Raw genomic sequence first — 278,539 nt, 5'->3', positions numbered from 1 at the left:
AAAATACACATACTAACATTTAGTGATAGCTGGGAGTCTTTCCTGTCTTGCTTTGGTGTCACTATTTAAAGTTGTGCTACAGAATGTTGCATTCCACACTAAGCCGAGTACATAAACATGCTGTTCGTGTTGACATATAAAACAACACAGAATTTGTTTTGTACACATGTTAATGTGTTAATATCCAATTCTGCTATAAGACTATTAGGATATTTGTACCGTTCCAAACCTTCCAGACACTATTTCTTCTACCATATCTGGCTGCGACATCTGTCATTTTTCAAGTTCCTGGGTATCAGTGAGTACCAGGGATTAGGGTGAGAGAACATCTCCTCCATACTCAAAGGGACAGCATTAGATTTCTTTTCTGAGACACCTGAGAAAGAACAGAAAGTAAGCACATAAACTGTTCACAGAAAAACTGATCTGTAGGAAGAAAACAAAAAGATATATAATTAACGCAACTGCAGTTTTGTTTTCACTTTTAAAGTAAGAGGGATCACAAATATCTGTAATATTCTGAAATCTGTATATCTAGACTGCACTGTTGTAGTAGGTAACAACTAAAACCTCAAAGTGTCATAAAAGGAGAACCTAAAGGACAAACTTTAACTAAAACTCACTTAATTTTGGAAAAATGGCAGCTTCTCCTAATTGTAAATGTGCCTAAGCAAATAAACTTGTCTGAAAGGTAGATTACATGAATTTGTTGGAAGTCTGTGATCAAACACAGAAGACGGTGATTACACTTTGTCTGTTTATCTAATTAATTCAGTTAAGAAGATTTCATTAGCAGGTTCCAGTATATGTGATGCTTACATTGCTCGCTCTGTCAGCTTGTGAGATAACAGGTAATTTGAAAGAGTAACTGGGTCATCATCAACCAGCTGAGAAGAGTTTCTCATTGTCTGATTGTTTGAAATTCTTTTCTTTTGCTGATTAGTAGCTTAAAAGACCAAAAAGAGATACAGAGGGCACTGTGATCTCGAAGACACTTAACTTAAGTAGTTTTGTTCTGGCCTATTTCTGCATACACTGATCCAATAGTTTGAACTATTGGAAAGGCCAGTTAACAAAAGAGTGCAACAAGTGCAGTAGTATTTGACTGGATCAAAGTTCACTATGAAATACTTACACATTTATAAATGGCAGTTCTGAGTTGTTACAATGAACATTACGTAATAATAAACTGCTTGTGATTACGTTTTCAGATTAATTACTATTTTTGCAACACATACATTTATTTTGATCATGTTTTAAACTCAAATTAAAGATCAAAAATATAAACTTTGTCATCTGAAGCAATTAAATATTCAGTCCTCTGTCCAGTTTGCTTGCTGATTATATCACTGACGTTCCTGCATAAATTTTGATTTAAATGGAGAAAATAATTGCCACAGTTCTGACCCCCAGGAAACGGCGTACCCCCAGAGCTGCATCAACTCATTGCCCTGCCGCTGTTATCTTATCATTCTAAACATGAGCTCTGAGTGGATGTCATCTTGCACTGCTGTCCTGTCAGCCCGTCTGCTGGTGGACATTCAAAGGAGGCCGTGCACGGCAAGACACAGAGACGTGTGGACAACAAAATTAACAAGATGGCAAAATGTATAAGACTGACTTAACTGAGCTTCAGGCTAGTTAGTGAGAGAAAAGGTTTTTGCTGAATTCTGTTTGAAAAATAAGCAAATGAAAGCTTCTCATATGGTTTGTTCCTTTGCTGACGTTAAAGCAAAGTATGCTTACTTAATATATCTAGTTATTTGAAGGATGTTTTAGTCCAATTGTTGCTGCTTAGATCCAAAATGGATCCAAATGTTTTTGTTCATGCTTTATAGATAAATCTACTGCTTTAAGTTATATAAAGCTCAACGTTGCACCAACATTTTTGGCAAATTTTGTTGGCAGATATTATAGATAGAGTGATCCCATTATACTTGTTATGTTGTGAATTATGTTTTAGCTGAGCAATTCGTTTAGCAAAACAGTATGAAATACACCCTGTTGTAACTAAGTTGGTGCATGTGCTGCAACCAGCTGGCTTCACAATCTACCTCAAAGAGCTACAATCACAACCTCCGATAGCATGGTTGTCAATTCAAATCGACGGATATAACAGCCCTGGAATTATGGATGGACATAAATTGTGTACTTTACTCATCAATCAAGTCTGAAGAGGAAATTTTGTATTTATTCTTTGAAATTGAATTTTGTGCTTTAAAAATAAGGAAAAGCTTCTTTCCTGTCATCCCAGATAAGGATTGCCACAGTCGATACCATGAAATGCTTTGATGATTCCGAGCTCTGACTGAGCAGTTTTCAACGTTCCAGTGTGTAAATTGTAATCTTTTGTCAAAAAAGCAATCTGGTATTAAGATTATATCATTACAATGAAATAGAAATGCTTGTAATTTAACAAACCCATGGTGAACTGTGAAACACAAACATGTAAAGGTGTTTTTTTATATACATATTTGAGTAAGATTTTTCACATTCTGGATATATTCCCATTTCTCCATAAGAGAGCTGTAACAAGCTGCAACAGAACACAAACACTGAACATTTAGCCAGGGTAACAATGGAAAACAGAGGAATGGAAGTTTAATGGCTCAAAATCAGACACACATTCAAAAGAAAATCTGTGGCAACACACAGACTCTCCCAATTCAGTCTAACTGAGCTCGAACTATTCTGTAAAGAAAATGTTTAGGTTTACAGAGCTGGTAGAGACATAAACCAAAAAACATGGAGTTGTAATTGTAGCAAATGGTTCCACAAAATGTGAAAGTAGGGAAGCTGAAAACATATATATGCCACACTTTTCAGATTTAGAAAACTATGGGCTCTTTTTCTTCATTTTTAGAGTAAAGCAGTTTTCAGCGTTGGTCATATCTCAGAATAAGACATAGTTGTAACATGACCAATGCTTTTGCATTGCATTTAGCAAATTAGTGAGTAACTCTTTAAAAACCAGAATGGAGAATCTCATTTCTGTACTTATGAAACAGAGATTGTTTTTTTCAGATTAAAACATAATTATGTACACGTTTACAGCTAAGCCAAGCACTTTATCTAGCCAAAAATCAAGCTTATTCTGGTCTACAGAAACAAGTAGTGTTTTGCATAAAAAAATCATGTATCATCCTATGAAGACCTGTGATTTTTTTTTTCAGATATGTTGAACGTAACATTTTTAAAAAATTTAAACAACAATCAAACCACAAAAACTAAAGAGACTTTGCCAAAATGGCTAAAGTCACGCACAGACATATCACATCATGATAAGAACATCATTAGTCAGCATTTTGAAGGAAGTTTGTCCTGTTTAAACCACATTTAGTTTGATATGCTTCAGACTAATAAAGTGGGAGTTTAAACCATAAAGAATAGAATAGAATAGAAAAGAAATACAAATATTTTTTATTGCCTAAATGTGGGACATCCTGGTATGATGAGGTACATTTCCACTGCAGGTATCATTTCATGAATGTGGAAGGTTTTCTGGGGCAGCTGTTCTTCTCCCTGCAGGAACCAGGGTGAATTATTTCAAAAAGTACGTAGAAATCAAGCCCAATTCCAGGAAAGTAAGGCTTTTTGAATGGACTCTGAACTGAAGGTAAAGCTTGAACCCAGTGAACCGCAGCAATTCACTCACAGACATACAGTTTTCACAGCAGCCTTATAGGGGGCGACGATCTACTGTTTTGTTAAATGTCTCCCATCAGTGCACCAAAACCACGCTGATGGTAGACACTTCATGTTTTCCTTCTCCTGCTTATGAGCCAATCCACAATTTTCAAAGCCACTAGGTTTATTGTTGCTGTTGGTGTACACAGTCTGCACCGTCACCACTACAAAGACTCCAGACCTAAATACAACATTTTAACGTCTTCATGCTTTGCCGTAAAAGCAAACATCCAGATACAGATAATTAGTAGTCTTATGGAAAAAAAAAAATCATTATCATGTTTTTGTTGGACAAGTTGCTTCTGGTTGGTGTCTGCTGCTTTGGCAGTGAAGCAGCTTAATTGTTGTTTCTTAATGACCAGCCCACTCAGCCTGGTTTCACCAAATAAAACTGCAAAACCTCAGATATGTGCACATCTCACTTATCCTGTCCTCCCTTCATCGGCTTCCTGTGCACTATATAATTAATTTCCAAATCCAAATGTTGCCTTCAGCCTGAATGGTGCTGCTCCTCTCTACCTCTCTGATTTACTCCAGCCATGTCTCCCTTACATCAGTTGAATAGTAGCTTCTAGTTGTCCCAGATACTGAGTAGAAACACTTTCTTTCCCTAACTCTGGAATATGCTGTCTTTAAATATTAGATAGAAATCTTAAATTCATGATTTTAAGTCTCTTCTGAATTCAATTATTTTATTTAGGTGGTCTTTGAGCTGACATGATCTTTTTATTGTCGATGTTCTATTTTATATTGGGCTGCAACTAATTATTATTTTAGTATGTTATTCTGTGGATTATTCTGAGGATTAGTCGATTACTTGGATAATAAAACAGTGGGCCTTTGTCGAGAAAAGTCGAGCTCATCCCACTTCCCCATGCTGGAGATTTTAGTTTAATAATAACAATAAATAAAGTTATCTTTAAAACTGATTATACAGGTGACATCAAGACCCAACAGTAGAGTCAGACGGTAATAAAATTAATCTGGTTGTGTGTGTGTTATTGTGTGCTGCTTTAATTCTACTTTTTTCTATATAATCATAAAAAAATCATAGTCAGGCAGAAAGAGAGTCATGCAACAGGAAAAGCAGGTTTCCTGGAAAAAGAGGAAGTTTCCAGCCTGCAGTGATTAAAAATAGTTCAGACTGCTCATTTTGAGCTCTAAAGGTTTAAAGAATAAAATCTAAACATTTTGAGTAATTGGATAAAACCCAGAGTAAAATACTTGAATTAATAATGATAACTTATAATTAAGCTAATAATTAATATTGGTTGATGTTGGTTTGATTATAAGAATATTTAACACTTACTCTTACACTTATGGAAGTACTTAAAGGTGAAACAAGTAACTGTAACATGGTGTCAAATGATTAGAATAATGAATTATTCTTGGTTTCTTTTCAGAAATGTCTGTAATAACACATTATGATTATAAGAGTAACTAATAAGTAATGGTTATTATAATATTATAAGTGAATGCTAAATCAGAGAAACTAAAAGGTTATAAATGTGATTTTGACATTGAACTTGAAATGTGGTAAAGTGTGTAACTGTAACTAAAGGTCACTGATGTTGTGTTGGAGGTAGATGGTAGGTGAAAAGTCAGGGGGAAAGAGGAACTGATGGGAGAGCGGAGGTGTCTTAAGGCCTTATTGCTAAACTTCAACTTTCCTAAGAGAAGGTTAGACACAAGAGGGCTGTTGAGCAACTCGGGGACATTAGAACAGACATCAGGTCATGTCCAAAGATGGTGATGGATATGAGATTATCGGTCCAAGCAGTCAGCCAATGAGACAAAGCTAGCCAATGCAAATGCACCAAAAGGGTGGGTATATCCTATATAAGGTGAGTGCAAAGAGGAGTCTTTGGTTGGATCCTTCAGGCAGCTTCGAGCCAAGATCGAGATGGACAAAGAACTCTGAAGCTGAAGAAGAGCCGGAGCCACAGAGCCGAAGACTGTTCTGCACATGGGGACCAACCCGTTAGCCCCGCAACATGTGGCTTCAAATTGCACTTTTCTCAGCTGGGTTCGAGACCCCAAAGACAAAGACCAAGGCAAAGATGAAGATAAAGACAAAGGCAAAGAACAAAGGCAAAGAGGAAGAACTGGTGTGTTCCTTCCATGAGACCAGCCCTTCTACATCTCGAGAGACCAGAAAGATCGTGAGACGAGGAGAAAGGAGCTACAGAGCTGCAAGACAAGAAGGAGAGGGCCGCTACGAGCATGAGGAAGTCACCCTGAGGCCCGAGACCTGCCGCTCTGACTCAGTACTCTTCCTGTACTGGGAGCCTCCTGCTGCTGCAACACCTTTTTCATCATCAGGCCAGTTCTGGGGTTCAAAATGCCAAACACCATCCGTCTCTTTCAAAGTTTATCTTTTTTAGTTCACAGTGTCAGCATTAGGGAAAGATAGGCTAGATTATTGATTTTACTTATTTGATTATTTCTGCTACTGATTTAAGCTGTACTGACCCTTGCAAAATTGCCTTACTAATAAAATAATTAGCATTAAGAAAATCTAAAAGATGTTGTGGACATTCAGTTAATGAGTCACCTTAAAGTTCTTTGATGGTTGTAAAATAGCTATGAAGTTTGATTCTGGGAGGAGAAAGTGGAAAATGTTTTATAGGTTGCTTTTAGCCAAAACTAAAACAACACCCTTGGGACTCGCCCGAGTCACTAAAACCAACCTGGTTCAATAACAAGTGCAAGTTGTAATAAGAGAAAGAGCGACCGTTAACAGGTGTGCTCTGTGAAACTAGCTGATTCCGGGCTGCTCTATCTGGCTAGTTCACAGGGTGAAAAAGGGTGGGACATCTGGATGAAGGTCGTTAGAAACCAGGCTAGTCTTTCTCGCACCCAGCTTAAACAGAGTTTACTTCAGTTCTGGGTAGGGTAAATCGCGGCAGATTTAGGAAACTCAATTCACCCGTTAGACGGAGAGCTGGGAGCAACATCTCCCTCCTCTCAGAAGAGGAAGTAGAGAGAGAGAAGGGGGGGGGGTGTTGTGCAACAACACCTTCCTGCAGATTTTTCATTTTGCCACTTAAGCTGATTTTGCATGATATTAGATATGCATTGAAAAAATACAAGCAAACTAACAAAACAACGTCTTTTTTAAAATCCACTAACATAGCATTCCTTTAGAGAAAAGTTGATCATTTGTAGCAAAGAATGCAATGACAGCTAGAAATCAACATCAACATATGAAAAGCTGGGCCCTTTCTGCTTGACTTAACACCAGAACAGAATATGACTAATCTGCTGACATGTTTCTGACTAACCAGTAAATAACTGGATTGTTTAAGGTGTTTAGTAGGGATTTTTTCTTTTCAGAATTTGGACTTTATAAAGCTAAAACTATGACACTTTAGGAGTTTTTTTTAGTTTTTTAATATTAAATGCAAAATGTTTATTAGCTTAATTAATTCTCTGAGGATGTTGTTCTTTCAGCAAATAGCCTTTTTTAGTTTATATAGTTAACAGTTAATAAATTACTAAATTAGATGACGATTATTTCAATAATCGTGACTAATCATGTTAAACTTTTCAGCCCTATCTGTTCAAATCTTGACTTTTATCTGATTTACTTATCTTGTTTTAATATAACACTTTTGGGTAAACTTGACTGTTTTTAAATGTGCTTTACAAACTAGTTGCATTTGGATTTATATTACTGAGCCTAAATGCATTGTACTCAGCAACCCTGAACCAGGAGACCTGCGTTCAAAACCCTTTTAGAAAATCTGTTTGTCTCTTATTTTTCCACTTGTTTGAGTTTGTGTGCAGACCTGCGTTCGTGGTCAGCACTCTCACTGTTTCATCACAAACAGATTCAAACTATGACCACATGCAGTATGTTTGAATTATATTTACTGTTTAAAGTTTCAAATGGTGAAGTTTTATAAAGTTTAACATTGTCACATGAATCCATCATCAGGTCAACTGGTGTGAAGTGTGTGGATAGGATTAGTGTCACGCAGCTTTCAGTTCACTTCCCAAAAGCTGAACTATAACTTGCCCTCTAATCCAGTGTTAATAGGGAGCATGAGAAATCCCCCTTGAAGGAGGAGACAATAACACCGAATCCAGACTGCGTTCTGTATCAAAGTCTTTAATAGCTCTCCAGACGCAGTCATAACATGTTTTGCCCTCACATTTTGAACTCATTTGGCCCTGTACTGGTGACACCACAATAACTTTTGGTCCGATGCTGTCAAACTAACAGCCTCAGGTATTGATGTCATGAGTTGCACAATCCGGTTCAATCTCTTTATTCCGTCAGCAGCATCTTTACAATGCAGGTCTCTTTTTAGATACATAGAATATTTTTTAATCATATTTTCATCTCACAATTCAAATTTCCTTTGAAATATACTTAAAACAGGGGATACATTTTAAGAAGTCAAACAGAGAGGAACTTGTACAAAACTGAACATCTTGCTCTGATGTGACACTGCTAGATTTTCTGACATCAATGTAAGCATGATGACGAATCTTGCATCAGTGAGTGGCAACAAATAACAACATGAGTATTTGTTTTTTTTGAAAAACAAAAACGTGTGTCAGATTTTCTGTGTTGCAGCAGTCCAAAAAGCAACTTGAATAGAAATGTGTGTGTTAGTTAAGATCACATCTTGAGCACATGGAAACAGGCATGTAGGTAAATCCTTTTACACCTAAATGTCAAAATGTTTCAAAAAGAGACAGCTGAATTGAACCTTCACAATGACACGATAATGGTTCATACAGAAAACACTGAGTTATTATTTCATTAGGGAAGCAAACAGTCAATAGATGTCCAGCTGGGATTTGAGCTGAAAGCATATTTAGTGAAGAGTGAACAGTAACCACTAACTGTGACAATCTGTGGTTAAAACTTGTGGATTGTGGAACTGCATGACTTAGTGGTTGGTGCAGGATTCAGCAGCTGGATGCAGCTGGTATTCCTGGATGCAGATGTCCTGGGTTATTTACTGCAAGCTTTCCCTTTCTCTCTCTGACCCCTTTCCTGTCAGATAAAGGCTGTTGTTCTGAGACAAGCAGAATCTATGAGATATGGTGCAAACTGTGGCCTCTACACTTACTAAATCTTTAGTAAGTGAGCAAATGCTCATTTTTGCTTACACTTAGTAAGTGCAAGCAAAGATGAGCATTTGCGTCAAAAGAGTGGCGTCTATTACTCTACACATTGGTTGTTGACTCAGAAGTCGTCCCAGGACACAACATAAAAGAGGAAACAGGGTACAATTATTTTCCAGTTATGCATATTCAAAATCAATATACATTTTTTCCAGAACTGCCGGAATGGGGTTGAATGGGGGCACGGGTGTTTTTATCATCACATGATCACACAGCATGAAGGAAAACAACACATGCACAATGAGTTAATTTAAATTTAGTACAGAGGGAAATAAAACATTGAGCAATGTTTTTAATCTGCTGTTAATGGCAATTGTTCATTGTACAACAAGGATTATGGGAAAAGAGAAATTCCCTGTAGCTGCACTGAAGGGAGTGTTTTCACTGTGTCTGTGTTCTTTATTTAGAATATGTGCGTTATGAATTGGACCAATATCAAGGACAAAAAAGCTTTTACACTTCCAGAGTGGAAGACAGTATTATTTACTGGACAGAGACAAATAGTTCTGCAGTCAGTCAACATCTGCTACAACATTCACCAGACCATGGGGATGCAGGGAAGAGCAATTACGTCCACTTCCAGGAAAAGCTTTAACTCCATTTTTGCATGACATGTGGCATGTGTTACTGGTCATTCATAAAGAATCACTGAGCACACAGAGTCCAAGCAGAGAGAAGTGAACACACCCTGCCTTCACCGGGTGAAAAACATTCCTGAGCGTACAGTAACAGTGTCGGGTTTCACTACAGCTACAACTACGCAGCTCAGTGATGAAGTAAACACCCGGAGACGGACATGGAAAATTGGGATATAAACCATCAAAACAGGCACGTAGAGACAATGCAGTGACTCAAACTGCACTCCCACGTTGATGAAAAATGTGTTTATTCATTGCCTGCATCTGGGAAAAAAGATGTGGGAAAATGTTCTCTTACTCGCAGAGAAAGGAGTTGCGCAAGGCAATGTTTTGGTAGTTCTTCATGCAGATTTATTGTAGAAAGTGGAGTAGATGTTACACAGAGGAGACACAGATGGAGAGACAGATGGAGAGACAGACAATAACAGAAACATTATGGTAATACTTCTGAAGGGACAGGGCACTGATTACTGCTGTTTATCAAAGACTTTCTGACCACTTAAAGGTCTCAGCAGTCTAGTTGGATGGATGTCCTGAACATCCAGCCAACTACTGTCTGTACCTTGGGGGAAACAGGACAAGTGTCTATCTCCAGCAGTCATTGGGTGGCAGATCGTCAGTATTTGTGAGCATATTAAGGATTTTTATTTATGTTATATGTGTTTGTAAATAAATGGTGTAAATACAGTTGTGATGTCTGATTTGATTCACCACATTTACATTTTCTTGCTCAGAATGTGTAATTGACCATTTCACAAGGTAACAATAATTTTTTTGTAATACTGTTTCTGTTTATGCAGTATTAAAAATCCAACAGAAACTACCCTTGGCTTTGACCTTTTATGGCCTTTTTATGTACTTTTTTTAATCATGTTTGCATTGACATAATTTTTGCTCTGGTCAACTTTGTTTACTTTTGTTTCCCATTGAAAATACTCACTGGTAAGTGCTGCTTCATTTAACAACATGCTATTTTACATCCTGAAAATAAATTTGCTTAATGACAAAATTACAATTTTGAAAAAACAGTTTTCTATAAAAAGTTTTGGTTGAGGTAGTTTTATAGCCTTATCAAAATTTTGCAAAACTGAAAACTTTTTTTTGCATCACATGAATCACATGATCAACAACCAGATGTGGCCATCGGCATAGACCACAAAGAAGAAGACGACAGGAAGTAGACATGTTTTTAATGACTCATCGAATGGACAAACTTATTCAAGTGTGATTTTAAATGTGTTTCTCATTTAATGGAAACACCCTAATTGCTAAATTGTTGTTTTTTCGACATTAGCAGGATATTGTCAAAGTTTTATGCACATTTCCCATGGAAACACAGCTAGTTTTGATTTCCTGAGCACAGCGATTGATGGAGTCACTGCTCCCATTAACTATCTAAAGTCAATTTTTTTTTATTCCTGGATATGCTACTTCTGTTGTGTTTTTTAAGATAGGGCAAAATACTGCAAAAGCAACCGTTCAGCCTTGTGGAAGTTTTTGTATTAAGATAATAGAAAAACCTGCAGATGAGCACAAGGATAAAAAGGACACAGCACATGTAGTGTAACGGAAGGAACCAGCAAGGAACAAAAAAGCAGAGAGCCTATAAACTGAATCAAAAGTTACATTGGATCCATTTGAGCCTAATCAGGGGAATGAGGAGCAGCTGTGAAGAGCAAAACAGGGATAATAATGTGACCCAGAACCACAAAAACATGAGATTAGGTGTATCTGCAAAGGTTTTGGGGTTTTAGTCTCTCAGGCTGTTTGCGCCCATTTGTTTCATTTTTAGCTGGTGCTGTTTACTTTCACACTGCGCCGTTAAATAATTCAAATTCTTTGAAAAATGTGTTCTCCGCCCTCCCGCCTGTGGTGGCGCTGCACCAAGAACCACTGAAAGAAACAATACGAAAACCTCTGAAGAAGACATTGAGTGCAACTTCCTTCTTTGATTAATGTCAACAAAAATGGAGTGGCATCAGATTTTAGTGGTTGTAAGATTTTTCATTTGTCTTTTGGAAAAAGACCACAAGCCATTTCTCCTGCAAGCACTTCGACTCTCATGTTTGTTGTGGTTCTATTTACCCAGAATACCCTGCGCTATAGCTTGATTCCTTCTTTTGGCGCAGTCTCCATTCTGCTTGCATCCACATATGCATTCAAACAGCACCAGAGTTCATTCAAGCACACCAAGAGCTAAGTTTTAGAGTTCTCTTCCTTGGTCAGAGTTAGTTTATACATTCACACCTCCCCAAATGAACCAGACTTTCTAGGCAAATGCAGGACAACTAGAGATAAAAATCAGCGGACTGAAAAGAGCTGGTGTGAATACACCCACATTTAAATTTTCATCAGGGAGACTGTCTGCAGCTGGATTTTACAAATAAAACTGTTCAGTGCCAACCTGAAGGTGAAAGTCTAAATAGCCTGAATCCTGAATGTGTGGGGTCTGCATTTTTCCTGACTAGACTTGAAAAGGTCCTGGATGGAGGGAAGGCCAGCTCTCCTCAGACTTAATTGTTTGTTGTAGTTTGGCTGAATCTATAAGTTCCTTTTATATCTCTGTGCAATTCTGGTCAAAGTTTTACTATAATATGCACTAAATGAGAACACAAAGAGCTCTGGTGTTTGATTTACCTCCTTGCTAACCGAAGGTGAAGCTTCAATGCTTGAAATAAAACACTGCTGTGTGTCATTCTAAGAAAAAACCTCTCACAGGCTAGAATGAGATGAACAACATATAAATCACAGTAGTGCAGTGATTTATGGTCTCCCTCTCAAATGAAGGTCATATTTTACTGGTGTCTCCTTCCTAAGTCGCTGACATGACTAACACCAATGGGGCAACTTCTACCCCCTTTCTGACTCGATGCTTTCCAGTAATAAATGTTGCATGCAGAGCACTAAGCACAACCAGAGCTACAACTGAATGGTTCAGATTGAAACATGTTCATGTGCTTGAATGGTCAAGTCAAAGTCAAGACCTATTTCCAGTAAAGAATATGTGATAAGGCTCGAGAATTGCTGTTCATAGGTCCTCCCCATCCAACCTGACAATAAGCATGGGCGAAGCCTTGATTTGTTTGAACTTGACAGACTGTAGCAAACCTTCAGAGAAGACATGATTTAGCATAGAGATAAGCCATTTCCTGTCACTTTGTTGCAGTTATAAATTAGGACATGCATTCTAAATTTGATCTTGATGTGATTCTGAACGACAACGTCACATAAATGTCAACTAGATGTTGTTATTCTACAGAAATCTATTTGTTTTTATGCAAAACACAGTCAGAACATCAAATTAAAACATACTAAAAGTATTAGCTCAGTACCACCAGGGCCACCATACAATCTTACATCTACAAATGAAACCAGATAAAAAAGACACAAACATATTTTTTCCTCAGCGTCTGACGTAATATCAAACCAAACTTTTAATGTTTTACCTTACTTAAATTTACTAAAATTATTTCTACTGCTAAATGCCAGAAAACTTGGTGAGAAATTTTTTTAGAAGTTTTGTAACTTTCCTCAAATATCAAGAATAACTGTCTTTTAAAATGTGTGATTTAGGTCAAAATGTTTGAGTTTCCTTCCACAAACGTCTGACAGGTTAACTAAAACATTTGAGTTAGTTGGAATCACGTGTGGATGTATTTTAAGGCTACACTTGAAGCACTCTTTTTTTATTATTATTATTTTAAACATGATGGAAATAAACTGCTTTCTGGTTTGACACGACTGGAAGGTCTAATCAAATCACCAAAGATATCAGGAAGAAAACTGTGCAGCTGCTCTAGTCTGGTTCATTGCTGAGAACAATTACAGATGCTTAAACATGCCACATTTATCTGTTCAAATAACTATATGCACATATGAACATGATGAGAATGTCCAACAATCATAATTCTTTGGAAGGGGACGGGTTCTGTGTTCCAGAGATGAACGTATTTTGGTCCAAAATGTGCAGATTGACTCCAGAACAAAAGTTAAATGCCACATGAAAGTAAGGAAGAAGTCTTTACCTCAAAAGAAACATAAGGAGCCAGTTTGCAGTTTGTAGATGAGCAAAGGGACAAGGATCTTAATTTTTGGAGACATGCCCTGTGATCTGATGAAACTAACCGTTTGGCCATAATGACCGTTGCTACATTAGGAGGAAAAACAGGAATGTTTGTTCAATCCTAACTGTAAAGTTGTGGGCCTGTTTTGCTGCAGGAGGAACTGGTACATTTCATAAGATAGATGGCATCGTGAGGAAATAATTTGTAAAGAAAATATTGAGTCAGTACCTAAAAATATCAGCTAAAAAGTTAAAACTTGAGTACAGACTTGTCTTCCAAATGGGCAGTAACCCTAAGCATTCACCCAAAGTGGAGGTAAAGTGGCTTAAGGACAACAAAATCATTGTTTTGGTGTGGCCATCACAAAGCACTGACCTCAGTCCTGTGGTGAAGCTGTGGCCTACAAAGTGGACTCAGTTCAACCAGTTCTGTCAGGAGGAAAGGGCCAGAACTCTAAAGTATTGTGAGCACTTTTTGGAAGCAAACCCAAAAAGTTTTGCCCATGTCCTACAGTTTAAAAGATTGTTATGCAAACTTTTGAATTTGAGGAGTTACAAAAAAAGTCTAAAAGTGTTCTTGTCAAGTTTTCTGGCATTTAGCATACAGTAATAATTTTGGTAATTCTAACTAAGCTAAAACAAGAAAAGTTTGGTCAGATTTAACTTCAGACAGTGAGAATAAAATGTTTGTCCTTTTACGTAACTACATGGTTTCAACTGTGTGGTTTTGAAACATGAGATTTTTAAAATACACATAAAAATATTGTGCAATATCATATGTAATGTTTTGGTGGTAGTTATTTGTAGATGACTAATGCAAAGTGTGAAACATGCAACATATGAAGCCAAGCATTCGACATGTGTTCAGTTTTTCCGTTTCAGCACCATTCCCAGGCTTTTTTTCTTCCGCTCCTGTGTTTTTCCCCCCATGTGCCTGTTTTTCTACCATCTTCACTCACGTTTTTACAAAGTCTGATGTGGTTTCAAGCAGTTCATCATTCATGCTGCATGTTACAACATCTGTCTGGCTTTGGTGCCAGGGCACAGACCGTGCATGGCATTGTGAGCTGACGGCATGGAGAAACAAAACCCTGAGGTCATTCTGCCTGATCAAAAGAGGGTTTCTAAATGCCGTTCAGCACACTTGGGCAGAGTGCGTCTGGTTGTTTTGGAAAGCACTGCAGTATATTAACCTGTGTTTTTTTTGCTGTTTGAGTGCGTGCGTGCGTGCGTGCGTGCGTGCGTGCGTGCGTGCGTGCGTGCGTGTGTGTGTGTGTGTGTGGACAGATAGAAACAGAGAGCACGAGGTAAGAAGGGCACCGTGACTCTGGTCTGTTATGAGCTCTGCAACTGAGGTGAGATATTCACTGGAAAGAAGCCAACTTGTTGAGTTCAGAGGGGTCCTTGTGTACCCTGCTCTGAACTCTTGCAGCTCCCTCTATGTTGGGGGGATGGGGAGGGCGGGGGCGTCGAGGGAGGGGTGGTTAAAGGGGTGGTAATAGTGAATGAGCTACAAAACATGCACCGGCCGACCTCACATGTGCCAACAGGGTGGAAAGTGATGCTCCCACCCACGAACATACACTTTGCCCGTGGCCACCATTGGCAAAGTGGACATGTGTGTGTGTGTGTGTGTGTGTGTGTGTGTGTGTGTGTGTGTGTGTGTGTGTGTGTGTGTGTGTGTGTGTGTGTGTGTGTGTGTGTATGTCATAGTGATAACGAGTTGTGACCCTTACTTTGAAATACAGTTTGCCCTTAAAAAGCCCAGCTCATCAGCACATGTATTCCTGAAGGTCATTTTTGCTAAATCCAATCAACTCTAAAGATGTTGACAGCTGAGTATAAAGTGTTTCGCTCCAGGTTCAAGTTAAGTCGTAAGTCTCTAACTTTGGCAAAAACAATTTTTTTTTTCATCTAAATCATTCATGTGATGAGAGTGGAACCTAAATTTTACTCAACAGCAACTCCTAGCAACAGTTCACAAGTGGAGAGGATCTGTTTATTTTTCTGCAAGATGTGTCATAAAACAAAAAGTGGCCTGAAGAGAGAAAACACAAAAATTTTGGAACCGTGGACAGAAAAATGTATCATTTTTTAACCCTACAGAGGCAAGAATTGACATTTAGATTCAACAAGGCAGAGCAAAATGCAGAAAGAAGCATATTCAGTTCAGAAACTGAGTCTTTATATGAAACTGATGTTTTGTCTCATGTTTGAAACCTCTTTAATCTGGTTCTTCAACTTAACATAAGAAAGTAAAAAGCATTTTTATTGCTGCCAAACGTTTCTTCATGCCACTTGTGCTGTTTCATGTACGTACTTGTTACTTTAACAGTTACGACTGCATGTTACATGCTGTCCTGGATTTTAGTTATTTTCCCCTACATTACATCACGTCCATCCATAAATAACTTTTTTCCTTTCATTTACTTTCAGAAGCTTGTTTATTTCAAAACTATGAAATCTTACTGGACTTAACTTGAGCTCATGACTAAAAGCAGTCAGGAACCCAGACTCTGAACACAGAAATCGTCTTCCTGGCTTGGAATGTATGGATGTTCACAAAAAAACTTGAATTAATGAAATCCCCATGAAAAGGTCTACAAATTGGGTTTTTGCTTCTTCACTTTATAAATCAAACACAATAATAAGTTCCTGCACACTTCTGCATGAAGAAGATTTGAGCTGCTGGCCTTCAGTTGAAGTCCTTAAACATGTCACACACATTTGACTGGAACAATATGACGTGTTTAGTTACCTCTTATTGTGTAAAACATAAATTTACAGCTATTCTGGAGCTAATCTAATTGACTTCAACATTAGTTGATAAAAAATGTATTTTTAAACTTTTAAGCCAAATCTTTTCCGAAGGCAACGTGTACAACCCTTATGTTCAGTCAACTACTGAACTGGTGTTTTTGTCAACAAACAAAGAGAATGTTCTTAAAGAAATCTTTTCCATCCTTAGCATTTGTTAGTTAAGGTCCAATTGATTTGTTTTTTCTTTTTTCCAGCCATTTAGCTGGTAACTGGAGAGTCTGGAAGCTGTTTTGAAATGAAATGCTTAGTACTTTTAATGCCTTTGCTAAGAGACTATTACAGGAACAGCATGTTCCACTGCTGACAGGTTGCAGAAATAGACCTGCTTTCCTGGCCATTCATGCCTCAGGTTATTACTAATATGGTATAAGTGTTGACGCATTGCTCCAGTGAGCAGCAACAGTTAAGTCATTTTCTTTGCGTGTAGTAACCATTAAACTTTTACAAACTTTGTTGCATGATGACCACAAACTTTGATGTATTTTAATGGATTTTTTTAGATGACAGATCCATACAAGAAAATCTGTGTTAAAGGTGCAAAGCACATTAGCCTGGGGTGGAGGTTTGCCTCCCAGCGGGGTAAGAACCTTAAGTACATAACCAGAGCTACAATGAAAGCATGTAGATTCATATTTTGGAATGGACCAGTCCAAGTTTAGTCTAAATCCAACTACGAATTTGCAGCAAGGCAAAAAATGAGGTTTGGAAAAAGAAAAACCAAGCACTGCACACCCTAAAAATATTTAATATAAAACCCTTAAGCTTAAATGGTGGTGGTGGGGGCATTTTATATTTAACCACTCTAATATTCAGTTGAAAATAAACAGTATTAACAAACAACAGAACCCTAAATTACTCAGTCACTTTTTTAACTCATCCAGTGTGGCAGCATCAGATAAACTCAGTGCAGCACCAACTTCAACCAGATGCTTTACTTTGAAAGAACCATTGGCTCTTATTGGTTTCCCAGTCAGGTTTTTACTATCATCACTGGTAAAAAAAAAAAAATCATGTCAGATTATTGAAAACAAATTGAACTGCCCTGTTCAAAATTAGGTGAGAAACATGATACGATTTTGTGTTTAAAAAAAAAAATCTTACAAATAAACATTTAGGAATCTAAATATGTAAGATTTAAATCTGCCTGTAGTTTCAAACAGAAGCTGTGTGGGTAAATATAAGCTGGAGTTCTTGATGACTTGCAGAGCAGGAGGAATTCGGGAAGCAGAATCAAAACATGCAATAACAATTTCAAATAAATTCTGGAGGAGGCTGATAGGGTTGAAACTGGAGTTACAGTATGTTTTCTCTTTGCCTTGTTTGTCTTAACAATTGACGCATGAAGTACATGCGTACAGTGTTTCTGGTGTTTGCATGGGGCCAGGCTTTCAGATCGGGTCAGATGATTGTCGGGGGGGCCATCGGGGCCACAGAGTGACTGACCTCTCCACAGATGTTATTACACGCAGGCTGCCTATCTGATCGTTAACCACAAACTGCATAATCATACTAGTGTGTGTGAGAGGGCAAGTGTGTGTGCGTGTTTCTTTGACCCTTCGCTCCAGATCTCTGACTCTGTTTTTGCTTCTGTATTTCATCTAACACTATCGATTTCTCTCTTAACCTCCTCCTCAAGGTCTCCCACTGAGGGACTTTGATCTCAACTTTATAGTCGTAAACCTGTTGTGTTCATTTTTTTTTTGTCTGTGAACAAAAGTCTTAAAAATCAGCTGTAAGTAGTCTGACTTCTCCTTGGCTTAACTGTTTAAAGTCAGAGGAATATATGGACAGTTTAACTGCTGGTAAAAGTCCCTCGTAAAAATTGTGAGGCGTAATTACTATTAATAAGGATTCAGTGGTGGTTTATTGAGTGATAAATACTATTTCACTGAAGTGGAAGTCATTTTCTCAGAAAGTACACCTTTAAGTTTTAATTGTCTCTGTTCAGCTTTATGTTGCACCTCTATCAGGCCCATTTTACCTGCTGTGATTACAGTGTGTATCAGCAGAATCAGACAATTTGGCGAAGTAACAGCAGGCAAGTTCAAACTGAAAGAAGAGAGGTTTAAACCAGAGATGCATGAATCAGTTAATCCTGTGACTGAAATGCTGAAAATGTTCATTTTTAGTATTTTCTTGGACATACTTTGATAGCAGTTTATTTATTTGCAGTTTGTGGAAATGGTTTACCATTCAGTCCAAAGCTAGTACCTCTATCAAGAAACTGTCCAGCTGTATTGTTGTCTTTTTCTGCATAATTAGATGGCAGGTTCAGGAGGAAAACCCACACATCTCTCTTCTCAGTGACACTCGCCATCCAGTTCATACTGGGGGCCCACCCAGTGTTCCCAGATCAGAGGGGATATGCAGTTCATTCTTAGGGCTTTATAACAGCCCGATCTGGTTCCTAAACATGATTTTTAACCAGTGTGGGATGTTTCCACTGAAAATCGAGGCTCCAGAGTGAAAAATCTGGTTCCAGTTGGGCACAGCGGAATATCTGGTTCTTCTGCACAAACTGGTATTACCCTGTGGGTCAATAAACATAAAGACAAAGAAACAAATTAGCATACTAGCACATAGAGCCCAATCTCTCCCCAGGTGGTGGAGCTACTCACATCGTTTCAAAGCTCCTTAATCTCATGATCCACGTCTCCCCAGGTGAAAGTTGAAACATAGACCAACTGGTAAAATGAGAGCATTGCATTGGCAGGGGGGTTCTTTGGTTAGTACCAGAGGTCATGATTCGGTTCCTGAACGCTTTCGCCCCGATCACATGTGGGAGGAAGAGTTGACGCCTGCTGCAGTGGCAAAGATGGACTGCCTTAGTATTTCTGAATTGAATTGAAGGAGCTTTATTATGAGACTCCTATCAATATGCCTGCTGTTGGGGCATAGCACACCATCAGCTATGACACTGGTTAAGTCTCTTATTTTTCTAGCAGATTTGTAATAACTAACATTATCAAGGTGACTGCAGTTTTCTTTTATTGTCTCCATGCCAACTGTTTCATTCTTTTTAGAAAAAAATGTTAGGATATTTGTAAAAGACAGTAAGATAACATGTTTAAATGTTTATAAACCCTGAGAAATCTGACTTTTGGCAGACATTTCACTCTGACTAAGACAAATGCAGAAGACCTTCATCAGGACAATAGACTGAGTTACAGAGACTCCGTATGGTAGCACTTTATATCCAGTTTCAATAGAAAGGTACAAAAAACAAATTAACCCTTTCATGCCTGAATTATGATCCTTGAACAAACTGGAACACACATTAATGGCTATAAGTTGCTTGTTTCAAGGCAATCTCACATGAAATAGTAATGCTGGTTACACATCTTTACCTTGACCGTTTGATGCCCTGTTTCCACTGATCACCTCTCAGGTGATGGCACCAGTAAAATGCTCCTCGGGGATGATATATAGGTGCTCAACTGATTGTTTAAGATCCAATATATCCTCTTCTTATTCCAACCATCTTTGTTGTTCTTCCTTTAGCTTCATTGCCTGCTCATTGAGTTGCCTCTAATTAGTGCTTAGATTGTTGGTGATCGAAGTTACAGCCTATCGATGCAATGTTACCCAAGGAGGTGAAGCAGCCTGAAAAGTCCAGATGAAGTTCATATTAGACTAATGGAAGCTTAACAATCAGTACTAAATTAAAAGCATTTAACGCCAAAATTGGACAGCTAACCTCCTGCTGACGAAGTGATCGCTGCAGACAATGACATCAGCACATGGCGCTCCTCCCACAGCTGACGTAGACTTAAAATCCACTTCTTATGGGGTTGTTCTGTGAGCTTTTTACATGTTTCATAATTCTAAACAACATCCTTTAGCACCCTGTAATAATCCTATTTTCCGTTTTCTTTATTAGAACAAGTGAAGAAGCCGTAAACTGCGCCATTTTTTCAAATGGAAGATCCACTTCTACTTCAATGGTGAGGATCTATACTCCATGCTCACGCGGTACAGCTAAGCTATGCTATGTCACGTGAAAGCAACCTATTGACAACTCAGACCTGGAAGATTAGAGCAAGCGGACTCAGATGGTTGTAAGTGTCCTCTGGCGTTTCGGAACAGACTCCTCCGTCTCTGAAATTTAAACGAAGAATAATAGCTATTGTTCGTAATGACTGTCACACAACAAAGAGTTTTTAAAACTCTCCTCTGATTGGGTGAGTATATTATCCCAGTTTAGCCCGATTTCGGTGAGTTGAGTAATGCCGAATCAGAAGACTCAAAGAAAGACTCGGAACAAATCGTTAAGACATTGATCATCTTGCTGATTCGATTAAGAAAAATATTGGTTTGTTCACCGTGTAACCTTTGTTTGTTCAGTTTCAACAAGCTTTTGTGTTGTTGCATGTACACAACATTACTTTGCATACAGTTACCAACTTGGTTTTGAATCCAGAGAGCGCAACACATCGGCAGCCATTTCAGGTCGACTTTTCCTGGGCTGATAGAGCTGCTGTTAAAGTTTCCGCCATCTTATCGAGAGCGAGCTGATGGCGCGGGAGCAGAAGACTCTGTTCCTGGAGACTGACGGGGTTAAAGGTTCCACCTTCGAATTACACCTCATCATCTTTCTTTATCTCAGTCTTACTTCAGCCATTCATTTTTTTTTTGTTTAAAGATCTTGAATTTAAATTTAAAACAGAAAAGGATAGAGGTTGTTGGATTTTTAATAAAATTAGACAACACTAATAACCAAGTAACTTTTCAAATCAATCTTTAAAGCTGGGGTATGTAACTTGTAAAAAAAATAAAAAAATCAATATAACTGTCAAAACTGTCACTATGTCGTAACAACATAAGATGAGACAAATCATTTTTGAAAAGATTGATGTCCTCCACCTCCTCCTAATGCTTCTATTGCCACCTAAAGAAATGCACTGCTTCCAGTCAAAAACAACCAATCAGAGCCAGGAAGAGCATCTTAGCGCTCGCATTCATGCTCGTGTAACCACTGCTTAATATGCTAATGACAGAGAAACAACTTCTCATTCCATGACAAACCATTTATCTGCCACCATCGGTGACCATGGCAACTGGCCTCAGCATTCACGGGGTGGAGTCTGTGAGCAGTCTGTACACAAGCATGATTGACAGTGCTAAGTTCTACTGGGTCTGATTTGTTGTTTCTTACTGAGATATGTATTTCTGTATTTAGCTCTGGGAGCACTGGGAGAAGGTAGACAGCTCATTTTTTAAAACAGACTATATGTCTCAAACTACTGTCATGACATAGTGAAAGTTTTAACAAATTTGTAAAAAAAATATATCAGTTGCACACTCCATCTTTAGAAGGATCCATGACTAGTTGAGCATGTTGACCTGAATATGTTGTAGTTTCCCTATTAATCCAAAAGATGTTGTTTGTGATTTGTAAAAACTTATTTCTTCAGAAATTGTAAATCAGTATCATGTTTTCCCCTACTGATGCCGCCATTTTTCACCTGTGTAATGCATGCTGAGCTGATGATGCAGGCAGGTTATAGTGAACTCAAGTCCATAAACAAAACGTAGGAACTGAAGGTCAAAGGCTGATGAGGGCAGCTCACAAAACATGTTAGAGCAAACTGCTTCAACGTCTTCATGTCCTGTTATACACAAGATATCTGCGCTGTTTACTTTATTAGGTTGAGCTTACAACATTAGCAGGAGCTAACATGAAGTCAAAACAAATCAAAAGATAATAAATAGATCTTTAAAGTGCTTTGAAGTCACGTAAAATATAATATCAGATTGAATTTAACATGCTGCACTGTCATTAATCAATAAAAATTCAAATGACAACAGTGAAAATATGTACTTTTGTAACAAATGTTCTGGAACATTTTGTGAGTGAGACAAATTCAAAAACAATTTTATATAAATTTCAGACTTATGGAGCAAAGTCGCAAAAACATCTGACGTCCTTATCAGTTTTTCTTTTTCGTTTCTTTTTTTTTGCTCAAAGGGTCAGAGGTTTAAAAAAACACTTTGTTGATGCCGCCCATTTACGGTAACATGCAAAGGGCCAACTCGATGATGAGTGGGAGGAGTGTGTATGTGTGTGCCGCCATCTGCGTGTTTGTCTGACCTGAGCTGTGTTTCCAGCGGAAGTCAGGACTCTTTGGTCTGCTGCCTTCTGGAGAGCACACAGAAGAAATGCATCTGTTTATCATTAAAGAGCCGGTCTGTCAACATGACCTGATCAAAAAAACTTTTACACATTTTGGCAGCAGTGTGTGTGTCTGTGGGTGGGTGTTCTGTGTGTTAGTGCGGACACGGGCATTTGTCCACCTCGCTTTTGTGCAACAAGAGGTCTTTCACCAGGGCAACTAGTAGCTTGTTGTGAAATCATGAGTTCTTTCGTTTGGACATGTGCATGCATGTGTTTTTCTGTTGTGTAATATAATGCAACAGCTGCGCAGGATGCTGAAAAACACTTGAATTTTTGATTATAGTTTTGACTCGAGTCAGAGTGGGAATAAAATATGTTTCCATGAGTGTTCTCAGTTTTCCATGTTGCTACACTGAGGGTAAAAACCTCACAAAGACGGTAATTAGCTTGTAAACATCCTCACAAAAAGAGATCAGATTTTCTGAAATAGACTTTTGTAGAGTTGCTATTAGCTGTTAGTATCTGATCTAGAAAATTGTTTTTCAAATGACCCAAATTTACTGAAACTCGAGTCAAGTTACCAGCCTGCAAGACAAAACAAAAATGTTACATTTTATTTTGTGGTTATAGTAAAAAAAAATATTTAATTGTGATTCAGGTTGTTTGTTTTAATACTTTACACTATGTTAATTTTGCATTCCTACTATTTATATAGAAGTCAAGGGTAGAATCATGTTTGTCTAAAGGACATTGCATTTATTCCATGTTAGACACCTACTGCAAAAGAGAACATATTAACCAACACACTCAGTGTATCTATGAGACTGAAAATTATTCAACCTGGTAATTATCTTAAATTACTAGAAAACCTAATTAAAAATAATTATCTAATGCAAACATTATAACACATAACATTATTTGAGGTGGCAAAATACCAACTGGGAACTGGTTCTCATTCTCCAGGGAAAACAAATATCAAAGACATATGAAAGTAAAAAGATCGTGGCACCACTGCAAACATGTCAAGGTCTGTCTTCCCATCCAAAGCCAGGCTAGAAAAAGAGTAACGTTTCTTAGAAATGCACTAAATAGGCTCTTGGTAACGTTGGAAGAGCTGTAGGCATCCATGGCTCAGGTAGGAGAATTTGTTGACACATTGACAAGCTCCAGCAGGAAGAGGAAAAGCTGGTCAGACTTGACCGGAAGAGGAATGGAGGGAAATGGATGATAATCCTGGAGGAAAAACTGTTACAGGTTCCAAAGGATTTGAGACTGAGGAAGATGTTTGCCTTCCAGCCGGAGAACAGCTCTAAAGGTACAGCCAAAACTATAATTAATGTTCAAAACGCATCCGTGTGTTAGAATAAATTAGTCCAGACTATAATCCAAGTGAAAACCCCAGGTAACATGTGAAAATAGAGATTCACAGACACTGTCCATCCAGTCTGACTGACCTGGAGCTTTGCAGCAGAAAAGACGGGGAAACTTTCTGTCTGCACAAAGCTACACCTGAACCGATGTTAATAGAAAAAAAAGTGGCTCTGCATAAAAGCCAGTCAGGGGAGCTGAAAATGTGTGTAGCCTGAATTTTTGGACTTCTATTTCTGCTTCTACTTTAAAGTTACACACTACATTATGTTATTCTATAGAATAAATTCCCATAAATATACATGGAAGCTTCGAGTTCCTACATGATAAAGAAAGGTTTGTGTGGTATGAATACGTTTGAAAAGCGCTGCAATGTGTAGACTGATTTGACTGCTTGCTGTGAGTGTTTATCATTGGTGTGTTTTCCTAACCAACATCCTCTAATCTGTTTCCATCTTAACTACCTGCCACTTTGTTTTCAATGGCACACCCTTCACCAATTTAATGGTTTAAGACATGACTGCTTCTACACGTATGACTCCAATTTCGTCCCATTTCTTCTTATGTAATATTTTCTAAATGTTTTTATTGCTTTTCAAGCTTTCAGAAGGGTTGGTTGCTGCTCAACAACATTCCTCACTTTTTATTATAATCATAAAACAAGGCAAGTTTCTAAGTCAAGGTTTAGCCTCCTTTCTTATGTAAGATGGACAAAGAGTGCTTGACACTGAATGCTGAGTAAATGTGTGCACATTCAAAGGCCTCTGTGGTAGCCAAACAAAAAATACCAAGTTAATAGATTTCAAAGGTTATGAAAGTTTTAAAACTTACACTGTTACATAATATTTCATGAATAAATACAAGATGAAGAAACAGGTATGTCACAAGAATGGTCAAAGGCAGCATTGTTACTCCCAGAAGAACTCAAACACATTTACTGGGTTTGCTAGTATTGATTCAGACTCCTTCCACAAAATATGATGAGACACGTGTTGGAAAGAAAAAAAAAATTCAGATTTTGTCAATTTCATCAGAAATCCCACCACATGTGAGAGTTTGTAAATAAGATAACTGCTGTTTTTGTTTTTGGTATTAAAGGATCTGAACAAATTTTATGAGACAAACACCAGCACTGATGAACAAATGTTTCCCTGTTTTTTTTACTTACACACAGGTTTATCTCAATAAATTAAAATATAATTAAAAAGGTAATTTATTTTAGTATTTCAATACAAACTGTTATAAATTTAACACGTATCGATTGATACCAGGACATGGGCATCAGCCCAAACTGCTACAGAGATCCACAGCTAAGGTGGGAGATGACGTCAACATGGCAGCTATGCATCATAAACTGTCCTGCTTGGAAGTGTGTCAAGAAGAAAGTCATGAGAAATTCCATTTTTAGTTTAGTCTCATTTACATGAGAGACCTGTTCAAAAAAAAACAAAAGAACAAACACATCGCCAAAACAAGTAATTAAGAAATTTGACTCAATTCATTAAGCTAATGACATATTAACTAAAAACATGAGCAAGTTTCATAAAAAAAAAAAAAAAAAACTATCTCACTTTGTCTTAAAAGAAATTTCAATTGAATTTTTCCACAAATGACTTCCCTTTGTGGTCCTCTATATGTAGTATATACAGGTACACACACACACACACACACACACACACGCACGCACGCACGCACGCACGCACACACACACACACACACACACACACACACACACACACACACCCCCACGCACACACAACCAAATTTATATTTCTACTCATATTAGGACTTTGCATTAACTTCCATACATTTTTCATTCATTTCTACAGCCTATCCATGACCTTTACTCGAAACCTAAACCATTACCAGCACATGCCTAAAACTAAGCCTAAACTAAACTCAATTCACACCTCAGTCTTAAACCAAGTCTTGACCAAAGTACAGCACTCGGGGTCCAGTTTTGGGCTCCATAAGGAGTAGTCGGTGCCCATAGTGTCGTATTTGTCAGAAAAATGGTCCTTACAGTGTATCAGCAAGGTCAGATAGACACACACACCTACACAGAATTAACCCAAATGGTTCTTTATCAACATCAAAATTTTTTTTTTTCTTCTTCTTTTTTTGGTCTGGCTAATGTGTTGTTGATAACACGCAAGGTTAAATGTCCCATGATGACAAAGCAAAAGTGCAGAGGCAATGACCCAGAGGGCTGCGACCCAATTTAACCCTATATTTGTCCTTCTTCTGTAGCACTGTAAAAATCAAACTTTATCCAATATTTTTTTTTTTGGTTTAAGAAAACATCCCTTTTTGTCCTCCATCACATTTGTAGCTGTGCTGATTAAAGATATTTTAAACGTAGCGTGTTGTGGACATGCTGTGTGTTGACTTTTATACATGGCCTTTAACCATGCGCAGACCTTGATATGTTTGTCTCTTCTGCCTCTTTAACAGCTGACACAGATTCTGTACGGTCTTCTTGTTTGGAGTTTTACAAATGGTGAACTCAGTCTTTGATGGGCAAGGAAAGCACACAAAAACACTGCCAAGTGTTATAACACAGGCTAGAGTTACTTTACCTTTGGTTTCTCAATCATTCTCTTTGCTTTGGAGAAGGACCAAGTGTTGTTCACCTGAAATGTGTAGAGATGAACTCAAAACAAGTTGTGTTGGGTTTGTGGGTAGAGGAACGAGATAAAGGACCTTTGCACAGACCGACAGAGTTCAACCGTAGATTCACTGAGAACAAAGACGGTCTTAGGTATCAAAAACATCATTTCTGTTTTTTTTTAATTATCATCAGATTCAATTCAGTTTTAAATTATGCCACTTCACAGTACATGTTGTATCAAGGAACTTTGCAAAATACTCAATTCAATCCAATCATACAGACATATTCCAAATCAAAAACATACGTTCCAAATTTATCCAAGTTTTAAAACAATTCAGTCATGTTCATTTTAAATAACTTACCTACACAAGCACTGAACCCTGTGGTACTCCACATGTCCCTGGAGTGATAAAAATAATTTGTAAAACAATATAACAGTCTTAAATGTAGAAACCTTTAAAGATTCCTGAGGGGAGTTGAAATAAGAAAACTTGAATAATAATTATGTCAGTGGTAACACCTGGGCTGACTAAAGAAAATATAAGCAATTTATCTGCCTGTAACAAATGTATTTGAGTGAAAAGCACTGCACTTTGTTGCAGTTTTTTAAAAATAATTTAAATGTAAATATAAGACCTATGTTTGAAGTTTTGTGTGAATATTTTATGATGAGACCTATGTCACTCTCAAGTGCTTAATGTGATGAGACCAGGCTAATTTCCCCAACCAAAACCAATTTCTAGCTTCAGCCAAAAAGGTTGTGTGTTTTTTTAAATAAAGCCAGAGGGAGAAAACAATTCAGAGTTTTAAAGAAGGACGAGATTTTTTTTCACATGGAAATAAAAAAGAGAAAGAAAACAGGAAATAGTTGACTGACTGTCCAAAAATACGTTTACAGGTCTCATAAAGCGAAATCAACAACATAAAATCCTCATTGTGAACATTTAAAAAAAACATTAATTACGAGCTTAACTAGATGTTTTTCCTCTCCACGTAGTAGTAAATAAGGTCATATAATGTGGCATAGTTATGTTGCTCAAAAGCGCCAGCAGAGATCTGTCCTGCTGGGTGAGTTGTTGACTGGTATTCTGCAGGTTGAAGGTAGAATACCAGCACACAAAACACGAGGTGTGCTTTTCATGCCTCTTGATTTGGAAAGACTGAATAACTTAAAAAGTAAAGTTGTAAGAAAAAAAGCTTCTAGGAAAAAACCCACAAAGGAATCATTACCAAGAAACTTACTTTAAGTTTGAAAAATAAAAAATAAAAAACCCTGGTATTTATATGATGATGACATGCCAATTAGTGATATCACTGCAAAAAAAGTGGGCTTGAGGTATGATGCTACTTTAGAATAGAAGGTTTTTTTTCCTTTTACCAGTGAAATATCATGTCTAACATATGAAAATTTAATATGAAAACACTTGAAATATTTGTCCCAAATGATTAGAGTATAAAATAATCAGACTAAACATTGACTTAACGCATTTTGATCTGAGAATAAATAAAAACTATGAATACAAAAATACTAATTCCCAAGTACACATAAAAAAATATCTGTTTTGGATAAATCTTTATAAATAAGATCCTTTAGGTGGTTTTTGAAGTGATTTAGATGTCAAAATAATCCTACCTATGTATACAATACGACAGCACAAGTAGCTGTTTTTTTTTATCTTATATCTTTTATCTTCTCTTTTGTGCCATTATTACTATTTAAATGTATTTTGTCTTGTATTCCCCAGTTTTTACAACCTATATCAGAGCCTTCTTTTATCCTTCTGGATCAGATCTGTATTGGCTAGCAAAGCCTATCGTTCCCGGTAACAGTTTTTGTCATCCTTTCTCTCAGTTTATATTAAAAGTCTCTGTTTTTAGAATCCTGTTCCATTTCTGCACTCAATCCTTCTGGTAAATACTATAAAATAAAATTTGTTTGGCAAATAATCTGGAAAAAAAATTAAATCCAGACGATTCTTTGACTGTGCACATTTTAAAACACGATAAAGAGGGCCATCTGCTTATAGTAATATCAGTTAATAATAAAAATAATAATAATGTGTTATGCTAGTTATTACAACAGTATATTTCCTCTGGGTCTAATTCAGCTCTAGCTTTTATTGTCAGAATAAATCTCACCCGTGTTTAAAGTTTTTTTTTGGTACATTTATTATTGTATTTTCTGTTTGGTATTAGAGTTTTGAAGAGTCCCTAGAACTTCTTCTTCATGTCTGTTCTTGAAATGATTTTGAACATTTGGCTCCACCTACCGACAGAATGAAAATACACATGTAATAGAAATTTACATGGACAGTTTCATCTTTTTCACAATAGGGACAATTTAAATGAATCTGGATAAACAGTATCTTAAAAAAAGAAATGAATGAAATAAATAAATAAAAATAACAAAAAAAATACTTACAATAATTGTAATAATAATAATTATATTTTTGTATAGTAGATATTTGTGTTTAAAATTATTTTTGCAAAAAGAAATCTTAGATTGTGATCACATAAAATGCCCTGAATTTTATGGTTATAATATGACAACATGCAGAAAATGTTGCTGCAGTATCAATACTTTTGCAAAGGCTCTGAACCTGGAACTGCTGCATTTCTTAGGTAAGCAGTGCCCTCTGCTGTGTGAGACTGACAGTGATTCTGACACCAACAAACTAAAAGTGCTTACAAATAGATCTGTTTAAAATATGTCACTGTTTAATTTTAACATTGGTTGGTCCACAGTAACAGATTAGTGATTTAAAAAATATATGTCAAAATAATTTATATATCAAATATTATCCAGGTACAACAACAAATGCATATCTAATCTGAATCAGGTTTACTGTCAAGTCTTTTTGCTTGCTGTTACTAAAATAAGAGATGCATAAATATGTTTGCAGAACAAATGGACAAGTACGAAAAAAAATTTATTTCTTGCCTCGCAGACTTATTATAAAGTATTTTGGGTTTAATAGTATTTTACTGATTGTCACTGTATATGTTGTATTAATATTTATGACTGACATACTGTGGAAACCTTCCAGGGGCTGGAAAACGTCACTGTGATACGTGGCTTTAAAAGTGTCCCTACCTGGATTATGTCTCACATTTATAATAATTTACATTCCCAACGACAAACACCTACATCTGGAATAACAGCTTCTTGAAGCTAACTCACATGGGTTAGAGTTCGGCTGGGCTATTGTGGTATTTATACTTAAAACATATTAATATTTATCACTGCCGTCATGGAAAAAACTGGGAAAAAGAGTAACAGTACTCAAGCAATAAAAAGTGTTTGGATTTTGGAAACATCATACTGAAGTGTTTATCGCCATGACGACATACTCTCAATAAAAACAAATGATATGACAACTGCATATCCCTATGTGGAAGCTATTTACAGAGTCTGTTAGCCTACACATACATCTGGACATAAGGTTTTAAAGTACAGCGTCACAAGTTGACATTTATGAGCATCTGACTGGTACTACTCCACCCCAGCACGTCAAGCAGCATCTTCCTGCCATCATTACATGCCACCTGAAATTCATGTTTACTGCTTATTCTGTGATGCCTCCACAGGTGGGCAGTATGCTTTGGAGTATGTAATGTCCCAACCTGAGGTCAGAGAAAGAGCATACCGATACACTAAGATTCTTAATTATTTAGGATTTTCTCTACAAGCAATTTATAAAACACATTTTCATAATTTACATAATCAAACGCTTTTGACGCATCAATAAAACAGTTAAAAATTGTGGCATTATACCTATTGCATAAATGTAAGATCTGATTGAAACCAAAAATGCACACATCAGTGCCAATGGTTTTGATTTAATTGTGGTAGTTCAACAAAAATCTCGACGGGTCAGCATTATGAATGCAGGTCAGGCTGATTAATCTAAACAGACAGAGCGCTTGAAGGTGAGTGGTGAGGTCTAACGGAAAAGAAGAAAGGAATGGAAGAAAGGACAAACGGTAGAAAGGTCAGGGTTCATTTACTGAAATGTTTTTGTCTTATTCTATTGCTAAATTAAACAAAAAATACAAATAAAGGCAACATATTAGAAAAAATAATCTTTATTTAAGATTTAGTGCAGACTTTTTGTCAGGAGAACAAAATTGGTTGTTATAAAAACAGTTAGTGGAAACAGGTCAGATCAATAACACACTCAATAATATTCAATAGGTGGAGTGAAGTAAACTGTTAAAATTTCATTAATTAAACATTTAACAAGCGTAAACAAGAAATTAGAACTACTTTCAATAAGTTGGAGACAACCAAACGTAATGATGGTGAATGCATCATAATCAGAGTTGAATAGCATAATTTAACCAATCCCCACCTGTAAACAAAAATGATTAACTCTGCAACATAAATATTGTAATTTTATATCCTCACACCTTCACATATTAAAGCCTTTCATTACTTTTTCTCTGATGTCACACATTATTCACACTGTTTTTGGTCCCCATGTAAGTGGAAAAGCTACCACTTATAAGACAGGCTTTTCTTTAGGAGGTGCAAAGTAAGACACAGAGGCAAACCCTAAGCTGTAGCTTCACAAAAGTTTTTCCATTTTTAAAATGGTGACTTGGACCAACGCAAGCACCCAGGAGGGAGAATATGCCTCTGTGTGTGTGAGGACAAGTTTGAACCCCAGTTTTTTGTACAGATCCACAGCAGCCATCTGGGTGGAGGTGGTCTCTAGCACCACCTTGGAGAAGCCTCGCTCCTTACAGAAATCAATCACAGTCTGAGTCAACCTACGGCCCAGTCCCATCCGCCTGGACTTTGGTGAGATGCTCATTCTGAACAATTCCCCATGCTTCTCATTCCCACTTTCTATACACAATACAGCCACCATGCCGATGACCTGCGTTGCCCCGTCGACCTCAGCCTCTGCCACCCAAAAGCAGTCATCCGGTCTGCTCAGGTAGCTCCCATCGATGTCCTGCATGTCTGTCTTCAGTTTCGCTGCGACATACCTGGCGAATAGGTCGTAGGAGCAGCAGTAGATGAGTCCCACCCAGGCTGCTGACAGCAACATAGCTGTAAACAAAGAGCCCAGGAGGTAGCCAACCACACCCAGAGACAGGGTAATAGTGAGGTGGAGAGGGCTGGTCATGGCATTCTGAAAACATGGGCCGATGTGCTCCCTTATGCCGTTGCTGAACAGGCACCGCACCGTGTCCTTGTCTGAGGGACGGTAGCGGCGGATCACCAGCTCCATGACTACAGGAAAAAGCAAAAAGAAGAAGCATGAGTTGTAAGTTTTTTATTATCTATCTTGTATCTTTTCCAGAACCAAATTATGGAAAAGCGGCATTCAGTTTCTGTTCTCCACAAATGTGGAAGAAATGTCCAGAAAACTGCAAAGATGCTGAAACACTGAGGTCCTTTAAATCAAGGTTAAACTCCACCTGTTAAGATTTGCCTTTGATTCCTAGTAACTGGCACATCGATTGATATATTTGATATTTATTGCTAATGTAACACTTAAAGTTTATAGCAGTATAGCTATAAACTTTACCGTATAGCATTATATACTGTATAATGTTTTGTGGAGTAATGTTTTGTTCAAAGTCAAGTCACATTTGACTTGACTTTGTCATTCGCATAAAAAATATGGTCCTTATGTAATAACAGACTTAATGCGCCATATTCAAATGGAGTGTACTAAAATACTCTGTAACCTTTACAGAGTAAGATCTGGACAGAAACAGAGCTGGAAATCAAATTATTCCAACTTCTGCAGTAAGGACTATTATATCTTCCATTAGTAATGTTATTTTAGTCAGCAGCATGAAGAGAAGCTGCCAGGCTGCTATGGTTGTGCTTCATTCTCCAATCCAATGTTTTAATAGCTTTGCAGTTTTATTAGTTTTAATGTTTTGTTTTGACTTTAGATTTTAAATTCTATTTTAGTTTTAGGTACTTTTTTACCATTTGTTTGATTAATTATTATTATTATTTTAAATGCTGGTTCCATTTTAGTTTTTATTAGTTTCAGTTCTAGTTTAAATCTGTTTTGTAAGTTGAGTTACATAATATGGGGCAAGATTGGAAAAGAAGAAAAGTAAAAAATATAAATCCCAGAAATTGCTAATAGTTTTTTTATGTATTAATTTAAAGCAGAACAGCCATAAATATCAGGCAAGTATAAGAAATATTTTTAACTGTCAAAAATTCAGTAAGCACAGTAACAGCAACTGCAAAGCAGCTAATGCAGATTAACCAAATTAAAAGTAATTCAGATTAATTTCAATTTGCGCATTAGAAAGCGCAACATTAAATGCGGGTGTTACATTACAGAAAACACTGAAATTGACTGATAGCACCAGAACATAGCAGCCAAGCCATCATGAGGATAATGTTTTGGATATTTTGCACATATTCTGGTATTACATGGCAGCTGCTGGAAGCTGGTGCAATGTACAATGTTTTAAGTGTTTAGCTATCACTTAAAACACTGATTAAAAAGAAAATCACTGAAATTAACTGTGAATGTGAATGGGTGAATCAAAGTGATCCTTAATATTTGTGGGTTTGTTCCCCTTTAATAATGTCATTTATTTCCTTCCACTACAAGACACTTCCTTTTATCTAAGTTTCAGTCATTTTCAAAGTTATCTCAAATTGAACTTTGGCACTTTCTCCCAACTGTAGCTGGAATGTTAAGTGTGGACGGACTGCAGCAACACTTGACTGATGTACCTGCTATCTGCTGACATAATGTGGCACATTCATACAATGTCAGACACAGCCATAAACTAAGCTATAAATTCAGTTAATTTTGTGAACACTTTTATTTTGTTAGTTGTTCTCTCTTTTTTTGTAAACTCTCATTTTTATTTCAGTTAACAAAAATGTTCCAGTGCAATAAAGATGTGAAAGTTTCAAATTGTTTCCTTATGCTAAATGATTTCGAAATGCAGCATTTCAATTCCCTAAATATAAAATGTGCTTGTTTCTCTGAATATGCATTTTATAGGAGTTGTTGATTTAAGAATAAGAAGTTGAAGATTAATTTTTAAACCAAGTATATAATCAAGTACATAATGGTAGAACTACATGTAAAAATAATGAGCACAGTCTACCTATTTCAGAAAAGATAACTGGAGTAGCTGGTAGGAATACTTCAGTCGTGCTGTATTAAATTCCATGCTTTCTCTGCTTGGATTTTAATACTGGGTTAGCTTGCTAAAACTGCACAAGCTAACCCAGGCTGTGTAGTAGCTCGTGAGCGAGCGGGTACAAAGGAAACACAAAGATTTATCATGTTTTTATAGTCAAATACGCAGTAATCTCGGGCTGCGTCAAAATCACAAACAGCATGAAGAACAGTTTTTTTCCCCCTTCACCATAATTTCTTAAAACTGAATGCAATACTAGGTAACCTATCTTAAACACCTGATTGGGATTTACTCATTGTTCGGTTATGTTAAACTCACCACAAAAATACTTCTCGGACCCTTACTGTACTTTACGCAAACTTTCTCGGTTTGTTCAGTTTATCGAACAGCAACTCTGTAATCCGACTTACACCTCAGCCGCTTAAAAAGACAGCAACCCTTGCAAACACCGTTTGAACGTAACGTTAATAGTTAAACTTTAAACTTGTGCAGTTACATGAACGGGACGTACACATTTGATTCGGGTCAGAGTACATAAGCGTCATAAACGGGAAGTGACATTGTTTTTCCTTTTAAATCCACTTCTACTCACCTGAAACTATAGAGTGAGTGTCATGAGTGTAACTCTGTGATATCGGTAGTAAATCATATTTAAAGCACTATTAAAATATTAAAATATGTCGGTAAAGGAAGAGCTCAATGAGTAAATCAGACTGTTGCAGCTTGAAGAAGTCATAAGTTTTGTGTTGTGCGAAATTCTGTTCCCCTGTGAAAATTTGTTCCCTGCGTCGGGAGCGCGCATTGCAGCCAGAGAGGCGGATCCGACGGATATGACCATTTACACTGCGCTTCTGATCGATTTGTCGGTAAAAAAAAAAAAAAAACACACACAAAAAAAACGAACTCATATGATCATGTCAAGGATGTAACATTCATTTTAATCGGCAGCTGTTGTTTTAAAATAAATAAATAAACCAGGTCTTGTTTTGTGTTGTTATTTCCATCCTCTTATATCAGCAATGAAAAATTCTAAATACACACTACGTGTTGGAAACCTGTGTTTGGTGACTGACTTTTATTTGTCAGGCGTAAGTGACAAAAGTTGGAAAAAGGCCGATTCTCTTTTCGTTTAAAGTAACAACAATATATATATTTGATAATGTATGTAGAAATTATTTTTTCAATAAAAAGAGAAAAAAAAAAACTAAATTGCTCTTGGGGCCCCCTGGTGGTCGTGGTAGGTACAGCATGCTTCGGTCAGAGGCATTGTTTTGTTAGCAAAACAATGTTTCAAAAAAGGACTTATCCTTCAGGGAGGTAGAAAAGAAAGAGGAAGAATAGAAAAAAGCCAAGCTAAATGTTTGTTTTAATGTGTCTTGGTATTGTATAGATTAGTAAAGCTGCTAATAGAAAATTAGCTTCAACGGTCCAGTTCAACAGCCAAACATTTGTGCTAGGGTCTTTGTGTGAAACTGAATTTAAACTTTTAATGAGTTGATTCTCATGGTTTGCTCTGTATATTTTTGAGGTATTTTTGGCTTCAAAATGCCGTGTTTGATAACGTTTGATAACAATAATTAAAACTTCTCAATGTTTGACATTGTCTAGCAAAATGTTTTTACGTCAGGCTACATGGCTGCTACATCGATGAGCTGCTCTAAGCTGTAGTTGGGGATATGTTGTTTGCTGCTGAGCATAATCATTTTGTGGCTAAAACAAACATTATTTTTACATCAACTTCTAAGTTGAAAAAAGACTCATCTGATATAAATTAAATTTTTAGCTATTGGAGTAACGCTTAAAAGAAATTTATTTAATAATCAAAGAATGCTATGAACATGTGTGTTCATAGCATTCTTTGATGCTATGAACACATAGCACCGATTGCAGTTTTCTGGCCGATTCCTGGTTATTGATCTTTAAAAAGCCTGACCTGCCAATTTTGATTTTGGTTGATATTAATTTTTTTTGTCTGAAATGTCTTTAAATATAGTAAGACAAAGACAATTCCCTTCCACAAAGCATGTGGAAGGGAATCAAGTGCATCACTGACTACAAAACCAGTGCTGCACAATGCACTACAGACCCCACTCTGCCTGAAGCCCTCAACGACTTCTACGCACGCTTCGAGGACCATGACACCCCACCCAGCACCAGTCTTATCCCTCCACCTGGAGAAGTGCCACTCAGTGTGACGCCAGCAGAAGTGAGGAGGACCCTGAAAAGGATCAACCCACGAAAAGCTGCTGGCCCGGACAACATCCCCGGACGGGTTCTGCGGGACTGTGCTGATCAGCTCTGTGAGGTCCTGGCAGACATTTTCAATCTATCCCTTTTTCAAGCGGCTGTTCCCGCCTGCCTGAAGACCGCGACCATCATCCCGGTCCCAAAGACATCCAAAGTGATGGGTCTGAATGACTATCGGCCAATAGCCCTCACGCCGATAGTCACAAAGTGCTTTGAAAGACTGGTAATGACCCACATCAAAGCCACTATTGACGTCACCGTAGACCCTCACCAGTACGCCTACAGGAAGAACCGCTCCACAGACGATGCCATTTCTTCTGTGGTCCATACTGCTCTCACTCACTTGGAGAAGAGGAACTCCTATGTTCGTCTGCTATTTGTGGACTTCACATCGGCTTTCAATACAATAATTCCTCAGACCCTAATACATAAACTCTCCTCACTTGGACTGCGCACTTCACTTTGCAACTGGGTCCTGGACTTCTTGACCAACAGGCCGCAGTCTGTGAAGATTCACAACATCTCCTCCTCCACCACAGTCCTCAGCACTGGCTCCCCACAGGGCTGTGTGCTGAGTCCCCTCCTGTTCACGCTACTCACATATGACTGCTCTCCTCTCCATCTTGGCTGTCATATTGTGAAGTTTGCAGATGACACAGCAGTGGTTGGAAACATCACAAACGGTGATGAGTCAAGCTACAGACAGGAGGTGGAAAACCTGGAGGCCTGGTGCAGGGAGAACAACCTCTGCATCAACGTCAAGAAGACGAAGGAGATGATCGTGGACTTCAGACGGAACACACATGTCCATTCCCCCCTGGTAGTCGGAGGATCTGCGGTGGAAGTTGTCTCCAGCTACAGGTATTTGGGCGTGCACCTGTCCAGCAACCTCACCTGGAGCAAAAACACCTCCGTTTTGGTCAAGAAGGTGAATCAGCGGCTCTATTTCCTCAGGCGGCTGAAGCGTGCAGGACTGGGGAGCTCTGTCCTCAACTCCTTTTACAGATGTGTGGTGGAGAGCGTGCTGTGCTCCAGCATAAACGTGTGGTACGGCAGCTGCTCTGTTGCAGACAGGAGAGCTCTGCAAAGAGTGGTGAAGGCGGCGCAAAGGACTGTTGGAGTCAACCTCCCCACCGCCACAGACATCTACACCTCCAGATGCAGGAAAAGGGCCTCCTGCATCATGAAGGACCCTACTCACCCAGCACACTCACTTTTTGTCCCGCTCCCCTCAGGTAGGAGGTTGCGGAGCATCAAATGCAGGACAACCAGACTGAGAAACAGCTTCATACCAGAAGCTGTGCGACTCTTAAACTCCCATCATCCTCCCTTATTGCACTGCTCTTAGCTATACACTTTTCCTACCTATAATATTGTGCTCTTGTAGCGACTTATATTTTTATATTTTATATTTTTATATTTATATTTTTATATTTGGATGTAACTGGGGCTGTGACTCTCAATTTCGTTCCACCTCATGTGATACGTGATGTGAATGACAATAAAGTATCTCGAATCTTGAATCTTGAATCTTGAAAGTCACTGTTGGCAACAGTAGGGTGAATATTGTTAATTGTAAACGTGCAGACCTGACCTGGTGGGCCGGTCTGTCAGTCAAACCTCTCACTGCAGAGCAGAAGAGACAAGATTAGTGGATAAGATGGGCTTCATGTAAGTATCAGCCAATCACGATCCCCCAAAATTAAGGAAATCGGCACCCAGAAATCAACTGGTCGATAAATCAGTTGGCCAATAAATGTATCTTATGTATATAATGTAAACAGCACTGCCAGAGATGCAATACGTTTATAGCAGGTGTGAGAATGACCAAATTACCGGACTGCTGATTGCAGCCAGTCCACATTGTTAGCAGAACTATAGGGCCCCACAAACCAGATTTCGCTTATGGAGGCTTGGGCCAGCCCTGTCCCCAGACAGCAGCAGACTGCAATGAGGACTTCCAATCATGTTGGAATTTATTATATTCATTGTTCCATCTATGCATAATTTGCTTGACAAAAAACACATTTTTATATAAATGATGTTCAGGTCTTCTTTTAAGCTTTGAGGAAGCTATCAGCCTTTTAGTTTCATATATATAATTTGAAACTAAAGCGGTATATTTGGACCATATTCAGAAATAGCATTGACTATTGCATCGATTTATGGAAACTTTGAAACAGATGAGGCACTTTACCACAACCTTGATAAAGAACAACTTGATTCTTGCCTCCAAAGTGGTTCATGGGCACAAATAAAAGTGGAAATTACTAGACATTTTTATAATTATTAATCATTTGTAACACCTTTAAGTTCGGTGGAGGTTGATAACATTTCAACATATCATTTCTGACAGAAGTCAGAAGAACAGAGGAAGCCTGAATACCAGTGAATGTGGTTCACAACTTGTTTCTATTTGAAGTTTGCAAATAGAGATTTTCTCTTATGAATAAATGATTAATAATAATAATAGAAAATATAATCTAATTTAAAATTATATTATATATATTATATGTATACATAAGAATCAAGTTGATCTTTATCAAGGTTGTGGTTAAGAGCCTTTCCCCTCATCTGTTTCACAGTTTCTGTGAACAAGTGCAATGATGCTATTTCTGAATATGGTGTGAAAAATCTATTTCCTCTGCTTTCTCCTAGTGCTATCTAGAAACAACCAATCAGAGGCATGAGAGTTTTAGAGCCTAAAACTACACTTTTGATAGGTCAAATAGACTCAAATAAATTTTAACAGCAGCTGCGCAGGGGGGCCTAATCAAATTTGTTGTCATGGGGCCCATGATTCCTGGCAGCGCCCCTGATCGTACCATTATTGTTTTCATGTTATTGTTGGTGATGTGTTCAACAGGTCTTCTCTTCCAAATGAGACCATGAGTCTCAAGAGATTATCCTGTATAAATAAATTAATAATTAAAAAAAATATTTTAATTTTTGTTTGTGCCCATCAGCCACTTTGGAGTTAAGAATCAAGTTGATCTTTATCAAGGTTGTGGTTAAGAGCCTCTTTCCCCTCATCTATTTCACAGTTTCTGTGAACAAGTGCAATAGCTGATGCTTTTTCTGAATATGGTAATGGTCTAAACCACAGTAGTCTTGAATCTTAGACCACAAAGCTTAAAAAAAAGCCTGAACAACATCATGAATTCACTCATTTTTACCCTGAGAGTTGCTGCTGACAGTCAGCACCATGAACACTGGAGAAGTCATTTATACCGTGTTGGAAGTCCTCATCGCAGTCTGCTGCTGTCTGGGAAACATGTTGGTTGTTTTAGCTTTGTGGAAAACTAAAGGCATCCAACAACCCACCTTCTGCCTTATTGTGTCTCTGGCTGTGGCTGACTTTCTGGTTGGATTTGTTGCCATACCAATGGCTGTGCTGCTGGATGGACATCTGGAGACTTCATTCCACACATGCCTCTTCATCAGCTGTGTACTCATCCTCCTGACCCTAGTTTCAATCCTGTGTCTGATGGCTATTGCTATTGATCGTTTCCTGCGGGTCTATATCCCTCTGCGGTAAGAATTGTCTTTAACTTTTCACTGAGCAAATTTCAATCATTCTGAATACTTACTTACATTTTATTCTCTGAGTTCTGACAGGTTTTCAGCTTGACCTCAGGTTTTTATAATGTCTTTTTCAGAGTACAAAGTAGGAGTTCAATGTATCTAAAGCATTCTTTCACCAGAGCGGACTGATGATGAAAAACAAATCTTTAATTAATTTGGTTCAGAAATCTTTCGTTTATGGTGGATTTCCTGTGATCAGACGTTGTACAAACAAGCTCAAATCTTGAGTCATCTCAGTCACATACTTTTAATAGCTATCAAAATGTTTCAGGCAAAAAACATTAAGTGACCACCTCAGTTTCTCCGATTTTACTTTTCATAGGTATATGGTTGAGTAAAATGAACATTGTTCTTTTATTCTATGAACTACTGACAACATGTCTTTGAAATTCTAAGCAAAAATTAAGTATTTTCAGAAAATGAGGAATGGTCAAAATAAAAAAGATCAGGGCTGTGCAGAGACCACTAAAGGGGCAGGTGCTCAAAAAAGAAAAAAAAGGCACATCTAACCGCATTCTAGGACAGAATATTAAAGCCACACAGCTTTCAGAGTTTAATAAACAATGATAAATTACAAAATTGCGAGATATACAATCAAAGCTAAGGAAAATCTCTATATAGAGGATACAACTATGCATATGTAAGATATTTTATTAGTAATTTTTTTTCTGCAGGTCTATTTTGTTATAGGAAAGTATTGCAACAATCAAACCCGCAAATTTAGCAAGATATGTAAATCAGAGCTGGACCACCAGACATATTTTGTCTTTACAGAATTACACTATTAAAAATATAAACAAGGGCACAATGCAACCTTTTAGTGTACTGTAACCTATAAAACAAAGAGCTGCTTGTTTGCTACACTTGCAGTGGAGATGAAGATGGTCCATTCAGGAAAGCAGAGCTGCATCAAACTTTAATGTGGAACTGCAGAAAAACAAAACAAAACAAAAAAAGCAAATATTGAATTGTTAATGCATGTCACCATGAGAAAAGCCTACTGAGTTTTGCTTAAAAAACTTTTTTTTAAAAATTAAAATCACAGTTTTGTCTCATGATTTTTTATTTTTGCAAACCAAACTTATTTGTGCTTGTCATAAATCTTTTCTTGCTATTCTCATATAATATAAGTTAATATAAGTTTTTGTTTGTGAGTCAAAGTTTTGCTTGTGATTCTCACATGACGTCGTGGGCCTAAAATCTCAACAAAAGATTTCTGATGTGTGCAAATAAAAGTTTATGTTTGGCAAATAACTTTTTTAAGTTCACGAGACAAAAATGAGTTATTTAATTTTGAAAAATAAGTTTCTTAAACAAAAGTTTTTGTTTAAAAAAAGGAATCATTACAATTCCAAAAGTTTTGATTACAATTTTATTTTACTTAACTGAGGTTAGGTTTTTTTTTTATTGAATAATTGGGGGGGGAAATAACTGCATACTCTGCGAACCAGACCCTAAACGTATTTAAAGTCTGGATTGAGTTTTTTTTCCCCTTCATTAATTACACACTTTTATTACACACATTATATCTATCATGGTAATTCAGGGTAAGTTATTTTTAATTCTACATGAATATCCTTGTTGGACTTTTATTTAAGTGCTTTCTCCTTCAAGATACATTTACCTAACGCTGGAATAAATGCAATGTACATTATGCAGCAAAGGAAATTAGAAGACATATGGAGATGATCGGTTTTGGACGGGCGATGTGCCCCTATTGCATAAGCGATACTGAAGAATGACTGCTACCATTAACGATACATGGGAGAAGCTTTTCAGTTGTCTGGCTTTGCTTCGCAAAGTCGTTAGCTAGCAGCTAGCTGATAGCACAACAACAACAGCCTAATGTCTGTATGATAAAAATACCGAATCGATAGATAAGAACAGTTTTTCCTCACCTGGCTGTCTCCTCCAGGTCAGTAGTTCTTCAGAGTTAGCCAGACGCAGAGGCCTGTCAGTGTCTGTTGTATTTCATTACCTCTCTGCTTAAACCGCTACTCCGTGCTGAAGCAGAAACGATACTTCACGTTTTCCGTCATCTGACAAGTAGCAAGTCTACTCCACTTTATTCACCAAAAACGATTTTTTTTTAATTCACCAAAAACTGATCTGTAATCTGGAACGTTCGTTACGTTGAGCTCCAGTTAGCTGCCTTATCTCACTGCGCGAGAGGCAATTTTGCGTCATGTGTCACGGGCAAAAGGTCAAAGGTAACAAGGTGACCGGAGGGCTTATTATGTTGTACAAAAGAAAAATAATAATAATTTTAGTACGTGTTATTATGTGTCAAAAGAGGGCTTAGAAAATAATAATACAAAAAAAAAAAAAAGGACCAAAAGGGCACTTGGGGGCAAGGAGCAAAAGGGGCAGGTGCTCAAGATGAAGTACTTTCAGACCTCAAATATGGCACAAGAAACAAGTTCATATTCATTTAGAAACAACAATACTGATGTTTTAACTCAGGAAGCATTCAGAAATTTATTTTTTCCAGAGCTGTTGTTTCACCATTTCATTAAAAAAAAAAACTGTTTAATTTCCTTGACTTTGCGTAAAATTCTGACTGGCGCTCTATATCTTTCTTTACAGGTACAAACGGACTGTAACCTGGAAACATTCCTATTCTGTTGCAGCTGTATGCTGGCTTGTTGCAATACCACTGAGTTTTACTCCCATGCTTGGATGGCATAAAGACCCACCTGACTCTGCTAATTCTACAGTTGTCTGCCGGTTCATAGAAGTGATTCCCATGTCCTACTTGGTTTACTTTAATTTTTTTCTTTGCAACCTGATGCCTCTGTTGGTGATGATTGTTTTGTACAGCTGTATATTCTGTTTTATTCATGGAAGACTGAAAGAAAAACCTGGTAATGGTGCTCAAAATCAGTCACACATATACCTTCAGAAAGAAAAACAGCTTGCATCGTCTCTGGCTCTGGTCTTGACTCTTTTTGTGGTCTCCTGGCTCCCTATTCACATTATGAACATCGTGGTTTACTTTCATGGACCAGACACTGTACCATACATAGCTTTCTATGTTGGCATTCTGCTTTCACACGCTAATTCAGCTGTCAATCCAGTAGTGTATGCATTTAAAATAAAAAAGATCAAGACGGCTTATGTGACGATTTGGAGACAGTTTGTTCTGTGTACAGCAGAAAATAAAGGCTCTTCAGTGAGCCAGACAACAGAAAATGCCAGCAGTAACATGAGAAGTGGTGAAAATGAAACAACGCAGATCTAACTTTTTCAGTCTTTTTCTTTGTTATGCATATCACTGAAATACAGATTTTCTCTCAAGATTTTAAAGAGCTGTATAAATTGCATAGAATCCTTGTTTAATAATGAACTGCAGCTTTTGTTGTCTCTCTGTTTTCATTTTGTTCATTTTTGTGCACCAGGTGATCTTTGCTAAGCTGTGTAAATAGCTTGATAATTTTTCACTTAGTTCTGATTATTTCCAACTTATTTGAAAAAGGACAAGACATGAAACAATGTCAGATTTAAATAGTCATTGCCATTTTTAGACCAATGCTGATAAATCAAACTATAATGAATTAACTTCTTCCTCATTGTCATGTTTTCATTAAATGTTTGTTTTTCAAAAGGAATTACTGTTTGTCTTTATTTCTGACAATGTATTTGCATCAACAGTGTGGAAATTATGTTGGGCTTTTTTTTTTTTAGAAAGGGGTGAGCTACTTTCACTGATACTTTCACTGATGCATTTATGCAGTAAGTGGAGAAACAGCAGGATTTGTAATACATGCTGGACTTTTCTGAAAAGCAATATACAATTTAAAATTTTCAGAAGATAGAAAGATCTAATGTGACTCTGAGGTCTGTTTTATAATACATGGAGGACTTTGCATAATAATATACTAGTTAATTTAGCTGCAAATATGACATTTTTCTAAGTTTAAATACACCAAGTTTAAAGACACAATTATAAATGACTTAAATGCACATGGAAAATCTAACTTTGTGAATAAAAGCATCGATCTTTAAACAAGATAAATAACATCTTCATAAACAATCAGTATCATAGAGGTCTTGCATTTAGCTGTCATGAGTTTTATAGAGGACAACGCTACAATTAGCCTTTTTGGAGGAAGTGAGAATATATTAGCAAATCCCCCACACAACACAAATACCAATGGAAAAAATTGGCAAGATTGGTTTCAGATAGCACGACAGTCACAGACTATTTAAAGGTGTAAGAGGAACAGTCAAAGTTAACCACTTGTTTTGCATTCTGTAGTTATCATTTATCAAGAGAACACGCAATTAACAGTACCGGTTCTGTTTAATGTTCTGGAACATTGAAATGTTGAATGTTCTTTGGTTATAAACATCCAGCCGTCCATCCGTCTGCCCATCCATCCATCTTCTTCCGCTTATCCGGGATCGGGTCACAGAGGGTAGCAGCGATTTTAAACATTCAACGTTCAAAATTAATGCAACAAGTGTGTATGGAAGTCTAAACCTCAGGTTTTGCCACAAGCAGGGGTCCATATCACAGCATCATGTTAAATGAGCTATAATGTGGATCTTGTCTATGGAAGTTCTAAAACTTCCTCTCAGCTTCCCTGTCAACACTCAATCTTTCAAAGTGGGAGTCTGGTAAAGGTCTATCAACTCAATTCAAAAATACTTTATTAATCCCAAAGGGAAATTAAGTTATTGTTTTAGTCTTTTTTTCAGAGTTGTCATTGATTCTAATGGTTGGATATCCTGTAGCAGTCAGCTTTACAGCAGATCTGTAGAGCAGTGTTTCCCCTGCTTCAGCACACATGATTTCAATAGTTGATTAACAGGCTTTTGCTGAATTGCAATCATCTGCATGGGGTGGGTTGAAGCAGGGGAACATCTAAAACATGCAGGTCAGTGTGCCTTGAGGACCAGGGTTGGGAAACACTGCTGTAGAGAACTCCACACCTCAGTCTTCTGTTGTTGTTCTGGACTTGTTTGAGCCTTATGGCCCCTGACTCCCTGACATTTCCCTAATATTGAACAATCACGGAAATCTGACATTTCACATTGTTATATTGCTAACAAACCTTTACTTTGCCTCCACAATGAAGTGTTTTTGCTTGTTTGTTGGATTATCTTGCTTTTATTCTTATAAAGCATTTTGAATTACCCTGTTGCAGTAAATGTGCCATACAAATAAATGAGCCTGCCTTATCTAGATTCCACAGTAATGTGTTGAGATTATTTTTGCTGGAAGCTAAACAAGTAAAACATCATAGAAGAAATAGAGAAAAAGCAGAATTGTTCATAATTTACAACTACAGCAAGATGTTGCCATTTAGGTTTATTTACATTCAAAATGGAAACATTTAAATAAAGGTTGTAGTTGAAATCATCGTTTTTAGCCACTTAATGTGCATACAAATGTTTTTTCTCTAAGTAATTGTAACAGGAATGTAAGAAAGTAACATATCTACAAAACACTTGAGTATGCTTTGGTGAGTAAGTTTTACTCTTTCAATCACTTGGAGCAAGAAGGTGCGAGACTGATCATCAGTGATATCGTCAATATCTTGACAGTTATCATAGTCTGAATTGGGAAAGAAAAGGAGTAGCAATGATCAGAAATAATCACATTACTATATTTATTTCAATACATACAGTTTTCCTTGGTGTAGGAGTCTCACCTTGGTCTGCATTTAAGACCTGTGGTTTGGAAAAGCGAACACACTGGACCTGCATCTCAAACTCCTTCAGTTCCTCTTCAGTGATGGTCGTTCTCCTACCTGGTGAAGATGTGGCATAAAAGAAAAATGGTGCAATCTGTTTAACCAGTATCCTGCTTTGGAAAAGTTGTCAGTCAAAAAATATTGCAATTTTACACAATAATGTAGCAAAACTTGCACAAAGTGGTAACAAATTAGAAAAGGAACTGACAAAAATTGATTCATGCTCATCAAGGTTGCTAGAATAGTTTTGTGCTTTGAGAAAACAAATAGGAAGGATGAAAAAGAATTCGTTGTGCCATTTTATACCACAATCAAGTTTCTATATTTAGTTGTCTTTAGTTGTTATATCAAAAACAAACTAATATCACTTCACATCTTAGCAGTATTTGAATTGGCCTCTGCAAAAATGTTAGGTTTATTTACATTCAAAATGGAAACATTTAAATAAAGGTTGTAGTTGAAGTCATCAGTCAAAAATATTAAATTTTTATCTGACAATTTTTAAATGTTATTAACACAGGCTATTATGATGCCTTTGATTTTTATATGGTTTAACTAATAATACTTCAGACTGACCCCTGGAGCCCTATTGATTTAAGGTGAGGGGACACATTTTACTACTGAACCATCTACTGTTGAATTTCAGAGATCTTGTCCTGCACAAGAAACCAAGCCATATCAGCAAACCATCATGAGTCACCAGATTTCTCCCATAACACGGGCAGGAGGTTCACCAAAGTTCTCACCAATTTAAGTTATTTAGTGCAACAGAATTTACATGTAAAGTTCTAATATTTTAGATTAAATAAATTTGTTATCCTTACTGAGTAATGAAACAGTGCTCAAAGTGTCGTTGGACTTTACCACGATGCAGTCAGAGCAGCTGGTTTGCAGCAGAACATCTGGCTCACCAACTGGAGCATCTGTTGAAAACAGCGTGAGGGATTGTAATGCATTTTAAATTAAACTTCATCATTATAATTTTAAAGTTGCATCAAAGTATACAAAACATACTGTAACAGATTAACCTGAATTCTAATCACTATGCGCAATTTAAATAATTGTAGCATATCAATTATGTTTTCTAAGCACATATCAGAAATTGTTGATATGAAACAACAATTTTAAAATTGTTGTGAAAATACAACAATTTCTGATATGTGCTAATGTTTGCTTATCTTTTTTTATATTCATGTTATTTGAAACATCACTAAAGGAAATGTGACAGAGTTTGGAAACTGATGATGAAACACCTTATGAAACAGCTTCTTACTTTCACTGTTGACTTCAAATACTTTGTTGTTTTCTTGAAAAAAATCCTCTGTTTCACTGAAGCAGAAGCCATACCTGGAGATGATTTATTTCAACATTTAACATAAAATACAAAAATCTAATATTTTACTTAAAAATGCAAGACAAAATAAAGATTACTCACATTTTAGCCTTAACCGTAGCAGTATAGAGGTTTGGCGTGCCCTTATGAGTAATGTCTACAGCAAGACTTGGCCAAAATATGTTGTTAACTAGCAATGCTGGCAAGCAGGCCTCTGTTGATACAGCTATGTAATGCCACCTCCCAGACAACTAGAACAGAAGAACATATGTATTTGTGAAAAACATTCTAAATTCTTAAGAAAAATGTGTTACTCTGTATTTTTTATTTATTCATAAGAAAAAAATAAATCATTTGGAAAATGCAATTTCACTTACCTCTGGACGTTTCTCGACTGGCTTTGCTAGTTTATCACAGGTCAGAGGCGCAGGCTGACCCACTGAGACAAAACTCAGCACAACAGCAACCCAAAGAGTCTTCATTATGGATCTTCAGCAGGTTCTTCTCAAACTCCACACAGGTCTGCTTTTTAAAGTTACTACTGACCAATTATTGTTCCGGTACCTCCAACCGCCCCTTTGTCAGTGACAGTAAATGCATCCCCCCCAATTTTACCCTTACCAGTCTTTGTGTTTGCTGATCAAATAATCATTTGGTCTGTTTGCAAAGTCAGTGACACTGCTACCAGAAACACTTCTCTAATGTTTCTTTAATGCTTTCACAATCCTTCACTAGTATCTTCAATATATGAATTTTTCTGACACATCGCTTCAGCCTGGTCTTAATTTCACTAAACTTTATATTTGCCACAGGATTTGCAACTGGGGTTAGAGAAATCCAGATGTTGTGGAGGGCTTTGCTGCCTTAAATAGCTTCAGTAGAAATCTTTCTGTTACCGTTTTTAAAAACATTTTTCTAATGTCATTTATATTCTGATGGGTGTTGAATAACTGCTAAAGTTACACTTTTTAAAAGTAATACAATTTTAAAACCTATTTGTGACATTCACTATATTGCTAGTATTGCTCATTTTTAAATGTCACTGTCTAACCAGTGTTAGAGAGCAGCTTACACATTGGCTTATTGACATTCTCTGACAACATAAAAATATAATCTGAAAATGTACACATATTTATATTCTGCCACCAACATGAGCCAAAAACATGCCGTTAACATATGGCTGAGAGCAGTGAACTCTAGATTAACTCTGTTCACCAGGGGTTCAGGGTTATTGATCTGTGTGGTCCTGCTGCTCTAAAAACACAAGGGTAAAATAATAACAAAAAAAAACAATTTGGGCAGTTAATAATACATATTTCCTCAAGACATCCATATTCTCTATATCAGTGTTTCCCAACCCCCTGGTCCTCAAGGCACACTGGCCTGCATGTTTCTGTTGTTTCCCTGCCTCAAGCACACATGATCTCAGTTTATGACTGCAATTTTGAAGCATACTGTAGTTTGAAACCAAAATAATACTTATTTTTTGTAAGTGATTGGTAGATATGTGGAGAAAGATGTCTAAGTTTAAGTTTCTGCCCCGGGGCCATGTTGATTGCTTATCCACCTGTGGTAGCATTGACGGTGCCTTCTTCAAGTTGCACTCACAGAAATATTTAATCCTAACTTTTAAGATTTATGTAATATTATTACATAAATTACATATTATTACTACAAACTTCCATTTACTTCCACATCGACATGTGGCACAAGGAAGCTGGGATCGAACCTTCTGATCACTAGACGACAACTCTACCCACAGGGACATAGCCGCATATCCGTCACATGGACCGGAGTGCTGGGGAAAGTGCATCCTCTTCTTCTATTACCCTCTTAAGACAGATGACAGCCAACTTACAGGGACCTTACTTCCACCTACTGGTGCAGGACTTTGTGTCTGATTCCCCATTTCACTTCTCATAACTTCAATGAAAACCAAACACATAAAATTTCAGTACCAGAAACTTGTTTAACAACTTTAATTATCTAAACTTTGTTAGTATATATTAACTAATTACATTCAGTACCTTCTCGAATTGATTCGATTATGTAAATAATAATTAAGTTAAAGGCATATAACATGAGTTTTTAAATAAAATCAAACAGATGTAAATGCATAAAAATTTACTCTGCCGTGAATCATTGCTGTGAGTGTGCAGCAGTCTGTGATTTATTTATTGGCCTCTTCCTTTACTGATATATTTTAACATTTTAGATCTTTAAATCTCAGTTTACTACCGATATCACAGAGTTACACTCCTGATACTCAAGCTATAATTTCAGGTGAGTAGTGGTGGATTTAAAAGGAAAAACAATGTCCCTTCCCGTTTCTGGCACTTGTGTACTCTGACCCAAGTCAAATACAGAACAGCAGTGTACATCCTGTTCATTTAGCTAAATGTTTAAAGTTTAACTATGAACCTTGATATAGGTTCAAATGGTGTTTGCAAGGGTTGCTGTCTTTTTTTTAGCAGCTAAGGTTTGTAGGTCGGATTACAGAGTTTTTATTTGATAAACTGAACAAAACGTAGAGTACAGTAAGGGTCCAAGAAGTATTTTTGTGGTGAGTTTAACGTAACCAAACAATGTGTAAATTCCAATCAGGTGTTTAAGTTAGGTTAGCTAGTACTTGCATTAAGATTTAAGAAATTATTGTGAAGGGGAAAAAACTGCTCTTCATGTTGTTTGTGGCTCCATAGATTTTGTGCTTCCCTCATAATGGAGCACTTAGATTTATCAGGTAGCAAACCCTTCAGTTACCATTGCACCTAAAATTCTTTAGTTAAATGTTTTTTTTCTGCACACTATTAGATTTTTACATGGGTACATCATCATTTATAAATCCATCCTCCATCTGGTTCTTTCATACTTGTCATGTTACATGTCACGCATAAAACAAACATGAGCCTCAGGAATTTATTACATTCATTGTTCCATCAGTGCATAATAAGCTTGGTAAAAAAAAAAAAAAAAATCTCCTTAGGTTTTGCTTCAGCAGAGCCCGAAGCTCTCCAATCTGGTCACATGTGGGGAGTTCAAAAGTTTCATAAAGGGATTTAAAAATGTGTCCATATTTGTTTTCAGTGGAAACCTTTTTGGTAGTGCATATGGTATTGATTTTCAGAATTGTTTAGTGGATTATACTACTACTGTTTTCATGCTATTGTTGATGTTTACAGCCAAGGGTGAAACTTTGTGTTGCAAGTTGGTGGGGATGGGGAGGAGGAGCCGGGGTCGCTGATCCGCCCACAGTTACTGGAAGGCCTATAGTGCTAAGAAAAAGGCCAAAGCTTACATGTGAATGTCATGCAGTCTTATTCAATCCTGATCAGGCTTGTCAGATTAATAGTACCTTTTGGAAATAATCTTTTAGCAGGTATTAAACATACTGTAACGATTCTGTGTTTTAGTTCTGCTGGTGTCCATATGGTTATGTGTATTTGTTATATGTTACATTGTGATCTTTATTGTTATGTGTAAAAAGTTACAGGCTTCCCCTGTCTGACTCCCGCTCACACGTGATAGACCTGTCATGTGGGCGGGGGATCAGGGGGCAGCAGGACAGGACCGGAAGAAGAGGGAGCTCGGGGGTGTTAGTAGGAAGCTAGTTCGGTGGAGCGCAACGGTTTGTTGGAGGTGTGAGCTGCGGCCTCAGAAATAGCGGCTCGTTTCTAATTACTAATAAACCCGTTTGGCGGACTACATCTGTGGTGTGCTGGCGTCATTACAATACTACGAAATCTAAATATGTTTTAAATGGACGTAATCTAATTAATCTACATAATGTCTTTCACTTGGTGATGGAATTACTAACAAAGGAACTTTTCAGTCATATTCTAAATTATGGGATGAGTCTGTATTTGCTGAATATTTTTGCCTTAATATAGCAAACAATAAAGAGGCGGAAAAAACTGTTTTGGGTCTGGTTGGAGCAGTTGGTGAGTAGAGTGACCATCGATATTACTGGATTCTACAAAATGTGGCTTAAAACTGACATGCTGATGTTTGGATATGTAAAAATATATATTTTCTTTGCATATAAATCTATAAATAGTTTGGTTTCTGCCAGTTTTGTAAAGATACAAGAGAGAACAAAGCAAATTTCTCTTTTATATCATCAATAATTTAATTGAATTGTCGCTGTAAGAGCCATGGTTTAAAATTTAACAAACTTTGGCTCTTTATGCTTTATGAAATATTTCATCAGAATATCACCACGTTCTACAAACAAATGATGCAATGATGATCAGGGAAAATGTAGAAAAACAGGTGTCTGTATTATTTTTTTCTCAGTCGGTGAGCTTAACGTCACACGCAGACTCGTTGCCATGGCAACCAATAAACCGGATACATCCTGTCCGTTGGAGATTTGTTTGTGAAATTTCATTTTGCGATCATTAGGAAGGAACACTCACGATGGTTAATTAGCTAATTTAAACACCTGTTCTCCTGATTATCTGTCAGAAATGGAGGTCGCCTTATTTTTGTGTTAACCTTTGTGTTCCCCCGGGGTATTTATTTATTTATTTTTTGCCCTTATCCCTTGTGTTTACAAATGGGGTCCAACCGACCCCACACCCATATCACTTGTATCAGTTGCCTCAGTCCTCACACGCACAAGGGTTAATTGAACCGAAATACTCCAACTGCGCAGCAAGAGTGTATGCTAAGGTGATAAAAGTTAAGCTAGCATAGCTAACCTTCTCTCCACTTTCTTTCTTTTTTAATTAAAGCTTTTTACTGACCTTTAAAACTTGTGTTGAAGAAGATTTTAAGTTACAGTATATTTTTGGGAAATATCTCTGGCTCAATCTTCTTACGGATCCCAGGTTCTCCCGGCGGACCGCGTGTAGCCACACAGAAAACAACGAGTGTTGACGTCACAGAATGACAGAGTTTAATCCAATAGAAGACAACGTATGAAATTACAACAAAAACTGCAGAACAACAGAGACATACATTAATTTACCTGAGACAAATGGAAAAGAAGAAGGAAAGAAAGAAAAGCAAAGACGTCTTTGGAGAATTGCAAGAGCAAATCTAGTTTGTTCCTCACGTGCACAAATTTTTATAGTAAAGGCGTTGTGCCGTTACTGGTGCATGTCTGATGCAAAGGCTTTCTAACACCTTTCTCATGTCACGACTCTGAAGACCGAAGGACGTTGTCAGCAGGTTTAATGACAATTAAAAGGGTAAAACTGAAATGAAGACAAAAAATACAATAAATATGTGATCATATGCAGCATAAAATACAATACATTCAATTTCTACCGAACATCACATCTATATGCGTACATCTAGGCTACCAACTGCGCACCCGATAACCTCCTGATATCCTCGCATCTAATTAACATAAACATACTCCACCTTAAAACAACACATTAGTGCACCACAATGCATGTGGCGCACTGCCACGGCGCGCACAGTAAGTCTTGTGATGTCCAATCCACTAGATCAGTGAGCAGACTTGCCATTTGTTTTACAAAGCATTAACTGGCTGTTGATGCTTTGAATACAACGTGCAGCTGCTGTACAGTCCGGACATAGGTGCAGGTACAAAAAAGAAGGAAATATTGGTGGGGACTGTCCCCATCAGGCCAAAGTTGGTGGGGACATGTCCACACCAGTCCTTCTGGACGTTACGCCTATGACCTCGACAGATTACTGTGGAGTCTAGGTAAGGCAGGCTCATTTATTTGTATGGCACATTTCCTACAACAGGGTAATTCAAAAACGCTTTATAAGAATTAAAGCAAGATAATCCCTGCAAGCATACCTAGGTGGGCCCCATATGGGGAAAAGGAGGGCAGACAATATGGGTCCTATATGGGTTTGTCCACCATTTCCATGGTGGCCCCACATGGGTTTGCCCATGTAGGGCCACCGCAAACATGGGCCCTACACAGGCCCTATATGGGCAAACCCATGTGGGCCCACTGCCATGTAGGGCCCATATAGCCCTACATGGGCAAACATTTAATGAAAACCTAACAATGAGGGAGAAGTTAATTCCATCATAGTTTGATTTTTCAGTATTGGTCTAAAAAATGGCAATGACTATTTAAATCTGACATTGTTTCATGTCTTGTCATTTTTCAAATAAATTGGAAATAAAAATAATCAGAACTAAGTGAAAAATTATCAAGCTATTTATACAGCTTAGCAAAGATCACCTGGTGCACAAAAATGAAGAAAATGAAAACAGAGAGACAACAAAAGCTGCAGTTCATTATTAAACAAGGATTCTATGCAATTTACACAGTTCTTTAAGACTTGACATAAAATCCGTGTTTCAGTGACATGGATCACAAAGAAAGAAACTGAAAAAGTTAGATCGGCGTTGTGTCGTTTTCACCACTTCTCATGTTACTGCTGGCGTTTTCTGTTGTCTGGCGAGCAAGGCAACAAATAACTGTTTCTGTTGAACACAGAACAAACTGTCTCCAAATCTTCACATAAGCTGTCTTGATCTTTTTTATTTTAAATGCATACACTACTGGATTGACAGCTGAATTAGCGTGTGAAAGCAGAATGCCAACATAGAAAGCTATGTATGGTACAGTGTCTGGTCCATGAAAGTAAACCACGATGTTCATAATGTGAATAGGGAGCCAGGAGACCACAAAAAGAGTCAAGACCAGAGCCAGAGACGATGCAAGCTGTTTTTCTTTCTGAAGGTATATGTGTGACTGATTTTGAGCACCATTACCAGGTTTTTCTTTCAGTCTTCCATGAATAAAACAGAATATACAGCTGTACAAAACAATCATCACCAACAGAGGCATCAGGTTGCAAAGAAAAAAATTAAAGTAAACCATGTAGGACATGGGAATCACTTCTATGAACCGGCAAACAACTGTAGAATTAGCAGAGTCAGGTGGGTCTTTATGCCATCCAAGCATGGGAGTAAAACTCAGTGGTATTGCAACAAGCCAGCATACAGCTGCAACAGAATAGGAATGTTTCCAGGTTACAGTCCGTTTGTACCTGTAAAGAAAGATATAGAGAGCCAGTCAGAATTTTACGCAGTCAAGGAAATTAAACAGTTTTTTTCTTTAGTGAAATGGTGAAACAACAATAAGACTTTAATCCATTTAATTTTGATTCTTAAATGAATACAGTTAAAATTATACACAAATACTTAACTTAAGCCTGGTTTTCATATAAACACAGCTCTGGAAAAAAAGAACCTACTGCACTGAACCCCATTGAAAACCTGATGGTTGTTCCACCAAATATTGATTTCTGAATGCTTCCTGAGTTAAAACATCAGTATTGTTGTTTCTAAATGAATATGAACTTGTTTTCTTTGCCTTACTTGAGGTCTGAAAGTACTGCATCTTTTTTGTTATTTTGACCATTTCTCATTTTCTGCAAATACTTAATTTTTGCTTGGAATTTCAAAGACATGTTGTCAGTAGTTCATAGAATAAAAGAAGAATGTTCATTTTACTCAACCATATATCCATGAAAAGTAAAATCAGAGAAACTGATCATTTGAGGTGGTCACTTAATGTTTTTCCGGAGTTGTAGCTATATTTATTTTTTGAGATATAAATGTTATCACAAGATATACAACTCTTATATCTCGTTAAAACAAGAAAGTTTCTTGTTTCAACGAGATATTGCTGCAGTGTTTATTTACGAGCATATGTAGCCAAATGTCTTTTGTAGAATAGTTTTACAGTCAAACAAGAGAACAACTTGTTGACAATGACAAGAAGTTTGACTTGAAGGGTCACAGTGAGGCTTTCAAACGTAAGAACACTGTTCCAATGTCACCACGGTGGCGCTCAGTGGTATTACTGTGCTGCAAAACACAGAACAGCCTTGTATTTTCTCAATTTAATCTTATATCAGCAACTCGATGTTTACACTTGGCCATAATTTTCTATTCCTAAGTGATGGTTGTTATCCAATCACACATCAAGACTGGCTTTAGAATGTAGTATAACAGTGAGCTTTACCATAAATCTTAATTAACTCTATCAAATATGCCACAGCTAGAATTTTGACTGAAACATTTTGATAGCTATTAAAAGTATGTGACTGAGATGACTCAAGATTTGAGCTTGTTTGTACAATGTCTGATCACAGGAAATCCACCATAAACGAAAGATTTCTGAACCAAATTAATTAAAGATTTGTTTTTCATCATCAGTCCGCTCTGGTGAAAGAATGCTTTAGATACATTGAACTCCTACTTTGTACTCTGAAAAAGACATTATAAAAACCTGAGGTCAAGCTGAAAACTTGTCAGAACTCAGAGAATAAAATGTAAGTAAGTATTCAGAATGATTGAAATTTGCTCAGTGAAAAGTTAAAGACAATTCTTACCGCAGAGGGATATAGACCCGCAGGAAACGATCAATAGCAATAGCCATCAGACACAGGATTGAAACTAGGGTCAGGAGGATGAGTACACAGCTGATGAAGAGGCATGTGTGGAATGAAGTCTCCAGATGTCCATCCAGCAGCACAGCCATTGGTATGGCAACAAATCCAACCAGAAAGTCAGCCACAGCCAGAGACACAATAAGGCAGAAGGTGGGTTGTTGGATGCCTTTAGTTTTCCACAAAGCTAAAACAACCAACATGTTTCCCAGACAGCAGCAGACTGCGATGAGGACTTCCAACACGGTATAAATGATTTTTCCAGTGTTCATGGTGCTGACTGTCAGCAGCAACTCTCAGGGTAAAAATGAGTGAATTCATGATGTTGTTCAGGCTTTTTTTTAAAGCTTTGTGGTCTAAGATTCAAGACTACTGTGGTTTAGACCATTACCATATTCAGAAATAGCATCAGCTATTGCACTTGTTCACAGAAACTGTGAAACAGATGAGGGGAAAGAGGCTCTTAACCACAACCTTGATAAAGATCAACTTGATTCTTGCCTCCAAAGTGGCTGATGGGCACAAACAAAAATTAAAATATTTTTTATTATTATTGTTAATCATTTATTTATACAGGATAATCTCTTGATACTCATGGTCTCATTTGGAAGAGACATGTTGAACACATCAACAATAACATGAAAACAATAATGGTACGATCAGGGGCGCTGCCAGGAATCATTGACCCCATGACAACAAATTTGATTAGGCCGCAGCTGCTGTTACAATTTATTTGAGTCTATTTGACCTATCAAAAATGTCACAATTTTAAAGGCTTGCAACTGTCTTGCTTTCTTTGGTCCAATACTGATACTAGCACAATATTTACTGCTCATTAGTTTTACATGCAGCAGTCCACATACAGTACACAAGTAGGTTGCTTAAATTTTTTCTTAGTTTTAGCTTACTGAAATGTCTCTTCCCACAAACAGTCATAGGCAACATTTAAAATATACATGAAGCAATCCAGACTTCTCAAAACATGCAATGTAGTTGCATTTTATTCAAGTAGCAGTATATAACTTTAATAAAAAATATGTTTTCTCCATATTTGTTAAAGCTGTCACCATGTCATGCAAGTTTGTTATGAGACAGATAATCTGTGAAAACAATCAATCTCCTCCATCTCCTTCCTGAGCTACTTTTACTGGCCAAAGTAATGCAATGTTCAGACCAAAAACAACCAATCAGAACCAGTAGGACGGTCTTAGCACTGTCAATCAACCTCATTCAGTCACTGCTAAATGTGCTAATGGTGGAAAATCAACTTAGTATTTATGGAAAAATGTTTATCTGCTGTCATTGGTAGCTATACTGACTAGAATGAGCATTCACAGCAGGCTATGCTAGCTACAGTATAGCACAGAGCAAGGGGAGGGAGGATGAGCAGCTACATTGTGGCTTGACAGCTCTAAAACTCTCATGCCTCTGATTGGTTGTTTCTAGATAGCACTAGGAGAAAGCAGAGGAAATAGATTTTTCACAGATTACCTCTCATGCCATACAGTCACAACATAATGACAGTTTTAACAAATATTTAAAAAAAAAAAAATAAATAAATAAAATAAATAAAAGTTACATACTGAAGTTTTAATTTCACTTAGGAGAGGGCAGGTCAGGAGGGACTGGGTTATAGCTGCTGACTGACTCATCTGTAGTTGAGTGGTAAAAATTACAGGTACAAGTTCAATATATGAATATATTGGTAATTTATTTCCTTAATTCATTAAATGCTAGTGAAAAGGAGGCAAACAGTAGTGTATAGCTAAGCTAACTATGCTAAATAGTTGATAATTTCACAGTCTACCCACTTCTCGGAGAAAAACTGGGTAACAAATTGACACTTTTACCTTTTTCTCTCTCTGTTTCTCTATTTTTTGAAATCCTAACTATATTATTTTTCTTAGCAGCATAGTAACCACCACAGTCGTTCTTGTCTTTTTGGTCTGGGAGTGGTAACATTTAATTTTTACTGCTAAAAACAATTTTAGAAAACACAATATAATTAATTTTGTAATTGACAGGGCCTCAATTTTTTAAATTTCTATGAACAAAAAAACAAACAAACAAAAAACAAATCGCGGAGTGCCCCCTGTTGGTCAGGGGCCCCTGGAATAGTCATAAATTTTCCCCCCTATACGGCGCCTCTGAGTACAATTCACTAGACCAAAAATCAATACCATATGCACAACCAAAAGAAGGGCTCCCACTGATCAATCAAATCAATCAATCAAATTTTATTTGTATAGCACATTTCAGCAGCAAGTCATTTCAAGGTGCTTTACATAATTAAAAAACAAAATGAAAACAGCATGTGACATTGAATAAACAGTAAGAAAGAGAAAGAGATTTTGGAAAAAGAGAGAAAAAAAAAGAGAAAAAAATACTTTTGTTACGGAATTTAAGCGCCTGTCATCACCGGACTCCGCCGTCCATTTAGCACGGGTATTATCCAGGCCCCATCGCCTAACAAGACAAGGTCTCCAACCTTGCAGCACCAGGCTCCATGCACCTATCACGCAAATTTTTGTGCTAGGACTTAGCCATCCTACACTATATTTTGTGCACTGATAAATATACACAAATTTTCAAATCCCTTTATCAAACTTTTAAATTCCCCAATTGTGACCAGTTCGGAGAGCTTCAGGTTCTGCTGAAGCAATACCTGGGAAGGAGAATTATTTTTTGCCAAGCAAATTATGCATAGATGGAACAATGAATATAATAAATTCAGCCATAGTTAAATATAATTTATGTGAGCAACTGTGGCATGTTTTCCTACATGTAGGGGTTCTTTCTGGGTTCCCTTGCTTCCTCCCACAAGAGGAAGTACTAACATGTTAATGCATAACATGCTAATGCATATTCTAACTATATGCTAACATGCATAGTTCGTGTTAGTTCAAGACACAAGATAATCTAAGGTTAGTAATGTACGCACCGGGTTACCTGGTGTCTACATTACTATTAGGTGTGAGTGTATGCATGATTGTTTGTCTTGTGTGTCTCTGTGCTGCCCTGTGATGGACTGGCAACCTGTTCAGTGTTCTTGCTCAATAACCACTGAAGGTAGGCAATATAAACAATGGAATTTAACTGTGCATTCAATTATCATAATTTACAAAATCATGCAAAGTTGGCATTTTTAATGGACTTTTAATGCAACTTTTAGAACAACTTTGCATTAAAAGTGTTATTTACCTCATGACACTTCATGACAACTGTCATAAACATTCATAAAGACTTCTTTATGTTCATGACAGATGTTATGTCATGTTTTTGACAGTGTCATGTAAGTCTTATGCACACCCCTTCAAATAAAGTGTTACCCAGTAATCGCATCAACAATGTTATTGATCAATGATTGTACAATTGCTAAAAATAAAGTGTCTAGTCTACCCAGTAATACACTAGCTGTGTTTCTATTGACACACACACACACACACACACACACACACACACACACACACCCCCACACACACACACGCACCCACACACACACACACACACACACACACCCCACACACACACACACACACACACACAATTTTGCAATTGTGGTGTTTCTATAAATTAAGAAGTGCTATTAAAAGCACACATGAATAAATTTGTTCAAGCAATAAATCATTAAAAATGACTTATTGCATAGCAACATCCAGTTCAAGTGACTTCTGTGATAAGAAAAAATGCATCCATTGAAGGTTTTGCTAAATAAACTAATTTCGATATTGGCTAACAATATTAAAACATATGCTAAAGCTTTTCTTTGAAAAACGAGAATTTGATGTGTTTCCATTAAGAAAATGTATTTTCGAAACATCAAATTATGCAATTTATGGTCAATGGAAATTCAGCTACTGCTTGTAGTTTGTCAAAAGGGACTAACATGCACAGCTAGTGTTAGTTGGAGATGATTTGTTGCAAATATTAGTTATTTTTAATCTACTCTGATACATCTGAAGGCTCCAAAAGAACAAATGGTTGCTTGGTAACACCACATTTGGGGGGAAGTTAGACTTTAAAGCGGACTCACAATCCAGTCTGGCTGATAATGCAATGATGCACAGGTGAGATGACAGCCAATGGCTGGGCCTCAGTCTCCATGGTGGAGCAGAAGCAATAAACCAAAAACAATACAACGAACCCCATAATCATTCAAATATGATGGTTACTGAATCAGTATTGCTCCTGAATCACAGGATCGAATAATTGTTGAGAACTTGACTGATTTATGTTGTGCATGTAAACCCATCAAAAGAACCAGTAGTAGTTAAAAATTTATCTTACATATAACAAAATTATTTCACAGTAATTAACTGAATTTGTTACTGATTTCTGTTAGCTCTCAACAAAGCTGCTCCTTTTCACATTTTGTTTAGCTTTTGTTTACTAAAACTTTACTCCACTGCACTCTGAGCTCTGAGTGACTCTTTTCCTAACTTGGAAAGTGCAAAAGCAACAGTGACCCAGTTTAACAAATAAGTAAACACAGGATTACTGGCAACTCTGTTTTGTCAATATTACCTGCAATTTGATTTGGTGTGGAAAATGTTCTTCAAATAAATACTGCTTTTCCAACAGAAAATCTATTTTCACATCCTGGAAATACTGAAACAGCTTGCATAATATTTGATAAGATGTTCAAAGTTATTTTAGTCAAAATCTTTTAAAAGTAAAAAGAAGGGAAAAAAAAGATGACCTACATGTTTATTTCTTCAACCCCCGTTGGAAAATACCACTACACAATAAAACACAAGACAGGGCAATTCTGAAATAACACATGAGCACATTCATGTTAGAATACTTTGACAGAGAGTAATTTGGCCACTTCATTTTGTCTGGATAATCTATTCTTCCAAGTCGGTAATGATGTTTCAGCAATAAACGCGTTTTGCCAGTTTTTCTTTACAATGAGATGTTATTGCTGTTCTCTTATTTTTAGCAATTTTCTTGCCAAAGCTCTTATGTTGAAAAATGTTGCTTTTTAATGGGGGATGGTGCAAATAACAGAATGATGTTTTGGATGACCAAAACAGCATTCAGCTGAATTATGTGAGACAACACATAATTCATAACAACTCTGAAACAGCTTCAGGCTTCAGGTGGAGAAACATCAACAATATGTCTGATAACACAGCAGCAGCAGGGGCCAAGGTTAAAATTAGACAAATAGATATTTTGTCTCTATGCAAGGGGGTCCAAAGACCACATACCCACCTTCTTCTTAATCATTGTAATTTTGTTGTATGTAATATGTTGTATTAAACATATTCACACAAATCTGGATTGTTTTTAGAAATTATCACTGAATATAAGCACTATTTAATCACAAACACATAGAGGTTTTCCAACTCAAGTGCTACAAATTTTAGACCTATGCATTTTTTCTCAGCCTTTGGGTCACTGGATTTTTACAATACAAAGGTTTGTTCATATATCTATATTCTTCCAAACAACAGCTTAAAATATTAATATTGTTGAATATTACAGAAAACAAGAGAGACTGGAACCTCTTTAGATGGCATTTAAAAGTCAAAAGCCACTTTAAATGATTTATGAAACAGTTGAAGTGATACCAAATCAGCACATCTTCAGCAAATTTGTCTGAGTCACTTATTCAGACACATTTATCCATTTGTCTGAATAAATGAAAAAGAAAAAGAAACTTTTAGCACCTGATTGTTCTTAGTATAATATGTAAAAATAGTTATAATTTAATTGATTTTAGTCCATTTTTGATGCTGTAAGAAAACTGAAAAACATCAAATATGATCTGTTTTCTACTGCCATATTAATTGACAAGCTGTCCTACACTGTGTACCTAATAATTGAATAAAAATCCTTGTGCTCTACATTTGTCCTCATTTAATCCTTTTGTGCATAGTGGTTACCTCCTGTGTTATTTGTTGAGTAAACACTGACTGTGGTTGTTACTGAAAAAGGGAAGTCAGATCAGCAGAAACATTATTGGTTAACAGAATCAACATAAGAAGATCAAGAAAGCAATCAGCAGGAAAACCATGAAGAAAACCATGAAGACTGCATGTGCTGCTGTCGTTCTGCTGAGTCTCTTCTCAGTTTCCCAGCCGGCGTCGCTGGCCTGTGAGGTGTTGCTGCAGCCGGTAGACCAACTTCAGGATGCAAGTATCTTTCACCTTTTCACAGTTTATGCAGCTATTTAAATTTTCTGAAATATTTTAAATACTGCCATGTATTCATGACAAACTGTAAACAAACAAAATTACCTCTCTTTGTTTCTTCAGATTCAAGGGACATGGTACTTTGTAGCTGTGTCTTCATCTTACTGTTGGGTAGTAACAGTGCTGAATACCTTGGGGGCTCCAAGTCTTCAAATTGATTTTACCTCAACCAGCAAATCAAATGTCTACGACATGAACTTAAAAATGAAGATGTAAGTTTTCTTATTTACTTTCAGCAGTTATGAAATTAACCTACAGTCTGAGTATTTGTCCTTGTATTTCTACTTGACCTGATTAGCCAATGATTTTTCAAGTAATTCAAACAACTTCTTAAACTAAACAGAACAATCTGTGTTCCTGGGTCCAGGGGTCACAATACCCAGTTTTATTTATTTAACACCAATTCACAACAAACGTGTCGAGGCGCTATCAACAAGAAAAAACAAAACAAAAAAATATTAAATCATACTTGCATTCTAAATTATCCAACTTATCAAACAGTACAATAAGGTCAATTAACTATTCAAAGTAGTGTAAAAAGTTCCTATCTATGGAAACCCAGCAGATTGCATTGAGTCACTGACTTTCAGCATCAACTTCTCCTAGTTGAGCATCCAGCAACAGCAGAAAATCACTTGTGTTGTAATGCTGACTTTACAGCAACCACTGAAACCGATCATAGCGACAGCAGAGAGAAAAAAACTCCCCTTTAACAGACAGAAACCTCCAGCAGCATCTGACTCGGTACAAGCGGCCATCTTCCATGACACGGTGGGGATTTGAGACTCCCATTCCAAAGGCTTTTTTTGTTATTCCATGTTGTTTCAATCCCTTAAAAATGTTTTTAAAAAACAACATTTTCCAGCTAGCTTGTGTCTTATAGGTAACTTATTCAGTCTGATCTTTACTTCCCACTTGAGGCATTTGATAAAATCATGTGTTCTGAATTTTAAAAAGGCAACAACATACTTAAAGTCACAGATTAGACAACTTATTTGAATAGAAAGGTGTTTGCAAAAATAACAGGGAGACCTTTCTAAAATTCATGTTGCTATTATCTCTTTTTCTTTTGCTGTATTTAATTAGTTCTGGCCTTTTGCCGTCCTTATTTATCATTTTTTGATGCAATCTGAATACGCAAACAGTTTTGGTTTTTGAGACTGAGGACTTATTTGTTCATTTTGTTAGATATATAAATTCACAATAATAAAACTTAATGCAAAAAAATTTTGTGACCCTACTTAAATGTTGGCAAACTGTGTCAAGCCGGAGTGAATGTTTGTTTGGTGAAAAGGAACAATCTTTGTGTCTTGTTTTTAAGATTTTTATATTGTTTGCAGACATTAAGCACATGCAATTGTTTTCTAGATGTCCTAATTTTTTTATGAATGTCTTGCAGTGCTGGGCAATGTGAAAATAACACTGACAAGGTTTTCTTGGAGACGGATGGGATATCTACAGCTGATAGTAATGGTAGGTGTGATGAGCTGAAGTATCCTATTACATGTATGTGTATCTATGTGTGTGTGTGCATGTATGTGTAAATGTTGCATAAGAGAGAAATTGTCTTTTTTTCCCCTTGACTTTTCAATATTTCGATCTGGATTAGCGAAAGGGATTTCACATTACCAAATGGTTCTAAAACTGCTCATCTGATGTGTTTAACAGGTCCCAAAACCAATGAGAAATGTTTGCTTCTTCGCACTAGCTGTGCTGACTGCCTCATTCTGAAAGATGACAACTCTCCTGCCAGTATCTTGTTAATGTTAAGTAAGTATAAGGTTAACATAACTAAGTAAATGACAACTAAATTTGGCTCTATCTGGCAGTCTGCACCTGCTACCATTAACTAGCTACTGATATATGCTTTTTAATTAAATCAAGTGAACAAAATTCAAACAAACCATTTTTCTCAGTTGGTCCAATGGTGGGGCTGAAAGGTATTACTCAAATCCAACATCTAGCAAATGTCATTACTTGTCTTGTTTTTACATTGTGTTCATTTTACACTCAGCTTATCTTAACACAGATTTCATCTTCAATAGGCAGGAAACCAACTGTCACAGATGCAGAACTGAAAGAGTTTGAGGCACAGGCAGACTGTCTTAATCTCTACAAGCCACAAGTCCTTAACACCGATCATAGTGAGGTTTCATCCTTTCTATTGCTCACATTATGCATTGTAAGAATGATATAAAAAATTATATGGATTTATTCCATGTAAATGGTGAATTTGCATTTGTATAACATACAACAGTCTCTGGAACGTATGTATTGACTTTACATACGTTTTAATCTTTCATTCCTTCCTTTTGCTTTTTGTACAGACTGCACTTCCTATAACACCACGATGGATTCTTCACAATTCGAACGAGAATTTCCAGAAAGAATCAAAACCATGTTCTCAGGGATCTTCACATGTGTTACGGATAAAGTTTTGTACTATCCCCGTACTGTGCTTGGATGGGCTCAGAGTGCCTGGGATAGTATCTGGTAAACCAGGCGTTATGAAAAAAAAAAAAAAATGGAATCAATCACTCATGTATACTTTCTCAAGTGTGGAAAATAATGGCAGAACTTGTTGCAATCCACACAGTGTTTAAAATCTGTTTCTGGCTTAAGATTTAGGATATACCTTTCCAAATACCAAACATTAAAAATCTATTGTAGCATCTGAATTACTGTCCTTATCCTTCACAAACACATTATAGTAATTTATAGCAAAATGATGATATGGCAGGTGGAGGTGGCACTATGCCCGCTAAATAAATAACTTTTAAGGATCTTAACTCACATTTCAAAACTTGCACATATACAAAGGCTCAGTTTGGTAATTTACATGTAAATGTGTTAGTGAATAATTAAAGAGAGTTGTTCAAACTGTTATTTTGAAAAAAAAAATCTCAATATGTAATATGTCAATCTCAGAGCTGACATATTACCAAATATAAATCGAATCTGCTAAGATTTTAAAATGGCGAAACCCAATAATTCATCTGTGACTTTGAATAAATGTAATAAAAAATATTCAAATCAGACTACAGAGTTATGTGTTATTTATAAAATTAGAAATACTTGAAAAGCTGTTGCAGTGGAAATAATCTTGCCATTATGACTAATGGGATAAGTTTGGCCATTAATCTTTGTAAAACAACAAATTTTGACACGTTTTGCCCTACCAAACAGAAACTTAAACACAAGATAAACAACCCTATTAGTTTTTTTTTACCTCTTCGAGGCAAGAGCTATGATGGAATGCTGTCTTGATCTTGGTGTCCCTTGGAAGATTGGGTAAAATCTAAAATAAAAAATAAAACAACGATGTTTTAATACAACCCCTGGCAAAAAGTATGGAATCACCAGTGTTGGATGAGCAGTCATTCAGACATTTCATGCTGTAAAACAAACTCGGATCAAAAACATGACACAATATTAAGGTCATTCCAAAGTGCAACTTGTTGGCTTTCAGGAACACTCAAAGAAATGAAGAGAAAACATTGTGGAAGTCAGTGAATGATACTTTTATTGACCAAACACAGGGAAATAAATATGGAATCACTCAATTCTGAGGAAAAAAGTATGGAATCATGAAAAACACATAAACAAAAGACCATTCAAAATACATCACTAGTATTTAGTTGCACCATCTTTGGCTTTTATAACAGCTTTTAGTCTCTGAGGCATGGACTTGATGAGGGACAAACAGTATTTGGTGCCTACTCTCTTTGATAGCAGTTGCCAGATCAGCTTTGCAGGTTGGAGCCTTCTTGTGGAACATTTTTTTCAATCTCCACCACAGGTTTTCTATTGGGTTGAGATCTGGACTATTTGCAGGCCATGACATCGACTGAATGTGTCTTTCTTCAAGGAATGCCTTCACTGTTTTTGCCCTATGGCACGATGCATTGTCATCTTGGAAAATCATTTCATCATCTCCAAACATCTGTTCAATTGAAGGGATGAGAAAACTGTCCAAAATGTCAATGTAAACTTGTGCATTGATAGAAGAATTAACCACAGTCATCTCCCCAGTGCCTTTGCCTGACATGCAGCCCCATATCATCAAGGACTGTGGAAATTTGGTTGTTTTCTTCAGGCAGGCCTCTTCATAAATCTCACTGGAACGGCACCAAACAAAAGTTCCAGCATCATCACCTTGTCCAATGCAGATTCTTGACTCATCACTGAAGACAACTTTCATCCAGTCATCCACAGTCCATGATTGCCTCTCCTTAGCCCATCGGAATCTTGTTCTTTTATGGTTAGGTGTCAATGCTGGTTTTCATTTAGCTTTCCTGTATTGAAATCCCACCTCCTTTAGGCGATTTCTTACGGTTCGGTCACATACATTGACTCCAGCTTCCTCCCATTTATGCTTCATCTGTTTAGTTGTACTTTTTTGGTTTTCAAGACAAATGACCTTTAGTTGTTTGTCTTGACGCTTTAATGTCTTTCTTGGTCTACCAGTACGCTTGGCTTTAACAACCATTCCATGCTGTTTGTGTTTGGACCATATCTTGGATACAGCTGACTGTGAACAGCCCACATCTTTAGCAACCATGCGTGAAGGGTTACCTTCTTCAAGAAGTTTCACAATCCTCTCTTTTGTTTCAAGGGACATTTCTCTTGTTGGAGTCATGGTTCTCGCCACTCCACTTCGTCCAGCAGCCCTCCAAGGTGTCATGACTGCAGGTGTTTTGAACTGCACACTAACGGGCACATCTAATCTGGGGCAGGTGTCCATTTAGGGAAAGGAAATAGACTGGGTGTGTCCTTTTTTCTACCTCCAATTTGAGTGATTCCATACTTTTTTCCTCAGAATTGAGTGATTCCATATTTATTTCCCTGTGTTTGGTCAATAAAAGTATCATTCACTGACTTCCACAATGTTTTCTCTTCATTTCTTTGAGTGTTCCTGAAAGCCAACAAGTTGCACTTTGGAATGACCTTAATATTGTATCATGTTTTTGATCCGAGTTTGTTTTACAGCATGAAATGTCTGAATGACTGCTCATCCAACACTGGTGATTCCATACTTTTTGCCAGGGGTTGTATGAATGATGGATTACTTTCTTGAACCTAGCATTAAGTAGTTTTTCTTATGCATCTTTATGCAAGTCTGCTTACTCTGAAACAGTGTACTTGTATTTAATGTGCTGAAACTACAGCTTAGGGAAGTTCAGACTACCATAAACACACCACAGCTACTTTATTAGGACCACTTTGTACCAAGTTGGACTCCCTTTTGTCTTCAGGAATCCCTTAACATTGCTGGCATAAATTAAACAACTTGTCAGAATTACTCTTCAATTATTTCCCCCCATATTGACATGATACTGTCACACATTTGTTAGAGATTGACTCTATACATATGAGGCTCATCACACGTTGCACCACATCTCGTGGGTGCTCCATTAGATTAAATTCTTTGTGTTATGACACTGTTCAATGAGTACCACTGGTGTGTTTGTATTTATGCTAAGCCTGCGTCTCATTAGTTCACTCTTTTTTTCCTGTTTATTCTTGTTCATTTACTCCTTGTATTTAGCTTAATTTTTTTTGCTCTAGTTATTAGATCAGCATCTTTACCTTGGCTACAGGTCATTTCCTCAGTTTGTGTTTACTTCTCTTCTGTACACACTGATGTGATTATTACAATTCCAGACATTGTGGCACTATACTTAAGATGTTAATTTGCAGTGCAAACATACATAATATTGGCTAGGCTATGGAGGGCACACAAGCCCCATTTGGTTGTGTATCTTCCGCCTTGTAAGCATCATATGTTGACAGTGATATAGTGCAGTGGTAATTTTATTGTTTGTCAAACCAAGCATCCTACATTAAAAAATCAATAAGCTGCTGCTTGCACAGTGGTGATATTTTATATGCAGGTAAAAGAAGTGCAATGTTCAAAAACCTGAAAGTTGCATTTTACAGTTTATTCATCCAGATTGGCAAGCAGCAAACACAATTTAACCTTTCTATTGTTTCTTCCTTTTCTGGAAAGAAAAAAAAAACACAACCACAGACCCACCCAGTGCATGCTGGCCTCTTCCCTATACCTATAGAAAATGGCCCCACTGCTTTACAAAGGCAAATAATAAAACAAACAAATAAGTTAAACAATAATTAATCTATAAATAAACCTTGTAAGTGAGCCAAAAATTGCAGATGGACACTTAAAAAAAGGACAAAACTATGACCCACAAATTAAAATTTTTTCACAAAAATGTCAGATACAACACACACAAAAAAACTTTTTCCCAAGCCCTAATTTTCTTTTTAATTCCATGGTAGGTACAACTACATCCATTTATTTACACTAAAGCAGAATGTGGTGTACTCAAATCTATTTTTGTTACCCATCAGCCTTGGATGAGCTGAGGGTAATATGGTAATGTTGTTCTCTCAAAGTGTGACACTGTGATATAGAAAGATGAGACAAGTGTTAATCTTTTTTTAACATCTGGCAGGAAGGTTGATTCTTCCCCTGCAATGAACATACTTCATATACAATACTTCATACGCAATACTTCAGGTATCATTGAGTAGCTATAATAGCTAGCCCTCAGTCTGGGTGCATCACAAAATGGAAATAATATTCCTTTAAACTGAATGAGAATTCTTTTAACATTATGAATTTTATCAAATGACAAAATCTATTCACAGATGTCTTTTAATTCTCTAAACCATATTTGTTCTTTTAGTTAGTGCTTCAACTCAAATACCTTGTCCCTTTTTCTTCAGATCTTTTGTATTTTTAACTATCAAAATAAAAATATGTGAATTTGCTTTGAATTATTATTTTAAGTTTTTTTTTTACAATTTGTATTCTGCATAAATAAAATATACTTTAATATTTAAGTATTTTAGCTTTTAAAATGCTAAAATATTTTTATATTACATATTCTGTTGTTTTAACAGAATAACAATATTTTATTTCTTACACTAAAACTCCACTCCAACTACAAAACTGAAAAAGGGTGTAGTGCTCCTTTAATGCTGTGTCTCTTTACTAAGCTTTACACAAAAGCAGCCATTACTTACTCACGGTAACAATATGGTTTATCTCGTTTTTTTGTAATAACTTACAAAGAAATCTGTATTTTATAAATAAAGACACCAAAATAATGTCCATTGTGTGAGAACCGTTTCAAAAAGTGCAATACAACAATAAGTTCAGAGTGGATTCAGTAATCCTTCAGCTGTTTCTCAGCTTGTTCTACCAGCTCAGCTAGTAGCTTCAGCTAGTTGACTCTTGATTCAATAAAGAATACCAGTGTATATGCAAAAGGATACATTTTCACTGACCTGTGATATAGAAAAATGAAACACACTTGATTCTTTTAGCTTCAGGTTTATTCTTCTTCTGTGTGCCCAACCTTCTTTATAATACGAATGCCACAGGCCCCCTCTAGCGGTTGTATGTGGAATCGCACCGTATAACTGAAATACAGTAACGCTAAATAACTTACCACGAGAAAATAAGGATGGAAAAAGACAATAATGTAGGGCCCGAGTGCCTGTTTTCATACTTAGTGTTATCATTTCCTTATAACTTGTTTTTTTTTTTACCCCTCTACTCTACACTTTTAATTATAAAATCTAGCTGAATACAACAAATGTTTTCAAATGATGAGGCAATAAAAATGCTTTTTATTAGCTGCTTTTATTGCTGAGAATACATTCAATCTTTGTTAGGATCTTGGGTTGTTTTGGTGTTTTGATTAAATAATCCTAGTTTGATTATTCTGTATTCCTTAGTCTGTTTCTTTGACTAGATCAGTTGTTTCTGTTTTATTTTAGTTCAGTTCTTCTTAGTTATTCCAGTTATGTTTATTTCTTGTCTCTATTTATTTATTTGTTCATTGTTTATGTATGTTTCTTAGGTCTAAGTATTTAGTGTTAGATTTATTTCCTCATCCCATGTGTACTCCCTTGCCCCTAGTGCCATTTTCTCTCTCTCCCCTCACACCTGCAACCCGTTAGCTCATCAGCCCATCTCTTGTTCCTGTATTTACCCTCACAGTATTTAAACTCTTCTCTTGTTTGCACTTCTTGCTGGTCCTGTTATTTCCCCCTATTTCTTCCCTGTGGTTACTGGTGGAATTTTTCTTGGATTTATAGTTTTTGTTCTGATCTGGATCCTGTGATTTATTCATTTATTTTTGTAAGTTTCTTTGTTTTTCATTAAATCTTTCATCATGTTCCCAGCTGCTGTCTGCATTTTGGTCCATCCTCAAACACACTCATCATGATCATTTTTTCAGTTTTCTTCAGTCAAGACCAAAATAACTTAGCAAAGTGGTTTTCTTTCACTTAGGAAAACATGCAAAACTCTGTTGAAGTTTTGGATCTTGAATGACTTATACCAGGGGTGTCCAAAATGTGGCCCATTGTGGCCATTGAAATAATACTGTTTGACCCACAAGTCAATGATGAAGAATTCGGCCAACAAAACAGAAAACAATTGATGACCCCAAAAATTTAGAAATTGTTTGTTTTACTCTTGATAAAGCAGTGTGAAGCCCTTCTATGTTTTGGAACTTTAATGATCTACAGATTTAATAAAGGCTTTGTTATTGTTGAGCAAGTAAAACTTAAAGAAAATTAAACTCTTGAATTGTGTGCCCCTCCATTAGTTAAAATGTGCCAGTTTGGATACCAGCTCATAGCAGTTGTGCTTGCCAAATGGAACATTTTATATGTTTCCAATTTTTTTATACCTTTTAATTAATATAACCAAACATTTATTGCAACTAAATATTATAGGAAATATTTTGCTGTAGCTCTTTCTGTCGGTGATCGGCTTTAGGACCCAGGTGAGCAGCAGCCTGCAGACACCGGTTGATGCGATGCTCCACTCGGTATTTCACGTCTAATAATCTCACAAAGAACCGCTTTTTCCCAAAGCACGTCAGTCAGCTGGAAACTCAGTGGCTGTGACAGAAAACCTTACAGTAAGACGCCAGAGGGCATTTTGAAGCTGCTTTCTTTGTCGCCCCGCACCGGGGGGAAGAAGAGCCTCGGTTTATCTCACAGGCGACAACCACCATGAGCCAGAGGTTCACCGTCTCCAAGAGCGGCGGCGACCGGCGCCCCTCTGACATCCAGGGGGAGGTGAACCAGCTGTTTGAGGGAGACGAGCCCTCAGCCTGCGGTGCTGCTGCTGCTGCTGGAGAAGCCGCTCCTGCTGATGGCGAGGATGTTGTGGTGGTGCTGAAAGGTAGGAGAAAACCTCTTAAAAAAAAAAAAAAAAAGAAGAAAAACTGACTTCATTCTTCTCAACGCTGCTTGTTAGCTGGTGGCTAGAACACTAGCAATCTTGCCTCCCTCCACATTGTGTGTGTGAGTGTGTGACTGGAATCCGTAATGAGCTCCGAGGGCACCGTCTGGTCAACAACAGACAGAGGCTCCAAGGGGTGCAGATGTGCCCTCTATGAAACATCTGCATGAGCTTTGGCTGTGATGAAACAAACTGGCTGTATTCTGTTTTTTTTTTTCTATTGTCTGATTATTGCAAATGAGTCTTGCAAACTACTGTTTTATGACATGCAGAGATAATTTTTGGCAATTGCATTTTTTTGTGTTAGGACTTCCTGCCTCACCAACATTATTGTAACTGCATGCTCTCAAATTTAATTTGAGAGATCTGCACTCATTAGGGTTTCACCTAACTGACAGAAACTGGACATTTTTTTGTTTCTGTTATATTGCATACAGGATAAGGAATTATGTTATTCTATTGTTATTGTTTCTTTGCTAAAGAGAATGTTGGTGATTATTTAGTTTATGCAGCACACAGAAACCCCAGTTTCATTAACAGGGCCGGACTTGATTTATATAGAATGAAATACTGTCATTGAAATTATTTTTACACACATCTTTACAGATTTCAGCAATTTTCCATCCCGGTCCTCTGAGTAGTTCCAGTCTGGACCTCTGTGCACCAGGGCCACAATCCTTTCACTAGCTGTCCTTAGTGAAATAACCAAGGTCCTGCCAGTCATTGTGTGAATCGAAAGCAGCAGTGCAGAACAAATAGCCTCTGAAATTCCCAGTGGTTCAGGAACAGAAGCCCTTCGCCATTATTAATGATTAGCATTTAAAAAAGTGCAATCATTCGGGTCCAGTCAAGTAGAAATAAGGATTTCAATTTCTTCATAGGAATCCATACATTTCATACAATAGCTGACCTTTCAAAGGTTAATACATTAATGACTTTTCTTACTAATTGCCAAAAATCCCCCAAGATTTCTTGTGCTATTATGTTTTAGTGTTTTAGCCTGAGTCATTCAGTCTCACAAAGGCTTTTATCGGTATTAATAAAATGCTATTAAGCTCATAACTTAATTCCCCCCCCCCCTTAAACTTAGACCTGTCATGTGTGAGTTGTGGTAAGTGTATCTCAATTGCTGCTTGTTATTTACTATATTTTATTTTTTAAGCAGTGTTATTTTTTTCACATGAACCAATGTATATTTTAGAAAATTCACCAAGGGCTAATTTGACCCTGCTTGGGCTTTTAAAGGGGCAGTATTATGTAAAATTAATGTTGTTATGCTATTCCATCATCAAAAACATAGCTGCAGTGTTGCCTTGATTCTGTCATCTGTTTGAAAAATCCTTTAATCTCCATGGCAACCACTCAGCTGTGCAAAATGCTTGGTGGGACCGAGCGCTGCCTTTGAGGCACAACTCCTCCTTGGAGTTTCAGTTTAGCTACAGAGTAGCCTTCCCCTGCAACTCACCATCTCTGCTTCCTCAGACTAGCCAGAAGCTATTAGCAAACACCTGGTGGAACTGCACATCTGTGAGCTCATTATAGGAGCCACTTCTCAGTGCAACTCTGGTAAAAACATTGTTAGTTAATAAAGGAGCAATGTTGTGATGACCTCCTCAAGACAGAGTTTCAGAGAGAGCTGGAGCATTTAAAGATACAGAGGCCGAATTTCAAGGTGATACATTACAATGTCAAATTTCTTTTAAGGCATATTTGATCTATATAGTATTTTTATGAACTTGATCATGCTACAAAATGACACTATGTGCCTGGAAAATACGTAATACTGCTCCTTTTTGATCTGAATAATAAAAAAAGTACAACTCCTTTGATAATATTTAAGAATTTCTGGTCAGAATGTTTTACAAACAGATTATTATTTCAGTCACCATCTATAATTTTGACTTGGATTAAGTGTCTCTGTTCAACTCTACAACAAAAGTTGTAGAGTTGAAATGTTGGCAGAAACAAGGCGCTAGCTCTTTAAGGCGATGTTTGATTTTAGATTCTCATAAATGTGTGCCAAGCACAGCAAGTAGATAATTTTTCAGTTCCCATGTGGCATAACTGATGAGTAATTGAAGTATTTTTATGTTTATAAGAGGTTATCCCTCTGTTATTTTTCTGCCCAGTGTGTGTGTTTTCTAGTGGTTTCTAGAGAACGGCTGAGGGAAATTGATTTACTCTTTAAAACGCTCAGAAAGTTCTTTTGTGAATGCCTGCGTGTGTGTGTGTGTTTATGCAGCCTATTTAGGACCTTCTCTGACATATTGACTAATCTTCTGAAGACCCATGGGCCTTATGGGGTCCAAAGCCCTGTCTTGACGCTTTGCAGAAGCCAATAGCATATAGGGTAGTAGCATCATGCCTCGGTATTTCAGCTTCCTAAACTGCATTTTCTTCAGAATATTTTACATATGATGTACAAAAAAATCTGGAAGAAGGTGAAGTTTCCAAATAATTTGGAGTTGTCTTCCACAGAAAAAACTGCAAATGGTTAAATCTGTGAATACTGAACCGTGAATCGGTGGGTCCACTGTATTGTGACAGACCATATTTGGTCAGTTGTTTGAAACAGATTTCTCACTCATTGATTTTTTTTTTTGTCTGATAATCACATACACTTTAGTATTAGCAACTTGAGCTTGTTATTAAAAGATCACACATGTTCCAAAAGAAAACAGTTATGCTATAAATGCAACTTTACTTTCTTTCTTAAATCAGAAAAGGGGATAATGTTGCATTGCACTGTCAAGCGTGCTTATCAGAGTCAAGATTCTGTCCACTTTGAAACACACTGACAGCCACATTGTGGTTTACCGTTAATTCAAAAATTGTTCTTGAGTTTAGATTGTTTAGTCTAATAAATCGTGACTTCATGGTGTCATCTGACTGGTGCTCGTTTTCTGCTAACATGACCTTGCTCAGAAAGGCACCAGCATGCTTGCAAATGTCATTCATTAGAGCTGCTCAGGGAGAGAATAAAGTCTTTAGATTAATTGTCCATTTCTTTCCTTCAGCCGCATAATTGCCTTCATAATGCTTCCTCAGCATTTTTTATATAAAAATGTCCCAGTGTGATGAACAATCCTCTGGACAGAGAAATGACAGCACTGGTCAGTAAGAGCAAATCTCACCATATGTTCAGACTCTGGGTTCTTTCTAGATGGATCTGTCTAATAAACACAGTGACTAGTGGAGAAATAGTGCCTCTACATCCTCTTTGGTGGTTACCATGGTGATAAGTACATCTTTACTGAACTTGTCACACAAATGGACTTGTGGAGAGGTGAAAGCACTTAAGACTGTGAAAGTGCCATTATGAAATCAGTCTCTTTGATTATCTTATTTTCTGCTTTGTGTGGGCAGAAGTTATTTTGAAAAGTTCAATGATAAAGTCTATTATGTACATCATTTACTTTCTGAATGAGTCGTTTTAGAAGAAATATCTTATGAGTTGGAATATTTGGCACATTGAGATGGTACATCAGCTGCTTCTCATTCTGCTGCTTTATTACTGAATTGTTGTGAGAGTAAATTATGGTAATAGATGTAGTATTTGTATAAATTTGCCTCAGATTGTCATGATGTGGTTCGTGAACGACCTGAGTGCAGAGACCTGCTGTGGCAGAACTGAGTTTCTTTAATGGTCAACATAAAGGAAAACATGGGGGAGGGGATTGCAGAGGAGCAGGTCGTAGGGTACAGGCAGTGTAACAGAAGAATCCAGCCATAAATAATGAAAAAGTAGGAGCTTCGATACTGCAGCAGAGGTGGAAAATCAAACCAGAAGAACTAATCAGATGAGATGTTGAACAGCTGCTGCAGGACGAAAACAGGGAAATTGAGGGACACTAATTAAGTCAAAGCTGAACTTTACTCAAAAAGATACAGGTACAAGAGTGCACATAGAGCAAAAAGGAGAGATGCAAGTTTTTATGTAAGTACAAGTACAAAAAATTGCTTAGTTATCAAAAAATAAATTTATCAATTTTGTTGATAACTTGGCAATCAAGTTATCGTTTGGTTGCTAGGATATTCTGATTAGTTTTTTTTAGCTAGTTTAGCTAAATCAGTGTTTGTTGTTTTGGTACAAATAATGTATAGTTGGCCAAATTAATTTATTCTTATCATAACTGGTAGACAAGTGCAATGTTTCATTTCCCCATCATGGCCTGGTTCCTCGATCCTGATTTTATTGATCGAGGGGAAGGTCAGAGCCAGAATGGCTGAAGCAAAAGAGAAGAGGCTCAACTTACATCTGACTCTTTGTCTCTGATCTCAGAGTCATGCAAAGAAAAAAAAATCTGATTGATTTTATAATGTGGCTAAAACTATGTTGTTTATGGAAATGTATCTCTGATTTTGGTTCAGCTGCTTCCAAATATCACATTACACAACTATTAAGCTAAACCTTTCAAAGGCCAGTTGTGTTATTGATAAATTATTACCTGGTTGCATTTAAACATATATTGATTAACATGATTAGCATACAAGTAAATTGAAAAAAAAAGGTGTGTTTTACTATATACTAAAATGACAGTAGATCAGACAACTGTACTCTCTTAGCTGACGCAATGCTGTCAGAATTTAGACTACAACGTTCAAGTCAACAAATTGAGGCAATCAATTGTCCACTGTCACCACCTGGTGGCAGGAGGAGAGATTGTAGGATTGATTTGAGTATACAGTGCATTTCTATATAAATAGATATTGAATGTAATTGGTGCTGTTTGTATTGCAACATGCCCGAGGATGACTTACAATACGAGTTGGTCCTGTTTAAAAACTGTATTGAATTATGACTCTCAGTTTCTTTATTTAGCTCCCTAAAACAAACCTCTCCTTTTTTCTAGGCTTCTTGAACAGATTATTACTTGGAAACATGATTGCAGTAATTTGTCATTAAGAACAACGGTTTAGTCTCGACCTCACTGTTTGGGTTTGTGAGCATAAAGGCCAACCTGGCTGAGCTTTAATCGTTTCCAGTGTTTTGTTTTGCTCCAGGCAAATGCTGTCCTGTAGAGGATGACGCACTATGGGAACAAGGTCAAAGAACAACAACTGTATACTCAGGAGATGATCTAATGTATTTGGGTTGGAAATATGCATCTTAATAATGTTGCCTTAAGTCTAGAGAACAGAGATGAAAAATAAAGTGATTGTTGAACTATTTTTAGGTTTAGTAGTTTAAATACTCTGAAGCAGCATTTGCTTTGGACTTGCATCATTTGATCATAAAATCTTGATATGTTCTTAAAAAGTGTGATATTTCCTAAATTTAACCAAACTTTTTGTCCCCCACTGGGTGGAAACAATTGTTTTCCGTCATAAAAGAAACTTGGCTAACCACTCAGAGGATTGTTTGTGTGTCGACACAGCTTGATGGTTAACACAGATATATTGCTACAAAAGCCCATTGTGTATAACTGTTGCTCTTGTTTCTTTTTCTATTGTAGGAGTCGGATGGGTGTTTCCATCAGTTCCGACCTGATTAGAAATTTCTATCGAGTTTCTAATCACTTAAAAATTCTTCATTTTCATGAAAAGAACACTGCATACAACAATAACAAAGCCATAAAGCACTTAAAGAAAAAAATATCTCAGGGTTGAGGACATGCCATATATGGTCTAAGAAAAAGATTACACAAAGCTACTGCTTAGCGTAGGAATTTATTATCGGTCTGATTTAAATTTACAAGTATTTACTGACAAGAATCATACCTAACAAACTGAACTATCAAAAACATAATCTACTTGTCCCAAGTTCATAGGGGCTTTGGAAGAATAATAAATGAACTTCTGACTGCTTATCATTCAGCTAATTCAGGCATTAAGAATTGTAAGACCCTTCAGAATTTTATCCCGACTCTACTTATGAAAATTTCCTCATCGTTCTGATTATCTAGCTAGCTTGTGGAGATTGGGGAAGGGAAAATAGAGGAAGTTCAGTCAATATCTGTGGCTTTGCATCTTACTGTCGGAAAACAGTCACCTCGTTATTAGAAGCATCTCTTTGGTCCTGACGTCACACATTGCTAGCATGCTCCAGTGTCAACCATTGTCTGTCTTTGGAGACTTAGAAAGTAGGTAAACGTTATTTTCAGCGTCATCGCTCTCACTTGCAGGTGTGAGAGCCGCATGCAGGGCTGGCTGACGCGGCTATCAGCACGGGGGCGAATGTTTTGGCAAAATTTTCTCCATGTTAAAATGAAAATGCTGTATCTTCTCCTCCAGAATGTCAGGAAAAAAGCCAACTAACAATCACAAACAGTTTTTTTTTGTTTTTGCTTAAACAATCTGATGTCCTGCTGATCAGCCTGGGTTTGCAGATGGTACAGTCTTGTTAGTCAGGGGTCTAAGTAAACTTCTTCTATTTCTGACCTCTTCTGATGGAATGCTAATCAGCAAAACTCTCAGTAACCTGGAGGTCAATGTCAGGTCAGTAAGGGCAGCAAATCAGAAGCCAAAATATACTGTAAAAAATGTTGAAGTGTGTTGAAGTCCTCAAGTCACCTCATCCATACTTATCAAACCAGAAGACCTGAAAAACTCATAGCAAATCAATTCTGTCATGAGGAATAATAAAAAAACAAAACAATCTGTGATGACTTCCTGCAGATGGAGTTTCAGAAAGAGCAAGAGTTTTAAAAGAGAGATTTAATTTATGAAGTCAAATTTCTTTGACTTCATACATGAAAGGGTAAAACGTCCAAGTGGCTGAATACTTATAGGCACTGTAACTTTAGCACCAATAAGCAGCAGATTATTTCTTCCTTAGTTGAGTAACTGGTTAGTAATATACCTTGACATTACATGCCTTAGCTTCTGCAACATCACTCACCCTGTAATTGCTTTTTTCTCTGTCCTCTGTCAGCAGAGAAATCATGTACTGCAGATCAATAAACCCATATGCTATTATTTCCTCAGGGTCTGAACGCTGTGTAGGTGTATGAAGAAATGTGGTGACATTGGTCAGACAGCAGAGGGCAGCCACCTCATTGGTGTAATGGTGGATTAAGAGTTGCACAGTGAGGGTCTTGGTGTTAAACTGAAACTATGCTTGCTAAAATGTAAAACTATTGACAAAACATAAAACGCTTGCATTCACCTTTATTTAAAATAGATTTTTATATTTTTCTTGCATTCTCAAGACGTGTCAGACAAACCGAGAGGTGGAACCTAAGATTAATTGCTCTGCAGCAACCGAAACTTGTGCGTTTCTTTGTTGGGTCAACAGGGGGCAGTTGTGGTACTTAAAACAAGTCTGCCAGTGGATTCTCACCAATCTGAATCATGTGGGAGAAAAACCTGATATGAGAGAGGGATCAGGAACCCAATGAATTACACAACAGTACGTGTCGTGTGGATGACGGGAGGTGCTTGTTAAGCATATGGCAGGAGAGAGGGAAGGTGTGGGTGTGCTTTTGTTTGTCTGGAGGACGAAAGCAAAAGGAGCAGGACACTGAGAGAGAGGAAAGAAAAATAAAATGCAGAAAACCTTCCTTAGCCCGAAAATCCTTGTGATGTTATGTAACTGTGTCTGCAAACAGGGGAAGGTGTGTGTGTGTGTGTGTGTGTGTGTGTGTGTGTGTGTGTGTGTGTGTGTGTGGGGGTGTGTGTGTGTGTGTGTGTGAAAGACAGTGTGTGGTGGGGTATAATTGATGGAAAGAGACAAAATCTTCCTCACACAGAGCCAGGCTGCAGGGCAGAGCTCAGTGACGTTAACAAAGGAAGAACAGAGCGGATGAGAGAAAACATCAGCAGGAAGAGGTAGAGCATCGTCGTCCAGCGCTTCCTCCATCGCAGGTTCATGGCTTTTTTCTTCAGCTCCCTGGCCTGAAGAAAAAAAGGCCAGAGTGAGGGAAAAAAAAGGCCTGAAGCAAAAAACTTTATACTTCGGTCATGTTTAGGTTCTCCCAACTACTCTCATTAATATTCCATATGTATTTTAAATGATCATTCTTATGCTTCTTTATCCTATTATGATTTTTTTTAAATTCATACCAAAAGAAAGCAGAAACATTATCACAACAAAATAGAGAAGCCTAAGTTGTGGTTATATTGTAGTGAAAAAGCCAAAACCAAAGAATAAGCTGCTCCTATGGATGGATGTTTAGTCAAACTAAACTCCCTGTAACAATGTGCATCCAAAGGTTGAGTATGAAGTGACCAAAACTACTAAAGTTAGCTGTTTATGTTGCCTTTTTATTTGAATTTTGGTTTGAATTGTACATGGCATCTGTCACTGTTAGCAATTTGTTATTTTACTTATTCAACCTGTGGTACTGGCCTTCCCTGAGCTCAGCACCATCAGTTTCTGAGGGCAGCCAAGTCTCTGCTGACTGCTCTTCCTGTTGCTAACAGCTGATCCCAAACAGGATGGGCCACAAAACTTAGTTGTGTGAGGAAAGTGGGACAGTCATTTCCAGCCACAGATGTGCTTATTTACGTTTCTGTTGATGTGAAATGAAGCGTTGACAGGTGGAATGATTAATTTTAGAAGGTCAGTGTTATTTAGGTGATGTTGGTTGCCCTAAAAAAATACTTTCTTCATGATCTGAGAGCTACCAATACTTGAGTTATTTTGTGTTTGTGTTTGTAGTGCAGCCTTCATCATCTGAGGCGGTGCTGGCAGAGAGCAGAGGCCCTGAGATGCAGGTCATGGATCCCCATGGGGCTGGACTGGTATTCAGAAATTATAGCAGGCCTTCTGCTCCCACTGGACTGCTGTTCTCTCTGTGCTCCATCAGAGCCTGCCTCCCTCCAGCTGGGAAACACTTTGGGGCCGAGAGTTGTGCTGGAGCACAACATAGGTTGAGTTTGGAAAAAGTGAACTATGCAATAACATTTCAGTTGTATAACAAACTGAAAAAGTTGCTTGTCCCTAGATTGGATTTTATGTTAGGAATTTTGTTAGTATTTTTAGCTGGCAAGCTACCAGGTTTGTTTCTATTGTATGGCAGGAGGCATGAGGGAGACAGATGTGAGTGGTTCAGTGAAGCTGCTCCACAGTTTAAAAGGTTCTGTCAGGCTGCTGCGGCTGGCTGGATGAAGAAACTTCCTATCAACGCTACCAAACATGGCCCTGCTGTGGTGCAATGTCACACAGGTGACTGCGGTGCTGCCTTGATTTAAATTCCATTTTTTAAGACTACTTGTTTTGCATAAACTGTTAGACATCCAAACGCTTTTAAATCACTTGCACAGGGATAGTAGTTCACCTCACATTGTCACTCTACTTTTTCCCAAGGCCCATATTATGACAAACTGTAAAGTGGCAACCCACGAGCTCATTCTATCCAGCAAGCAAGTTAATAACTTATTAATAAAACAAGTCCAATCTGATACCAGAACAATGTTTTGTATAGAAAAGATTATTAACAGCAATGCCTTTGCCAGTTTGAGCATGTTATCAGAAATTTGACACTGAAAACTTGCCAATATGCGTCCTGGAGCAATGAAGGATGCGACAAGCGCTGAGAATAGAGTTGTGCATTTTATTTAATCCCAACCATCATTGTAATTTCAAGGTGCTCAGTTAGGCCTGTCACTGCAACAAATGCTGCTGGATGATAAATTGTCCCAGAAATTATTGTAGTAAACAATAATATTGTTGTTTTCAAGTAATATAATGGCAATGGCTTAATAATATTATAGTGCAGAAACATATTCCCAAAGATCAATAAACTTTAACTTGAAACATTTAACACTGGAACTGGAAGATATTTAAAATATTCAAAATAAATAAAGAAAACAACAGAAACAACAACTATAATGAATGATGAAGTCTCTGTAACCAACCAGACTGAAGATTTTGGTAGAAAGAGAGAAAGAAAAGAGAAAAACTATAAAAACTTCAAATGGAAATCAAACTTGATTTAATTTATCATGCAAATAATTGATTTGTTGCTCCAGGGCTATGTGCAGCATCACATTTCAAAGGAATATGTGGATGCTATCTTCGGTTGGCTAAATATGTCAAGTGCTTGGTGACATTATATATTTTACCAGCTGGATGCTAAACAGAGAGGGGGTCATTGTGGAAAACCTGAGTTAATTGCTATCAGTATCATCATCACAATATTCAAGGTTGTGATTTATTAAAACTGTACAGCGGTAACTGAAGGTCAGTTTACCTGGATGTAAAGCCTGCCTGGTTTACTTCCAGGAAAGCTTCCTGTGAGCCTGTTTTGTAGTTCGAGCAGGAGTATATACTAACGTGGGAACCTGTGACATTGATTTCATAAACTGTACCGCCTCCCTGGGGTCCACCAGGACTCGACTTGGAGGCTGTATGAAGCCCCATTTTCTGTGACTGCAAACTCCTATTATGAAGGATTTACATATTTATACACTAGTTTCAAAGAAATCACTTTGCGCCAACGATTTAAGCACTGTATGGACTTTGGAAACAGATCATGCAGAAAATGACTTGATATATTGTAATTGCCATTTTGATATGGAAACATATTTGCTTCAACTGTAACTTAGTGATTTCGACTTTTAAACACCACCTTAGTAGTCATCGGTGATGGACTTATGCATATCATGGTGAGCAACAAGATAGACTGAAAAATGTCAAGGAATACAGCAGCACATTTGACATCCATGGTAAAGATGTGGAAAAAGCCTAAATGTACATTTGTCTTATCATTGCAGTAGCATAATCCAACTGAAAGGTAAAGGTGTTTTTCTTACCGTATGAATCCTCCTCCACACTGAACATGGTCCCAAGATTTGTTTGCCTTGTTTGTCTCAGCTTGACTTCTAATTATTGACTGACTATGCTTTGTCCAAGTTTATGTCAATAGCTATTTTGTTGTAGCCATAACCCTAACCCTAACCCCTTACTTGAATGGCATTTTCTGTTTGTCTTTTCTATTTCTATTTTATTCTTCTGTGTTGCATCATGTTTATTCTACAAGGAAGCCGAAATATGTGAATTACTAAGTGGTTCTTGATACATCCAGATTCAGGTTCACAAAAGTAATACAGTAGTTTAGCAATGTATTGTGGAAAACTAAAGATAAATGACTTTAAAATAGTGACTTGATTGAGCTATAAAATGACACTATGTGCCTGGAAAATACAAAATACCCCCCCTTTAAAGTTGGGATTACGTTTTCAATGCTTCTATAACCAAATATGTCTTTATTAGCTGAGTCTCAACACCTCAGTGTAGCACATCGTTAACTACTTCCTTCCATATTTAAAAGACACAAAAGGTTGTTTAGATGCTTTGGATTGCTAAACAAGGCTTTGAACTGGCATTGCTGCAGTTGGTCAGGTCAAGGGTCATCAAGTTTTTCTGCCCAAAGAATGACTACCTGAAAATACTAAATGACCTGAATGTTAAATCGCACAGTTTCTTCCTCCCTGTTTCGGTGGGCATATTCCAAGATAACAATGCCGGGATTTATCATGCTCAAATAGTGAAAGTGATTCGAGGGGCATGGCATTATATTCTGAAAAATTAATGAAATTTATAAACATTCTGCAGAAACTTGTAGAATTTTTTTATTTATAATCTTCCCCTAAATCAGAAATTGTATGCTAAAATTTTGACAACATTACTGCCATGCTTTCCTTTTCCTTCCTTCATGCAGTTCTTCTTAAGGAAGACCGAGTTTATTTAGAAAACTGACTGTTGTCTATTTTAGAGGTGAGCAGTAGGAGCTGAATATGGTCTGACAATTTACTAATCCTCTCCGTTTCTGTTCCTTCTGTATTGGGTCTTATTTTCGCCGCCTTTTTTCTTGTCTTTATGACCTTCACTTTAACTGCCTGCCAAAGCTAAGTGCCTCTGGAGTTGCTGTAATGACGACTATTTGAAGAAGGCACATTATGGTCCCTTTGGTCCGCAGTCATTTGTTTTCTCATCATATGCAATTTATCCACCAGGTAAACTCCAGACATTACGCTGCCTACATGCTGCATCATCTGTCTTTTTCACAAGCCCACCTGATGGGTATTCACTGTCTGTTCTCAGTCATTTTAAGCAGGATTTTCACAGATAGCCCCTTTTCATCAAGTCCTTCCTCTCCTGGTGTGATGTTCCCAAAGCCTGAAGCTTTTTTGCCTGTCTGATCCTCTGAATAGGTGCTAAAAATAACTAGTGCGTAAATAGATGTTTGACTGGCCTGCTTTGATAATGGAGAGAACGATAGCTGGACTGGGATTTAAGAATTTGGACGTGTTCAACTGAAGAGCGCACTGATGTTTGTTGGTTACAGCAGCAAGGATCAAAACTATCCCAGTAAATAAGGTGTGGTAAGGAGAAGTGAAACATTGATGTCTTGGATTTGAGCTTCATAGCACACTCTGTTTGTCGGCTGTGTGATCTAAAGCTAGATGAATCCCAAAAAAAGACTTACTAAGACTCTGTCTCTCTCTCTGCCTCAATCTGTCATATTCTTGGTGTGTTGTTTCCATTCTTCAGTGATCCTTCTTGATTTCTTTCCTCCTCCTTGATTACGTCTTTTTGCCAGTGCCCTTTCTCTGTATTTTTGACTCCCTCTCTTTACTCTCCTCTATCTTTCTGTCTCTGCCCACCCCTTCAGTCTTATACCCTCTCTCCCCTTGGTTTTGGTGCATTGCAGTGGCTCCAACACCACATTGGAGACACAACTGCCTTGGCAAACGAGGTCTCCCTTTCTCCCTTGCATTCACTTACACTCACACATACCCGCACACACACACACCCCCACACACACGCCTACATACACTTGCTACTTTCTTTTCCCTTAATTTATCCCCAATTTTCAGTCTCTTTCACTTTCTCAGACTCTATCAAGGCTCACGGAGAGTGAGAGACAAAGCTTTTAGAATGAGCCATGCAGAAACCTCAACAATTTCTATTCAAATGAGCTGCACATGATTTTAAATAAAAGGCACAGTTCATTGACCTCATTCTTGCAAAGCAGATGGGCACATTTCTAGAGGCACAAACTTTAGACACTATGAATCTCAAATTGTTGCAGGGGACCTTATTTCCTGTGTTCATTATGGACTGCTGTATGATTTCTGAGTAATGGAGACATTGCCCTTAGAGACTTTAAAGGCTGGGCTGCATTTGATGTCAAAAAACGTACCTGTGTAAACTATCATAAGACTTTAGGTCATATTTGAGGCATCAGTCTCTAAAGTTCAAGTAGAGAGTAAATGAATAGTTAATGAGGATTTGCATGTTAATGTTCTGTTTTCATTACTTTTAACAAAGTTTCCTTGATCTATTATATTAAAGCATTTAAATGATGGTCCTTATGTGTCATTCTTTGACAATGACATCATCGTGCTTTGTGAAAGTATTCATGCCCCTGGACCTTTTTCCACATTTATTCCCAGATTTAAAAAGTGCTTTGTGCATTTGTATTCATTTCTTTCTTTACTCGGATACCCCTCTAAACCCATCTGAGGTAACCAATTACCTACAGATGCCACCTAATTAATACACCTGTGCATAATGTGACATCAGTACAGATGGTCTGTAAATGTCAGCTGCATTTGCACAGATGTTGGAGAGCATTAGTGAATAAAAAGCATCATAAACACCAAGGAACACAGCAGACAGGTCAGGGAAAAAGTTTGAGAAACTTAAGCAGGAAGCTGATTCCATTTTTTAAAAATGCAAAGAGTATGGCAGGCCTTCTGATTTGTCCTTCTAAACTGAAACATCAGGTGCTGGTGAGCATTGATCAGAGGAATGCTTGACAGAGTTGATGGGGTGAGTGAAATACAGGGCAAACATTTTAGAGACAAGTGATTTTCATGCTGATATTGTTTCTATTGGTACAATTTATTGGTATTTATAAGTGTCATCATAGGTCTATCAGGAGGACGCTAATAAATTTCTCTTGTACGTTCCAGTTTTTATGATGCATTTACAATGCACTGGTGCAGAATTAATTTGAGTTATTACTAATGAAGGTGAAGTTTAGCTAAACTAAACACATGTAAACTAATGCTGGAACAGTCCAGTCATAAAAATGTTGTTCTTTGTCTGTTATATAGAAGACACTAAAATCATGTTGGAATTGATTCAACAATTGTTAAAGGCAGCTAACATTTAATAGACCCTCTTATAAACAATTTCTCTGCAAGGGACTGAAATCTTTGTCTGTGGCAAATGTTATTCTGACCTAAATCAGCAGGATTACACTTTTCTTTGCTGACATCGGTGAGGATATATTAAGTATGGAAATTAAAACCCAATTGTTTCACTAGATGTCACAAAGAATCAAACTTTAATTTTAGTTAGTATTATTGAAAGATTTGCTTAACATTTACAATGTCCTATAAGTGCACTAATGTTCTGAAAAATCCTCATTACAAAGGAGCTTAATGGTAAGCCAATCAATTAAACGTATTACTGCAAATAACAAGAATACAGTCATTTTTTGAAAGGACAAGGAAAGCACGCAGCATCTATTGGGCGGGTTTCCCTGTTTGTTTCAGACTTTCTCAGAACAGTTGGCAGCACATTAGCCTATTCATGCCACAGAGGCATGCAGGATTGGATAAGGCAAGCCCAGTGCGAAGCGTTCCTTGTTATATTCAGAGGTATTTATGGCTTACTCTCCCAGTTGTGAAAACCCACCACAGAGGCTGCGATTTAGAATTCCATGCATGCGTTACATAATGCCTTTGTCTTTCATGCTTGAACTCCTCTCCAAGCACAGACATAGTTTATTAATGAAGGGATTGCATGATTGGGGGTTGGTTGTCTGTCTGTGTATGTGTCTATGTTTGTATTTACAGCCATGGATAACGGTGCATACATTACGTGTGCATGTTTCCTTGTGGACAATGCATGTGCATCTGCAGCTCTGTATGTGTGGATTGCAGTGGACTGAGGATAAGATGCGTGACATTGAAGTCACAAACTATGACTGATGACCAGGGTTTGTCTACCCTGCAGAAACTTTTATGGACTGCTATAGTTAGCACTGTGCAGAAATTACGTTTGTGATGCTGAGAGAAAACTTTACAATTTACAGGAATGTAGAAATTAAAAGACTATCATTAATGCTAGTAGTGGATTTGTGTTGACTGCAGTAAAGTATTTGGAGCAGAAGTGGAAAGTCCACAGAATAAAAATCGTTCCCATTCGCTCTTGCTGAATTTCTGATTATTACCACATGCTCCTATATTTTCAACCAATATTGCCCTCACTTACTACTTAATTGATGCATTCTATGATTCAATAAATGTATGTTCAATTAATATTTTTTTTCTTTTTTTGGAGTTGAACAAAAGCAGAATAAAATCTCTGCTTTAATTTTTTGGCCCCAAATAAACTGACACCAAAAACTAACATGCTCAATAACAAAATAAATATTTAAATAAGAAAATCTGTAAAACAACATCACAAACACGGATGAAGTACCCTGAGAAACTTTTGAACAAAAAAAGGCAACATTTTGAGTTTTTCTATTTTCTAAAATGCACTCAGACACCAAATGTCTACGGATAGAATGGTCTCGGAACCAAAATTAATTGCCATCATAAATTCTCAGTGGATTATTTTTTTTTAAAAGAATGGATTAAAGACAGTATTTAAAGGAATTTACCCAGGAGAAAATAGATTCCTTTAGCTTTGATCAATGGTGTGCTAAAATTTACCGGTCAGCCCCAAGAGCTCATTTGCTCTAACTTGTTCTTCAAATTAATACATTCTCTGTGTGCTTGTTGGCAGCTTATGTTGAAGCTCTCGTTCTCCATCTCTGGCCGTCTCTCAAGGTAAAAGTGGTGACCAGTCTTGGCCTGAGTTGAATTAATTGAAATTGATTTTGTCTGCAGGAAAAGTGGCTTCTTCAATAAATTGTCAAAGTTATGGAGCTGGCTGCAAATCTCCTTATTGGAAGTACAGTTGTGAAAAATATTCTCTGTGGTTAAAGTGTTCTGACAGTGGAAAGGAAGCAAATGCCCTTCATTTTCTTGCAGCTTGCTTTAATTGATTGCTTCAATTGTAATTTGAACCTTTTAACGAAGCTGTAATTATATATCTAACACTTCCTACACTTCTCTTTTACTTTTAACTCAATATCCCTTATTGGAAATTACTGTCTTTGTAGGTGTATATCAATGGAGGTTTCCTGCTTCTACAAGGCAAAGCACATAAATTACACAAAGCGCTCTCCATTGCCATCAAGCGCAGACTGACCCAGTGAAATTGTGTAGTTTATTTATGGACTTCTCTAATTGAACTGAGTCAAAACAGTTGTACTCTGAGACTGATTTCTATTGAGTCAGATGTGGAGCAGGGATAATTTATTCATTCCAGCTTTCCTGAATAGAAAACTCTTAATCAAGTCATACTAAATTGAACTACACACCAATGGTAATGTGCCTTCTTCTGTACATACGGTACAGAAGAAGGCTAACAACATTATTTTCTATTTTATATTAAGTAAGACTAAACTTTTCTTATTTTTCTTGTTGCTAGGATCACCAAACAATTTCTGTTTCTTAAATGCCAAAATAATGACGGATATTTTTCAGTTTTTTGATTACTTCTTCTAAAGTCAGAAGGTCACATCATCTGTGAATGATGTGACTGCGTCTGTTTGTGACATCATCTTATAATTATTAGGAATAGAGATCCGCTCAAGTCTGTTTCTTCCTTGGATAGAGTTTCCAGATACAGTTTCCAGTATAGGAATTATTGCAGGTATAAACAGTAAGGGACTGTTCAGTTATCATGTCAGTCAGTGGGAAGTCGGCGTCTGTGTCCCTGAGTGAAACATGTTTTGGTGTGAATGTGCATACCAATCTTAGATAAAAAATAAAAGGCTAAAAAGTCACTTAGTAAGGAAAAAAGCATTGCTAAGCAAAAAGCATTTGTTTTTGTTCAGATTAAATAAGTTTACTTTGCTCAGTGAACTGATGTTTCAATGCGATGCTGATGGAATTGAATCATTGGCTATTCCTGCAGTTGCCAAAGGAAGCATGTGGCAACATTGGAGGAAAACCATTCCTTTTTAACAGAAATAAACCCCCAGTAACTTCAACAGCAGTATAAAAAGCTACGTCATAGATTACAAATGCATTCACTGACATTTTTTTCCATGTGCTGAGGTCTGCAATCTAAGTGTTTGACCAAAATGACCAGTTTCATTTGGAGGAAAAAGGGGAAATCTAGCAAACTGAACACAATCCTTCTTTGATGTTGAGTAGCTGTTTTGCTATATAATTATGTGAAAATATTGAAGCACTATCTGAAGAAAGTTAAAACTTCCAAATTGGTCTTCTAAATAGAGAATGTCCTTTATTATATAGTCAGTTTAATTAAAAATTGATGCAAGGACAACAAAGTCAAGGTTTTGGGGAGGCCATCTCAGAAATTTTGTCGACACAGCTGGAAAGGAGTTCACCAGCAAATGTTTAAACCTGACCCAGTTACACCAGTTCTGTCAGAAAGAATAAACATTCCTGAAAGCTACTGCAAGAAGCTTGTGAAAGGATACCCAAAATGTTTGAATGGCAACGAATGGTACCCAAGATCAACGAAATGCATGTAAGCTTTTAACTTTGTCGCAATTAATAGAATATCCTCTAAAAAATTGTGCCTTGTTATTCTGGGTTTTAGCAAATGAAGATAAACTTTGTGATCCCAACTGACATAAATCAGGAAAACTTAGTCCTATTTATTGTAAACATGTGTTTAATGCATGTGGAAATCATGTTTCAGCTATAGGTGATGGCATTCTAACTGTGTACCTCAATGCCTTTATGGTTAATCATGGTTGAATATGTTGTCATCTTTCATATCCCTCACTTGCATCTCATTGAACTGTTTAATCCCAATGTGGTGATCAAGCCTTTTGTTTCCCAGTTTATCCAACGGTTGGTGGGAGGAGAGATTCTTCTTCTGAGAGAAGGAATCCAACATCAACGTCACAGTGTGCTATTAATGGATATGCCTAGGATACCGTGTCGTCAAGGAAACCATTTAAAATGGAGGTGTATTTCTTGCAGAGTCCTCAGTTCTCTCTGTGAGACTTAGTGAATGACTTATTATTTGAAAAATAATAAGTAATATTCAGGAGAAGCTGATGTAAAAGCTCGACTAGAGCTTTTCACTTCACAGAGCCCTGTTAAGTTCTTGGTTTTCTGACTTTTTCAATTTGATTTCTGGATTTTCTTGGCAGCAAAGAAGATGTGGGAGAATTTGAGGGTGATTCATCTCACTATGTGATATCTGGCTGTGTGATAAGAGCAACACTATACAAAGTAGCCTACTCTCATCCTGTGTGTAGGATCTCATCTTCAGTGTCATGGTGAAAGCGTCACCTTCAGAGCAACTGAAAGATATGATATTCTGTTTGTGGAAAGGCTGCAAAATAGTGTTTGAGGAAGGAAATAAGCTAACCTAACTGATTTGTTGGTCCTGTGTAGCTGTAGAACGTTGCATATCTTGACAGTACAGTAAATCTTCCTGCTGCAGACCTTTCTGAATTTAGTTTTACATGTTCAAAATACATAAGGTAATTAGGGCTAGAATAGGAAATCACAGCAACAAGCAAGCTTTGAAATCACCAAAAGAGCATCTAGCTGCCTCGGACATCACTCCTCACACCTCAGGATAATTTGGGACGTGCTTTTCCCTTCTGGGCTTTATAAGAGGCTTACGCGTTCGCCAAACATTGATTTGATATTCTCAGCTGACACGTGCAAGCTGTGATGGTCATGGTTGTAATCCTGTTGGCCAAATATGCTTAGCTGTGAAAGCAGATTAAGACATGGCTGTGTTTTCTTGGCCAGATATTCCCAGTGGCCCGGCTGATCTAAGCAAGAGCTTTCAAACATCTGTCTGGATTTGTTGTGTTTAAGCATGACCTAAGGCTGGTGTTCATATAGCCTTTCCATAGTGTGATACCTACAAGCAGTAATCATCAACCAAGCTGGTAATTTAAAATAGTAGCTGTTTATGAGTACAGACAGCTGACCAGTTAAAGGTGATGTTGCCCCTTCTGTAAACCAGATAAGTGAATGCACTGATTATATGCTGCATGTTTCTGTAATTTCTTCCAGCTACCAAAGTTTTGTTCAAAATATCAACATTCTCAACCTAATGTGATTTTTGATTTGCAAACAGCTTGAATTTATGTGAAACCTACAACTTACGAATGAGTTAAGTGATGTGAGACTGCACATATGGTGATGATCTGAATACAAACCTTATTGTCTATTGGTCACTTTTTGTCCTTTGCTGTTCTTTGCTTTTGGAAAGTCAATGCTGTGTTTTGGGCTTTTAACTAGAACCAAGCTTAAAAGAGAGTTTTAAAATGATGTATTTTTCTTTCTTTCCATAGTGTCTCTATGATTTTATTTGGTAAAATCTAATTTTTGGAGATATATTGTGCTATATGTTATTCCCTCATCAAAAACTTACCTGGAGTGTTGCTTTGATTCTTTCATGGATGTTTGACAGCATTGTGTGAATGATTCTGACGAGCATAAATGAAAACAAATGTTTCAGAAACTGAGTATTGAACGGGTTTCCCTGTTTGTTTCAAACTTTCCCATGCCATTTTACATGTCATGTCTGAAAAGCCTTAGCATTAAGTGGCAATGAATTTTGTCATTATGACTGGTCTAGTGTGGGTTATGTGTGCCACAGAAATCAGATGACATCTGTATGTCATATTTGGTGTTTTGTTGGACCCAAATGTGGGCAGATCATAGGCAGACAGTTTCCATCTATAATGCAGCTCACTGTGTTATAGATGGAACACAGTGAGCTGCGCTCCAGCTCCAGCTTAGAAATTACCAATATTTTATTTTATTAGATTTTTATTTGATTACTCAATTAATTACCAGAATAATCATTTTCGATGTCTGTCTCATTTGTGTTTTGTGATGAACTTGTGACCTTTCCTAGGGTTTACCCTGCCTCTGGTTCATTGAATGGGCTTAAAAATCCCCAACAATGCTCAGAAAAAATAGACTGATTATTGGATAGATGGATGTCAGTAGATTTAAAGTACGCTGTAGATAGATTGTGACTAACAGCTGTCTCTGTCATCTCCTCACTTGTTTCATCGCACATTTCCTTTGACCGTTATAATCCATTAATGTCGGTTGCCAGGGGCCAGACAAGGTGAGAGAAGCGTGTCCGGTGAAAGCAGCATAAGGCAGATGAGGAGCAGTGGACTGGAAGAGGGCAAAGCTCTGGCAGTGGGTACCACGGGCTGGCATAGGGGTAGCCAGGCAGTCAAGTGGAAAAGGACAGTCTGCTGAATCTGGGACTGAGCAGCGAAGTAAAATGGATTGAATTGTGCACCAGCACAAATAGGTTAGGTCCATTTGGTAAATTGGTTGAAGAGACAGTGGGTCATACATGTATAAAATACTACAGCTAGAAAGGCACTGCTAAAATACCAATGTATTTGTATTCTCCACAACAATGGTGAGGCTTCTTCAATCAATCAAAAACATTCAATTTCAATATTATATTTACTAAGAAGTGCAACTGAGTTCACGTTGCTCAGATCACGGTCAGCTTTATGTCTGTCAATAAAAATCCGATTACTCTCAAGCCTAGCCTTGCAATTTTGGATTGAATGTCAAACGTTTCATAATGTTGGATCACGTCAAACATGATGAGAGCCAGAGCTACTCGCTCCTGTCTGGGTTGGAAAAAGAAAATCCCTCCACCCCTGCTTACATTAAACTCATGCTCCATAAATATTGGCTGTCAGCATGAGGACGGTCAAACTGCGGCCACAAAAAAAAAAAAAAAAAAAAAGAAAAGAGAAAAGCATTTCAGCAGATCCGCAGCGTGTTATTTACACATGTGACATGCAGATAAACCGGTGAGTAAGATGAGAAAACAGAGCGGGGGAGAAACACGGAGACTGGCAGATCCTACTCTACTCGCTGTTTCGGGAAGGAGTGCCGTTACCATAGCAACCAGCAGCCCTCATTGGTATTTAGAGCAGCGAGTAGAATTACTGCAAAGGATTTGATGTTCAGTACACATCTGGGGTCAGCTAATATGGGTGCTACAATAAACCACTGCGTTTGCTTGCTACACACCACGCTCCAGAATCCCTTGTTTGGGACGCAGCGGCAGGCAGCGGCGCCGCCAGAGATAAAAAGCTGTCACGTAGCGCCAGATTAAACCAGCAGTTCTGCTCATCACGTCAGATGTTTGAGCTACGGCAGACTGCTAGATTGGCAGATGAAAATTGAGAATGTGTCCTGCTAAATTTAAATAGCACTCTTAATAGCTTTGTGCAAATAAGAGTTGTTCTTTTTTCTTGTTTATCCTTCCAGGTTAGAGCATTTATGACTAGAAACAAAGACCTCTGAAAAGCGGATGTTCTTCTGTTACGTTTATGAAGCCTTTTGTTGCATTGTCTGTTGAACAATATTCATCTTATTGCTTTTTAGTCATTGTGCTTTATTCACAAGCAGTTTAAGCATTAGATAGACATGACATTTTAGTGTTTAAAATGGTTCTTAAACCCTGCACAGCTAAACTTTCAACTTACAAATGTGAGTGGCCATGACAAAACCAGAAACAAGTCTCCCTGGGGGTGTTTTGAGTTACCAACAAATTCTGAAAGTGTGGATCCTAAACTGTCTAATGATGTCAGACATAGAAATAAAAAAAATTATATGGTTATTTGAATTTTGATACACTGCAAACAAGAACAACGGAAAAACAACCCTCAAAGTTTCTAGAGAATTGTCCCCAACCCTGATGAGAGATCAGAAAAGTATTCCCTACTGTTTTAATATTTAGTCATCCTCCAATATGATAAGGTGTGACTGACCTCAACAACTAAAACTATGATTGAAATTGCTACTTTTGCAAAATGTCTAATTTATATTCTTTAAAAGAAAAAGTTAAGTTAAAACTGCAAGTTTTAACTATTCAGTGTAATTTGTGTTGTAAAATATTCATTTTTGCTAATGGTTTTACTTTTTTGCATAATGCTGCAATTAAAAGTTTATATTTAGCTAAGTTCATCCCCGTTTTGGAAAAGCTTATGCAAAAAGCAAAAGCATCTGCATCATTGTTGGCTGATGTTAGTCATTTTTTAATATATTGTATTCGGTATCCGGTTTCAGTTATCGATCCGATAAGTAAAACTGGGTCATTATGAACAACCAATGTTTAACTCCATCTTGTTGTTGTTTGTGTTTCAGAAGGGGGAGGAGTCTGAGTTGACCATGTGATATTATCTCAGTCATGTGACAGTGATAGTGAAGCAGAACAGAATTGTGTTTTTTTTTTTAACTGAAGCAGAAAAGCAGCGTATGAGGTGTGATCACTTTTACCCAGTGTTGAAAGTGTAGAAAAGTATATATAATAGTTGTAAATATAATTTATTGGTCATGACGGTATTAATATTGAATACTGATGCCTCAAATTTGCATCCTTAGTTTTTGGCTCAGTTCTCCTCCTCTGTATACCTGTGTGAGCAAAAGCATCAGCAGAGTTGATGGTATGTATTTTTGTATTTTTACCTCATGCAAGTCAATAAAGAAGATTCATACATTTCTGAAAGGATGTTTTTTTATCCTTTGGATAAAAAATAGAATTTCAAATAAAAAGCTTCTTAAATTTTAAAGCAGACACATCTCTTGCTCTCTTTCCCCTTCTTTACTCATTTAAACTTTTAAGTCCAGCCCCTCTTATTCTTTCCTTTTGGGTTGATGTTTGTTTAAAAGGTTCAGTGTCCCTCCAGCTCTCCCACTTAAATATTTGAATGCTGGTTTCACTTTTTTGAAGCGTGGGAGCCTTTTAAGCACTTAAAGTGTTTTCAGTATATTTTTAACCTCTGAAGATCTTTACCACACTAACATGTATTTATTTATTTATTTTTCCCTGAAATGTTTTTAGTCTTATGTCCTCACAGAAGACATTTTATCTTCTGAAAAATACAAAAATCATAAGATTTTCTGTGGAATCAATAGGGAATTGCACGTGATGATTCAGCTACGCAATACATTATGACCAATCTTAAAGTGTGTCAGTCAAACTGTGGACAGCCTAACATGCCAACCTTTTTCAGAGTGAGAAATTCATCGTTCTGTTGTGTTATCACCAGACAGGGTGATTAGTTTAGAACCACGTGGCTGCTACATCTCCCCCATCATTTCTGTAAACTGAACAGGGTAAACAAACTCATTCAGCAGCATAATGCTCGTGGCAATCAATTTTCCTCAAGTAAAGCGCAAACAATAAACCACCGAGGCTAGCATTCAATAAAGCGCTCCCTCTGAAACACGCTGCTATTGTTAAATTTGACATGGATTATGTTTCCCAACATGAAAAGTGATTTTTTTTTTCTTGGCAGTGAAACAAGTTCTGACCAGACAAACTCATTTAATAAAAGGTTTAAAATATAGATCATTAAAAAGAAGAACAAGGATTTTTATCTTTCAAAATGTCGTTTTGGTTCTGCTCTGGTCACTGAATGCCACACATAGTGCTTTATATCAGGGTTGTGTGGTTAAAAGTGTCGTCACAACCCATTTCCTCGAGTCACATCGTCCTGTCTGCACTGTCTCGGTTTGGATTTTGACCATCTGTTAATGTAAGGTAATGCATTTAAAGGACAGAGATTTATGAGCTAAAAATGAAATGGACGATTGCAGCCTGTTGAGCTCATGTGATCAAATATACCTGCAGATGTACAAAGTGTCTTAGACAGGTCCTCAGGGATCCAATGCATTTCCCCCCTAATGTGAATATTTGATGGAGTGAAAGAGCTTACTGCATATCCCCATCTCTCTGTGGACACAGAGGGGATAAAAGCCTCACATTTTCCCTTTCACATCTCTGAAACTTAAATGGTTTTGTAATGTTTTTTCAGTGATTCTTGAGAATAGGGACAAAATGGGTTTTAATTTTCCCATTTTTTTATTATTTCTCAACCTTATGTATGCAAATATGACAAATAATGTTTAGGAAATGTAAAGATGCTAAGGTGCAGGCTCCCAGTTGCAACATTTTTTTAAAAATTACATTTTTAATCGACCTGACCCAGAACTTTGTCATCACCATCTGACAAAAATAAATATAAAATGATTTTTAAAATATCCTATTAGTGATATTTTAACTCCTTTTACAGACAAATGCTTCTCAAGAAATAAAATAAATATTATTTAAAACGAAGTGAGTAAAATGAAAAACTTGATACATGTGAAGTAATACAATTTATGTAAAATACATTAAAATGAATTAATTGCACATTTAAGTGAGATTTGACAACAATTTCACTGAAAGAATCACAAAAACTCTGACGGAGCTGACATCTGACGGAGTTGACAAAAAGCCAGACTACCTCAATTTATATGAAGTTATTCTGAAGGTGGCCATATTGTAGCTCATCAGGTCCATGAAATATTTACAGTTTACCAAAATTAAGCTTTTATTTCACAAAATTTCATCAAAGTTTTGAAAATTGTCAGTTATGGAGTTGACACATGATGGTTGTGATGAGCAATTTAGGATTAAAACAGAAGAAAAAACTAAAGAATAACTTAAGCTAACCAGAGCTAACTAGCCCTCCTAGCAAAGGAAGAGAAAAGACAACGTCATGGGGTCCTCAGAAGTTCTGGTGCCCCCCAATAATGCCTGATTTTTTTTACATTCTTTTCATGTCTGACTGTGTTGACAAAAACTAGGGACAAATTTCAACGGAGTTGTAAAATATCTAAAAATTATTTTTAATTCAATTTATCGATACTTTTATAATTATTTATATGACTACTTATACTTAATTGTCATAATATATAATTTTAGTAATTCTTTAATTATTTTAAACTATTATAATGTATTGAGTTCTGCTCCTGGACAAGGGATTTTACAGGCATCATCCACCGACTACAATGTTTAAAATAAAAAAATATTCAGCAAACATGAGAAAAATATACATTGTTGTGCTCACATGACCCAGGTTAGTTTAGTCAGATATTTGAAAAAATATATTTTGTGTATATTTTATTCAAATTTGGTGCTTTATCCATAGGACCTATTTTGTCCCTATTCTCAAGAATCACTGTTTTTATTCTGTGATTTCACATGAATTGGGCACGTTTTGACATCTGGAAGTTTTAAATTCTAAGATATTTTTTCAGAGGAATGACATTTTGTCATCAGGGTTAACCTAGACAAGCAAAATAGCTGCTATTAATTATATTTTGATCCAAGCAAACTATTGCTTCCTTCATTTCCATGCTCCACTCCCCCCCCCCCATCCTCTGTGTATTATTCATCACAGAGGAGTCCTGCCCTGCTTCCCTGGGCTATTTTTACCCAGCATGGCCGTCACATTAACTGAGAGCCCCAATCCCCTGCTGCTTCCAACAACAAGCCTCCCTCCATCTGGATCATGGATTACATCCCTCATTTTCCCCCTTTTTCTTCATATTTGAGTCCAACTCCCCCGTCTTCTAGTTACCAAACCCTCGTTTAAGTTTTCATATCGGCTTCTGTTTCTTCAACACTTTGCTGCACTCCACTTTCTCTTCCGTATTTCAATCATGCATATTAGTGTTCTCCGTTCTCTCAGGAGGACTGGGAATACATCACTTCAGAACGCAGTTGGAGCCTGCTGAGCTTATGCAACAGCCTGACTGACCTACCCAGCTGTATCTACATGCCTCTGTCTCAGCCATGCAATTTCATCATTTACACTAACACGCTGTGATGGCGACTTTCAAATTTTAAAGTACCTCTTATGTGCAAATTAGCTTGCAAGTGGGACGGAAAGGATAATTCCAACATTGAGCGGAGCTAATGAACAGCAAGACCACTGTATTGTGGTTTTCTAGTTTGCTGCTTTTATCGGTTAAGATACAATAAGATCAATCTTGTCTGAGAAATTTGAGTCACTTATTCATTCTCTGGGTATATATAAGTTTGGAGCTTAAATAGTAACTTGCATGTTTCCTGAATATCTTTGTTTTTAATAGCTGATTATATAATTTGAATTTAAATCAAATTGTTCAAAAACATTAATGTGCAGAATTTGAGTCTATAAAAGCGAGAAAGGAGTGAGAACACACGCTTCATACTCATTGTGCTGTCTTTCACACATCTGCTTCATCACCTCTGATGACAACAACAATGATTGCAGAGCAACAATTACCTTCCTAAAGTCTGCAAAAAAAGAAAAACACTGTTCACATTATATCAGGACTCGACGAATAAAGATAAACAAAAGACTTCTTGAAATGGTAGATGTTGTAGACGCAAGGATGTAAACAAGAGCATCTATGCTCATATGTATAAACATGATGCCAAGCTGCTTTTGGAGGCATTTTTTAATTTAAATTCCACATGGAGTTTAAATAAACTCCAAATGTTCTCATCATCAGGTTATGAGTGTGAATAAAGAGCAAAAGAAGAATAAGCATCCACTGGTCCAAATCTGATATTTTTGCAAAACATTTTTTTATTCATTGATTTTGATTATATAATAGTAATAATATATGTGCACAATACAAAACATGCGCAGTAGTTCTTACTACTTTTTTTCCCCTTATGCTCTAAAGAAACTGTAAATGGGCTGCATTAATGGACTTATTTTCTTGTCTTGTTGACTACTCAGAACTCTTTTACACATTTACCCATTCACACCTATATATTCATCCTGCACTTACCAGTCAATACAGCCTTTTAAAGCTACACTGTAATTCACACACAGGTATTAGAGGAAAGGTTTTGTTTTTTTGTGCCTAGGACATTCAAACTTTTGAGGAAGCTAGACTTTAAACCACAGATGTTCTGTTTGGAAAGCTGTAACACTTCAAGTAAAGCTATTATCAACTAACTATGGATCAAAGCTTTGTGTTTCAGTTTCAAATCTCATCAGAAACATTATATTCTTGCTTGCATAAATTCTAGTGATACTCCTGGTGCTGTTTAATAACCTTTAGGATGAATAATCGTGGCATTAAGAATAATAGTTCGTAGCATAAGAAATTGTACCCCTTGAAACATTTACATTCTGCTAAATTATAACCATAAACTTTAGTGCATTTTATTGTGATTTTATGTCATAGCACAACACAAAGTAGTATAAAATTGTGAAAAGGAAAAGGATACATGTTTTTTTGCTATTCAAAATCAAAAAGTGTGGTATGACTTTGTATTCAATCATCTTGTTTCAATACTCACAGATACTAGTCTTTTGGATCATGTCTAGTATCTTTACTGATCTAGAGATCTAGAGCATCTGCAAACATTTTAAATCCTTCCAACAATTCTTGGTTGAGTTTAGGTTTGTCAGTTGACTGCGCCATTTGAACATGCTGTGATCTTAATCGTTTCTTAGCTCTTTTTTTGTCCTGCTTCTCTTCAACATTTTTCAACTTTATGGAAATTTAACATATTTTTTTTTTTTAAATCTGATTTGTATTCAACTCAGTCCTCTTAATCAGTCAGCTTCTCTTATGCTCCAGTAAACGAAGCACATGGTTTGCAGGTGCGCAGCACACCTGCAGAATCCTGCCATCCGGTGCAACTGGGACCTGCTCCGCAGCGCCCTCCAGTGGCAGTCTGAAAATACACAAGCACAACACCCTTGGTATCTTGACACATATTTGGATTGATTATTAATGCTTTGCTCATTTCTGTGTATTGAGTATTTTTGTTTATTCTTGTGTTCTGTTTCTCATTCTTTGGAATTTTGTTCTTTTTGAAAAACGTTTTTCTTTCCACCTTTTTTTGCATTTTCCTTGAGTTCCACTTTTTCTCCAGTGTTTGTTCACCTTCTAACCTTCTCCTGATTTCAATCCCCCTGCCTCAGCTGTTCCCCATATGCCTCTGATTAGTTATTCTGGTTGCTTTCTCATTTCCACCTTTAGATCCAGGATCCTTTGGTCCTGAACCTGTTTTTTTTTTTTTTTTTTTTGGTCTCCCCCTTATTCAAATCTTTCCTCGTTAAAAAAATACAGTTTTATCTCTGGAAATTCTGGATTGACAAAACGGTTATTAAAGATATTCATAAGATCAACCCTACAGTGCTAGGTTACTCAGTTTCTAACGGTTCCTCCAAAGCCCTGCCCCTCGCTCACATTCATGGCTTCTAAAAGATTTTTAGTCTCAAATAGAAGGTGAGGTACTGTTGTTGTCAAATGCCCAGCTATTCCAAATATTTATTTCTCCATTCAAGTGTCCCTTAAGGCAGCACAGTTAATGTTTTCTAGAATGTGCAAAGTGACATCTTCTCTGCATCGATATGAGCCACAAACTGCATCTTGAGATTCTGACCCTCTGCAGGACTGAAAGTAATTTTTTTCTTTACTTTGTGATTATATTTAGATAATCTACACGCACTGCAGATTTTAATCCTATTATAACTGTATTGTGCATCCCAGCAGAGCTAATAAATAATAACTAAGCAGTAATTACTAAGTGGCCTGTTCTAAACAGTGATTTATCTTTCTGCCCCAGTTTTTATTGATTTTAAACTTATAGTGTTCTAAGTAATCTGGAAGAATTAATTGTTTAAACAAAGCTACATTTCCAATCAGCAGCTTAATATCTGGTGAGATGCAAAGAACTCTTGATTTTTTTTATGTCTTTCTACCTTCACTTATTCTATTTTTATTTCAGCTATTGAGCTCATTTGTTCAGGTTTAATGAATATTATATGACTGGAAATTCAGGAAATGTCTCCACCCTGCACATGTACGCATTAGTTTGATAAAGCCTTGCACAGTTTGTTGTCGCCTGGATTCTTCTTTTAGGGAGCTTTAGTTTTCATTATTTCAAACTTTATTTTACATCTTTTAAAATTTTATGATTTATCAGAACTACAGTTTTCCAGACTGGAAAGATCAAATAAAATATCAATGCATTAATTTATTTGAAAGCAAGAAACTGGTGCGAAAGTTTCAAACAGTTGTGAATTTCCCAAAGTCACATAGATGTTATAGGAAGTCTATGATGCCTTCCTATAAGGCATCATAGACATAATTAAGACATTAACATCTGGGTTAATGTTCTTATTATAATTTTGGATTAAAATTTAACCATAGTTAATAATAAGCAATCATTTTAACTATGTAGAATCTGCATTAAAGCTGAACAATTCTAGTGTAATCTTTTTTTGTATTCCTGTATTTACTGATGCACATTATGCACTGGTTGTTTTAAAGTATGAATTCCCCCTTTAGAGGAAGAGAAAGTTTTAGTAACGCCTGCCTCAAAAAAGCTGTATAAATGTTTCAAGCTCAACTCTAATTGATTTTTTTCCCCACTCTTCTAGTTTTTTACTTTTTCTTTGTTCAAAAAGTGAATTCATTTTGTCCTTCAGGCTTTGTTTTTTGTATATATGGGGGTTGCACTTTGTGACCGTCTCACCAGTCTTATAGTTCAGGTTCAGATCCTTATTGGAAACGTTCAGGTGTCGACATCGCTGTGTGGGGTCTTTGTGCCTGCTTGTTCGCCGATGCTGTTTTTAAAGAGATGCCCTGCTGTGTTTATGTTTTCTCTCTAAAAATGCAACCGAGGTGCAAGGTTTTAACTGGTCCTGTAAAACAGTTTTGGTTCGGTCTTGTCAGCTAGTGTTTTTCAGACAAAACACAGTATTTTCTTTTTTTAACTCTGATGCGTTTCTTTATTTTAGATTTTGGTGTTGTTGAGTGTTCCCTTCTCATTTCTGCTTTGTCTGGATTTTTGTGTTAAGCCCTTACAGTTCCTCTGATCTCGTTCTTCCCTTATATCAGTGAGTTCAAGACTCCAGTACCACAGAAAATGAAGCCATGCACTCAATACATGCAGAGTTGGCACACAATTATAAAACAATGCATTTAGTATAAACTCAGAAACCAGAAAACAGTTCAGTTGTAATGTAATTAGAAAGCATAGCATTTAATTTGTCAACCTCTTTTTTTAAATTAAATCACACCTTTTTGATTTTTCTGAACACTATCCAGTAGGTTGCAGACATTAAAATAACAAGGTAAAGACTCTAGGGTCTGATGTGTTTTCTCTGCTATGCCATCTTCTTCTTGTTCTGCTGCCTCCCCAGTCAGTCTCTGTCATCTTTTCTTGTGAAAATTATCTGACATTACACACTCTCCACCGTCTTTTATCGAGCCGCTGCCCTCCGTCCTTCTTTCACACTCTCCCCTTCCTCCCTGATGTCCTTTCTACCTCCCTTAACACTTCACATCAGCTTAGCTTCCTTTGAGTTGGTTCCATCACTTGTTCTGTCACTCCACCCGTTTGCATCCAACCTGAAGCCAAACCGCCCTTCTGCGCTGACTCAGCAGCTGGTTTCCGAGCTTGTACCAGTTTGTGTCAGGTGGAAACAGGTGATGCCGCAGGGCGCAGCCTGACCTCACTGTGTCACTTTCACTTCAGTTCACGTCAAGCTAGTTTGCCTTTCTCCTTGAGGCTCCTTTAAAACTTGTGTGAAATGTATGGACAAACAGGGAAGGTTGCTAGAGGCAAAAATTCCCGTAGCAGACTTTAGTCAATTGGTAGAGCTATAGTGCTTACATCTTTCAGCTTTTCTGTATTGACATGACATTTAAATCTCGAATTGTTACCTTTCAGACTGTATATAAAGAATATGTTGATGAGATATTTTTGTCACAAAGTGTGAGAATATTGGGATCTGAAGGTTCATTTTCACTCAGTACTTTGGGGGGTAAGTGGGAAGTAAAGAAACAATTTATAGAAATGAAAGTGAAAAACAGGTAATGGATAAAGGTTTGAACAAGAAGACGCTAATGCTTTCGGTAACACTATTTGAAGGGGGGTGAATAAGACTGTCATGACACTGTCATAAACATGACATAACACCTGTCATGAAGATCAATAAGTCTTCATGAATAGTTATGACTGTTGTCATAAAGTGTCATTCGGTAAATCATGACACTTTTAATACAAAGTTGACATTATTGAAAATGTCTTTGTTATGACAACTTGTCATTAACCAAGACGTCATGATCTGACATAAATTTATTATTTATTATATTACCAATTAAACTTTAAAAATTAGCTTCATGTAGTAATATTATAAAGCTCTGCCATGTTGTTTAGTATTAATTTTCTTAATTTAATCGATGTTTTATAGCACGATGTCCACAAAGCACTTATGAACTTAGCATTTGAAACATTATTTAAGGCTGTTTTAACCCTTGTGTGTGCGCGGACTGAGGCAAACGTAGAGGACTGTGGAAAATGATAAAAGTTTTACGTGTGTGGGGTCGGTTGGTATGGACCCCATTTCTAAACACAAGGGTTAAGTAGTGCAATACACCATCTCCACCAGTGAGAGGCAGCAGTGCACGAACATGCGTGCAGTGTGTTGGTGAAGAAGAAATCTTCCATATGGTGGGACAAAAATAACACAAGTTATAACGGCCAGACCTCCTGTTTAAAAAGAAACCAAAGTTTGACACCTTGAGGTATGTGTCTTATTAACTTTACATTTTCTTTGAGAAAATAACATTGACTATGTTCTCTTTCTTTGTAATGTTAGCTATGAGTAATTCAAGCCAATCCTACCTTGCTGTAAGTTAATGTTAGCTAAAGTTATTAAACTCCATTACTGTAACGTTAGCTCTGAATATTAAACATATTTTAAAGACAGTCAACGTTCACCAGTTGAGTTAAAAAGTTATGTTTTAGACAACTGAAAACTGGTGCTAAATCAATTTATTTATTAATAAGCTTCTTGCAAACAACCATAAGTCAGAGTATCTGGTTAGAAATAATTTAGAATGCTCATTAAGTAAAAAGATACACTCATGTGCCTAAAACTATACATTAAATTATGCATTCTGAATAACAACAGTGGCAGTCTGTCTGAACTTCTGCCAGACAAATATTTGATCAGAATAATTTTGTTCAGCTCTATTTATTATGCTACTCGTATTAAGAAATATTTGTATTGCACTTTATAACAACCAGTCATGTTAACTAGACATTTGTCTGCCAGTCCACCATTTTGACAGTGTGCAGCAAGGGACATTTTTGGAATGGTATTTAAATAAATGGCATTTAAATAAATAACATTGGTTTTTGTTTTTGTTCTTTTTTTTAAGTGACCACAATGAATTGAGTCATCACCGACTTCTCCAGAAGAGATTTACCAAGTTTGAATTCATGAAAAGACTTTCGCCATGATTAACTATTGCAAGAACAGCTGTAATTTCTGAGCATTTCTGGACACCTTCAAAGAGCTGCTTCCAGGAAATGAAGACAAGAAGAAGATCTCCTGTTTTCAGAGCATTACAGGAAGGCTGTTACGAAGGAGATGGCTGGCATAATCAAAGCAAAAAATGTTACTGTTGAAAGAACCTATTTTCTTAAGTTAAAGAATAAGTAATTCTGTTTTAGTTTTTCAATCAGTATTTCAGAGTAACAGTATACTGACCAGACGTTAAATCCTCTGTTATCTTAGAACAAGTTATCTTTTGTTTTATTCCAATGTACAAAGGGTTTGTTCTACAGCTATGATGGTAGTTATAAGTTCTCTAGTGTGTTTCACTTCACCTGAGGTAAGACTTAATATCAATGACTCTGTTAGCATAGCATTTGACACTGTAATACTAAATTACATCTTTATAATTGTTGCTACTAGTTTCACTTTACTTGAGGTAAGAGTTAATATTAATGACACTGTAAGTGACACTTAATGACATTTTCATAACTTACTTGTTTCACTTGAGGTCAGAGATAATATTAATGACATATTCAAAACTGTTGTTACTTGTTTCACTTTACATAATGACACTGTAATAACACTGGTGCTATTTGTTCCACTTTAGTTAATGTAAAAAATTGTTAATGAGTCTGTTATGAAATAATTTGACAGTGTAATAAAGCTTAATGAAATCTATTGCTTGTCCTACTTGTTTTGCTTTATTTCAGGGAGTGGAAATATTAATCATTGTTTTGTTAAATCTTTTGCTAGTGTAATAATTAAATCATTGTGACTAGTATTATGACAAATTTATGTCAGATCATGATTTCTTGGTTAATGACAAGTTGTCATAACAAAGACATTTTCCATAATTCCATGTCAACTTTGTATTAAAAGTGTCATGATTTACCGAATGACACTTTATGACAACAGTCATAAATATTCATGAAGACTTATTCATGTTCATGACAGGTGTTATGTCATGTTTATGACAGTGTCACGACAGTCTTATTCACCCCCCTTCAAATAAAGTGTTACCATGCTTTCTGTTAATTTAATAAGGAGCTGTCTGGTAGGAAATTTGATTGAACTGGACCTGGTTTTACATGTTTTAGCTCCCTGAATTTATTATAGTTCTAAATCTGTGCTTCATAAAAAATAAATAATTCAACTTATTTCATTTCAGCTAAATGAGTTCAATGAGAAGGGGCAAGATGAGGGATAAGGATGACTGACAGACACAAAGACACAGGTGGAGCTTAGAAATAAAGTCAGCTGTGCTGAATAGGTGAGCTGGTTCTTGGATGGCTTTCCAGAGACAAAAGAGTTTATAATAAAACATGATGTATTATTAAACTGCAGACACATTCAAAAATCTAGATGGATGAAAGTGTCTATAGAATGTATTAATCCTGCAACATGAAGATTCATGTCACAGCAGCAAGGAACAAAATTGCAAATTGCAATACAAGGATCCAAGAATAGATCAGAGATGAAGGAATAGGAATATTCCCTTTATACACAACGTCGATTTTAGTCATAAAATCAAACGTTTGTTCATTTTGTTCACCACTTGCATGATTATCATACACTTTTATGAAAAAAAATACACTTGTTTTGAAGTTGCAATCTTTCAAACTTTGCTTATTTCTATTTGGGTAGCTGCTGTAACCACAGAGGTGGGGGTTGGTAGAGCGCTCTGAATCTCTAGTTTAACTAGGAGAAACAGGAAACCACCCAGTGAAACCACTGGTTGTAAAGGATGCTGTGAACACAGGATGATCTTGTCACAGCGCCCCTGGTTGTGAATCAAGTGTGTGGGCCCCACATGTGCACGTCTGCAGGATGAATATTAGGTCAATTAAATGAATTCACTCACCAAGGAGTCACCTTTCCTGGTTGACTGTTCCCAACAATGCTGTTAATTAGAATGAATGAATTGTGTCAGGCCACCAAACACCTCAAAGTGGTCAAAGAGCCACTAACTTGCTCTAAAAACAGGCTTCTTTTTTTGCAAATTTCTGTAACGTCTGATAATGATATTAATTGTAAGGTATTTCCTGCGCCTTGCTTTACGATACATTCATACAATTTCAGGTATCTGAATATGTTTCTTTCATGTCTCTCTGGTGTGCAGCAATTGTTTTCACATCAAGGGTATGCTGATACCAGCACACTCTTCGTATCAGGTGACTAAAGTTCTGGTTGTGGCCCTTAACTGCGTTCTGTTAAGAACACACCACAGAGTTTTTTTTTCAGAATGAAAATCTAATGTGTTTTCTGAGTTTTTTCTTTGGGCTACTATGTGGTATCAAAGGCAACAGAGACAGATGGACATTTAAATTATCTGGGGCAGAAGCTGTTGAAATGTGCTTTCTGTTTACACCTCTCCTGTTTACACACTGATCCCACTGATATGTGACAGATGATTTTCTGAAACAAAAATTCTCAGAATAACACTCAGCCATTAAGTTGCGTGGGCAGGATCTCACGTTCAAAGCAAGGAGCATTATGTTTTACCAGCAAATACCTCACTCCAAAAATCTTTACTTGAAATTAGTTCAATATCATATTAAACAATGCAATGTGTTTTATTTTTTTATCAGCTTCCCTTACGTATATAACTTCATCCTTTTAGACAAAATGCTTTGCAGTATTAGATGTCACACAGTTCTTAATGCAGCAATTTAAAAAACTGAACAAAGGTCAAAAACAGTTTTTGTTAAACATGGAATTTCCTGATCTGCTTCTTAACCTCCTCTCATGCTGAATTAGAACCTCCCTACAGTCTCCAGGTTCTCCAAGGCCATTTGGACATCAAATGATTGCTGCAGATGTGGGCAATTTAATTTCATATTGAACGATGCGTGACCCTATTGAGCTCTTATACTTGGCACATGAATTTTTCTATGAAGCTTTTTGTGCTTTCAGTGTCAGCTTTGCTTTGGAGGAGAGAATACCGTCAATATTTTTATCAGATTATCAGCGGCATGAGAGAATTCAGAGGAGGGGTGTTGTGTGCACAGAATTGGATTGCACCACAGAGTGGAATTGTGGGTAATTATTTTAAACTGCGTCTCTGCACATTTCTCAGTGAGTAGAATTAGAGGAGATATCTGTTTTTTTTCTTTCTTTCTTTTTTTTGCTGAACTGTCACAAGACTCAAGGAGCCCTGCCTGTGATTTTATTTTTTTTAACCCTCTGCTCACCTTTATGCAAGGGATTCTCTTAGAGGACTGAAGTATATTTTGCATTTACCTGCTGTTTGTCATCAGCCTGCCTCTGTGATCATATTTGAAGTATATTATATTCCTGTTCTATGTGGAGCGTAGTATATGCTGATTCCTAGCACTGTGTTTCTTGGCTTTGAAACTGGATTTTTAAAGTTAGTCTTGTCTTGGATGTGCTGGATCTGGGATTTTTTAAGACAAGGCAGCAGCTACAGCAGCATCCTCTGAAGATTGATATCATTGATTTCTTTTTCCCCTTTTGAATCCACTCTGCCAGCAGCTCAGTCAGTTAAATTTTAGTGGATGCTTGCTTTCTTCAGAATGGTCTGTTTTTTGTGTTTGCTAATCTGTCACATCTGTTGGATTAGTAACGCATTACTGATTCTTACAGTTGGTGAAGTTGCTAATATAGTAACAACAACAATACTCTTTGCCTTAAACATTTATGAACTTTTGTATTTTTGAGATTCAACAATGTTGAAAATAATCCAACAATATTTTCTAATTATGATAGTTTATATGATTGTATGATCTGATGGTCATACAATTAAGTTTTAATTTAACCAAGAATTTTGTTATGGGAGGGGTTTGCTAACATCATTAAACATTCTGCTTTTATCAGTACAAAGTGGACAAACTGTTATTGGTAAATTTGAAAAGCCAAAGGTTTTTCTAACTTCTTATAACATTGAACACATTAACATCAAATTCACACAAAGTATCTACAACAACCCAAGCAACCTGCACATTCAAAACAGCAAATTATCCCACAAATGAAATTATGATTAATAATGAAATGGCACAAGGAACTGATTCTTTGGAACAGACTTTAGCTCATAATTTCAGTTTTCTAGTTGTTGGGTGTTGCCAGCTCTGATTTTGTCTAATTGACAACAGTAGAAAACACACTGGACATCCATAACTTTTAAAGAGTTTATTTTAGAATAAATAAACTCTAGACTATAACACTTACTTCCAAATAAGAGCATGATTACGTGATTAATACTACTTAGAGAATCCTTAACAGTTGATAACCAAAACTTGAAAACAGATGTAAAAAAAAATATACAGGAAACTAAGTGCGCTTTTCCAGTCAAAATGTTTTCTATGGTTTTGTCACTTCAGGATTGTGTTTATTTTTTTTAATGGTCACATATAGTTTTTCTCTATCTGGAAAGGGGAGAAGAAAAACAATTATCTACATCTCACTAGCTAAAAAGAAACAAAAAGCAAATGTACAGACATCCTAACAGTTGTGATGCATTTGAATTTGTAGATCACATCCTGATTAACAGAGTACTGAAAATCCTTTTAGATCATGTCGAGGCTGTCTTTGGCTACAGTACAGAGTGGCTTTGTTTGAACAACACAAAGAAGACTGATAGAATCAACAACAGAGTAGGAAGAAAATTCTTATACTGACATTATTGTTAAAACTCTAACACATGAAAGAGAACTAGTGAGGGAAGACTATTGACATGCAAAGACTGATGGGAAAACATGGCAATATCATGTGGGAACATAGAACATCAAGAAAACCTCTTTAGAAATGGCTAAATTGAACAAACATATCATTGAATATTTCATTGTGAAATTAGTAAACGCAAAGTCAATCAAACCGTATCATCCAGTATGTTTTGAAAATGCAATTTAAAGGTAACTTCTTCACAAATTTCAGTTTGGAAGAATTGTGACTTAAGCAGCAATGAGACAAGTGTTTGCAGGTTTTGCAAGGATAAAAAAATGTATGTCAGACGCAGCTTATACATTAAACTGCCATATGTTCAGCCAGGTTATTTATCCAGCCAACTCGGGCCTTTCTGGGGGACGATCGCTCACCGAGATACAGCACCTTTGTACATTCCGTTTTCTTATCGCGAAATCTTCACTCTAAATTACAAAGTCAGAGGAGCAGAACTAGAGGATTTTTTTTCTCCTCAGTTCTGGATGTCCAATAACTCTCAGGCGAGTGAGTAAGACACACTGGAAATGGATTGGTGTGTCTCTGTGTGTGTGCGTGCGTGTGTGTGTGTGTATAAGTAACGTTCATCCAAAGATGCTGGAGCCAATCACCAGAAGGGAATTTAGTGCCTCTCAGCTTCCTGCACCAGTGAGCAGATAAGATTATAGCATTTAGATTCAGGAACAGACATTCTCTCACTTTAAGCGGTCTAGATCTACACCCCAGCTGTAAGAACTTGAGCATCACCATATCGACAACGTGCAGAAGGATTTTTTTTTTTTTGCCTTAATTTGTGAACACACTTACTCAGACTTGCTGTACAACACATATTCCATCACTTGTCCTAAATCCAGTTGAGTTTTTCTTGTGTTTTATACAATCTGCTGCCTGCTGTGTCAAAGTAAGACCTGGATTGACTGATCTGTTGAATGAGGAAACGGATCTAAGGAAAAATTGACAAAACTGCATGAACACCCCTAGGATACAGATCCATAGTGATGATGCATGAAGGCGTGAAGTTTTATCCTGGATCTCACAGGAAACTGTAACTGCAACTTTTGTGCTGCCTGTCTTCATAGGAAAATTGCTGAAATTATTAGTAAAACAACATAAAATCATGATGAATCAAGTAATACTTAAGGGTAGATACGTCAATGCTTGAGACAACTTTGAGGCAATGCTCTGTGCAGTCCTAGATTTTACTCCAAAGGCATGCCATAACCGGATATTATCTGCTGCCTGCATATAGTTTAATTCTATCAGGCCCAAACTGAGCTGTAATCTCATTATCTGTTAACAGAGTTGAGTTTGGAGGGCCTTCAGCTGAGATGGGGATCTCCACAGGGCAGATTACCTCTGCATTATCCACTCGGAATGGGACATTATCACCTATCACAAGAGAGAGGTGTCAATTGATCCAATCAGATTGTCCCTCCATTGATGAAGACCACTCCCATTGTCAGTTAATTATAGAGGTCATGAGACACTTCACAGGGTAAAGCCTGCTGGTCTTCCACTGTGAGATGTTTCCCCTGCTGAATGATGTGGTTCACGGTGCGATGTAGCTTCATTTATACTATTGGAAATACTCAGTCTGTGCAAACAAAACAAATCATATTTAAGCAATCATATTTCCAATTATCTCAGAGCCTTAATAATTATTTAGGAGGGCTTTTAAGGCTGATCAGTCATTCTTAGCTTGCAGCCTCTTTTCCAGTTTCATCACCAAAAAAAGAGTAATGTTCACTCAGTGGTGAAGTTCCATTTTTGAATTTCTTTGAACGCCAAATATGCTCTTTCATAATCTTATTAATTTATATTAACCAATGGCAAGCTCTAACTTCTTTTAATAAATCCAGTATTCTCACAAATTGCAATCAAATGATGATTTGTTTTAGAGTAGTAAGTAATAGAAAGCACTTTCAGTTTAATCTAATACAGTCAAAGTTGCTTATATCCATGCCACTAAATTGGTATACAGGGAGACTTGACAGTTTTCTTGTACCAATTCAACACAGACGGAAAAACAAATTGCTCACAGATTTGTGCTATTAAGTCACATGCAAGAACAATAGGCGGTGGCTTTGTGCATTAGGCTTTGAGTCTTGTGCATAATTTGATTATGGAAGAAATAAAGTTTGGCTGAGAAGTTTAGTATGTAAACCTAAGTGGAATATTTACTGTTTTGTATTTGAGTATTTTCATTCAAATGCATATGAAGGCCACAAATATTTCTGACCATGCTGAAATTCCTTATGTTTTATTTATGTATTTATTTGCATTATTTTGTTAAAGACACAGTAAAGTATAAACATATTTGGCAGCAAAAGTTTGTTTTTATTTTTAAAATAATTGACATCATTTGATAAAATGTTGCTTTAAATTTTTACTCAAGATAGCAAGAATTGAAAGTAGGGAGGAAAACAGTTCATTTGTGATCATATGACTGGACTGGACTGAACTGAGTGAATTAATCAGAACTGAGTTTGGATTATTTTTGACAAGACATGACCAGGAAGTATTTTTCTTGCAAAGTGCCATTTGTTGTGAACTCGTCCTAAATAACTAACGCTAACAGGTCAAACAAACCAACCGTTTTATGGTAGCACACTGTGTACTAACTACTTATTTACTGCCTAACCATTTTCTGTGTTGAGTGCAGATGAGTAATTTTAGAGCAAATGTCAGCTTAGTGCCCATTTTGCTTATAGGTGTTCTGTAGCAGAATAAACAGAAATAGATTTAAAGGTCAACGTGGCATGAAATTTACATCAGGCTGCCTAATGTTAGCACTGTAATGAAGTGGCCTTTGGGGGGGAGGGTGTATCTCCTGAGCCGTGTACAACTTGCAGAAAGCAATGATTTCAAATTATAATACACATTTAGATGTCTCCTAAAGATAGAAAAGTTCAGTTTTAGTCTTGGGTTGTGTATTCACTCCCCTTGCAACAGAACATATCCTCTCTTAATCGTTGACCTGTTTCTGGATGTCCTATAACTTTGTACAGCTGCACAGGAGCAGAGCAAATGAGCGATGGCCTTTTTAAAGCTCACCAGAACTGGACCTTATATCCTCTGGACCTTGATGAGTAATAGTTCATTACAAAGCACTCAGACACCTGGGCACCTCAGCATGGCCTTTTCAACATGTATTGGATTATTTGGAGATATTTTTCATTCAAGTTAGAGTCCAACCTATATTTTAGTAACATTTGACTGTACTGAGAGAGTTAAATACTTAACAGTAGGCAATGATTATTAAAAATGTTTGTCAATACTTTGTACATTTTTAATTTTCCCAAAAAAGAGTCAATACTTTGTACAGCCATTTGGAAATATTTGGAGGGTCTTATATATATATATATATATATATATATATATATATATATATATATATATATATATATATATATATATATATATATATATATATATATATATATACGTATATATATATATATATATACATATATATATATATATATATATATATATATATATATATATATATATATATATATATATATATATATATATATATATACGTATATATATATATATATATACATATATATATATATATATATATATATATCAACTACCCTTAAGCCTACAATGACCCTTTTCTCTCATTGTTACATAACTTCCTAATTCCCACTCAAATCCTGTCATGCATACATTTTTAATTTTCCCAAATAATCCCACAATAATTTTTATGTGCTCTAATTAAGAACCATATAAAATTGTTTTTTGTTGTTGTTTCAACTAATGTGGAACACACATCTTCCAGCTTCCTTAAAAAAACATGATCCTTCTGATTATGTTTCTGTGAAGACGAAACATGATTTGTGTTGCACCGGATAAACCGCCCCCTTATCATTTCAGTCAAGCGTCTCCTCTCTCATGTCAGCAGATGTTCTCAGCTGTAAAGCAGCTTACCGTACAAGAGCAAAAATCTTTGGTATGTTGCTTCAGGAGAGAGAACAGCCTTGATGCTGTTTTCAGTTATTTTGGTGAACATGTCAGAGGTAATGGTGGGGGGGGATGTCTTCATTGTCAGAGTAGATTTTTTTTGTTGCAAGTATTTGATGATTATCCACATTGGAAATGTTGATCCGTTGTACCAAAATAGACTTAATTTATAAAGCATTTTTTCCCCCCAAGATTTAAGAAAATAGCATGAATTATATGCATAAGAACAAGCATTTTTGTTTTTTAGTATTCAGATTTTAACTACAGTGATGTTTTTAATGGAGCCATCTATGGAAATGCGCCCTTATTTCTTTCCCTTCTCATTCAGGCCAGAGCTCCCCACTCATCCTCTTCATCTTCTTCTCTCACTTCTTTTTTTCTCTCCCTGTTGATACATCTCTTTTCTTTTGAGAAAATAAAACTGGGTCATATTTCCTTCCTCTTCGTGCTCCCCCTCCTCCTCCGTGGAATAAATGAAATATAATTTTTAAAAAAGAGGTTGCTTGTGAATTTATGGAGAGATGGGAAAATGTAAAGAGCGTGCTCCATGTACACGCTGTACCCACAAAATTTAGTACTCTTGATCTGAGACACTAAAAATATACCTAGCTCACGCCGCATCCTAACCTCTGCTGTGTGCTGTTTATTTTCTGGAGATGGTACATCCACTGCTGTTTTTCTCTTTGCTGTCTTTATTTAACACTTCAGGGGTGTTTCAGTGATGACTTCCTCCCAGCACCGCTCAAGTTGTTCTGTCAGATTCACCTTCTCCTAACGTGGGAAGGTGCTCTCTCAGATAGCTGCGCTGGAAACATGTCAGTAAATTATCACACACTGGTGGTATTTTATGGGTGACTGAAGATAAATAACAGCTTCTAATTCAAATCACAGAGCTTTGTTACATGATTTTTTAAACCTCTTTCATATAAGAAATGCATAAAATGAACATGCTGATTTGCAACAGATTTGTTTTCAGCAGATTTGAATTAGAAGAACCAAAAATAGTGAACATAATGCTGTGCATGAACACAGACAAGTTTAAAGTAAATAAGAACAAAAAGACTGCAACCTGGCTTCCTCTTAACAAGCTGTTTGTTTGAATCCTAAGTAATTGGATGGGAGTCAGTAATTGATTTCAGTATTGAATTCAGGTGCTACATTAGAAGAAGAGATCCTCACCGAATGCAGTTTTTCTGAGTGATGAATCTGTGTGTGCAGCTCAGTCCAGGAAACGAAGGGAGAGACAAACCATATTACAAACTCTAGTGACAGATAGGAATATGTATTTTTGTATAAGGATGTCAGAATAATTAAATATATTATTTCCCAGTTTTTCAGCTCTTTACTAATTAAGTATCGGTGGCAGACATGTATAACCACAACCAACGCTGATTTGACTGTACACAATTACAATTAAAACAACATGACAAAGACTTCATGAGAATCAAAATCAGTCTTTGGTAAACCACATTGTTGATCTAGTTACAGTTGAAGTCAAAGTTTGCTTTTCAGTTACTTATATCTTCATTTAATTTTTGGAGATAATCTCGATTTGTGGGTTTTATGATTCACATTTGTGAAAGTCCTCATTTTTCTTTGCTTTATAATTTCACATCATTCAGTTCAGCTTATTGTTAATGCACAAATTGTCAAGTTGTTTTACAAGGTAAACGGACAGATTTTGAAAAGCATTTCAACTCAACGTAATTGATTATACAGGCTTTGAATCAGTCACCTGAAACGGAGAGTAAGCATGAAAAACTCAGTTCTCTGCATCAGATTACATGACGCATGTATGTAGGTTTGTGTTTACTGTACTAATAACTGAGCCATAGAATATATACATATTTTTCCTTTTAGTATTCCTTCTTTCTTCAAACTAACATATCAACACGTTTCAGTGCTTAATACAGTTTTTCGAGGTAAAGGAAGGGTTTTACAGCAGACCTCAACTAATGGTGAAAATATTGATTCAATGGCTGATTTGACGTTTGTAGATTAATTTAAAAAAAACAAATAGCTTCCTGTCTTGCAAGAAAATTGTTTATTTTCTCATCTAAAATGTTTTGTATTTATTTATTCTTGCAACGATACCGTTATGTTAGTAAATCACTAACATCAGCCGATATACAGTACCGATATATATGGTTCTTTCCTAGTGTTTTATCAAGAGCTATAATTTTAGATCTAGATCTGCACAGTTTTACACACATTTTGCATTCCTAACAAGGCACAGTAGAGAGTAGAGAGTGCTGTTGACTTTATCTGTTTGCTTTTTGTTTCGCGATAGAAACACTGAAAGAAAGTGATGGTAAGCGCAGTCGAAAGAAGGCTTATAGTCTTAGAAAGACAACAATCTGTGGTTAGACAGCAGGCCTTATCAGATAAACATGTTGGGGAAGAAAAGCCTTGCTGTGTTGTGTTGAAACATTGCTGGACCACTTTGATGTCCTTGTTCCGCCTGCCGAGGCTACGGGAATCGCCCTTACATCTTGATGCCTGTCTCACAATCAAAGCCTTGTCAAATGTGGTGGCTCATCTCTCCGGACTGCCCGGCTATTCTCAGATTAATTACTTGACAGGCACTCTGAGGGCCAACAACTTCTGCTGGCCCTGCAGGTCTCAACACAACACAAGCAAATCTCTGACACCTCAGACATGCAAACTCTGCTCTCAACAACACATTGTGATAATATTCTGCTAGAGTTTGAATGTGGTTAATTGGGCTGAAGTGATCTCTGTCCTGTTTCTATTTTAGCTTCAAATTAGTAAAATACAACAAAGTAGGCTATTGTTCTTTCAAACTTCAGAATCTCTTTATTTCAAGGAAAGCAGTAGATTTGGTTTTAGAGGAATACACTTCAAATAAGGGGTTACACTTAATAAATTAGAGATTCTCTTTAGATTTGAAGGAGCAGTGTCATGGCAAATGATGTAGTCACGGGCTCCTTGGTCTGCTGAATAGCGTTCATTATTTTTCCATGACTTTTCGCAGAGCAAAGTTCATCGCTAAGTCAGGTAATTGTCTTCCGCCCATCTCGCTTAATAGTTTAGTAAAAGTCGCCCGGGGAGTATCGTTTCTGCATGCATGTACGGATATGTTTGTGTTTGTCATTGGGCTTGCTGTAGGAGATAATTGGATTGTTCTTTGAGCAAAGTCTAATCAAATAACAGGTGAGAGAGGGAGAGAGTGAGAAAAGCCAAGCTAAAATCTAATCAAGCTGAACCCTTCAACACAAGTGCTTCAGTTTTGTAGTAACTGTATTCTCTGGTTTTTGCACTGTGGCTCAGTAATGAGACTTGGTGCCAATCAGACACACATAATTAAAGATATGCTCATATTTCTTTCTAAAAACAGCTCAAACAGAAAAACACATTACATTATTAATGATAATCCTGCTTCAGTTGAATGTGTTTTGGTCCTACACTGCAGATTTAGCTTATGAGGATCTTTTTGGAAACTAGATTTATTTATATTTATTCCCTGTACAATGGTCATATTACCCAGTGATCTTTATTGAAAGAACAGCTTTCGTCTCTAGGATCAAATAAAGCTTTAAATGTGTTTAATAGTCATAGTGAGATTTTAAAGGCTTTGAACTCGTTTGCGAATTCTATTACTTGTGTTTTTATCTCTTTGTCTCTTTTCCCATGTCTCCACTTGAAGTTCAAGTGTGGGTCCATATCTTTTGTTTTTTTTTCTTCTGCCAAAAACTTGTGTAAAAATGCGGTATGCCCTTGTCAGCTACTGAAGGTGCACAGACAGACCATAATGATCTGGCAGGAAGCCAGGAAGCCACAAGAGGAGACGAGGCATTGTCACAGAGACTGCAGGTTGGAACAGTTTGTCCTTGCTCTATCTCATCCTTTGATATCTGAAGCAGCTTGAGCAGCATAACATTGTTCAGTGAAACAATGTGTTGCAGTGTGAAGCTCTGGTACCAATCTGCTTGGAACTGAGGTCTGCTGTGATGTGATTTTGTTGTAGAGACTGCACACTCGCGATGCACGCACTCAAAGCCTCCCCTAAAAACCTTTATCTGCGTGAAGTGATCATTGCATCACGTGCATGTGCTTGGAGAAAGATCAGTCCAACCAGAAGACGTCAAACACATCAATTCTCGCTACAGATTCATCTGAGAAACAGAGTCACTGACAAAACAAAGTCCAGAGAACATTTTAGACTTTGATGCTAGAAATAGGTGGTGTATTTCTGAGTACAACAGACCCGTAGTAGTTTGAGCAGTTAGGGACCACAGCTGTTCACGAAGAGCTCAAACCAGCAAATACTTGAAACTGCCTTTTAAAATGCTCATTACTGCCTATTTTAATGCTTTAAACACCAAACATAATTTAATATGTATGAATAGGCACAGTAGAAACACAGTGTCTTAGCACTTTTGTGCCATCTAACAATCATTTTCTTCTGAATATTTTGCTCCAAAAAAAAAAAATTGTGAATAGGCAGACTTTCCATAACTAACTTGGAGTCATTTTCAGCAAAAATGTGTGAATCCATGAATACTGAGCCGCAAACAGGAGGAGGTCCACTGTAATGTGACATTTGGAACAGAACCTTTGTATCAGTCAAGGTTTTAAAAAATTAACACACCTGGGAAACTGAATTTTCCTGCTTATATTCTCTAAATATACCAACATTTTATGCTTTTTCTAAAATAACGGTTGAAATAAAAAGGTTAATCTACAAATATTCTGTGCTAATTCAAATTATGTTGAAATTGTTTTTGCATCATCAACACAAACATATGAATGATGTAGAAGTTTTCATCATAGTAAAGGCTACATATAAAAATACATTTTGTTATGATTTACGAATAACAATTTTAAAATAGTCAGATTTTAAGTGAAGTGTGGAAGAAAATGTAAATATTTTTACTGTTTATGAATAATAAGAATTAAAAAAAAATCACGTCTTAATCTCAACTTCAAAACCCACTTTTGTATCTTGAGTACATTTTATAATTTCTGTGTAATCTGTTGGCGCTCCCTTAAGGCCTAAGGTGCTGCGTACATAACTTTTACCTTATCAAGGTGAAATGCTAAGAAAACTCTTTTTTAAAATGACATCACTAGAAGGTCCTTTCAGTCTTAGGATACTTTGTAAATACATCCATGTTCTTTATATGAGATGTTAATTACTTTACACTAGCATACAGCAAGCTAAAAATGTAAACAATTTGAGTGAAAGAGACATATTTTCATTCTGCTGTGGAAATGCAATAAAAAATGGGAAAACTATTAAATTCGCCACTGTCTATATTATGTCTATATTTATAAAATTTTGTTTATTCTTTATAGTTTTTGGCCAAATATTATTAAGAGCTGTTGTGGGAGGTCCAGAGAGCCACAGATTGAAGACCCCTGCTCTGGTGTAATATAATGTTATATTATGGAAGCATAAACTTAAGTACTTATGAGGCCCTGAACCCTCCTTTGGGTTTTGCTTTCCTCTATTCACAGACTGCCATTCTGCCTCTTTTGGTTTTTCCAGGTTTTTTTTAAATTATTTGATTATTTTCGTGGCACAGTGGAGGCCTCTCAGTTGGGAGCCAGCTGCCTTCATCTGAGGCAGCAGGTTCATGGAGTCAGTCTGGTTGTGATGTCACTGATCCTCACCACTGTCTGAGAACTGCAGGCATAAACTTTCCAGCAGAGTTTTTAATAACCATAATTAAATCAAGGCTGTTCCCATTTTCAGGCATCCCAGAATGATGTGTTACAATATTAATAACCAGTTCATTTATGGTGCCAAAAAGAATAAAATCTATGATGCAGCACAACACTGCTGTAAACAGAAAATACCTCCAGACTGACAAACTGCAAATGTGAATAGTTGGAATCTGTCAGATAAATCAGCCAATGTAATGTTTGCTATCAGATTTACCGAAATGCAGCTAGATCAATGTTTTATGTTTTTGTAGAGAAGTGCACAAACAAGCTGGGCTTTCTGTTCTTTTCTGATCAAATCTCATCTAATTTCCAACCTGCCTTATTTTCTTTTTAATATCTTCTGCCTTCTAACATTTGTAACCCTTTTATGACAACATATAGTCACTGCAGCTGAATCTCCTTTCTCCCTCGTCTTTTCTAAAAGCATTGCGGACGTGTTCCTGCTTTACCCGTAAGCTCTTGATCAAAGCAAACATTGTTAAAGCTTCATGTACTTCAGCATAAATCAGCAGATTTTATACAGTCCAGCCTCTGCTGAAGGTTTTGCCAAAGCCGTCGGACATTTGAGCCAGCGTTCAGTGGCTTAAAAACATTTTTCTGATTAATTTTCTCCTAATGAATATTTGGTGTTCTTGGGAAATACACAGCAACATCAAATAACATTTAAAAGCATGCTTGAATGCACTTAATCATGCAAGGACACAGCAGCTTCAGATGAGACATACATAAACACTGTTGCTGTCAGCACTCTGTCGTTATTACATTCGATTTAAAGCGCCGGGTCATATAAAAGCTTTATAGTTTCACAAACATCTCTTTATGACATCCGTCTGCTTTAGGTTGTATCTTTTCTTTCACCCAGTACCAAAGACTTCCTCTTGGCACTGTCCCATTGTTGTAAGGGTTTGTGCTAATCCAATAACACGACTCTGTTTATGGGCAAGATACTGATAAGTTGTCAACAAGCCATGTCATTTAGGGCGCCTTTTTGAAGCTTGGATGAGTCAGCAGTCTGTGCACTGAATAACAGTCTGAGAAGAACGGAACTCTAACACTGGGAAATTTAACCGAGGAGGGGAAGAAATGTCAAAGTTTGGCAATTTTATTTCCCATAAACTTTGTTTTGTTTGAATTGATTGAACAACAAAACTGTGTGTGTGTGTTTAGGTCATCGAATAATGTAGTAACTTGTGTATTTTGTTTGCCTTTCTTCTCTTCCACTAGCGTTGTTATCGGATTTGCAAACACAATAGGAAAGTGCCTAAAGAAATATTTTGATGGGATGAAAACTAAAACTTGGCATCAGGTGCTGAAATGATGAATAAGTGCAGCTTTTTACTTGGTGCACTATTTGGGTCCAGCTGAACATGTACATTATTGCTTTGTTGTTTGTTTTAATGGCAGCTGGCAAATTAAATCAAAGTTTTTTTTTTACTGCCACTCAATGGACTGGAGTACCAACAGGAATTTTAAATCTTGTACTTGTGTTCTCAAGCATCTCTTTTTAAGAGTTAGTAATTGGACATCAGATTTTAGATACGTACCTGTATGTGTTAGCCATAGTTTGATCAGTTTAAATGTGCGGCCTGTGGAGACATGTGGCTCCTCGGCTCCTCCACTGTTATTCTTATAAAACCAAATAAGAAATGTTGTTAATTAAATAGCCAATGGGAAATGATTTTGTTAGCTGCACTTCTGTATATTCTTAGAATATCTACAACCACAGAACATACAATGATACAAAGCTTTTAAAAGTAGTTTAATGTTTCTTGGTTTTCAAGCGATATTCTTTATTCTTTCTTTGCTTTCCATATTTATGGCTCACTCAGCTGACCTCATTCTACAAAAAAATGTTTGTCTTTCCTTTTTGAAAGTTAAATAACTCATTTTGTTCTAAAATATGAACAAATATGTTTTTGTATATTTTCCTGAGATTTTAAAATCCTTTATTTAGTTCATATTTGTGAAATCAGTCTCCACATATTTTATTTTGTAGTAACAAGGTCAAAAGCTGCTCTTCGAATTGAACTTGCTCCATGTGCCTCTTGTAATTGCCCCCTGGGAATAAATAGTTTATTTTTAATTGAAATTAAAATGTTGATTTGTCAGTGTGCTGGTAAATTTATTTATTTATTTATTTATTTAAAACCATATTATTCCAATTTTAGCCCTAAAAATCAAGGATAATTATTTGTATGATAAATTTCTGAGCTGTCCTTTATATCACGAGTCAAACTCCAGACCTCAGTGGCCAGTGTCCGGAAACTTTTTGATGTATCTCTGCTACAGCCCACCTGACTCAAATAATCAGGTCATTAGCAGGAATGTGGAGAACTTAACTGCATCCTGAGGAGATAAATCAGCCGTTTGATTCAGGTGTGATGAACCAGTGAAACATCTAACAGTTGCAGGTCACCGGCCCTCGGGGACTGGAGTTTGACACATGTAAGCAAGATTTTGGTTCAAAAACTAAAACATTTGCAGATAGGATTAGTTTATTGTTGCTCACATGGAGACACTTTGGACCTTTCTTTTTTTCATAATGTGTTTTAAACATTATTCTCTAAACACCCTTAAACTCATTAGGTGTAAAAGAGTTGATTTCAAGGTCATTTTAATCAAACTGGATCTAATATCGCTCAACCGTGTAAAGCAGAAAATATGTGATTAACTGTTGGCTGCCTGCCGGCCATCCGTCCGTCTCAATCAACGAATATTACAGAGATTTGGCAGTCAGTTGGTTAACGTCAGCTTGTTTAGGGCAAAATAAATTTTCATTTGAGTCAGCTAACTTGCACTGAATATCAATCTGTGTGTACAAACTCAGTGGCTGCAGTTGATTCTTGTTTTCTTGACTATGTACACCTGCACACACATCAGCAGAGATAATTACACTCTGTTTTGGGGAGAGATGTGAACAGCTGCAGTAGTGATGCAGTATTGCAGCAGCAGCATGTGCAGGGCATTTCTTCTACATCCTCAACTACTTTCTTTTTATCATGTTGCTTTACTTGCTCAATTTAGGATATTTTGCACTGTATGAGATATTTAAGAAATAAGCATAATAAATATCACAAAGATCATAAGATAAAAATCATGTATTCCTTGACAACTAATATATGCACTTGATGGGCTTTTATTTAGATACGAATAACTTAAATTATTCGGTCAATGATTTTCCTTGGCTATGCTATAGCTTAGCTCTGTGCATGCATTGTTTCCAAAGTGTTCAATATTCATTTTGCAGACCTTTCACATGGTAAAAAAAACAATGTTGTCATTCAAAGAAGGCGGGCTACTTGAATTTCTTTCATTTTTGTAGTTTCCTCTTTGTTTTGGTGCTTTGCATATAGTTACCAGGCTGCCAGACAGCAGATTTGGTTTATTTTTCCAAATTCTTTAAAATCAATTTTGTCACATTTTATATGGATTCTGAATCCTATCAATGAGATATAGAAACGCAACATTAGCTCAAAAAATTATTTCTTACAACCAACTTATGTGAAATATAAAATATAAACAGCATATCAATCAGTCAAGCAGATGACATAAGGGTCGATTTATTCAGTCTATTTGCTTCAGTTTCTTTATTATTTATTTTACATCGCCTGTTATTTTCTTAATTGTACAGACTGAACAAATTATTTACATGTTTGGCCAACCTTGTGAAGAAATTGGTGTTTTGAGGTGTTTTGTACTGCTGCAGAGTTATCAGATGGATTTGTTATTTGGTACATGTATGTCTGTGTTTAAAAAAAGAAAAATTTTAAGCTGCTTTTCTGAATTGGACTGGGTCGGTATCAGCTGATGCTGAACCTCAGATAGCTGTATCGTATTGGAAGTGAAAAAAGTGGATCGGTGTTTGTTTAGAGGAAACATAAAGTGAAAAAGTATTAAAACAAAACAATGATGGAGCGCCCTTATGCATTATATATCTGGGGAAAAAAACTATAGGAAACTAATGGAAATAATCTAATATCACATTTTGAACATGTAGAGATTCATCAAAGTGAAAGATGTTTTAATCTATATTTTTGCATAATTTACATGATGAGCAGGAGATTTAAGGCATGAATGCTTTAGCTCTGCAAATCCAAAGGATCATTTTACCTTCAATATTATAATTTAATTTGTCTGGTTCTCCTGCTGCTGCTCACACATCTGGCATGAAGGTTAGTACAACTGCAGAAGGAGAACACAAACATCTGAGTAAAAACTTATGACCAAGCTTCAAGGCTTGATTGTTGGTTGAAATTATTATACCATTGTGAAACTGGTTATATTTCATACAGTGTCAACAAATGTGGGAGTCCAGGGTTGCATTCTGCATCTCATGGTAGCAGTCTATTCTGTGCATCAATGCCAGCATGACCAAAAGCAAGATGCATTCAACATAAACAGAACCGCTGCAGAAAACACAGAACCACTCATCCAGCGTCTCCATGCTGCTCACTTCTCTGCTCTCAGAACACCGTGTACCAGATCAGAAGGAATCTGCATGGATCAAAATGAGGATGGTCTAATTTCCAGCAGGGCTCCAAAGCTGAGCTGCCAACATACGGCGCGCCGGTCCTCTCAGCTGGAACTAAATGCTCCAAAGAAGGACTGAGATAACCAGTTGCTGGATTAATCTGCATATGCACGTCTGAGTACAAGGCTTTCCATGTTTATCATAACTCTTATGACTTGTCTTTCTCCTAAAGGAAAAAAGAAAAAAATAAGAAAAAGTCAATTTGCATTTGACATTAAATTTGAAGTGAGTGCAGTCGCTCATTTCAAAGCAGAGAAAGAGAAGCCAAACCATGAAGCACATCTGTATATGGAGAACATCAGAGCGGTGAGGCTACTGGCTGCTCACTTCAATCACAGATTTGTCTGACAGAGGTGATGAGAAGAAGGAGGTAGAGAAAAAGGACAAAAGTGGATATTTAGGAAATCACACAACTGCTTGAATATGCAATCAGCTTGGTGCCTACATCGAGAGAGCAGCATCGTCTGAGAATATTGTTGTTTTGAGTGATATTAAGAACCGGAGGCGAAAAAAAACTGGAAAAGGGACAAAGAAAAGGAAATGGGGGAAAACGAAAAAGGGAGAGCAAATGCGCAGCTTTGAGGCGTTCCATCATACACCAAACTCCTGCAGCTTCACCTTCCCTCTTCCTCCCCCGTCCTCCTCCTCCTCCTTCTGGAGAGAGAGCGCAACAGAGAGAGTCACGCTTACAAGCTAGAGAAGAGACGTCAAGAGGAGGATCCACATAGAGGAAAAAAAATCCCCCCCCCCTCCTCTCTCTCTTCTGCTGCCTCTCTTCGTTGCATCCTACAGGCGGCAAGGAGTGAAGAGGAGTGAGGAGGATCCCCCGGCACATTTTCTGCGCCGCTTCCCTGCAATTTCTGTGGCCGCATCACAGCGCGTGGAGAGCGGGGAGAGCTGCCGAGAGCTCGATCGGTGACATCGCTCTGCAGCAGCAGAACAAGGAGCATCGCGGAGGAGCCGGGATGCTTAACAACCTGACCGACACAGAGGAGGGGGACGGGGGAGCGCAGAGCCAGGGTGAGTGATGAGATTTGTCATGCGGTCACTCGGAGAAATCAGGGAGGTTGGACATGTTGATGCATCACATCGCAGTGCTGTGCCATGCCGATGCAACAGCATGGAGGGAGAGTACATGTGTCCTACTTATGAAAAATAAAAAGGACATGCAAGATGTAGACACACACACACACACACACACACACACACACACACACACACACAACCTGATTGGATTGAAGAGCACTGGTGTGTGTGAGTGTCAACGTTTTCTTCTACAGTGGATGGTCTGCTTGACTCCACTACCACTGCTTCTTCTACTGCAAGGCTGTTGTGACAGGAATAGTAATGTGCACACTCCATAGCATGGATTGTGAGCATAAGGGTGTTAAAGCTTTTAATAACACATGCACACACGCTCTAATACACACAAATAAACGCACATGCACACACAGCAGAGAATAAATTCTTAATGGCAACTTAAATATTCCTTGTATTGGTATCTCCACATGCACACACACACACACACACACACACACACACACACACACACACACACACACACACACACACACACACTGAATAACACAACCACAGATACCAAACCACCATTTCTGCTAATCCCGTCACCCCCAGCTGTCAAAGTCAGCCCTCCATCCAATCCCCTTTCCTCCACCCGCCGCTGACTCTCTGCAGGGATTCAGGAGCGAACCTGTGGTTCTGCTGGTTTGTGTGGATAGCTAAGCAGACCATGCTCACCTTCACAGGCCTGCTGGACATTCAACTTGTTGTTGCTAAAACACTCAACATTGCCAGATATACTTTAAATCACAATGACAGGTTTAAGTCGTCGTCAGCTGTCGTCTGGTTTTACTTGACACATCGTTCTCCTCAAACTGTACAGTAAATGTGAAACACTTTCGTCTCCCTCTCTGCCCCATTTTGCCTGATTTTGCTCTCCGAATCGATCTGCGCTGCAGTCTCACTTTTTCATCTCTCCCGCTCTTCGTCATGCACAAGCCTTCCTTTGGCTGTCAGTCCTGGACTCCAAGGAATGCATTGAAGAGGCAGGCTGCGGATGAGAGAACAGTCACTATGCAGGCTCTTCTACCTGTGAGGGCCTAATGATAAAAATAGACCAGCTCTGGGACCATGAATATTTAACTTAATGCAGACATCATTCGTTTTTTATAAGTGGAATTACAATAATGTGTTATTAATTAGGAACAGCAAGGGTTTGACTCTGGAAACTTCTAGGCCAGGTTACCAGGCTTCGCACACAGCCTTTCAGGCTCATCCTGAAGTGTTAAACTGGAGGTGCATTGCTGTGTGTGTGTGTGTGTGTGTGTGTGTGTGTGTGTGCATGTGTGTCCTGTTTCTGTTTTGGATTTAAGGATGTGTGTACTTTGAAGTTAACGTCCATGTTCTTATTGAGCAAATGCTAAAGGTGCTGAAAAGTGTGTGTGCTTGCAGCTCATCACTTCTGCAGCTCCATCTAAACATCAAGACCATTTAAAATCAGCCGTTTTCTTAATTTGTTTTAGTTCAGTGCTTTGATATCACCTATGCATGTTCACTCAGCCATGCTGGGACTGTTAGAGGGAGAAATTTGCGTCTTACTCACCCTCTTCTCAGCATATCTTTTTTTTTTTTGTCACTCTGCAGCAGCAGTATATCTCTTAAATAGGATGTCATTCACACAGAAACAAACTCAACCTCTTTCCCCCTTTTCTTTGAATCATAGCTCTTCTAAGCTAGCTGTGCAACAGCCTGAATAACTCTGTTTAGTCATCAGCGTGATGCAGGGTAGCTCCAGTAAGGAGGAATGTCAGCTGTTGTTGCTGTCTGCCATCCCCTGGTACTGAAATCGCTGTCCAAGGTGCTGATTTACAACCTTCATTACACGGCGAGATTACAACCTGGACGAGGGACACAATGCACCAGGTGGAAGGGTTTATGTTCGCAGGGCTGCATCACTGCACTATGCACTTTATAAACATGAAAATATAAACGATGCTCTTCTTAACTGGCTTTTTTTTTTTTTTTTTTTTTTGCTTCTTAGAGCAGTTTAAGGGAGATGGAAGAAAATTAAATGCATTCAAGATTTAAAGGGAAGGTGGCCTTTATTTATTTAAGGAATTCAGTTAAAATGCAGGTGCAATTCTAATAATAAGATGAGCTAAATAGTGTTTACTTAAGCTGCCAGAGCACTTTGTTTTTACTGGGCACTATTAATGGTAATTCTTATAGTCCAACTGCTTAAATTATCATTACCAGGCAGCGGTTATTTCCTTCCACTTCACCCAATGGTTTTTAGCCTCTGCAATTTTTCCATTTCTGTATACAACTTCCTCATTAACGTGTCAGTTTAGTTTATCTGCTGTAGTTTTTAATGAGAGACTAGTTTTCCTTGTATGTGCATAATTAAATACTGCTTTTTAGTTCTGGCAGGAGAAAGTCAATGGCTCAACAGGGAGGCTGACGGCTAATAGCTGGTTCAGGCGTGCAGAAATGAACAAAAGAGCTTTTTTTAAGGACAAAAAAGCAGGGTGAGAATAATTTTACAGATCTTTGTGAAGAGAAAAAAAAACATTTCAAGCAGGAACTATTTTATATTACCAGATGTGTATCATAGGTAATTAATCCAAAATATTTGCAGGAAAATAATCGGCACCCACTCTTAATTATTATTAAAATTCTCAAAAAGGTTTTTCTTATTAAGCCAAGATCAATAATTAAAAATGGCATATAAACATATTTAATGATCTGTGGGCTTAAACAGCAGGTACAATTATGTAATCAAACACTTTTAACCAATAATAGAACTCATAGCAACTCTAATAATATTTGTAAATAGGTGCATTAATGAGTTTGTCACAGTATCTAAACTGTTGTCTTAATAAAAAATAAAAAAAGGCTGTTTTGCAGTTCTTCTGTATGCTTATATGCAATATCTGTTAGAATATCTGCAATAGAAGGCACCAAAACTTATAAAAGTAATTTATTGTTTTTTGCTTCAAGCTTTTTCTAAATTTAGAATTTTGTCCAGATTTAATTCCCATCTCTTTTTAAAATAAAACATTTTATTTAGTACATGTGATCAGAGTCTTTTTTACTCTAGACAGATTTTATTTTGTAGCAAAAGTGGCTCTTCAAATTGACGACTGGACTACAGTATGAGAGCAATAAAAACAGATTAAAACTGTCAACTTTATGAAAAAGTTCACTCTTAAATACAGTGAGAGTACAAAAAGGTATTAGCATAATTACTTCAGTACCATTTGACTCATGGTATTGTTTTACAGCTTCAGTTAGAATACATAATTATTTTATTGATCATTAGTAAAATCAATGAAATTCAAGGTAAAGAGGCATTAAAAATATCAACCATATGACACAGAATGATTAATATGATGGCTGTATTTACATTACTCTGCATAATGATCGCTTTGGGGAATATTTTATTTACCTGTTTAGGTGGATGAAACAAATGTCCCATCTATGATACCTTGGTTAAATGGCATCACTGCTCCCAGCTGTTTACACTGAGATTTTTAACTTATCTGTTGCAAATGTGCAGGAAAAAGCTCCTCAAAAAGAAAACTCTAAAAAGTTGAAGGAGGCAATTTAATTTGCTAATCTAGGAAACTTTTCACTTCTCCCCCTCAGCACCTGCGTCTGTAGCACATGAGCAGGAACATTTTTATGGTGTCATTATGAAATTTTATTATATTGGTGATGTACCAGAGATGATTTGTTCCTTCATTTTCTGTCAACTTGAACCATTTTTCTCAAACTCATATTGGGTTATGTGAAAGCATGAAATGCAGCCTATTTCTTCCAGTTATCCCATTCATATGTTTCACCAATTAACCTTGTGTTTAGGTTACTTCTTAATCAGTTCACGAGTTTTAATTATTATCATTGCGGGTTAGATTGTGTAATTTTACACATTCATCAAAAACTGCTTGGTTCCATCTCCTCCACTCATTCTCCCCTTTCCCATGATTTTCTTCCAGATGGTGAGAGTGATTCTTAAGGTGTTGAAAATGACCACTAAATGACATAAAATAAAACAATTTGTGATTACCTGAGAAAATAGCCAGTGGAGTTTCTTTGGTAATAAAAACGGTCATTAACTTCATAAGTCCATCCGCCTCCTCTCTGCTCCAGTCTGCACTCTTACTCCGGACTGTGAACTGGGTGGTAATGATGTTTTAGTTATGGCTGACTGCATAATACTGCAAAAATGCTCCCTGGGGCCCTCTCCTCGGGAAGCAGTTGTTGTGCATGCTCAACGTCATTATTCTCTGTCTACCCACTCTGCAACTTGACTACTGTGAATGGAAAGAGAGAGGAAGCAGAAATGCAGTGCAAGTGCTGGCTAATACAGGCTCTTGTTACGTGGAAAGGTAGCTCTCTCAAAAAACACACACCCAAATGTTTTTGGTGGTTTTGTGCTGAAGTGTGTCGTCTCCCCTGGAGGAGATAGATTTATGTGGTCTGTTCTCTTTCACTTTCCACCGTTTTTGATCAGAGTTCATATAAAGTGTCTTGCAGAATTATTCATTTGTATTAAATATTTTCAATTTTCACACCAAAACCCCCAAACTTCTCAACTGGGTTGGTTTCTAGGTCATTTCGAAGGTTGTACATTTAAGTTTCTTGTTCTCCTGGATGCTGAACCTTCCAATGTTTTGGATCTTTTTATTTCAGCTAGATTTGCACTTTGGCTAGCTCTAATAATCTTCCCGTCAGCCCTGAGCAGTGTCCCTGTCCTGCTGAAAAAACGCCCTCAAATCTCAAAAGCAGAATTCAATACAACTCGGCCTTATTTATATGGCGCCAATTCACAATGTCTCTAAGGAAACCCAGCAGATTGCATCAAGCCATTAATTCTACCAACAATTTTTACAGTTGATTTGGTGTTTTCATGGTATTAGTTTTGAAGTAAACATGTTGTTTTACAGTTGGCCTAAAGGCTTTAAGCTGTTTTTTTTTTTAAACCCCTACATGCCTTGTTGCAAACTTTATATCTGGATTTTATTTTTCTCGTTTTCTTTCCAAAAGTCAACAGCCTGACCAGATTAATGAGGTTCATAGCTAGTAGTTGACCTGTCGACAGGTTTACCTGAGCTGTGGATCTCTGCAGCGCCAACATTTTATATTGACCTCTTATCTGCTTCTGATTAATGTTTTCATGTTGGTTTAGGTGCCACACTCTTTCCATTCTCAAATGACAGATTGAAAGCACTTTTTTGTAACACTGAATAGAAAGTTTGTGATGTAGTTGGATAATTTAACCCCGTTTCTCCAAAACTTGGTTTTCGTGATTGTGTTTGTTCACCAACATTCTCCAATGAACCTCTGAGATTTTCACAGAACATCTGAATTTAAATAGAGAAATAAATATGTCTGTCTGGACTCTAACTACTAATTTATTAAGTTTTGAAGTCAATTGGTTGGACCAGACTTTTGTTGTTTTTTTTTCCAGATTTTCCTTTGTAAAAAGTTTTGAAAATCAATAAAAATCTCAGACATGTTAAAATTTAAGGATATTACTGGTTTTTAAAACCTCATCCTCCCAATTCCAAATGTGGTTTTCCATCAGTGCACCGCGCTACAAATGGCTCCTGAAGTTCAAAGGAAGCTCATAATTATACATTACATAATTGAATTTAATAAAGGTGGGTTTTAATGAAGCGTAGATACAATAGTTGTGAGACAATGAATGGGTTTTCTGGCTAATTAGAATATAGTTACAATCAGTAGTGGCTATCCGGATGTATCGGACGGATATGCATTCATTGGTCTCTCAATTAAAAAGCAAGAGAGTATAATTAGTCATGAAGGGCTGCACTTCCCGAAATCTTGCTGTTGACTCATCGTGCTACGGTGAAAAGCTTAAACAAAAGCTTGTACAAATTGGGTGTCTGCGGCACACACACTCTCACAAACACTGAACTGCTAAAAGCCATTAGTCATATGTTCTGGCGTATTAGGCATTTTAGTTTTTCTTGTGCAGAAGAATATTTCCAGAAAATCCTTCATTAGATCAATTGAATGTAGACAATGTTAAATCAGTTTGCAAGATTCGCTGGAGATGAAAAATGGCTTCAGTGGGAAAATAAGTAAATAAATAAAAAACAGCTGGCTAGTTTTAAGGAGGTGAAAAGGAGGTCACCCAGCATGAAGGATGGAAATGAATCACACCCAAAGAAGATGAACAAAGAACTCCTCGTCTCTTATGCTTCACTTTTTAAAATGAAAAGAAAATTCTGGATGTTTGTTTTGTTTTTCCCTGCGGTACATCTAAAGGTAATTTGATCATATCGTTTTATTTTGAATGTGTCGTAATGTAGTTATCAAAAACTATTCCACATAATCTATGGTGTAGTTTCCATATTTGACTGAATTTGGAAAGTTAAATCAAATTAAGTTGTAAAAATGGCACAACAGAACCAGATGGTCAGCTCAAACAAGCAAAGACATATTTGTATTCTTAATATTAAAGTTTTGATCTAATAATTGGTTTCTTTTTGTTAATTTGTTGTTGGGGGAGGGAACCCTATAAGCAGAACATCATGTTTTCTTGAAATCCCACCCAATCAATTCCCTTTATACTATTACTTATTGGTTTTAGAACAAGAACAGAGACTAGTTGCTCAATAGAAAAATCAAACGGAGCACATCAGGAGGCACCAGGGATTTGCACAATACAAATATTATAAAGGATCTGCTATATAAAGATCCTTCTACTTGAAGCTTACTAGTTTTCTTTTATTGTAGCCCATCCATTATATTCTAGTGGGCTTTAAGTACCGTCTAGTAAACAGTTCAGTAAAAAGCGACAAGAGCAGAGTGTGCTGACAGAAAATTGAAATAGAAGTTAATCAGGAAGCTTTTAGCGTTTGTATCATAGGAAGTCTGGTTTTAAGGTCAAAGCTTTCTCCTTCTTTTAATCATGCAATTAATCATGCAGTTAGTCATGGGTAGGAATGGTCAGTAATACATGTTTGAGTGGGGGCATTTCACTTTGAACTATTTATTCAGCTTCACAATCTCTCTCCAGCTGAAGCCAAATGAAATAGAAGCAAAATAAAAAAACAAACAAACAGGAAATTACAATATTTAGATCATGTTTGGAACATTTTACGCGGATGTTTTACCAGAACCATAAAATAAGCATTTTCCTAAATATTTCTAGACTAATTTAAAAGAAAAATTGTCGTAAATCTATACATAGATGGTACATTTGCCTTGAAACAATCCAGGTTGTTGTTTCCTGCTGATTGTCACAGAAGAGGTCTTTGATGAGTCTCAATTTCCAGCCTATCTGCCAGTCCTCTGAACAGACGGGTTACTGGGAAATGGAACCATAATGAAAAGTCACGTATCGATTCACTTTCACCCACATAGCTATTTGTGGCCTCTAAGCTGGTTTGTGACGGCGGCAAGCTTCAGAACCATAAAATCATCTCGACCTTGCAGCACAAAAATCAGCTCCTCTAAATTTAACACTTCTGTCAAGCAACACAAGATCGCTGCAAGTCTCTTTTTATTTCATCAAACTGTTTTTCTGCATCTCAAAGAGAAATAAAACCGAGCAGAAAAGGTGGATTGCCATGGTTGGAGTCTGGCAGCTGGACATGTTCCATTCATTTGCTTAATAAGCAGTCTTTACTGTCGGGTTAGCCATGACAAACATAGTGCTGCACATCCTGCCTCTGATCATTCATCAGTTTATGCAAAAACTAGTTACTGTGCAGCATCCAATTTCATGGAGAACATTTCGGTTGAGGAAGGTCCCCGGTGGATAAATTATTTGCATTTCATAAAAAGTGGAAGGAGAAGTCACGTTTTTCAATTTCAGGCTCACATGGTACCTCTGTGGCGTTCCGCTCTCCTTGGCTCTGAGGAAGGCCACGTAATAAACTGAACACCATCTTTAATTTGCCTCGGAATCCACCAGCCAACATTTTTTTCTTTCATCTCAGCTGCATTGTTGAGTTTTTTTTTTTTATTTTCTTTTCTTGCCGTCACATGTGTGGTAAAGCCTGAGAATGTGACTGCATACAGCGAATCTCCTGTTGGCTCAAGAGAAATCCTCCTGTAGCAACAGGAGAGAAACTTATGATGTGTGCGCTGAAGGAACGGTTGGGTTGGGCGACAGGCAGAGGGCCTGCATACATGTGGGATCAAGGCTGGGCGATATGGTCTAAAATCAATATCATGATATATTGAGCAGGTCACCTCAATAACAAATCGACTCCCCTTACCCCCTTTTTAATAAGGAATGTGATAGGGCAGTGTAAATGCTTCACAGCCGGTTATATTGATGGTGTGACTGGTTTTTTGCAATTATTTTTGTTGCCACTTTGATGGACTTTAAAGCTACAGCACCTGCGATTAAATGAAGAAAATGTGTGCTTTTACTTGTTAAGAGTTATTGAACAAATGAACACAATTGAACATGCTTAGAAGTATAAAATAACTTCCAATGTCCCTGCTGAACCCAAAATGACTGATATTGCATTTATTTTGGGAATGAGCTGTTCCTTTCTCCTCGACCAGCTCTGTGACTGCTAGTTGTAGTTGAAATATCCTCAATTTACTCAATTTCATTGTCTATTTCACTTCTTGTTACAGACTGGATGGGATAAAGTCACATTGCAAGGACTGTACGTACATGTAATGCAGCATCTTGTATAGATATATGCACAGCCAAAAATTACTTTTCATTTTTTTTAAAATGCTGAAAATGCCGCAAAATGACACTGGTTATTGTCATAAATTTCAGTGTTTGTTAATTTGCGGTTTATCGCCCAGGCCTCTGTAGGAGGATATTTAAGTTTTCATCATGTAATTAAACATCTTTGAGTTGCAATAATGTGAATGAGTTAAATATGAAATTCTTAGATGTTTGTGGGCATTTTTGTTACTTCCTTTTCTCCTGCATGTTCTATTGCTGAATTTATGATTCTCTTTTTTTTTTCTTTTTTTTTTTTACCGTCGCTTTTGGAATGAATTGATTCTAAATTTGGATATCCATCCATCCATCCGTTCATCCATTCATCTATTCATCTTCTGCGTCTCCATGATCAGTTTCCAGAATAATCCCTACTGATATTTTCCCTCTAAAGAAGACAAAAAAATGCCAAAACCATTGCAGCAGAGCAGTAACTGTATCATCCTGTTGGAGATTCCACTTTGTCTTTAGTTTCTCTGGAAAAGGTGAAACAAAATGACCTAATAGTTGTTTAGCTTTTTATGTAAAAACCATCTCCTCTTGCCAGCAACACTTCTAGGTCCTCAGGATTGTATCAGGTGTTAAACTTAAGAACTGTGTCTTTGTTGGTAGTAAATAATGTTGCATTTGGCAGCAAACTGCGTAATATAGTACGTAATAAATGATTTTTTTAAAAATTCTTTCTCACACTCTTCTCCCCATATTTGGCACTCTGTACCCGTTAAATTTGCAAATAACATTTTATTTTAATGTGATTTCATTTGAATATGCATTCAGCAGCAGCTTAATTACATGACTTAAATGTATCCCATACTAAAACAGCTCTTTATTATGCATGTATATTAATTATTAACATTTTTTTTATCCCTCTTTATGTGTCCTTCTTGTCCGAGGGTTGATGCGGCGGATTGTTTAAGGCTGCTGCTTGATTAGGGCCATTATGAGAGCAACACTGTAATTTAAAAATGTCCAGTGCTATCAGCGGAGTTGTTTGGCGAAAATAGTGATTCATTGTAAAAAGAGGACACTTTGTCCCCTGAAAGTGTAGATCGCTAATTTTTTACAAAACACACAGGCTCACAAAACAAGCCGATTATATTGGATCATCTTAATGTACGGTCTGTGCTCCCAGTCTTTCTTTTTTTTTTTTTCATGCCATCCTCTCTGCTGTAACATGTTCCCACAGACTCTTTTATGTTACTGAATCATTTGATGACTGTGACCTTGATAGGGATCAAACAGAAGTGACAGAGAAGAGGAAACCCACAGAGATGTGGAGAGGTCAACAGACTGCTGTTGGTGCTCCTCTTACAGACTGATGGTGCTCGTGATTGCTGGCTGTTACCTCACGCACGCTCATAAGGACAGCTCTGCAAATGTTACACTGGCTACGTACGATCTGAGTCCATTTGATGAGTGACCTACTTACATGCAGGCTCCCATTTAATCAGCTGTTGCTGGAACAGAAAGAAAGTACCTTCCCAGACTCTTCAGCGGCCATCTCTTTTTACTGTTTCCTTTCAGACAAACACATAAATACTCACCAACCAGTTGGATATATCGATACTGTCATACAATATCATCTTACAGCCTTTGTTTATATTTTTGCCTTTGGTGAAGCCAACCACTTAGCTCCGGGTTACTGCGGCTCTCCTCTTGGTCCCTCTCCCTTATCGGTCTCTCTTTTTGTCTTTGACGACAGTTGATTTGACACGTCTCTATAGCTCTCAGTCAGGCGAGAGTCTGCAGTTGATATGCCTGTGAGTGAATAGTATATTTTCCATTTTGCCACAGCCCACAGAACCTATCAGCATCCTCTGCAAAATGGAAATAAACCATCTATCAGCCAGACCGCTCCGCAGGCAGCGGAGAGCCATGCCTCTTGCCCCACGTCTCATCTCAGCCCTCAATAGGAACCCATCTAGCTATTGTCCAATAGAAAATGGAGCAACTTAACTGGAGAGCTGTGAGATGGGTGTTGCAATGTAAATACTAAGGATCTCTTGTAGCACATACACTGTTTGAAGGCTACAAACATTAATAGATATTCTATATACCAATTTAAATGTGTTTTTCTTAATTTCTTCTAATGGCCTCCTCAGTTGCATTTGTTTTGTTGGCCAAATTGTGAAAATCAAGTAAGCTGGGTGTTCAGCATAAGATGAACAGAAACTTTGTCAAGAAAGTGAATTTTAAGTGCCCACTATTTTAGCTGTGCTAATGACTAACTAAAAGGTTAGTGGCGCTAACCCTATAGCCTATAGCCCTAATCATAAACATTAGTTCCACTAATACTAAAGCTCAACACTATCATTCAGTTTGGCGGTAGATGATGCAAATACATTGAAAATCTTTACAAAAAGCATGTTTAAAGAAAAATGTCGGGGAAAACGTTAATTCATTACATTTATGTTTCCTTAGTTTACAAACATTTCTCCAATGATCAAAAGTTTTTCTGACCAGTCGTTTTACTTGACCTTCAAATGACACTGACTGGTCTGCAGCAATACCCAGTTTCTGTCATGCTGGCTTGATGACCAAGTTAAAATATCCAATTGTAGCCAGATCAGACAAATCATGCTTTTTAGGAAAATGGCAAATGCATTTTTTTTTCTCATAATCCAATTTTTAAACTAGTTTGCAGTTTATTTTAGGGACAAACCATCAATTAATTCAGACAGTTTGATCAATTAATTTGTCCAGTATTTCTAATTTAGAACAAAAAGAGACTTGTGCCAGAAACAGAGCCGATATCAGTAGAATCTGTCTGACATGATGTGTTTTATAGGGGCACTGAAGTTTCTGTTTGAAAGGTAAAAGTTGAGTCACTGAAATCATGAAGTTAAGTCATAATGTATCCAAGTACCGTATTTTCCGCACTATAAGGCGCACCGGATTGTAAGGCGCACCTTCAATGAATGGCCTATTTTAGGACTTTTTTCATACATTAGGCGCACCGCATTATAAGGCGCATAGAATAGACGCTTCATACTCTATTATTACACATCCACATTAATAAAGAAATGGTCCCCGAGTACTTTATATAGTAGGCTGGCCCAGTCGTTGTTTCACTCATGGTGTTGGTGTTGCGATATTATGCCCAACTGCTTTCTGGGTAACACAGACCAACCGACACGCTGCCGCTGCAGTCTCTGTCTCTCTTCCCCTGCCCCTCCCCCCCTTTAAATCTATTATCAAACTTTATTAACAAACCAGTGTTCTGACAACTATCCCAGCATGCACCGCGCACTACTTCTTCTACGGGGAAAAAAGAAGTTGGCGGCTGCTTACGTAGTGGACCAACTACGTAAGCAGCCTACTGCATGTCTGTGTAAACATGACGTCTTTCATTTCGATCTGAGTTAATTAGCGTAGCATTTCTGCCGGATTTTCACAACATATCAGCCACGACAATGGACAGGGGAACCAACAAGTTCATGTCATCTTTTTTGGACGACATCAAGGTGTTTGAGCCACTGGATGCCTCCAACATTGTGCGCGTCACAGCTAAAAGCTACCGATAGATGAGGAAAACAGCAGATCCTCACACCCTCAGCATAAATATAGCTGTGGACAAGATCACTGATGCCTATTGTTCTTGCAAGGCTGGGTAAGTCGGCATTCATGGTTTTGAATGTACATTAGCATATGTTTACTACTGTAGCTTGTGTTTGTGAGACGGTCACGCACATGGTAGCTGCACTGTGACCTAAAATGGGCATTAGCCAATGAAACGCGGCCCCTGTGGTAAGGTCCGTTGCTGGACCTGTTGTGGCTCAATATTGGTCCATATATAAGGCGCACCGGATTATAAGGCGCACTGTCGGCTTTTGAGGAAATTGAAGGTTTTTAGGTGCGTCTTATAGTGCGGAAAATACGGTACTTCAAATTAAAAATGCACAACAAATCTGTCTTTTTTTTTGGAGCCTTTTCTTTGAATCTATAATTATACATTTAATTAATAATTCAAGAAATGCATGCTGATGTTTTATAGGTTGTTTTATCCTTAAGCCCTTCATTTTTTCTTTCTGATAAGCTGTGAAAAGGATATTCTTGCTCTAAACTCTTTCTCCAGTCACTCCCCTGTTCACGTCTTAGAGGAAGTGATTTGTTCATGTATGAACCGGTCTAAAAGCGAGCCGTCTCTGACCTCCATGCAGTAATCCCTGGACCTCTTCTCACACACTGCTGAGCCATCCTCTTTTGCAATGCATCGCCTTCTTCCCTTCTTTTCCTTCCCTTTCCTCTGTGTTTTTCATCCAGGAAGTGTAGATTACGAAAGCCAACACGTCCTAATCCCCTCATCATCCTATTCCTCAGCTGCTTTCTCGATTGGTCATCTTACTGCTGAAGCCCTGACCTTGGATCAGATGCTCTTTATCACGGCTGGGCTAAGCTTTTAAAAACTTAATGCTGCCAATTCAGCCAGGAGCCGTAGCAGTTTCAGTTGTTTTGAGTTATGTGTTGTTTTAATGTTTTCAGTTCAGTTCGATCAGCTCCATCGTTTGTTCTAATCCTATCCCCTTATCCTGGCTTTGGTAAGGACTCCTCGTGGATTTGATCCCTGCTGGTTCACTTAATGTTATTATGGTTGATAGCCCAACGGGAGGAACTGAAGGAGCCTTTGATAGTTAGGAGGCATAAAGCACGGAAACGGAGGAAACAGAGGGGATCATGGTGAGGGTGGTGTGTGGTGGTGCTCAGCTACATCAAAGGATTTCTCTGCAGATGTCTCCAAACAAGATGGCTGCCAGGTCAGCTCGCTCAATCATCACACTAATAAAAAAAATGTGCTGTAGATCTAATCAGATGCAGGACTTTTTATGGGGCTTTTTTTTCTGTGGGCATCTTTTTTCCCAATTTTAAACTTTTTTGGTATATTTAAATGAAAGCTTAAAACATTAAGGAATAATGATTATTATGGTGTCTGGGTCTGCTTCCTCTGTACCACAGAATAATAGGGTCACAAAACCGGCAAATGAAGGATTATTATTGTTTTTTAAATATGGTCGGATTAATTTTATTTAAAATAGAAGAACTAAAATAAGGACCATTACACTTATGATGCTTATATTTATTTACCATTTAATTTTGATATACATAAATGTGAGAACTCGGGTGAGAATGGCAGTCACTATTTAAAATTAGTCACCTGTTTTATGGACTCATAACAATGAATTACCTTCAGTTTCTTTCATTTTGATCATTTAGGAACAGATATAAACAATTTTATCAGCAGTTTTTAATTAAACTTGTTCATTGCACTGAATATTATAAAGTTGTATTTCTAAAAGCTTTAGAATTTTTCTCTGAGTTGCATTGTGAGAATTATAAGCTGATATTAGCTGGAAGTTGGAATAACATTTTTGCTTTGCTGGTTAGCATTCAGTCTCCAGCTTAACACACCTGGGCTAGCATGACACAACAAGCTACTGAAGAAGACATGAGCACAACTTTCTTTTTCACAAAATGTAAACAAAAATGGAGCAGCGTCAGATTTTAGGGGTTTCAAGATTTTTTGTTTGTTTTTGGTAAAAGAACCATTTCTCCCTGTAGCGTTGGATTAGTGTGTTTGTTTTAGTTGTATTGATCCACAATGCCCTGCACTATAGTCCCCTTCCTGATTTTGGAGCGGTCTTCAGTTGCACGCCCATTTGCATACAAATTATGCAAACCAGACTTTCTAGGCAATCAAACTGGACTTCAATTGAAGCGGACTAAACATGGCTGGTGTGAATGTACCCTTAACCTTCAGCGGAAGAGGTGGGGGATAACACCGAGGGGGCGGGGCAACTCCTCTGGATAGTTACTGCAAACACTGAGTCTGAAGGGGAATGAATTAACTTATTAAACACACATACTAACAACATTTTTAAAAATTCCTTGCTGTTTTGCTTCTTGACTATATGCCAACTGTCATGCTCTGTTTCAGAAAAGGAAACCGCATGAAACAGAAATCTGTGTTCTGAATGTTTCAGGCCTGAAGGCCTGACAGGCCTAATGCTACATGGGTAGCCAAACGATGTGTGACTGAATGAGGCCATCAGATGCATATTTAGGGTTTTGGCACACAGGGGTTACACATTAGCACTTTCATGCTGACCTGGAAGTCTGTTAAATGTTACATATATAAATGTTCGTTAGGAACCTCACAGTCTCTATATTAATTCAGGCTCCTTGCTTATTCAGCTGCTCCTCTTTCAACTCAGAAACAGAGACACAGATGGCATCAAACAAAATGTTATGCAAACATCCCCGCAGCCTCTGGCATTACTAAATATAAAATGTTTGACTTGACCCTGCATCTCTTAAGGCTCATTTACTGAAAACAAACTTTATGTGTTGTTTTAATTGGGTCGCCTTTGTGTGTCTGAAGTAGAGTTGGTATTGCTAATATTAGTGATTCCATATTGTGGCAGTAAAGCTATTTCACCAGCAGCTTCACTGCTGCTGTGGCAACCAGCAGTCTTCCTATAGGAAGACTGCTGGTTGCCAATAATGCAGGTATAATAATGATGATATAATGCATATATATAATGCATATATAATGATATAATTGATATAATAATCAATAATGCAGGTATACCTGCATTATTCAGCATCGCAGGCAGTCGCCTCCTGAAGTGATATAGGCAGAAACATTGTTTCTTGCTTACAAAATGCTAAGTTTCTCTTGTGATCCATTCTGGAATGAATCATGGTGTCTGGCTTTGCAGCAAGAAGACGCCTGTAGCAGGGATAAAGTGATCCTCCATTCACATAAGTAAATAGGGAATGACACATTCAGATGGACAGTGCACTTGACACGTTGTTTGTTCACCAAAAGCATATGGAAGCTGTTCAGATGGTCAAACAGCAGCTCTTAGGGAAACATGCTAAAAAAGAAAAAAAAAGAAGAAGAAGCTGCACGCAACCGCAGCCTTTATACTTGTCTGCATGGCTTGTTGCTATGGCAACATGACTTCGCATTCCTTTTCACCTGCCGTTTTTGATCAATTCTCACTCCTGTGTCTCCCTCGGCTCGTTCCTTTGTCCTAAAATACCTCATCACTGCGGTTTACTTACTATCCTTCTTTTAGAGAGAGCTGCTGCTTTATTATCGACAGAAATTAGGCTCCCTAGTGGCGATAAATGCAGTCTAGCTTTCATCTCAGCTCACTCCTACCTCATGCTGAAACAGGCTATACTTGTGCCATCTGCTAAGGTACTCGGTATCTGAGTGGTGCTGCTCGATATCCTGATGTTGAAATAGAGAGCTCTCTAGGTACTCGGACATCGGACCACCCCGTTTTCAGTACAGTTCATCTGTCTGTCTGTTTTTTTTTTTTTTTTTTTTTTTTCCTGGGTTAATTTAAGCCCTTTATTTGAGTCAAAAAGCATTTTTGGAGACATGGCTTTACGTTTCAATACGTCATACCTTTCTTGAGGTATTAACTAATTTTAATGAGCTTGCAGACTTTCTGTTTCTTTATTATGCATACAGTAGAGAAAACTCCAACTTGTTGGTGTGAGCTGTCTGTCAGCTGTGTATGCCACTAGAGTTGAGATGTAGCCTGAGGTAAAAAGAGGCCTGTTTTTGCCACCCATACGCTTTTCAAACATTAAAATGATGTATCACAGCCAACATCTTTTTAATGGAATGGCATAATGCTAATTAGCTTATTTTAATTGGACAACTGAAAACAAAGGTCTGTATGCAGGACCTTTTGTAATGGGTGTATAGATAGATAGTGACAGTCAGTCCTGCATGAGGAAACTGAAAGCAGCGAATGAAGTTTGAGCTGGAGGCAAAGATGTATGCTGACTTTGCTCTCATGAAAATAATAGCAATTCTTTATAATATCTGCTCAAATAAGCTGAACTTCTACATAATGAGAAGTGTTTGCCATTTCAACTTAGCACAAACAGGACAATCATACTGATCTGTTTAGTATTTTACATTATAATGTTTAACTTATTTATAACCTTAAATACAGAAAAAAACACATAAATGTACAGCTGCATTTACTGAAACAGTCATCTTATATGATACGTTCACTATCTTCCGCTGATTCTAAGTGTGTGGGTCTATAAATTTCAATGCTTTAATTCTCCGGCTCCGTCCAAGCTGTTGGTGTTACCAAAAAACAACTTCTGTATGTTTTGTGGGATAAAGGCTTAAAAGTGTAAAGAAAAAAACAGCCAATAATTTATAAATTAAAATGTGACCCTTTTACCATAAAACTGTAACATATACGAACATTGTAACATTGGTCAGTGTTTTAGGGCTCGTAAACTTCAGAGCTCCACAGTGATCCATTTAAAGAGAATAACAAAACTATGCAACAAAGACTGGATGACACCACCAGTTGCTGGCAAGCACTGCTAATCCACCTCATTTGCTTTTGCCGCTCCTCTTTGAGTGTTTGTCTGGCTGAGACGTAGAAGTTTCTGTTTCCACTCCTCTGGGATTTGGGGTCATAGTTTAGATATTATTTGAGCTTTGGGGAAACAAATCAGTTGCTCCCAGGTGTGAAAACACAAGCATACATACATTTATTTGTAGAATTAGCATTGTAAGACATATGAGATAAGGATGTGACTTTAACATCTTTTTGTATCAGTAGGGAATAAGCTTTTTTACCAGAAATGTTACACAGTTGTATAAAAAGTTGCCAATTTTAGTATTTATTTTGCTCATGCCTATCCCACATCAAAGTCTGGAGAGTAAATGTACATATTTACATCTTCCACAATCTTATTTGTAGTTATTTACTTACATAGCAGACTACTAAATTTGATCAGACCTATTTATAATAATACAAAAAAATGCAACACAGAGAAATAATGTGCATTTTTTTTCTTAAAATATCCTTGTTTAGATGGAAAATTTAATACCAAAATAGGTTGTGCTATTACACTAAACTGCTCGGTAAAGGCCTCTGTGTAAAATTATTTTAAATGGACAATTGTATGAAAATGTTGTGATAATAAAAAGAATCCAAACAAACATGAAAATATTTTAGTTCACTAAGTGGCTGTGCATGGCGTGATGAGGTGTCAATAATGCCCCAGCTGATTACTGCAGCGTCTGGAGTAGGTTACGCAATTCTGACGTCCAGCAAACAGCAGAAGAGAGAGAAAAATGCAAAACAGTTTTTTCACTGGGGAGTTGAATTTGCTGCCAGGTTTGCAAACACAGAGCGTTACACAACCCCGAACACGCATGCATGAACACACATACACAGGTACAAACCTGCAGAGTTTGTTCAGGTTTCTGCTGAAACAAAACTAGTTGACACACAGACAGCTGTGGACTGTGACTGACAAGAACAGGGGCAGAGCAGCAGTGAGAAAACACAGCTCATCTACGTCACTTGTGTCATTTGTACAGCTGCTGGGTTTCCCTGCAGTAGGTTACCGAGTTTTGCATTGGTAGTGTGTTTTGTTGTACACAGACAGAGGAACTCCAACTGTTTGTTTGGCAGTTTAGTATCTGTAGAGATAAATACGTTTTACGGCACATTATAATAGTGCCAGAGGAATCAGTGTGTATGTAACTTCCCTCTTAGAAAACCCTAACATCAGTGTTTCTGTAAAAAAGGAAACAAAACTGATTGTTTTTTCTTATTTTAAACAGCCTCCAGAGACAGGAAGTGCTATGAAGCATTTTAAAAATCAGACCTTTTCACTAGGCTACTTTGATACACAGTTTGAACTGTGTGTCCTCATTCTGGTTGTTCAAGCCTACTGCCTGTATAAACACAATGTGAGACATTGGACCTATTCACAATTCAGTATTTGTGGATTTTTCTATGACTCCGAACTATTCTTAAAAAATTTTGCATTTTGAACAATTGGCTGAAGAAATGAGGAAGACTGTGGGTAATAGCTTCTGCTGTGTTACTAAGACAGTTTCCACTGTGGCATTAAGTTGTTTTTGGTGTATATTAAGGCATATTTGTAAAATTTTGCTATTTGTTGATGGAGTGGCCCCAAACTCCAGATAATAACTACGAGGTCCACAGTATGACAACTGGAAAATAGCCAATGAAAAGTTGTGCTCTGGACTGCTTCAGCCATATAATCTATTTTGAAGTGAGCATCAGGAGTTTTTCATTTCTTTAATACAGAAAATATATTGGTGGATATCAGATGGGTGGTCATATAATATGCTAAAGACAGAGCTGTTGGACACCAACTCCTTGACATTCATTGTGTGCTAAGGTTTTACACATTAAAAATGCTGCAGCTCACATCATCAATACTGCATCTTTTGTTTTAATATGAAACCCGTTTTTTGCTCTTCACTTCCATTTGAAGTGGAATGAACTCATCTTCATAAAAGCTCATTTCCAAGAACCATGCTCAAGCTTTCATTGAAGACTCCTGAGCAAATTGAAAATCATTTCTTTGGGTTTGTATTTAGAAAATAAAAGGTACATGCTGTTGACATTAAGAGGCAGCCGGTGTGACTGAGCACACAATGAAGATTGCTTCCTACAGATGGAAGCTAAATGCATCTAACAGATTGCTGTTTTCAGGTCATAGCATCTTACAATATGCAAACCTAAATGTCTACCTTACCTTATTATTACATTAAGGGATATAATAAGGTGTAAATTGCATAAAGAAATATATCTAGGATGGAGCAATTATGCTGGTACAGCTACATGTAGGAGTATATTAGATTTTTTTTAACATGAGGGACCACAAAGGTGTAATATGAGCAAATCTTATTTTGCCAGTTTATTTTTGAGTGTGCTGATTTTCTATTAGCAACGCTCATCATGGGAGCCTCTATGGGTGTCGACGTCACTCTGCCAACTCTCAACCATGCCAGTCAGCAGCAGTAACAGCAGCCGCAGCGGCAACGCTAAGTAGGTCACACTGCAGTCAAAGTAGCTTCGCAGCTAAAGAACGAGAAGAGGCTCAGACAAGGAAGGAGGGAAGGCAGAAAGCTACAGCAGAGAGGGGAGAAAAGTTAAAAAACAGGGATGATGAACAAGACAGGAATGAGGACAGAGGAGAAAACACATGGAGCAAGAAGATTGGGACACGGAATAGATGGCAGCTAAATGAAAAAGATACACAGGATGTAATTTATGGATGAGCTTTAAAAAAGCAACAATAACTGAAAATTGCAGCATAGAGCAGCTTTGAGATGGAGCAAAGATTGAGAGAACGGTGTCTGTGAAAGCAGATGATGATGCAGATGAAAGAAAATATCACGCATGTACCCTCAGCCCGCACGGAAACATCAAGCTGATGCTCTCATCCAAAATAGCATATTGTTATGCCTTGCCTATGTGTTCAGAACAAAGTGTGCAATCTTTGAACGGGTCTGATGCATCATGAGAATCACAACACAATTCACTGAACTACAGCTGGATGTTCAGTTCCAAAGCATTCAGTCTGGATGTAAATCTAACAAATGGATTCTGCAGACAACACATGTTGTGAGGAAAGGACACCTCTGCTCTTTATGAGGTCCAGGCCCAATAAGAAGTGATGTTAGGGGTTTGGTTTATACTAAGGTTAGCTTTAGGGTTAAGCATACTGGTAATGTTTAAGAGTCAGGGTAGGTAATATAATGAACGAAAAATGGATGGAAATCAATTCAAAGTTCTTGTGAATACAGAATGATGTGTGTGTGTTTTACAAAGACTTTTTAAAAAAAAGGATTATTTCTTTTTAGCTGGATTATGTATATATGATTATATATCTTACAAAGAATATACAGCTGTCGGTTTAGTTGCAGTTTGAAAAAGCAAAAAATAATATTCAACTTTTTTGTGGATCTGATGAATTGCTATGTTTGTATCACTTTTAGACCATGTGGTTACACTTTGTTTAAACCTAGAAGAAATGCTGTAGGTTTAACCTTCAGGTACAAATCAACATATCATTGATTGATGGCTAGATAAGAAATTGGTATATCTTAACTTTTAAGTCTTTTGCAAGAATCTGCTGCATGTTGTGTCTTCAAGGAAGTATATTTTTGTAATCTAAAGTCTAAGTGAGCTTTCAACAAACTATTTCCCCCAAAATGCTACCACAGCTATAGTGGGAACACTAACAACAGCGAGGAACAAGCCACAGAGTTTCCAAGTTGCATGCAAGCTTCAAGCATTATTCTCAAATCTTGGGTAAAATCTCAGTCCCTAGATGTGGAATTTCAAATATTAAGCCAGAAATTTCCCCCGATGTGGAATGTTAACTACAAATTACCAATAAATAAATCCCCAAACTTCTTAACCCTTTAAGCCCTAAGGGTGAAAAGGGCTTTGTAAGCATCCAAAAATAAATCACTAATAGCCTCACAGTTATCAGATTAAAGTGCAAACTTTTGGTACCTCTGTAAACGTAAGACATCAAAGAATGGTTTCCTGGTGTCAGTACTATTGTAGCTTTTACCCTGACTTAAATACAATAAATTTAGCATTTTTTTACCTCACCAAAATGTTGTTATAAATAAATATTGCAAAACATCACTAAAATATTATTTTTCACACAAAAAAGTAGTTTAGACTTTTAAATCTACATGTTGGATAAAAGCTCACCAAATTTGGACTCAATCAGTTGAAAAATATAGTTTTTTATAAATGTTTTACTGAGAAATGTCCCAGATGGAGATGTGATTTGGAGACATTTATCCAAAAATGTCTCCAAACTGTGCCAAATGTGTTTTTCACATCAATACTGGGAATTTCATTAAATTACATCGCTGATTACCATTGAATGACACTTAGTACATATAATATAACCATTGGTCATGACATTTACCACATTTATATGCAAAATGTAAAATTGTGCACAGTATAATATATATAATAATAATGAACTGAATGCTATTACTTTGACTCCAACTGGAAAACTTTTATTGAAACACAGTAAAACAGTAACAAAGAACTTTTTGAAGTATAGCTAAGGTGGAAGCGGGTAAATTTAGCACTTTTACTTTCTAAATGACTGAAGAAACTGTCATTACACAGGATTCCCAGTTTGAACGATTTTGTATTTCAATGCATTTTTACAGTTTTTAAAGTAGAAACAACAAAATTTGTCTTCAGCAGCAAATCTACTGAAACAGGATTATAGAAAAAGGCCAGCCATAGTGTATGAAATGTTGCAGTTCTGCAAGTATAAACATGTCAATGGAGGTAAAAAATGATTACATTTTCTTCCTGTAGATAAGCTCAACCCAGTCAAGGATACCAAGCCAAAGCAAATGTTGTAAAGATCGATTTTCATCCTGCTGGCTTTTTGGATGCAAGAACAGCTCAGGTCCATTTCTGTAGGAGTGACCTTACAGTAGCTCAGACTCAGGTGTGTTCTGATAAGACGTTACTGCAGATCTGTGGAGATAATCAACCATCATCTCTGCTTTTACTCCGTCTTTCTGTCACTGCCAGCTTGTGGTGTCTTCACTGTGCACAACTGATGAGCCTCACTCGGGCCAGACCTTTCCGGAAGACACACATCGTGTTAGCCAAGCACACTAAGGCAATTTAACACCCTCATTAGGTTATTAATACCTGTGGCCGTGTCAAAAGCCTCTAATGCCAGTGTGGACGCCCTCAAATGAAATCACTTATATCAGTGCTGCACGTCGCCTCCTCCGTCTCCCTGAACTGTTTGACATGGTGAGGGTGTGCGGTCCTCCAGCCCTCCCACTCAGGAAACAGCAGGGGGAGGATAAGGAAGAAGTGATGCTGGTTGGAGGAGAGAAACTGAGGAAAAGAAAGGAAAAGCACAATTTACATGTCCAGTTTGAACTAGATAGGCTAGAACCAAGAGAAGATCTCAGTGTACTAGGAGTGAAACTATGGTGTAATTAAAACAAATGCATTCCTGCATGTCTGTCCATCAGCATCAGAAACACTATGGTGCTGTTCTCCATAGTAAGCCTGAATTCCTGCACCGTGCTTTGTCAGAGGATTGAAAATGTCATGGCAACAGCTTCTCTATCCTCCTCGCTTCCCTCCTCTGTCTTCGGTCTTTCTGATTAATCTCTGGCCTTGAGCCCGCCGAATATCCGCCACAGATCGTGACAAATAAAAGACTGATGACACATCAGTGAAACACCTTTTCTCTTCAGGAGGATGGTTACTTCAGTCTGTGTAATGTCAGGAATAAGGTTGCCATTTTTCCTTTAATGGCAAAAGCTTCATAGAAACAGATTTTTGTTTGCTGTTCTGTTTTGATAGTTCTCGATGCTTAAACCATCCTGAATGGTTCATACCAACCTTTTTTTCTTAAGCTCATTAACTCAATTCAAGGATCAGTTTAGATTGTAATAATGAGTAATAAAACAATATTACTATTATAATAATACTAGGACCAATTGGAATCCATCCATCCATCCATCCATCCATGAGGGGTGCTGGTGCCTACCTCCAGCTAACGTTCTGGGCGAGAGGCGGGGTCATGTGTGATTAAATTAAAAAGATTTTTCTGTAAAGTGCCTTTTCCACTCTTGGAAAATCATGTAGTTACATGACAAAGCAGCACAAGCTATTTTGTTTTCTGCTTTTTCAACATGTTTACGTGTGTGCGTGTGTGTGTACTGTATGTTTTTGTGTGTTTTATTCTTGTTCCTTGCTCTACGAGTCTGACTTTCCTAAACGGTTACAGACAGTAAGCTGTCAGCAGAAGCAAACTGGAGCAATTATTCTTATGTAGTGATTGATGACACAGCAAGCTGTGTCTAGAGTTGAGAGTCCCCAGTAACACACACGCTTTTTGCAATGAAGTCACACACGCACGCACACACACCAACACATACAAAGACACGCCAGTACACATTTTGTCAGGAGCAGTGAAAACGCATTCAGCAGTAACTTGTTGGAGCTGTGCTTTTGTGGGTGATACATCAACATCTCCCTCAAATGCAAACACTTGCGAAGCCGACACCTTGCATAAATCACCAGAGGGGACACGGTTGGTGTGTGTGTCGCTGATTCCTCTCCTGTTATCCTCCTTCAGGAAGTGACCTCTATTTACCTGTCATACTTTGTTACCTCCCCCAGCATGCACCGTTGCTGCAGTGCAGCACAGCTTCGGGTCATAGCCATTTACTCCTTCTGTGCCTGCATTATAAATACCAAGAAGATTTCTCCACAACTGAAACTCAGATGACTGCATAAGATATAATTAGGTCTGGATATTGTATTGTTTATCATTCATCGTGAACAATTTCTTATCACAATAATAATTTTGATTTGCAGCTGTCTCAATAAATTTCAGCTAAAGATGTTTAAAACCCCCAAGACTGACCATTTATCACAAATGTTATTTTTACTTTTTTCTCCACTATTTGAATCACGAGAACATTAATAAATACCCGCATTTCCGTTGACGATATAATTGCTCAATTTGACATTTTTAGAAAAAATATAATTAATGTAAACATCAATCTTGAAAAAACCCTGCTTTCGATTACAAACTTGAGGTGCAAGGATGAGGCGTATTTTCGGCCATATTAAAATTGTTTTATTTTGCTAAAATGCAGTGGAAACACTTTTTTTCCGCATCACACAAGTCACATGATCTACAACCATGAAAAAAAGGATAAATAGAAGTAGTTGGAGGATCATGGTGCAACATGTTTTTTAAGTGTGACTCATCCATCCATCCATCCATCCATCCATCCATCCATCCATCCATCCATCCATCCATCCATCCATCCATCCATCCATCCATCCATCCATCCATCCATCCATCCATTTTCTTCCGCTTATCCGGGGTCAGGTCGCGGGGGTAGCAGTTTAAGAAGGGAGGCCCAGACTTCCCTTTCCCCAGCCACTTGTTCCAGCCCCTCCGGGGGAATCCCAAGGCGTTCCCAGACCAGCCGAGAAACATAGTCCCTCCAGCGTGTCCTGGGTCTTCCCCGGGGCCTCCTCCCGGTGAGACGTGCCCGGAACACCTCACCAGGGAGGCGTCCTGACCAGATGCCTGAGCCACCTCAACTGGCTCCTCTTGACGTGAAGACTTATCCTGGGAACAAACATATTCATGTGTGATTTTAATAGCATTTTGCAATGGAAAACCACAATTGCAAAAACAGTTTTGTTTTTCCCCAACGTTAGCAGAATATTAAAGTTTTGTTCACATTTGTAATGGAAACACAGGATTTGTGAGCAGCTTAATGTTGCTCACTTCTTTAAGTGGTATGCTGAAGAAACCTATTTCAAATGTTTTCAAGTGTAATTTTTGTGTTTGTGGAGCTATGAACGCTGTTATGCAGTCACATTTACCTAAAGAAGAAGTAATAAATTGCTTTTTATCATCATTTCCTCATTACCCCAATAGTACCACAAAATATCACGATGAAATTCTAAGTCCATATCGCATACCCCTATATATATATATAACATTTTGGAACTGGGGGACTGGAATTACTAGCAAGGAAAAGAGAGTGCAAAATTGTTTCCCTATGAAGAACGTCCATTTTTTTCTATGCTGACAAACACACATGCATTCAGAGACCCCCACACTTACGCAGGTAGTCAGTCATACCCACTTTTTGTGGATGCACAGTGCATGTAATGAAAGGAAAGAGTTTGTCTGTGATGATGCATCGGCCTTCGGTAGCTGAAGAGCCTCAGAGCGGAACAGATTTAGCCTAACAGCTTTGAGGTTCAGCTGCACCCGGCCCAGCCTTTGAACTGTGCACGCGTCCAGCCTCGTGGCCCAGGGTAATTAGCATTTTTACCGGCATCCATCTTCAAAGGCAGCAGGCAACGCAAGGAGCATCACGCACAAACACACACACACACACACACACGCACGCACACACACACACACACACACTTGCTTAAATCAAAGAGGCTCCTGTCCTCAGCTGTAAGGTCTAATGTCGTCATTTAAAAAAGATGCTGCAGTTAAATGTTCATTGTGCTCAGGTCATGTAGCAGGACCCTGAAAACAAAAGACGGCCTCAAGGACAACGTGACCCGGGCTGATAACACATGTGGGTGTATTAATGTTATTCCTAGTGGTGGAAGTATGAATCATAGAAGACAGGCGTGAATTAGCAACTACTCTCAAAGTCACATCTGACATTTAAAAAATTTAGTTAATAATTCGTTAATCTACAGGTATGTCTGTAAAGATTTATTCTGATGATAATATTCAGCTTGGGCCTCTCTTTTCTTTAAGTGCGAGTGTGTTGATTTTACTAAGCTGATTTTTTTATTCTGTCAGAAATCTTTGTTCTCAGAAGAATGCGCGAAGTCTAAGCATAAGAGAGCTGATATTATATGCATTTCATCAGATTAGTCGTATAATTTATAAAACAGATCATCTTCTCATTGAAAGTCGTATCAGAAATGAGACATGCAATATTCCTTATTATCATCTTTTTAATAAAAAATTCCTGTGAAAGTGAATTTAAATGAAATGAATTGCCAAAGTAGCCAATGTCTGTGATAACGTTACTCATCCATGCCAACACAGTAATTAGCTTCTCCTTAATCTTTGTGGGGATAATTCATTAATCAGTTGCAGACAGTCGTACAGTGCAAGTGCACTTTTGAAAGAGACACTTAATATAAATTCTTATGTTATATTGTACTTACTGAATTTTAAGAACCATAACTTTTCTTCTATTCTATCATTCTTTCATTTTTTTTTCTCTTTATCTAAATTACCATGATATTGTTTTACATTTTTCATTTACAATAGTACAATTGTAAATGACTTCTTGGATGCAATATTTTGTTGGATGCCATATTTCAAGTACTTTGCATTCATATCCTGCTTGCTAGTGAGTTTGTAGTTGGCTAGTAGCTCCATGATTGACTTTGATGAACTCAAATGTATCTGAGATGCTAAAGTTTGTGGAAATTGTAATGAAATGAATGAAAATAAAGAAAAGAGTCATGAAATAGTTGGTTAATTATAATTAGTGTCTTCCTTGGTATCCTTCCTTCAGCAACAGCCCCACAATTTCAAGAGATTGGATTTTTTTCAGCTGAGCTCTCACATTGCAAGTCATAAAAAATATTAATGAGTTACCAAATTTTACTTGATTTTTTTATTATTATTTGATGTGTCTAATTTTTACATGACGAAAAAAATATCATTTTAATCGGCATGTCTACAATTGTGAGATCCACTGCGCACATCAAATGCCAAAATATGAACAAAAAATTCTCCGAACATATGTAGAAAATTCTGATTGCAATGAAAGTAAGAAGGCTGTTTGGCAAATTTGTTAGCCGATGAGAAAAAAGGCTGAATTAATTTTTGCAAAAAATAATAAGAAAGACACACATATAAACATCTTGTGCCAAAAATAACTGATGTGTCTGATGTAAACTCATGAAGGAGCTGTTACTGCCTCTAACACACACACATCTGTCATGTCATCCTGCCTGTGTGGCTTGTGTGTGTTGACAGTGATCTGAATTCATGTTTTATTCAGCAGGAGTGTGTTTCCCTCCCATCAGTCAGACAGGCTGGGAAGAAGTTGGGTGGATAGCCAACAATGGACACGCCATTAGTCACTACCTAACTTAATCTGGATTCAGAATCAAACTCAAGGACAAACAGACAGATACTTAACACATGCACACACTCCTTAAGAATACAGTGATTAATTCTTGGTATTCAGAATGCAACCGCAGACATGCGCCCACACACAGTGGGATACTCTGTATTCAGTAAGCATGCAGGGGTGGAATGTGAACAAAAACCACTAAAATTCACGGACGGTCTCAGTTCGTCGCACAGCCACAAGGCTTTAAACAAGAGAAATAAAAACAAAAAACTAACTATCACACCAAGCTGATGAGAGAAATTCCTGAAATGTTGGAAAATAAAAACAGAGAAGTTATTCATATACCCCAGAATGCTTGAACCATGAAGCATCAGATATGACAATCAAGTTGTTTTCTCACAACTCTCAAGTCATCTTTACATCTTTATTCTTTAAGCTTTTTAATGGAAACAAACACAACTTTCTTCTGCTTTTTCCTAAAATCTATTTAGAAAAATGACAATTCTAATAACTATGTTCTAATTTGTATATTTCAATGCCAATCATTTTCTGTTGTCTAACAAAATGCAGTTCTTCTAATGAAAAATTATATTGTTTACCAATAGAGATAAATGTGTAAATGAGCTCCCTCAGCATTTATGTTGCTCAAAAATAAATGCAGAGTGTATAAGCTTCTTGTTTGTGTTTGGTGACTGCCAATTTATTTGCAATTTGGCTTTCACACCTGAGATCATAAGATAAAAATCTTTTAATCACAGTTGGAGTGCATCCCAACATTTAACTAATGATGACAAATAACACTTTGATCACAACTTGATTTAATTTGCAATCATTTACAAACATTTTGAATAAAAAAAAATAGTTCACCAGACTCAGTGACAATGTGCTTCTTATGCAAACTGAAATGGTTTGAGGGAATTTAGGTAAATAACCTTACAATGGGTTATGGCTGAGTTAGTAGTTATAAGATGAGAGTAATAGTTTGAGATGCTTTTAAATGTCCAGCTGAAAGATCCCAGATTTGAAAAATCAAACAATTGATTACACCATCACAAAGCTGATGCAAAGAAATGTTTTGTCTCAAAAAACTGGAACACGTAACCTTTCCTGCATGGATTCATAAAATGTTTATGGTTCTGTTAGACATTAAGCAAAATAAAATTTTGGTGAATTGATATATATTTCAAATGTATCAAACCAACATCAGTCTTAGACTTGATGGAACTTTATCAAAAAATTATGTTGTTTTTTCCCCCTGAATTTCCTGTTTAATGTACATATGCAGTGTTTTTAACTGTGTGGATAACGACCTTCGCCAGTTTGTAAGTTATCTTTTCTGGATCTGATGATTACATATGTTGTTAGTTAGAGCTGATTCGTATAGATTATGTAGCAGCTTTGCTTTTTTATGTGTTATTGTTACATACAAGGTTTCTTATTTTAAAATCATCTATTAATGTATGTCACACACAAACAGAGGTAAGATGGTTTCTAATTCCTGTGTGTTTCTTATATAATTTAAACAATGTGCCAATGTTTGAAGAAACTTTATAAATAGAATAGATATTTGAATAAAACAAATCACCATTTAATCACCAAGACTTAAAAGCTTTTCAGACCCTTTTTGAGCCTTCTGACTATTACTTGGTATTGATTACCGATAAGCTATTCATAATAAAAAACCTTCTATCTATTGATTGCAGGACAAGTCGTGGTCCAGTCAGCAATTCCCACATATACGAATCGTGTTAACGACTCCTTGTTGAAAAGGTGTTATAACTCATGGAGGGAAGCCCACGGGCCTTTGCGACAGAAAGCAGACAGAAGTGGTTAGTTAAACGCTCAACAATACACACAACCAGGAAGAACAGAGGGGGATTAGCAACCTGCTGACTGCTTCACATTGAACTGGGGCTGCAGCAGAGGGAACATCAGTCACATCAGCAACCAAACGACACGACCTTTGATCAATTCAGATTCGCTTGTTGTGGCCCGTTTTCATCCCCAGGTGGGTGTGTGCAGAGCTGCAACTGCTGGCAGTTCAGTGTTATATCAGACAGTAATCACCTTCATACATCTGGGTAACTTTCAGGTTATTAAAAACAGTAGCATTGTAAAACAAATGAAATGACAGAAAACACACTATTTTGTTACCCTACAGGAAATGCATTGCTCTGGTATAAAACAAAAAGCAGCAACGTATTTACAGTTGTATTTTTTAAGGGTTTTAATTTGTTTTATTTTCATTAAACAAAATGACCCCAGAGGATTACGTAGTGAACTGGATTAGCAGAAGATTTTTTTGGGATTTACAGTTATCTAGATGCATAATAAATTGTTTACTTTAGTATATACTGCGCTTTAGTATATACTGCGGATTATACTAGGCAAACTTTCTCTCTACTCTGTTTCTTTATTCAGAACAGATCAAGACTGTTTTTGGGGATTAAAAAATAAAAATCCTGAGTCTGAAAACGTTACCATTTCTTATAAACAGGAGATTTGCATTAATAAAATGATCAAACATCACCTGTTTTGAAATGTTAAGTGCAGAGTCCATATTTACATTTCTTACTTTTTAGTGTTGATTGGTTTAAAGTGAGTCTGATCTCCATTGATCCACCTGAATATTTAACTTACTGGGCATGACGTGTTTCCCTCATTTTCACCTTGCATGTTCTTTTTTCCCCTTTTTTTGCAGCCAATCTCTGTTCCCTTTGAAGGCCCAATAATTAGACCTCTGTTGACTTGACTTGTTCCATCTCATCTAATACACTTTAAAGAAGACATATCAATGCGTTATTTTGTGTTATCTGTCATGGATTTTCTAAAAGAATATTTTGTTCTGTTCATTTTCTTTCCTAATGAACTGAGAATGTATCTTATTTTAGCCTAAACATAAATTAAGATTTCATGAAACATCAAGTCCTGTATTGTTGATGCAGTTAGTGCGTTATTTGAGATATGCTCACGTTATAAACTGTTTGCTTATATTGGGACTTCACAGTGTAAAACCTACGTTGTCTTACACTCTAAAGTCTGCTGAGTTTTACTTTTTTATGTAAGCATCCATCACCTAATGTCAACCTGTAAATTTCTAGGGTCTCCATGGTCAAAAAATATTATCATCAATATATTCAAAAACAGGCCCACATTCCTCATGCCATGTCAGATTCCTACAGCATTTTGGGTGCTGAGGTCAGTGAATCTTCATCAGTGCACACAGAGCGTATGCATGTTGTAACATGGGACTAAGTAAAAGTAATATTTGGTCATTGCTACGACATTTGATAAAACATTATTGTAAATTCAGTAACAATGGTACATGGGATTAGACTGTCTGCTGTATGGTAAGTTGTCCCATGAATTAGTGCGATAAACAATAATATTGTTGTCTTGAGAGAGATCATTTCCAGATAATATATTGATGATGTTATAATAATGCCAGTTCACCCTCACAAAGATCAATTAAATTAAACACTAAACACTTCACATTGGAAGTGGAAGATGTTTTAAATATCCAAAATAAAACACGACAACCAAAAACGATAAATATAAGGGAAACAAAAACCATACACAACCAAAGCCATAAAGAAAATGGATTATGATGTCTCTGTAAACAAAATTGTTAAAAAAAATCATCAGAATACAAATCATCAAGCTCATTTACTGAATCTAGTGGTGCGACTATTAGTCTGTTTTTCTGTGTGTGTTGCATTGGCATGATGCTGTTGCATTCTTTTCACAAGCAGGTTGCTTGGTGTGCAGCAGCATTTATCTGGATGATACTTGTTAAAGTAATATTGATCTTAAGTCCTAATACTTCCCAGCACAATGTTAGATTGAAATGAGGTGATGAGGGTTGGTCATTTCACATGTCAGTGGTTTTAAGGATCATAGAGTATCATTAACATCACAGACTAAACTCTAAATCACCCCAGAGGAGCTTAGTCCACATAGAGGATGCACTATATGCTCATGAGTCAATATACTAAGGAGCAGAAAACAGACTATCAGACAGATAATTTGCAAAATAAGCTGAACAGATGCAAACCTAATAGACTAAATAGCCTCAGCAGCTGTACAACATTTGTCAAACTTTGAATCCAAAACAACAAACCATTACATACCCACGTTGTCTTATTGTACAAGATTAAATTAAGAGTCCAACCGAGTTTTGAGTTATGTAACGTTAGATCCTCCTATGATTTATCTCATCCTGTCTTTATGCCAAGTCTAAGCTGAATGAATGGTTTGTAACTGCAAAGATTGCTTGCTATGTTGCAGCAGCAAGTTCTGGCTTTGCTTCAGTTCTGGAAAACAACATTAACACAAAGTTCACAAATCCCCCTGAATTGTTCTTTCTCACTGCTGATGATGGCCACAGATGTGAGACTGACCATACTTTATTTCTTTGTTTCCTTTGGGTGAAATGTAGCTTCTATTTGTGAAATGTAGCTTCTATTTGTGTCCAAAATGAGCAGAAGAGATGAAAAAAAAAACTATTAAGCAGTAAGTCTAAGCTTGTTTCACCTCCTGTTGAGACTGGAAAAATGAATACCACCAGAGAACCGGAGAGAGGATATTCAAACTCATAACGGAGTGAGAGAGGCCTGCCTTTGTGTGTGCTGTCCCCTGCTGAGCTGCTGGGACACCTCACAGCTCCATATCTCAAACACGGCATCTTCTATTCACTAACTGTGGTTGGGGCGAAATTGACTGGTGCATTGTGTCTCAGAGGGCTGGATCTTGATAGCAGCACATGTCTGGTCTGAATGGATTCCCTTTGTTGATTCATCCATAGTTTCTATCTCCTTACCAGTTTCCCCAAGAGCTCATATCCTAAGCTCTATCTCTCCCTATGCTTCAGCCATTTTTCTTCAACGACAAGAACACTGCAGTTAACCTTTCTTTTTTTATCTGTTGCCTATTTTCCTACAGAATTTTGGACCTTGAACTTTACTGTACTAAAGAAAGGCAGAGTCATGTTAGAGCAAAAATAAAGAAAAAAGATGGAGAGACATCTGGGAGGCCTCACTTGTCAGTGAAATGTATGACTATGCTGCATCCGAACAGCTACAGTATATACTGTATACTGTATACCCTGCATATTGTAAAGCATCCGGCCTAGCTCATTTGTCTATATGTACAGGAGCAAGTGTCTTGGGGGATTTCCTCAGTCATGAATGAAGGGTTGTTCCTGTTCAGCAGTCCTGACCTCCCCTGGGCCTTACATGGGCGATATGGGACAGATAAGATGGATGGATGTGGTGATATAATGGTGTCAGCAGAAGGTCATTCGATAAAAACTTACGACCAGTTGACTGCGTGTCAGAGAGTGCACTCAGTCTGAAGTTGGGAGAGTTGAGTGGACGAGTAGAAACCAAGAAAACTAAAAATACTTTCTATGTTTTCTCTATGATAGTTTCTATTTACTCAAATTAGGGGTCATCAGTGGTGGGAACTGCTAAACATAAAGTTAGTTACACTAACCCTAAATAACTAATCATAGACCTTAGATCTGCTAATGCTGCTAAGCACTACAGCAAAACTGTATGCATCAGAACCTAGTTCTAAAGTGCTAAATTGATGACACCCACCATGTATCACAACATATTATATCCCCCTCAACAGAGTCAAATTTGTTATTACACACCTGCCTGTACAGTTGAACTTCAGGAAGTGATTCTTTGGAATAGACCTTTCCCTTGTGGCTTCAGTTTTATAGTTGACAGCAGTAGGGCTTCAGTTTAAAAGTATGGAGGATGGCGTATGGAGCATCATGAATCGAGAACATGACAAGAGGAAACAGAATTGAAGCCTAAACAGTGTTCCCCTACTTCAAAATAAGAGCATGAATAAAATGTGTAACAACTTGAAGAATTCTTAACAGTCGATAAGCAAAACATCGACACTGATGTCGAACTTTACTCACCTGAAAGTTCACAAAATGGCCAAGTATTAGCGCTTTAGAATTTATCCAGAAGAACATAATATAGGAGAATTGTTTTCAAAGTTAGCAAAAATCACTAAGCGCTAAGTGAAAGATTATCTTTGGTATTTGTGCACTAGAGGAAGTGTGCCGACCACTAGTAGTCATTCTCATATTTTATATCGTAGAGCTCATACACTTATATTACGGTACTTCTCCATGTCCTGCCCCTCAAGTGGCAAAACTGTAACATTGTCCTCTTAACTACTCATGGGATAGAGAATGTAAGTACAACTGACTGTCATTATAAATTAAAGGCTTCTGATCCCAACTTGAATTCTTAGAATTTGCTTAAAATAGACAAACTATGAAGAGCAAAATCTCACCAGCAGTTGGATTTGCTGACATTTCCCATCACTCACTCATACGAGATCAAACTGTAAAAGCTACAGACTGGTAATATAGACCTCCCTCTCCCTAGTGACACTCAATCTAAGCAGTTCACATTCACAGTACTGGCATCATGAACTTTAGTAATGATCTGATTATTTTATGAATTAGTTTGACAAAAGCAAAATAGAATGTTTAACCTCAATGATCTCTATTTTTTGTCATGCAAAAGAGTTCAATGTTGCTACAAATGGCCTTAATACAAAAAGAATAGTAGCATTACGATGTCAAGGTTACACACACATATAAATCAGAGAAACCAGGTGATCATTTTGAGAAAGATACTTTATTTTGGATGTAAGAATTTATTTTTTCTGATCATAAAATTCATCTAGTTACCTGAAGAGATAAGGAAAGCAAAAAGGTCAGAATCTAAAGGTTGGTTCTTCTCTATTCAAGTTAATATATCCAAATGCCACTGCTAGCAGCTAAAAATAATTTAAAAACAAAATGTCAGATAATTATACTGAAATCTCTTTTAAACACATCGCTGTTTTCTGTCCAACAAGCTGGCAGCTCATTGGGATTATCTCTAACCGCAAAATCTGTAAACTGAACTAATTCTCTGCACACATTAGCATCCCATCTGGACTCATAATAAACATAGCGCTCATGCAATTTAATCCATTAGGCTTTAGACAGAAAATAGGTTTATTGGGCTCAGATGAGTAAATATCCAACATCTCAGGGACTAAAAGTCAAACATTTTGGTGTTTTTAAATCAAGATTAGTGTTTGGTAAATGGCAAAACAATGTACTTTGGCTCAAAGAGCAAAATCATGGCCTGCACTAAGTAATAGTCATGTTGATGTTAAAAGTAGGCTTTCTGCATAAAGGTGTGTGTATGAATGTGGCACATATCAGTCATGCGGAGTGTGTGTGTGATGATGTGTGTTAAAGAAGGGGAGTGTGGAGAATGGCAAAGGAGTATCAGTCTCTGTCGCCAGGCACTGCAGTCCCTGGCTCAGTTCCATACACACACCCCTACACACACACACACACACACACACACACACACACACACACACACACACACCTACACACACACACACACACACACACACAGTGGTGCAAGATGCATAATTCATAGGTGTAATCAAAGGCTTTAGTCTTTTGAGTCTATTGGCCCACCAGGAATCAGTTTATACACACAACCACTGTATCAATTTCAGACAACAGGGCTTTCTACCAGTCAGGGTGAAAGAGGGAAAATGAGAAGAATAAAATGAAAAGGTGGAGGTAGGAATCGTTTTGCTAATCCTCTGTCTAGAGGGCCTTCCATTCAACTATCTCTTTCCAATTTACAGTTTTTAAAGTCATTCAGCTGCGACAGACTGGCGACCTGTCCAGGGTGAACCCCGCCTCTCGCCCGGAACGTGAGCTGGAGATAGGCACCAGCACCCCTCCCGACCCCACTGAGGGACAAGGGTGAAGGAAAATGGATGGATGGAAAGTCATTCAGACTTGTCCAGAAGAGACAGCAGAGTGGAGATAAACTCCCACTCTGCTGGTATCAACTTTTTCTGTTTTTTGTTTTTGTTTTTATCTTTTCTCTCTTTCTTTTGCACAATTTCTCACAAACAAATCTCTGCTGTAAATGTTTTTGAAAGGGATCCAAAGCTGGCAGCTGTTTTTTGGCTCATATCACTTAAATATTTTATAAAATTAATATTATAAAGTGAAAGGACTGAAGGTGTGCTGCTTGTGGACACACCTCTGTGGTCATGGGATTTTGTTTTGTTTGTGCTGTTTTATCTTTCCTTAACTTTGCGTCTCTCTCAGGGCATAGCTGTAAAAAGCTCAGTTTTTAAACCTTTCATCTCGGTCTAAATCCAAACCTATGCTCCATTATTTATTTATCTCCCACAGTCTAGAAATACCAACTAAGATCCACCCATCTCTCACAAGATTAGCCCTAGCCTTGCTGTGGGTTTCTGGGCAGAGCAGTGAAACGTACAAATAAATGTGGCAAAATGAGCACACAAGTGTGAAGGTTCGTACACACCAATTCAGAAATACTAAACACTATCACTAAATGGGACTGGAAAGCTGTCCAGGTAATGCACCTGATAAACCCGTGAATGCTGTAGTCTTATCTGCTGGGGCCAGAAACTAGAAAACGGAGCAGTCTTTCAGTGTGTAGTTCTCTCTGTCTGCCTCATTTTATTCTGTCTGTCTTCTGCAGCGTTTCAGTCTGTAGGCTCACCTCCATTATGTTTCCAGTTGAAGCTGATAGGCTGTAAACTGAGCTCATTATGAACCATCTTGTACTCCCACCTCACCTCTTCGTGTGTCCATTTCTTTTCATTTCTTTTAAAATGTCAGACTTCTGCTGAGGCAAGTAGACTCAGACAATGGAAAGTACTTTGTAAAATTCTCATATTTTGTCTGAGTCAATGCTTTGTAGAACCAACTTTTGGTCTCTACCAGCTTTGAACTTGTAGAAACTGGAATTTTTCTTTACAAAAATAGTCAGACAAAATGATTGTGCCTGTAACGTCAATCCTCATATCTTGACACAGAATCTAAATTAGATTTAGGTCTTGAAATGTATAGCTATACATGAATCTACTTTGACCTAAACCAGCCCTGGCTTTGTGTTCAGTGTTATTGCCCCATAGGAAGATGTATTTCCCCTTGGATAAAGCCAGGTAAGGAGTAAAGGTACTTTTAAAAAGGTGCCTGAACAGCACTTTGACACAACTGGCTGTTGGTGTTGTTGCTTTTTAATGATGTAGTATAGCTGCTGTTTTTGCTTTTAGTTCCTTGCAAATGAGTTTGACGTAGATTTATCCTCACCGTGCAGGCTGGGCTGTGACTTCTAGAGAGGATGGCGGAGTGCGTCACTGATGTCATTTTGGTCTGCGTTACATAATCTGCCTCTTCTCATTATGAAGCAGTAAGATGTCGTGCAGTTGCCTGGCACATCAGCACTGAAGTTTTAATTGCAGTCTGCAGGAGAGTGTTTAGCTGCAACCTCGTCAGTTGGTCTGAATACTGGAAAACCTTTGCAGCTTAGATACCCCTGAGTGCTGCATTGTTTGGTTGTTAATGGGGTTAGAACAGTAAGGTTTAAAGTCCAATAGAACCACACAAACTGTCTGCAGGGTTTATGTTTTCCAGCTGGGATCAACCAAAGATTACAATTTTATTAACCAGTAAGCCTTAAGTCAGCCATAAACAAGAGAGTGAAAAGCCTTTGAAATTATGTTGGGATGTTAGAATCTCCAGTGTATTGGACAAAAGCACACCCTGCAAAAGTGACTCGTAAATCACATTAACACATGCATGCTTGTAGTCACATCCAGACTAGCTAATTAAACATGCATTTTTAGAAAGTGCAAGGAGGGCAAAATGCATTCAGAAAGCTCACACAGGCATTACAAGATCATGCAAACAACTCAGAACTGAACTGGAAATTTAGTCAAAGTCTAAGAAAGTTTTTTTCTACTTTTGTGCATTTCTAAATACTCGATGCTCCATCAAAGAAAACACCAAAGCTGTGCAGGTTGTTTTCTAACAGTGGTCAAAAAAATGAAAAGTATTAATTGATGAATTGTTAACTTAACAAACTCACCCCCTCATAAAATTAACAAAATTATTTGTATTTGATTTTAAACAATGTGGGAAACCCAAGGTGATGATGTCATGGCTTTGGAGGCTTATGATAGGCTAACTTAGGTTCAGTAGAGGCACACCTGTGGATCTATTAAAAAAATAAAAACACTTTAAACACACGACTTTTTTGTGTGACAATATAAACAACAAAATCAACAGAAAGCTTCTGGCTGGAACTTTTATTTGCTTCTGGTACACCTGTCCATCTGACGCACAAGCAACATCCACAAACAAAACTGATACATGACAAAGCTGCTTCTTTTGGCTCATTTGGGGATTATTTTTGCTTCAAAAAATGATCTGATGGGACACTGGAAAAGCCATGTATGTGTGCAGGTTGTGCAAAAAAAGAGTTAGTCCATTACAAAAGCTATTTAAGCCTAAAGTAGCATCTGAGTGCTAAACATGTTGCATCAAGCATAGACATCCCCAATGCTAATGTCAGAAGTTACATGACTGACCAGGGATTCCTGAAAACACTTGAAAGTTGGATTGGTGTAATAGCACATTGCACCAATCTGATGGTTGAATAACCTAAGTAACAGATTTAAAACGATATGTATATTTGTTATTGAGCTCATGTATCCATTTATTCAACAATTCACCAGCAAAAAGAGATTTTAAATTTAAAGTGTTGCTTATTTTGTTGATAGTTTTTGATTAAAATGAAATGAATTAATTACAGACTGTCATCAATACATTTTGTATTGAGTTTATGTACATATTTAGTTTCAGCTGGATTTATCCACAGCAAGTGTGTTGGCTTTTAAATTTCTTGGAGTAAAATACCTTTTTATACCTGGAATCGAGAGGTGAGAGGAAGGCCACAGAACACAGAAGTGGGAAGGAGAAGGTGTAGACGTGTGGAAGTGAGTCGACCACAGGGGATGTGATATCACACCTGTGGGGTGAAGATCGGGCAGTGAAATAAATGAGGGAAAGTGTTGAGAGAGGTGAGCTGGAGAGGACGTGCCCTCCATGTGTTCTCTTCAGGGCTTTTGGAAAAATTGTCTCCCGCCTTACTTGGAAGTTTAGGATATGTATGGAGGCAGAATATGACCACATGCAGGGGAGTGGCAGCACAGACTGGACAGCAAAAACAAATGTGATCATTTGTCCTTTGATTTTGACCTCTAGCATTGCCTAACAAGAAAATTACAGAACTGGTGAAATGACGATCAGTCGCACACTTTAACCCGTTAACTCTTTAACCCTTGTGTTTAGAAATGGGGTCCAACAGGCCCCACACATGTAAAACTTGTATAATTTGCTACAGTCCTCTACGTTTGTCTCAGTCCTCGCACGCACAAGGGTTGAACAACTCTACCATCTGGTTTACATGCTGGTGGTTGGATGCCTAACTCGCCAACTCATCCAGGACTCCTTTATGACCGATTTCATTTAGAGTGCTCCTGTCCAGAAAATAGTATAAATGTGACTTTTAGCAGCACTGCCATTACAAATGTGCTCAAATACTTGTCAATATTCTGTTAATGTTAAAAAACCACAGCCATGACCTTATTAAAATACAGCAGTGTCTTACATGGGATTTTGATTCCCCCACCATGTTACTTCAATCTGTTGCATTGGTTGCTTAAAAAAGTCAAAGATAGCAGGTGTGAGGAACCTTTACTCCTCAACCAATTACCCCACCAGGCATAATCCTCCCCAACCCAACTCTCAATCACTCTCCCTAGCACTCTATTCTTTTTCCTCCCTGCTGCTCTCACTCTCTCTTCTCCTCCCACGCAATTCTTTCTATTTTCATCTATTTCCTTCATCCCTGCAGCTCTGTGGCTCACCAATTACAGCAGCTAGCTGAAGTCACTCCCGCAGGCGGTCGTATGCATGCAGGAGGCGTGCAGCTGACTGACAGGGCACAAAGTGTTCTCCCAAAGCTAGCCTACAACCTGAGGAAGTCTGATAGCCAGGCTCCACCGGGGCTCACTGTGGCTGGCTTTACATGGCTACACATTAGCTGCACCTCACGCCAGGCGGCCTGCCGCCTGCCTGTCACTTTTCTTTCTAAGTTAATGTCCATGGACAGGCGGACAGGCGCAGGTTCTTCGACTGAAAGTTTAAACACTCTACAGCACACAGTTGTTGGAGGAGAGGGACAAGCAATGACTAGAGTGAATTTTAAAGCAGAAAGTGGGGATGTGTGTAGGGAGGGCATTTTACAAGACATCCTGGTTTATTTATTGTGACGATTTTCACACTTTCTAACCTCTTAAGTTGAATAATCAACTGAGAACCATCCACTGGGAGAGTCTACTGCCTCTAAAAGTATTGCAGCTAATGTACCGTGAGATACCAGCTCCAATGTCTAACACTAATTAAATCTGGTCCTGCTCATTCTAATTATGGCTTACCCCAATTTCTTGAATAATGATAATTATCAGCCAAAGTGATTGTTTTGTATTGGTCTTACAGTGTTTGTAGGATAAAGGAAGATGTGAAATTCTGAGCTAGAGTCAGTTTTGGTTCCCCAAATATATGTTTTAACAATCATTGTTTTTGGCATTTCTAAAACATTCTTTATCATGATTTTAAGAAAATTAATTCAGAGACACCAATCACTAACATTCAGAGTAGGGAGAGTCAACATGCTAAGACATGGTAATAGAAATCCCCGTCCGTCTATTGGCTCTCAGCCCATCGGATGCCACCAGTTTAAAACCCAATCAGGAAAGAGGACCTCGCTGGAAATTAAGGGCTGCAGAGAAGGGTCTGTGTCAAAGTCATACCCTGTGAGGCAATGCTGCATTAAAATTCATTCTGTGCCTGAAGCGCTCAACTGAATACTGATTAGCATGCAGGTTCGGCCCCACAGCACACAATCAGAACTGAATGGTTTCATGTAGATATTCATACTTACGTTGTTGACATAAAAACTGTAAATAAGAGAGCACAGCACAAGGCAAAATGAAGAGAAATGAATAGAGAAAAAGTTAGAGAGAAAACAGAGTGAGTGAAATCACATTAAAACAAGGCGGCTGTGTCTGATTTGCAGCTGGAGCAACAATCGGTGGAAGGAGAGCATAGCATATCTGCTTATGACAGTGTGTGGGCTGATGTAGTCATGTAACTGTACCCTCCTGCTATTTATTTCTTCTGTGCATTATGTCTGTGCTAAAAAGGCAAATCACATGTGAATGAAATGCTCAGGAAATTAAACCTCCACTACATCATTATAAATAAATGGGGAATGTTGCGTAGGGAAACGTAGGAGTGATGTTGAGAGGAGTTTCATCTCAAACCACATGCAAGATTCATCTCAAAATCCAGCTCTTAAGGGATACCTATCCCACATGAGCTCTACACCCTAACTGCCACTACACTTTCATACATTTTGTGTATAATTTTTCACTAGGGGTCTGCCTTTCGGCAAGAAGGTTCCAGGTTCAAATCCCAATTTGGGATTTTTCTGCATGGATTTTGCATGTTTTCCCTGCTACTGCAGTCCAGAAGCATTACCGTTAGGTTAATTGGTCTCTCCAAATTGTCCGTTGGTAAAAATGTTTGCTTTACTTGTTCTTCCAGTTGACAAAGAGGCATTTACTTTCGAATGCCAGACTTGAATTAATGTAGCTGAACGATGAAGAGACAGTTGAATTAGTGAGTGAAATCCTGATCTACATGGATTTGCTGCTGTCGCACAAAACACTGGAGGGAAACATCGCCAGAAAATCCAACTTCTTGGTTTCAATAATTTATGTTCCTTTTAAATTCTGCTGTCACTTAAAGTAGTGTAAACTCACTACACTGTGAAAAGGGATGTTGTGTGTGCAATTTCACACATGAAGTATCTATGAATACGTTTCGGATACAAACTCTTACTATTTTCAACAGCACAGCCGTAGTCTATGTTTTCATACAAGATGGCTGAAATCCAGCCGCTTGTTCCCAGGCTGAGATTAATTGGCCGCAGATGCTCCTCTGCTGCTGTACCCGCACAGTTAACAGGGTGTGAGCCAATCACACGCACGTGCAGCATCACATACACACGCACTTGTTTGAATGCATGTGCCAAACCAACAAGTGGCCCCAGAGCTTGTGTTGAGTCAGCTCCTCAAGACTAAGCATCAAGCTCTTCGGCTCGTCCTCTTGGGGTCAGTTCTCAGAGACAAAGACTGTGTGACACAGTGCAGGCAGGGTGAGACAGCAAAAGCTGTGAGTGTCGCCACCTCACCACTTCATAGGAAAGATCAATAAAGCAAAGTCAAATAGTTCTCACCAAATTATTCTCCATGGCTCCTTTTTTATCTGTTTTGCAGTTTGAGCTGCAAAACAGGCCTTCACCTGTTTCCCCTGACATTTTACTTCACACTAAAACATTTAAAGTGCTATTCCTTGAACTTTTTTGAATGTGTATTGGTGTAAATGGAGAGGGCAGAGAGGAGAAATGTGGAAAATGGATTCCACCCTGTTTACTCTGCAACCTCTTACTCCAGAGGAGCTGCAGAAATCCCGTTCAGGAATAAGAATCTGTCAGCATGAATCATGCACTCCATAGAACTTCAATCCTTTATGGAAGAGTGGCAGGTTAAAATGTAACTTTTTGACCTTCATGAACACTGCAAATCACTTTGAACAACTATATGTTGGTCTATCATATGGAATCAAAATAAAGTGCATTAAAACGTATGGTTGTAATCCAGCAAAATGTGAAAAGGTTCAAAGAATATTAATGTTTTTCAAGGCTTTATGATAAAAGATAAATCTAAAAGATAAAGGTTTTACCCACTTAGCTGAAGTTATGCAGGTAGTTATCTCATATTGTGTTAGTTTATAGTTATCTATTACCTGAAGGTCAACTTGGATCATAATTTGATGAAATTAAATACTTATTTCTTTTATTTTTATACAAGTAGAAAATAATTTAAAATAAGTACAAAATAATTTGTACTTAGATTGCTAACTAAAAGATAGGACATCCTAAAGAACTACTCTGGTTTTAAAACAGTTCTTATGGACTGATCAAGCTAAGATCAACCATGGTCTGGGATTAAATACTGTATACAAAATCATTAGTGTGAATATTTCTGCTCTTGGGGGTAGCTGCCTGTTGGTGCCAAGGTAAATGAATGGTTCTCCTTGATTGGCTGATTTGTGAATGCTAGCCAATAGTGTCAAGTAGCATTGCAGCTTGTTATTTCAGCTTTCCAGGCTGCATTTTCTTTCAAATATTTTCATAATGCTCTATGAAAAAATCTATTAATCGGAAAATGCATGTCACTGGCAATAGACATTTGATAATGGCAGTGAAAGTAACACAGGGTGTTTGAAGGCAACATTTTACTGTTGCAGAGCCTAGAATGATTTGAGTTGCTTGTGATTTAAGATGACTTAAAAGGACTCAACAACTGAAAACCAGATGATAAATCAGAGCTGGGGTTCACATCCACTGCATGCAGACCTCACAGGATTATTTCCAGAATTAAAAGTCAAGGTTTGAACGATTTATATCTGATAGAAGCACATACCTCTGCAAATGAGATTTTTAAGCATGCAGCTGAAGTAAGATAGTTTAAAACTAAAACTTTCATTATCCATAGCAATTTTGATGGTAATACTGATTATTACAAAATCTTTGCTGTATTTTGAAATAAAACACAATCTAACTTGAGACTCACTTTGTGTCATTTGATATTACATTATTTTGGGGATGATGTGATATCTACATAAAAGAACGATGGGCACGTAAATCACACACACACACAATCCCAGAAAGGAGAATTCTTTCATTTTGTTGATGGAATGACAGTAAGCTCTGTTTAAGCCTCTGTGCACTAAGCACCAACTATTAAAAAAATCTCTGAAGTGAAACTTTAGTGATTTCATGATGGATTTGCGAAGACAGAGAGACACTCATTGAGTGGTGAAGCTCTGAATTTCAACCATATATAGAGGCTTTGATAGCGAGGAGCCATTGTTGTAGAGATCCCATCAGTCTGAGAATGGATAAGCTGCTTTGGGGCAAAACTGGTCTCAGAACTGCCCAAAAAAGAGGGAATCAATTTTTTTTCCTTGAAGGAGGAGATTTAAATTATTAGATGATAAGAAGAAATGATTCAGGTAGAGTTAACCAATAACAATGAATAATTGTCTTTGTGCCTTTCCCCCACAGGTCTGTGCATTTCTAGGTGTTAACACTTGTCCTTTTAGTCCTTTCAAAACTGCTCTGTTTATACGCTTTTAAGCCTTTTACAAATACATTCAGAAATTTGAATGCCTTTTATGGTGAAATTTTAATGAGATTTTTGTCAAAAACCTGTAAAATGTTCCCATTTTGCCCTACAAGGAGAGGTGCGTGTAGTGTTGTACAGTAATACACTGAAGGTTTCAATTAGCCTTCAGTTAGCCTTTAAATCACACAAGGCCTACCTTGTGTGATTTCACACACACTGTGTTATCACACGTTTTTAAATTTAGTCATTTCACCAGCTGAATTTTAGTCGATACTTGCAGGTTCACGGTTCTTCATGGCATTATAACTTAATCCCAGCACTGACTGCAACACAATGAGTTATTTTGCTTAGGTTTTATGTTTTTATCAGTAGTCACTGTAATTTGATAAAGGCATGTTGATGTGGACTAGAAAGAATTAGTTGTGCATGTTGTAGATTATAGAGCTCAGCCATCCATGAATAGCTAAAGTCAGCAAATGCTTCAGATCCCCACCACCCTCCACCCAAAAAAAAATGTGTGCAGGCCCGTTTTAACAATTCAAACACCAAAAATACTCCGATATGTATTAATATGCACAGTAGAAGCTGTCTTAGAACACCCGCAGAAGCTCATGTTTACAGTTTTCCATATCTCCGCTCTTGGGGGTACAACCAATCACCGCCAAGGAAAATGAATGCTGCTCCAGGATTGGTTGCCTTGCAGAACCAGCCAAAAGCATGTGAAGTAGAACTGCAAAATATTTCACCTTCCCAAGTTGCATTTGCTTTCCAATATTTCAAATATGCTCTATGAAAAAATCTGTAAGTAGGCATGCTTTCCACAAATACTGAATTGTGAATAGGTTGGGGTCCACTCTACTCTTTCCCATTTTCCCATCCATCCATCCATCCATCCATCCATCCATCCATCCATCCATCCATCCATCCATCCATCCATCCATCCATCCATCCATCCATCCATCCATCCATCACCGTTTATAGATGTAATTTACAGATGATGGAAACGGAGGGTAAAATAATGAAATAATCCACATGCTCTCTCAGCCCTTTGCAGGACACTTTAGTCTCCCTTTTACCAGCCATGTTTATTTTAACCTGCAGGTCAGAGTGAACTGAACCTTGAATGTTGCAGGAGCTTTTACATTTTACAGCCAGACAGAAGTGTGGCTCTACCGTCCCTCTGCGGCTCCCCGTTTCATCCCAAGCCTTTATCGCTCTCCCTTTCCCAGTTCACTCTCTCACCATCTATCTGTGTCCCTCCAGCTTTTCATCTGCATTCTTCCTCTTTCACCTCCTTCACCCCACTGCCACCTTTTTAATTCTCTCGCCTCTGCGCTCTTTAAAGGATCCTTCAACGCTGCCCCCTTTTCTCTGTGCCCTCTGTCTGAGTGGCCCTATTGCGTTGTCTCTGTACAACGGCGTGCCGTCTGTTAGCGCTGCTCCGACATCATGGCTGCAGCAACTTGGCTATAAATAACTCAGTCTCACAGTGTTCAGTCCAAGATGAGACCGAGAGCCAGAGGGAGAGCAATCTGCTGTCTCCCTCAAGTTATGCTGGAAGGTGCAAATGAGACAGTTGACACTGCGCAACCTTCAGACCAAGACCTTTGTCATTTGTGCTGCACAAAGTGCTTCTGAATTTAGTCATTCTACTCAGACTAGTTGTAATACCGCAGTTTTTATGAGATTTCTATTCATCCTCAGCACCTGTGGTGCTTTCTGATGGTTTGATTGATGACGGGGTCAGTGTTGTCACAGTTCACACTTAACAGTTCAGTTCATACAGGTAAAAACTAAATGATGTTCAAAGTTAACCACCTTAAAATGAACACTAACCTCATTTATTCATCAAATTTTTATTAAAACAGGGTTTTTTTTAAAACATAAACTTGTTAACAGACCCTCTGTGTCATTAGATAGCATCTGCAACCTGGCCTATTGCTGGTTATTCACAGCTGCTTGATTCTATTCTATTCCACATAAAGTATATTTTAATATGGCCAGATGGTTAATAAAGTTCTCCAAGAAAAAAAAAACAAAACATTTTTTTTCTCCTTTTACATTTTGGTCTAACTCTAACTTTTATACAATGCACATGATGTTAATTTAACAAAAAATAAAAAGTCTAATAAGCTGATTGGGAAGCACATACAAAAATGTGTGCATTTTTCTGTTTTAATTCTGAGAAAGCAAAATTTGTCTGAAATTGTGTTTAAAAACATAAAAAAGGGGTACAGTACAAGTCAGTTTTGATTTTTAGGGCTTAAGCATTTGGTTAATATTGGTTTTGAAGAGTCATACTGTACTTTTTCACTAATGGGTTTTCTGGTACCTATTTTCTCCTTAAAGAATATGTCTTCTTAGTGTACTGTTTAATGGGAATAGGAAGTTGTCCCATTAACTTTTAAGATGCTAGATGCTTCTTGGTAACTACAGAAAGTGTGTAGTTTCTCTTGAAGCTGCTAAGGGACATTTAACTTTATATTGATGAAGATCTACTGCAGATTAAGCTAAACTTGTTTGGTGGAACTGTTAAAATATACAAGTAAAATGGACATGTAAATCCAAGCTTCTGTTGCCATTGTATGTTAGATTGGAGTCTTTATAACTACTTGTACCAATTATACCATTTTATAATGGTAATCTGCAACCACAGCAGTCTACTTTCTGAATGTGGACTGCTATGGTTTCCCACCAAAACAAACAGCCCAATGTTTCACATTACTGCTATAAAAATGATTAACTATTGTGACAGGATTATTATGCATTTTGGTATTATTTCTGATTAATTGCTGCTGGTTATACCACATGTAATCATTCAAACAGAGGATACTATGCTGTGCAGTAAAAAGGTTCAGTAACCGTGTGATGGAAAATCTGTCTTGGCTGTAACTCACCTCTAAACGTGTGACTGCTGGGATAAGCTGCAGCCTGACACAAGCCTGAACATGAGCAACCTGCTTTGGAAAGATAATGATTTGGCCAAATTTTCCAATTAAATATTCAATTAATTTATGCCAGTCTTTTTGTTTTATTATTTGTTTTTAAATAATCTGACATTCATCAGAAACTAAGCTGACCTCTTTCAAGTCATTTTACATCTTTGAGTGCCACACAGTGACATACAAAGCAAAGGTACCTACTGAGTTAAAATTGGTGCCTAATTAAAGAGATAATAAAGCCTGTGCAATTCCAGCAAAATAAACATCTACCTTAATTAAGTCTACCAATAAATACATGTAGCCAACAAATGAAAGCAAGAGCTATGGTTGTAAAGGAACCAACTAAGCATCAGATGTGTTATATAGTAGTGCTGGAGATCTGGTGTTATCAAGGCCATTGATTGTGTCTATGATATCATGGATTGAAAATCACAAATGGTAAATGTCCTACATAGCACTTTATCAAATTTGTTGCGTTTTACACAACAATCAGTCGTTCATCCATTCATACACACATTCTCTGATGCCAGAGGTAAGCCCCAGAGATGGTAAGCTACAGCTGCCTCTGGGGCGGAATAACAGAGGCAAAGCTGCTGCACATTCTGAGCCGCTGGGCCCTTTGACCATCACCAGTGAGCAAGGCGGGGGAAGTGCCTTCCCCAACGACAGAGCGAAGGTTCAAATAGGCAACCCACTAGTTACAGGGAGCCAGTTATAACCTTCCGTCACTTTTTTTTTTTTTTTTTTGCTTTGTTTTCAGACCTGCTCTCGGTTTGGGCGTGGGAACTTGTGGACAGATGCTACTACATCGAGCCTTGATGCCTTAAGCTAGCTGTCACCCAAAATAACATCACTCTGCTTCGTCCTCTCAGGGTTTTGTTGACAAAGAAGCTGGAAAGGATTCCTTGTGATGTTTCAGTGGTAATCGTTTTTAGACTAGGGACAGTCTTTGTTTTAGTGTAGCATGAGGCAGATTGAGATTTTCTAGTCTTGGACATATGGGATATATAGCACCGCACATATTGCGATTGCACAGTCCATTAGCTTTCATTCTGTTTCTTTGCCTCTCTGACAGAGATGACAAGCCTCCCGTCCTTTCTTGGCTAACGTCCTGTACTTTAAACATTATGTGTGTCTTTCTGCACTTAAACAGAAAAACGTAATCTCCTTTAAAGTATGTGTTCTTTTGAAAGGTACTGTTTCCCCGAAAAAAAAAGCTTAATGTAACTTGAAGAAACTGACTTTGCATTAATCTCCCTGTAGGTTTGCTCATTTTTTCGTCTGTTTTATTGCAGTACAGTCTAAAAGGATCTTGTATATGTGTTGCTTCTCTCAGGTGACAGTAACCCCAAAGAGAGCAGCCCCTTCATCAACAGCAGTGAAGCTGCCGCTGAAAAGAGCCAGCAATATGATGGCAAGAACATGGCCTTGTTTGAGGTAAAATCTACTCTGTGCAGACACACCAACACACTCAGAAGTTTAATACACATGTTCAGCATTGACTCTTGGATGCAGGGTTTACTCATTCTCACTATTTAGTTTTTGAAAAGGGCGCCTGACATCGATTAATGAGGGTAGTTATTGTGTGAAGGGCATATGGGAACCTTGTGTTAATACAAGTGACTCTTACACTGCTACAGGAAAGAGCCTAAACAATGCAATTTACCACAGCCTTGCACAAATGTATTTACAATCTACTCTCAGTGGGATTCTGGATCTAATAAGGAACATGGTGTGAGTTCTTTCTCTTGCTCTTGGAAAGATGACTCAGGAATCAATCAAGTTAGCAGTTATACACCATTGATTAATAGAATCTTCACACCACTGCTAACTAATGGTATCCATGTATTGGTGTCTCTACAGGAGGAGATGGACACCAGTCCTATGGTGTCGTCTCTTCTCAGCAGCCTGGCCAACTACTCCAACCTTCCCCAAGGCTGCAAGGAGCACGAGGAGGCTGAGAACAATGAGGCAGAGTCAGCGCGCAAGAAACCCGTCAAGGTACCCTCCATAAATGTGATCTTAGACGGCAGATATTCAGCAAATGGTGGAGATTAGACATCAATCCTAACAGTCCTAAGATCAAAGCTACTCCCCTTCAGTATTGAGTAGATCAGAAAACATGCAGTGTGATACTTTGGGCAATATTCTTCTTGGAACCTTTGGGTCCCGCCATTCCTGTGGATGTTACTTTGACATGTGCTACAAACATGAGCGTTGATGAAGGTCATGTTCATTAGTGGTTCAGATTCCCAGTCAATCCTAAGTGCTTAAACAGAAGGTAACTTGACTTCTAATGTTTTTTGACCCTTTATTTTCCATCTAAAAAGGTGTCTTTATTTCTGATAATGGTTTAAGAATGTTCCCTCCCCCCCCCCAAGTAACATTAACCTGGGTTGCAAAAGCTTGTTTTTCAGTACACTGTCTGATCCCAGTCTGATCCCATTAGCTCAGTACGTCCTGGTTCCCCTGATAACCGGTGGACTTGGGCCACAGTTAAGACTAGAAGAAGACTAAAAGGTTATGAGATCAAAAATAACCTTCATCCATTGCAGTGCTATTCGGTTTTGATCCTCATTTGGCCTCTGTTGTCACTTGAGACCTTGCAGACGCTGCCCTTCACTGCTTCCCTATGATCCTATTGTGATCAGTTTATGGTCATACTGAGCCACATCCACTGGACCTTTTTCCACCAGTGCTGGAGCAATTTCTGAGCTGCCAAGTGATCCTAACAAGGGTACTGTCAGTTTCTGAAGTTTTTACTTTTGGCCATTTCTTTCCTTCTCGCGCATTAATTTCAAGGGCAGTGAGTTCACTTTCTCCCAGATATATCCTGTCCATTACCAGGAGCCATGATAATGAGAAAATCAATGTTTTTTCACTGAATGTGTCTCTGGTCAGAATGTTATGGCCATGTAATGCATAATCAGTAAAAACTAGAAATCATTGTAGTGTGTTGTAGTGAAAACTACGATACAGTAAAAAGATTTTCTGGAATTCCTTTTTACTTTTTTAACCTTGGAGACATTTAAAAAAAAAAATCATCTTGCAGTTGCTCACTGCGTATTCTCCAGCTTATCAATAACATAAAATGTTGCTGCATTGCCACCGTGATGAAGCATAGACTAATGATGCCATTATCTGCAATACAGATAATAAAATTTCAATGATAGTTTAAGCTGTCTGCACAAAGGCCAGGCTTTTGTTATGAAAAATTATGTCTCATAAAACAAATTACTAAAATCAACTTACACCAATCTACGTCTTTACTCGATATGAGTTTGTATGCATCAATACATCACTTTCCAGTGCATTTAAAATTGCACTGGGGTAAAATAATTTATTTGTCTCAATGAATAAAATTACCTCCTCGGTCGGAAAGGGCTGTTGTGTGTGTGTTTTCTTTTTTTTTCTTCTTTTTTTTTTTTTTTGGATGGTGATTATGGGTTGCCAAATATAGATTTGTTCACCAAATAAGTTATCGTTATGAATCCCTATTAGAACAGTTTTCTAATATTTTTGGAATACACTCACCGCTAAAGGTGTGGTCAATTCTCTGTTATTAAAGATCCCCTGTTTATGTTACTGAATTGCATCTTAAATGCCACTAGCTTATTAGTTTCTCTCACACCCTCCTGTGGTATTTTCTGCTGCTGGCGATTGATGGTTGCCAGTAGAATGGAGTTCAACTTTCACAAATTTCCCTTGCATTTGATTTGATTGACACAGGTGCAGCTATATTATCAGTCCGGTGGGAAATTATGATTTTTGCCTCTCAGCAGCTTATTTTGCATAGCTGAAATGATAAAAGATGATGCAGATAATGAGGGATATAAAAATAACTGGGGCAGACAGTGACTTTCAGAAGTTTCTTTCTTCAGTCAGCCCGTGTGATGTAAGACGACGTTAAGGCTTTGAAGAGCCAAAGCAGTGACAGGTTGACAGCTTTTTTCATGACCTTTGACATGTCTGTCATTCCAGGTGTCCAATCAGCTGGAGTTTCTCTCTCACTTTTTGCTTTTTCCCATATTTGTTCCTGTCACTTTTCCGCTCCTTTCTGTTCCGAGGCTTTGATTTACTTTGACACAGGTGTTCATTTTAGCATTTTCACCTTGGAGCAAATCAATGTTGTTGACCCAGGAGATCGGAGTTCCCACATTATCAGATTCTCCCTCCAGATGAGTCCAGTAGATGCAGCAAGCCTTTGAAAACACCAAGAGTGAAATAACTTGTACAGATTACTGAACTCAGGAGTGAATTGTTGGTTTCCTGATTACTCAGGTGTATAGTGGAATAACAAAAATAAACCTTGAACATTTTTCTGGATATCTGTGTCATCAGTGGATGATGGCATGAATGGTTTATTCATATTTTTACTGTAGTAACATTATTTAATTATGTTTTAATTACCCTCACACCTGAATAATATCGTTGTCTCGTGTATTCACACCTTTACAAACAATTGCACCAAGACACATTTCCCCTGTGTCTTAAGACCTGAAGAGGAGTGATTATTCTGGTATGAGTGATTATTCTGATGCAGTGACTGGTATTAGGGAGAGATGTGATTGGAACCTGTTTTATCCAAGTACTATTGTAAACATAAACTATGTAGTCCTACACTCCTCCTATGGCTTAAAAATATAACTTCACTATTTGGTATGCCAAGATAGCTTCTATGAAAGAAAGATGAAATAACCAAATGGCAGCTTCAAATAAGTTTTGACTTTTATGCTCAATGCAGTCCTTTCAGTTAAGTAACGATCTTCGCTTTTAGAGTGAGGTCCCTCAACACATCAACTTGCATTTATGGATTGTAGTTTCATTAAACAGAGTAAAATGTGTACATAATGTTCCAGTTTATCTTTGTCATTTTTATTTGAAAAAAAGATTGTATTATAAAAATGAATGTGAAGACAAACAAAAGTAACTAGAGATGATGTTCTCATGTCAGTTACACTGAAATTGATTGTGTGTGATTTGTTTGTTATTTCACTACAGTTATATATGTAAATATTTTAAAATTTGATTAAAAGGATATTTGAATAATCTCATTCATTGTTTCCAACTCAACTTGAGCAAATAGAAATAAAATAAAAACATGGCAGAAATATAAAGGGCGCTAAAGCTGCAACAGATTTTAAGACAAATTATTGAATAAAAAGGTTTAGAACTAAATTCTGTTATAAAAGAGTCCAATTGTTTTTCTTAATGAATTATGACCCAGTGATTGTCAAACACATAAATATGGAAATTTCCTTAACATTTTAAAACATTTTATCATAAACAAACTAAGTTTTCATTATTGAACGAACATAAAATACACCAGTATTTCATTCAGTATCTTGATTCAATAAAACAAATGTCATATTACAGTCTTCTTTCTGGTGTGTCCAGCCAGCCACATAATTTTGCTTTTATGTGTTCGAGCACTTTGGAGAGCTGTTGTTCCTGGGAGTATATTCAGTTTATATAACTAATCCACACAGTGCGCTATAGGCACTAACGATAAGTTTCTGCTTCATAAAATGCTCTCAGGAAAAGAGCTAATGGCAGCAGCTGTTTACGGTTAAGTCCATAGAAACGCCATTTGTGTAAGCCTGCATTTTAGATGGACAATCTTTCACACTGTTTGTGCATCTGCTGTTTTATAATCTGATTGTAAGACTGTTGCAGGTAAACAGTAATAGTGGAAACATTTAAGCTATTTCCTATAAATCCCATGTTGTTTTTCCCCTTCATGCTGAATGTAAAGCATACTTGTCCAGCTACCCTTAGCTCAGGTTGCACTGTGAGTAGCTCTAATCTCCCCCCTGTCACCTCAGCCCCTTCAACACATTAATTAGTCTGCATTTTGAACCAAGCTGTGGCTTCTCCCATCAGCAGCCCATTCCAGAGGCAATCTCTCCATCGCCACGAGAGGCTTTTCATTAAGGCAGCCTGAGGCGCTTTATCACTCACACAGCGACTCCTCTCGTTCTCCTCCGTCACCTTCCCTCTTTCTATCTCGCTCGGCTCACCCCTCCTCATTCTCCATCTCCTTCATCATTGCACCCTCGAGTCAGAGAGGCAGAGGGAAGCCGAGGCAGCGGCCTTTCTTTGGCGCAGTGTGAAAAGCCAAGATTAAAGAACTGGTTGGTGTGTGACATGACGGCGCAGGCTGGAGGTCACACAGGTCATAGTTGATCCCCCAGCAAATTTTCCTTCTAAATCTCATATGTAATGTACAATGCACATATCACTCTATAGGCAGTGTGGAATGTTTCCAGCAGAATTGCATTTAAAGAAACACAAAGATTTTTCACATTTCTACAAAAGTGTGAGATCTGATTGAAAAAGTATAAGTAAGGATGGTTTCATTTCCTGGTACTGGTTAAAGAATATATTTTTTCAAACAAATTAAGTCGGAAGTACGTTCAAATCAAACCACCTGTTAACACCCACGGCCTTTGGTTGGAATATTGGTTTTTGGAAACTAGAAGTCCGCGACACTGATTAAAGTGGGTTGAATAAAACATTACAACATGAAAGCCAATTATAACGCAGTGGATGTGCAAGAAAATCCCTTAAAGAATTGTGATCTGTGAAGTCTGGACAAAAAAAATCAAAACGACATGCGTGAAGCGTCTACTTACTGTATGTCGAATAGATATTGTATGTCACATTTTTCAACCAACTGAAAGATTTCTATTGGCTGCAACAGAAATATTTGCACACCTACAAATATTTTCACAACCATTATGTCATTATATATAGTAATTGGTCACAACTATTATGTGTCTATTTCATGTGTATTTCATTCGTGACTCAACAGACTGAACGTCTCACTTTGTCGTTAAACGCTGAAAACTGTTAATTTATACAGTATGAAATATGAGCCAGAAGTAGGCCAAATCTAACTGTGTGTTAACATAATTTGCACACATGCAATTTTAAAAATGATTCTACAAACCTTTACATTCTCTATCAACACTTAGAAAATGATCAAAATGCAGAGTTTGGAAAAGCATTTTCACTCTGTTAGGTTTGCAACAGTTAAGGGTAGAAATAAATTATTTTTGTGGTTCTAGTTTCCAAAGCATGTAAATACATTTATCTTTTTGTATTAAATTTAATTTTCTATCACCTGATATTTTATTTTAACAATGAAAAGTTGCTGCCTAAATGAACTACCTTTTCAGTTGCCTAACCATCTGTTCATAAGTGCAGCTGTTGCTATCCATCACTGTGACATTTCTTGGTTTTGACTTGTTCCCAAAAGCTACTCAATAACCCACAAAAATGTACTAAAATTTAAAAATGAAACAAAATGTAGAGCTACAATTGTAGTTGAATGTATTAGTTATTATTCTTATATAAAGGCTCTAAATACTTTATTCACCCTTAATAATACATACAGACTGAGCAGTTCAGTGCAGTTGAAGCACAGATGGTAAAAGTGTCCCATGTGAAATCTAAATACTTCAAGTAACATGGAGAGCGTTGCATTTACTGCGTGTATTAAAACTATGCAGTCCTTAAAACGTTAAGAAAATCCAATGCTTTTCCATCACTCTAGCTAACTTGCCTTTTGTGCAAGTAATCTCAGAAACAAATGTGACTCTTGCTCAGTGTCATTTGCAACATAAATGACATTCAGTGACAAATGTAATTTCTCCAGTTCTTATTCCACCTTTCAAGCACGCTGCATTTCTCTAATGAGAGTTTTAGGAAGACCTTCATGCATCTTGCTAGAGAATAAAGCAGAATTAGTCTCTTCAGATCTTGACACGAGACCTTTAGTCCTTGTTCTTTGTCGTACATGTCAAAAGAACTTGCCACTTAGCTATTATGGCTGCAAAGTGGGAAATCTCTATCTGTGAAAATGAAAATGCCAGGATTTCCAAGTTGGCCTTTTAGTGCCTCGGTTATCAAGTTAAATGGAGCTTCCTTGTTAGGATGAACAAGGATTTACTGCATATGCATCACATTCTGTTTAATTTTATATAGCAGTGTGCAAAATTCTGACCTTAATTTATTAGTAGATTAACCAGGTCAGTTAATACGAATGCAAAGTAAACGATATACCTCATTACATGATGCTTGCTGCTTTGTTGGATGAATATTTTAGGCAAGACTCATAGGGAGTCTTTGTCAATGCACTTTTCCTCTTAGGCTTTTACAACCTAATGTTCCCTCCTGTAAATGTTTCCTTTCTGGGTGTTTTATGATCCCACTCTCAGCTCTGCCCTTAAACTCTCCCCCTCACATCCTGCCCCTCTCATTAGACCAATGTGCCAGATTGGTATTCCCATCAGTGGCCCTCCCAAGGATGAATCCCGCTTCTTGTCAATTCAGGTTATTTATTACAGCGGCGCTAAATAGAAATTTCACAGCTCATGTATTTTTCAGCTAACTGGTTCAGCCGAAGGTTTTGTTCTGCGTCGATTTCTTTTTTCTTCCACCTGACTTCAGACATCTTCATAATTTATTAGCCTTTTTAATTATTTTTGAATTGACTGGGTAGTTACTTAAGTCATGCATAGAAAAGAACTCATCCTCTTATCCTGTAATGACTGAAAATATTGTTTCAATCTTTTAATAGTTCAGTAGGACCTTGGTCTTTAATATGACACTCCCTCTTAGGGAAGGGAATGAACTTAGTGGATAGTTTGTGTTATTCATGACAATAAAAAGTGTGGATTTTTTGTGCAATGGCAGAAAAATTATACATAGTTTTAAAATATTACAAATAAAAATCTGAAATGGTTGTGTTTTTTGTGTCAAGCCTCTGTGAGTTGATGCTTTTCTTGAGAAAAATCTTATGCTTAATCAGTGCATAAATCTGATGGAGAAAGTCTCCCACCTGAGCTCTGAGTCATTGTGGCTCCTCCAGAGTTAGTTATGCCTCTTGTCTGCTTATTAAATTAATATTTCCTTCAAGTGGTTCACCATATACAAATGATAATAAAAAGTTAATTCAACACGGTCACTTGGTTAAATTTTATCAGTACTGTCAATTGTGGTCTAAAAATAAGTAAAAATGATGCAATTGAGTTTTTTTTATCAACACACAAAATCGATTACATTCAGCGATATTTTTATTAACATTAATGTTTTTCTGAAATGGCTTCAAAAGTAATCAGTCATTTAAATTTTTCATAGATTTTATAAAAATATCCATTGGAGTTTATCATTACTATCATGATCATGTCATCTGGATGATTTTGTCCATTCCAGATTAAAAACCTACCAATTTAAAAGACAAAATATATCTTTAAGAATCGTGAGCAGTTCTTCTTCTGCCTGATTTAAAGGCAGACTGTCTGGATGACGATAACTGACTCACTAATTCTGTGCTTATTTGTTGAAGAATGCTTGCACCTTTCAGATTCACCTATTCTCTGTTCTGTCATGTTTTCACGCTGACCTGAATCTCAGAAAGCCTGGATTCGAAATCGGGTGCAGCAGCACATGTGGATGAGTGCACAAAGAAATCTCCAGTCAGAGCTGCCAGTAAGACGTGAAAATATGTGAAGACTTTTTTTTTTTTATCTTAGAAACACGTGTATTTGTCTTTTTTTTATTTGCTCCGATACGCAGCGGCAAAAAGTGGTTTTACAGACGACTGTTGGCTTTTACATGCCTTTGCACACACAAACCAACCCGACCACAGATTGACTGTTTCATCCACAGCCGGTCATGGAGGCGGATGTTTGCCGGCCTCTCTTCTTGCTGTCTGTTTAATAATTCAACACACCTGAGCAGAAACACATTTGCCCTATCAGCTCCTGTTTGGCCAGCAGAGCGTGGAGATGGCGTTACAAGCTCCCAGCCTGCCTCCCTCTTGCTTGTTAAACCCCCCCGCCTGCCTCCCCCCATACCTCATCCCACCGCTCGCGCTCCACTTCATGCCTCTATTTCTGCCAGAAATGAAAGTAATGAAACAATAAATGCCCCCTCCTCCTCTCACTGCTCAAGTAGAGAGACAAAACAAAATCATGTTGCATTTTCTTTGATGTATTATGAAATTGGTAAATTAAACATCAAATGCAACGACCCCACTGATCTGCAATAGATGTGAAAACATCAAACGAGCTTACTCGTATTGCATTCAATAATGCAGCCCTGCACAAAGACTGGGCCTGTCAGCAAACCTCCTAAATTCAGCGTACCTCTAACAAGAAAATATTAAAATTGGAATCATTTGTCCATGCAGATTGGAGGAAGTCTATTATGGTTTTCGTCTGGAGACACAGCCTTTCTCAGCTCTGTAGGAGCAGCTATGATTTAGTTTTAAAACGAGATTAACAATAACAATCATAATAGAAATAATATTAATATACTGTGCAAGACTAACAAAACAGAAAATATTGCGCAGCTATTAGAAATAAAAAAATATCAGACTCGCAATCCAAAGGGTGTGCCTGAGTTTTTCCAAAAATGTGCATAATGAACATGTGTGTAACATTTAAAGACTATTTACAATACAGTATGTTAGTTGATGCTCCTCACGTTTGAGGACACAAACATCTGTCACTTACCCTGACATTTTGAAGATGTCTTTAATAAATAAAAATATCAAAAAAGAAGAAACAAATCATTTCATTTAGGGAAATTTTAATGCAAGATTAAGAATAAAGTCTAAAAATAACTTTTTGACCTCCAAAGTCCATGGAGCCAGTGAGGTGCAGATATAAAAACAATCTGTGGTAGTCTAACTGTGGAGCAGCAGGAGGCAGTGACTTTAAAGTAGGTGTCACAGCAGATGAATTAAAAAATCCCGTTGTTTGTGAAGCACACCTGAGCCATTCAGTCGTCGGGCTGCTTCCATGTCCCAAGGGGTCGGTGGGCAGCTGTTTCTTCCTAGTTTAGTGGTGCCACGCTGGCCTACCTGTAGCTCTGCAACAGTTCCTGTTCTCTTTGTTCTTGGTGGCTCTTTCTCCTGGGAAATCATCACTCTGCTGGCTCAAAGCCCGTTAAACAGACTCATTCTGTGTGAGTGTGTAAGCATCTATGAGACCAGACGCCGGTCGCGTCTGCATTCCCTGTCCACAAACAGGCTAATGATGCACAAATTGAATGAAAATAGAAAAGGGAGAATTTCAATAACCGCCCAGCCTTTTTCCTTCCCACAGGGTCAATAATTCAGTGAATACACAAGTGTTCCATCTGTTTCAGGCTATTTCCCAATATAAAGTCATTATTGCATGTATTAGTTCACCACATTTTTGTGTTTGGGTTTCTGATCACCGAACCCAGAGGTGTTTCATCATGTTCAGGTTCTTGAATTCCAGTTGTTCATTATCAGTTCATCTCATGTAACAAGCAGGATTTTCAAGCAGACAAACACTGTTTTTTTTTGTTTTTTTTGTTTTTTTTTCAGAACTTGCCTATTGTTATGTCTGGATTACAATTCAACGCTCAGCTGAGCACTTCACATAGCAGCTTAACAGAGAAGGTCTGCTTGTTTCGGCTTCCCTATTGGGTTGAGAAGCAGACAGGGGAGGTGACATTTTGCAGACTGTAGAGGGTTGTAGAAAATTTTGGTTGAGTGATGTTTCCCATAAACATATTTTCCGTCGGTTAATTATGTTAGAGCAAAAACATTTAATCTGTAAAATTGTACCTAAGACTCCTCTTTTGAAGTCTAAGTGTGACTTCATGCTTAAATTGTAATGTATAATTGTGCTTTTTTCCATATATCTACCTACCTATAATTCAGTTTCATAAAACTGAATGAAGCATTATCTCTGAAGAAAAAATACTTAAATGTTTTTTAATGTTTTTACCTTTTTATGAGTGTATTATAAAAGAAGGCCTTTTTCTGCACAGTTGGAGATCTCCGTGGGGATTTCCTTGTTAAATAAAGGAAAAATAAACAAAAGAGTAAAACAGAGAATACTACAGTTTCCAAATGCACACAGGTTTTCCTTTAATGGCCTACCTGTTTTATTACAAACTGACCTCAACCTGCTTTGTGCAGTGACAGCAGTTTTGCATGTAAAAGCAAAGTGCTTACCGCAGGCGTACCTGTCTGCTTGCAACACCTGACTGCTGTTGTAGAGTACACACTGAGTCCCTGAAGGTCCTGCCAATGCAAATTCTGTCATATTAATTACAGCATTCCTAATGGGAGATGGAGAAAAGGCTTTGGAGGTTAAACGACGTGACTATGTCAGGTTTTGTGAGACAGAAAGACAGAATTTGGGCTTCCTTGTGTTATTCTGTTCTATTAATCAACAAATATTATTATTATTATTGCCTGAGACATATGTTTATATTATAGAGATGTCATTTAATCAGTTAGCTTTGCAAGAATTTAAACTGTAGTAATTTATATTTTCTGAATTCCTAAAATAACTGGGCATATTTAGATTTTATACTCTTTAATTTGTTATTTCCAGCTACTTTACAGGGGTCTAAATACTGACTGATACAGACAGACAGTCACACTGATTCTCCTTGTGTGCATTGTAAAATAACAATGCAGTTCTTAGTACAGGTGGTTAAAATACTTTCTAAAAAGTAAATATGGCTTTCATATCACAAATGCAGCTGTGCAAGTGGAAGCCCATTCTGGGCTCATTGAGTTAGAAAAGGCCCTTAACATCAGGATGATGAAAAATCATCTCCTCCATTGAAGGACGCAGTCACATTGAGCGAAACTCAGATTTACATACAACAGACAAAAGGCAGACTATTTAAATCACTGTCATATGGCGAGGGATGTGACAGAGATGAAGGAGGTTTGTTATTAGCTGCTCCCTTGAGCAGCCTGCAGAGGCCAAGACACGTATCGTTGATTAAAGTGCAGCGGGGCTGAAGGCTGAGATGCTCCCTGCTGGGGGGATTTAGTTGTAGAAGAGGTAGTAGGTCAAAGTGTAACCTGGAGGAGAGCATGACTGAGACACATTTCACCAAATGCACAACAAACTGTCTGAGATGAACTTCAAATATTTCAACATTAATCATTAGCTATAACAGGATAATGTATTAATATCCATTATGATGGATTGGTAGGAAATCCCAATGCAGTAATGTCAAGGCCAACAATCTGATATTGAAGATTTCATGTCCCCAAATCTTAGGCAATGCAATGTGAGACAAAGCAAAAGAAACCCAATAATATTACCCTGTTTTAATAAAAGAAAATTATAATTACTCCAAATGACACTGCCATTGTTTTTTTAGTAAGCCAAAAAAAAAAAAGAAAAATCTTCAATAAAATATGTTATCTTTGAGGTAGTTGCTGCTTTGTAGCCTATGGGGTCCCACCTGTAAAGTTAAACAGTCACATTAACGGGAGTTATTGGTGTTATTTAGCCTCCCATAAGGGAACAAAATGGGAGTTCATTTCCCAAACTCTTGTTTTTATCATTTTATTCTTTCAGTTTTACATGTCACGGTTTCAAGCTAAATATTGAATTGACAAAATGTTGTAGTAGCTGAAACTATCTAAGTTTCTCAGGGTCATTGTAGGTGGTTGTGAATGTGGGTAGGAAGAACTTCCTGCTGTGGCCATTATTACAACAAATCTGATGAAACGTCCAGTTAAAGACGCTGTCGTTCTTCTGTTGTTTTGTGCAGAGGATGCTCAAGGTTGTTCATTATGTTGTTCATTTTTTAAACAATCCTTCTTCACAATAATCTCCAGGGATACTAACACAGTACCAAGAATCGCTCTTCTTTTTTAGCCATTTTGTGGCAGCCATATTTTAGACTTGGACCACAGCCAACTTATCCTCTCTGTTATTCTTTGTTCAGTAGAGAGAAGCAACAGTCTGTGTGTTTTCTCGTCTGTGTAGCTGAGGTCGATGCTTTCACTTGGTAAACTGGGTCAGGGCTGTATATGGGGATAATTACGCATCTTTGACCAGCTGCCCTTGAGCAGGAAATGAATATTTCACTGTTATATGCAAGGTCATTGCATTTGTTGTTCCGATTTAAAATACTCCATCACAGATGTGCAGGTACGTACACATTCAGGATGACAAAATGCTATAACACACAAAACAAACAGGTGTATATTCACAATCACATCAAGGACAAAAGCTTTCTGTGAGTAAACTGTGACAGAATGGATCTCTAGCATCCACGTATCAGAAATGGTCTTAAATATGTCCTTGAGTTATCCTTCTGGTGCTGTTCAGGGAATCTTTCTGTTTATTCGCTGATCCACATTAGGGACAAGAGTGCAGCAACAGTACTGTAAAACTGAACAAGTTTATTACAAAGAACGAAAATGGTAAAGCAATCCTTTAATGCCCTCCAGGCACTCAGGAGATTGTTGCCATGGCATCCACGTGATTACAACATTTCTTTGTTTTTTGAGTCAAAATGAGCTTTCTTGACCTCGTCTTTACAAAAAGTAGGAATGGGAGGTCTTAAATTAATATTTATTCTATAGTTACTGCTAAGTTAAACTAAGAAATGTTAGACCTTCAAATGCAAATCTAACTGAAGTGACAAACAAGGAAGCGAATGTCTTGATTTAAAATTTCAAGTACAATAAGCAAAATTACAGGTATACATAAGGCATCAGTTACCATCCCAATCTGTCACTAAATATGATTGAATAAGTGCACAGCTTGTTACAAAAATATAGTGCTGTAAAAAATATATGAAAAACATAGAATAGCTGTTCAACTCAACTCTAGTCATTTATTTTGACACCAGATTACTGTTTCATCAATTAATGTCTCTGGTTTTGTAGAAGTCTGCTTTTACCTTGTGCTTTTGTCTTTAGAGCTAGTCTGTCAGTGAAAACAGAGAGAGTTTTCTACAACTGGTAATATATTTACACCCCACTTTGATTAAAAAACTAATTGAATTTATCTTTCAGTTGGTCATCAGCAGCAGACTCAACATTAATCACTCACACTAAAAGATGCAAACTTGGATTTGGTAGGAATCATCTGTCCTACTAATAAATGTGTATTTTTCTTTAACATGAGTATGATGTGTGCTGTTTGCTTCTATCAAGACATCTAAACAAAAGCAGATTTTCAAGCTGTGCTTCTCAGCATGCATTGGTGTTATCTCAATTTTCACTGAGTCATACCTGCCAAAATGTAGCAGAAGTCTCTGTTGATGATGCACATCTGGGGAGTCAGTTTTACAGCAATCTGGCAGTGACACTGAGCCAAGTCTGCACCCTCTGAGAAGTGATGGGTTATTGGAATTCAAAACCATAAAGTAGGACAACAGTTTAAGTTTAACAAAACACACGCAAAAAAATAGTTATAATTTGAATAGTGAAATTCGACTATTCTGTTTTCCCCGTCTTTATCCAGGCCCCTCAGCTTGGCACCCTGATGGGCGTCTACCTGCCCTGCATCCAGAACATTTTCGGAGTGATCCTTTTCCTCAGGATGACCTGGCTGGTTGGAATCGGAGGCGTCATCGGGACCTTCATCATCGTCTTCATGTGTTGTACCACTGTGAGTCTTTTGCCTACTTTCACATTTAGACTCATATTGTCTTAATGCTCAAGTTGCCTTGAACTCTAAAAATTGTAAAGCAAACATCTGCCCCAGGAGCAGTAAAGATTCAGAAGAAATTACTGTGGGAATATATTTATATTTCACACTATTTGTATTTTGTCAGTTTCAGGGAATTTAATACATCATTTATTTGAATGTGAACTTTTATACGCTTGAGATTCTGTATACCTAATAATTCCAGAAATATATCTTTTATTTATTTTTACACACTTGGAGAGACATTAGTTACCTCAGTAGGCATTATCATCCCGCTGCTGCATCCATGTTGTTAAACCAATGTTATTAAACCACTGGAATACGGGTTGAAGCCTGATTTCTTGGAATTGGTACTGACGTCTGCCCTGTTCGGTTTAATCCTAATTTATGAGATATAAACCGTTTAGATTTTATGTGCTTTCACTCTTCTGAAGGGGAAGCTGCTGATGAAACATTTATTGGTTGCCTTTTTAGATACAGATTAGTTGGTTTATTGCATATTTATTAGAGGAACAATGTAATGTGGGTTTAGGTTGTAGTAGACAATATTATTCATATTCATCATGATGCCAAGCCTGGTGGAGCTGTGTGTTATGTTTACCTGGCCAGAAGTCCAGCAAGCAAGTGTGTGCAAATATACAGAGTGTTCGCTTTAAATAGTTATTGCTATTCCGCTGTCCTGTGCTGGTTTGTACTTGCTAGACAATTGTGTGCATCTGTTAATATCATGGCTGTTTACATCCAAACACAAACAGACCTATCTATTCTTGAAGTAAGCAAAACGGCAATTTCAAGAGTGTATTTTTGCAGCAAGTCATTTTCTGCATAAATGCTGTTTCGTAATATTTCCAACTGTGAGATTGACCCGCATCAGAGAGTCTGTCAAATGAAAATGTGGATTGCAACTGTGAAGAAACTGGCTGACAAACTGTTTGCAAATTTCCCAAAAATATATCTGACGGTTATATGTAAAATTAACTTCTGAAAGCGCAGAAAAAAATAAATAAATAAAGCTCTATAACCAAGAGACACTTTTTATTCTCAACTGGATTCTACAGATTCTCATATGCATGTAGCAGCAAATAAAAGAAACTCCTTACTACAAGGACAAGGACTACATGCTTTCTTTAAAAAGAATCCAGTGTTGCAGAAAATAATACAGACACAGGTACTGGACACTAAAAACAAGAAAACTGAACATGAACCACCTTGATGTTCTCTCGTTCCCATTACTGTCACTGTCATGGTGAATTCAGGCCTTGCCATGACCTTGAGACTCAAGTGACAACCCTATCCCACAGCACAAAGAGTCCTGCTGTTAGTTATCCTTGTGGATTTTCACACTGATTGTGTTTGACTTGTTTGATGAAATCCATCGTCAGGGAACAAATATTGCAATTTTCCTTTGAAATTGTAAAATTCTAACCCTTTTCAGAGCAGATCTTACAAAAATACAACCACCACAAATACCTGAAATCCTTAAATACCTGAGGTCCATTCTATAATTGTCTGTTAGTTCCTCCGTCACCAAATATACTTCAATATGCATTAATACACAGAGTGGAAACCCTCTTAGCATTACTGAAAAAGCTAACGTCCATGGTCTCCGTCATCCCTCCTGTTTGGGGCACAGCCAATCAGCACCAAAGAAAATAAATGGCACTCCTGGATTGGTTGCTTTGCAAATGCCAGCCAGTAGAATATCAAGTAGCCCTGCCCCAAGTTATTTCTGAAATATGAAGACATTTTAACATCCAGTAAAATTGGGACTTTTAAAGGTATTATATGAGCTCAAAGCACTTGTATACTTTGTAGCAACAATGGGAGGTTGACAACATCAGGTGCAGAAATCGCTAATATTGAGCCAGCATGTGGCGACAGTGGAAAGAAAGAGCTTCATTTTCCTAACAGGAAGAACTCTTGAGTAGAACAGAAAGAAAACAATCCAAAACATATGGGCCACAGCCCACAAAAAGCATTCACCAGACACAAAATCAACCTCCTTCCTTTGCCATCTTAGTCCCAGACCTAAATCCTAAAATAACCTGTGGGATGAGCTGAAGAGAAGAGACTCAAAACTTTCTGGAACTAACAGTCATCCCTCTCTCTAAGTAGTCTAACCAAGAGGACTAAGTGTACTTGTAGACATTTTAAATAAATAAAATTATATACTCATATTTTATTACTGTTTGAAACATTTAGAACTGCAGAAACTGAACTCAATCACATTGCATCGAGACCTTCTCATTTCTCCCAGAGAATGACGCATGAGGACTGAAATCTTAAAAGTGTGAAAAAGCAGATTGACAAGAAGCCAGTAAACACATCATTTTTATATCCTCACACACTTTAACAGCATAATGCCCCTCCGTGTACACACCTGATTAAAGCCTGAAACACACACTCTCTTTTCAGTCTCATGCACACACACAGCGCTTATCAGTCACACCAAGCTCAGAGCAGAGCCCTGAGGCGATAAGCCAGAGCGTGAACAGTCCATGAGAAACCCCCCGCCCTCAACACACACACACACACACACCTCTCTCCTCCTGAGCGTATTACATAACATATAACCACTGAGACCTCCAGGGGTTGCCAGCCGCATGATGAAGGAGTGCATGTGTGTGCAGCGATTCCCACCTGATTGAAAGCCACAGGACTTGTGTAAAGGAATCGTGGATGCTGCAAGAGTCCATGTTTTATTCAGTGATGGGATATTACTGACAGCACGCTTTTCATTAGCTGCTCAGTCACAGCTGCACATATCTGTTACCGAACACACATACGCGTCCTAATTTTTGCTGTCAAGCAGCCTTTTGACAGATTATTAACGAGGCTCTGCACTTTTTTCCAGGAAATCTTTATTAAATGAAAAGTGTGCCTCCATGTGGAACTGCTCTGACACCGTTAACCATGAAATGATATGCAAAAGTCAACATAGTGCAGCATTCTGCAAGCCGGTGTATTCAAACATCTGGTGTTTGTGCGTGTGTGTGTGTGTGTCTTTATCTCACGTAATAAATTTAGGCTTGTCAGGAAGATAAAGAGACGTTTCATATTCTGGATGTAAACTTGTCAGTTGTTTTGCCGTTCTCATTACTCCCAGGTCATGAATCCTAATGCTGCGAAGAAAAGGGTCGACTGACTCATTTAAATGTTTCGGATGATTTTTTTTCCTTTTGTGTCTTTCAGTTTTCACTCCAATCTCGTTTCATTCCTCAGTTTCTCTGTGTTTTTTTCAGTAGTTTTTCGCTCATCACTCTGCTTCTCTCTTCTCTTTGTTTCCACCTACCATCCATCTTGCTCCTGTTCTGCCTGAGTTGTCAGCCTCTTTTGCTTTTCACAAAATCTGTTTGTATCCGGCACATTAGCCTAAAAGTGATAATCCTCTGCATCTGCTTCATCCGACACTCTTGCTTTCCTCTGCAAGCCTTCCACCGGGACGTCACATGATGAAGCGCGTACTGAAATGCAGCAGCACGAAAAAGTTCCCTAACAGATTTGTTCAAGATGTTTCAGATTTGTGATCAAGATAAGCTCAGCAAATCCAAAAAGGAATTTTCAAATGGTGCTTTAGAAAAAAAAAAGTGCTACCTTTATTAAATTATGAATTGAATTTGATTAGCTGCATTTGTTTCATTCAGTCAAGCTCGATAAATGTCAGACTCATAAAATCAAGAAATCACATAAGTAGAACCTGTATGACAGCAGGAAGTAGGATAACATTCTCTCAAAGAGCAACAGATTGACTCCAGTCCACATAAATTCATTTCAAAGCTTTTGAATCTCACTACACAAAAACAGTGAAGACATGGGAAAATGGGAAATCTCCACACAAATGCCTGTCAAAGGTTCTTCGACAGTCCTTTTATGATTAATCCAAAACATCACAAAAACCAGAAGAATATTAAAAGCACTGAAGGTCTCACTTACCTCAGTTAAATTCACTGTTTATGATTCATCAACACAAAAACTGGGCAAAATAGCATCTGTCTTAGTGCTAGAAGGTGAAAACCACTGCTGGACAAAACAGCATTAAAAAATCTCGATGATCCTCAAGGTTTTTGGGAAAATATTTTGTGCACTGCCAAGACAAAAGCTTGCTTTTAGAAAGAGATGGGTCCCTCCACATTTCCTACCTACATCCAAACATTCTGGTGGAGGTTGTGTGATAGCCTGGGGCTGTTTTGCTGTTTCAACCTGAATGACTTGCCATAATTGAAGGAATGTTGAAAAAGGTCCCTTTAGGTAAAAACAAAACTGAAAACGTACGATGACAAATGGAACACACAGGGCGTCAAGGCACAAGAGCAGAACAAAATGATACGAAGAATCATGGCACAAATGGAAGGATCCAGGAAATGTAGAAGGTGAAAGAGGAACTTAACCCTTGTGCGTGCGAGGACTGATGCAAACGTAGAGGACTATGGCAAATGATGCAAGTTTTGGACCCCATTTCGACATACAAGGGTTAAATACTGAATGAGAAGTGGCGATGAAAAAAGAGCTAATTACAGGTGAGTGGATGCAGCTGGGAAAGAGAGCAACTGAGGAAAGAATTAGCAGCTGAGACACGAAGCAGAAAAGAAGGGAGGGGATGAGGTAAAAAACAAATAAACTTAAGGGGAAATGAAACCTGAACAGTAACAGAAATACATACTAATATAATGAAATACATTCAAAACAAAATAACTGAACAAGAGAAAATCTAAAATGGAAAGATTAAAAAAAAAGAAAGAAATTCTCAAAATAAAAAAATAACTGAAGCTAAAAGTCCAAACACCTATGGTTCATAACATTTTGTATTTAATCAGGTTTCCTCAAATATTCCAATGTCTGTTTAAGTGTGACAACAAAGCGATAACAAAAGAAATCTGTAAAAGAGCAAATACTGTCACACCGGACTGTAGGTGTATAAAACGCCACCGAAATGACAAATCTCTACTTCTCAAAGATTTTCTGCATTTGAGAAACAAAGCATGCTAAGAACGCAAGCACTAAGGGAACCGGAAGACCTCTAGTCATGTCTAAACTAATTTCTGCTCAGCTCTGAGGTCAACAAAAGGCCACATCAGAGTTTGTAGCTCAGGGACAGAACAGACAAAAGATGTCCCAATCTGCCTTTTTTTTGATTGCTAAAGCAATAAAACATTGCTTTAGCTCATTTGTCTCCATGTTGGCTTAGAAATGAGTGAAGCTCTTCTCCCGCTTGGACCACATTTGGAGGAAAATTCCACTTCTCTATGATATGTGAGCTTTGTGCAATTGTACCTCATGTGGCTGAGACAGATGGCACGGCAGCATAATCTGACGTTGTCTGCTGGCTCACTCACAGACCAGAGGGGCCGTGGGTTCAAGTGAGTCCAGGGGCACAGACTCCAGGTTTCATAGAGAGATAAGAGTTGGAGCCAACTGAAATATGACCTATGCTGTATTACACAGACACATGGAAAAAAAAAATCCCAATTTCAGATTTACTTAAAACAGAGAAATCACATGCTGTTTTCTCAATGGTGGTTTCTGTACAGTAAAAGGCGGCTGATTCAGTAATAATAAGTTCGTAATGTTCACTATGCAAAACAGGAAGCTTCAAAATGGAAAAATTGGACCTGAGGAAAGATTCACTTGGTGAGTTTTGTTAGCTTTCTTGATATTTCTCTAATCTATTGAAAGACTAAACTCTCTGGAAGCTATTTTCACTGAAAACTTGACTTATCGACCGAGAAATCCCTTTTTTTTTTTTTTTTTTTTTTGCTGAGCTCTACACCTGGGGAGATTTTACTTTCACACGTCAAGTGTTTTTTGAAGCAGCAGGTATCAACCAATCACAGTTGAGACTGTCCAGTGTGGTTGCCATTGTCGCTACCAAGAAGTTTGGTTTCCTCTGTTAATTAACATATAAAAACATTCAACTCCAGAGCTTGTGAAATGATCTGAAGTTAGCATCCACTGAAAAAACCTTATTAACTGCTGGTCATATCAGAAATTAAAATTAAGGAAAACATTAAATGATAACCTGTTATTAAGCTAAGGTGTTATATTCTGTATATCAACAACAATTATTAACCCTGTCAGTATGGTTAAAAAGCACAGGTCAGGCCCTTTACACAAACCACAAAAAGAAGACGTGATTACTATTGATCTTATTACATTTCATTGTTCCGCTGGGTAAACTTTGGCTACGGTGTTTTTATGGATGCTGCTTTGACATATTTCACCAACCTAAACACTGTTTTAATCTACATCAATCTCATCCCTTAAAGGCTGCAGAAGATGCTAACCTCAGTGAATCCTACTATAGTAGGGAACTTCTTCTCTTCACCTGTCCAATAGGTTTGCCATATATCCCTCATTTTTATGCCAGAACCAGCCAGAACTGTGTGTCTGGTATGAATAAATGGAGGTATTACAGATGTCTTCAAACTTGTCTTACATAATTTGACTTGTTTCATTTCCAATTGCTGTGGCTGAAATAAGCAGAATTTAATGTGCAGCTTGCCCATTGTCCTGCACATTTGTCCTCATCTATGGAACCAACAGCATAAATTACACAATTCAATTGATTACTGTTCTCTGCACTTGCGTGGTGATTCAGTGATTGGGTATTTGTCTGGCTACCTCTGTGTGGCTGCAGCCCACATCAGATAAAACACTTAAACAATTACTGTCTTATCTGCTGGGCTGGGAGAAGAGCTTGTGGCCTCATTATGGCCAGATTAGACCGAAATTCAGAGCCTTACTCACTTCTCAGCCCAGATCGTCAGTCCAATGGGCCCTCAGGTGGCTCTAACCACATTACAGTGTTCACAGAGGCGAATGTGATGCAAGTTAAACAGAATTCTGAGCATCCTGCATTCTGTGGCGGAAAATAATCAGAATGTGTTGCTTTGTCCCTTGTATCTGGCAAAGAATGCTCTGAAAATGGAAATAAGATTTTAATGTCCCATCAGAGACTTACAGTATAAGTTCATAGTTAAACTTAAACTTTGAAATTTCATAGTGAAGCTGAGAAAAGGAACCAGTTTATGTTCTTCATACATAAAGAAGTCAGAAGTCAGATACAAGTCAGAAAGTTGCATAAAATATATAGAAGTTGGCCTGCTTAACTATTAAAATAGTATGACTTAATATTGGATACCACTGCATAATTCAACCTGTACTTTCCTGATACTTACATGTTATTAGCCAATTATTTTCTGTTATTTATTTGAACTTTTCTAAACACTTACAGAAAGCCTTTCAGGAACATAGATGTTTTAGTTAAGTTCACCAGTTATTTCCTGACACTTTCCCAGAACTTGCACTTTCTAGAAACTTACCCTTACATTAACAGAACTTACAAAGAACATTTACTGAGCATTTTAAGGGAGCTTACCAAATTATTTTCAATAACTTGTGGTATACTTTCCTGGAACCAACATGGTTCTTTCAGGAGACACATTTAATTCCCTGTGTAATTTATCAGTTTTAAGTAACAAAGACATTCCAGGTTAGATAGCTGTTCTCAAAACCAACCTCTAATAGTAATTATATGTGGAAGAAAGTAATAAGCAACAAGCTACATTTAAGTTTCATAAATTATGTTCCAGGAATGTACCATGCAACATATTTTAAGGCTCCCTGTAATAAAAAATATGAGGGATAAAAAAGTTGGCTTAGGAACACTCTAGGTTCTGTGAATATAAAACATATTTGTTTCAGCAAGGTGAGGCTTTAATGTGTTACCAGTCATCATCCATCCATCCATCCATCCATCCATCCATCCATCCATCCATCCATCCATCCATCCATCCATCCATCCATCCATCCATCCATCCATCCATCCATCCATCCATCCATCCATCCATCCATCCATCCATCCATCCATCCAATGTTTGCAGCCACATATCAGTGCAGGGTTTCTCAGACCACATCCAAATAGGTAAAAAACCCTCAGTTATGCATTTTGTACCATTTCAGCAAAGTCTGGGTGTCAATTAATGTTTTTCTTCGTTTTCTTCAAGATTTTAGAGGTTAACTTTTGGAATGCTACTCTTACTACTCTTGCCTAAATGTAATCGGCATGTATCAGTGAAAATATCTGTAAAATCAAACTAAATAAATCAAAATTTTCAATTACCACAAAGGAAAACAGTACCAATTTGATTTCCTTGTAAGGATATAAAGTGTAGAGAAAAGCTAAATTATTCTTAGAAAAACGTTAGCCAGCACAATAGCTTATAAAACCTAGCTTTTGACAAGGAAGCAGAAAAGCATGGCCTAAAAGTCTTGAGATGAGATAAAGTGAATGCAGCATGATTTGAAGATGACTGAAAACCAAGTTTTTTCAAATCCAGTTGTCCAGAAGTTTTCTTCAAGTATCCAGGTGTCTTTTCTGCAGCACAGGCATTATTTCTCTTTAACCCATTCCTTGTAATAGAAAAGTCAAAAAGCTGGAGAGTAAGAACTGTTTTGTGAAAGGGCATTTAAATCTTCCAGTTTCTCACATCTCCTCCTGCCTTCTTTTATTTCAGTCTGTGTTGCTCCCCTTCATGTGGTGACAATGCAAAAAGACACTCAGAAACCGAATAATGGTGTTTGAAAGAATAATGAAATCTTAATGTAGCCTTTGTACTGTCAAACACATGGTCTTTCTTTCGGTCTCAGTCACTCACACGGCTATTCGCTTTGTCCCCCCATCCCCCACCACCCCACCATGCCTGTTCTTCCACTCACTGCACGCATCTCTTCCTCCTATCCTCTGCAGGGCAGCCAGGGCCGGCTGTCAGTGTTACAGGCAGCTCCACTCAAGCGTGCACTTACATTTCTGATGGTGTTTTTCTCCCACTCAGTACCAGACTTAACATTAGAATTGTGATTGGTTTCTGTTGGTTCACATAGAGCTGTTGACAGGCCCTGTTGTAATATTATATATACCGTCAAACAGCAGGAAGCATGAGCTTTTAGCATAGCTGTAAACTATCAGTCTCCCTGCCCTGATGGATACATAATTTCAGGATTCTATTTTGGCCGGTGCAGAAATATCTCAATAACTATGAGTTGCAGCAGGATGATGCTATAGAATTATGTGAACGCCTCTTTTACACCACTGAGATTTTTTTTTTTACTGTTTCTCGTTGATTTCTCATCCATTCTTTGCACCTCACTATAACAGCAGACTGTCCAGTGTGTGGTTAAAAACATTACTGCAACGGACAAGCGAAAATGAAATAAAAGATTGCTCCGGTTTTCTGAAAAGTCATGTCTTTAAAAGACAGAAAATAATTTAGCAAAGATCTGATAGAATCAGACATGAATCATTCTTCAACTCAGCATTTAATCCATGCCACATCAATTTAAAATATCTTTAGAAATCAGTTTGCTGTTGATTAATTTTTTTCCATTTGTCAAAGTCTTCTATTTTTACAGTTTCAGCTATTGAAGTATGAAAGATATGTTTCTTTGGCTTCATTTAATTGTAGACACAATTGATTCATCTCTTGGATTCAAGAGTCATTTGTTCTGCAATAATTCATTTGATTGGATATAACTTGATTGTCATCTTAAAATAAACTAATGTCCAAAAACCTCCAAAAGATTTTCAGAAAACCCAGAAAAAATGTCAATAAAATCACTTCACTGACTACAAGAAAATATTTTTGAAGGAAAATGTAAGATTGTCCATGGTCTGTTAGCTACCCAGGTTCTTGATGAGTTAGATCCAGGTTTCGTATGTTCAACTATTGGTCATTGGTGAAACAAGAAAATTAAAAAGGGGACAGATTTTATGTTGCATGTTCTGAATAGCAAGCACAGATATGTTGAATGCTTAGCCATGAATTGTGCCTAAAACATAAAGTTGGAGGGAATATCCAATAGCTTTATTGATTCATCAATTTCACTAAGCCAAGCATTTAATTTCTCCATTACTTTGGTTCATGAACAAATGCACTCAAAATGATATACATTACCAGCCGCAGCTGTACCCTGCAATTACAGCTATCTATCGGATATTACAGTGACGTGTTGCAGAGCTAAGGCTTGCCGTTTTCTGTCTTTATGCTTGCATAATAAACACTGTCAGTGTTTGCTGTCAGCAGTCCTCATGACCTTGCTGATTCCAGGATTTAACTCTCGACCCTGCTGCTCATACATTCTGGGACAGAGTCACTGAAGGCTCCCAGTAGTAGATGTACTACCAGTACGTCTCCACATCCAGTGAAACTCTTGTTAATCGTGTAAAAAGATGAAAATAAATTCATATTTGAATTGTTTACATTATGGGAATAATAGTTGTATTTTGATGTCATAGAGATCTGTTCTGTTCTTTTGTAGAGAATACAAAACCAGAAATGTTTTTAAAACCATTGTTTCTTGATGTTGGATTAAATGTACTTAATTTAAAGCTAATGATTTCTAAATATTTCAGTGTGAAATTATGCCACTGCAAAAATATTATTATTATTATTATTATTATTATTATTATTATTATTATTATTTAAAGGTTTTTGCATAGAGTGCATCCAGAAAGTATTCACAGCACTTCACCATTTCCACATCTTGTTTGTTGATACACCCTTATTCCAAATTGCATTAAATTAATCTCTTTCCTCAAAATTCTACGCACAAACACCCCATCATGACAATATTTAAGTAAACATTTGAGGGCTTTGCAGATATTAAATATAGAAAACAAAAAAAAATTACATTGACATAAATAGTCACAACCTTTGCTTTATACTTTGTTGATCCACCAACAAAGTGGATCAACAGTATTTCTTTGTAATACTCCTCAAGTGCCATCAGGTTGGATAGGACATTAATATAGAGTAGAGTAAGGTTGCAATATAACAAAATGTTGAAAAAGTGAAGCACCATAAATACTTTCCAGATGCAGTCTATATTTACTACGAGCTCAGAGCGTACTTTAGGTTTAATGTAACTTTTGGTGACGGTATAAAACGATGGTATTTGGTGAGAATTAAAGAAACACCTTCTATCATGATAATAAGCAGATTCTGATGAAGATGTAATATGTTTTTTTTCTCCCTCTCCTTGAAGACGATGCTGACTGCCATCTCGATGAGTGCCGTCGCTACCAATGGAGTAGTGCCAGGTGGGTGAGCAGACGCCGGCGCCACACAGTCATCGCTGTTTGATGCTGCCTGCTTCTAAATTTTCCCTTTTCACGGATTGCTTTTGGCACATTCCTCCCTGCACAGCTTGATATATTCAGAAACATTAGGATCTTTAGTCTGTGATCTTGTACTCTTTAACTTTCTCGTCACACATTATTTACACAAAATAAAGTATCCGCCAAATTCCTGCCAGTAGAACCCAAATCTGCACATTTGGATCTGTGTGACGATGCGTCGCTGTACGCATGCGGCCTGTAATGTGGGGCTACGTAGTAATAATGGTCCACATCTTACGTTCAGCAGGGGTCACAGCAAATTACAGGCTTGTGAAGGAGCTTGGATCGGAACACCCATTATAAGCGTCTAGCGTAAAACGGGTGGCAGCCTTTATGTTGTTGGGAAGTGCTGATTAGGGACTATTTATTTATGCACAATTAATTAATTGGCACAATGTTTCACATAAATATAAAGGCACTGTATTAACAAGTAGAGGTTAGTAGCACAACACAGTGTTCCCTGTTATGTCAAATGATGAATGCATTACTAATATTATTTATGGAAAAGTGAACATTTATAAATCAAAGTAAAACTATTATAAGTGTATTAATCAAACTTGCGCAAACTTTCAGGTTTATTCCATTTGTTTTTGAAGTGATGTACAAATGATCAACTATTTTTTCTTGTTGATTGGTGGTGACCTGATTCTCATTCTGAACAATAAATCTGCTTGGATAATCAAGTTATCATAAACAAATCACTAAACTGGTGGAAAGCAAAGAGTAAATTACATAGCTGATTAAAATAAACTCCAATAGATGTATATTACAGCTAACTGAGTCATAAAGAAAACACATGCATGCCAATGTTACTCTTGTGTCTGTTTTTAGCTGGGGGCTCCTACTACATGATTTCCCGTTCATTGGGCCCCGAGTTTGGTGGAGCGGTGGGGATCTGCTTCTACCTGGGAACCACCTACGCTGGAGCCATGTACATCCTGGGAGCCATTGAGCTGCTCTTGGTAAGAAACATCTTACCAAGGTTACTGGGTTCCCTCTCTCCTAATACTCAATTTTCACAAATGAAAATGATGTATGAGCTCAGCCTCATACACCGAGCTGGTTATTTTGCAAACTGCAAAATAAACTTGCAGCTTGCAATCTCCTGGTGGTCCATATGACTTATTGCAGTTGTGTGACCACATTCCCTTTCAGAAGCTTAAAGGTGTATTATTATTATTATTATTATTATTATTATTATTATTATTATTATTATTATTATTATTATTATTATTGTTATTATTATTATTATTATTATTATTATTATTACAGATAATCAGTTTTCTAAACACATTCCAGACATCTGTTAGCTTGCACAACTTTTGCAAAATGTTCTGCTTCATAGAGACGGCTTTCGAATTCTTAAAGGTTGAGTACAAGAAAACCAAAACTGCAAAAGTACAAAACAACTTATTGTAATTTTTTTGTTTTTTTATTTTCCTATGTTTCCTTCCTCCAAGTGTTCTTACATTAACTTCATTAGTTATACATAAATAATTTGTTTTCACAAAAATCTTCCAAAAAATAAATTATGGAGCCAATATTTGAAATTGTTTACAAGTATTTCTTGAGTTAATATCTAATTAATTTAGTCTTCTGTGCAAATCACGTGTTATCGTAATAAAAATAATGCTTGTACAGCTGAAATCAGTCTTCTCCCACTCAAACAATGGAGTCAGGAATATCTTGAGATATTTCTGCTGCAGCGTTCCCATGCCAACCTCGATTGCTTGTTAATCTTATCTGTGCTTGTCTCTATTTTTGTTGCTCAGCAGCAGGAAGATGATCCTCGCATTTTTAATCCTGACCACAAACCTACAAGTGTCCTAAATTTTCTAACCGGGGAAAAAGCTGTCTATCTACAAAACAGGCGTTAGACCGGCGTGGACACGGCCAAAAAATAAAACCGCTCATAAACCGTCTGCAGGCATGATGTTACGAAATTAACGCCAGCTTTGCAGTCTGCTTTGTACCAGATGAAAATCCTTCATCCTCACAGAAAATCGAAGCCATTTTAGTCTCACATTCTGTCCATATTGTTAACAGATTACTTGAATATATTTCAGAAAGTGTTATCATTCCTCCTTCCTCATTTCTTCTTCTGCCTTTTGTTTCTCTTGTCTTCCACTGTAGCCCAACATCCTGCAAGGAATTTTGGGATAATTATGCAGATGATGCATTAATGAGAGATCTAGACACTGACAGGCTTACGAGAGGCATTCTCTCCAACAGCTCTGACAATGACTATTTTATCATTAAAATGATTTATTCTGTTATCATTCGTTCTCCTTCTGCTTGTCTCTTAAGGTCATGCAGAGTTTGATCATGCCTGGAGGTTAATATTGTCTTCTGGGTCAAAGCTGGCTTAGTTTCCATTGTAAAACAATCCCGTCGGAATAGTGCGGAACAGACCGGCACAGTCCCCATTTGAATACATTTCATCCTCCAATCCCCAGCCAAGAACACAAACCGAAGCTGCTATTTTCGGAAGTATGAAGAGTTCAAAGTGAAGCAGGAGATTTGTTTTTTTTGCCTGGTGATGTGCTGTTATTCACATCAGATCAGCTTTTCAATCCAAATGTCTGAGCTGAGCCGTAGCGCTCCTCTCATTCTTGGCACTTTTAAAAATAACCTTTTTACAATGATTAAATAGTTTGTGGTGGAAACCTAACGGTAGTTTTAAAAAAAAAGGGAAGAAACTCCCATGCTTATGTAACCGCAATACTATGAATCATCACGAGTTGATGACAGATACTGATGGTAATTGTGGGTTTACAGTTTGATATGATGGGGCTATTCTTGGATTTAGTAATAGTAGCAGTGTATTAATGACACTTAACTTTCAAATATTATTATTCTTGCTTGAATTCCTTTATTAAATTGGGTTAAAATAGCAAAGGTGTGCAACAGAGGATTGTTAATGGAAGAATCTGGAGTTTTACTCTCTCCTCGCCTCATTCTTCCTGCTACTGGCTTCTTTTTTTATGATTCCCTTAGTCTATTTTCCGCTGGTTGACAGGTAATACATTTTTCCTAACAGTTCACAAGAAGACCAAGATTCTAGCGTTAAGTCTGCCAGTTGAAATCCCCTGATACTCTGGAAAATGAGAAGTGAAAGTGAAACAACCACCTCCAAGATGCCCCCTGGCAAAAATCTGATTTTTCATGAGAAAAAGCTTGTTTTATGTGTGACGCCACCCCTTTCTTTAGATCTACATAGCTCCCAAAGCAGCCATCTTCCCCTTGGAGGGCCTGGAGGGTGCCGAGGCTGAAGCCGCCCTGCTGAACAACATGCGCGTGTATGGGACCATCCTGCTGACCTCCATGGCCACTGTGGTATTTGTTGGCGTCAAGTACGTGAACAAGCTGGCCCTGGTGTTTCTGGCCTGCGTCATCCTCTCCATACTGGCCGTCTACGCCGGAGTCATCAAGACCGGCATCGAACCGCCTGATTTCCCGTAAGTGAGACAACTAAGACAGAACAGCAGAAGAAACTCAACCATAAATCAAACTGATTCAGACATCTGAAAATTCATTTTACTCTTCAAATCGAGGTTGCTGAAGAAAAAACAGCACATAGAAACAAAACAACACTTTAAGATTTGTAGCAAACTTGATTAATGTTGTATTAAACAAGTTACTACTATACACCATGTTGCATATTTCTATCCTTGCTTGTGCTCACAGCTGCATACATGTTTGATTTCCTAATATTGCTCCTATAAATGTTGCAGATCAGTACCTCTGTTTTTGTTTCCAGTTAACTGTATCATAGCACAATATTATGAAGCATGGTCTGAAAAATGAAGAACGAGAACAAGTGAAGAAAAAAGGAAGTGTTAGACCTAAAACAAAAATATATGCAGCAAATGCGGTATCTGAAAGACATGTCTGCATGAAATGCTAAATTTAGAAAAGAATCCTCCCAGCAGATCTGAAAGATGCATAATTTTGGAGAACATTCTGCATCCAAGAAGTATAACATTTTGGTGCTCGTTGGTGAAATACAGATATGCACTGATTAGGTTTTTCCTGGCCAATATCTATTTCTGCTTTTCTGATTTTTGCATTTTTCCAGTGAAAAATGAAAAACCTATCCTCATTTTTACAGCAAAGCATATGAGTATAACCTGGATTTTTTTTCTTTACTGAAAAGTGCATTTTTGTACATGCTTTAAGTCAATTCTGTTAGTTTAGGAGTTTTCAGTTACCACTAATCAGAACCAATTAAGGGAAGATTATTTTACAAGACAGTCTGGCCCCTTTGAAGCAAATTAAAATCAAATGACGATTGTTTTTTTTCTCAGATATCCAGATTAACTTAAACTACAGAATTTAGTAGATCAACAGAGAACAATAGCCTTTTAAAGCAAAGTTCTACATTTAAAACAGAAAACTTTCATTTACTGTTTTTGGTTTTTATGTTATTTACTAAGTAAATAATCATATTTGCTGTATTTACCACAGTACAGTATTTATGCCAAATTTGCTGCGTAAAATCAAATCAGACCACAATAATGTGAATATGCTGTATTTTGTGATTTGAAGAAGCCAAAAATTTGTTTCCACAGCGTTTGTATATTGGGGAATCGCACTTTGGTGTGGAAGAACTTTGACGTTTGTGCCAAAACCATTGAGACCGCTAATGGGACAGTCACCACCCAGCTGTGGCGCATATTCTGTGACTCACCTTTCCTCAACGCTACCTGCGACAAATATTTCTTGGCCAACAACGTGACTCAGATCCAGGGAATTCCCGGGATTACCAGCGGAGTCCTGTCAGGTGAGTCCGAGTGTTTTGGATCTGCTAGAGTTTACATCTTTGCAAAGTGAGAACAAAGGTTAGGTCATGTTATGCATTGCTTGGGTCATTTACTGAAACTTTGGCAATTTAACATTCAAAGACAGAAGCTTCATTAAAAAAAATACATTTTAAAGAGGGGGAAGAAAAGTGTTTTGGTATTGCTTTTTTCAGTGAAACAGACATTTTCTTCTGATAAGGGTAGAAATGAAAATAATAACTTCTCTTTTACTGATTGCAGCATAGAATTTGTTTATATGTTTTAATATTGGTACAAAAGCTCTGTCATTTTTTTACAAGGATACCGGGTTTTGGATCAAATAGTTTTATTCGTCAAAGCTGGAAGAGTTTTGTAGTCAGACACAGTTCACTTCACTCACTGCTTTTCCTGCAGACTGGTTCCAAAGTCTCAGCTTTAGAAAGCGCAGAGCTAGATTAACCTTATTTGACTCTGATATTTAACAATAAAACCCTGCATTAATCATGAGGTAAGGACTGTGCCCTTTAAAAATGATTCTTCACTCCTGAAACTGTTCGTATTTTGCTGTTCAGGGTAGATTTACTGCGACATTTCTATGTATGGATCGGTAACAACCTTTATTGTCACAGTTAATGACATCTAAAACTGATTAGCTCCCTCATTAAAGATTGCGTTCTGTTAAAGAGGTTGAAGAAGGACAAAAGCTGTACTAATTCAGGGCTGCTGGGCCGCCTGCAGTTTTCCCAATCACTATCCTGACTTTGGAGGTGTTTTTGTCTTGATTCCAACTGAGGACTTCTGTGAGCACAAAAGAGAAAAACAGCCTGCTGACTTCAGAATTACTAAAATGTCATAGTTAAAAAAAACCATTTCTGAATTTCATAATTGTAGGTGAAGCAAAAAAATAAAACAATGTCCTGTTTTCTGAATAGATCAATACTTTTTGTAGCTTCTTCTTATGTAGTGACCAGTGTTGACCATTATTCTTGTCAACACATTCTATCACCAACAGACAACCTGTTTGGGACCTACTATGAGAAGGGGGATCTGATTGCTAAGCCGATTCTGGAGTCAGTGGAGGACCATGATGACCCTGTGACCAACGCTAACCGCTACGTGTTAGCTGACATCACCAGCTTCTTCACTCTGCTGGTTGGCATTTACTTCCCATCAGTGACAGGTGACAAATGCTTCCAGTTGTTTTCTTTTTTATTATTTGCTTATAGGTCCTTGTGTTGTGATAAACTGGTGATAAGGCCTGAAACATGTGGGTAGTGATGCACCCAGAACTGAATTTTCAGACATATAAAGATAATTACAAAGTCGGCCTTCTATCACCTGAAGAACATTTCTAGGATTAAAGGACTAATGTCCCAGCAAGATCTGGAACAACCATGCGTTTATCTTTTGTCCCATTGATTACTTATTATCTGATTGATTTTTTTTTTTTTTTTTTTTGGACACCTAAAAAATCAGACAGCTGCATCTGATTCAGAATGCTGCTTCTTACTGAAACTAGCACAATAGAGCACATATTCCAGGTCTAAAGTCTTTAAACTGTCTGCCTATAACTCAGAGAGTAGGCTTTAAAACACTTAGTTTATAAATCACTGAACAACATGGAACCAAATTAAATCAAAGACCTGTTGTCATTGGATCGACCTTCCAGACCACTCAGGTCTTCTGGTTCTGGCCTGCTCTGCATCCCCATTCAATCAGCTGAATGTTGTTCCAGTAATCTGGAACAACTGCTTCCAGGTTGCTGAAACACTTAGTTCCTTTAAATCAAAGCTAAAACCTCACCTGTTCAGAGTTACGGTAATAATAAATGGAAAATTGATTATTGATGGCATTTGACAAAATGCCCCATTGCTGTAATGTGCTATGCAAACTTGTCTTGTTCTCAATCAATGTCAAGCTAACAAAACTTTTCTGCATTTGTAATCTTGGTGCTGTTTGCTTCAACTTTCTCCACAGGAATCATGGCTGGATCCAACCGCTCCGGCGATCTGCGTGATGCCCAGAAGTCGATCCCCATTGGAACCATTGCAGCCATCACAACCACCTCCACTGTCTGTATCCTCGTGTGACTGTGCCTTCAGCACCACACTCATCCTCAAAACAAGAACGTTTTAAAAATAGATTACAGTACTTTAAGAAACGTCGCGTAGGTTGTCCTGTGTCAGTCAGATACTTGGTCGCTGACAGGATTGTAAGCTGTCGTGAACTTAGGCGTTTTTCTCAGCTGTAGTTAAAAAAAGAAAGTGATTGTGGCCGGCATGGAGCCTCACAATTAAAGGTCAGTATTTTAAATTTGGAAAGGTCATTATTGTGATCATACTCATCTCATTTTGGCACTTAGCTAAAAGTTATCATGCATTATTAATATTGTTGCCTCATCTATAAAGTTTGCTTCCAAGTCAGTTTATGGCCACTTCTTATATTTGTTTATTTTTATCTACATTAAAAATAAACAATTTTTAATGCTTATTAAAGGTCATGATTTATAATACTAACTTGTTGTGCAGTTATCAATTTTCTTCCATACAGGCAGAATAGAGAGAAGCAGCTGAATTGAATAACCTCCAGTGTTTCTCTAAATAATCAGCTTGTAGTCTACACAAATTTGATTAGGACTTCTAATCACATTATGTGGCTGCCTATGCAAGTGCAAGTTAATAAACCCGAGGGATGTTTGTTACAGTGTCACTGATCGCTTATATACTCCACTAAACAATATTGATTACTGCATTTTCCTTGCTAATATACTTTAACCACTAGATCAGAAAATGAAATGCATTTTAAGAGTTGAGTGGATTTATTACCCGTCATTTGGAGACCATATCAACTGTCTCTGTGCGGTAGCTTACCTTTCCTGAAGCTGAACTTCCCAGACATGTCCAGTGTGATTCTGTTTGGTGCCTGCATTGAGGGGGTGGTCCTCAGGGACAAGTAAGTCCATGTTTGGTGCTTGAAAGCGATTTGATTTATTAAATTCTGCTCAGTCTGACTTCATTTAGTCTGAGAAAAGAGACTGTTTGATGTTTCAAAGTATTGTTGATCTCCCTTTTTAGGTTCGGAGAGGGCGTGCACGGGAACTTGGTCATTGGGACGCTGGCCTGGCCGTCACCATGGGTGATCGTGATTGGTTCTTTCTTTTCCACTTGCGGGGCAGGGCTCCAGAGCCTGACGGGAGCTCCCCGTCTTCTGCAGGCCATCGCCAAGGATGGCATTGTGCCCGCCCTTCGGGTGAGTTTTTGTTGCTTTCACAATCAGAACGTAGTGACTAATTTACAGGAACAAGAGCAGAAGGTACCGCATGCAGACAAAACCGTGTAAAAAGCTGTGGTAATGAATTTTCTGTTTGTGCAGATCTTTGGCCACGGAAAGGCTAATGGAGAACCGACATGGTCCCTCCTGCTGACAGCTTGTATCTGTGAAAGCGGGATCCTCATTGCCTCCCTGGATTCTGTGGCTCCCATCCTCTCCATGTAAGAACTGAAAACTAAATTAATTTCTTTTTTTAAAAACTAACAGTAGGAGAGTTCAGAACAATCAGTTCGCCTAAATCGAAATGCCAGTGCGCTCAAAATTAATCTCACCAAAACTTCTCTCCCTTCATTTCCATTTTGAGGATCCCAATTTGTCAGTTCTGATAAGAGAAGCTGTGTTAACCTGAGTTACTTTGTGTCCTGCAGGTTTTTCCTGATGTGCTATATGTTTGTGAATCTGGCCTGTGCCCTCCAGACTCTCCTCAGGACTCCAAACTGGAGACCCCGCTTCAAGTTCTATCACTGGTCAGTTCTTGACATCATCTCAGATTTTATGTGTCAAGTCAAACTTCCATTCCTTTATGTGGACTCAATAATTCATATTGCTTCTGCAGGGCTCTGTCCTTCCTTGGGATGAGCTTGTGTCTCACTCTCATGTTCCTCTGCTCCTGGTACTACGCCATAGTGGCCATGGGCATCGCCGGCTCTATCTACAAATACATTGAGTTTGCAGGGTGAGTGCACAAGAAAGAGTTAAACATCTGATGATTACAGCTCAGGACTAAAACCTTTTGGTTTGATTTTTACTGAGTAACATTTTAGGTTTTTTGTTTTAGTTTCAAGCTTTTTGTCTTCTTTGAACTCAGAACTCTTGATTAAATTTTTGCTATGAGTGTTTCTTAAACATTAACTTTTCTAATGTAATGTTACCACAACAGAGATGTATTGGGGGGGGGGGGAGACCTAATATTTTATCTATCCACCATTTAACATGGTGGAAAAATGAACATTTATTAGTAACAAACTGTTTCAGTGAATTAAAGACATAACTATGATTATAACAGTTTAATCTTAACTGAAAGTAGTGTGTACATTAAAATCTGACATGTATAACATGACATTTTCCTGTTAGTGAAAAATCTGCCTCTTTTTAATCTATATTTAGTAATTATTGACTTTAAATTAGCTCCTATTCTTGGCTAAAAAGTTGCTTGTTAGATGTTTTCTTTTTTCAAATGTAATAAGATATATGCAGTAGAAACGAAACAATGTACTTGGTAGGATTTGGTGTTTTTGCAGTGCAGTTCTGCAAGACGTATCGTGATGAATATGATGTTTTATTTCTTGCAGAGCCTCCTGCATCTCAGCAGCCTTTGCCCTTTTGCCCTTTGCATCTGAATGTGAAGCAACGAACCTGTTCATGTTCTGACTGAAATATATTGGTTGTGTCACAGTGCGGAGAAAGAATGGGGTGATGGGATACGCGGTCTGTCTCTGAGCGCTGCACGATACGCTCTCATGCGCCTTGAGGAAGGCCAGCCACACACCAAGAACTGGAGGTATGACACACACTCACACACACAAACATGTTTCCAATTAACATAGAAATTAACAACGTGTCTGTGCGTGTTCAGTCATTCTCAAGTCACACCTGTCAAACTGCAAGAAGTGTTTGTTCATCCACGTCAACATATGAATCATTCATGATGCTTTCTAATGCCTTTTTTTCCCTCTACGCTCTTTTCTTTCTCATTCACCTACTTTGTGTCTGCTTTAAATTTCATGTTCTCTGCTTTCTGCTCACCTTCCCCCTCAGACCTCAGCTGCTGGTGCTGGTGAGCACAGATGCAGAGCAGAATGTGGAGCAGCCTCGTCTGCTGTCTCTCACCAACCAGCTGAAGGCAGGCAAAGGTCTCACCATCGTCGGGACGGCCCTGGAGGGCACCTACCTGGCGAACTACGAGCAGGCTCAGCGTGCAGATCAGGCAGGGAGCATTTCACAGTCTGACGACAGTCTGCCACCTCCGATCAACATTTTTATTCTGAGCAGCACAGAAAGCATCCAAGTCTAAATCTGCAGTGATAGTTAAAAGAAATCAGGATACTCAGTCCGCTACATCCATTCGCATTCCCAAGTTAATGTATTGGAAATGTTTTTGTTGTATATATTTTGTACTGTAAATCAGTATTACACATGAAAATGAGTAATTAGCTAATTCAAAAATGTTATTTTACATGTGTTTTACTTTGCAGGCTCTGCGCAAATTAATGGAGACTGAGAAGGTGAAGGGCTTCTGTCAGGTGACCGTCTCCTCAAACCTCCGTGATGCTACATCCCATCTGCTGCAGGCCAGCGGGCTGGGAGGCCTGAAACACAATGCTGTGCTGGTCTCCTGGCCACGCAACTGGAAGCAAGGAGACGAGCACCAAACCTGGAGGAACTTCATTGGTATGCTTAGTTTCAATTTGGGTTTAACTAAGTTTTATTGAATAGAATGTATCTGATCTGATCTGATCTGATCTGAAATGAATTGATCAGATCTGAACTGAACTAATTTCAATTAAATTGATGTGAATTTAACTGAACTGAAATGAATTAAATAGTCAATGAGTGGAATTGTATTGATCTCACCATCTACTTGGCTAAATATGCTTTCTTAGCATTCATGAAGCAAATCTCCCACGTCTGAAAGGTGCTGCTTAGGACTGCAAAGGCCTTTGAGTAATTACATTCAGCTCGTTGTCTTGCTCAAGAAATCAGTGGGAAATAATTAGATATGGAGATTAATTTAATCTGGTGAATTTTTTCTATCTTTAGTGATTTTGGTGATTCTGTGTGAATTATAGCCTCAGTTTCTACCTCTTACCTGACAGTAGTAGTCATGGTCTTCTGTTTGCTTGAGAGTTTAATTTGCTATGGAACTTTGTCTTTCCATTTGCTTCAAAGTTCACCATGTTCTGTGATGGTATTTTATGTTGGAATGAGATAGTACTTTGTTTTCCATCTGTAAGCTTAAACTGCAATAGTCTGCATCCCTCTGAATGCATTTTCTTATTTTCATACCGAAGGATGAAAATTCCCTCTGTATTCAGGAATTTTCATCCCAGTATTTTCCCAGTAGGTCAGCAGTTTCTGAAATCCTCAGACTGGCCCATCTGGCACCAACAACCATGCAACATTTAAACTATTTAATCCCCTTTCCTCCCCATTTTATTGCTAAGTTTAAACTTGGCCAATTTGTTTTTATTACAACTTAATGCATCCAGGAAACATGACCTTTTTCTCAGCGCCTGACATTAAATCAGATTAAACACTGATTTAATCTGCTTTCAGTCAGTTGGGGGTTTCTGTTTGCTAAAGGCCAGAACAATGAGAAAGAAAGAGATTCTTAAAATATTTTGTATGTTCTTCTAAGTCAGATTTTTACACAAATTTATTTTGTAGTTTGTAGCAATAAACTATATGACTTACATTAAATGTTTTGGATATTCCTCCTGGAAATAATCCAAATATTTCAATTGAACATTTGCTCACTATGAAAGCATCCAATGCTTTTCCGTTGGATTGGTGAGTCTGGGAAGTTTCACCCTTTTTCCTCCAAATATAGCAATGGTCATTAATCCCTCTCACTTCGATTGAACTTTATCATTTCTCAATACAGGACTCTTTTCAAATAATGCCACTTTTGTACCAGCTCCAGCCTGCATCTTCACAAGATCTTTGTTTTTTGTTCATATTCATTTATGACAAAACGTCTCTGTACTGAATAATATGACGTTAACATCTCTGTGCTGTGATTGGCTGATTTCTTTTTATGTCAAACAAGGAATCAGGTTTACCTTAAACTACATCCACAGGTTGTAGCAAATGTTGACACTAACTCTTCCCATCAGAAGCTTCCAAAGCCCTGAGATCATCATTTAGGCTTTCCAAAATTGATTAAAGGCATAGTATTTTCAATGTATGTAAAATTTTACCTTCAAAGAAAACAATCTTTTAAAAATATTCTCTCAAATTATTCTGGGTTTTAGTAAATATTTTTCTAACAGGTTTAGGAAACAATTGGCCTGATTTAATGTCAGCCAGGAAGAATAAAAGATATTGTGTGTTTGTATATATCGTATATAAATAGGTACCTGCAAAAATACATAAAATACGTAAGATGTAGACCGGGAAAGTTTTTTTTTAAATAGTGCAAAACAGAATTTTATCAGGCTTTGCCTTACATTGCTGCCTTACCTGCAGAGCTGGTCAGAGAAACCACCATTGCCCGCCTCGCTCTCCTTGTACCAAAGAACATTTCAGCATTCCCGTCCAACGGCGAACGCTTTACCGAGGGTCACATCGATGTGTGGTGGATCGTCCATGATGGAGGCATGTTGATGCTGCTGCCCTTCCTGCTCCGCCAACATAAGGTACTGTTAATTACCACCACAATAGTAATGGAGACTGGCGAGATCCACATTTTAAAATAATATAAGTGCAGTTATATCCATGCAAAATACAGCTTTAAGAGTTTGGAGATGTTTTAACAAATGGATAAACTATATTGTGGAATTTTTAGGTCTGGAGGAAGTGCAAGATGCGCATCTTCACTGTGGCCCAGATGGACGACAACAGCATCCAGATGAAGAAGGACCTGACTACGTTCCTGTATCACCTCCGCATTGATGCTATGGTGGAAGTAGTTGAAATGGTGAGTTTTGTCAAAGCTGGCAGCACACCATTTGTGTAAGTAAAACAACATGCATTCTAGAGCATTCATAAGCACTTTAATGTCAGAACCACTCAGCTGGGGAAATAATTAGAGAATCCAGCAATGCCTCAGGCTCGGCCGGTTGCTTCAGTAAACACAACTACCGTTTTTTTTCACACAAGGATAAATGACTGCTGTGTATACCTCTGCCTCAGCACAGGAATAATTGTTATTGTTCACCGAATACATTTTAATTGGCACAACATCCTTCAGGCTTTCCCTGTTTCTTTTAAACATTTTGGTTTCAGAGGAAGAACATATCTCTTCTCCTCTCCATTTGTGTGTAAACAAACATCTGGCAAGGACTCTTAGAACATGGAGGAAGAACAGACAAATAAAATATTTCTTTTTCCCTCAGCATGACAGTGACATCTCAGCCTACACGTACGAGAAGACGCTGGTGATGGAACAACGCTCTCAGATGCTGAAACAGATCAACCTGACCAAGACCGAGCGCGAGAGGGAGGTAAGGAAGTTTGTTCATGTCAAAGTTTTGTTTTTAGAAGCACGCGGATATGCGCACATTATCTTGACATGACTTGACAAGCCGACTCGGCATTGCTTGGCTTGATTTGAATTAACATGACACACAACGCCCTCTGGACAAAAGCAGATCTTGTGTTAAATCAGAGCAGTGGGTCACCATATTTATCCTCTCTATCAGAGAGTTGACAACAGCCAGAACAGCAAGTGCTCTCATGCTGTGTTTGACAGCATGACAATGTTTTGACAGAGGTGGGAAAATAACATTTTTAAGTCTTTGTGTTACTCCTTTAAATTATGCTTAATATGGAGTTATAGGGAGAACACGGTTTCTAAAACTGTCAATGTGTAGTCTTTGGAAAAATAACTATACCTTTGTTGCTTGACAAGAATTTTAAAGGAGAAAGAGTGATCCCAATCAAATACAACAGATTAACTGACTATGAGTGAGTGTGACCACCACGACAAAAGCAGAGACTACCCAAAAGCAGCCACTATCCCAAGGAGGAAAGAAATCAGTAATAATGTCCAGGGAATTGCAGCTTCTAAGAATGAAAAGTTATAAGGCCATTTCCAAACAAACTGAAGATGATCATTTGAAAAAAAAAAAACAAAAAAACATTTAGCGTATTTAAGACGCTGACATCACAGCAAATACTCCCAGACCTTAAAGTCTGGGAGCAAACTTTAAAGTCTGCTCCCAGACTTAGTGTAAAATTTACTTTACACTAAGTAAATTAGTGTAAATTTACTTATAAATTTAGTGTAAATTTATAAGTAAATAAATTTACACTAGATATAGTGTAAAATTTACTTTACACTAAGTAAATTAGTGTAAATTTACTTATAAATTTAGTGTAAATTTATAAGTAAATAAATTTACACTAGATATAGTGTAAAATTTACTTTTTTGAGCCTTACATCACATTATAGTGTTATTCCCTCATCAGAAACATACCTGTAGTCTTGCTTTGATTCTTTCGTGCATGTTTAAGAAATCCTTTCATCTCCCACCATTCAAGGGTACCTAAAAGCTTCTTACAAATCTCACTTGTTTGCACAAAACTCCATGGAGCTGTAGTCTCCAGCTGAGCTCTCCTCACCGAGCGCCACTCCTCCACGCCTTATCCATTCAGCTCCTCCAGACTAGTGGCTGCAGCAACGAGTAAGCACCTGGTGGAACTGTGAGTCTGCTGAGCTCATCATATGAATTAATTCTTAGCCCAACACTTCTAGTGATTGTTAACAGCATAATGAGAAGCATTGTTGTGATGAAGCTGGCGTGTTGGAATGAGGCCAATATCAAGGCATCAAATTGTGATGTTTAAGATTTAAGTTTAACTTTTAAGTTATGTCTGATATACAGGTATCATAGTTACTTGATTGTTATACAAAATGTCACTATCTGGCTGGAAAATGCATAGTACATCCCCTTTAAATCATGCCATGCAAAGAAAACCACAAAGCATCCCAGAGCCCCATCTCTGACTCTGTTACTATGTTAAATATTAAAGTTCATGAAAGTGCAAAAGTGATTGTGCTCATTTTTGCAAATAATCTGTAAATCTGACATACATAATTCTAGTGCACCCAACTGCTTTTCAGTGTAATTGAATTAGTAAATATAGTCCATCTCTTTGCAAAGAGGTTCGTTGGAGAATATAAGAACAAACAGTGCCATAAAGAGAAAGGAAGACTTCAGAGAAGTTATAGATGACATTGAGGAAAAAGTTAAAAGTATGCTTATATGACACAAAGGGTCTGGTCTTCAATGCAAGAGACTAATAAATGTCATACACCTTGTGAATGTAATGATAAAAACAGAGCAAGACAACATCGGTATGTATCACACCTTTTTTTCTCTCCTCTTTTTGTGTCTTCACAGATCCAGAGCATCACCGATTCCTCCCGCGGATCTATCCGCCGTAAGAACCCGGCCGCCGTGACCACCCAGCTGAGTGTGACCGAAGAGCCGCCCGCCACCAGCAAAGAGGAGAAACCTGAAGAAGAGGTACGATCTGCCTCAACAAGAGAGTCCAATTCACTAGAATGCCTGCAGAAAGTTAGCTCAGAACAGAACTCATACCGAGTAGAACATTTTGTTTTGGAAGATGTTTTAATATCAAAAGTATTTCCTATAATGTAAGACTGCTGTTGCTACTACTAGCAACAGTTTGGATCACTTCAGTCCAGTGGGAAAACCATTTTCTTTTAAACTGATAACAGCTTTATCTCTAACGCCATGAAGAACCTGTGTGTGTTCAGACAGACAGGCAATGTGCTGAAGAAACACAAACAGAAATGTTTAATCCCCTTTCTCCTTCCTCTCCTCTCTCAAACACTGTGGCTCTCTGTAACTTTACCTGCATTCCCATATTCCCACTTCTACTGTGGCTTTTTGACTTTCCGTGTTAACATGTGCGTGAATCCACATTCGTCCTCTTTCTCCTCTCGTCTCATTAGTCAAAGTCGGCCTCTTCCCCTGTATCCCCCCCTGCTCAGGTCCAGCTCATCCATGACAACACCACCCCAGCCAGTCCCGCAACCCCAGCGACCCCGCTGACCCCCGGAGAGGAGGCTCAGAGTCCCGGGGAGCAGATCCAGAGGACCTGGACAGAAAAGTGTGACGGTGAAGCGGCCAAGCCTCTCGGAGTGACCACACATGATGACATCAAGGACATCTTCAACATGAAGCCGTGAGTACCTAGCCATGCTCTATGAACTGTTAGCTAGAGATGGTTTTAATGTTTTTATCTTTTTTAATCTTCTTCAAAATCTCCTTCTCTGTCTCACTGTTTATTCAATGTCACATGCTGTTTTCATTTTAATTATGTAAAGCACTTTGAAATGCCTTGCTGCTGAAATGTGCTATACAAATAAAATTTGATTGATTGATTTGATTGACTGAATAAATTAAAGTTGTTCAGTTTTTACATGTTTGACCAAGAGTGTGAAGTTATTGGCATATTTGCATGAGCTGTATTGGGTCAGAGTTATCAAATAAATTTGTAATCCGGTACATTTATGTTTTAAAAAAAAAGAGAAACATTTTAAGTCAATTCAGCGCTGGCTTTCTGTATCAGATCGGTATCGGCCAATACTAAGCTTCAGATATCTGTGTCGTATCGGAAATCAGATGCTTTCCCCATAGAACACAAGATGTTGAAGTTGTTTTTAGGTAGGATCATATTTTCTAAAAAAAAAAAATGAAGAATTTTTTTTTATAAAGATTCATTTCTCTTCTAATAATGCTGCAGAGAGTGGGAGAACCTGTAAGTACTGAAGCCCCTCATTTCATTAATCCACATCTCATACCCATCCAGTCAGGCACATGATAAGCTGAGGATGTTATAAAAATAAACGTGCGAATGTGCATCTACCATCTGCATCACCTCTGAGCATCACAAGATGCTTTGAAACAACCAGCGGGAATCAGTTTGACCTTTTCTCTCGACTTGTTTCCTCTCAGGAACCAATCTAACGTGCGGCGCATGCACACAGCGCTCCGGCTGAATGAAGTCATCCTTAAAAAGTCCTCAGAGGCCAAACTAGTTCTCCTGAACATGCCAGGGGCACCCAAGAACCGGACAGGTGATGAGAACTGTATCCTTTATCAGGAGAATCACATGCAGGGGTGTCCAAAGTGCACAGGAGGCCATTTGGTTCTCTAAGATTGACTCATATCTAAAATTAAGCCCTAAAAATGTCTTACATTTATTTTTAAAATAAGTTGGCCGTTAGTACATTAATCACATGTCTTAAATGTAATCTTGGCAGAACTAGTTAGTCTTGTATATCTAATGTATTTTTTTCTCTTGGGACTTTTCTGTCAAACAAAAGTTTGAGTCACACTCAAACATCTTCATTGCGTTGTATGACTTGAGACAGTTGAGGCTGCCGCTAACTAGCTGCTAATGTACCCGTGATAGCTAGTTACCTTTTTGCCTCTACCATGGGTAAGTGCAAATTTGTGAGTGTTACGGCCCGCACAGGGCACACAACATAAAAGGTCCAGACCAAGTTATATAAAACGAAAGTTTTATTCAGACTGTGGCTGGACATAGAGGTACTGGGGAATCGTGGCAAATAAACAAAAGAGTGGGAGCATTCACGAACCAGCCAGCAGTTGGCTGTCGGATTCGGGCCGCTCCCCTCGCCCTGCCTCGCCGGATCATTCACCCTACAACCAAAAACCGGAAAAACCTCGGCTTGGCCAACGATCCCCAGACCTAACAACACAAAAAGAAAGTTAACCAACAAGAAAACACATTGAAGGAGCGGGAGCGAGGCACGGAGACACGCCACCAACCAGGAGCTCTCCCAACTTCCTCCTCCCTGGTGGGTGGGACTTGATCCCTTTAAACTCTCGCCAGCCAATCAACTGCAAGAAGAAAACAGCAATTAAACAGGGATTCATTCACAATAGTGACAGGCGCCCGTCACAGTGAGCAGTTAACAGAGTTCTGCAGAGATAAACGTCTAAATTCTATTTATAATGGCCTTAAAAAGTCTTAAATTTGAGTTAGTACAGAAACCCTGAATTAATTCTTCCTTCTAATAAATGTTATAAATTACATTTATTTGAAGGGATAATCATGGATATCAAAAAATATTTTTCTCAACACATTAACTTAACATAGAAGTAGAATTTTGTTCTACTATTTTTTTCATTGTAAGATTATGCTGCTGCAAGAAAGAATGAATTTATATTAAAACATCTTTGGCATATTTCCCTGGGGTAGTAAAAATGCCCACCTCCAACTTGTATGAAGAAGCAAAAACAGAAAAACTCTCACTGCCAAAAATATTCAGACTCTTGGCTGTAGCTTTTAGAACTGCCTGTCTCTATTTTCAGATTTCCTTTTCTGCATGCTAGGATAAAATCTAATACCTGTAGTTCTTTATAGATCTCTGTGGTCATACTGCAGCAATCAGGGAGAAGAGCTATAACTCTACTTCTATTGCTTTGTGGAAGCCAGAGACTCTGTGGTCCCACTAATTGAAATGGAGGACCCATAAAACCAACAGGACTCCTTCAAGACTTAAACATCTGGGAAACATAGTAAGAAAAAAAATTGGTCTGTGAGGTGATGTTAAAAGACATGCTGGGAGGTTTTAAAAAGTTCTCTTCAGAGATGAAAGAACCTGAACAGTTTTCAACACAGAAATCTCAAATGGAAAGTGTAAAAAAATGGTTTCTCCTTTTTTACACATCAGGTGATGATGTAATTAAATCAGAGAAAACCTTCTTTAATAGATGGAGTTAGGCACTTAGTATGTTTCTTTTAATAGCCGTATTTTCTTTTACTTTAATTTCATAGTAAGTACATTAATTTCTTTTTATTAATGTTGGTTAATAGAAGATAGTTATTTTTGAAGAAAGTTTTTCTTGCTGGGAATAGACTAAAACATTTTCCAGATTGAATAAACTAAAAAAAAATTACCCAAAAAGTTAGGAAGCTGTCCGCCGCATTAAAAGTTTTTGAAACCCCACAAAAAAACTTGTAAAAGCGCACACGGGGTCAGTGCAAGTCCACTGGTCCGCGACACAGAGTAGAAAACTCGTGGTTATTTTTTTACCCCTCGTTATTGTTTCATGAGGGTGAAACAATAACCTTCAAAAGAGTTTGAATGAGATACACTAACAGGCCACAGCACAAAAACCACACTCCATAAGATCCCGACTGAAAAGCAAATTTTCCTCCAGTTGTTTCTTTAGCTTTAACCTAACAGACATGGAATTCCTTGAGGTCCTCACCGATGGTCTAAACCGGGTCCTTCTGGTTCGCGGAGGCGGCCGTGAGGTCATCACTATCTATTCCTGAAAGAGCAGCACCCCCGGCCCCTCTACATTCCCCTTCCTCTGTTCCAGCTGTACTATCGCCTCTTCATCAGCATTGCTTCATTATGAGGTCCTGTTTATTTCTGTGCTGTAGTGCTCTCACACCCAACAAATAGCCCCACTCAGCTTCAGCGCCTCTCCCTCTGCTCTACCCACAGACAGATGAATCCAAAACCTTCCCTCTGCAAAACTCTGAAAAAGAAAGCATTCATATTTCCATTTAATCCACTCTAACTCGGTTGGGATGAGGTGTTGGCGAGTGCGGGTTCTTCGCTGAAGTGTGAAAACCCCTGCATGAATATGTCTGTTACTGCTTTAATCTCTGTGTTTTTATTTTATTTATTTTTTTTGTCTTTCTGAACACAAGAGTGGGACAGACATGGCTTCTAATCGCCACAAGTGTTATCTGGCTGAAATGAGATTAGATCTCTTGAGTTCCCTTGTGGTGATTGGACTCTTCCGGCAGCCTTTTTCATGACGGACTCTGAAGCCCGCAGTCAGGACCACCAGCTGGAGGACGGAGGAGAGTACAGCTGGGGAAGTATGAACTGTGAAACTCACTTATATCCAGGAGACTAAAAAGCGGCTCTACTCTGCAGTCTTATCTTTAACCTGCTCACTCTTTAGCATGACATTTTCATCCGCTGTGTATGGTTTTACTCCACTTATTCTGTTACTGTCACCACTTTCTTTCCCTCTCTACTTCTCCTCCCCCAAGACTTATTTCTGCTCATTTCTAAGTGGCTGTTTTATCTTTGTGGCCACTGTTTGTGCCAAAAAAAAAAAAAAAAGTACAAGGCTAGCTTGTTGAGATTGACACGTAATTAAACTGTGAATATAGTCTCCTAGCAGAAGGCTGGGGTCCCAGCAAAGTGGGGAGACAGTTACAAAGCCCCCCCCACCTGGAGGAGGATGTTATCGTCGCCAGCACCTCTCGAACCCTTGTGTGATTCACTGTAAATAATGTGCAAGCTCTGATGCGTTGTTCAGTATGAGTGTAGTATTTTGTGACCAACTGAGAAGCTTCTAAGTGGAGAGAAAAAGGCTCCTTCGCTCAGAAAGAACACTGAGAAATGCTGTTTTTAAAAAAAATTATTTATTTATTTTATTGTATCTATTTATTGGCTCCCATTACTACGGTAAACGTCATTGCTAGGAAAAGCACCTGCACTCTTCACCACTGTGCGACAAGTGAGATTTTGATGCTTTTAAAGGAAAAAAAAAATCACTAAATGTTATTTTTTCATCTAGAGAAATATTTATGTCACTTTGATTGTCAGAGATATATCATCTGTTTTGCCAAATTCTTATACATTAATGTGCCAAATCAAAGTATTTTTCAGAGAAATAGTGAAGAAAACTATTTTAAATTCCACTATATGAGACAAAGTGTTGTAAAAAAGTGAAAATAGTAAAGATACTCTAGTTTGAAAGTGGCCCTGTAGATAAATAAAGACTGAATGTTCAGTCATAGTTAAAAAAGAAAAAAAAAAAAACCCTGCTCAATCAAATCAATCTAGAAATGCTGAACATCTGTTAGCTATTTCTTTATAGGGTTTTATAAAGAGATTAAGAATGGAGGACAATGGTTTCTGTAGCTCCGAAACTCACTTTGTCCACAAGAAGGAACTCTATGCAGTAGATTCTCCAGTCAGATTTTATATCCCCGAGATTGGTGAAGATCTGAGCCACATGTTTCCCCACATCTGAACGACTCGAGAGCAAATTTGAAGAACAAAAGTGCATTTTGGAAGGAATGTGCAATAGTTGCAAATCTGGACTCACGTGATCATGTTATTTATTTTTTTACACATAATATTTTGTATATGTAGATTTCGTAAGTCTCGTACGATCCAGAATCATCTCACTCTGACCAAGGACTTCTGTCACTTTACTTTTATTATTCCTGTTTCTTTTCTTTAAAGAAACTATTTTTAGTCATTTGCACTTGTAGTAGAAGTATAAATATAAATTCGTATATATACATAGTATATATAAATATAAATATATATATATACATAGTATAGGGAAGCAAAACAAATTAGTTTATAGAACTATTTAAAAATGTTATTTAACGTTTTGAGTGTTGCTTGAATGTCTGATCATATGTTGTGAATGCTGCTAGTATCTATAGATTTATTTGTACTGTAAATAGAGATGAATCAACTCTAAAGACGACGTGAAAAAGGGTATAGACATACATATCAGTGCTGCTGGTGGTTATCTAACAACACGAGGCTGTACCTGTACGCGTTTGGCCTGTGACCTCTGGACAGGGTTCTGTTTTAATAGAAATACTACAATGAATAACTTGATGCAATATTCCATAAGTGAGAGTAAATCATTTCCCTGACTTTCTCACTGCTCTATTTATGATAATTATATTTTATCCCTCAGACAAGTGAGGCATCTTGAAGGTAAAAGAACTGGAGTTTTAATGTTTAAATTTAAGGATTTCTTATGTATTTGATCAATTTTAAACTTTGGACACCTGCTATATTATTTAAAGACAAAAAAAGACAAACCACTCCTCTTCTAGTCTTCAAAGATTGAGTGCCAAGTCATGAGGAATTTCCTTTTACATGCCCGTCACGGACAAAGAGGGAGTTCCTCGCAGTTTTCCAGTTATTTTAGGACCGTCTACAGCGTCGCCTGCATCATCTGAGCCTTTTAAATTTATTCAAAAAGATATTTGAAGTTTATTGGAGAGGTTTACTGGAAATTTATTTATGGAATTCTAAATGTTTTATAATTGCTGTTTGCATGGTACTATGTGGCAATATTTGTTTCAGTGGTTTTCTATAGTGATTAACTTACATGTTAACTCAAGGTGAAGCACTCGGAGTGAAAGTGGCCTGGTGTTCTCAAGAAGTTATATGATTTTTGAGAACACAGTTTGGCCAAACCTTGAAAAAAAATAGTTTGAAGGGGAAAAAAAGGATGGAACACAATATGGGTTCACTTTACTTGTTATATTTCAATCTCGCTCAAGTAGTTTTACATAACATAATAGGAGATTATGTTTGCGAATCGACAGGCCTTAGAAAGGGTCATTTCACTTTTGTAAATATATGTCACTTAAATCTGAAACACTGTAACATACCAGTGTTGTCTTTTATTGTACACTGTTCTATCACTGTGGACAAAGTCTGAGTTTTGTAAGATCATGTGCAATATTGGTTTTGCTTTTGTTTCCTTTCAGATTTTGCTTGTTTGCTTGCTTTACATCAGCACCGGCACTGTCATAATTCCAGTTTTATCAGCAGGACTTTTGGGTTTTAAACCTGAATGTGGCTGAGACACCAGATCAGTTTACTCTTAGGGAGCCATCTATGTCTGCGGCATTGGAAAGCTCTATGAGAATGTGCTCTGCAGACTAACTCAGAGTGACCTCTGGTGGCAAGAGAGTGCACTACAGGCTGATATTATTTATTCCTATCCAGACTCACGAAGTTCAGCATTTTATTGGACGTTTTAGCATGCACACATTTTTATTTTATTTTTAATTCAGACAATTCATTTTAAAGAAAATAGTAGCCGTTAAATTTATTGTGCTTGTCACTCAATCTGTGAGGTGAGTCCTCCCAGAATCCCCCATCCCTCTTCATCACAACACCCCTGATATCCACCAACCCAGCCACAAAAATCCACCCCAGCATTGTATTTTAAATGTGACTGCAGTATAATTCTGAAAAATTATCAAAGAATATAAAACTCGCGCTTCCAATTCTGGTACTGGCTCTGCTTGGACTTTAATTGTTGACTTAAAAAAAAAACAAAAAGCATGTAACTACTTCCCCCGCTTTACCGATCCACAACTTTACATCATATTCATCACCTGCACAACTGTAGCATGAAGAAAAAAAAAACACCTGCTGGTGATCACTACCCAGTCTCCATTTTTCAATGGATATTAAGGGCTCTGAAACACATCTGTTGCCAGGTGGAAGAGGAGGTCGTCCTGTTAGGGACTATCAAAGAGGAAAAAAAATCAAGTCCCAGATCATTGCAGAGAAGGGACATGGCTAATACTCACACCCATCAGTGGATCACAGGGGCATCAGACATGTCTGATCCAAAAAAAAAAAGGATCATAACTATCTTTTGCGTTATACTCAATCTCATCTAGTCGGACGAGGAAAAACTCAAGCTGCTGTCCAAGCAGAGCCACCTTCCAGTTATGTTGTGTTACTCAGTGCATGCATGCAACTACCCTGAACAAAGTGTGCTGAAAATATATTGGATGTTTGTGATATACAAGTATTCTGTTTGTATCAGTCAGAAACTTTGATTTCTAGTATATTTTTCTCTTTCATTAGGACTGGCCTATTGTTGTATCCAAGATGGATATTATTATAACCTATTTTTCAAATGGTAGATCTATCCACGAGATTCTCTTGTTGTGTCATTTATTAAAAAGTAAAACAATTGCTAAAGTTTCTCTCGGTTAAGTATGAAAATGTGTTTTCCAGTGAAAAGGATAAGACAAGGGAAAATTGTGTTTTCCAGTCTCTGGAAAATGTGTAGCAATTGTTGATATTTAACTAATAACACTTTAAAATGTGCAAATATGTGAGGTAAATTTTAATACAAGCTGCTTGATGGGTGGCTCGTCCGCTGCCTGACCAAAATCAGACTCAACTGCAGTTTAGATACAAGATCTCCAAATTTATGTAACATTTTGGGAAATGTGCTTTGTTATAACTGGCACAGAAAAATGGAAATGGGAACAGGTGTCTGAGCGTAGGCAGATGTAAAATGTTTTAAGGCTGCGTTCCAGTTATCTGAGAAGTAGGAACTTGGAGCTGGATTTGATGTCAGACCCGAGGTAAATTCCGATTTAAATCGGAATTTCATCATGGCGACACCCATAGACATTGTGTACAATAGCTCTTACAAACGTCGTTTCAAGCTTTACTTCCCATAAGCAAGCATCACTTTTAATTTATTCAGTTTAGAGTTGCAGGCACCACATGCGACACTAATTTTAGACACATTGTTAAATCCATGTCTTAACCTGTTTCAACTGTTGATGCGAGGTTCGCCTTACAATTTGTAACCAGGGATAGTTGGAGTAGTTCCCAGATTCCCAGTGGGAAATCCGGAGTTCCAGTTGATGTTTTTGACTGGGAAGTCGAAATTTCCAAGTTACGAGTAAAGCTGGAACGCAGCATTAGCTTTCAGAACAGGCTCTTTGCAGTTAGGTTGTGCCTATGTTTTTGAAGACGGCCCAAACTGCTTCCATTATCTATGCCAGCCCTACCTTAGACTGATAATTACCATGACATGCACATTTCCCAAAACATTCAGACCTTTAGTATCTGAAAGTTTTAAGGATTTTATTTGTTTCTTTGATTCTCCCCAACAGGAACCTTGTCACTATCCAGACTTGACAATATTTTGTATGGATGCTTGGAAAACGAAAAATGGATGTGAATTTGTTTTCAATCGGCATACACGCAAAACCTGTTTAGTTTCACAGATATAAAATTTGACTTGTTCATGATTTTCCTTAACACCCTCCCCAGTCTAATGGTAATGCTGTAGTGTGTTCCTTTCAGTTCTGTGGGGGTGTGTATGTGTGTACACGTGCACTTGTAACTGCTGGGGGCAGGAGTGGTCAATGGGCATGGGTGGGAAGGGACTACATGTAAATAAAATCAGTGTTGAGGTGTTTAATTTCTGTGTCAGTGTAAGTTAAATATTCTAAACTAAAAAAAAAAGATGTATTATTCTCTATTGTGACTCATGGTACATTTAAAAAGAAAAAGAAAAAGCTGTTTTATCCATATTTCAAATGCTTATCTCTCTAGCTTCTGGCGATACCTGTTCCATTTTATAGATTTGTCAGCACAAAATGCAATAAACCAATATCATTTTACTACAGAATGTGTGTTTGCAGTTTTTAATCGTGTCGTTTTGACAATAAAAACAAAACTACAGATTGACCAGCACAATGGAAAACTATAAAACAAGCTCAGGGCTGAAAACAAACCATTTCTATCACAAAGTAAAACGTACTTCATAGCTCTATTGTTCGTTACACACGTTAAAAGATTCTGTAAAACATTTCAGGCAAACTGAAAAGACAAACCATTATGTAATTCAGGGAAACCTTCCAAATTTCAACTGCACAAAATTGAGGAGAAAATCAAAACGTTTACAAAACATCTCCAGGGTCTTCTAACACAAACCTATCACAGAAACAGTTGCAGTAAAGGCTTCTAACCGCTCATTTGTCTCAATAATGGCGAGGATACATGGACATTGGGGGGGGACCCTGCCCCATATTGGGAGCTGACCTCTGGGGCATCGGCGGAGCAGACCCAGGGCCCACCAGGTTGTTCAGAGACGGCCCACTCTGAATGAGTGTGTCGAGAGCTTTCTGGACGCTTGGGTTGTCAAAATTGATACCTGAAGTGGCAGCGGGGGGTCTCTGAGCAGTAGACGCAGGGGGTAAGCGGGACATTGACATGCCGTAACCCTGGGATCCACCTGAAGCCATGCCTGGCATTGGTGAACGGGATGGATTTTGGGAGGGTGAGGGACCGAGTGAGCTGTAGGAGTGTGACTGAGGGGCGCCCTGGGAAACGGCAGTGGATCCTGATAAGGGGCTGGAGCCGCTATTAAACAGACTGAGGATTTTAGCCTGCAGCTCCTGCTGGTGACTCGGGTTTGCCGAGGCGCTGGAACTGGTCGACAGGTGACTTGGCTGGGCGGTGCTGAGTGTAGATGGAGTGAGTCCTGCAGCTGATGGTACCACATCACGATGCTGCGCTGCAGGAGCTGAAGGTTGACAATTCGGATTTACTGTTTATGTGTTTAGCATGAAAGAATGCATATCATTTTAAAACTATCAACTGGTAGTGATTTGAAGCAGTCCTTAAATGAGGTGGTTACCTGCCAGAGGATCTTCAGAGGTTCTTACAAGACGAGTTCTTTTATCCTTCATGTATGCAATGAGGCTGTCCAGTTCCTCTGGGGTTAAAAACCTAGATGAAAAACATCCAATAAAAACCTCGTTCTTGGACTACGTTCACACAGCAGGCAAAGCAACTCCAGCCCAATGTTTCTTGCCTCATGTGACCCATATTTGATTTTTTTCACTGAAATCTGAACAACCCCATTCTGATCTTTTCACGCTCCCTCTACTGCTACTTCCATGTGTGTTACTAAATCAGATACAGATCCTATAGGTTACATATATATGCAGTGTTTTTTAGACATTGTAGTCAGAGCTATAGATTTGGTGAACTGAGGTGCTGTGAGACCAGAGGCCAGTACCAACACTGCTTCTGTATATTGTCGAGAAAACTGAAATAAAGTGTTGAGATCTTTCCAGGTACATGCAGAAAACGGAGCAAAGGCCTGGGAAATAACAGTAATCTTGTATATTGATTTAATGATGATTAAGAAAGATAAATACAAAATACACACATGTAATATGTAATGGTTGGAATGTCTAATGCATAATTGAAATATATGTTCTGTATTCTTGAATTGTAATAACAGTAACAATTTGATTGTTGTATGTTGATTATTGATGATTAGAAATGGTAACAGCTTGAGTTACAGAATAGATAAGTGATGGAGAATCATACTGTGAGTTATAAGTTGGTAAAATGTTAAATTGATTATGTTTTATGATAAAGTTACAGAAATAAGATGACTGAAGGTTTAAGAAATAAAGCAGACTGTGTTGCAATTAATATGCTGAACTAGGCGGGGGTGCTGGAACAACTCAAGAAGGGAAGTAAGTTACGAGAAATGGCCTCAAAAGCCAGATGGCCAGTAGAAAAAGGGAAGTACCGAAGAGAGTTGCTGCAATGAGTCAGGGAGGAGAGGGTGGTTGGGAAAGATTGGGACTTTCCACACACTCATGGGGACGAGTCAGAAGTCACGTAGACCTCTCCCATACACAACCATGGGCTGAGAGGGTTTAAAAATCAGCAGACGAGAGAGGAAACTGTTCTTTGTCCGCGGCGCTGGAGGAAAATCAACAAGAGGACGCAGACTGAAGATCAGCAGAGGACCGCACCCTGGGACCAAGGGGAAATTGAGACTAAACATCGCTAAGAAGGGACAAGATCCATCTGCCCCCAGCCCTGGTTCCTGATTCGACCGACTCTTCTGCCTCAACCCAACGATCCCTATTCTACGGCAGCAGACTTGGAGAAAAGACAAAGGTCACTGTTTGACGAAGATTCTGTGCGTTTGAAGGACAACGGACAGTTCTACTTTGCTTCTATTCTGAAAGAGGACTTTGCTCCGCCAGGACAGAGACTCTGACCAAGGACATCTGAGAATTTCAGCTGCCGAGATCAATTGCCACCGGGTGTGAGTTGAACTGCCCCTCAAAAGCCTCGCTTAGTTAAACTGGTGACAGAGGATAGGGATAGAAATGAGAATAGGTTATGATTGATTTTAATTTGAATTTATTGTTTTATTACAAGTTTGTAATCTCTGAAAGTAAATCTGCTTGTCATTTACCCCTGCTAAAGCTTGCTTAATAAATTACATACTAAAATTACCAATGGAACTTGTGGACATTGAGATTAATTGAGTCGTATGATCATTGTAGTTTTCCCTGATTACAGTAAAACTAGCATACATGATTCTAGAGATGTGGTGGCTTCGTACTTTCCTTTGGTGAGTGTTAAAATAATGACCCTGGGACTTAAGTCTAAGTCACTAAATCCAATCTAGCCGTTACCAAGTGCCCTTATTTTTAGGAAAAGAGCTACCGTTAACAGGAGTGGTTGTTGAAGCTATGTAGCTGTGAGGGCTACTCAGCTGACTGTTTCTCAACTGAAAAGGGTCATAACTTCTGGATTTGTAGGTAGTTAGAGCTAGACGAGTATTTTCCGCCGCCCGTTTGAATAGAATATCTCCTATAAACCTATTCTAGGGTAAGATCCGGGTTTCAGGGAGTTTCCGGACCTGTTAGAGAACTGGTCAGTAGTCAGTCGGAGGTGAGATAAGGGCGGGGCTGACTATTGCGTAATAACAAACAATACAAACTGGTAAGACTTGGTTAATGGAGCAGCTATTTAAGCGCACCACATCTCGATTCCACCACTCATAGTTCAGCGTATGTATGTATCCAAACAAACTTCTCTACAGAAGTTTCAGGCAACACTCCACTAAAGGGCATTTTTATTTCTAACTTTTTTCTTCTCATTGTGATCTTGTGACGATACTCTCGGCTCCCACTAATCTACAACTTTAAAATCAATCCATCATCAGCAGCGACATCCATCATTACTTCCCCAAAACACTGTGCTGCTGCATCTATGTTCTTCTGTGAATGCGAGCCACTTTGGGGTCATGAACTGTTCACATAGAAGTCTGGTTGTATCATTCAGTAGTATGAATGTTAAAATAATAAATAAAAATCTAGACCTGCTGTGAGATTGCAGCATTAGAAGCCACAATTTTAATTTCAGTACATCTTTTAAAGTTTGAGTGTATATTATTCGATACCTGTTCTCCGCCAGCAGCGTGATGCTGGTGAGTACTGAAATGGGATGGCTCTCTCTGTCAGGCTCCCGGAGTAACACATCATCCGCCATCTTGGCAGCCTTTCTCGCGATTTCCTCCCGTTCTTTTTCTCGGTTTTCCACTTTGTAGGTGTCATAGTTGTGGGCGACCAGCAACATTGCATCTTGCATTGGCATGTTTCGATGTTCTGGTCAAGTAAAATACATGCAAGAATGAAAGGTATGATTCACTGAAGGGCTCCTTTTGAGGCTTACCGAACCAATAGATTCTCACGGCTGACTTAAATTACCTTGAGGTGTACCAAACAGGATGTTGACAGTGCAAGATCGGTGCACCTGATGCTGCTGAGTGATGATGATGGCGAAGGGAGTACGGGCTCTGCCTACGTCCTCCAGAGCCTGGGTGAGAGAAACTTCCGTGTTCAGGAAGATCAGATCCACAACCATTCCCAAGTCACGGACCTTTCGCCCGACTGTCTCTGCATACTCCCTACAGTTGTTTTAGAAGCAAGAGATGCACAAAAACACACAAAAACAAGAGCAATATGAAATGAAAATATCCAAGATAAGGTTAAAGATTTCCAGAAAGGCGATTAATTCTTGATGCTGTAAAGGACAGAGTGTGAACTTACTTCTGCGCCTTATTTACAACAATCACAGAGCAGTCAACAGGGCGGTCTGCGTCGTAGCGCCGCTGGAGATCTTCGTAGTACTGTCGATACAGTTCATTCCGACGGCGCTCTTCTGGTCGAGCGCGATCTTCTACTGATTGGCAAAAAGTGGGATGATGGTATTAAACGCCAAATCAAATCCAGTGACGTTTTAGACAAAAGCCTCTGGATTTTATCAACACAGCTACCTTTAAAAAAAAAGACTGTACAACTACAGTAAAAGTAAACACAACCTTTTTTTCTGTGAATTAGTGCTTTAAATGAAAATAGAGTCAACAAATGGAAACCATCAGTAAAAACATCAAAGAGAACGAAGCTGTGGAACCTGCTGATATTATGAGCATTGTATTACTAACCTCCAGGCTCACGACGTCCATTCCAGGGATCCAAGTACGGGTCTCTGTAGGGTTCATCCTTTCTCCTGTAATAGTCCTCTATCCCACTGCCGCTGCGGTAGTATCGGTCATAATCTTCTCTGCTGAAATGAAAGATTACAAGGTGAAGCAACATCATAATGGATTTACCAGCTTGCAGCTAAGGGTCAACAGTCACCTGTAAGCAGGGTCCCGAGGTTCGCCCCTGGCCTCCTTGTCTCTGCTCCCCGAGCGGTACCGGAAATCAGGGTCACGAGAGTGGCTACCTGGCCGGGGTTCCCTAGCAGAGTCTCTTCCCTCACGGCTCTCCCGAGGTTCTCTTGCGTCACGGCCATAAATAGGTGAACGCGAGCGAGGCCGGCCCTCCTTGCCATAGATGGGCCTGAGAGAGAGATCAAGAATTAGAGCTAGAAAAACTCAGAGTGTGAAGTGGAAGAGCAGATAATGCTGTTGGCGGCAATTTTAATTCATATTAAACAGGCTTGGATTTTAAGATTTTAAGATCTCAAGTGATGCAGTCACAAAAAAACAAAAACACAAATATTAACTTCAGATTTCTGGTTCATTTTTATTAAAATGCATCACTTTACTTGGAAGATTTTAGAACATTTTCTTCTCACCTTTCGGATAACATATTTTTAATTTGCACTTGGATTAGTTTTTCAAACCAAAACTCATTTTTATAAAGACACTTCGAGTTATAACTGAAAGTGAGAGCAAAAACAGCTTAAATGCAATGCGTGGAGTCTTTCCATTTCTTAACGATTCCTTCGATACCAAGCCAAAAACGCAGAACCTCAGCACATCGCAACACGCTTTATTGAAATACCGTTCAATCCAAAGTGATTGTGTTTTAGTGGACGAAAGATATAAAGGTAAATTGAGATTACAGTTGAGATATAAAGCAGTTGAGATAGAGACAAAACCACGACCGGTTTCAAAACCACAACCATTTTTCTGCCCGTCATAGCTTTCCAATACAAATCCTTTGAGATGCTCCAACTCCTGCTGTGCACTGACAGTCAGACGGCTGAAAGAAGGTTCTGAGATTTTTCCTCCTACTGTTGTGAAATATTTCCAGTGGCAATCGTCACGCAGAGACTTCATGTGGAAAGCAAGACTGCCATCCACTTGCAGCAGTTTCAGACATACGTTGAAGTGATTGTATTTACTTAAAACAAAGCGGTAATTTTAAAGTTTTGTGTTGATACCATGACGCTGCGGTGTTTCGACTCATTGTTAGGAGTTGAGAATCTCATACTGGAGATGGAGACAAAGGTGACAAAGTTGTCTTTATTTTGTTTTATTTTCTGAATCCTTAAGATGGCTTCTTGTTCACAGGTGCAAGAAAGCAAATGAACGTTGATGTAGTCATGTTCTTGAAAGATCAATAGGACAAATGTCTTTAAATATTAAAAAGTCGGAAATGTCAAAGTTTTTAAAGAGTTTTCAAGGAGTCTGTTTAAAAGAGACTTGAGCAACGCAAACCCTACTTACAGATGTAGGACTGAAATCTAGGCGCAAGAGTTTGACAAAAATCACACAAAGAACACTTCCACTGAGAGCAATATAAGAATCTTTGAGACAAGGACACTTTAAATTACACCAGATGTGTGTCTCTGTTCTTTATTTCAACTCATCAACAAAAGTTAGTTTTGTGTAAAATGTTGACATGTCAACAAACCACTTCGAACTCATCCAAATGTGAGATAGCTCCCTTAACGTTGAATTCAACCCTTGGGAGAAATTACAGGTGATGAAAATGTTACATACGCTCTTTACCGATAGAGAGGCGATGGTAGTTCTTCACACTCGTTTCACGTTACTTTACCTTCGAGGAGGGCTCTGCTGGGATAGAGGTTTAGCTTGCCGTCGCTCCACTGCCATATTTACATCTGAAAATAAATGAATCCAAACGTTGAACACAACAGTGACATGTAGACCAGCTAATGCTGTTCACGCAAAATGAGAGGCCGCATCATTCCTTTTCCGATCCAAATGAAAACTTAGGGAGAGGATCCAAATTGGAAAACGCAAAATGGACGAACGTTCAAAGCACAGAAAACCGAGACGCCAAATCTGTTGGATGAAAGGTTCTCTCGTCTCCGCCCAAGCTACTTCCACTTGGGAATTCAGATATAAGCTGGTATTTAAAAAAAAAGAAATAAATAAAGAAATGAATTCCATCTGATGAACTTAATTTGATAGAAAATATTGGCAAAATACTTTTTAATAAACAGTGGTAGGCACACTTTTGCTAATTTGCTAATAGCAGAGCTAGTTTTTTTGTTTAGCGCTTTTGTTAACTATAAAAACATATAGCGTACTTAGCTTCCCCCTCATAAAATTTTCCCACATAAATCTTTTTGTTTTATAAGCTGAATAAAGTTCAACATCTAAATGAAGACTGTACATGCAGCAGTGACTTTTGATGATCTCACGTTCTTTTTTTTTCCCCACCCAATAACTATTTCAATCAAGAATCATACAGAAACAAAACATGAACAGAGAACAAGATAATCACATAAATTCATGATCTATAATAATTATAGAACATGGAAATTATAATGTGGAAATGAAATTGGAGCTTGAGGATCTTTAAAAGGCAGATATAACTTAACTTTCGCATTAACTAAATGCCATGTTGATTTAGTGCTTTAGGGAAGCTAACTTTTATGATTAGTGTTTTAGAGGTAGAGCAACTAACCTCTTAGCTAGCGGTGCCTTCCACTGAATAAAACTTATATGAAGATAGTCTATAATCTACATATCAGCCATTAATATAATTGTATCCTTTAAACACAAATCTATGAATGGTATTACTAAACATTAAATTTTTTGTTCTGCATATTAAAAAAGTATGCAACAAAGATCAAATGCAACATTTGTTTAAACATGCTCTATAGAACGATGTTAAATAGGAACTACTTTTTGAAAACTATTGTAGTTTTCTACACAAACTCAAAAAAATCCTCAATGTGTCAGAAAACTAGGACTTTAAAAAGTTCATGTCCCAAACCGAATATGTTGAAATAAAAGAGACTTGTCCTTTTGACTGTAGTTTACAAATACTTCTCAGTCTCAATTACAGAGGATCAGCTTTGTAAACTCACCAACCCCAATAACTGATTCATGAAAAAAAAAAATTAAGGTAAGTTGGGTTGGAACTTTGAATATATATTTAAAAAAACATCAGTATAACAATACTGTGGTTGTTGCCAGAGAGAAAACTGTTCATCAAATGTTTAAAAGTTATGGGTTTAGCCTGCTCTTAGTACTGGCAAACTCTGTACCTGTAATTTGATTTAAAAACAGTGGTCTTTTAATTCATATAGACAATATCATTTTAAAGTAAGATTTACAAGCAAAATGTTGCATTTGGTCTCAAATGTTTTAAATATTAGCATACATGTCTGATTTTTAATATGGAGAATTTTGAAGAAGTGAGCCCATCAAAAGTTTTAGCATTTGTAAAATATAACAAAATCTTATTGAGACCATTTATTCAAATGTTTGGCAGTTAAGGCTTACCTAGTTTGTACCCTTTATATATTCGGCCCTTTTGAGCTGCTCTTGCAGCTTCAGCCTCCTCAAGGCGCTCAAATTGAACAAATCCATAACCTCGAAACAAGGACACGCCTGGAAGAGGAATATTTTAAGTGGCACAAAATTGTCTGTCCACCATCCACCAAGTAATAATGTTTAAGTTAAAGGCATATTCAAAATATTTTAAACAGCTATAAAGTTCAGCGGCAGCTTTTCGGATATTATCCGTCACATGTAACAACTGGCGAGGGAACGCTTGTAGGTTTACTAACCGACTATCTTCCCGTATGGAGAGAAAAGGTCTTCCAAATCCTTGTTTGTCATGTCAGAAGTTGGCAAATTCCCAACAAAAATCCTTCTCTCCAAATCCCTTGGATCGTTACTGCTGCAGGTGCGTGAATATCGCCCTGGTGATGGGCTGCGGCTTCTTCTGCGAGACATGCCTAGATCTTGAGGTTTATCCTTTTCTGTCTTCGTGCGCCTCAAAAGCTCGAACAGGTTCGGTTTGATTGCAAACAATTGTCTTTAAACTGTCGTCAATCCTGAAACATGTCAGTGAGTAAGAAGAGAGATCAAGTTCCATAACAAAATGGGTTTTGTGGATGAAAAATTGAAGATCAAATTCACAACAAAGCAAACTGAAATGCGGATAGTTTCAAAGTTTAGAAGAATTTTTAAATGAACATTTATGCAGTAAGTTCATGGCAGTTTTCATATATATATATATTTTTTTTTTTGCATTTTGTTTCTTTTGCGCAAACTAAAATGAAACAGCACTTGCATTGAAACGTGGCCGACAAGCTGGTGGTGAAAACTAGTGAACGACAAATGCGGGTCGAACAACGCAAGTCTTCAATTAAATCGCTGAAGAGACCGACTTCAAAAAGAATCTGCCTAAAGAAATACGCAAAAGCTCTCCAGAAACATTAGAGAACTTTGCTTTTTCTGAACACGGACAAAAAAAATAAACGCAATTGTGGGACAGTAGGTAACAGGTCATGAATGCCAAAAATATTAAAGCACCACCATTAGACTTTCATCAAAATTCTAATAATTTAACCTCCTTTGATTGGCAGACCAATTAAGGTCAAACCAAAATTATTAAATGCTCACATTATTTTATCAAATACAAAACTGAATAGAGTTTTTCATGAATCTGATCTTGAGCATTTACTTTCAAATAAGTAAATTAGCTTGTTATGAAAATGCAAAAAGAATTGGTTGTCTATTAATGACCTGTTTCCACTGAGCGGTATAATGCGGGTTGGTGTGGTACGTTGTCCATTTCCATTATAAAACTGGACCTTACAACCAACCAGAACCATACCATTCCTGGGCCCCCTTCATTTCTAGGTTCATAGGATGGTGGTATGGTAAGGTAGAGCTGCAGACCTCACACAACACACCATTGTCTGGAGGACAAAAGAGTCCATGCACCAACCCATTCTATAACCACAGTGGAAACGAGCATACGTTAACTACAAGTACTGCTGGTGTATTTGAGTTATGACATTTAACAAAAAAATAAATATTTCCTCCATTACATTAAGCTTCCTCTATAATTTTGAGAGATACTTTTGCAGTACAACCTTTTTATGCAAGTGGTTTATAGTGGTCAAATTTTATGTGTTGTAATTGCTAGGAAAAAAAATACAAACACGACACTTGGAGTAATCGTCTTCCCAACCCAAAAGTAAATTGATTGTTCAACCTCTTATTGAGTTCAGACAAGACGAGTGGGTTTTGTAAAAATGAAATGAAATGCTTGTTCAAAATGTCCTCTTCTCTTGAAATTGTGCGGCTGTTGCAGAAGAAAATAGGGATTCATAAAAATTAAATGACAGGCTGATGACCGATTGAAATATTCAAAATTTGAGTGTAAAATTAAAGAATGTTCCTCAAACTCCATAAGAAAGATACTCAGTCAAATCTGAAAATAGTTCTCCAGTTAAAGAAAAAACAAACAAACAAACATGCTTTTGGGTTTAGTGGTTCATCACAGCAGCACGATATAGTAAGTTGAAATGTTTTTTTCAGGGTGTTTTTGTTGGGGCCCAGTCCCTTGCATACCTTTAAGTTGAACCAGGACGGATTCAGTGATCATCTAGTTTGAAGATCCAAATGTCTAGATCCAAGATAAAGAAAAAAAATGTCATTTCAAATGTTTTTGTTGTCAATAACAACTTTACAAAGAACTGATAATAAACACAAAACATTGCAATGTATTTGACACAAACGTGAAACTCTACCTGTTAAATAGGCAACATATTTGTCAGTTACATCCTGTTTAACAAGAAAATGTTATGCTTGACATTAAAGTGGCTTAGCCAATGAAAGTTGAGACAGTGCTCCAATTCTTTAAAAATGCTTATCTGTTCACCTGATTGGACACCGCTGAAAAGGCTACGCTTTCGTTCTGAATTTTGGACATAAAACAACAACGTGGCATGAAACAAAAATACTTAATGCTACTTATAACATTACAGACAACTACTAAAAAAACAATATAATCGTGTAAACTATAGGCCCAATTAATGAGTTTGAAAAGAAAAACTCCAAAATCGTAAATGAAGTGTTTTTCAATGACAAGACATCAATAATTTTGCAGCTATTAAATATGTGCACACCGACAGATGCGAAAGGTGTAGACTTTAAGTGTTTTTTAATAGGTGTAGACTTTAATTAATAAGTGTTCAGGTGGCTAATTGTGTTATATTGCTGGTAACAAGCATGTAAAAAAAAAGCGACGTTAAGTTAGCTCTGTAGCTTAGCTTTGATATGGACTTAATTCCGTCGCTCGGCGGTCACTTAGTTTGCAAATGGCGTGATACTTTCGATAGAACAGTTTAACAGTATACTTTACAACAACAAAGCCAATCATTTTCAGTTTTTTAAAATTCCTTTCACATGTGCAAACTTCCGTTGTTTCCAGATAGATTAAGGTTTGCTTCACGTAACCAGGTTAGCAATGTATGTTAGCTACTTAACAACAGCAACAATGAAATGCTAACACCAAACCCCCTGTTCGCTGACATTTATCAAATACCGACTCAATGTACTTGTTATTATTTTATTCAGGGCATAAACAGCATTCAAATTACCTTCGCCGTTTGTCTTTTCTCCGTTTAGGTCGCTGTACCCCACGGAAAAGTGCTGCCTGTGGTCGTTCCTGGAAGGAAGAACACAAACGACGCTGAAGTTGGCATCCGATTCACAGCTGCCGATGTGATCGTACAAGAGTGGCGTTTGATTAAAGGTTATTTCGTTGCATTGAAAAGCTCTGACCTGAGCTACATTGAACACGTAGTTAAAAATCTAAAAGTAATTGAATTTTAAAAGTTGTTTATATTCATAAAATGTATGTAGCCTTATCATCTGTGAAGCCTTTATTCAATTTGTGAAATTAAAAAAAAGGGTCGATTTAAGGATTTTTGGCCTTTAAGGGATTCCGTTTGAAAGCTGTAACCTCTAACCTGGACAGAATTATTCTGCAATGAAGACGGATAGGAAACATGGTTTGCGATTTGTGAGAGTTAATCTATTTTTGAAACTCAGAAAACTGAATTTAGGGTTTTTGGTATCACAGATTTAGCTAAAATATGATATTACTCAGATATATCAAACATGGTCAAATTTATTATGCTCTCTAACTACATTATAGAAAACACGATTTTAATTAGTAAAACTTCAATTATATTTGTAAAAACTCTTGAAAAATGTTAATGGGCGAGAGGAAGATGAATTATAACAGAGGTCTGAGAAAATAACTGCCTCTTGAAATATAAAATAATATAAACTAATAGTTAATGCCTTTTGTGTGTTTAGAGGTCTTTCCTGAAGAAATTATTTCAAAACAACAAATCTGTAAAAATATGAGTGTAATGAAATTTATTTAAAAGAAAAATAAAAAATAATTTCAAAGTTCACAAAAATTACATGAACTGTTTTGCATGGTTGCAAGTTGGTAAAAGTTTAAATTTAACAAATGATCATAAATGCCCGGAATTATTTGAAAAAATATATATAACGAGGTGAAGTATGTCCAAAGGGCACGCCGTTATAGACACGTCACAATCACCGGAGGGAGTGTCGACATTATTTTCTCTAAAAGAGAGCAGTTTGTGAAAAAGACTAGAGGACAACGGGTATGTAACGATGAGATTATTATATAAAATAAAAGTATTTAAAACTCTGCCCTAAAATGATTTGCTTTGATGAAATATATGATTGTGCCATGGACTGTTTTCGTTTTTCTGGTGTAGAATTTTCACACAGTCTCTTGAAGGGGAGTGTCAGGACTTTTGCGCACGCTACACAAAATAGTAGATCTACACATATATTGATACGAATATTCTTGTTAAAAATAAGTTTGACATCTGTTATAGCCGAGAGTACTGTCTCCTCAAAGTTAGCTTAACCCTGGTCAGCTGTTGAACTTCCTCTATCAGGGAGGGTGAGGCAGAGGCCTGCCGTGAACGCCGACATGCCGAAGCTCATAGAGTCACTGCAATCTGGTCTGCTATTCATTGAATTTCTGGGAAACCGATTATCCGGTAAAAGGAAAGATGAGCTTCGAAACATCTATAATGAGGACTTTAGGCTCAGGTAAGCTTCAAACTATCTGTGTTTGTTACATATCGTTATACAGACGTGGGTGTTTGGTTATTTCATGCTGCACCCACTATTCACAGAAATGGAGTAAAACATCCAAACTTTTCCACTGTTCTCTATGCTCTACGGACGTTCAACCAAGTCGACATAGTAAAGGGAAAAATCTACAGAAATGGCCATTTTGAGGTAAGTTTTGATCAAAAGACACTTCATTTTCTTTAGAGACAAGTCTGGACATGTTTTTGTATTTGTTTCCAAAACAAAACAAACAAACAAAAAAAAAACATTCCAACAAAAGGAGGATGCATGATGCTATTGTTGCAGGTTAGGGTGTCCTCTGACCAGGCGAAGATAATGGGACCTCAACAAACACACCGACATGCAGCTCAGAAAAGTACAACAAAAGAATCACCTGGTCGCTTTACAACAAAATCAGATCCTGGGGTGACCCCAAAGAAGAAGCAAGCCTCTGACCAGCAGAAAATAATCGGGCCTCACCCAACAAACGCACAAGGAACTCAGAAAAGTACAGCTAAAGAGTCACCTGGTTGTTCTACGACAAAAACTGAGCCTGGAATGTCCCCAAAGAAGAAACAGGCTTCAGATATCCTTCAAAAGATGAAGACAAACAGGTATGTTGAAGTTTGCAGGCAGACTTGTGTTCAACCAGCCTATGGAAACAACTTGAATTGTTTTTTTTAATTAGTTTATACCTAAAACTGGGGATGAATAACTGGGCTAGATAAACCAAAGAACAGCTATGTAGATTTCCCAAATTTTGTAAATAACAAATTACATTTAATGAATGAATTCAAACTATTTCAGATGTAAAGACCAGTCTTGTTGTTTTAAATTAACTTAAAAAAAATTTAATTTAAAAAGAAACTCAAATGCTGTCCTGTCAAACAGTAAAGCAACAACTGTCCCAACCGCTGCCAGTGTCTTTATGTTTATTCATTTTTACAGATGGTATGAAATAAAAATGTCAAATCAGCATTCGTTGAGGTTAGTTTACAAGTACATATTCTTTCCTTGCAGAATATCCTGTTCTGATTTTTAAGCTGGCACTATTGTTAACTGGTTAACCAATAGTTTGCTTTTTGCAGGACTACATATTTCCAAACAACTAAGTTCATTATTCTGATGGAAAAGTGTTATAGCTTTTTTTATAGCCAGCGAATCATTAATGTGCAGCAACACTTGGGGGAGGGGCAGTACTGCATTATTCTCCTTTCAACAGCAGATGAAAATTTACTTGGCACATGCTCTTTAATAATTACCCTATCAGGAACCAGAAACTTGTGTTCATAAATATCTCGTTTGCATGTTGTTGTTTTTGAAGGACACTTGCAAGGAAAAACTCCCAAATGCAAGGACTTGTGGTTACACAAAGAGCCATAAAGGAAGATTTGTAAAAGGTCTTCCATTACATCCATAAATATATATATATATATATATATATATATATATATATATATATATATATATATATATATATATTTATTTTTTTTTTTTCGCATTAGTGGCCTTTAGTGAACAGTGAATTGGATGGTTGAAGAAGAATAAGATGTTTGCGTAAATATGATTAACATATAAGAGGGGAATAACAGAAAAATATAAGAGGAGGACAGAGAGCAGTTGATGCCCAATCCTCTCATGCCTTATCTGGAGTTACTTTATACTTCTCTCCTGGCTTTATCTTGCTTCCTCCCAACTCCTCAGATACTTCTTGTGGGAATTTTCTCTGTCCACGACTCCCCCTCTTGCTTGACCTCGACCTGTGCCAGGCGAGTCCCTCTTGGAGGCCTCTGTTTGCTGTGAACTAGCCAGCTGTATCTGTTTCTGAAGGACACCTCCAGTCTCCAGAAAGGCGATAAGCCCTAATCAAAGCAATTTTGTCTCTAGAAATGTATCCTTCCCTTCCAGCCAATTTCAGAATTCTGCTCCTGAAACGTCCTTGTTGTGACGACAGACACTTCAAATTCAAACACTCTTATTTGATCATCCACTACAAGCTCCAACAAGACTTGGCTTGAAAATAGGGCATTTAATAGTTGGCCAACGCCCATTACATTATCTTCATGATAACTTTTATAATGCTTCCTACACACTGTGTTAAGTTGGTAGCCTAAGTCTAAAAAAAAGTTGTGCAATTTCTTGATCATTCAAGTTAAATATCACTGATGATTACACACAAAGTATATTTTAAAAGTAATTCATAATTGGTCCAGAAAAGTTTAAGCCATCATATCTTCAGCTGCAGTAGACATAAACATATTATAAAATTGTTATGCAAGTACTTGTTTGTATGTTCTTTTTAAAACTTCCTGTTTAAATCATACCCTTTTTAATGTAAATTTATTCAATATGGCTATTGCAGTAGCAAGTCAGAAACTAGTTGGAGCAATGTGGTTCCATTTCATACTTTGTCCACCAGAGGGCGCTAGCATATTACAGTAAAAGCGACTGATTTGTGAGTGTATTGGTAACCTTGCTAAATAAGTCACGTTGCAAACAGCAGAAAGTTGAGTAAGAAAATCCAACATGTGTGTTCAGTTTTTAAAAAATATGAAGTTCAACTTTATGAAGTCAAACTTGCTCTCTCCTAGACTTTGGGTTAAAAAATGGAAGAATAGACTGAAATATTTTGACAAAAAAAGATTCACAATATTTAGCTGTCCAATAATAAGAAGAAAGAGAGCATCAACGTCATCATGAGGAAATTATAACGTATTATTAAATCTTACCAGCCACGTTTGTATTCTCAGTATGTTTCAGTGCAACCAGCATCTTGCTAGTTTGAATTAAGTGCAAGGAAGATTTAATCGCAAACTATAAAATATTATTTGATGATGGTGTTTTCCAGAGTAAAATATTTAAAATGAGACAAAAAAAAAAAAAAAATCAAAACAGTAATGGTAAAGAGAACTGAAATAAAAATACAAGAAAGCTTATAATATAGATGGTGGCTAGTATGAAGGCTACTTTATGTTGAAATAAACACTCCTGGAAGCACCAGCCAGCAAAATGTCAAACTTCATCTTGGGGGGAGTCTTAAAAACATGGTTGTAAGGTCATTACATGGCGGTTAAAAAACAAAACATGAGAGATACTAAAATTAGATTTTATCTTTGCACCTTCTGAAGATACACTTCTATTATCTACACAGCTCATTTATGTTTTTTTTTGTTTGTTTTTTTTGCCTCAAGATGAGATTCATCCTTATTAGTAGGGGACATTTTCACATCTGATTTATCTGCATTCCTGTTCACTTCTTGTAACCAGCTTTCAGTTAAATGTATGGAGGTAAAAAAAAAAAAAAAAAAAAAAAAAAAGGCGCCTTTGGAAAAAGTATCCAGAGTTGTAAAAGCTGATTTTGACCAGTGCAATCTTTATTCTCTGAGCACATACCAAGCACTTTGCAGACATGCATACTATTCATCAATTAAATGACAGATAATAGTATGCTATATCAAAAAACTATTTTAAATGTCGGTAGATATTATGCGTTTGTCAGCCCCTGTAGGTATTTTTGACATCCTTACAATTGCACGTTTAACAGAATTGTATGTATTAAGGAGCAAATTTTCCCAGTAGCACATGGTAAATTGTTGTGGATGCTGCCTGGATTGTTTGTCCCTTATTAGAATTATAACTGGTTCTTCCTGTGTTGCCACCATTCTCTACAGTTTTCGTCATTTATGTTGTTGAATTTATATTCAGTCTGGTAAAGCTGAAAGTCCTTTAAGTAGGTGTAGCTTGAATATAAAATCTCAATAAGTCATATAGAGAATTATAAATAAAATGCATTAGCATTGTTTCTGATGCAGCACACTGCAGGAGAAGGCCTAAGAACAGAACATGTTCCTTCAAAGGATTTTATTATATTAGCATATCTAATGATCCTCTTTCAGCATGGACCATGGGATGACCTCTCACCTTCCGAGAGGCAGTGAATTGTAAAACTCCCAAACAGGCTCTCTTGTCACAAAGCCACAAAACTGGAATGGTCTCGCTTCTAAGGAAGCTGAAGACTGAAACCTCTTTATATCTCTGATTTGAAACTATGCAGATCTATAATACCATCTAAGGGCTACTCTCTTGCGGTCATAATTCATGATAAAGTCCAGAAGAAACAAAGATAAAATCCCCAGATGCACGAACTGTTGATGAACTCTAGTTGAGCCTCGGTGTAATGGAATCATAGCGCCATCTGAAGGATGGCAGGCAGTATTGTAATGGACTCAATAACTTCTTTCAGTAATCAGTAAGTTTTAATGCTGAACTGTTGTGCACCATTATATTCTACATGTAGTTTGGTAAACAAAAAAAGTGTCCTAAACTTCCTTCATGTCAGCTAATTTAATCATTTGATTATAGAGTGTGGTTTATGTTAAGAGTCTCTTTGCCTTTCAGAAATGCAGGAGGCAAAATCTTTCTCAGTAACCTTTAAATTAAATGATGGTTTGCTTGTTCCTTGACAAAACTAACAAGCTGTCCTGAGGAAAAGAAAAATCACTGTGAAGATTGTTACATTTTTTTAATTAAGAAAAGTACAAAAGTCACTTTTAATGTGAAGGAGGGACTGTAAAGACAGATTGTAAATATGCATCACAAGGCTCGCTTCATTGGCTCAAAGTGGAGGTTCGCTCTGCACTGATTGGATAGGAAATTAGAGCTACTTACAAAGACGAGCATTTATCCAGTTTAAAACTAAAGGTGTCCATAGTTGTTTTCTGGCCCTGGAAGATCTTTACTGGATAATTCCTCTGGAATATTTGCACCGAGGCCATTATGTCTGCGGCGGGGTGGGGCGAATGCTTCCAGTTGAACATCAAAATGTAAGGTTGATCTATCTTGGCTAGGTTGTGTTGGATGACTGTTGTGTGTTTAATGTCAGCAGGGTCTGAAAAAAGTCTGCCTCCATATTTGAATAGCATAGCCTTTAGTGTAAAACTTGTTAAAGGGAATCCCACTCTTATTTCCTCCTACTCATTAAGGACATTACTTTGAACATATTTCTAAACTTAACAGTTATTTTCAGGGTAGTTATTTTGTAAACACAAACGTCAGCCTTCCTATTTGTAATCACATGTTGTTACTTCTGTTATAACTCGAGATGTAATTCACTCCCTGAGATGTAGATGCAGAGATAACCATTGAGCCTAAAGAGTTTAACTTGGTTTAATTTTATTCAAAGTTAAAGTGATTAAAGGATTCTCAAAGTCCTCCGCTGCATGAATGTGTACACGTATATCCATGAAAAACGTCTTGTATATCTAAGCGTGTTGCAGTAAATCAATTAATCCCATAATAACTTAAAATGAGCTTGATAATTTTGTTTAGAGACTTCATAACTAATTTCATTTATAGTTTTGACTTTTATTTCCATTTTGGACATTTAAAGTATTTTCAGGTCCAGTATTAACTGTTCTTAACAAAATTAAAGTTTGATTTTGAGAGGTTAAATTTGCATTATTGCACCATTATTATTGCTATGCTTGGAAAGGGTCTAAAAACATTATGTATTGCAATAATTTCAGGGGCAATTTATGATCCAGCAAAACTGATCATGACAGATTTATGCATATATATATGAGCTCACACTTATTCTTGATGGAGAGGAAGCAGCATTCTTTACAAGAAGTGGGTTTGTTGGGAATCTGTGTCATTTACAGTCCAAAAATGTGGAGTAGTATTGTAATTACTATTTTTATTGCAACTTCTTTATTTTCATGCTTGTCTTATTTCTTAAAGTGATTTTAGTGGGAAAAAAAATATACATGAACTTCTTGTGTGGCTCATAACAGGAAGGAGATGATGGCTGACAGAGAAGGAATACAAATCACATCAGTCCCAAAAGGAAGTGACGGAGTTGTTCATCATACCGTGGCTTTCGAAATGCAACCATTCGTTATAAAGTTCAGCATTTTAAACAATGGTTCAAGCATGGTTTACTTCACCAAGTACACGGTTCTAGACAGAGTTCGCTGTTATAACTTGAAGGATGTAAGGAAAGTGACCAAAGCCAACCCACTGCCCCTCTGCCCAGGTAGGAAAACTAACACTTTTCTGTCCCATTAAAGCATAAAAACACATGCACACCAGAAATGATAGCTACATCCCTGGTTTGTTTTTCCTCTCCACAGGTGAAAGTTATGATGTCGTCCTGTCCTACTTCCTTAACGAGTGCGGATATTTCCCTGCCACCGTCTACTTTGAGTTCCAGTTGGATCTGCCAAAGCCAGTGACCTTCTGCATCGTCAGGGAGATAAAAGCAGTGGTCCAAACCTCTTTGGGTGCCGAGCTGGGACCTGTGGCTCCGTATAAACCGTACCCGAAGGTCAAACCAAAACGACCGATTAAAGAGGTGGTTGAGGGAATTCCACCTGCAGGGTAAGTTATCCTGCATAATGTGCTCTTTAATTTAACTGATAAACTCAACAGTCTTTTTTATGTCTTCAAATATTTGTTCTTATCTTATTTGGAAGAATAGTTTTTAGAACTGCTTTGTCTACATAAAAACAGAACCACAACTCTCTTTCTCATCTGTCATTGTTGTGAATTATCTTGGTGATTTTCTGTTTCAGGTCTTTCCAACCAGTGACGACCACAGTGAAGTTAGGAGACTATAAGTGCCCTGGCTACCTGAGGGTCCTGGCCTGTCGAAACATGGAGGACTCCGAGGACCTTCTTCCACCTGCCAGGCAGCAGCTTTCACAAGTGAAGTGAGAGTTTTGCCTAATTCATCACAATGTTTTTTCTTTATTTTTGTCAGAAGTATTTTTTTTTTTAAATAAAATTATGCATCTCTTTCCAGGAAGCTCCTTGAGTCTGCTTTAGACATGAAGAACTACTCCCTTCGGTTTCACCTGCTGCTTCACTTGGAAGAGATACAGATGGAAGAAGACATCAAGAACTACAATCTCTACAATCAGACCATGACCAAAGATCAAGGCAACAGAAAACTCCTCGTACTGAAAGTAAAAACATTTGAATTGAGAACTAGTTTCCATTCTTCTTTGATTTTAGAGTAAACACAGCGATTTCCGTTATTCCCTAATGATGACCCAAGACAGATTTTTGATCACATAAACTGTTTGTGATTAACTTTTTTAAATCACAGAAAAAGAATAGAGCAGAATTTTAGCAATGACATGATTTTCAGAAAATACATGATTTCACCATCTAAACGGGGACTTGAAGTCTTGAAAATATAGAAAATTATGGAATTTGATTAAATAGTTTTTTAGTTCTAGACAAGAATGAAAAATAGAAAACTAATCATACAAAATGTTAAAAATATAGGGCTTTTATACTTTGATTTATGTTTTACATATTTTATTTTTCACATCTCAAATTTTTGACCCAGGTGCTTTGGGCCTACACCAGGGATTTAAGCTGTGGGTGACTTTAAACTTTATGACAAATGGACAAATGGTTTTGTTTCAAAAGCCAAGGTACGATGAAGATTTTCATAATTCCTAACTGTTCTGAATTGTGAAATTTGTCCAAATTGCCCAAAAAGCCGTGAAATGGTCCTTTACTGCTCTGGCAAATCAGAAAGTAACGTCAACATCTTGTGATTTGTGCACCATACAGACAAAAACAATGAAGTACTGTAAATGTTCAATGCTAAATTTTAGTCTTGAAAAATTTTGTTTTGCTAAATGGAAATTGTGTCTAATGCAAAACTTTATCAAATAGGTTCCTGGCGTTGCTGAAAACCGTCCTTCCGTTCTCCGAGGAGATTGTCTATGGGTGAGAAAATCAGGGAATACAACGTCATCGATGACGGTTTACAAAGGATATGTTCACAGAGTAGAGCTGGACAGAGTGAAACTGGGCTTTGCTAATAGGTGAGAACTGCAGGGAAGACGGTTCACCACTTTGAAAAACTTTCTAATGTCCTCCGTTCTCTTTTCTTATTTCAGATTGTTGGACATTTTTATCACCAACATGACGTTTGATGTGGAGTTTACATTCAACAGATTGACCCTGAAGCTGCAGCATCGAGCTGTGGATTTGGCAGTAAAACATAAGCTTAAGGAAGTGCTGTTTCCCTCTGAAACAGCTTCGAAAAAAGTTTCTCTCGCTAAGCTAAGGTCTGTATTTGGTAAAACCATAAAGTAGAAATTTGTAGAAAAAAGCTTTGTGGCCATTATTGTTGCTGGGTGGGATGTATGACCTTTATTACAAAATAAACCATTATTCACATATTCAAAATCAAAAGGCTTCGCACACAGGATGCATTTGAGTTCAGGAAGGTTGAAATGGAATCTCATAGCTTCTGATTAAGTGGGCTAATATTTATTTCACCATTGGATATTAATGAAGAAATGAAATGTAATTCCCATCTGGTCAATTGATACTTTATTTTGGAAGAGGAAACGACAACAAAGGCAAAAAAAATCAAAATGGTAGCATTGTTGAAAAGTAACATACCCGTCCATGATTGAGTATTGGTTCCCATTACTCAGTTTTAAGCTCTGTCCAGAACTGGGTATTGGGAACCAGTACTTTAAAGTGAACATTACGTAGATGTTTCTAAATCTTAGTGTACAAAAGTTTTTTTTTTTTGTTTTTTTTTGGCTTTACTCAACCCTTTTCATGCCTTCACTCTGCAGCATGTTAAACCATCGCATAGAAAACAACCCAGAGCAACGGAAGGCGGTCCAACATATCATCGCTGCCTCTTCAAAACCAGCTCCCTATATCGTCTTTGGGCCACCAGGAACCGGAAAGACAATCACCATGGTTGAAGCAATAAATCAGGTATAATGTCACCAAGGTGCGCTTTGTGGTTTTGTCTGAAGATGGACTCTTTGCAGGGTTCCTACACTGTCTACAAATGTCTTTTTACTTTACGTATTTCCCCGCTCCATCTGTCTGTCATCCTTCAGTCTGTGGTTTAAGCAGTTTAAATATTAACAAATGACCACTTTCATAAAAAGCTGCCATAAACTGTACATGCCTGAACCCTGAATCACTCAGTCTGCTTTTGCTGTGAGTGCCGAGTCTTATAACTCAATGAAGTCTAAAGCTAGAAGGATGAAAGTGTTATCAATCACACATGGCTTTGAAAAGGGCGTCATGGTTATGTTTTCTCTAAACTGTTACTAAAGAAAATTGTTTAGAAGTAATTTATGAATGACCTAAACATGATGATTTCATTTATTTTCTTTCCTGTGTTGCGAATGATGAATGTCTTTTTAAGCTGGTTTCTGCTTGGTAATCAGGTAGCAATTACAGTATCAGACTCATAAGTCCAGAGCCAGTGGAGGATTGACTTTATTAATTGGATTTTTTGAGATGTATGATTAAGCACTTTCTAAATTTATTTTCATGCTTCTTTTTAATAATTGGGGGCCCTATGGGGTTACTTTATTTCATTTTTCTGACATGTTTCCAGACTGTTATCTTTGTTTTCTTAAGTCCACGAGTTTAGGAAAATAATGAATGGTATTTTAGGATCTGGTAAAGTGTTTTGTTTTGCAGGTCATCAAGGCAGACCCATCAGCACGCATCCTTGCTTGTGCACCTTCAAACAGCGCATGTGACCTGCTTTGTGAGAGACTGAAACCACACATGTCCACCTTTGAGCTGTACCGCATGTACGCCAGTAGCCGAGACCCAAACAGCGTCCCCAAAGACCTGCGGGTGAGCATCAGGTGCTAACCTCCCATGTTAGTTTGAGCCAGCTGAATAAACGTGTGACCTTACAGGAATGGTCAGATGTTTGCTATGTTTTTTTGTGTGTTTTTTTTTCTAATGAAAATGTCTGGTCTGGTCTTCCAATTTTAAATTAAAAATTTCCCCCTTCACTTTCATTTTTTTTCTTTTAGAAATACTGCAACTGGGATGAGAAACAAGATTGCTTTGTGTTTCCAGAAAAGGAAATCCTGATGAAATACAAAGTTATGGTGACAACTCTGTTCACCGCAGGCAGGTAGGTGTTATTTTAACACTGCCACACCTGGCGATGTCTGATCCAGCCCTGAGTGATCCAGTAATGTCTGTACATCTGTAAATACTTGCATAATCAAATTTCCTGTCAGTCGCAACAATATCAGTTGTAAAGCAGTACGTCCAATATTTACTTAGCTTAATTATGCAGCACTTTTTGTGCAACAAAGAGGAGTGCTGCTGCCAGCGTCACATTGAGAGATTGCACTGGACCTTTATCTCTATAGCACCTTTGTGACTGTGTGCTGACTTTGTGAAGTCAAACAAACAATTTTTATTTTCTTTGCATCTCTCATATCAAATTTGCAAATTTGTCACAAAAATATGTTTTTGTGGTTTTTGCTGCTGTGTGTTGCATACTAACTAATATCTGATTTCCCAGGATTGATTTTAATACCGGATGTGAATATTTGGGCTTTACTTTTTCTATTTTAAGCTAAGCAAGGCTGGCTGCATTAATGCCCGGTCTGAACTGTTTATATTAAGTTTACATGTGAAACATTGATCGTATCAAAGAATGCTTTGATCATTTTTAGGTTTGTGACTGGAGGAGTTCCTGTTGGCCATTTTTCTTATGTGTTTGTGGATGAAGCTGGTCAAGCAGAAGAGCCACAGTGCATTATTGCAGTTGCAGGTAATTACTGTATAATAATTAAATTAAGCCTTATTGGCCTTATTGCCACTGTTTAAATGCTTCTGCCAAAAGTTAAAAGAAAAGAGTTTGTATATTTTTCAGAAATCTAACAAAATGCCTTTTTCTCTTTTTTCTCTTTTTTTTTTTTTCTTTTTCCTATTATGGCATATGCAGAACATTTCTAAATGGCATGTAATTGTGTAACAGCAATACAATGCTACAGCTGTGTTGAAATAAATGCATCTTGTTCCTGATTGGCTGGTTTGTTTTGTAGGTTTGCTCTGTCCCGAGAAGGGCCAGCTGGTGCTTGCAGGAGATCCCAAACAGCTGGGACCAATCATTCGATCCCCATATGCAATACAGCATGGGCTTGGTAAGTTCAATGTAAACCCTTCCTCTCCTCTTTGCACACTAGTCTTTTGTTTGAAGGCTGTTTGAAGACTTATTGTCACATAAATTACTCCAGATCATTTTTCTACACATTTAACTGTGTAACATGCACAATTTGGTCAACATATAAGCCAGACTGTCATGGATTTCCTTTAGCATGTATAATAGAAAGTCCTTCAAATGAATATCACTTCTTTAATTTAATTCAGTTTATTTTTATTAAGCAATTCAAAATGAATATCGTCTCAAACTGCATTACAGAAAGAAAAAAAATTATATGCAAAATTAGTCCATTCATGTCCAATTCAATCCTATATATGTCAATGTTGTGATGTTTTAATGATCTTATTAGTTTCATAGTATGAAGAGGATGCTGCTGCCATAAGTGAACCAGATATTGTGTTTTTTAAAATGTGTGACTTCTCTCCAGGACTTTCTCTGTTGGAGAGGCTGATGAATCGTAAACCTTACCAAGATCTTGACTCTCGTTTTGTCACAAAACTGCTGCAGAACTACAGGTACATGACTCAGTGCAAACTTGAATAGCTGCTTTTGCCGCTTTCCAATCCATACAATCCCCTCACATACAATTTCTTTTTTTCTTTTTGTATTACCAAAAAGAAAAAAAAGAAAAACATGACATGTTTTTGTATCTACTATTCTGTAATTTATATTTCATACTGGCTTGTATTTTTTTTCTACTTTCAGTAACTGTGAGTAATGTAAAATTATGTGTGCCCAAAAAGCAACAAGAAACAATGTAAATAGAAAAAATGCATGTTTGGGATTTGGAGTTGCCTTTCTTCCTGTTTTGTTCACTTCAAGCTTTTTGCTCCTCCCTTAGATCTCACGCTGCCATCCTGAAGATCCCCAATGAGGAATTCTACAACAATGAACTGCAGGTTTCTGCATCACAAGAGGAGCGTGAAATCTACTGCAACTGGGAAGCCCTTCCCCAAAAGGTGTGGTGATTTCTGGTGCTTGTGATTCTCTACAGAAATAGAGATGGTTGAATGAAAACTGTTAATATGACAATATAATTAAATAAAAAATATGCATTAACAGTCTGTGTGTAGATCTTTGGGATGTTTAATTTTGCTGAACTAAACTAGATGGTTTTTAACATTTCTTTAGTAGTACTCTTTTATAACAGCTTTTAAAGTATTTCCCTTGTAGGTGTGATATTTAAGAATTTTTGTAGTAAACATAAAAATGCTTAAATCTCATAGATAATTTAACTTAGTACTATAAGATTTACTAAAACAAAAACATGCTCCTAGCCACCAGCAGAGCAAGTTTTTATCGTCAGTAATTTATGCAAATGACTGACAATGTCTGCCATGTACTGTAAAAGAATTAAATTAAGCCTGGCCTGTTGGCCTTATTCGCACTGTTTAAATACTTCTTCCAAAAGTAAAAAAAGAAAAAAAAAAGTTAGCATATTTTCCAGAAGTCCATCAGAATTCTTCTTTTTTCTTTTTGCCCATTATGGCCGTACAGTGGATGAATTGTTTTTGGTTGCATTTTTATAAACTTTGAATTGGCGCTGTTTTTATTCCGAACAAAGCTTGTTTATATTTTAAAGTTCCCCAACCACTTGTTGCTCATAGTTCATATTGAAACTATTGAAACACAAAGATCAAGTATATGGAAGAGTTTCAGATACATTTGGTTTTGTTCATTTTTCTTTTGCCATTACTCTTCATAACAGGGTTTCCCGGTGATCTTCCACGGAGTGCTGGGGAAAGACGAGCGAGAGGGAAACAGTCCATCTTTCTTCAATGTGTCCGAGATTGAGACGCTGGTCGCGTATCTCAACAGGCTGGAACAAACACAAGGAAAGAAGGGTCTTCCCAAGCTGTCGGCCAAAGACATCGGGATCATCACCCCCTACAGGAAACAAGTGATGCTGCGCAGTGGTAACTTTAACTGTGAGATGAGAGAACGTTTGAGCTAACATCAGTAACATCCTCCACTAACAGGTTGAGAAAATCCAAAAGGCGCTGAAGTCCCTCAAAACACTCAGTCACTGGAATGATCCCAAAGAACTGAAGGTTAGGAATTCATTGCTCTGACTTCTTCTGACAAAAAACATTGAGGGCAATTTTTGAGTTTGTTTTCCAAAGATGATTTGGTAGCCGCCAAAACATTCAGTCATATTGCTTTCTATTCTCTAGCACTTATAATGAGGTACCAAATAAACTGTAGGAGTGACTGGCGTTTCCTTCAGCTCTATAGAGAATCATATTGTTGCCCCTCCCTCACCTTTTGCTACACACTGCTGGTCAGATGACTGAAACGATGAAAAAAATCAAGCTACTGTTGGCAAAAAAAAAAAAAAACGAGCAGAAGGCCTGACTTGGCTCATTTTATTAAATACTAAATCTGACAGTTATCTCTGTTCTATTTGGGTTCAGGTGGGATCTGTGGAGGAGTTTCAGGGACAAGAGAGGAACATCATCATCATCTCCACGGTGCGAAGCAGCCTGAGCTACGTTAAAATGGACACAGACTTCAACATTGGATTCCTTTCAAATGAGAAGGTTTGTCTCATTCTTTCTTTATTATATCATTTAAAATACAACCATGTGCATCTTTTTACACAAAACAATCAAAATCACAACTCTGTATTGTATTTATTTATTTTTTTAGAGGTTTAACGTGGCGTTGACGAGAGCCAAGTCTCTACTCATAGTCATAGGGAATCCAGTGATCCTCAGGAAGGATCCTCTATGGAAGAAGTAAGTCACAGAGAGGTTTTCAGCTACAAAAACCTTTAGGGTTCAGTGTTGGTGTCAGTATAGTGAGACCGGTCCTCCTTCATTCTCCCTCACAAAGAGAGAGAATGAGTGGGGAATGAAGAGATGTGTGTATTTAACATTTTCTATAAACCCTGTGACTTAAATATGGACCTAGCTAATCACAGGTCAGGCTTCTGATGAGATTTTGGCTTTACTTTTTTTCTCATAGGTTCATAAATTACTGTGTGGAGATGAATGGCTACGTAGGGATTGACTTCAAGAACGTTGAAGAGGAAGATCTCTTTGAGGCAAAAATGAAAGCCCTGAAAATCACTGACTCTGAAGGTTTGTACAGTTTTTTTTCTTTTACTTCTTGATTAGTCTTTAAGTATTTCATCCTGAATCTAGTCTAGAAATTATTTTTTGTGTATTTTTCTTATTTTGTTCTTTAGTATTTTGCATCTTGCCAGAGCCATTGTTGCTGATGACACAAGTTTAAACCACTAATACAATTTTTAGTTCAATAAGAAAATGTAAAATTTTTGTGGATATATTTTCAGATGTTGTGATTGATGTATAATTAACTGTTCGTTCCACATGTTGATCAATTAAATCAGTTAATGTAAATAATCTATTTCCTGTTAGTAGAAAGCTAAATTAGTGCTGTTGCGTTTGTAGAGCCCGTTGGAGAGATGAGTGCCCTCCAGCTGCATGTGGATCCTGGATGGAAGAGTGAAATTTAGAGTTTTGATTATGCACAAACATCTTAAAAGATGTTGCACATAGAAGCACAAGCAATCTTTTCTCTTTCCTCCTCTCTTTCTACATCTACTGCATAAATGTTTTTAAGTGTATATCTTAAGAAATTATGAAAATTAGCAAAAAAGTTTTCACACCTCTGACTTCATTTTTTTTAAAAGTGCTCCTTGAAAAAAATAAATATATGGCTACACTGAAGATGGAAATATTGATTCACTGGAATGTATTCACTTTTTCTTACTAATGCTCAATTGCTAAGCATTACTCTTATACTTTGTATTTTCTGATAGAAGGGCTAACCTAATAAAGTTTACATTTTACAAATGCTGTGACTTGTCTATTTTTTTACCCTCATAGTTTCACACTGCTGAAGAAAAGATTACCTCAGTTATCCATTTAATAGAAACAAAGTAGCTCATCTTGTTTCAAAAATAGTTTAATGATTTGAGTTTGATATTCACAACAGAACTTTTTGACTGTGTATATATTACACCATATGTAATAGATCATCCTTTATTTTAAAGTCTTGCACTGAAAATAGATAAGACATTCAGCAGAAGCTGCATTCATGGACTTTATGCCTTTATGTCTGTGTGGCCAAGGGTTTTCTCCGGTGTGTGTATTTCTCTCTACAATTAGGATTTTCCTGGAGGTTTACTGCACACATCAGCAGCATGCCATTGGAGATTTACCAGTACACCCACTGCTGGCTTGAAGGAATCATTTTATTATTCTGATTTCTTGAACTTCTTAATTCCTCAGCATAAAGCTTTAAAGACCCTTCCAAAGTAAGCCAAAACATATCAAATGCCACTAAACATGTGCACATATTTTCAGTGGGTTCCAATCCATATTGTTTGGCAGGCATGCAGTACTGTCAGAAAGTTGGTGCACATTTTAGCAGCTGAGAGTCTTGCAAGAAGGTAGCATGAGATATCCTTTTGGGAGAGATGTACAAATGATTAATGATTCGTTCAAACAAGACAAGACTGCTTTGAAATTAAATAATAAATGTGTTGTTATAGATACAGCAACAAAGCAATTTTTCCAACAATGTTTTGTCAGTTTTTGTGAGCCCAATCTGCACAGCATTCTTAACAGAATAGAAGCGGCACGGTGCTCGCCAAGCATTGTCGGTAAATCAAAGAAAGAGGCCTTTGTCAAACATGTCGAGTAATTTACTCTTCAGACAGTATCAGGTCGCCGCCAAGCAGCCACTCTGTCTGTTCTGGGGAAGAACTGTGAATGCACTGGAATAAAACAAATGATTCAATCGCATCTCGGCTCTTCTCGGACCTGTAAGGAATGTTGCCCTACTGGGAACATAAGATGTGCAAATGGATCATGGTTTTCTCGACTGGGTCAACTGGTTTATTGATGACATTCCAGCAGTAGGTGTAACTGGCTATGCTGAGAAGAAGCAGAAAGCAAATACAATAACCAAACAGGCCATTGCCTCAGTGCAATCACTTTAAGTCATCTTCCTGTCACTCCTGACAGCTATTGTGCATGAATGAGTCACAATGCCCTGCTGCGTCTCAGCTGGTCACGTCTCCCTCTTATCATCTTAATCCACAGTGCAGACTGTCTGTGTGAATAAACAAAATAGAAAGCTCACTTCGTCACAGATTATTTCTTTCATATTAGAAGCCACTTGTTTTTGTTTACTGTGCATTGACTAAAAACTGAGAATGCAAAGGAGCACAGGCAGCCATTTTTCTTTGATGATTGGCCAGCAGAGCTCAAACTTTAAAGTTGTGGTATTGTAACAGAACAGTGAAGAGGTCCTCTATTCACTAAAAGCCCAACGCAGATAGATGGCAACGCACAAACTTAAAATGGTCACTAGCTTTACCAGTCGAATGGTATTTCCAATGTAAACAGAGCTGGACTGGCGACACGAGACTTTATGAAGATAAAGGATGCCCACAATTGTAAAGAACAACCCCGTAGAAAAGAAAACAGTCAAAAGTGTAGTGTACATCCTCATAGCAGTAGCATACAGTAATGTCCATTCCCTGTATTTGCAGGTTTGTTTTCAATGTATCTACCTGCCTGTTTTTTTTTTGTTTGTTTTTTAAATGTGAGATACAGTACAAAGATCAATTTCATAAAAGGTCAGTCCTTTTCATGTGTCCTGCTTTACTTTGACCGGTCAGCTAATTTCCTGGTTTCCTGGGCCTGGATGTTGCTCACAGCAGCATGCAGCCTTTCATTGACTTGTTCCTTTTGACCTGCAACGCTGCTGCCGTGGCGATGTTAAACACTTCCCGCACGCCATCCTTTGTTTTAGCAGAGCACTCCAAGAAGTAGAAAGCATTAATCCTGGTGGCCATGCTCTTTCCATCTTCTGTCTTCACCGGCTCCTGCAGGACAAGATCAGAGCTGTTTAGAAACTATAGATGCCATTAAAAAACATTGGAATCCAGCTTTTACATTACATTTTTAAAAGTCATTTTAACTTTAATAATTTGTTATTAAAGTTAAGCTAATTTTAACTATAATAAAATTTGTTTTATTAAACAAAAGCAAGTTATTGCTTTTGGAAATTTTGTTTTATTCTTTTTCCTTCCCCAAACAAAATCAGGAAATAATTTATGTTTCAACTTCTGATTGTAAACCTATTTTTTCAGCCCAATATTAAAAATTTTGAGACAAAAAAAAAAAAAATTAAATTAATTACTTTTACAACATTTACAGTTTTGAACATTTGAGCCAATCGTCACATGTTCCAATTTTGCGAGAGAAAAAAGCTGAAAGGAAAATCTGGGGCAGTTGCCTCTGAAAGAGCAGGTGGACTTCATCAACAATTTGTATTACCTCCTGACCTCTTAGGTTTTCTCTATATTGAATAATAACCTGTTTTTAGTTGTAATCCATTAATTTCTCATTGAAACACATTCTAAAACTAAAGAATTGTTTCAATACTCCTGGAAAACTTGACAGAAATATCAATTTTTAATTAATAGAAATGAGATGAAAGGACCTTGTGATTTACAAGGGATTCTAAACTAACAGATGAAAATGCAGGAAATCTAATCGTGTACGGCAATCGATTTTATTATCAGACCCAGAACAGGAATATGTTCACTACTATCTGATGGTTTAAAAGCTGTTTTAGGAAATCACACAAAGTCTTTTGTGATTTTAGGAAATCACAAAAGTATTTCAACTTTAAGGTCATGGAGAGTTTTAGTCCTTCAGTTCCACAGCTTTTTATTCAGGAGATGTTAACAAATTAAATACCTGAATCTAACTGACAGGGCACCTCATACCTGCTTCATCTTGGTCAGGTCTGTGAGTGCTTTTTCATCGCTCCGCAGATCTTTCTTATTCCCTACGAGGATGATTGGAATGTTGGGACAGAAGTGTTTCACCTCAGGGGTCCACTTTTCAGAAATATTTTCTGTTCCAAGGCAAAGAAAAAAAAAGGCTGAAGTACTTGAGAAAGCAAATGGAAAGCTATTAAGACAGCAAGCAGATTGGAGTCTGGACTTCAGGTTTGACTTCTCTGCAGGCTGCTGGGGCAGAAATGTTTTTAGCTACAGCAGTTCTGTGTCCTCTAAGGTGTCTAATAAGCAATTATTAAATGGGCATGAATGAGATGAAGCTTGTAAGATAGTTCAGTATGTTTATAGGAAAATGTCACTTGCAGTGCAAATCAACTTGAAAAAACAACTAGTTTTTACAACATGCAAAAAGTTTTTTTTGAATGTTAAAATATACAGTTGGTTAAACTGTTTATATACAAGCCTAACAGAAAAGACAGAAAATAAAAAGTTACATTAATCTCTGAATTTTTTTTAGAACATCTAATAAACAAAATGCTTAAAAAAATAAAAAATATATACTAAGATCACAGATCTTCACTTTTTGTGTAAAATCCCTTACAAGATGGAATTATCTATTTTGATGAAAATAAAATATTTGCAGCTCAAAACACCTTGTTTGCCCTTGTCGGATTCTCCAGCAGGAGAATCCGACATTCACAGACACAACATATAACTTGCAAAACCCTGGGTAGTTTTTTATGAACATGAAACTAATGTCTTTCTTTTGGAACCTGAAATGTTGACAATGAAATCACTGGAGTTTGTCTCTCTGTCAATCTGGGATACACCTTTTTCCGTCAAAGTCTGCACAGAGATTTTTGTCTTTTGGAATCTAAAACCCGGAAAGGTTTTTGGATGCAGCAGAAAACTGCTGAGTGACAGCAAGTCTGCAAAGAGGCAATGAGTCAATGAAGATGTATGTCCAGAAACATGGATGCCCAAAAGAGGTTTATTGGATGCAGCCTTATGCTTTTCAAATAGTCTACAGGAATAACACAGCGATAGCTTAAAGGTTAAACATAACCCTCTTAGGGTTTAGCTCCACAAGGGAGAGCTAAACCCCTGTTAGGAAAAGTGTTTAAATGTGGATGGAATACATTGTATGTAGGTTAAAAGCTTTAAGATTTCCTCACCTAAACTATCTGGGCTGTCAATGGAATAGCACATAAGGATGACATCTGTGTCGGGGTAAGACAGAGGCCTCAACCTGTCGTAGTCCTCTTGACCTGCAGTGTCCCACAACGCCAGCTCCACCTGGAGAACAAAGGCAAACAGTTAAGCCATTTTTTTTAATCCTTATGATTAATATTATTATGCTTTGTTCCACTATTGTTGTCTTCGTTGAGAGTCGCTGTAATTTTTGACCTGGGACTTCCCCATAATACATCCTGTCGAATTTTTATATAATTACAAAAAAGAAAAGATGGAAGAAAATAAAGAATCAATGACAGTGCTTTCATTTATCATTTATAGGAAGCAATTTGAAAAGAAACAGCTTTATCATTTTGTTCTCCAGAGAAAGTGTTGAAAAATGTATTAATATGTTAACATTTTACGACGTTAACATTAATACTGCACAGGCAAACGTGTTGCAATGTCGGCCACAGTTTGATTATTGTGCAACAGCAGCTAAAAGCAGCTTATTAGATAAACAAAAGTCTGCATAAATACGAAAAATTGCATATGCTATTATGACGGCAATATGAAAACCTTTGTGTTGTATGTTGAGACATATGTAATGTCTAAAGGCAACATTCACTGTACTAGTAAATTATGACTCACGGACCAACAGCCTCCTGCAACCAGCAGTCACCTCAGAGGGGCGTTCTGAGGTCTGCAGCTTTCAGACTAGAAACCCTTTAAGTTTCTCTTATAATGCTTTTTCAATTATTCACAAGATGTACTGCAATCTGCTGAAGGTTGTATAAATTTTATACATGTAAAATAAATAAAGTGAAACACCATTTCTGTTAGGACTGGGTGGTATGGCTATTAACAAACCGCTGTCAACAATGATGGGGAAACTCATATAGATTGTGGAAAATGCCTAAAAGCTTTGTAGCATTGTGAAGGAAGAGCCAAATACTGTCAGCACTACTCAACAGGGAACATTTTTCTCCACTGCTCATGTTTACATTGTAACTTGTGTCTGGTTTCTTAATCTAATACAGATCACTTGTTTTGGTAAAATCGGTGTACAGCCATTCTTTCTATGTCATCGCAGCAGTCCTGACATGACCGTAGTTTTGTTTTTAGTGTCCTGAAAATGCCTTTGGAGAGGAGACTGTCTTCATCCTTTTAAATTACTGATTAGCTACATTAGAGAGATTGGAGGATATTTAGGCATCTAATCAGTTACATTATGTCTCTGAATGGGCACAAACGGCTGCAATTTAGTCTGGGAAAGCTAACACTGTAAGTTTTAATGATCCAATTTTTGGGTAACTTCTGTTGTTCCCACAGAGAGCATAAGAATCAGTCATAAGTCCTAAAATAGAGGTTTGCAGAGGCACGGGGGAGGTGGGCCAACACTGCTGAAACGGCATGAGCAAACAGATCATTATGTTCCCACTGGACAAGGTGTGAGCTGTAGATGGAGTGAAAGAAAAAAGGGCAAAACAACTACTTATAGGATCAGCCTGGTACTGAATGTGTGAGAGTGAGAATGTTTTTCACCTCAGGGGTAAAACATTCCAATTTAGAGGCTGAACAAAAATGTAATCCAACTGGATTTTTAAGAGATTAACAGCTATGTGAGAAGCACAAGTTCTTAGCATCTGTGTTACTGAATTATCTCACACTAAAAAGACGCCCATTACATATTAATTTGCTCCCAGAATACAACTTCTAGCCCCTCCCTCCACCCATAAGCAACCAGGACGAGGACAGGAAATAAAGGACTTATCGGACAAGAGCAGCAGGAGGGTCTGGAGGGAGGTAGGGGGATTGCCAGGAGACATCCTTGTTCCCTGTCTGAACAGGAAGTCAGGAAGTATAGTCATTTCCTGTTTTGCCAAGCGGTGATTCTGCACTAGTGGCCGGATTAAGAGAACAAAACCCCTCGACGTTAACAGGTCATCTTTTCCTCAAGCAAGACAAAATATAAGGTTTCACAACTCTCCACCTGAAAAGGCACCGAAGCTGGAAAAACAAGCAAATTATGAAACACATTTTGATTTGTACAGGTGCAAATATTAGCACATCCAGGTAATTAGCTGACCTCCCATGTAAACAAACAATGAAGGCATAGAGCAAAATAGAGTACAGTTTGTGAAGATCTCCAAGACCACAAGTAATTAAAAGTAATTACTAATGGAAAACATGGTAAATGCTACACTTAACAACAGAAATAAGCAGGTCAGCTGCCAGAAACACCCAAAAGTCACTTGGCTCTCTATAGTAGATTTTTCCATGTCTGTAGGTTGTGGTGGATTATTTTTATCAGCAGCTCATTAGTTGGGGGCAGAGCTGCTTTGAGAACAAAATAAGCTCAGAAGATATTTATTTTCATGCTTTGGTACACAGTTAGATTTGCGCCTTAAAATAGTAACACAAACCAACAGGTAACAGTCCAGGTGCAGCATAAAGACTCATCACTGTGAGTGGACAATACTTATTGGGAATAGTTTTGTTCCCACAATCCCACATTTCTGTGAAAAGTGACATTAAAAAAACTGTAGTCAAAGGAAAAGTATATCAGTTGATATGATGTCTCCAATGCTAAAATAAACATAGAACTATTTTGTTTTCCCGTAATGGAAAGGTACTGGGTCTACTCTTGTGAAATTAAGATTAACATTAATTGTCCTTTGTGGTAATAAAATGTAGAACTGGAGAAGCTGTATATATGACAGTTATATCCAAAATGTCAGTCATACCAACCTGTTTTCCATCAATTTCGATGTCTGCTATGTAGTTCTCAAACACTGTTGGAACATAGACCTCAGGAAACTGGTCCTTACAGAAAACTATAAGAAGACATGTTTTCCCACAAGCTCCGTCTCCCACAATCACCAGCTTCTTCCGAACGGTTGCCATTTCTGTTGGAAAGAAGAGAAACGAGTGCTTAGAAAAACCTCACAGTTTTGTTATTTTTTTTATTTTCTGAACCACAGGACCACATTGTCATCCATTTGTGGCTTCTGTAGAGACTGTGTCTCTGTAAAGATGTATGCTGTACAAGCAAAGAAGAAAAAAGCCCATGCTTTGTATGCACAATTGGATTGACTGAATTGCTTTATGTTATTACACAAAGGGCTGGGCTATTTGTTGTGTATGTGGTCACAGGCAATTTTTATCTTCAAAAGAAAAATACCACATACATAAACAATGAAGGAGACAAAAGATGGGACATTAAAATGTCATCGCTCAGTTTTTTTTTTATCTTGTTTGTTCACCTCTTAAACACTGAAGACTGAGACATGAGTAAAGGAAATGAATGCAAATGCTGGTATCTATAAAGCTGACTAAACACAACTTTACATTTTGATTAGTCCGGAAACATTTTCTATTAAAAAGAAATAGTAATTCTTTTTATAGTGAGTTGCTATAAAAAGAACTGAGAATAAACCTGCAAAGACCTCATAGTGTTGTGAAAATCATAAGACAACTATATAGGATAATAAAATTACTGCCATGTGTGTCAGTAATTTTATTGCGGGTTAAAATTACACACGGGTTAAAATGAATGTACCTTTGTTAAAATTAAAATTTTACATCTTTTATTATAGTGAGTAAATATAATCAAAACGAACTAATAAACGTTCTACAGTTTCACCAGAAAACAGATGTGGTTTTGTAATGAGCCGAAATCCTGCTGCCAGCTCATATATTCAGATACTAATGAATATGGCTCTCTATAGTAGATACCACCACTAAACAATGGTGGTATTTCCTTGCATGTTAGGGCATAACTTAGGCTCAATTAAAAGAAACCTGTATGACTAAATAAATGCATCCTGGCCCCATTTCCATATTCAGCTTTGCCTTCTCTGGCAGTGTTAAAGTGAATGGCCATTCATTAAAGTGAATGGGTGTTTCCCTTTGTTATCAAGCCTTTACCCTAAAGGTCTAATCCTTCATTTTCTAAATCCTGTGGTTCCGCTGCAGAGACTTTTACAAACATTTTCTAAATGTTGTTTTGCTCAGCTCTAACAGTTTTTCCTCCTGTTGCTTGTGCTACAAAATAAGAGTCCCAGATTTAGAAAACTTTTATAACAGTTGTGATGCCCACACACCATCTTAAACTAAACTAAGAAAACGCCATGCCTTTAAAGAGCATCAATGCTGGTATGTACATGAAAAGAAAAAATGATTTATGAAAAATGTTCCATAAATAGCCTTAGTCTGTGTCACATATGCTGACTGTGAGTAATGCAGGAACTAATGGACACAAATGACAGCAAGACCTTAAGAGGAAGTTTAAGTAGCTACCAGTTCCAGCACATGATGTGTCATCAAGATCAAACATTTTCATCTTGACTGAACCAGGAAGATAACTGGGTTTTCATCCCTCCCATGTTTATTTCAAAGCGTGATTCTCTTTTACACCATTACAGTGTGTAAAGGAGGAAATTCATCTGAGTGGTTTATATCTGCAGTTAGTCCTGGGAGCACTGGGAAAAGGCAAAGGCGCTTGATTTTTTCACAGATTATCTGTCTTATGTTATACTGTAACGACATAGTGATAATTCTAAACAAGATGTAAAAACCACTTTTTTATAAACGTTACATATTGCACCTTTAAGTGTTCATTTCTCAGGGTGAGGTGTTTGTTGGGGGAGAGGCTTATCACTTCAGACAACAAAAGATGAATTGATTTATAAACACACAAAGAAACAGGAAGCCCAGCATTAAAATATAGAAGCCCCTAGACAATCAATAGAATTAAAAAGTAAAATGTTAAATTTATATCTTTATTCGGAGAAGGAGAATCAACATGGCAACATGTAGGATTTTTTTTGCCAACTGAGGAATCACAAAATATATACTGTTAAGAAAAACATGCACAGATGAGTAGAGGGTTCATTTCATATTTGTGATACCATCTATTTCCACAGTTGATGCTGGTAATTTCTACTCAACGTAACCCCACACTAAAGATCAGAGACCGGCTTTATGTTGCAATAATATGCTTTAGAATATTCAGGAAGCTATCATAAAGAAAAAGATAAGTACAAGAAAAATATATATTATGCTAAAATTCTGCAATAAATACAAGAAACTAACATTGAAACATTAAAATAAAATATGTATTAATTCAACAGCAAATTTAATTAATCATATTTACCAAACAATGTGTGTACTTATCATGAAAGCACTTTTTTTTATTTTTCAACTCTGGAACCTCCATGATATGACTTTTTTTCATCTGACCACATTAAAGGAAATTATATCACCAAGATTTTCTTCCTCATACTTGCTTTTCAAGATCATACCTCTTCATTCCTCATACCTCTCTGATACACCGCAGTTACAGCTGATGGCAGCACTCAAAACCTATTTCCCAGGTCCATTTTTTCATTGCAATATTGAGGGTGGTTCAGATGTTCTGCAGAAATGTGGTTAAACTCTTTGGAGCTAAAGGACAAAGTGGTTAAAAACTCAAGTATAGACTTTGACTTGAAACCCTGAAATTCCAGAAATTAAGGAACAAGCAAAATGTCGATTGCTGCATTTTGCAACGAGACAAACAATATGATTCCAAAGCAGTAAAAGAAAAAAAAATTAATTATAATGCAGCCACATTGTCTGATAAATAGACAAAAGTTCACAAACTAAGACAACTCAAAAGCTGCAAATGTCTTATCTGGCTAAATCTGATGGGCAGAAATCTACACTGTTGACTTTTGTATCAAACTGGATGCAGAGGCATCTTAATCAACGAAGGAAAACGCATGACTGATCCTATCTGCCCATTCCATTTATAGATGTCACAAACAAACCAGCTCTGCAGTTTTTACTGAGTGATACATTTTAAAGTACACAACTAGAAGTAGCAACAGAGTAAAAACAAACAAAACAATTAAAAGAAGTTTGACATAATTGAACATCTGTTGAGGGGGCATAATGGGTTGTTCTACTGGTGGTACCTGGAGCTGGAGCACCAGGCAAAACAGAAAAAACACACAACATGGCTCCCAGAGAATAGAGCCAATAAAGAGTGCAGCTCCAGAGCAAACAAATGGGAATGACTGGCTGATCATGTGGAGTCTCTAAACAGTTTCTGGTCTAGGTAACTGCAAAATCTGGCAAAATACAGCTTCCTGGATCAGACTTTCATTAATTAAAAGTACTTTGCTACATCTTATTAAAATTTTAAGTAAAAAAAATAAAAAAATAAAAATAAAAAATAAAAAATGACTAGAAACATTTGTTTGAAAGAAAATATCCACCAACTTTGCCCCAAAGCTAAAACTGATGTGTCCCTGCCTCTTGTTTAGTGTGACGGGCAGACAGGAATAGTAAATCCATTATTACTACAGTTTAGGTTTTCTAAAACTACTACAGAATACCTTTTTGGTCGGTAGACAAATATTCAAAACTAAGTTTTTGTCATCAAAATCTCCTGAAAATGACTGAAAAAAAAAAGTTCGTTGTTTCATCAATCAGCAATCTAACAAAATAAACCAGAAGTCGACTATAGCTTTTATATTATTCTATCACCAGATCATTCAGTCAACATGCACATGGATCCTGAAGATGGTTGGCTTCACCAACCAATAACAAACATTAGTATTTATCGCCCCAGAACGCTGAAAATGAAAGTGGTATGGGTGAAAACGTGTTCCCAGGGAAACAAACGGCTAAAAGTCTTACACTGGTTGACTCACTGACAGAATCACCTGCCGGATTCACTTTTAAACTCTTACACGCTCTAAAAAGTTGTGCTTAAACGGATCAGCACATTGTTGACAAATCTGACCACCACCAAACAATAAATTATTACAAAGGGACAGGCCGCCAGCTTGTTCTGTCAGTAAAACCTATAATTTTACTATCTCAAATAAAAATAGAACAAAAAAACATGCAGATGAATTAAGCAACACCTATTCTCTAATAGTTACCTGTAAACAGCAAGACGACACGTCTTAAAAAAAAGATTAGTCCACTTTCCCTCTGTTTTTGGATCGCGATGCACAAAAAGGCAGTCAAAGTTTTCTCACTGTTGCACTCCTAACTTTGCAAGCGGACTGCTGAGAACCGGAGGAAAAAAAGATCCACCCAAGAACCCAGCGAAACGTAAAGTTAAACGGACAGACGGAAACATGGTGTTAGAAATTTCAAAATAAAAGCGCTAGTCTCTGCGGTCTGTTCGAATTCAATCTCATACCAAAATAATGAGTCTTTTGTGTTACTTCCTTAAAAGCTTCAGCCAATTATTACCTTTCTGACAAATGTCAGAGCGATTCTACAAAATGAATGAATAAAATAAGAATGAACTGATTCTGAACTTGTTTCAATCTAAATCGTCTGTAGGTAATTTATGGGAAACAACAAAATACATCCAGTTTCTCTAATTTAACATGTGTATGTTATGCTACATATTTTGAATGTTACTTCTATAAAATTATCGCATCATTTTGGCCACTAAATTATTATTATTATTTTTTTAAATAATTAAATTTGAGCAACTTGAACATTTGAAACTTCACTCTAAAAATCACCTTAGATACTAAATTAGTTAAAAAATTTTACCTAGCAGACTGATACTTCTTTGTGTCATTTGACAGTAATGAAACCAAACACACGAGGTGTCCCAAGTCTTCATTCACTGGCCTCTTGTTTCAATATCTAACCTGTTGACTTCTTGAAACCCAGACCAAAAAATATACAAACAAAAGATGGTTTGCTACAACTTTCCCATAAATATCAACTTCATATTTAATTTGTATCAGATCTTAGCTCTTTACTTGTTTTATTTATGCATTTGATTATTTATTTCCTTTTACATGATGCTTAAATTAGTCTATTATTATTACAATATTTCTAAGTATAATTTTATCTACCTAGGTTCCCTTGTTTTTATTAAATTAATTTGCCCTACCTTCCTCATAGGTAATGTGTCCGTTGCCATTTTTGAGCATTAGAATGTATTGTATATGGAGTTTGATTAGCTTTCTAATAACCAAAGAAAAAGTCTCCTCTAATTTATTTTGAAGGCTTGATTATCTGTTTCCGGTCATGTTAAGTTAGCTTTTTTTTCTAACTTACCATGTCTGTCTCAGCTACTGGAGTCTGCAGGTTTCTCCTCCCTTTTTACGTCACAGATAAGCCTAAGAAAACTCGTGCAACAAGTGGCATGGGGGTAGATTTCCTCACTGAGTTTCTAAAAAATATTTTTATATGTGTCTCCTTTTTTTTGGTGCAAATAATCAAACATAGTTCCATTCTTCTGAAAATAAATCAACCATGGATATTTAAAACAGCTTACACAAACAGTGTCGTTGGACAGAGATACAAGAGCACAAAAATACAGAATGGGGCTAAGTAACACATCTAAGGTGTGTATGCAAGTGAAGGATGACACACACCTAAAGACAATGAGCAGGAAGTCAAAACAGAACAAAACACAAGGATGTGAAAAAAGGGAGTGCACCAGATAAATATTTATGTTCAAATACTCATATCACTGAGCATGGACCAAAATGAAAACTACTGATATATTTAAAAAAAAAAAAAACAGACTCGAAGGAAATAAGTGTTCCTCACAAAATTGATTCTTCTTCCTATAATTATTGTTTGGACCAATAAATAGGAATAAATAGCTTAACAAATAAAGGAGACAGGACAATAATCTGCAGTACCACAGGAGAGGAATAAGCAAGTTTAAGCCAAATGGGAAAAACAGGTTTATTGTTAAACTGGACCTCATTATCCTTCTACCACACATTTTGGTAGCTCAGATTCTTGGACACACCAGCAATAATGGATAGAAAACAAAAATAAAATTCTGTATACAGGCAAAAACAAGTTTTTAAAAATATATATGTGGACAATCTAAATAGCATGACATAACAGTAATGGTACAAAAGAGGTATGAGGTACACTTAAGGGGCGTACAATGTTCTCTTTTCTTGTCTCTTTTACATGATTTTAAATTTAGTGCAATGGAAACTCTTGAGTCCCTTTCATGTTTCAATAAGGCATATGTGAAACTTAACACATCTTATTATAGCGAGACATGGAGAACATGTTACCGGTCCCTCTGACGGGTAAATGAAAAAACTTATAGTTGCATTAGAAACATGAACGTCTTCCTTCTTTTCTTTATCGAACATATTTATAACCTACAATCCTCTCTGTTGTAATAAAAACAATGATATAGATCTTTTATGAGCACATTCCATCAAAAGGTAACAAAAATTAACAAGCTACTACAGAACGTGTGCAACAATCTTTCAAGTGCCTCAGGTGTCGTTATTTTCATTCATTATTACCAAAGTAAATACTGCAAAAAGACTGTCAGGGTCCAGTGCCATAAAGGTCCATTCATTTGTCTTCACTTCCTTCATGCTCCTTCTGTTAATCTCAACATACGTGTATCTAAAGATGTAATTTCTGCTTTTTGTTTTTTATGGGTGTATTTTTATTTTTTTTATTTTACAGATTTCCATCCTCTTAATGCAGAAGCATTTCTTTGGTTGCCTTAAATCCTCAGTTGCAAACCCACTTATTGATTGTGAAACTATTGGAGGCTTTTTTTTTTTTTCATTAGCTATAGGGAGTAACAACTTGGGCGTGGCAATAAAACAATCATCTTTCAAAAGATTCAGTTCCAGCCTGGCTTTGGACATCAACAAAACCCCAAAAAATACTACAAGGATTTTTGTGCACATAACAAACAGCAAGTTTGGGAGAAATTTAATTCATTTTTTTTTGAATGACTAAAAATCAACCAATAGTGATGGATGAAGCTGAACGAAAGAAAGGTGGGTCTTTTTGAGTCAGTGAAGGTGCTTTTTAAACCCGAGGCTTTTTGATGACAGTGATGTTTTCATCTCCCGCCTCCTTCCTCCTTCCAGGGCTTATTCAGGGAGCTCGAAGTGACCAGTGGGAGGGGCCTTAAAGAGTCGGCCCGACTGCTGCAGCAAATCTTATCAAGTCTCTGATTCGTGTCCTGCCAGCGGGATGATGAACACAGTGATGTCGTCGCCTGAGCCCAGTTTCTCGTTGGGTAGCCGCCAGCCGCGCTCTTTTAGGACACCTCTGGACCTCATCAGCAGTTCCTGAGCTGCCAGTGTGTATCTGTGCAACACACACAGAGAGCACACATTCATTTCAGCAAGTCATCCACTTAAAAGTGAAGGAATAAATACATCAAAACAAAATATGAACGTTATTGTTTATCTTACCTAAATCATGGCTTAAACATCCTATTCTTATACTTAGCAGAAGCATTTTAAATATCCTACATCACAGCATATGTTAACTGGTTAGGCTAAATATAGTGTTTTAAAGAATAAAAAGCTTAAAAAAAGTTGCATGCATGTACAAAAAACTTTCAAAATCTTAAAAGAACTCTTAAATATCAGTTCTAACAACAGCTTAGAGAATAGTTTATAAAACACACAGTTGGAAGAATAAAGCAGGATTTGTCATCCCCTAGTGGACAAACGTGATACAACACATCTGAATTGAACAATTTTGTTTTATAGATAGCACTCAGACAGCAAAAGCCTGAACCAAAAATACAGTTTATGAAACTGCTCACCTCATGGGATCAGACGGGTCACAGCGTGATAAATAGGTGGAAACAGCTTCTGCCACTTCCTTGTCCGTCGTTACATCCCACAGTCCATCTGTGCCCATAACCAAGACGTCGTCTGGTCCGTGTTTGTTTTCATCCAGGTTGTAAACTTTCACCTGTGAACAGTGGAAACAACTGTTACATATTTGTAAAGCTACAAATATGTAGCTTTATTTGCCGGGAAGGAGAGTCAAAAAATTCATGCTAAAATATCAAAGGTGATGGAATAGTTAGACAAAATGCCAGATTTTCAAACTTCAAAAACTAGAACCATCATCTCCAGTGTTTTTATGTGACATAATCCTGTACAGTTTGAATGAGTTGCTGAATTGTACAGAATGTTGGGGGAAAATATGAAAAAATAAATAAGATGGAATAATCTACTGCATAAGTGTGAACAGAAAGAAATCTACTAAAATCTGGGAGAAAAAAACATGTATGACAAGGGGGATTGCCAAAAAGCAACCAAAAGCACAACAATAACAACAACAAAAACAGACAGTGCTGTATGCTACATGTTTTAGGTGCTGAATCCTTAAAAGCGTTTTGGGTGTCACCTCTGATTACAGAGAACTGCAGCCTTTGGAAACTGAAATGAAACCTCTCTTGTAACCCTGTGCATTTTTTTCAACTTTGATAGGTCAATAAATATTTGCTTTTTTTCAGAACATGCTTTGTTCAAATCGCTAACATCAAATCAGAGACACATTGTCTGAGTGACTTTTAATAAGCATGTGATAGTCAGATCATCTGTAAGCTCAAAATACTCAGGTCATTTAGTGATCCTGTGAGCTGAGTGAGGCTTGAAACAGGAAATGAGAAAGTGTGACCAACAGATTCTCTATTTAGGTACATTAGTCCTACAATGACATATGATGTCTATAAAGGGTGAAAAAATAGGTTAGTACATAAAACAATACACTTCTCTGCATGGGCGTAGGTTTGGGTAGGGACGGTAGGGACATGTCCCGACCAATATTCACGGGATATGAAAAAGTCCCGACCAATTTTTGCCATATTGGCTCAAAGAACGTGGATCTACGATCTTTGATTAGCAGCAACAGGCGGTGCGCGGAACGGAAGCTTCTTAGTTTGACATTTATTATGAGCCTCCGAGACCGAGTCGGAACGGTGCTGTCGGGGGGGGGGGGGAGGGGGAGTCAGTTGAATCGTCGGACGTTCTTTGATTAGCTGCAAAAGGCGGCGGCTAGCTGGGCACACGCGTCTCCTTCTGAGTCTCCGAGACCATGTCGCCACCAAAAAAGAAAAGGACAGACATTAGAAGTTATTTCGCTACGTCGGCTGTAAGTACAGTGAGTGGACCCATAAGTTAGATATCTATCACGCAACGCATTTGTTGTAAAGTCCGGTGTTTAGTAAGGTCAGCACTGAATGTGAGGTAGAATAGGTCTGTTAATTATGTAATATTTTTTCTTTTTTATTTTATTATTGATTTCTTCTTATCTGCAATTGTGTTTGCTGTATCCAGAGGATATTTCTTTTGATCTTACTTGTAACGTTTGCTGAATTTTGTAAAGGAAAAAGTAAAGTGTTCTTGAACTGATCTGCTGAGTATGACTGTATCTGGTTGTATACACAAGATGTATGATATGGTTATGGTTGGGGGGAGGGGGTTATTAAGCCAATGTGGTTTCCCCCCCCTTCTCAAAAATGTTCGGTGCTCTTGGGCATTTCACTGTGCTGCCGGGGGGGGGTGTCAAGGTCCCCACCAAAACTTAGACCGAACCTACGCCCTTGCTTCTCTGTCAAGTGAGAGTCATGCAAAAATGTAGAATTGATCTTAATTTAGCAAAACTGGTTTAACTGAATGTATTTTTAATTCTTGGTCATAATCAAGAAGGTTTTCTGTTATGGGAAACTGACTGTGGTTTATACTGCCTGGGGCTTGTGGCTCTAAGTTGAGATGAGGAAATGGTTAAAAAGGTAAACACACTTTCCTGTAAACAGTTTTCACTGCATGGCTCATGTGACATTTCGTAGGTTTATTCGTCTTACAAAGGATGCATTAAAATGTGATGTTTTGATTATTTCTACATGATAAATGTTGCACTTCTCATTGAGCTTATACCAGGATCAAATATAGCTGTAGCCACATTCAGATCATTAATGCATGGTAAACAGGCAGAATAATGCAGATCACTTTTTTTCAATCATGTCATACAAGCCAATCCAGCAATATCAATAGTATGATCTGTGTGTGCTTTCAGAGCAGGCAGCTGGGATTGTGGAATTAAAGATGCATCATCTATCCCTCGGTAGCATTTACCTGAGCAATATGCACAAAGTGTGTTGGGCATTTCCACAAAACCCATCAGTAACTGTCTGAGCTCTGTGTTGGGATTCCCATTCTGGCTGTCACAAATGCATTTAGTGGTTGAAATAGAAAGTGATTTAACTTATCTTGTGACTAATATTTCCCATGTTAGAAACTGGGGTATCACAAAGTAGCACTTTATAGTGCTTCAGAACTTTATTTGCTTAAGAACAAAGAAATCAGTCAGTGCAGCGGGAGCCTGCTAATAGGTAGTTAGATGTTCCTCTGTTGCCACATTTAAATGAATGAGTCATTAAACAGACTCCTGCAGAACCTGATGGTATCCTGTGGAGGTAATGCAATCAGTTTAATTAGGTTTGCTGGAGCATGAACACATTTAATACATGAAGGACAGCAGATCCAATAGTCCAGGTTGGCATCCATTGTTTTAGTATATATACATGTTATTATATATTATACGCTGTATCATTAGTGAAGTAATGAAGAAAAGTTGATTTATCTATTTTAACATTTAGCAATTTACAGATAGCTCCTTTAGAGCTCCACCATGGCTGATGAGTGGTTGGAAATAAATGTTATTCTCCAGATGGCTTCACAGTATGACAACCAGAATATTGCTAAGCTGTTATCTCTGATTTTTATATATTTTTAAATCCATATTGCAAAGAACCATATACTTTCCAAAAAAAACAGTAAATGGTGAACCAAAGTTTGTTGAATTTAGATTTTTTTTTTTCTTACCCTAATGGTTTTTATTGAACAGCGGCTCGACAGGAAAGAAGGTGGGGAGAAAAGGAGATGACATGCAGCAAATGTTTGAAATTTTTGTGTTGTGATTAAATATTTTGTGGAAAACTATTAAATCTCTTTGTTTATCTGCCAAATAAAGTTAATTTTAGGCCTGCAGGGGGTTTTAAAAACAGGGATGGAAACCAGTGAACACTAGTGTGATTTTGGGGAGGTTGAGAACCTTGCAGGCAGATAATGACCTCTAAACCTAGACTTCTTTAGTTTTGTTGCTTTTGGTTTTAAGAGCTGTTAATTTATTTGAAGTTTATATCGTTTTTGATCGTCCCAAAATGAATTTAGCACTTTCCTGAAATCACAAATCTGAGCAGAAAGAAAAGCAAAAACCAACCTCTCAGGCAGACCTTAAGGCCGTACTAAGAACTATTTTCTGATGTGACGCTAAAAAGGAAAGCTCAGGGAACGAGAGCTGTTTGATCTGATCTTAAACTGACTGAAGCCATTGAAGCAGAGACACGGAGGCAGCTCCTCCGGCGAAGCTGACAGGTAGCTGGTGAAACTGAGACTCACCTCAGGGACGCATGACAGGAAGGGCTTGATGTAGATGTTGGAGTTGTACACCTTCAGGTCATGATCTCCCAGCCCACGAGTCACCCCGATTGTTGCCATTACACGAGCCTGCACACACGCACGGATACACACACGCACAGTCAGTATCACGTCAAACAGCAAAGTATTGCAGGGTTTTTGTTCCAGGATGAGCTTACATTCCCAGAAAATCCAATTATGAAGGATTATTAGAAGAGAGCATGCTCTTTCAGAGAATAATGAAAACACTGAGCAGGTCTCATTTTTGTGCAAGCAGACATGGCATTCAGAGGAAAAACTCAACAGAGAGGAGAACGCTTTAAAAATGAAAATTAAAGAAACATAATCTGCTCCACTTTGAGGAGAACAAATCATCCCAGGAAACAATGAAAATGGAAAAAAACAATAAAAACCTCTCAAAACATTATGATCAATACCAAAAAGAGTGACTTACACTGTCAATAATGTCACACTACAATTGTTAAGCTAGAATTGCATATGTACATCCTAGACACTAATAAACTAATAAAATGTATTATCTCTGGTTTCGAGGAGACACACTGTCTTATGGTTTTTGGTTTCTTACCTTTTTCCCTTCTCCATATATCAGTGGGAACTTCAGATCATCTTCTACAATTGTCTTATAAGCCCTGCAGTGACAAAGCAAACACCAGCTGATTAGATACACGGACATTTCACTTGATTTGCAAACTTTCAGCCTAACTTCCTAGGTTATACTCGAGATTCCCGTGCAGCGACTTAGCTAGGTATTTCTATGAAATATTGCTGATTAGAGCAGTCTTTAGCTTGGAAACAGATTACAGGTGATCATTTTATGAACACTTATGGGATGAGAGATGTGAAGCATGAAGAGTTTTACCAGCCAGTCATGGTGTGGTCTCTGTAGAGCATCTTCTTGCCCAGCTCACTGTGCTGGATCCTCCGAGGGAACTCAATGTGAGTGAACTCATTTCCCAGGAGTTCGGGCCTCAGGAAGCCCTGCAGGGACACACTTAGTTAAAAGAGGCTGCATCAAACCAGAGAATGAAAAGATTTGAGCAAATTATTTTCTAAAACAGGTTTGTGTGAGCGGAGAGTGAAACCTAATAACAATAATGATGATAAAAAAGTCAGCTTGTTCTTGGGGAGTGTTATAGAGCTACTAAAGCAGACAACCGATGATTTACAGACAGCTGTGGGGTCAGCCTAGATTACTGAATGCTTGCTATTAAAATCTGAAAAGTGTCAGGGAAATGAAAAATGCAACAATACCAGATACTGTAACCGCTGTCTCTCTGATTCAGGGGTGAATTCATTAGTCATCGGAATGACTTCATTGTTTCGTATAATTATGGCCCTGAAGAGAGAAACGCAGATAACAGAGCAACAGTTTGGTCAGCAGTGAAGTTGCAAAAAAAGAAAAGCTTACACAACGAGTATCTACACGAGCTAACAGCACTTACCTGCTGTCTCCAGCATTGGCTACATAGAGTTTTCCCATTAAATAAACGACAGCTAAGGCACAACAGCCACCAGAAATGGCATAGGAAGTTTTTTCCTTTTCAATGAGGTCATCCTGCAAGTAAAAAGCAGAAATAAAAGGCTTCAGATTTCTCTAAACATGATTTACAGTTCATTCTTTCCTAAAAAAAGAAAAAAAAAACAGCAAAGAACAAAGAGGCTTTGAAGAAAACATTTGCCTCAGGATGTTTATCGGCACTGTAATCAGAAACAGACAGTAAAACTGCACCAAAGGAGGATATGATTCCAGAGTCGCAGATTCAGTCAGAATAGCAGTTCATGTGAGAAGGATCTTAATATTCTGACAACTTCATGATACAGTTTCAAGACAATCCAGCCTACTTCCTTTCTGTATTCAACAGTGGTGCCTTACAAAAACAGTTGTGTTGAAATTTTTATTATTTTGTTACATTACAGATCCAACTCTCAATTTATGTTACAAATAGCTGGATGTAATTCAAAATTCTTAGCAAATATATATCTGAAAAGTAAGTCTCGTAGCTGTAGTCCTTCCCTTTTACTCTGATACCACTAAATAAGATCTAGTGCAACAAAAGTCCACAGGTAATTTAATCTCTGTTTAAATACAGCTGTTCTGTGAAAAGGCTGGTTAGAAAACATTCTTGAACAAACCACTTTGTGAAGACCAAATACACACCAAGCACACCAGAGACAAAGTTGTGGTTTAGATCAGAAACAAGTTAGAAAATAATTTCCAAGGCTTTGAACAACTCAAAGAGTTCTGTTCAAACCATCATCTGAAAGTGGAAAGTGATGTTTCAGTTACTGATATCCTCATTTTTGAGGGCCATGCACTTTAAGTGGCCCCTGTTAAACAGGAAGACCAGCAAGATAGAGGCTGAAAGCACATCTGATTTCCCAAGTACATGGCTGGGTAGATACAAACAAAAGAGAATAAATATTGCAAAACGGACATAAAAACAGCTATAAGACAACACTTCTGAGACCTGATGTTATACTTGGAGTTGTATTTGGAATAAACTTCCACAATAAACTCTTCTTCTGTTACCAATTGCTGGATAAAGGCAGATTGTAGCTGAAGTATTGTTTACTTTTTAAAATCAGAACTGCTGCTCCTCAACTGCTCCACAAGCAAATAAGAGGCCACGTTTTCTCAAGACAGCTGCTGAGCAAAATTACAACAGTCTTAACCTCAGAGCCAAACCTTCAGTGAAATGGTTTATATCAAAGCAGTCATGTATTAACATGGCCCAGTCCAAGTCCTTATGTAACCTCCTCTGTCAATATCTAACAACAGAAGATAATTGCTGTTCATGGATGTCCTCTATTCAGTCTGACTCAGCTTCAGCTATTCTAAGTTTTTAAAAGTTAAAAACAGAGAGAGACAAACCCCCCAAAAGTTGCAGCTTTAATTGCAGGAAAAGGTGGTTCTTCAAAGTTTTGACTAAGTAAACTGAATACAAACCCACACCACACTTTTCAGTTTTATTTGTAATATTTCCCACTTATGTGCTGTTTTGTGTTGATTTTCCATATAATATAATATAAAATCTTGAAAAAATACATTCAGGTTTGTTGGGACAGCATGACAAAATGTGGGAAGGTTCAACCGGCATTAAAACTTATTTTCTAACACAAGCACAATGTGTCCTAATCCTCTCACCATCTGTTTGAAGGCGGTCTCTATGACTCCCATCACCAGGCTCTCCAGGCTGACGACCTTCTCCATGTGAAAGCGAACCGAGGCGTCGCAGACAGCGTCAGCGTCTTCCGCCGAGTCCTGCGTTCCTCCTTTTTTCGCCTCTGTCTGGAAGGGGCTGCCATTCTTGGCCAGGCAGATGGGAGGTGCACTGTTGGGATTCTCCAGTAGGTGGCAGATCTCCCCGAGGCCGTCTCTGATGATGCGGTGGAGAAGCTTGGACGCCATGATGGCAGCGCCAGAACCCGCATGGCCGTCAAACACCCCCCAGAAGTGCAGAGGGATTCCTGTGTTGTCCTGCAACCGATTCATAGAAACATAAAATCCATTAAAAAGAAATCATACTAGTTAATTTAGGAAAATATTCCTGTTTGTTGAATTTAAAAAAGCTCTATTTCGACATGAGTGTAGTTCAGAAATATGTTTAACCTTTATGACAATGCTGCAGCCATCTCTTGCACATTCCAATAATCATTTTATCACAATTAATCTGTTTGATCTAATTGTTTCAGCACTAATTGAGATGTATCATTTTAGTGCAAGAATAACAACGTAAAAAAAAAATATATATCAATCTTCTTTGATGTTAATAGCAGCCCTCAGTCATATTTACATTGGCTCTCAATGAGTAATGCAGAGACAAAGGAAAGAGTCTCCTTAGGGCTTTTGCTGCTTCCATATGATGCAATGAGTGATGGAAACGTGTTTGAACCTTCGTGTCTGCAGACATGTTTACAGGCCCAGTTAGCTTGGCTGACTGGTAAATAAACTGACTAGACATCTGCTTATCCCTCAGATGCTGCACGCAAGAGGGGGGAGGGCAGGACAAGAGATGATGTCATTCGTTTACTCCTAATGTAGGAGGCAAATGTGTGTATGTTCGAGTGTGACCTGAATAAGTACTGACTGAAAGATGTAAACAGGTGTTAAATGGCCACAGATGGAGTTCATTGCACAGATACATTCAATTTTACAACATTATTCTTACATTGATGGATACTTGCTATTTTTAACTGACGGACAACAATGATAACTGATAATTGCACCATCTGGGTAGCTTTTCATTACGTTTATGTGACTGACAGACATTAAGCAATGGCAAAGTGTTAACTGTCTTCAGTAAATCTCAAATAGGACAAAATGTCCCAAGATGGCCCCTGACAGAAGGATTCCACAAATTCGTTAAAATGTTGCCAATTTAAACTCAGCTGTTGCAAATTTATTTATAGAAGGTATTTAAAAAGAACCACAACTTTGAGTTGACAAAATTTTGACCAGTACAAAATGCTATGTATTAGCAAACCTTGACTGATGCCTGTTTAACATTATGGAACAGCATCTGAATAAAGCAGTGTAATGTGAGTTAAAAACCTCAGCTCAAATATAGTCCTCAAATATTAAGAAAAATGAAACTGAGTATTAGTTAGGGTGCTAGTCACAGCTTCCTAACTTGCATGATTTTTGCTTGGCTTCATATTTCTGCTCTTTCCTCACAAGAAAGTTGATCAGACTTTTAATTGGGGATTTTTGTGTGTGTTCTCAAAAAAAAAGAAAGTTCTTATCAAAGAATGGGTTAAAACCAAATCATGTCCCTAGACTACATGAATAGACACTGTTAGAGACTTCCAGTGAAGTTGCTTCAAGATATAAAACAATTTAAAGTGCATCACTCCAAAGCACCTAGCTGTGTAAGTCAGACTGAAATCTATTATTCCCTCCAGCCTTTGACTAGACCATTCATTCCTCGTTGGCTGTTTTTGCTCACCCCATTGTCATCTACCAGAGTGGAGTTTCGGTGTTTGCTGCTTGGTTTCCTCACAAACAGCTTCTCACAAGACGCCTGGTCTTCATTCAGCATGCTCTTCCCTGCATTGATCGCCCTGATGGAGGAGGACACAATGAATTACAAAAGGAGCTTTGACTTTGATGATTCATAAAAATCATTCTGGTCCTTCTGACCACATTCTACAAAATGGTGGTAAAAACTAAGAGTGAGGTACAGAGGGGGAAAAAGTAGGGCAGGATGCAGTCTTGTCCCAGAGGGAAGCCATAGAAGAGATTAAGTGTTTTATGATGAGATGATGACGATGGTGGATAATGGCCTGAGAGTAATGCACTGTTTCATACTCAAGCAGTATCATCTGTCCTGTTGTGCATTGCAGCAAAATTTATTGAAACTGCTAGGAGGGAGAAAAAAAATGATAACGGGTTACAAAAGATTGCAACAGCATGCAGCCTTCTGTATGAACGTTCCGATTTAATTTGTAATATCGTAGAGTAAAGTAATATAATATCACTCTACACTTAGTGCTGACTTTGCAGACAAGACAAATTCCATTGATTGATTATTTTCCCCTTTATGAGAAGGGAATAGGCTGTAAACCCCAAGGCTTATATAATCATCCTAAATTACAAACATGTTAGCAAACATTCACCAAATTAAACATCAGGAACGTGTGGAGTCAGATTCCTGGCCTCTTGGTAAATGAGAGTTCATTATTCATTCTGCAAATCTCCGTTTCCTCAAAGTCAAGAGGGAAAAATCTGTCTCTTCAGCTGAGCTGAGCTGAACTGGATGTTATTAAATTCAAGCCAGCCATTATTATCATATACTCCAATTTAACTCAAAGCTAATACAAAAATATCGATCAGAGGTGCTATAGTTTCCCGTGGAAACTAAAAGCTGCCTGGAGGAGAAAGGAAGCTAAATTGGCAGCTATTCATGGTGTTTTGGAAACAGTGTAAAAATATCCACTGGCATGGTCAAGCTGCCACATGGGGTGAAGCTGGAAAGGCAGCAATTTGGGCTTCATACTGTTAGGTTATGTAACGTTTTCAAGCTTAATTATAGATAAATGCTACATTAGCACATCTATGCAGCTATTGAGAAATTACAGTAATTTATTTATTGTCATGAAGTACCTCTGCTGCTCCTGTTTTCACTGAAAGAAAAGTTAGAGAAACAGGACAGAAGTCCAAAAGAAATCTAAAACCGAGCCTGATACTGGTAATGTAGATAAGAGATAGGAGCACCATTAACTAAACCATAAATTTTTAGCTAATTACAGTCACGTAAAATCATGGATGATTGTTTGTCAGATCAAAAAAATATAGTGTATGAGGTTGAAATGACCAAATGTGGATTACATAAAGCCCTGTCAGTGTCCAATCAGTTGAAAGCAGTGGACAGGCACCACCGTGTCCTGCACTGCGGTGTCTGCATTGGGACTAATGACGGTGAAGAATTTTAAACCTCCTGATTGTCGTCTCCGCTTTCTGCCGGGGCCGGGACTTTTTTTCAGAAATGCAGATGCATGACTGGCGAGAAACAACTCTTCATCTGTTCTGCAGCATGATCACAGCGATTCTACAAGCTCTCCTTCTGTTCGGCTCTGCGCTCCATATTAGTTGCTGTTCTATAGCTTCAGCTGAGCTTAGTGATTTTTTTTTATTATTTTTTTTTTTCACCAAGGTCATGTGGAAGGGTTGGCAGCATTGAGGCAGAAAATTGTCCAAAAGCTCAGAGCTTTGAAGAAAATTTGGAACAAATACAGAAGGCATGCTTTTGATTTGCTGTTACCAGATGGATTTCTTCCATAAAGCCTTTTATAAACCTTTCCGAGAACACATGATTAAATGTTCTCCTTTTTCTGTATCCTGAATTTTCTGATTCACAATAAAAGAGTCAGTGATAATTTAGTCACATGAGCTCAGTGAGCTATAATTACACGTTGCTGTTTGCTGCGTGGGTGGATTTCACTTTAAACCCGCAGCTTCAGCCTCCGCTAGCATGTGCGTGAACTCCATCCCTTTGCTTTCTTTCTGTCAGATGACTGACAACCAAACTGTTCACTGTCTGGAGAATCAGTGTTTCTCCTGCTATGCGTTATGCAAGGAAAGTTCAAAAAGAGGAAGTGAAGAGTTCCTGTGAAATCTTTTCTTGCGGCTGATGTGCTTTTTACGTGTGATGCAATTGCCTTTCTGCAGGCGTCACTTCTGAAACATTTTAAGGTTTATTTGAAACCACCTCTAAAAAAAAAAAACAGAAGACCTGACCAATCTTTAAGAACTACTTATAACATTTAGACATGTTCTCAACCAACTGTTTCCTGTTGGCCTAGTAACTGAGTAAAGCTATGTCTACTGGAAGTTGACTGATTGACAAACACTGCAGGACAGGTTGCACAAAATTGTTCACAGCCCCATGAAAAACATGAAAGAATGAGACTCTTCGTGCTCTGAATTCCTTTGCAGGAGGAGGAAGCTGCTTAGCAGCACATGAAAAAATGAAAGCCGACTGACAGGACAGGGCAGAGTATACACCCAAAGTGAAAACAGGCACTACTCGAACTTGTGCATAGTTGGGAACATAATGCAGCTGCTATGATTAGGGCATTCTGAATGTGCACATTGTGTCCCACAGTAAATTTAGTCTGGACACAAGAAGAAGAATGAGGGTGTTAAAGTGACAGCTTCATATGTGAAACAGGTGCATACTTATAGCACATTTGCACATCTGCACCTCAAACATGGTTATTGACTTAACATTGTCTATCGTTTGTTTAAAATTACAGTAAAAATGTGATAATCATGTTTTTGTATCAACATATATTTTCCTCTGTGCAGCTGTTTGTGTTGGCCTTGAGTATTTGTTGTTGTTGTTCTCTGCCTACATCTGTTATTTCATGAATCTTTAATCACATCGCCTATGTTTTGTTGTCACTAATAAAACATTTATGAGGTTCAAAGTACTTGTAGCTTATCTTTGCTTTCTATTAGTTCTGCGCTTGAAAGTAATAACTTCCATGCTCCAAAACAGAATAAACAGGAAGATGAAATATATGCATCTGTACGTCAAAGACACTTCATTTCCCCATGACAGGTGAAAAATATATTTATTCAGTTATCCTGCAACAATGTGCAAAAACCAGTCCACACATAAAAATGCCTTCTATAGTCATGTCAGGCCAATAAAAAAAAGCACAACTAACTCCTAATTGCCTCCAAAAATGCATAAAATGTGAATGTAGGCCAGCAGGGCGGCCTCCAACTGGACAGCTTCCATCTGCACTATCTGGACATCACTGTTCATTCTCATTAGGGCACCAGGGGAAAAAAGTACTGAACAAAATGGACAAGACCAACAGATGCTCCACATCAGTTGTGTGAGGATTGAAACGTCTGCCTGCTAGACTTAAAATTCCTAAAGGCCAAATCATTCTAATTCTGATACATTACAATACCAATCAGTTTTGTATTCTCCATTTATCACACCTTGTTTTGATATGAACAAATGAACTAATAAGATAAGAATGAATCTATTAAATGGATCGTTCAGATCAGCGGAAATGGGGTTCATAGTCTGTCTGTATTAGCATTTTGATTTTGTAGAAATCAACTAGATTTTCCAGGTTTATCGAAACTGAGCCAAGAGAGAAGTGGACCTCAACCATCTTAAAACAACCACAAGACCAACATGTTCAGAGTGGTTGTGAGAATATATTTGTTTTAAACAACAAACGGCTCTCATGTTAATATAGTGTTGTTACAACTGAAACATCATTCAACCTGTCTTTTGAGATGTTCGGTACTCCTGTGGCTCACAGGACAGCAGCTGCCATACACACACCTGATGCCTTGGGCCGGCTCTGTTGTAACTAATACAGACTGACAGGTCTGTAGGAACAACAAGCAACATTTTGTCATTGCAACAAACACAACTGTGCAGTGCAACAAGATTAAGCTTCCAGCTTGAAATGTGTGAGTAGCAATAAGTGCATCAACAGTAATATAGTAATATACAAGATTCACATGTTGGTAGTTGTATAATATTGTCAATGTTGCCCAGCAGTCAGTATTATGAAATAAATGATACCCAGAATTGATAGAAAGCAGCATTTGTAAGTGTAGGGTTAGAGGCTGAGCTTTCCACTCAGAAGTAAAGATGAGTTCTATCAACTTGTAAAAACCGTGCGCTCAGTTTTGATGCCTGCGCTCTGGACTGTACGAACTTTTAACAGCTTAAGCATTGGCAGATCAGCTGATAATGCTGCATGCTGTAAACAGCATCAGCTCTAATGCTGCGATTACAGTTTCTGTGACTTATACACCAAAGTCGTTTGCTGCAGAGTGCGGCATGACTGCTCAAGCTAAACCATAGCCTGATGAGGCCCATTCAGCCTTCTGGGAGGTCACGGTGTCCCTGCTGACTTTTTTTTTGTTTGTTTTGTATGAGTCAGCCTTTTTCCTTAAAAGTTCAACACTGAGTAAGGAGTAGCCCACAAACTGGTGGACTGAGGCTTGTCTCACACACAAACACACACATGCAATAGTTTGGAATGTTACAGAGTGTTTTTTTGTCCGCAGGAGTCAGTCAGCAGTACATTCTGCTATCTGCTGATGCAAGAATCACATTCTGTTCTGCATTTCCACACGCACAAGTGATCTATTTTATTTTGTGTGCATGAGAAAAAGACGCAGGAACGCAGAAATAGCAAACATCTCTTTACAATCGCATAGCTGCTATCAGAAATTGTGGTCAGAATGTTTCAGAATCAAACCGGTCAGATCTGACGGCAGCCTGCATGCAAAGATATCAGACCTCACTGGTGTCTAATCAGCTCAGATGTGGACAGAGGTAGCTCTGTCTACCACTCTGGTCATCACTGGGCTGCTGCAGCGCGTCGGAGCTGCTGCAGCAGCAAAACCCCTCAACAGGCCTGTCATTAAATTTACACCACACATCAGTGACTCATTTGCAATAGATTTAATAAACGTCAGGGGTCTGAATAATAAACGGATGCACTCACTCTGCGTATCCCGCCCCCCAGGGAAGCCTGGTGCCTCTCTTTAGCGTGACCACCGGGCGTGAGGCGTGTTCGGTGGAGTACTGCAGGAGCTCCGGGGTGAGGTCCAAGAAATCCGGCCGGCCGTAAGGGAAGCGATGCGGCAAGCCCTCCTGTCCGCTGTTCTGGCCTCCACCTGAGTGATGGTTGTGGTGGTGGTGTCCGTGAGGCATCATCCCTCCGACCAAGTTGGACATCGCGTTTTTAACTTTGCTGATCATCTTCGGCACCCGGACCAAAAAGAAAAGAAAAAGAAAGAAAGATCCAGGCGGAATAAAATTACACGCGATGCGATATCACGGTGGAAACGGACAGGGGCGAAAAACAACAGCGCGTGAAGACGGCGACGGCAATCATTTCAGGAAGCGATTGTTTTCCTCATTGGACCCATGTGACAGCTTTCAGAAAAGCAGACGCGAGGTTTTCCTCATTCAAACGGAATAAAAAAGCCTCCTTGGCTTGCGCATGGGCCGTGATCCGGCAGGAGGCTGTGGATCATCTGATAGGGCTGGGCTTCACCGGGATGTGCAACCAGCCGTGAAAAATTCACAGGCACCCAAATATCTGGATGGCAGATCCTTAAACTTCTTCTGATATTACATTTTAGACTTAAGTCTGCCTTTGCTTCACAAATCCCCCTCTGGCCAAGATAAGGGAAGGTCTGGTTGACACTGACAGGAATATATTTCAGTTACTTTCTGATTCGTTGTGATGTAACTCTGCCCTGCCATCTCCAACTTCCGCCTTTATGACTCACCTATAATATGGCATCTCATCTGGTTGAGGATTTCCAACACCTCCATAATAATAATAATTAAAAAAAAATATATAACAAGTTATGTAACCAACAATCCTCTAATATCTCAGTCAATATTACAAATTCAAACTGTCCATAGGATGGGAATCTATAGAAGCCTTTCCCTGTAATTATTCTAGGGCTCCAATTATTAGTGCCACTGGTGCCTTGCATTAAAAAAGTCCTGGGTTCAAATCCCAGCAGGGGTCTTTCTGCATGTTCTCTGGGTTTTCTCAGAGTACCTCAGCTTCCTTCCACAGACCTAAATCTGGTGACATGAGGTTGTAAACGGTTTACAGTGCTAATAAGAATGGAAACTAGGAACTGAGTATTACCACGGCTGTAGTGAAACGGCCATGGCAGTATTATTCTGTCTGGATGTGTTCCTGCAACAGGAGCCTTTTAACTAAGATGGGTAAGAACTCCTGAACAAATCAATTTTTGAAGAATTTAGCACCTATTTAGTTCACCTAAGTTCAATGTATTAATCTCAACTGGAAGCAAGTCATTATAAGTGTGAGCAAGTCGAGAGAGATACAAATTTCAGTGCTTACACTTCAACAAGAAAACCTGAAGGGTATTTGAACTTAAAATTTAAACAACAGACCAAATAAACAGACATATATTTAAACAGTTTTCAATAGTATAGAAAAACATGTTATAGCTCCTTTTGATATCCACATAAAGTTTAAATACATTGCCCAAGGAAAAATACATAAACTAAGATTTAATAATCCTGTAGCGTCATTAATAGTTGCTCTTTTTTCACCCAACAATGTAAAAGCATATAAATGACACCAAATTGAAAACTGTCAAAATTTTAACCCAAAGAGGTAGAGAAAGATATTGTATATTCTATAAAAAACATATTTTCTTTCAGAAGATTTTATAATCTATTTATTGTATTTACTTAATTACTTCTTTTTGTATTTACTTAATTACTTCTTCAAAAAATACGATAATTGTTTTTTTTCTAATTATTCCAAAAATAGGCTGCATTATGTTACCTGTTTGGTTAAATAAAGAAAGGAAAACATTTTCTATTCTTGAGCTGCATCCTACAATGTTGGTGACGGTAAACAAGTTAAACTAAACTTATTTTTATAGAAAACTATATTTTATTTTATTTTTCTTTTGCCAAGTCGTTGCGAAGTATTAAAATACATTCTCTCAAAGTGGGATGGTCACCTTTGGGACTAATTGGTGGGGATGCTGTTTGACTGAACATCATCAGGCTCCTCACCAATAATGTCATGCAGTTTTTTAGTCCTTTATTTAATGTCACCTGTACAATGCATATTTTTAAAAA

The 278,539-nt window shown here is 37.6% G+C and overlaps 10 protein-coding genes across 18 annotated transcripts; 4 read left to right on the top strand and 6 right to left on the bottom strand.

Annotated features, from left to right (window-relative positions):
* Positions 1-30,514: 30,514 nt before the first annotated feature.
* Positions 30,515-34,340, bottom strand: nat8l2 (N-acetyltransferase 8-like 2). 2 transcript variants are annotated; one of them, XM_015011837.2, is made up of 2 exons: positions 33,906-34,340; positions 30,515-31,686 (listed from the first exon to the last, which is right to left on the bottom strand). In XM_015011837.2, exon 2 carries the CDS (start codon positions 31,682-31,684, stop codon positions 31,013-31,015), a length of 672 nt encoding a protein of 223 aa, XP_014867323.2. In that variant the 5' UTR covers positions 31,685-31,686; positions 33,906-34,340; the 3' UTR covers positions 30,515-31,012. The 2 variants fall into 2 exon arrangements, with proteins under 2 accessions (XP_014867323.2, XP_014867324.2); XM_015011838.2 differs by having other exon boundaries at positions 34,180-34,340.
* Positions 34,341-39,027: 4,687 nt separating this feature from the next.
* On the top strand, positions 39,028-42,744 carry LOC106932894 (adenosine receptor A1-like). The gene is made up of 2 exons (XM_015011839.2): positions 39,028-39,368; positions 42,006-42,744. Exons 1-2 carry the CDS (start codon positions 39,040-39,042, stop codon positions 42,658-42,660), a joined length of 984 nt encoding a protein of 327 aa, XP_014867325.2. The 5' UTR covers positions 39,028-39,039; the 3' UTR covers positions 42,661-42,744.
* A 1,974-nt stretch (positions 42,745-44,718) lies between these two features.
* On the bottom strand, positions 44,719-46,951 carry LOC106932891 (uncharacterized). The gene is made up of 6 exons (XM_015011834.2): positions 46,829-46,951; positions 46,554-46,702; positions 46,392-46,465; positions 45,943-46,041; positions 45,077-45,175; positions 44,719-44,979 (listed from the first exon to the last, which is right to left on the bottom strand). Exons 1-6 carry the CDS (start codon positions 46,931-46,933, stop codon positions 44,825-44,827), a joined length of 681 nt encoding a protein of 226 aa, XP_014867320.1. The 5' UTR covers positions 46,934-46,951; the 3' UTR covers positions 44,719-44,824.
* Positions 46,952-52,780: 5,829 nt separating this feature from the next.
* Positions 52,781-55,117, bottom strand: LOC106932892 (adenosine receptor A1-like). Its single transcript, XM_015011835.2, has 2 exons — positions 54,789-55,117; positions 52,781-53,438 (listed from the first exon to the last, which is right to left on the bottom strand). The coding sequence occupies exons 1-2, from the start codon at positions 55,115-55,117 to the stop codon at positions 52,781-52,783; spliced, it is 987 nt and encodes a 328-aa protein (XP_014867321.2).
* Positions 55,118-60,841: 5,724 nt separating this feature from the next.
* On the top strand, positions 60,842-64,083 carry LOC106932890 (uncharacterized). Of its 2 annotated transcripts, XM_015011833.2 has the most exons (6): positions 60,851-60,985; positions 61,109-61,257; positions 62,445-62,518; positions 62,714-62,815; positions 63,091-63,189; positions 63,373-64,083. In XM_015011833.2, exons 1-6 carry the CDS (start codon positions 60,866-60,868, stop codon positions 63,540-63,542), a joined length of 714 nt encoding a protein of 237 aa, XP_014867319.2. In that variant the 5' UTR covers positions 60,851-60,865; the 3' UTR covers positions 63,543-64,083. The 2 variants fall into 2 exon arrangements, with proteins under 2 accessions (XP_087861941.1, XP_014867319.2); XM_088005815.1 differs by lacking the exon at positions 63,091-63,189 and having other exon boundaries at positions 60,842-60,985.
* Positions 64,084-69,868: 5,785 nt separating this feature from the next.
* On the top strand, positions 69,869-216,378 carry slc12a5a (solute carrier family 12 member 5a). Its single transcript, XM_088005814.1, has 26 exons — positions 69,869-70,274; positions 170,051-170,151; positions 170,578-170,715; positions 183,990-184,136; positions 195,216-195,270; positions 196,180-196,310; positions 198,559-198,806; positions 199,920-200,131; positions 201,142-201,309; positions 202,107-202,205; positions 203,024-203,081; positions 203,204-203,378; positions 203,502-203,620; positions 203,828-203,926; positions 204,016-204,135; positions 204,856-204,960; positions 205,218-205,386; positions 205,655-205,850; positions 207,648-207,817; positions 207,967-208,098; positions 208,517-208,624; positions 210,527-210,652; positions 211,105-211,337; positions 211,899-211,913; positions 212,111-212,244; positions 214,375-216,378. The coding sequence occupies exons 1-26, from the start codon at positions 70,103-70,105 to the stop codon at positions 214,464-214,466; spliced, it is 3,522 nt and encodes a 1,173-aa protein (XP_087861940.1). The 5' UTR covers positions 69,869-70,102; the 3' UTR covers positions 214,467-216,378.
* A 3,994-nt stretch (positions 216,379-220,372) lies between these two features.
* ncoa5 (nuclear receptor coactivator 5) lies at positions 220,373-231,787 on the bottom strand. Of its 6 annotated transcripts, none has more exons than XM_088005810.1 (12): positions 231,676-231,753; positions 230,645-230,699; positions 228,847-229,116; positions 228,560-228,667; positions 226,860-226,923; positions 225,207-225,410; positions 225,011-225,129; positions 224,616-224,748; positions 224,274-224,476; positions 223,967-224,171; positions 221,384-221,475; positions 220,373-221,269 (listed from the first exon to the last, which is right to left on the bottom strand). In XM_088005810.1, exons 3-12 carry the CDS (start codon positions 229,013-229,015, stop codon positions 220,725-220,727), a joined length of 1,842 nt encoding a protein of 613 aa, XP_087861936.1. In that variant the 5' UTR covers positions 229,016-229,116; positions 230,645-230,699; positions 231,676-231,753; the 3' UTR covers positions 220,373-220,724. The 6 variants fall into 6 exon arrangements, with proteins under 6 accessions (XP_087861936.1, XP_087861938.1, XP_087861934.1 ...); XM_088005812.1 differs by having other exon boundaries at positions 224,616-224,745; XM_088005808.1 differs by having other exon boundaries at positions 224,274-224,473; positions 225,011-225,132; positions 231,676-231,752.
* An 836-nt stretch (positions 231,788-232,623) lies between these two features.
* mov10a (Mov10 RNA helicase a) lies at positions 232,624-247,999 on the top strand. Of its 2 annotated transcripts, XM_015010091.2 has the most exons (23): positions 232,624-232,719; positions 233,023-233,179; positions 233,266-233,371; positions 233,510-233,817; positions 238,996-239,237; positions 239,335-239,581; positions 239,776-239,913; positions 240,006-240,168; positions 240,893-241,044; positions 241,120-241,290; positions 241,813-241,960; positions 242,684-242,845; positions 243,031-243,134; positions 243,688-243,785; positions 244,060-244,158; positions 244,606-244,693; positions 245,020-245,137; positions 245,887-246,078; positions 246,158-246,229; positions 246,593-246,718; positions 246,828-246,916; positions 247,146-247,261; positions 247,595-247,999. In XM_015010091.2, exons 2-23 carry the CDS (start codon positions 233,058-233,060, stop codon positions 247,657-247,659), a joined length of 3,126 nt encoding a protein of 1,041 aa, XP_014865577.2. In that variant the 5' UTR covers positions 232,624-232,719; positions 233,023-233,057; the 3' UTR covers positions 247,660-247,999. The 2 variants fall into 2 exon arrangements, with proteins under 2 accessions (XP_014865577.2, XP_014865576.2); XM_015010090.2 differs by lacking the exon at positions 232,624-232,719 and having other exon boundaries at positions 232,927-233,179.
* Positions 248,000-248,095: 96 nt separating this feature from the next.
* On the bottom strand, positions 248,096-259,229 carry LOC106931768 (rho-related GTP-binding protein RhoC-like). The gene is made up of 5 exons (XM_015010102.2): positions 259,074-259,229; positions 254,890-255,047; positions 252,141-252,261; positions 250,951-251,081; positions 248,096-250,041 (listed from the first exon to the last, which is right to left on the bottom strand). The coding sequence occupies exons 2-5, from the start codon at positions 255,043-255,045 to the stop codon at positions 249,868-249,870; spliced, it is 582 nt and encodes a 193-aa protein (XP_014865588.2). The 5' UTR covers positions 255,046-255,047; positions 259,074-259,229; the 3' UTR covers positions 248,096-249,867.
* Positions 259,230-260,845: 1,616 nt separating this feature from the next.
* On the bottom strand, positions 260,846-277,110 carry ppm1j (protein phosphatase, Mg2+/Mn2+ dependent, 1J). The gene is made up of 10 exons (XM_015010103.2): positions 276,399-277,110; positions 271,355-271,469; positions 269,554-269,886; positions 267,851-267,963; positions 267,660-267,744; positions 267,268-267,386; positions 266,974-267,037; positions 266,370-266,477; positions 262,721-262,872; positions 260,846-262,254 (listed from the first exon to the last, which is right to left on the bottom strand). Exons 1-10 carry the CDS (start codon positions 276,653-276,655, stop codon positions 262,107-262,109), a joined length of 1,494 nt encoding a protein of 497 aa, XP_014865589.1. The 5' UTR covers positions 276,656-277,110; the 3' UTR covers positions 260,846-262,106.
* Positions 277,111-278,539: the final 1,429 nt, after the last annotated feature.

Source organism: Poecilia mexicana, unplaced genomic scaffold (genome assembly GCF_051168715.1).
Source record: "Poecilia mexicana isolate PSO_F unplaced genomic scaffold, ASM5116871v1 scaffold_5, whole genome shotgun sequence".
NCBI classification, from domain to species: domain Eukaryota; kingdom Metazoa; phylum Chordata; class Actinopteri; order Cyprinodontiformes; family Poeciliidae; genus Poecilia; species Poecilia mexicana.
Note: the sequence above shows the minus strand (reverse complement) of the source record. Positions and strands in the feature narration are given on the sequence as shown.

Coding starts and splice junctions, on each gene's coding strand:
- nat8l2 (XM_015011837.2), bottom strand. CDS start 31,684: ATGGAGCTGGTGATCCGCCGCTACCGTCCCTCAGACAAGGACACGGTG.
- LOC106932894 (XM_015011839.2), top strand. CDS start 39,040: ATGAACACTGGAGAAGTCATTTATACCGTGTTGGAAGTCCTCATCGCA. Junction 39,369..42,005: donor CGGGTCTATATCCCTCTGCG/GTAAGAATTGTC, acceptor CTTTCTTTACAG/GTACAAACGGACTGTAACCT.
- LOC106932891 (XM_015011834.2), bottom strand. CDS start 46,933: ATGAAGACTCTTTGGGTTGCTGTTGTGCTGAGTTTTGTCTCAGTGGGT. Junction 45,176..45,942: donor GAGCACTGTTTCATTACTCA/GTAAGGATAACA, acceptor CATCTTCACCAG/GTAGGAGAACGACCATCACT. Junction 44,980..45,076: donor GGTCTTAAATGCAGACCAAG/GTGAGACTCCTA, acceptor TTCCCAATTCAG/ACTATGATAACTGTCAAGAT.
- LOC106932892 (XM_015011835.2), bottom strand. CDS start 55,117: ATGAACACTGGAAAAATCATTTATACCGTGTTGGAAGTCCTCATCGCA. Junction 53,439..54,788: donor CGGGTCTATATCCCTCTGCG/GTAAGAATTGTC, acceptor CTTTCTTTACAG/GTACAAACGGACTGTAACCT.
- LOC106932890 (XM_015011833.2), top strand. CDS start 60,866: ATGAAGAAAACCATGAAGACTGCATGTGCTGCTGTCGTTCTGCTGAGT. Junction 61,258..62,444: donor ATGAACTTAAAAATGAAGAT/GTAAGTTTTCTT, acceptor AATGTCTTGCAG/TGCTGGGCAATGTGAAAATA. Junction 62,816..63,090: donor CAGTATCTTGTTAATGTTAA/GTAAGTATAAGG, acceptor CATCTTCAATAG/GCAGGAAACCAACTGTCACA.
- slc12a5a (XM_088005814.1), top strand. CDS start 70,103: ATGAGCCAGAGGTTCACCGTCTCCAAGAGCGGCGGCGACCGGCGCCCC. Junction 203,082..203,203: donor GGGGTGGTCCTCAGGGACAA/GTAAGTCCATGT, acceptor CTCCCTTTTTAG/GTTCGGAGAGGGCGTGCACG. Junction 203,621..203,827: donor GTGGCTCCCATCCTCTCCAT/GTAAGAACTGAA, acceptor TGTGTCCTGCAG/GTTTTTCCTGATGTGCTATA.
- ncoa5 (XM_088005810.1), bottom strand. CDS start 229,015: ATGTCTCGCAGAAGAAGCCGCAGCCCATCACCAGGGCGATATTCACGC. Junction 226,924..228,559: donor ATATAAAGGGTACAAACTAG/GTAAGCCTTAAC, acceptor ATTTATTTTCAG/ATGTAAATATGGCAGTGGAG. Junction 221,476..223,966: donor ACGCTGCTGGCGGAGAACAG/GTATCGAATAAT, acceptor TTTTTCATCTAG/GTTTTTAACCCCAGAGGAAC.
- mov10a (XM_015010091.2), top strand. CDS start 233,058: ATGCCGAAGCTCATAGAGTCACTGCAATCTGGTCTGCTATTCATTGAA. Junction 244,694..245,019: donor AAACTGCTGCAGAACTACAG/GTACATGACTCA, acceptor CTCCTCCCTTAG/ATCTCACGCTGCCATCCTGA. Junction 246,917..247,145: donor AAGGATCCTCTATGGAAGAA/GTAAGTCACAGA, acceptor TTTTTCTCATAG/GTTCATAAATTACTGTGTGG.
- LOC106931768 (XM_015010102.2), bottom strand. CDS start 255,045: ATGGCAACCGTTCGGAAGAAGCTGGTGATTGTGGGAGACGGAGCTTGT. Junction 252,262..254,889: donor TCGAAATTGATGGAAAACAG/GTTGGTATGACT, acceptor TTTGTTCTCCAG/GTGGAGCTGGCGTTGTGGGA. Junction 251,082..252,140: donor TGACAGCCCAGATAGTTTAG/GTGAGGAAATCT, acceptor GCCTTGGAACAG/AAAATATTTCTGAAAAGTGG.
- ppm1j (XM_015010103.2), bottom strand. CDS start 276,655: ATGATCAGCAAAGTTAAAAACGCGATGTCCAACTTGGTCGGAGGGATG. Junction 269,887..271,354: donor CTCTGGTAGATGACAATGGG/GTGAGCAAAAAC, acceptor AATCGGTTGCAG/GACAACACAGGAATCCCTCT. Junction 267,387..267,659: donor GACAGCGGTTACAGTATCTG/GTATTGTTGCAT, acceptor GTGTCCCTGCAG/GGCTTCCTGAGGCCCGAACT.